At 37.3% G+C, this 268,191-nt stretch overlaps 23 protein-coding genes and 3 long non-coding RNA genes across 42 annotated transcripts in view; 14 read left to right on the top strand and 12 right to left on the bottom strand.

Moving 5' to 3' along the window:
* Positions 1–221: 221 nt before the first annotated feature.
* Positions 222–4,934, bottom strand: LOC127497354 (uncharacterized). The gene is made up of 3 exons (XR_007925515.1): positions 1,451–4,934; positions 1,174–1,206; positions 222–1,079 (listed from the first exon to the last, which is right to left on the bottom strand). It is a non-coding gene; the product is annotated as an uncharacterized LOC127497354 (long non-coding RNA).
* Positions 4,935–27,912: 22,978 nt separating this feature from the next.
* rbfox1l (RNA binding fox-1 homolog 1, like) lies at positions 27,913–40,951 on the bottom strand. 4 transcript variants are annotated; one of them, XM_051865283.1, is made up of 14 exons: positions 40,546–40,951; positions 36,622–36,858; positions 35,441–35,474; positions 35,177–35,277; positions 32,927–33,100; positions 32,456–32,509; positions 32,275–32,367; positions 32,150–32,207; positions 31,116–31,175; positions 30,840–30,981; positions 30,588–30,627; positions 29,958–30,028; positions 29,806–29,887; positions 27,913–29,705 (listed from the first exon to the last, which is right to left on the bottom strand). In XM_051865283.1, the coding sequence occupies exons 1-14, from the start codon at positions 40,630–40,632 to the stop codon at positions 29,661–29,663; spliced, it is 1,278 nt and encodes a 425-aa protein (XP_051721243.1). In that variant the 5' UTR covers positions 40,633–40,951; the 3' UTR covers positions 27,913–29,660. The 4 variants fall into 4 exon arrangements, with proteins under 4 accessions (XP_051721243.1, XP_051721244.1, XP_051721245.1 ...); XM_051865284.1 differs by lacking the exon at positions 40,546–40,951 and adding an exon at positions 37,359–37,499; XM_051865285.1 differs by lacking the exon at positions 40,546–40,951 and adding an exon at positions 37,395–37,424.
* Positions 40,952–42,357: 1,406 nt separating this feature from the next.
* On the top strand, positions 42,358–44,266 carry rps9 (ribosomal protein S9). Its single transcript, XM_051865287.1, has 5 exons — positions 42,358–42,438; positions 42,851–42,963; positions 43,054–43,176; positions 43,346–43,532; positions 44,004–44,266. The coding sequence occupies exons 2-5, from the start codon at positions 42,867–42,869 to the stop codon at positions 44,179–44,181; spliced, it is 585 nt and encodes a 194-aa protein (XP_051721247.1). The 5' UTR covers positions 42,358–42,438; positions 42,851–42,866; the 3' UTR covers positions 44,182–44,266.
* A 528-nt stretch (positions 44,267–44,794) lies between these two features.
* On the bottom strand, positions 44,795–51,235 carry rap1gapl (RAP1 GTPase activating protein-like). The gene is made up of 19 exons (XM_051865282.1): positions 51,096–51,235; positions 50,960–50,992; positions 50,770–50,863; positions 50,543–50,578; positions 50,365–50,412; positions 48,902–49,099; positions 48,680–48,777; positions 48,478–48,556; positions 48,334–48,387; positions 48,091–48,174; positions 47,834–47,934; positions 47,574–47,703; positions 46,814–46,984; positions 46,344–46,415; positions 46,003–46,089; positions 45,755–45,910; positions 45,550–45,633; positions 45,405–45,415; positions 44,795–45,292 (listed from the first exon to the last, which is right to left on the bottom strand). The coding sequence occupies exons 1-19, from the start codon at positions 51,158–51,160 to the stop codon at positions 45,226–45,228; spliced, it is 1,668 nt and encodes a 555-aa protein (XP_051721242.1). The 5' UTR covers positions 51,161–51,235; the 3' UTR covers positions 44,795–45,225.
* LOC127497104 (uncharacterized) lies at positions 48,997–50,907 on the top strand. Its single transcript, XR_007925450.1, has 4 exons — positions 48,997–49,068; positions 49,474–49,515; positions 50,351–50,641; positions 50,758–50,907. It is a non-coding gene; the product is annotated as an uncharacterized LOC127497104 (long non-coding RNA).
* Positions 51,236–55,592: 4,357 nt separating the features above from the next.
* Positions 55,593–66,548, top strand: phc1 (polyhomeotic homolog 1). Of its 2 annotated transcripts, none has more exons than XM_051865817.1 (15): positions 55,593–55,832; positions 56,349–56,498; positions 56,635–56,745; positions 57,901–57,978; positions 58,649–58,792; positions 58,960–59,136; positions 59,786–59,870; positions 60,608–61,545; positions 61,643–61,781; positions 62,850–63,019; positions 63,181–63,253; positions 63,366–63,453; positions 63,598–63,769; positions 64,372–64,603; positions 64,702–66,548. In XM_051865817.1, the coding sequence occupies exons 2-15, from the start codon at positions 56,379–56,381 to the stop codon at positions 64,851–64,853; spliced, it is 2,679 nt and encodes an 892-aa protein (XP_051721777.1). In that variant the 5' UTR covers positions 55,593–55,832; positions 56,349–56,378; the 3' UTR covers positions 64,854–66,548. The 2 variants fall into 2 exon arrangements, with proteins under 2 accessions (XP_051721777.1, XP_051721779.1); XM_051865819.1 differs by having other exon boundaries at positions 55,601–55,832; positions 56,374–56,498.
* Positions 66,549–67,139: 591 nt separating this feature from the next.
* On the bottom strand, positions 67,140–75,062 carry styk1b (serine/threonine/tyrosine kinase 1b). The gene is made up of 10 exons (XM_051865820.1): positions 74,851–75,062; positions 73,228–73,286; positions 72,923–73,096; positions 71,414–71,749; positions 71,149–71,330; positions 68,566–68,646; positions 68,242–68,450; positions 68,112–68,152; positions 67,906–68,002; positions 67,140–67,771 (listed from the first exon to the last, which is right to left on the bottom strand). The coding sequence occupies exons 2-10, from the start codon at positions 73,283–73,285 to the stop codon at positions 67,576–67,578; spliced, it is 1,374 nt and encodes a 457-aa protein (XP_051721780.1). The 5' UTR covers position 73,286; positions 74,851–75,062; the 3' UTR covers positions 67,140–67,575.
* A 539-nt stretch (positions 75,063–75,601) lies between these two features.
* LOC127497545 (glutathione S-transferase kappa 1-like) lies at positions 75,602–83,728 on the bottom strand. 2 transcript variants are annotated; one of them, XM_051866067.1, is made up of 6 exons: positions 83,545–83,728; positions 83,356–83,437; positions 83,006–83,122; positions 82,507–82,649; positions 81,771–81,887; positions 75,602–75,711 (listed from the first exon to the last, which is right to left on the bottom strand). In XM_051866067.1, exons 1-6 carry the CDS (start codon positions 83,614–83,616, stop codon positions 75,622–75,624), a joined length of 621 nt encoding a protein of 206 aa, XP_051722027.1. In that variant the 5' UTR covers positions 83,617–83,728; the 3' UTR covers positions 75,602–75,621. The 2 variants fall into 2 exon arrangements, with proteins under 2 accessions (XP_051722027.1, XP_051722025.1); XM_051866065.1 differs by lacking the exon at positions 75,602–75,711 and adding an exon at positions 81,306–81,662.
* Positions 83,729–85,508: 1,780 nt separating this feature from the next.
* On the top strand, positions 85,509–91,330 carry LOC127497544 (uncharacterized). Its single transcript, XR_007925577.1, has 2 exons — positions 85,509–85,699; positions 91,000–91,330. It is a non-coding gene; the product is annotated as an uncharacterized LOC127497544 (long non-coding RNA).
* Positions 91,331–92,686: 1,356 nt separating this feature from the next.
* gstk1 (glutathione S-transferase kappa 1) lies at positions 92,687–97,374 on the bottom strand. The gene is made up of 8 exons (XM_051866064.1): positions 96,459–97,374; positions 96,301–96,372; positions 96,131–96,212; positions 94,649–94,777; positions 94,286–94,431; positions 93,242–93,358; positions 93,062–93,155; positions 92,687–92,878 (listed from the first exon to the last, which is right to left on the bottom strand). The coding sequence occupies exons 2-8, from the start codon at positions 96,370–96,372 to the stop codon at positions 92,829–92,831; spliced, it is 690 nt and encodes a 229-aa protein (XP_051722024.1). The 5' UTR covers positions 96,459–97,374; the 3' UTR covers positions 92,687–92,828.
* Positions 97,375–100,002: 2,628 nt separating this feature from the next.
* On the top strand, positions 100,003–105,381 carry mboat7 (membrane bound O-acyltransferase domain containing 7). The gene is made up of 9 exons (XM_051865940.1): positions 100,003–100,167; positions 100,700–100,779; positions 101,192–101,321; positions 101,406–101,532; positions 101,617–101,773; positions 102,199–102,394; positions 102,533–102,685; positions 103,671–103,847; positions 103,941–105,381. The coding sequence occupies exons 2-9, from the start codon at positions 100,704–100,706 to the stop codon at positions 104,326–104,328; spliced, it is 1,404 nt and encodes a 467-aa protein (XP_051721900.1). The 5' UTR covers positions 100,003–100,167; positions 100,700–100,703; the 3' UTR covers positions 104,329–105,381.
* Positions 105,382–106,199: 818 nt separating this feature from the next.
* tmc4 (transmembrane channel-like 4) lies at positions 106,200–120,847 on the top strand. Its single transcript, XM_051864317.1, has 16 exons — positions 106,200–106,367; positions 107,794–107,968; positions 108,373–108,515; positions 110,869–111,036; positions 113,288–113,373; positions 115,241–115,386; positions 115,478–115,625; positions 115,823–115,981; positions 117,813–117,967; positions 118,276–118,402; positions 118,683–118,780; positions 118,878–119,061; positions 119,147–119,277; positions 119,379–119,534; positions 119,757–119,835; positions 120,129–120,847. Exons 1-16 carry the CDS (start codon positions 106,325–106,327, stop codon positions 120,309–120,311), a joined length of 2,181 nt encoding a protein of 726 aa, XP_051720277.1. The 5' UTR covers positions 106,200–106,324; the 3' UTR covers positions 120,312–120,847.
* Positions 120,848–121,021: 174 nt separating this feature from the next.
* On the top strand, positions 121,022–124,012 carry leng1 (leukocyte receptor cluster (LRC) member 1). The gene is made up of 4 exons (XM_051864320.1): positions 121,022–121,486; positions 121,711–121,905; positions 122,230–122,531; positions 123,464–124,012. The coding sequence occupies exons 1-4, from the start codon at positions 121,355–121,357 to the stop codon at positions 123,675–123,677; spliced, it is 843 nt and encodes a 280-aa protein (XP_051720280.1). The 5' UTR covers positions 121,022–121,354; the 3' UTR covers positions 123,678–124,012.
* An 830-nt stretch (positions 124,013–124,842) lies between these two features.
* Positions 124,843–143,136, top strand: lmtk3 (lemur tyrosine kinase 3). 2 transcript variants are annotated; one of them, XM_051864313.1, is made up of 16 exons: positions 124,843–125,534; positions 128,669–128,802; positions 128,966–129,110; positions 129,224–129,294; positions 130,289–130,407; positions 130,869–130,956; positions 131,360–131,508; positions 131,643–131,727; positions 131,954–132,075; positions 132,270–132,419; positions 132,826–139,213; positions 139,306–139,466; positions 139,783–139,907; positions 140,168–140,502; positions 140,618–140,696; positions 141,756–143,136. In XM_051864313.1, exons 1-16 carry the CDS (start codon positions 125,447–125,449, stop codon positions 141,881–141,883), a joined length of 8,367 nt encoding a protein of 2,788 aa, XP_051720273.1. In that variant the 5' UTR covers positions 124,843–125,446; the 3' UTR covers positions 141,884–143,136. The 2 variants fall into 2 exon arrangements, with proteins under 2 accessions (XP_051720273.1, XP_051720272.1); XM_051864312.1 differs by having other exon boundaries at positions 124,844–125,534; positions 139,780–139,907.
* A 631-nt stretch (positions 143,137–143,767) lies between these two features.
* On the top strand, positions 143,768–150,712 carry prpf31 (PRP31 pre-mRNA processing factor 31 homolog (yeast)). The gene is made up of 14 exons (XM_051864318.1): positions 143,768–143,933; positions 144,041–144,250; positions 144,353–144,413; positions 144,509–144,592; positions 144,704–144,801; positions 144,951–145,057; positions 145,569–145,738; positions 146,038–146,195; positions 146,290–146,379; positions 147,256–147,383; positions 148,983–149,055; positions 149,164–149,292; positions 149,914–150,012; positions 150,212–150,712. Exons 2-14 carry the CDS (start codon positions 144,041–144,043, stop codon positions 150,329–150,331), a joined length of 1,527 nt encoding a protein of 508 aa, XP_051720278.1. The 5' UTR covers positions 143,768–143,933; the 3' UTR covers positions 150,332–150,712.
* Positions 150,713–151,707: 995 nt separating this feature from the next.
* On the bottom strand, positions 151,708–160,717 carry cnot3a (CCR4-NOT transcription complex, subunit 3a). Of its 3 annotated transcripts, none has more exons than XM_051864314.1 (19): positions 160,556–160,717; positions 159,873–159,933; positions 159,651–159,718; positions 159,478–159,552; positions 159,134–159,223; positions 158,827–158,955; positions 158,638–158,733; positions 158,221–158,440; positions 157,962–158,089; positions 157,796–157,846; positions 157,490–157,540; positions 156,492–157,404; positions 156,251–156,356; positions 156,007–156,148; positions 155,758–155,842; positions 155,276–155,474; positions 153,863–153,995; positions 153,654–153,779; positions 151,708–153,113 (listed from the first exon to the last, which is right to left on the bottom strand). In XM_051864314.1, the coding sequence occupies exons 2-19, from the start codon at positions 159,895–159,897 to the stop codon at positions 153,015–153,017; spliced, it is 2,736 nt and encodes a 911-aa protein (XP_051720274.1). In that variant the 5' UTR covers positions 159,898–159,933; positions 160,556–160,717; the 3' UTR covers positions 151,708–153,014. The 3 variants fall into 3 exon arrangements, with proteins under 3 accessions (XP_051720274.1, XP_051720275.1, XP_051720276.1); XM_051864315.1 differs by having other exon boundaries at positions 158,221–158,434; XM_051864316.1 differs by lacking the exon at positions 157,490–157,540.
* Positions 160,718–162,328: 1,611 nt separating this feature from the next.
* Positions 162,329–175,906, top strand: sphk2 (sphingosine kinase 2). Of its 2 annotated transcripts, XM_051865452.1 has the most exons (8): positions 162,329–162,486; positions 164,981–165,163; positions 166,010–166,568; positions 168,393–168,542; positions 168,676–168,770; positions 169,167–169,282; positions 170,684–172,418; positions 173,313–175,906. In XM_051865452.1, the coding sequence occupies exons 3-8, from the start codon at positions 166,115–166,117 to the stop codon at positions 173,373–173,375; spliced, it is 2,613 nt and encodes an 870-aa protein (XP_051721412.1). In that variant the 5' UTR covers positions 162,329–162,486; positions 164,981–165,163; positions 166,010–166,114; the 3' UTR covers positions 173,376–175,906. The 2 variants fall into 2 exon arrangements, with proteins under 2 accessions (XP_051721412.1, XP_051721411.1); XM_051865451.1 differs by having other exon boundaries at positions 162,424–162,486; positions 164,984–166,568.
* Positions 175,907–178,499: 2,593 nt separating this feature from the next.
* Positions 178,500–184,781, top strand: gprc6a (G protein-coupled receptor, class C, group 6, member A). Its single transcript, XM_051866601.1, has 6 exons — positions 178,500–179,190; positions 180,317–180,614; positions 180,692–181,453; positions 181,547–181,738; positions 182,829–182,952; positions 183,217–184,781. Exons 1-6 carry the CDS (start codon positions 178,979–178,981, stop codon positions 184,257–184,259), a joined length of 2,631 nt encoding a protein of 876 aa, XP_051722561.1. The 5' UTR covers positions 178,500–178,978; the 3' UTR covers positions 184,260–184,781.
* A 2,441-nt stretch (positions 184,782–187,222) lies between these two features.
* kpna5 (karyopherin alpha 5 (importin alpha 6)) lies at positions 187,223–198,652 on the bottom strand. The gene is made up of 14 exons (XM_051865053.1): positions 198,518–198,652; positions 196,457–196,590; positions 196,172–196,273; positions 195,587–195,686; positions 195,412–195,506; positions 195,191–195,322; positions 194,994–195,082; positions 193,558–193,657; positions 193,244–193,407; positions 193,070–193,148; positions 192,856–192,981; positions 192,639–192,766; positions 189,664–189,842; positions 187,223–189,149 (listed from the first exon to the last, which is right to left on the bottom strand). Exons 1-14 carry the CDS (start codon positions 198,519–198,521, stop codon positions 188,962–188,964), a joined length of 1,620 nt encoding a protein of 539 aa, XP_051721013.1. The 5' UTR covers positions 198,522–198,652; the 3' UTR covers positions 187,223–188,961.
* zufsp (zinc finger containing ubiquitin peptidase 1) lies at positions 198,596–205,885 on the top strand. The gene is made up of 12 exons (XM_051865052.1): positions 198,596–198,736; positions 199,663–200,210; positions 200,288–200,389; positions 200,512–200,571; positions 200,648–200,764; positions 200,947–201,056; positions 201,182–201,350; positions 203,993–204,178; positions 204,252–204,414; positions 204,976–205,139; positions 205,302–205,522; positions 205,701–205,885. The coding sequence occupies exons 2-12, from the start codon at positions 199,673–199,675 to the stop codon at positions 205,746–205,748; spliced, it is 1,878 nt and encodes a 625-aa protein (XP_051721012.1). The 5' UTR covers positions 198,596–198,736; positions 199,663–199,672; the 3' UTR covers positions 205,749–205,885.
* Positions 205,886–206,004: 119 nt separating this feature from the next.
* On the top strand, positions 206,005–215,133 carry LOC127496997 (amine sulfotransferase-like). 2 transcript variants are annotated; one of them, XM_051865054.1, is made up of 7 exons: positions 206,005–206,249; positions 210,449–210,610; positions 211,734–211,942; positions 212,246–212,372; positions 212,472–212,566; positions 213,089–213,269; positions 213,898–215,133. In XM_051865054.1, exons 1-7 carry the CDS (start codon positions 206,144–206,146, stop codon positions 214,026–214,028), a joined length of 1,011 nt encoding a protein of 336 aa, XP_051721014.1. In that variant the 5' UTR covers positions 206,005–206,143; the 3' UTR covers positions 214,029–215,133. The 2 variants fall into 2 exon arrangements, with proteins under 2 accessions (XP_051721014.1, XP_051721015.1); XM_051865055.1 differs by lacking the exon at positions 206,005–206,249 and adding an exon at positions 208,626–209,213.
* Positions 215,134–215,336: 203 nt separating this feature from the next.
* rwdd1 (RWD domain containing 1) lies at positions 215,337–218,637 on the bottom strand. Its single transcript, XM_051865056.1, has 7 exons — positions 218,458–218,637; positions 217,983–218,048; positions 217,732–217,862; positions 217,459–217,611; positions 215,908–216,040; positions 215,762–215,824; positions 215,337–215,656 (listed from the first exon to the last, which is right to left on the bottom strand). The coding sequence occupies exons 1-7, from the start codon at positions 218,528–218,530 to the stop codon at positions 215,544–215,546; spliced, it is 732 nt and encodes a 243-aa protein (XP_051721016.1). The 5' UTR covers positions 218,531–218,637; the 3' UTR covers positions 215,337–215,543.
* Positions 218,638–221,899: 3,262 nt separating this feature from the next.
* calhm5.1 (calcium homeostasis modulator family member 5, tandem duplicate 1) lies at positions 221,900–226,745 on the bottom strand. The gene is made up of 2 exons (XM_051866549.1): positions 226,057–226,745; positions 221,900–223,921 (listed from the first exon to the last, which is right to left on the bottom strand). Exons 1-2 carry the CDS (start codon positions 226,612–226,614, stop codon positions 223,532–223,534), a joined length of 948 nt encoding a protein of 315 aa, XP_051722509.1. The 5' UTR covers positions 226,615–226,745; the 3' UTR covers positions 221,900–223,531.
* A 740-nt stretch (positions 226,746–227,485) lies between these two features.
* Positions 227,486–229,446, bottom strand: calhm6 (calcium homeostasis modulator family member 6). Its single transcript, XM_051866521.1, has 2 exons — positions 228,675–229,446; positions 227,486–228,224 (listed from the first exon to the last, which is right to left on the bottom strand). The coding sequence occupies exons 1-2, from the start codon at positions 229,317–229,319 to the stop codon at positions 227,799–227,801; spliced, it is 1,071 nt and encodes a 356-aa protein (XP_051722481.1). The 5' UTR covers positions 229,320–229,446; the 3' UTR covers positions 227,486–227,798.
* A 1,896-nt stretch (positions 229,447–231,342) lies between these two features.
* Positions 231,343–253,921, top strand: klhl32 (kelch-like family member 32). Of its 7 annotated transcripts, none has more exons than XM_051865442.1 (12): positions 231,356–231,553; positions 232,173–232,403; positions 235,011–235,126; positions 236,984–237,164; positions 242,411–242,518; positions 244,368–244,466; positions 245,343–245,558; positions 248,521–249,247; positions 249,401–249,459; positions 251,597–251,789; positions 252,186–252,280; positions 252,364–253,921. In XM_051865442.1, exons 3-12 carry the CDS (start codon positions 235,104–235,106, stop codon positions 252,523–252,525), a joined length of 1,863 nt encoding a protein of 620 aa, XP_051721402.1. In that variant the 5' UTR covers positions 231,356–231,553; positions 232,173–232,403; positions 235,011–235,103; the 3' UTR covers positions 252,526–253,921. The 7 variants fall into 7 exon arrangements, with proteins under 7 accessions (XP_051721407.1, XP_051721406.1, XP_051721408.1 ...); XM_051865443.1 differs by having other exon boundaries at positions 231,359–231,562; XM_051865444.1 differs by lacking the exons at positions 231,356–231,553; positions 232,173–232,403 and adding an exon at positions 235,504–235,609.
* A 1,780-nt stretch (positions 253,922–255,701) lies between these two features.
* The window catches only part of mms22l (MMS22-like, DNA repair protein), a 17,529-nt gene continuing 5,039 nt past the window's right edge, over positions 255,702–268,191 (bottom strand). Inside the window, exons 13-25 of the mRNA XM_051865441.1 lie at positions 268,095–268,191; positions 264,901–265,410; positions 260,209–260,396; positions 259,796–259,946; positions 259,573–259,703; positions 258,417–258,556; positions 258,183–258,339; positions 257,885–258,054; positions 257,073–257,284; positions 256,741–256,907; positions 256,244–256,340; positions 255,991–256,158; positions 255,702–255,884 (exon numbers count right to left, since the gene is read on the bottom strand). The exon at positions 268,095–268,191 is cut by the window's right edge and continues 139 nt beyond it. Of these exons, the coding sequence (XP_051721401.1) occupies positions 255,809–255,884; positions 255,991–256,158; positions 256,244–256,340; positions 256,741–256,907; positions 257,073–257,284; positions 257,885–258,054; positions 258,183–258,339; positions 258,417–258,556; positions 259,573–259,703; positions 259,796–259,946; positions 260,209–260,396; positions 264,901–265,410; positions 268,095–268,191 (2,264 nt within the window). The 3' untranslated portion in view covers positions 255,702–255,808. The remainder of the gene's footprint in view (positions 255,885–255,990; positions 256,159–256,243; positions 256,341–256,740; positions 256,908–257,072; positions 257,285–257,884; positions 258,055–258,182; positions 258,340–258,416; positions 258,557–259,572; positions 259,704–259,795; positions 259,947–260,208; positions 260,397–264,900; positions 265,411–268,094) is intronic.

Raw genomic sequence — 268,191 nt, 5'->3', positions numbered from 1 at the left:
CACACATTGACGTGATTGGTTACCAAGTAGTTTGTGACGTCAGAAACACCAGTGATTTCAAACCGCATTTTTGAGACCCTCTTTGGTTCACTGCAGTTTTAAAGACGAAATACTCAGCAATGGTGTTGACATGAATTTGCACATGGTTTGTCTTATGCATATTAAAAACACCACATAGACATATAAACAACATTAAAAGCTTGACTTTCACCACAGGGGACTTCACAATTCACAAAATTATTTATTTTGCAGAAAAGATAAACAACAAGGGTATACAGACAGAAAAGGTAGCAAGTTTATAAAATTATGAAAGCCGATGCCCTGAAGTTAAGAAGTGGTTTGGTAAAAATTAGGATTAAAAAGGTTATGCAATTTTTAATATACAATATTTTACAACAGTCAACTAAGGTCACTATTATTTGTAATGCAGAATGGGAACATGAATTTCTGTTATAAAAACAAGCTACAAATTGTCTGTTGTGGGGGAAAACATGGTCAGTGTTACAGCATGTCTCCTTTCTGCGAGGCAATTTCATTTATGCATTGACATGTAGGCCTATCACCGCCTTCATTTCTGCACCTGTGACTGTAAGTGTTTCCTCGTGCTGGAAATGTCCTTTCTGGTGAAGGAACTATCCTTTTTGATGGACCGGAAAATTCAAACACAACAGGCAGTAGTGAGACAGAATAAACAGCACTGTCAGCATTGACTAATGTGGATGTTGATTCTCTATCCCACAAAAATATATAAAGCAGTTTCCCAGTGCAGGTAGCTATCTAGCTGTTACACAGCACTAACTGATTCCCTGAAAACAAAGAATTTTGTTTGAAACTTGGTTAAGAAAGTGCGTGCTAACTATAAAAATGTCTACTGTATATATAATGTCAATGTGTCAACTTAGTCTAATTACATAACAGTAATGACATCATGTAAAGTCATAATTCATACCTTACATGTCTGTACTTGTTACAAATGATGATTGTTATGAGAACAAAGGCAAGTAGTACAGCAATGCCACCGACAACAAACGGCACAACATGAGTTCTGCCTGTGCCTGGGAGCTTCACCAAGGTTGTATCTAGAAAGAGGAAAGTGTACAAAACGTAAGCGCTTCTGTGTGAGTGACGATATTCAATAAAATGAATAAAGAAATTGTAGATAGTCTATCTCACTTTTTGCTACAACATGTGCATTGGGACACTTATCTGGGGAACAAAATGGGAAAAATAATGAAAAAAATTATCAAATATTGCACATTCCCAATAGCCCAGAGGTTATTTAATAATAAATTAACATTATTAATTTAACAAATTAAAACAATTGTACTTAATCTAAATCACAGTGTTGCTCACTGATCAGGCACCAGAGAGTAGTGCTGAAATAGCTCCAAGACTCAAATTGTATTTTTATTTTTTATGTTTTTAAGGAATAGAAAGAAGCAGTACTCACGGTTGCATTTGACCACCAAAGAAACCTAAGGCAAAAAATGTAGCACATTCAGGTAGGCTATAAGACATTTAGGGTCCAATCATACACCCGGCACATTGCTAGTTTTTGCTGGTTTCAGCCCGACGCAGTTATCATTTTCATGTCCTGCGCCACGTTGTTTAAATAACAAATGCATTTGCGGCCATTTGTGTGCCCATTGGCGTGCTGGTCTGAAAATGAGTTTGTTCAGGAGCATTGTTGGCGTGTTACTATTTTGAGGCAACTGAAATAGACTGCACCATTGACTAACTGAAACCTGGTCTAAAGTCAATGGCGCAATATTTGTTTTGTTATTTAAAGATCGCGTTAGTAATATCCCTACCAAACATTGGTCTGACGGCAACATCATGTCCCTGGCCAAAAAATTTTCGGTAAAAATATGTAACACTGAACATTTCCTAAAAATGCATTCAGATACGTTTGTACATGTCTGCAGTTCTCTGGGGTTGCACGTATGTATAATTGTTTGCATAAACACAAAGTGTCACATTCAGTTTAGAAATGTAAGTAGTCGTGTGTGTACATATTACTGAATTTTTCTTTCAGTATTCCAAAGGAAGGTGTTTTCCATGCTGTTTGGTTTGAAAGATGAACTTCAGCGAATAGCTGGCATTCTGGACCCTGGCAAGTCCAGGGATGGGCAGTATTTATGATACATGTATTTCAAATACGTATTTCAAATACAAAATAGTATTTTGTAATTTGTATTTGATAGGGTTGATGAAAATGGCTTCGTATTTTGTATCAAAATACTTCAGTGTTTTGTATTTTTGTATTTTTAAAATACTGTGAAATACTTTGTAAGAAGTCTACATGATGACATCATAAAATTGCGGCCTCTGATTGGTGCCTACTCAATAGTTTCAGAGACTTGTTGCAATCAGAACAGAAAATTGATCCATATGGAAGAAGGTGGTCAAGAAACGTGCAGGCTGCCAGCTTTCCATCAATTTTTTGCATAAATTGCTATAATTTTTAACAGTTCATGTTAAGTTTTGGTGTTCGTTTTGGTAGTCTAGGCTAAATAGTTTACCAGTTTACATAATGTTCTTGAAAACTATTATACCGAGCAGCAGCCCCCTATATTTATGATTAACAATCAAATGATTAATTAGTTAGAAACTAGTTGCTATGAATACAGGTGCCATCAGTTGTCTTCTTATAAATGACTTGTTTGTCATTGAGTCAGTGTTGCAGATGCAAAGTAGGCCCTTTGTTACCAAACACCAAGTAACTAAATTAGGGAACAATTATTAGTCATTTGCAAACATTATACTGTTGGTTACTTTAAAACTAACCTACATCTGGGAGATCACAGGGATATGTGAATATTTTATCTGTTAAAGCCACAATATGTAAATTTTCGCCGCTAGAGATCGCTCATTCAAAACAAAGGCGTAGCTCGATGACACCTTGATTTCACGGAATCATGGGAGGTGTTGTCTTCATGTCTACAGCCGGTGGAAAAGAATCGGGATGGGACTCAGGCAGAAATCATGTTCATGAATGAGGTTATTAACGTTACTGTAAGCAGAGCATGGCCGAGTGCTGTGGGAGCAGTAACGAGGCCGCTGGAGCGATTGCTAATGAGAGACGAGCGTGACACACGTCTCGACAGCAGCGAATCTTTTATTAGCAGAGAACAGAGAGCGTGTGGTAGAAGGAAGATTATTAATTTCTTTGAAATGCCAGAGTATCCGTTATCCAAACATATCTTTTGCCAAGCTTTTGCATGGCTTTGCAAACGATATTATATATGTGTACGTGTTTGTCAGATTACATGTACGTGATTCATAACGCTCCGAAGCTTCCTGAAGCAGTGTTTTGAAATCGGCCATCACTATATAAGTCCTTATTTTGTTTTTTTGGCGCACCAAAAATATTCTCGTTGCTTTATAATATTAATATTGAACCACTGTACTCACATGAACTGATTTAAAAATGTTTTTAGTACATTAATGGATCTTGAGAGATGAAATGTCATTGCTGGCTATGCAGGCCTCACTGAGCCATCGGATTTCAACAAAATATCTTAATTTGTGTTCTGAAGATGAACGAAGGTTTTACGGGTGTGGAATGGCATGAGGGTGAGAAATAAATGACATTATTTTCATTTTTGGGTGAACTAACCCTTTAAGTCCACAAATAATGTGTTATTGTTTGTGATGTACACGTGATTAAAACGGTTTATAGACGTTCAGATCTGACTGGACTGATTTTGGACCTTTTTAGAACCTTTTGTCAAGTTCAGATTGTAAACCTCAAGACATTGATTGCCTTTCACTATGTTACACAATAGGTGTGTGATTATTTTAAATGCAGGCTTATATATAAGCTACACTTAAATTATGCAGCAACACACAGCTTATAAACATCCAGAAGATGACACCTTTAGACGTCCTGGGATGCGCAGAAAAGACGTGGAATTCACGGCCAGCTGACGTCAAAGACGTCGGTTCAGCTTTCATTTTGGAAGTATTTTTCAACCATGACTGGACGTGTTGGATTGATTGACGTCAGCGGTAATTAAACGTCCAAATGTTTGCTGGGATGCGCCCAGGGAAGTGCAGCTGCAGCAGCACACAAACATGCCAAATATCAAAAATAAAAGGATTGCAATGTAAAAGATTATTAGTGTGTGCATAAAGATAAAAATGCTTTGGTGGAATCCGGTATTTCCCGTAGATGGTCTGCTCGCGCACTTTGACCTCGGATTTCATCAAAAATATCTTAATTTGTGTTCCGAAGATGACGAAGGTCTTACGGGTGTGGAACGACATGAGGGTGAGTAGCCTACTTAATGACAGAAATTTCATTTTTGGGTCAACTAACCCTTTAATGGACAGGCGTACGCTGCAGCCATTGTGTCCACAGGAATGAAAATGCATAGCACCACGAGACCACAGGGTGTCCCATTCGTCCCTTTGCGGCCGCTATGTGCCCTCGATGCGTACTTCAGCTGAGCTCGCAAGTTTGCGAGCTACGCGGCAGACTTATTCCCGACAGTCAAAGCGACGATACGTCATGAAAGTGCGGACTCGTAGGAAGGCAGTGAGTGTTTAGGGTTCCATTTGGGACAGGGCCATTATGTCACGAAAGTGCGGACTCAGAGGAAGACCTGAGGATGCATAGCGGCAGCAAAGGGGGCTCTCGCGAGCACCCTTCTGAAACCTAAAATGATGAATGGGACACCTTACGGTCTCGTGAACTTAACGGACACGCGCACGCGGCGGCCATTGTAAGTCCACAAGACCGAAAGTGCATAGAAGTGTGCCATTTGGGATTCAGCCAAAATAGGGCCCTTAGACTAAAAAGTAGCCATCAGTTATCGTTATGTGGAATTGGTATGTTTCATATAAACACTGACATTATCCTCATACACACGCACATTCACAGATGGTGTTGTCTATAGTTACACAAGTAAATAAAAATGATAGGAAATCTTTCACTGGCCTACCTGAAGTTCCAAACATTCCTCATGATATGTGACATTGTGCTGACAGCCTATGGTGAGAATCCCTTGTGGTTCAGCATGCAAAACAACTGGATGGTAAATGTTACCCTTCTCATCAACAAGCACGGTGTTCTGCTCACCAAACAATGTATGAATATATTTGAAATATGGTTAATCTTTCCACTTGGAACAAAAGTTTGGAAACACACAAGAACAAAGAAACTGGCTGTGCTTACATCAGAGGTCCATTCGGGGATGCAGCCACGACCAGTCGGCTCTGAGATGATATAATTAACAGATTTGTTCTTCAACAGTGACACAGTGCAGTTTGGATTGGTAAGAATTCCCTTTAGAAGGAAAAGGGCACCTTTGAGGGGGAAAAGTACCCAAATTACACAAAAAAAAATTAAACAATAACTCAATATGCATATTTTATATATATATATATATATATATATATATATATATATATATCCCTTTTTTAATCGTATTTCCGTATTAATGTAAAACAACATGTTTCATAGTGACAGAAACCCTGTTTCCATATAACGAATCTTGAGATTTTTCAAATGAAAGGAAAAGAAAATTGTACAGGCGCAGGTCTACATGACATTCTGGGGAAGTAGCCTACACTTACTGCATATGCACATAAAATGCACTTACCAAAAAAGACGGCTGTCGTTGTCATTGTCTCTTCTGTACAAGGCATTGATCATTTGAACTTCATTGAGAAGTTTGTCTGTAACTTTTTCCAAGCATGATAATTTATCAAGCTGCTGTCATGCCATGCAATAGGCGTCACCGTGCAGTGAATGTTAGTCTACGCTACTTTCATCCTTGCTCGATGACTCATTAGTCGCGCGTAATTTCCAGTTTGTGTGTCTGTGCACATGCAGGAGAAGGATAGGCTCCTTATTGGCTCCTTTTTGTGATTATTGGACATAAATTATTTCACAGTTTTTGTTTTGTATCACAATCCTAATCGCTGCATGGACATTAACAGGGGTCGCTTATTCTACCGGAGCTTTGTTTTTCTCATACCAGGCTGGTCAATCCGGAAGACCGCAACAATGAGTTCTATTGAAATTGTAGTATTATGATAATAGGCTAGACGCGGGGACGTTTCTCAATTCCTGCACAACTGCTCATATACGCAGACCTACATCTACTTTTGTGTTCTGAAGATTTTTTTTCAGGAAGTGGTAGCTGTTATCGCAGAAAAACAACTGGTCATAGAAAACATCCGTGCAAACTAATACACACAACAGTCACACCATGTATTAAAATAAACTACTGTATTTTTTGTATTTTAAGAATAGGCTACTAAAAAATACTTTTACAAGGAAGCATGAAATTTCTTTGCAAACCTTCCATCAATTGGTCTATTTGATCTATCCCTTCACCATTACACTGACTCAGTTGATTAAGTAAACAATGTTTGATAGCAACAGCTTTTCTCTGCCAGAAATCTGACATATGCAACCAGTTAACAGATCAGATATTCACAATTATTAAATGATCATTATGTTTTTATTTTAAATGTATCCAGAAACGTAATCAGAAAGTAGCAACAGAACTTGTCAAGGAGTATTAACCCAACTCCAACCACTGAATCTGTTGTATAGAGGACACATACACATTAATAGTGTAGTAAGAACATTTACTTAAAAATTATAGCAATTTATGCAAAAAATTGATGGAAACCTGGCAGCCTGCACGTTTCTTACCTTGACCACCTTCTTCCATATGGATCAGTTTTCTGTTCTGATCTCAACAAGTCTGGGCAAACTACTGAGGCACCAATCAGAAGCCGCATTTTCATGATGTCATAATGTATTTTATATTTGAAATATGTATTTGAAATATAAATACTGCCCATCCCGACAACAGCTAATCTCTATGGTTACCTCTAAAACACAGAGGCTAAACCATCATTTTGAACAAAGAAACAAATGCTGTTTTATTTATTTCTGATTAGAGGCAGCTGAATAGCTGAATATAAAGGTAAGGTATGATGGTTGATGTTGTAATGGGTTCTATGTTATGGCATTATTTAGAACTCATTACAACATCAACCATCATACCTTACCTTTATATTCAATATAGGCTACTTAATAATATATAGACCTTATCAAATGAAAAGTTGCAATAAGCATGTCAGGGCACTCATCTTGAATGTGTCTCAAATATATTTCTACTGCTACAATATTCTAATATTTCTGTCTGCTACAAATTCAAGTATTTTAGAAATCTACTGTGTTCCTTAAGTATTTAAATTAATATAATATCAACAGTTCTGTTGTTACAACCTACATCACTATATCAGGGTTGTAAAATTAGAAAACAGAGACATTTTAAAATTTTTTTTAAATTTTATTTATTTGCATGAATTTATCCAGTAGGCAAAAAAGCTCAATGATGGTATACTCAACAATAATAAAATAATAATAATAAATAAAATCACAAAAAGGAAAAAGAACAACTCTTCCATCTGGTCATATTTTTATTCTGTCAAGCGATTAAAATTTGTAATCAAATTAATTACACAATGTGGCGATTAATTAATCTATTTAATCGCAAATTAATCGCACATCATATTTAGCTGAGAAATTACTCCCCAAAAGATCATTTAAAGTCATTATTGTGTAAAATGAGAAACGCATTAAATAAACATTACAAAAAGTAGTTTGAGAAAAAAATATTTTATTTGATTCAACAGAATTTATTACACATAAACTTTTAGGCTTCAAGGGCCATGAGTAAATGATGACAGAATGTTCATTTTTGGGTTAACTACACTTTTAATGTTTTTTTTTTTTTTTTTTAATTAATATGGAAATATGAAATACTTTTTTTAATGAAATGATACTCTAAATAAAAAACTAAAACTGCTAGTAGGTAGCCATAATGTCTAAATGAGTAAGTCATTGAGCCATTCATTCATTCGTTTTGTTCAAAAGGCTAATTCATTCAAGAATTAAGTAAATGGCTCTCCTTATGAATGGGCCATTGAATCATTGGTTCACCCAATTGATTCGCTCAAAATGCGGATTCATTCAAAAATGAAACCGTTGTGTGTTGCTCAGAGACGCTTATAAGTAATATTTTTGTCGGTAAAATTAAGCAAAAGCAGAAGACATTGTGTCTAAAATATATCAGAATATTAACTTATTTACTGAACTGGGCTGGATTTTCTGAAACCTTCTTAACATATAACAAGAATCTATATATCATTTATAGCCTACTAATAGTTATTTTAACAAGTGTGCTAATATTACTGTTATAAATACTTCAATATTGTATAGGTTAATTATTATATTACAATATAGACAGTGGCATAAAGATATAGCTTAATATAATATAATATAATAAATTATAACAAATTATAATGATATCAATAATTAATAATAATATTATTATTATGAGCTTCCACAGCTTTTACTATAAAAATCACTTACTCATAAGTGAGCAAGAATTGATTTGTTTTTCTTATTTACTTTTATCATTAATAGTTCTCATTCTGGTGGCATCCATGACCTATTCTGGTGGCATCCGTGACAGTGATTTCATTATTTGGTACTGCTGTCCTGTACCTGAAAACATTAAAAATAGCAGAAATTAGGACATAATATACTGTGAAAAGTCTACATACCCATATTGAAACACCTGGTTTTTGTGATGTAAAAAATTAAACAAAGATAAATCATATCAGAACGTTTAGAATGCAACCACCCTGTTTACACCTGGTATTAAGGTGCGTTTTGGTCGATCGGATCATAAATAGACAAGGGTGACACATTCCCGTTTACACTTTCAACCACTTCTGTCCTGATTTCCTGTGAGTGCGTATTAAAAATCAGGAATGATGAGAGAACATTGTGCTTGGTACGTTTCAGCCGACAAAGTTTAAACCCCATCTGGCTAGTGCGCGTCCCATAATGTTTAAACATTAGGTCAGTATGAGTAGGTGGTCTTTTGTGGCTGTTCAAGCACTTTCAACCACATGAGCATTTATACTACTAATGCAATCCGGTCGAATACGTTCTCAACTACCTCTGGATATGGTCGAAAGCGGACAAGCTCAAAATGTTTTAGACCCCGTTTACACCAGTATTTAGCGTCGTCCACTTGTGATCGGACTGACGAAAACGCATCTTAATACCAGATGTAAACAGGGCCCAAGAAGATCTTACAAGAACTGCTGAGATTTATTTGGAATTAGAGTCACTTCAGGTGTGTAATATTCACACATGAGTTTAATGATTCTGAACACCACCACATACTCAATTATAAAAGGATGTGCACACTTATGCTGTAGGTTTTTATTTTTTTCTCTGAAATGTATCACTGGTTTTCAGTGGCATTGCATAGGTGGTATTTTTTACATTAAATGAGCAGAAGTTCTGATATGATTTATCTTTTATTGTTACATATCGTACCAGTCTGGTCTAAGATCTTTTTAATCTTCTTCAGTGATATTATAAAACCACTTTTTACCTAAAAGTAACATTTGAAGCTTGCCACTTATTTCTTTGGAGACAGATGACAATGATGATGATGACAAAGATGATGGTGATGATGATGATGCCTCCAATGGTATACACATTGCCGTGATCTTTTACTCGAGTTGCTTCAGTGGTTTCACTGACTAGAAAAAAAATGTAAACTAGGGTTTAGACTAAACTTAAAACTTACAGCTCTTACAGTATGCAAAAGCAGGTTAAAAAAAAAAAAATCACATTTATTTATTTATAGCAAAAAGGAACAACAGTGTAAAATAAATTTTAACTGGTGAGACTAAGAGTACGTTTACACGACAACGATGTATGCCTAATAAAAACGGAAAAGTTTTTTCTTTGTACAGATGACAACGTTATCAAAACTATCCCCGTTCACATGGATCTGCGAAAATTACTAAAAACGCTGTTTTACGCATGTCAGACAAGTAGTTGGCGATATCACGTTGTACAGAAATATTACGCGCCTGCGCATATACGCATTCTTTTACAGAGGACTTGCGCCAAACGCACATGCCTATCCACCTTATTTTTATAGTTTAGGGCTACTGCACTTTGATATTTTTCTCATTATTTCCATATAGCGGACACTAATAAATCAGAAGTCTCGCACATTCACAGAAATACCTTAATTCCGCGTTGACACGTAAACACGCAATACGCGCATGTGCATGCTGTCACCGTTTTCACAGATTCGCGTTTTTGCAGTTTACACAGAGATGACAACGGTATCGTTTTCAAAAACTTGCAACTTTGAAGCAGTTTTCAAAAGTTTGCATTTTAAGGCCAACAAAACGCCGCTGTTGTGTAAATGAACGGCCGAAACGCAGTTCCCTTTCGATACTTCACTCGTACTGCGTATGGGGAAAGGTCTCCTTTTCCCCCGTTACTGAAGCCTTTTTCAATAACGCAGTGTAACTGCATCGTCATTGGTTCACTCATGGAAAGTTGTTGAACCAATGACGGCGCGGCATAGCTGCGCGGCCTATGGCGACAAAGCGCGTGAAGAAGTCCGCCAAAAGAGGCGGGGCTTACGGCTATATAAGCAGGCATTTCGCCATAGGATTTCAGTTCTCTCTCCTTCAGCGACGACTATTCTGCCCGCCTACGCACTACGCACCATTCAGCTCTCACCACTGTGGACAGCTCTGAAGAGAAGGGCTACGAGCACCTACCGCCCCTGGATGAAGCAGTAGCGGCTCACCTCTGTCCCCCCGCGGCTGTGGGCTGGAAGACGAAGAGGGCCCTTCCATCCAAGCCCTGCAGGACCACCTCTGCCCTGGCTGGCAGAGCCTATGCGTCCGCAGGCCAGGCTGCCTCAGCGCTGCACACCATGGCGATCTTCCAGGTGTTCCAAGCAAAGCTCCTCCGCTCTCTGGACGAGTCCGGCATTGATGCACCTGCTTTTCGTGACCTCCGCAGCGCCACTGACTTGGCCCTGCGTGCCACAAAGGCCACAGCCCAGGCCATTGGACAATCCATGGCCAGCCTGGTCATGCTCGAGCGCCATTTGTGGCTCAACCTGACTGAGATAAAGGACCTGGACAAGACAGCCTTCTTGGATGCCCCGGTCTCTCCCTCCGGTCTCTTCGGGCTAGCGGTAGAGGGCTTCACGGAACGCTTCACTGCAGCACAGAAGTCGTCCCAAGCCATGCAACACTTCCTGCCCAAGCACTCCAGCTCTGCTTCTGCTTCTAGCCGCCCAGCTCAGCAGAGCAAGACTGTCCCCTCCACCTCTCAGGCAGCACCTCCCAAGGAACAGCGCCAGCACTCACGCCCCACAAAGCACTCCTCCTTCCCGAGACGTCAGGGACCCCGGCCTAAGATTTCGCTGGACCCGATGCCTCCTAAGTCTTCCTGATCTGCCAGGAAGGAAGAGGATGGGGCTAAGTCTCGCCGAGGCCGGACCACCCCAAAAGCTCCTTCGTTCAGTCTTCCCTCTGCCCTGTTTAGTTCCAGGCGTGGGAGATATGTTCAGTGTTGCGTTAACTGGGCCCACAAATGTTGCGCCCATGCAAAACGCCGTTCTCATGGCGAACACTATAAAATTTTTTACCTCCTCAAAAAAGGAGCAAACTTCCTCTTCCACTCTTTCCGGTGTACGGGCCCCCAACCGGCGGTCCGTCATCCGATGCCATACAACCCCTTGTCACGCGGGCCGAGGCCTGGCAAGCCATTCCCGGGGTGTCAAGTTGGGTCCTGGGAACCATAAGTCGGGGCTACTCGCTTCAGTTCGCCCGAAGGCCCCCACGCTTCAACGGGGTGCTTCAGACTTCAGTAAACACGGACGATGCTCATGTCCTCCGAGCCGAAGTCATGACTCTACTGAAGAAAGGAGCTATAGAAACAGTCTCCCCCTCATTCCCCACTGAGACAGATGGGAATCCGTGTTCTGAATTATCTCGACGACTGGCTCATTCTGGCCCAGTCGAGAGCCGAGCTAGAACTCCACAGATCCATGCTCCTCAGCCACTTGGAGTGCCTAGGACTCAGGGTCAACTTTGCCAAGAGCTCGCTGCTTCCCAGCCAACACATTACGTTCCTGGGTGCAGTTTTCGACTCAGTCCGTATGACGGCGGTAGTCTCGCCAGAGCGCGCCCTGGCCATTCAGCAGCTCGCGGCTTCAGTCGGAAACAGAGCCTACCTCCCTCTGAAGTTCTTCCAGAGGATGCTAGGGCTGATGGCTTCCGCCTTCCCGGTTCTGCAGCTCGGCCTTCTCCGGATGCGGCCTCTGCAATACTGGTTGAAGTTTCGGGTCCCTCCTCACGCCTGGCGGCACGGCCGCCTGCGTCTCAGGGTCAATCAGGCCTGTTTGACTGCTCTGAAACCCTGGACGAACCCTGTATGGTTCAGTCTTGGAGTACCCCTACAGGCGGTGTCCAGAAGGACAGTGCTCTCGACAGATGCGTCCAACATGGGTTGGGGCGCTCTTTGCGAGGGCAGACCGGCCTTCGACTCGTGGTTTCGTGAGGAAAGCCATCTGCATATCAACTGCCTCGAGATGCTGGCAGTGTTCCGAGCCCTTCAGGCGTTTCAGGCATACCTGACGGGACGCCACGTCCTAGTCCAGTCGGACAGCATGACAGTGGTGTCATATATAAATCACCAGGGCGGCCTTTCGTCCAGCCGCTTATGCGTACTGGCGAAACGTCTTCTGGAGTGGGCATTTCCGAGGTTACAGTCGCTCAAAGCGACTCACATACCCGGGAGAACAAACTTGGGAGCAGATATGCTATCTCGGAGCAACGTCCCCTCAGACGAGTGGATGCTCCACCCCCAGACGGTTCTCACGATCTGGGAGTTCTTCAGGAGGGCAGAGATAGACCTCTTCGCCTCAGAAGACAACTCTCACTGCCCAATTTATTTCTCGAAGGAGGAAGATGCTCTGGCCCACGACTGGCCCTGCACCCTCCTTTACGCTTTTCCCCCGATCGCTCTGATCCCTCAGGTTATCAGACGAGTCAGGGAAGACAAGCACAGAGTCCTCCTAGTGGCCCCGCTCTGGAGGAGCCAAATCTGGTCCTCAGAGCTGTTCAGGCTTTCCACGGAAGCCCCGTGGCCGATCCCCCTGAGACAGGACCTCCTTTCTCAGGCGAACAGGACGATCTGGCATCCCCAGCCAGAACTCTGGGCTCTGCACCTCTGGTCCCTCGATGGGAGCCTCCAAACCTCCCAGGGGACATGCTAGATACCTTCTCTCAGGTGAGAGCCCCGTCCACGAGACGCCTCTACGCCCAGAAATGGTTGGTCTTTGTTGACTGGTGCTCTGCACGCAGCATAGACCCTGTGGAGTGTGACGTATCACCGATACTGTCGTTCCTCCAGGAGCGTTTAGATATGGGTCGCACCCCTTCAATGCTCAAGGTTTACGTAGCAGCCATCGCTCCTATCGCTGGCCAGTCAGTGGGACGAAACAGCCTTGTGGCGCGTTTCTTGAGAGGTTCTAGGCGATTGAATCCACCTTGTCCTCTCACTGTTCCCACCTGGGACCTCTCTTTGGTCCTCAGAGCTCTCAAAGGGCTCCCCTTTGAGCCACTGCATTCAGCTGACCTCAGGCCCCTGACACTCAAAACCGCTCTGCTGCTTGCACTAGCATCTGTCAAACGAGTCGGCGACTTGCAGGCCCTCTCTGTGAGCCCTGCATGCCTTGAGTTCGGGCCCAACGACTCCAAAGTCGTTCTGAAACCTAGGCATGGCTACGTTCCTAAGGTGCTCTCGACTCCATTCAGAGCACAGGTAATTTCCCTCTCAGCGCTTCCTCCGTCGTCGGACGAGCGAGAGCTGGAATTACTCTGCCCTGTCAGGGCATTGAGGACCTATGTTGAGCGATCACAGCCTTTCCGGCAATCCGATCAGCTCTTTATCTGCTTTGGTGGCCGCACCAAAGGGTCTTCGGTCTCAAAGCAACGTCTTTCGCGTTGGATAGTCGACGCTATTGCTCTTTGCTACTCCTCTATGGGCCTCAACTGCCCCATAGGAGTTAGAGCCCACTCCACTAGAGGAATGGCTTCCTCTTGGGCATGGTCCAGTGGAGTTTCTATTAAAGACATCTGTGAGGTGGCCGGCTGGTCCTCACCGTCCACTTTTGTCAGATTTTATAACTTGGATATCCCGACCTTACAAGCTCGGGTCCTCTCGGTATGATACGGCGGCCTCTATCAAGCTCCGCCTCATGCCACCCCGGAAGTTAGCTCCCCTCTTGCAAGTGTAACACATGGGTTCGACGGCTCCGGCCCTCTCACTTGTCCACTGGTTCCCTCACGGTGTCCAAGACAAGTTCAGTCGTTCCCTGCCGTGGCACGGCGCGGTTGAATTCGTTCCCCATACGCAGTACGAGTGAAGTATCGAAAGGGAACGTACTCGGTTACTAACGTAACCTCGGTTCCCTGAGATACGGAACGAGTACTGCGTTACATGCCGTGCCACGAGGCTGCGGCTTCAGTGTCGTTGCTTCAGTCGTATGACCTGAAATCCTATGGCGAAATGCCTGCTTATATAGCCGTAAACCCCGCCTCTTTTGGTGGGCTTCTTCGCGCGCTTTGTCGCCACAGGCCGCGCAGCTATGCCGCGCCGTCATTGGTTCAACAACTTTCCATGAGTGAACCAATGATGATGCAGTTACACTGCGTTATTGAAAAAGGCTTCAGTAACGGGGAAAAAGGAGACCTTTCCCCATACGCAGTACTCGTTCCGTATCTCAGGGAACCCAAGTTACGTTAGTAACCGAGTACGTTTTCCGTTTTTAGTTGAAAACGTGTCGTGTAAACAGCCCCTATTTCACACTATTACTATTAAAATTGGCCTAAACGACAGTAGCATTAGATTGGTATTGCTATTGACATTTTAAAAGCACTGCTTTCCCCTGTTACCTGTGCAAAAACACACCTATTCTTTCTTTTCTTCTTTTTTTTTTTTTTTTTTTGATCCTATTAAACAACAAAAATTATCTAAAAAGGTATAGGCTACAAATAACTCACAGAAGCACAGTCCTCTCTTATTAAAAAAACAATGCTCAAACAATGCTCCTTTGTATCAAACAAAAGAATAAAACTCTAATTATCTAGTATAAGTATTTGATTAGTCTGCATACAGTTTGCAGAAGAAATTGAAGTAACATTAGCCTATAAATATCTCTGCATTATTATGCAATGTACATAATCAAGTTTTTTTTTAATACAATGACTCAGACTTTAGTTCCTGAAACACTAAGAATGTTCGAACACCACAAAACCGTTCCTAAAAACATTGTTCTCTAAGTAGCACATAAAATGTTATGTAACAAGCCTCAAACTACTCATAAATTCATTACACTTAAACAGAACTTTCTTCCTGCTTTCACATTTTATCAAAGCCGAAGGGGCTCTTAATAAATTATAGTTTATAAATTTTAATCATTGCAAATCACTCCGCACTATATCACAGAATAAAAACCTGTTAGTAAAAATGATTTGTTTTAAAAAACTAATTTATTTGATCTCACCTGGAGTAGTTCTTGGCACATCCGAAGTAACACAAGGATCTGGCATGCAAAACAGAGATTATTATCGGTTACTCAGACAATGAATCTCACTTTTAATCAATCTAATACAAACACTATTATTGCCATAATACCTTCAGTAAACATAAAACCCTTGCAAAAACCAACAGGGCAAACTTCTTATCAGACCATCAATGGTGTGTTACATGTCTGACTGTAACTTTTGGGTTTCATTTATTTTATCATTTGTCATGTGTTGTTTGCAATAAGCTGTGAGTGTGCGTGTGTAGTGCTCTTTCTCTTTCCATGCTCATTTGAGTGAATCATGGGTGGAGCTGAAGTGATTCTTCGGTGGATATAAGCTGTGTGGGAAGCCTGCTCATCGAGTTCCCTCTCTTGCTTTCTCACGTAGTAGCGTGTGTGTGTACGTGCATTATCAAACTGTGTGTGTGTCATTGCAACATCAAACTCTCTCTCTCTGTGTGTGTGTGTGTGTGTGTGTGTTTGTGTGTCAGTCATTGCAACACTGCGCTCCTATTTCTCTTAAGCCTCCTTGTGTGGAGATTGAATTGTTAGCGGTATATGCCGGTAAATGTATAGTTGCAATTTCCCCTTTAAGTGGACTGTGTATGAGAAGTGGGAGGCCCCCTATTGTTTAATTACTACTTTTCTCCTGTTTATTGGTCAGCAGGTAAGAATTGGATATTTTGTTTTGTTCTTTTGTTCCAGGAAAGTCGACTAAACTTAGGTAGAACAAATCTTTTTGTTTATTGTTTTGGCCAATTCAAACCCACTGTCGCTGAGCCACCTTTTTCTTTTTCTTAAATTAGAGTAAACTTATCCTTTCAGGGATAATAAAGGGAATTGTAAGGTAAAATAAACAACATACTTTTTCCACTTTGCTGTTTTGTGGTGTGTTTGTGGGAGCAGGAGAGGGAACCCTGGGCGACACATATTAACACGTGCCGCTCTGCATGTTACGTTCGGGTGTTTGGAAGTGTTGCACGTAACAGGTGACACACATAGAATCTGCATTCATCCAACAACATTCTTCTATTTTTCTGCTAACACATTTTTCTTTTTAAATGTAATGTTAAATCGACTCAACTGAAAAATTCCTGGATAGGGAGGGGCACATGTTTGTGCCTGTGGGAGATTCCCCAAACTTTTCCCTAAAGTAAAGAATTTCAAAACAGCAACATATACAGCTGAAAATAAAGTGTGACCTTTTTGTAACCTTAAAATAAAATGTGATAATTTTGATGCCCTTTTTTAAAAATTAAATAACATATATTTAATACTTGAGAAATAACAGGTTAAGTAAAAAAAAAAACAATATTTATAATATAGTGCATATACATATTTAACAATATATTTACAATTATTGTGATATGCTCTTCTCTAAGTTTTCCAGCATGATGACACATTGTTCATAAGCTGTTTTTTTTGTTGTTTTTTTTTCTGTAGTTGAAGCACTGATTGGGCATGAGGTGAAACCTATTTGAATTTTGTAATAAAATAGACATAATTTGAAAGACTTTGCTTTATCAAAAATATAAAGCATTAGAAATTCAAGTTTGTTTTTTTTTTTTGCTTACAAGTGTTTCTCCATAAACTTATTATTGTGACTCAAAATTATACAGTGTGTCACACGTGTTTTAAAACATTGTTTGAATGTTGTTGAATATGATCTTAAATCATGGAATTAAAAAATAAAAAATTATAACCCTTATATTAAGGCATTTGAGACCAACGTACCATGACATTCTGCAGTGTAAGCATCCTGTTGAATCAAAAGAAGGAGGAACACAGAGAGAAGATGAGAAACATTAGCAATCTCTGAAGACTAAACAACATTCTTATTTAATTAAAAAAATATCATATTTAGGCTAGGCCCATTATGCTGATGTTTACCCCAGTGTGTGGACAGTCCTTTCGGTATGTGACCTGTTTGTCCTTTTCATCCATGTTTCCTTTGAGGATTAACTTCTGGGTTTCATGATGTACTACCTTCGTCTCATCCACGTTTCCATGTTCATCAACGACAACATAGTCCTACAAACACAGCCAAGCATTGCCTCAATGTCAGTGTCAATTTTTCTTTGCATCTTTCCATTTTATACTGCTGACTATATACGCCACTTCATAATGTTTTTGATTGCCGTTTGAAATTTGCAGTGTTTGTATCTATTCTTTGTATCCTCCAGACTTTGTTTTTTATTATGACTGTGTTAAAAGATATTTCATGAATGTTATATTAAGTGACTTAAAGGGATAATTCACCCAAAAGTGAAAATTCTGTCATGATTTACCAGGGTATATACAGAACTTCTTAAAGTTGAATTTAATACCTTTTACTACCTTTTTTAAAACATTCAAAATATTTTTTAATACCAGCGCAACTTCAAGCTGCAACTGTAGTGGCGTAAATTAAATATCTTTCCAAATGGAATGTAACGAGGTCATTATAACTTAACATCAACACTGGACTCAAAAACTGCCCACAGATATAAGAATAGAAATAAAGACAGAAGAGGAAGGAGACATCTTCTTCATAGATCATTAGTCAGTAAGTCTGAGCAATCTAAAAAAGAGGTGGCCGTGAAGTAAGCACAGGTGTTATTAAAATAAATTAAGCTGATACATTTAAGTAAAGCAGAGGGATTAATCAAGATGTCACAATGGGCCTTTGTCCATAGTTTTTAATCAATGTCAAAAAGTAACAATTGCATAACAATGTTGTACATTTGAATGAATAGCTACGCATCAAAATTTGAACCAAATTTCCAAGTGGTTCAATTTGGGCTTTGAAAAATAAAAAGAGGAAGCAACCAGATAATAATAAAGTGCAACTTTACACTGTAATTATATAAGTATGTGACAGATTTCACTGCCTGTAACATTGGGCCTATGTTGACCAGTCATTGGCATGTCTACTCATGTGGCCCTTAGTAGAATAAAGTGCCTTATTAATAAAGTGCAGAATATCTCGTTAACTATGTGCCATACACCAATCGGTTCTCTGCAATCACACTTCCCTATACAACCTCCACTTTAGGCTACAACGTAAATCCCCCTTTGAAACGCTGGATATAACAATTGACAAATAACGATCAAACTAACTTACGCAACTTACGAAAGAGTGGTGTTTAGTTGCAGGTCTAAACACCACAGCACCTCAGCTCGCAATGTAGCGGTGGTGATGGGGCATAGCGTCTGCTGTCTGACGTCTGTCAACGCACCTGTTGACGATGCTGCTAGGACTACTGCTGGCAGTGGTTTGCATCGGGAGAGCAGTCGAGGTTGAGGGCAAAGCAGTGGAGGTTGAGGTCGTTGATGCAGCCGTAGCGCAGAACATTGATATGGGAAGCTGCTCGCTACGTCCGCGCATCCTAGCTTGGTGGCTATTTGATTCCATGTGCGATTTGACGCCATTCACCCCCACCCAGGTTATATTAATCGTCTTCTTGCAGACGTGCCAACTACTGGCCTAAGCCAGTCTTTAAATCTTGAGTCCTCCAGCCAGAGGTCCGAAAACTTGCATTTCCCCATGTTTTAATTACTGAACGGAAGCGAGCTCGCGTACATGTTTGGCAGCAAGCCAGCCGGGTACCCAGTTTGTTTCAGCGCGCGCGCGAACAAACACCACCTCACATGATATCGCTCAGGTCCTACTCTCAACATATAAATACTCATCCTCCTTTTGTTCTACATCTGTATTACTTTCAATGTTCAAACCAAGCCTGCGGTACTGTCTAATGTAGCTGAAAATTAGACCACAATACAACATCCTCTGTGCTATAAATACACTGGAACTTGGCAAATAATTTTTAAAACATGAAGTTTGGTTTGTCATGTGCTTGCAAGGAAGTTTGCTTAGTTTCATTTTTATCTATTCAAATTTCTGAGGGGCTTTCTGACTTTTAACAAAGGTCATCGTTTGGACTTCTTGTTTCTCCTTGAGTGGCACAGTCGCTGTGGCTTTTTCAAACCAATATTCAGATTATTGCAAACTAAATTGTTCTAAAATGAACTCAAAGGGTTAGTTCACTAAAAAATGAAAATTCTGTAATCATTTACTCTCCCTCATGTTGTTCCAAACCAGACTTTCGCTTATCTTCAAAACACAAATTATGATTTTTTAATGAAATCTGAGATTTCTGTCCCTCCATTGACAGTCTACGCAACTACCACTTTGACGCTTCAAGACATTCATAAAGAGATCGTAAAACTATTCCATATGAATGGAGCGGTCCTAATTTTTTGAAGAGACACGGTCGCTTTATATTCTTTAGGGGCGGACTGGGACAAAAATTCAGCCCTGGCACTGTAGCCACACCAGCCCACACCCACACAGCCCCACAGGTGAAAAAGTACACTTCCATAATGTACTTAAAGTGCTCTATTTTCACACACTAATTTTGTACTTAATATACTAAAAATTCTTCTTTAGTACTTCTTAAGATAATCTTAAGAACATCTAAGTGTACTCAACTGTGCTATTTTGAGACACCATGAATATGTATTTAGTTACCACTTGTAGTACACTTGAACCCATAAGTAGCTATACTACAGATACAGAGATAGTATGTTAAAAGAACATTTTAGTTCATATTCATGCTTTCTCAAAATAGCACAGTTGAGTACACTTATGTTCTTAAGATTATCTTAATATACAAAAAAATTATTCTTTAGTACTTCTTAAGTAGGCCTAGCCTACAAAATTAGTGCGCGAAAATAGAGCACTTTAAGTACATTATGGAAGTGTACTTTTTTTCACCTGGGTTGCTATACGTTTTTGACGTGTTATTGCAAGTAGCCTACAGCAGCCTGTTTACCCTAAATATCTGCTGATATTTCAGTCATGTAATTCAGTAACAGGCTAACAATTGTGACCAATTATCACGAAGCAATGACATTTTAAAATATATGAGGGTTGTACGCTAAGATGTTTACAAAAAGTAAGTCATACAAAAATGACTTGAGCTCGCTATATTTTCTGTTTTTCTTACCTCTATGGCACTACTGTCCTCTGCTGCAACAGCCGAATTTAAACCCTTTGAAAAGATTTCGGTTAATTTTACGCATTTGTCAGCGTCTGACTTAAGAGCCCTTTTTTGCTTCTCGAAACTTTTCTGCACCGCCTTTCCTTTTTTATGGTCCATCATCTAGCTTTTACTGACAATTTGTTCGTGCTGCACTGTCTCTGATGACGTGCTTGATATTGACTGACCCTTCGCAGGGAGTTTGATTGACAGGCGATCTAACCAATCATAACACCGTATCCACATTTATGTCCGACAAAGCAGTTAGAATAGCGTGAACTTGAAAATGGTGTGTAGTGTCACGAGCCGCTTGAACTGAGGCGCTACAGCAATCTGTCAAGAGCCACACAACGGTATTTATTGTTTAAATTTCTCTTGTCTGTCGACGCATTGTCAGTGTCCTCTTTGCTCCAATGTATTTTTCACTCTGAGAGAACATGATGTGTGGCGTGAGAGCGGCATGGCTTGTCGGACATACATACATAGCAACAATAACTAAAGGGGGCGGGTCGGTCGGTCCATCTCGGGACCGGGCCGGCCGTTGCCGACTGGGCCAAATGCTTAACATTTATTGTTATTAATATTATTATAACCATAGTGAAATCGTGCAAGCAATAAAAACCCGCCCTATCCGCTGTAGTCCTGTAAAAACTATTTATTTATATATTTTAAAAATAAAACTGACTGGCCCACATAAAAAAAAAAAAAAAAAAAAAGGTCCGGCCCGATGGCCAATCCGCCCATGCAGTTCATTCACATAGTCTAAACAAACACTGATCAACGCACACATCAGATATGGTAAACGGAAGCTCAGGAAAATCAGTGATCTCTTTATGAACTTTCTGAAGCTACAAAATGGAAGTTGCGTCAAATAGAGGGACAGAAATATTTCAGATTTCATTTAAAATATCTTCATTTGTGTTTTGAAGATGAACAAAAGTTTTACATGTTTGGAATGGCATGAGGGTAATTGATGACATTTTTTTTTTTTTTTTTTTTTCATTTTTTTGGGTGAACTAATTTTTTAATGCATGCCACAGTGCTTACCAATGGTTTGTTATGGCTTTTTTTTTGTAATATATATATATATATATATATATATATATATATATATATTGAGATAGTGATCAGTACTCACCATTGCTGACCATGTTGGTATGCAGAAGTCTTCAGGTGGCTCGGTGAGATAATAGGTAACCGAGTGGTTTCGCAAAATCTCAAAACAGCACTTCAAGCTTGAACCATATCCTTTCACTGAGCAATTCAAGAGAATGGAAATAAAGCCTGTTCATGGAGAAAATGACAACTGATAATGTCCTTAATGACCCTCAATGTTACTAAAACAATTTAAAAAAATGAGAATAGACTTATCAGAACATGATTTCTTTTTAAAATGCGATCATATTAATCATTGCTATTATCATATTTCTGTGATAAAAACTCCTTGTGATAAAAACTCCTAAAACTAGCTAGGCTACCTTTAAATTTTGGATTAACAGAGAAACATTCATTATGATTAATTTACTCAATTTTAACTCTTTTTTATACAATTTTATTATAAAGTAAACAAAACAACTAACCTTGATTAGAACTAATTTTTTTAATCTGAGAGTATAGATATAGCGTAGGAAATAATGTAAGCAAATATTCACGATTAGAGAATGAAATGTCAACGTTTAATAATCTAAAATAGGTTTTATTTCCAGGAATCACACATACGGTTAAATGTTCTCATCCAAACATGTACCTGCTGGCTCGCGCGCGGATAAGCATTAAACAGTTGCTTTGCTCTGCGTGAGCACTCGTGCACGCACGAAGAGGTTCCACGTTTATTTAGCCTGCGCACAAGGGTTTTTTATTTTTATTTTTTGTACCCTGTTCTGGTATGGTGTCTCTAGTCTGAGAATGTGAGAAGACTGCTTGCTTCACAAAGCATACTTGCTCTTCCGCACATTTAGCCTACTAGCCTATATAGTGTCCATTCAAGCACGTAGCCTACTATACCTGATGGCGCATTAAAAAAAAAGTTAGCGATTACATAGACCTATAACAATATGATATAGGCTAAATTAATGATTTCTTACATACTAGTGCAAAAAAAGAGAGTTTTGTATACTATTATATATTATGGATACAAAAAGAGTAATTTTATATTAGTTAGGATATATTTCTGAAAGTAAATAAAGGACGCAGGTCAGCTCCAGATGCAAGCAGACCTTAACCATAACAGACCTCGTATTCCCAGATACAGAAACCATTTAGTGTGATTAATGCACAATTTAAGTCACTTTGATTAAGATAAATGTATAGCCTAACTGTAATTTAATATCTAATTAGCGACATCTTAGACGAAATGGCACAAAAATCACTTTCACTTTTATTTCAAGCAATTAAATATCGAAGATGCAAAATAAAGACGCGTTACTGCACGCAAATGAACGTAGGCCTAAATAAATACGATTAAGTTAATTCTAACAAAATATAGAATCTTAAGGTACTTACAGAGTATTTCCATTGAAAAATCCTTTGGGTTCATAGTTTGGGGTTGTCGTAGAGTGGAGGATTCCAATCAGTTTAACACGTTCTGGGTCAACTGTCGATCGAAAGGGATAGCAGCAAAGTTGTTTACTACTTTCAGTGGAGAAGCGAAAGACACCTAGTATCTGAACGATGTCACTTGGTCGATTTCTACTTAATGGCAACTGCCAGCCCATTACGGGTGCTTCTCATTTCTCATTTGTGCATCATCGTTTCCTTTCCTCGTGTCTGAGCTCCACCCTCCACGTAGGATGCGAGGGAAGGATGCAAGGAAAGAAAACGAGGACGGAAGAGTCGAAGGAAATGTTATTTGTGTATTGGAATGTTCTTGGTCACTCGAGCATCACTTCAAAGCGTCATCAGCTGCGCTAGAGGAATCTGCCCTCATGTTGTTAAAGTTTGGTTATTAAAAAAAAATCATAATAAATATTAATAATGCAATATGCCCCGTTGATATATGTGAGATGTAAAGTTTATTTAAACTGCAAAAGTAAAGCATATATATTAATTATTGTTGACAGATGTGACGGGGAAGGAGAATGTGTGTCAGGTTTCTCGATGAAATCGACTTCGCTCATAACTCCTAGGGAAGCTTTCTCACTCCTCGTGGTACAAATAGAGAACTGAGATGTTCTTCAAGATGGCTGAGTTTGATCGGTTTCAGGGTCACAGGATGGAGGATGTAGGAGCGAGTAAACGAGGAAGCATCGATTTACTGAGAAGCACCCTGTGACTGCATCTCAATGTGCATACTATATATCCTAATTAATATGTACCTAAGAAGAAGGTTTTAGGACAACTTTAATGAAAGGTTTTGATCCACTTCAAATGTTGACTACTATATTTAGGGCGGATAGGGTGGATAGTATGCCAATTGGTATGCAGGGAATGATGTTTGCTTCTCTCCTACTTTTCTGTGCTCCAAGATAGAGGAAAATAGGAACAATGTGGATTTACTTTGAAATTGTAACATAGCCTATTTAGATAAACATGTGCAAGGTCAGCCAATGTGTTATTATATGAAATAAACAGAAACATCTGCTAATTTGGTTGTTATTGCACAAAATGTAAAATAGTAAAAGAGGGGTAAGATTGCCCCTACTGGAGTACGAAAACATGAATATGTCCACAAATCCCCCATTAACAAATAGACACAAAAAAACCTTGATATTAAATACATAATACAAGATCACTATTTTCCAGAGACACAAAATTAGATCTGTCAACCTAAAAATTGTTTCGACTAACCAAATCTCACTAATGTTGATATTCAGATGAAATTACAAAATTAAAAATAGTGTATTCATCAAAAGTGCTGAGATGGGTTTTTGTGCCATCAGTGGTTAGGAGAATTTTTTTTTTGTTGTGGTACGGGGGATCATCTTGCCCCGGGGGCATTCCCAGTAAAACTGTTCTCATTCATAGTCTATAGGCTATCTCTTTTGCATAGTCTGTTTCTGTTGTCAGATAAACTGAACAAATGATATGTTGACTGAAATGTGGTAAGTCAGCTGCTGTTCTGCACAGCTAACATACCTACTGATTAAAAACTGTGACATGGTCTGACAAAATCATCATTTAAGACAACGGATGTGCTATGATTTTGACTTGGCTATATTTAGCCTACATAAATGATAACTTTATAAATGATAAATAACTCAAAGGCAAGTTAGAAGCGACAGAATGTTTTGCTGAAGAATAAGATGCCTCATGCAATAATGGCCATACCAAGTTACAGAAATGTTTATACAGTAGCCAAATATAATCAGTATTGTGGAATGGGACTGAACAGGTTTTGTCAAATTTCCCCAGGTGCTGCACTGTGCACTCAGTTTGCAAGAAGCACTGTAGGCGTTTCAGTTAATGAACAACTCAGACAAGGTCCTAGATCTAGAGTGTAGATAAATAGGACGAGATTGAAATTAAATGTTTTGTGTTTTGTGAAGGTGTATTCATGCAGGATTATTGTATTGTATTTTAGGACCTCAAGTATCAAATCACTTCCTCTGTTCATTGTCATAAGTAAGAACAAGTTTTATTTCATTCTGTTTGAATAACACAAGTAGTTAATTTGTTGCGGCACAGAGTGATGTGACTCTAACTGGCAATGCATTTTTTTAGGTAATGTAGTTCATGGCTTAAACATATGGCTTAAACATAACCTGAACCTGTGAGTTGTGACTATGCTGTAGTTTAATAGATTTAAATGGGTGCAGTATTGTATATTAAAAACCAGATTAATAATATGAAAAACAAGCTTTGTGCAATAGAGGGAATAATATTCTGCATAATTTACAGTTGGTTTGATACCATTTTGGTCAATAGGTGTTGTACTTTAATGGATTTAAATTAGATAAATATTGTATATAAAAAAATACCAGATTAATAATCTAAAAAACAAAACTTGTGCAACACTGGCCTGGGAATATTATTCTGAGTAATTTACTGTTGGTTTGATACCTTTAGGTCAAACAGTGCTGTAGTTTAATGGATTTACATTATTGCATACATTTTAAGTTATACCAGAAAGACTGGGGAGGCAAGATAACGTAACAATGTTATATATTAACAATCGGCAAGCAAAATATTATGAGATAAAGTTCTTTGGCGTAGGCCCCATTCGTAGCACACATCCTGAGGGTTGCAGGCTCTGCATTTCCTGCCTTCTGATGCAAAACGATGCCTTTGTGTAAAAAAATATCCATATTTAACAAGTTATGAAGTAAAATATCTAGCTTCCGCCAGACCACCTTCCGTTTTCATCTTACGAAGAAAGTGTAAACTGGTGTCGCGTCAGTTAAGCTTTTTTCGTAAGTTGAATAGGGAAGGCGTAGGACGTAGCGTAAGCTTTTTGAACTGCAAGAGTTTTACACTTTCTACTAAAAGAATTTATTACAAATATATCAGATTTCTGGCAGCAACAATAATAATAAATATAGCTGCAAGCAGCGATTCGGGGCCAAGCCTCTGAAGGGGCTGTAGCGCAATGCAGAGCAGGAAGAGCAGAAATTGAATGAACATTCAAATGAGAATTCACTCAAAAAGGAGAATTTAAATGCACTGAAAAAGTGAAAAAATGTTTTTCATTTACTTCAAAATGGCGGACAGTCATATTGTTGGAAAATGACAAATGTGGTATCACTGGAATCGGCATAAACCAAGGAACGTAATGACATAAATCAAATTTTTGTTTTCAAAAGTTATAAGCACTTTTGCAAGAAAACGTATATCTCTGAAACACTAGGTGGCACTGTATTCAAACTTCTCAGGTACCTCCAGGACATGCCGATGATGATACCTACCGAATTTTGTGCCGATATGTTAAATTGTTTTAAAGATTTTACAATTTATGACAAAATTCAAAATGGCAGACAGATGGTTCAACCAATCCTGGTCGTGATCGTGATTTTCTGACAGACTGTTCAAAAGTTATGAGCAAAAATGGCCATTTTTCAGATCTCATGACCTGCCGGTGGAGCTGTTCCCAAATTTGGCATGGACCCACGAATTATGGTTTCGATGAAGCGTACCAATTGCTCAAAGTTTGGTCGAGATACGGCCTTTGAACCTATTTTGGGTCAAAATTGGTCAAATCACTATTCATTACTATCTCTACAATTGTGCCAAATTTCATCATTTTCTCATATTCTGTTCATAGGGCTGCCATAGACTCCCATTTGGGATGAAAAATAATAGTGCGGAAAACTAACAGATACAATAGGGGCTACAGCCCCTTTGGGGCTGTCAAAAATGTAGGTCAAAAACGTAAAACAAGAGAGATTAAATAAGTAAAATAAGAATTAATAAATATAGCAAAATAATTTAAAGTTTTATACTTTGGAACATGGAATGTCTTTAAAACTGTTATTAAACTTATATACTCTGCATATGGTAAGAATATAGAAACAGTAATGGTAAAAACACAGAAATAAGTCCTTGCCAGTCAAGGATTCATCATGCTCCAGGATCCTATTGTCCTCTAGTCTCTAGGTTTTGAATCCTGATCTTAAAACAAAAAATATTGCTCGATTTAAAGCCCAAAATTTTAACAAAAGTACACGTATGGAATTTAAATTTCTTAATGGACATTTTCTCAATTGAATGACATAGATTTGACTCTTAATCATGCTGTCTCACTTTTGAAACAATGTTTTCTAAAGTGTGATGGCAAAGATTGCTTCAAAGAGAAAAAATCCTTAACTGATTTTAACAATATTGTTGCAACATTTGATGTACAAATATCACAAATATAATTTGATAACAATTTAGAACATTGTTTTATTTATAACAGATTTATATCCTTAACATTAATTTTGGCTAAATCCTATGTGACTTAAATTTGAGTGGACCTCACAAGACATACTTCTTGTTTGACAATTTGCATGTCTATTTATGACATAATTTCCAATCATCTGATTTCATTCACTTGACTTCCCTGTTTGAATTCAGTAGTCATGTTTACTTTGATGTTGTAGGAAGAAGGTTAGTCGGTGTCTCACATTACACCGCACCCTTTAAGTCAAAGGGAAGTACAGTGAGGAGAGATTGTGAAGCAATAAACAGAGATGATTGTTGTAACCCTATCCCATTTTATGCTTGCAGTAAACACCAAAAAAAGGTACTGGTATTGTTTGTCTTTATTCAGGGTTGATCCTGTGGTGTGACCATGTGATCTGCTACATAATAAAAACATTAAAAATGAAGGGGAAAAAATTAAAAACTAAGAAGGTGTGTGAAAATGTCTCTAGGTTTGATAGTTATAAGATAAGTCTGGCAGTATGCATTTGAAATACCTTTCCAGATTTCACCTTCTCAGAAATATTATTTGCTTATGTTTCAAAATTAGCATAATACAACAACAACTAATATTCTACTCAATGATCAGACACAAATTTTAAACATCAGTAAACTCTTTTAATGTACAATTCAGCCACAGAGTAGCTTACACTTTAGTGAGCTGGAAAAAAAGGATACAGCAATGACAACATAGGGTCCTATAATGGATGTGAGATAAAAGAATAATCAAGCTGTCTAGAAGAAAGAGAGAACAAAGGAGAAGGAAACTAAACTAAAAAAAAATAAACTCTACAAAAAACACTAAGAGAAATGCAATGAAATCTAAAGCATGACAGACATGTTAAATGCAGAAGTAAAGAAAGAACACAGGACAGAAAGAAAGTGTAAGGAAAAAGAAGAAAAGAGAGGTGAAAAGAAAGAAGGCCAAAGGGCAAAATTAGTAGGAAATCAGCTATGAGAATTAATAATTAATTAGCCTTATAGGCATAGCGAAAGAGTCAAAGTAAAAGAAGAGTTACAAATTCAGATTAAAAGATAGTTCACAGAAATATGCATGAGTGAAAGCATTTGCACAACAACGAAATCAGTCCAGAGAAGGAATGAAATAGAGATAGAAAAACAGACAAAAGGAAACAAGAATAAATCAGATAGCGTGGCTTGCGTGGGGTGGGGCAGAAATGACTATCAGAGCGTAAAGGAAATTCTAGAGGCACTAACATTTAGTAGTGGAAGAGAGAAAGAAAGAAAGAAAGGCACAGAACAGTTCCCTAGAGAGAGAAAACATCTAAATAGTCTTCAAAATAAGACATGACATTAATGTACTTAGCCTTAAAGAAAGAGGAACGTTAAAAGCAGAGTAAAGGGAAGTAAAGCACACAACAGGTTAAAGTAAGTATGAAAAAAGAAGTTGAAAGTAGTAAAAGAAAAGAATAAAGACAGAATAAGAATACAAAAGTTATATTGCTGAAGCAAAAACAGCATTTGAACCAGCATTTGAACCAAAAAAAAGAAACGAAGGTGAATGGACAAGATACAGCTGAACAGCATGACATAGCAGGAAATGACAGGAGAATTTCAGAGAGGAAAGCACCTCAGATTTTTTGTAAAAAATAGATAGATAGATAGATAGATAGATAGATTTTTGAAAACAAATGAAATGTTTGTTTTAGTTTAGAATAAAGAGATGTTTAGCTCAGAGGTAGATTACATTGTGAGAAAAATATCACCCACCCCAGTGCCATTGCTGTATCTCACAGTAATGCTTGTGACAGCAGAAAAATGACACACACTCGAACACTCCAAAGACACTCCACCAAACACACACACAGTCCTATACATACTAGACAGAGTTTTGTATTTCTCTCTGGGGAAAGTTCCACTAGAGGTATTAGACTTTGTCTATTGTATATAATCAGCATTCAGCAATGCAACAGATCCAGAGGTTGTAATAAAATGACAGTGTTGGGCCACTTTGTGAGGCCTGTCATCTACCTGTGAGGCTCTATAAGCACATTATGACTTCCATATCATGGCACTATTATGATAGTATCAGTATATGTACTGTAGATAACAACACCACCCTAATAAGCTAGACACTGTGCAGAATATGAAAGTTCTTTTCTTTTTGGGTAGGACATTTCTTAAATTAGGAATTAAATAAAAGTCCTTAAATATAAATAGTTATATTTTCAGGCAATATTCACCTTTTTTCCCTCAATAAATATAGGCAGTATTTACAATCTGAAGGTCAAGCGGTTCCTCATAAGACAGAGGTTAACAAAGGAAGTGACAGTCTCATTTCCCAGCCAGCATAAGCAGAAGTGAGTCAAAATGTTGTTTTCGTTCAGTACGGAGTAAAGCGGTTATAGCCTCCACGGTACAAACTTGCCTGTAAACAAACAGAATAAATCAGACATTCTGTGTTAGGAAGTGTGTTCAATTTCAACTGACCGTACTCAGCATGTGCAATTTTTCACATTGTAACTTACCATTGTTCCAACTCCATAAGTGGTGGTGGGTCCTACTGAGTGATGGTAGGGGTCTGTTGTTGTGGCATAGACTCTTCCATATCTTAAAATAAATAAATAAATAAATAAATTAATTAAAAGATGGATGGATGGATGGATGGAAGGGTTCTTACCCATCACTGTATGTGGCTGTTGCAGCTGCTGAGGCCGACTGGGCCACTCGATATGTAGCTGGATATCCTCCCTAAAGACAGAAAGTTTGAAGTACTGCATTACATTGTTATTCATTCAGAAAACTATTTGAATTGCAAAACATGTTTGCTAGAGGTACAGTCTTCATGGAGCACCCTAGGTTACCAGCAAAACCTTCAGTGCATCAGAAAATGTTTTGTCCTCCTCTTAAATTTCATTTTGAATTTGAAATTCAACTTAAAATATCCAGGTAGGTTTAAGGTTGTTTGTGTTAGGACTTAGCCTTAAAAAATTATATAAAATTATATAAATATAATATAACTTGACTTAAAAAGTCAATAAACTTGGATGATCATTCAGTGGACACAGAAACTGCACTTATTTGTAGCCGTTAGGCTTTTGGCAGTGCATCAATCAATCATGGTTTCTGTTTCTTTACCAGCCCATTACCACATACACTACTACTTTTAGTGTAACTCATCTTGAGACTTTTGTTATGAGCAAGAACTTGTAATCAAGTGGGTATGGTTTAGGCTAGATTTGACTATACCGCAAACTCTTATAACAGTAAACTGTGCCCCTAAAAAAGTAAAATTTGACTGATAACATACATAGACCTCAGCACCATACAGTCCGTCTTGATACACCACTCTGCAGGAGACAGAAAGTAGGCACATTACATAACGCCATTAATTAAATAAAATAATATAAATTAAAATTAAATTGACATTTAATGCAAGTTTAATTTAAAAAGAAATCATTTAAAATATTTACGGTCTTTTTTCAGTCAATAATTCCAGTATAGTGTAAATACTAACTAAATGTCTTGTAGTCATAACATGCCCACTGAGAAAGTGACTGACCCTGGATAGGCTGGTACTGCAGCTGGTGTGGCAGCGGCTGCAGCTGAGCGGATTGTATTGTAGACTGCCCTACCACGTCCACGGAGGCCAGAGCCTCTGTAGGCTAAAGTCGTTGTGGGAACAGGATAAGGGAAGCTGGCGACTATTAAACCCAAAAAGTGAAAATTAGAGGGCAAAACAACAAATCACATGTTCTAAAGTCAATTTAGGACAGGCAATTTCTGGTAACTATTAGGCCTATATTTGTTAATTCAAAAAAAATTAAAATACCCATACCTGTGTAAAGTTCAGGGGCGTACATGGCCCCCATTACTTGATTGATTTTCCACCCAGCAGCTACAGGAATAGATATAAGTGAGAGCTCAATTCTACCAACCCTTTATATTCACACTAGTAACAAGGAGTTACAAGTTTAAAGGGTTAGTTCACCCCAAAATGAAAACTCTGTCATTAATTACTCATGTCTTTCCACACCCATAAGACCTTCGTTAATCTTCGGAACACAAATTAAGATATTTTTGATGAAATCCGATGGCTCAGTGAGGCCTCTATGGCCAGCAAGATAATTAACACTTTCAGATGCCCAGAAAGGCACTAAAACATATTTAAAACAGTTCATGTGAGTACAGTGGTTCAACCTTAATATTATAAATGGACGAGAATACTTTTTGTGCGCCAAAAAAAACAAAATAACGGCTTTACAACAATATCTAGTGATGGGCGATTTCAAAACACTGCTTCGAAGCTTTATGAATCTTTTGTTTCGAATCAGTGATTCAGAGCGCCAAAGTCATGTGATTTTAGTAAACGAGGCTTTGTTATGTCATAAATGTTTCTAAATTTCAATAGTTCACGTGACTTTGGCAGTTTGATACGCGATCCGAACCACTGATTCGAAACAAAAGATTCGTAAAGCTTCGAAGCTTCATGAAGCAGTGTTTTGAAATCGCCCATCACTAGATATTGTTGAAAAGTCATTATTTTGGTTTGTTTTTTTGGCACACAAAAAGTATTCTCGTCACTTTATAATATTAAGGTTGAACCACTGTACTCACATGAACTGTTTTAAATATGTCTTTAGTAGCTTTCTGGGCATCTGAAAGTGTTAATTGTCTTGCTGGCAATGGAGGCCTCACTGAGCCATCGGATTTTATCAAAAATATCTTAATTTGTGTTCCAAAGATGAACGAAGAGCTTATGGTCTATGGAACGACATGAGGGTGAGTAATTAATGAAAGAAGTTTCATTTTTGGGTGAACTAACCCTTTAAAGTGTAACATTTTGGACAGAACATTATAAAGGAAGCTCACCGTTCACTAATGGCGTCTGGGGCTTTTTTGTTACCACCCTCGCTGTGGCGTTGTTCACCTGAGGATCAGAGTCATTTAGTTGTTTAGTTGTCTCTTCTCCCTTACACAGTAACTTATTTTCATACCTCAATCTTCCTTCCCTCGACGATTGTTCCGTTGAGCTTCTCTCTCGCTCTATCTGCTTCCACTGCACTCTCGAATGTCACAAATCCAAAACCCTAAAGAAAGGATTGAAATCTAATTATATCACAGACGAAACTCAAATACAGAAGTGAGTAACTCAACACAACTGTAAAACCTACTGACCTTTGACCCTCTCTCATTAAAGATGATCTCCACATCTAGAATCTTGCCAAATTGCTGAGAGATAACACACATATATTGACTAAACAGTTATGTATATTAGAATGGGTTAAGCTGAAGGGATAGTTCACCCAAATATGCGCGTTCGGTCATCATTTACTTAGTCTCATGTCTCAAACCTGTATGACTTTGTTAAACGCAAAAGATACTTTGAAAAATATCTGTCCAATATCTGTCCAAACAATGGTTCGAATGTTGTTTTGAACCTCTTTGACTTTAATTGTACATACAAAAAGTTGAAACATTTCTCAAAATATCTTCTTTTGTGTTCTGCAGAAGAAAGTTATACAGATTTGGAATGACATGAGGCTGAGTAAATGATGACCGAATGTTCATTGTTGGGTAATCCCTTTAAATGCAAAAATAGCCAACTGAGTAATGCATTACATTTGGGACAAACGCAAATGCTCTTACCCCAAACATCTGCCTCAGGTCTGGGTCTCGAAACCTAAAAGGGATATTGGAAACATGGAGCCTTTTTGGTTGGGCCTTCCCAGCTCCTTCCTCCTCACTTCCACTTCCTGTTCCACTTCCAGATGCCACAGTAAGAGACTGTGGGTCAGATGTCACAGGAGCCAATGAATCATCCTATGAAGGAGACAGGAATGAAAGATAGGGAGAGGAGAAAATGTTGGAGCAGAAGGAGGCAACAGATGTAGAAAGAGCGAGGAGGAAGTTAAAGAGAAAATAGAAAATGATAGAAGAAATATTAGTGTGCATTTCATGACAACAAACCTTTAGTGCTTATCTATGGTAAGATCTCTTATCAAACTTACTGCAATCTAAAATTTATTGGGAGAATACTGGTTTTATAAAGTGACCACAACAAAACGTAAAGGAGCATTCCTCATCCAGTGATTCCTCTCAAGCAAAAGTGAGGAAATGTGAACAAGTTCCCATTTTAGTGAGCTGTCTAAGTACATGCCTGTTAGACATTAAAACCACAATTTGCATTGAAAAGAGAGCACAATCATATTTTAACTTCAGGGAAGTCAATACCAGCTTTAGAGATTACTAGCATACTTAACAACGTGTAACTTTCTGAGCGCTGCAACTGAAATATTGTCATATGTAATGCATGGTTACACAGCATTTCCTATTGCACTGATTGACTATGACTATGACTATGAATAAAATGCCCCCATGCAGATCAATACATAGGAGTGTTTGTGCTTCAAACCCAACACATCCACTATCCCACAATGCATCACGATGCCATTTCGTATCTGCACAGCCTACCTCACCAAACGGCACAAAACTGTTACCATTAAACAATGGATTAAGAAGTCAAAAAAGTGTATTAAAAATGTTCAAAAACAGAAAGAGCCAATAGCTAGAAGAAAAAGAGTAGGCGAGCGTAGCGTGACAAAGTAAAGTGGAAGGGAAAATGGTGAAAAATTAAAAAAAAAAAAAATTAGGTAAAAGAAAAAAAGAGGAAATGTGAGGGCACAACGAATCATGTGAAGTGAATCTCAAAGCAGTAGGGGAAAAAATGTTATGCAAATGATAAGAATGGTCATTAGAACGAGAAAGAAGGACAGACAGATAGCCAATTCCAAATCTATTTTAAAATGATGGAAAAAGTTGAAGCAGAAAGGCAAAATTACCTCTGCTTTAACTCATCCATTACAGATCTGCAGTACTGACATATAAGGGTAAAGGGCAACAAAACAGCTCTAATCTGGGCAGAAAAAAAGGGGGTGCATTCGGTTCATCATGTTCCCTTCCTTTAATTCAGCATAAAAGTTGTCATTTTTTTATTATTTTAAGTTTTTGAGGGACTATCTAACCATCATCCCAGAGGTCCCTCCTCCAGAGGACTGATTCAGACCGTATACTTCTCAAAATCAATATTTTTTTTTTTTTACATCTTCCTCCTTATACTGTACATTATCATGTTGAGATGCTTCAATTTATTTAAATTTTATTCATTTAAATTTTTCATTTAATTTTAATTTAACACTAAAACATGCTTAATTTTCTTTAAAAACAGTACAATAGACATTGTGGTATATATAAATTATATATATCTCACCAGGAGTTGCATCATTCCTAAATAATTCCATTTCTATAAATAAATTCCACTGTAATGACTATCCCTCCTTAGTGTTCCCTCATTGTACAATATACGGAATCAGCAAAATAAAAAGAGCACAAAAACAGAAATGATGGGTGTTGATGATCCTAGGGCAAGAAGGTAAGGAAGGGTCTAGAACCGAGTGAACCCCAAAACGTAAAGTAAAGACAGAAGCTCTAAACAGGGGAATTCAAGCAGCTTACGCATTTCAGCATATAACTTTATAGTTTGATTGCAAAACTGCAACAATGTGCCATTTTTGGAACCAAGACAGAACAGTGTATTAATAAGGAAAAAGGAGGTAGGGGAGATTTACGCACAGACACACACACACACACACACATCCACACACGCAAACAGATCATGGTTATGGTTAACTCTGAGCTGGCCGGGCTGATTGCTAGCTGTAATGACTACGACAGCAGACAGTCACACAAAAAATACTGCTGAATCATCATCATCATTACATTCATCCAGAGACACAGGCCAGGGAGGGATTTTGAGAGAAGTGACAGATTGAGGGAAGGTGTGATGGGAAGGTATGTGATGATATCACGTCACGATGCAGAGTGCTTTTCTGACTGGACCTGGGAAACATAGTTGAGGGGGGAGGGGTCATCCCGTCTGATTCCCCCCCTTGACCCCTCCCTCCACGGCGGCGTCTCATAGTCCCAATATCTGGCGCTCTCTAGTGATATAAGCAATGTGGACAGAAGATGGTGTGACAGAGAAAGAAAGAACTCATGAACTTTTTCAGTGAAGAAAAAAAAAAAAACACTTTCATAGTGAAAATATTATTCTCAGTCCTTCCCACAGTTCCTTTGTTGTAACTTAAAATGAAATTACTGTACCTGATGAGCAATTAGTAATGGCCCAAAATACATTCTAAAAAAACACAACAATAACAATCATACATGTCCATGGTGACACATTAAAGAACTTAAAGATATGGCAATATTTCAGCAATTAAAGATTGTCCTTTAAGGACAATATTTACATCTGGGTTCAGTACTAGTACCTTAAAAAACATTAGTAAATGCATTTCATTGCATTGATCACACTGAAAAAAAGTCAAAAAGTCATAGAAATAATAATTTATTAGAGTTATTCAACTAAATTAAAGTATCTCAGGTTGATTCATCTTAGGTTAACTTAAAAACTAACCTAAATTACATTTTGTAAAGTTGTTTTTCCTTTCCTCTCCAAGTTTCTGCTGACAACAGCACACCCTTGTGGGCCCTTGGGGGACCCTGGACCCCCATTTTGAAAACCCCTACAGTATATTAACTGGAAAACACATGACTCAGAATCAAAAATAGTGTAATTTAGTTTGAGTAAATGTAGAGAAGAATGAATTATCACCCTGAAACAAAAAATTCAAACACATCTCTGAATTTCTGCTTATTAAAGCATATTTGTATATAAACATTTAAGATTAAAACGTCAAAGTTCAAAAATTCTTTGAAAAAAGAACTTGAGAGCAGAAAAGAAAGTAAGAAGAGGGAAGTTTATATCTGTTTTTCTTCCATAATAAGCTTAAATACTCCTCTATACAGTGCCCTGAGCCAGCTGAATTGCCATACATGGACAAGGCAAAGGAAGGATGTGTAAAGGACATAGTGATATTTTTAGCTCAGACAGGAGATCCCAGAGGACCACAGCATGAGATTATATATCTGCAGCACATACATATTCCTGACATACCTTCTCTGACGCAAATACATCTAAATATATGCTGATTTTACTGTTTGTACACAGTGTTGCACAGTGTAATATCGTAATTTTTTATACTCTTACGGGCACTGCTCAACTGTAGGTAAATTATTTAAATAAATGTTTATATATTTGCTTATTTTTTGGGGGGTTGTTTAATATTGAAATTTTTGCATATAATATCAAATGCATTTTCACTTTTAAGCTCAAGTTATTTCTCTACTGTAGATTCTTCTCTGTGTTAACTGATGTTTAAGATCAGATTCTTCTCTGAAACACTCTTTATCCAGTCATTTATTGATCAGGTTATCAATCTTACCGTGTTATTGGCAGGTATAGACTCTGTCCCGTCGTGTTGAGAGCCCTGATAGACTCTTAATTGATGATGATCTGCGTATTCAGAGTTTGGATGAGCAGTTGTGAAATCGAGGGGTGGCAGCCGGGCAGCAGGTGTGGGTGGGGCTTGTCCAGGTGGAGGATATGAAGGGGGTGGGGCATAGACCTGAGGAAGTGAAGGGTCACCATTGCCTGGCCCCGCCTCTTGGGCGGCAGCACCCTATAATGAAATAGAGATGCTGTTTACTAACAGAAATATTAGTTCTGTAAACTGTTCAAACTGTTCATAAACTGTTCAAGAATAAGGCGTAATTAGAGAAACTAGATCTGTCTGTACTTAAATGCTGATATATATTCATATTTTGATTCAAGTAGGCCTACATATTTGATAAGTACTCTTATTAGCGCTTTTTAATATTTTCTGGAAGATACTGAAAATGTACTTATCTAAAAATAGACAAAAAAGCATTTCCACAAATGCATACCACTGTAATTTGTGTAAAATACTCAATCAAACATTTTTTGTCAATTAAAACTGACCAGAATTTACCTACCAGAATAAAGAAGGCAACATACTGTTACAGTCTGTTTGCAGAAATGCATACCACACATCACAGATCAGGAATACTAAACAACACAGCTAAACCAACTCGGACATCACATAAAAGACTTGACAAAGACACAATATATAACAAGAGGAGTATAAATGATGCATCTTACCCCTTCAGTGCATTCCACAGGCGGCCCAATACTTACCAACAACTGACGCATGCTTTAATGCAAAGCTTTCACCCGCCCACCCCACCATAAGTCCCCTGCACCCACCAATCACAGAGCACCAAACCTCTCTCAAGAGGGGGTCTTTACACCAGCTGTGTTCATTTGTTCATGTCAATCATCAACCCATTTCCCCCTCCTACCCTGTAGATACTCAACAGACACACGTCTGTTTGGATAAAAGTTGATTCTTACATACAAACACCTCAATGTTTCTGCTGTGTATAACTCAGTGATATCATGTTCAATGGAATACAATGACCTTGATTTATTCAAACCAGACCAACCAGATTTCTGACTATTGAAGTGTGTACAGTGTGTATGAAACAGATCAGGTAAGATCACTCACATTGAAATAACTGTTCGCTCAAACAGATAACAAAAAAAAAAAATGCATGAATAGTGGAAACTTAAAAATATTAAATTCACTCTAATATAAACTATAACACATTTTATGCAAAAAATTAGAATTATACTGATAGTGAAGCACTTCAACACACACACACAGGTTTGTTTTGCTATCTTGGTGAGGACATTCCATAGGCGTAATGGTTTTTATACTGTACAAACTGTACATTCTATCCCCCTACACTACCCCTACCCCTAAACCTATCCATCATAGAAAATATTCTGCATTTTTACATTTTTAATAAAACATTGTTTAGTATGTTTTTAAAGCTATTTTAAATATGAGGACTCATGAAATGTCCTTATAAAAACATGTTTACATCGTAATACCAGTGTAATACCCATGTCATTATACAATTTTGTGTCCTCATAAATCACAAAAACGCACGTTCACACGCGCACACACACACACACCCACACACACACACACACACACACACACACACACACAAACCTTCTGTGTTTACTCTTTATCACCAAGCAGATAAAACAGAGTAAATTTAGACTTCTGATAAACTGTGACACTGTTAGACATGGCTCTGATTAAATATCACAACCACACTTAGATTCCTTCAGCATAAACAAAAGTATCATGTTACATCAGTGTCTGTTTCTCATCACAGCTATTTATCAGCATTGTGATATTATATACCATAATTACAGTGTTTCTTGTAACCACTGTTTACAAGAACATGACATATCTTACTTTCAAAAAAGAAAAAAAACCCGCACGAGAGCAACTAAAAAAATGTAAAAGATTTACTGCAAACTGAAACACTACAGCATGCTGACTCAAAATTTCACTCAGTGCTGCTAACCGCAGACCAAATCAAAGATCAAAATTAAGAAGTGCGTGACAGACTGGGAGTACCTTTAAACTTAGACTTTGGAAGCTTAATTCATCAAGTACAAAGAGTACACACTTGCTTTTGTATGCAACAGAATATCTTAAATACACATTACCAGGCCATGTTCTAGTACAGGGGATATGGAGAACAATCATAAACATGATATAATTGTTTAAACACAAGATCTGAACATAAACTGTTCAGGCTGCCATCCTAATTCTTTGTTACTGTGAGAGTATTTAAATAATGCCTCTATCTCGCAGATAAAGGGTCTTTTCAGGCACACTGACAGATACAACATTTCTTCCCCCTCACACACACATTGGCTCTTCAGCTGTCAGGTTTGGGGTTAAAGATCAGAGGCAGGATGCCAGGTGCCTCATCTGACAGCTGCGAGATCGTTCAAACACACACACAGCCCTGGTGACAAGAACTGCTTGTGTATACTTTACTCATGTATTACAAGGCTCTTTGGAATACTTGATTCTGGTTGGCCAATTGTGGGATTCTGGGATCATATATCTTTGTATATTGACTGCTAAACAATATAAAAACAAAGTTTTATCCAAAGCAGTGTTATTTTATTCTTATGTATATACTGTTATAGTATTTATTTTGAATTAGCTTTTATTTTAATTTTAGTTTAAGTTTTAGTCATTTTTTTATTTGCTATTAAAAAACTAAAACTCAAATTAATATATATTTTATTTAAGTTATTTAAGTTTTTCATCAAATATTTATATTTTATTTTATTTCAGCTTCATTTCAATTAATACATTTTTTATAGTTTTAGTTAACAATAACAACACTGATCCAAAGCGATATAAAAATGAGAATATGTTGTTTCACTCTCTTTCTTTAGACTCAAATAAGCATTTTACATACATTTTTTGTTTGTTAGCCAAGTAATGTTGGTTGTGCAAGTCATTATTGCAAAATAAACCATTTTAGGGTGGTACATTACTCCTCAGATTGACATCATGGTCTTTTTTGGGGCTATTTTATGATAATGACTGTATATTATTCCAAACTTGTTTATTATTCGATTAATAAATGCACACACACAAACATAGAGGACAAATTATACAATTTGTACAAGTGTTTGCTTTTCTAATTTTGCACCAACATGTACATACCTATCAAAATAACCACATAATTCAACACCCCCATCCCCCCCTCCAAAAAAAAAATGGTTAATTCATATTTATGTATAATAACATATGAATGGGAGCAGAATCAACTAAAAATTTCCTCTGTTTTAAGTGCTACGCTTTAGATGACATTATCTGTCACTGTGTATCAATTTAGATAAAGTCAAGAGGCAATCTGACACTACATCTATTTCTATATCTCTAATCTGTGTGTTTGAGGGAATCTGCAGCGAGAAGAACAGACTAAAAATACAGCGAGTGTGACAAAGAGAAAGAGCAGGCACACCGTTAATCAGCTGTCCTGGAATTTCTCTCTCTCTCTCTCACACACACAAACATATAAACACATACCCACACACAAACACACACTGAACCTGTTTTCAGTAGGCCACCTCGCAGGGACAAATATAACTAACAGAGGAACGCAGCGTCCTTCACTGACGGAGAGAAACGTATTTCACGTCCTCACTGCAGACCCATTGGTGGATGAACGTTTAGTACATGCCTACACAAGTCTCTCGCTGCCCAGCGATTGGTTGATTTATTCAATATTTTACCAGACATGTGACAGAAACTGCACAAGGAAAGTTCTTAAAATGCTTTAATAAATAAAAAATAAATCGATCAATAAAAAAATTAAATTAATATTTTAAATAAACAAATAAACTATTCCAGAGAAAGTGTGGAAGAGGAAAAGACAGAGAGAGAAAGGGACACGTTTACCTGTACAATGCTGGGGTAGCAGGAGGCTGTCTGGGGGTAAACAGGGAGTCCGTAGGGCTGAAGGATCACAGTAGGGGAGGACAACATGGTGCATAGCCAGAGAAAAGGACAGAAAAAAAGAAACCACTACAAGGGATGGGAGACCAGGAGGAGAGAGAGGGGAAGGAGAGCTCTCTGAATCAAGAAAGTACCAGACTGAGAAAGTTTAGGATCCAAACAGAGGAAGAAAAAGATCCAGGGGTATGAAAAAGAAAAGAAGGGTTAGTGGGTTTCACTGCACTAATGGCTGGCGTCACAACTTCTAAGCGATAAACAAAACAAGAATTTAAAAAAAAAAGGCAAAAATAAGACCTTCTCCAAAAGTTAAGAGTGCCGATTTTGTCTGTCTCACAAATGGCAGAGGAGATCAGTACTGAAAGATCTCTAGGGGACACCGCATGTGTGTGTGTGTGTCAGTCGGTATATTTGATAGACAGAAACACATGCTCAGAGTTGTGTTACACTCCTTTATAAATAGTCCCCCTTCCTCCTTTAGTTGTGCTGGCATCACCAATAGAAATTAAACAGCAAGTCATTCAGTAATTCATAATTTAGTCCAAATTTAATGTTTCCCATCATGTCTTACTCTGAAATAGACACAAGCAAATGCTACATAAAAAGACCTGAATAAAGACCTGACAACAAATAAATAAATAAATGTAAAGCTACAGACATTATTCACTTTGTTTTGAAAATCTGACATATTCGGTTACGGTGCTGTTGTTATACTTGTCTGAAAAAAAAAAAGTGAAAATACCTTTGAGTGTGATAAAAGTGCATTTTGACAGCCACTCCTATAAACTCCACCTCTAACCATAACTGCATGTTGAAAGCATTGAACATAAATGAAAATTAAAGTATTTTACATTATTATCAGAACAAAAAAAAGTTGTTTTTTTTCCCCCTTCAGCACCATTATTTAACTATTTTACTAATATTATCTTTGATTTTTAATACTTATGTCTACAGTGAATTACGCTCTAATGCTGAGGCCAATCTGTTTTATTATAAAGTTTAAGAATACATTTATTATGTTGGACTATTATTATGAAAACCCACTCAAAATATGTTTATACATTTTTTATTTATTTATTTTAAATTGTGTTAAAATTGGAATCAAGTTTTAGACAACTGAACGTAATTAATTCAGGTAACGCTTGAGAGATTAGTGTGTGAATGTAAAAAAAGCTTTGGTTGTAAACAAAAAAATTAGCTAGTTACTAAACAATTAGTTGACTAATTTACATTTTTACAGTGTTTTAAGAATTAGTCAAGAAAAAAATGAATTTGCCTTATTTATTGCATGCTGCCTTTATGCTCATTGTATCTTATAGCTTATATTTATGTTTATATCACTTATTTATGCATGGTATCTAAAAAATATTTACTTCACATAAAGCAAACAGTGAAAGATGAGTGACCAACATTAGATTTGTCTAGAAGCTCTTTCGTACATAGTGCCTGCCTTATTCATTACCAACGTCACAACAGTTCGGCAACACGTGAATCAAGTTTTTCTCACTTATAAATATGGCTTCGTTGGGTCATTCATGTGCTTGGAAAACTGTTCCTGTTCCTGCTCCTGTTCCTTAATGAGTCATTGTCTTCTGTTCGCCCAGTTCTGAATAGTAAGGCTTTTTTAATTCCTTTGTGAATATAATCTACATCAAATAATTTATCTGTTGTTTAATAGAAATGCGCATTTTGGCCAGTAGGCGGAAGCAAATAATTCATATATAGTTATTTTAACGGAAGACGCAAAGCTTTCTGGGTACTGTAGTTTAAAAGCCGCCTATAAATTTCCGGGAAGGCCGAGCGCGTGTTCTCTTTGCTTTGCGAGCCTGACGCAGACAGGTAGTGGCGGCTGGTTCCTCCCTATTTCTGTCATAATTTCTTGCTGCTCGTGTTTTGTACGTGTATAATTGAACATTAAGAAACGTTTCTATAGTAAGGGACTGTTTTACACGTCCAGTGTTTTAGTTGGTTAACAGTTACATCATGCGGAGAAACGTGCTTTAATGCGCGGTGTAGCGCAACGTGTTTCCACAAGGCTTTCCGGCCTAGTCATGAAGTGATATCGCATGCTCATATTTATGTTAAATTAAATTTCTCTTAGACTACAAAAAGGTTTTTTAGAATTTGAAGCCATAATCCAGTATAAAATGTTTTGATACGAAGGCTTATGCGATTGCCAAGATAATAGGAAACACTGTGCTGGTAAGTGTTGAAGCTTAAAATATTACTTTAATTTAATTTTAATTCACAGGCGTCAATAAGTCGCCATGCCGGTTGCCAGGAGTTGGGTTTGTAGTAAGACGTACGTCACACCCAGACGTCCCTTCGAGAAGTCACGTCTCGACCAGGAGTTGAAACTCATTGGTAAGGACACAATTAATGGAAGAGACTTTTGTGTCCTTAATGTGGTATGTATATAATTTTAAAAACTTTTTTTTTTTTTTCCCCCCACAGGCGAGTATGGACTCAGGAACAAGAGAGAGGTCTGGCGCGTGAAGTTCACTCTGGCCAAAATCCGCAAGGCTGCCAGAGAGCTTCTCACTCTGGATGAGAAGGATGCTAGACGTCTCTTTGAAGGTTTGAATTGTGACTTGTATTCGAAACGAAGTGGCCAATGATTAAAATATTAAGTCAGATTGTCAGTGCTGCCAAGAATTCCTCGTGAATGAGGCCATTTAATTTTGTATATGCAATACCGAACATCAAAGTTATATCACTTTACACTAACAGTTTCTTTATATTCTAGGTAATGCTTTGCTTAGGCGTCTGGTGCGCATTGGAGTGCTGGATGAGGGCAAGATGAAGCTCGATTACATTCTGGGCTTGAAAGTAGAGGATTTCTTGGAGAGGAGGCTGCAGACCCAGGTCTTCAAGCTTGGCCTTGCCAAGAGCATCCACCACGCACGTGTGCTCATCCGTCAGAGGCACATCCGGTAAGATGCATAAGTATGCAGGATGTGTAGAACCCTCATAGTTTAGGACTTTAAACATTGTAAACGATTTCCCTGAACACTTGTGCATTGAGGTTTTCTTCTTTCATTAGCTGACCATGTTTAAACTCCTCCCGGTGAGTGGGAATGATATTCTGCAAGGTCAATTCGGTGATTAAACCGTATACCTTTGCTTGTAATAAAAGCCCAAAACCCAGAGCTTTCCATGACGTCTGGGGTGCTTTATTGCACGAAACAGAGTCTACCAGGTAATGTACATGGGCACTTTGGCAGGTTTTGTACTGTAATAGCTACGTTTCTCTTGGCCAGTGATTAAAAATTAAAACCGTCAGATTGTCAGTGGTGTCAAGAATTCCTCGTGAATGAGGCCTCGAGATCAGCAATATCAGTTCCTGAAGTGAATAGCCTTAAGTTCATGTGGCTACATTTAATTTTTCTGCTGTTCTTCTGCAGGGTGCGCAAGCAGGTTGTGAACATCCCCTCCTTTGTGGTGAGGCTGGACAGCCAGAAGCACATTGATTTCTCTCTCCGCTCTCCATACGGTGGCGGTCGCCCTGGCCGCGTGAAGAGAAAGAACGCCAAGAAGGCCCAGGGTGGTGCTGGAGGTGGTGATGACGAAGAGGAGGATTAAACTCTTTCCTTTCAGGGGGTGGAGAGACTCAGCAGTGCTTGCTTTTTTCTTTTCCCTCAAGTTTTCAATAAAAAGTTTATTCCAAGTTGTCTTTTGTGTATCCTTTTCGAGTGACATGTTTGTATTAAGTTAAAACAACTATTTAGAATGAATGATAATTTATGGGCCATGATGAAATGACATGAACTTGAATAAATTCCCTAAATGCTGTCATTTAGCCCAAGGGTTTTGTTTGAAAGACCTTTGAAAGTCTTATTTTTCTGATGGAGTTGAAACAAGTGTATTACTGTGGGATATGGTCAACTGAAGTTCAAACTCCTGGCTCCACCTTCTTTTTCAATGCAGATGTAAGCTATTTCCTGTGGATGTGTAATTTCTGATTACAAGTAAATTACTAGAGTAACAAAGTGTAGTAAATAGTAAAGCTATTTGTGTTATGAACCAGTGTTTGTTTACATAAAATAATTAAGTTTACAATATAAAGCAACAAATTTGTACAACTAATAACTGGAAGTGATTAACATCTTGTGCATAAGGTGGGTAGATATGTACATTTGGTGGATAAAAAAAATTCAGAGTTTCCCCCAACCTGGGCCTGGCAAGTTAATACATGAAATGTTCTAATCAGATTTATTGGGTCTCTCGTTGCAGATCAAACTTAAATATATTTGAAATACACTTATAATATTTAATCACAGTTGGATGAATAAATTTCAGAAAAATAGTTTGTTCATTTCCAGAAATTAAACCCATCTTCACTGGTGTACATCAGTTAAAAGCAGCCACTGAATCTTAACTATGCCACTTTAAAGAAGACATTCAAATGATAATATACAATATCTGAAATCTTACATATTCATATCTTTATGATTGCACTTGCAGCTAGTCACAACTTACCTTAATACACAAAGCATTATTAAAATGATCTATTTACTTAATTGTGCTTTGCACTCTTTAAACGGATGGTAAGCACCTATCTTGAGGTCTTCAGAAGTCTTGAAGTCTTTTTTGTGCTTAGGGCCGAAAGAGTAACACAACCTTCATCTATAGGTCGTCCTGGGGGCTGGTTTGACCTCTCATCTCAGTGTATCCCACGCTGCTTGTTTGCTCGCTGTGAGTGAGGTAAAATATGAAACTATACACAACTTGTGTGAGAAGCTGTAAGTTGCTTTGCACTTAATATAACAGGTCAATTGTAAAATATTTCATATATTTGTTCTTACCTTTCACCATCCTTTTCCAGTGTTTTAGCAGTGAGAAAAAAATGAAAATATGGTCATACTTTAGCAAAATGATAAAAATGATGAATATATTATTTGTTTGCTTATGTATTAAGCGAACATTAGTTTGTTTCAGGTATTTGCTGACCTTTGGCCGCTGCCCTGCTACACCACCTGCCTTCTTTGGTACTCCCAAGGTATCGAACGAGTGGCTTCGCACTCTAATAGCTCTCTTAAGATGGTGAGGGAGACTTAAAGTGATTGATTTGATGCTTATTTTAATGTCAAACAGTAACAAGCACAATCCAGTAACAATATCAAGGCCTATTGTCTATTGATCTGAGATTATCTACCTTAAAGTTCTCAATGAATCCTCCACCACCCTCTGTAACACTCCTCCCTCCTTCAGTGAGGGGGATGCCGGGCAATGACGGCTCTCCCAACATGCATTGGGAGCGGGAAGACAGTTCAGATCGCAGTGCTTCCAAGAGAGATGAACGTGTACGTAACTGAGATCACAAAAGGAGAGAAATGGAAGTGTTATAAAATGAGGCTGTTAATATAAGTCAATGGTTAGTTCAGGTGTTTTATGTCTGATTACCTCCAGTCGACTGAATTTCTCTGCCTTGTAACAAGAGATTTCAGCGTTTATAAGTTTGGTCAAAAGGAACTCTCTTAAAACTGAGCCCTGGAATTAGAAATTCAGAGCATTGTCAGGGACTAATTAAATGTATATATATATATATATATATATATATATAAAATATGATTTGCATGTTTTGGTTGATTTTTTAATTTATAAACATTCACGTATGGCAAAGGAAATGTAGTAGGTCTATCATGTTTCTTATTTAAGACCAAATGGTAAATAATTGTACTGATGTAAAAAAGTTGAAAGCTGCCTTGCTGAAACCTCTGTATTGTAAAGTCATGTGGTCTCACCTCGGTAAAAATGGGTGGCGTAGGAAGGGGTGGGCCAAATGGGGGCACATCCTCCCTAGCAGTGACAGATACCTGTCAATCAACAAGAGGTTTTGAAACTTTGGTACACAGTGGTGAGTGCTGATAAAGCTTTTTCACTCTTATGTCTTGACAGGAGCTAGATGATACATTAAATTTTATTTGGATGATGGGTAAATACCACATTGACAAGCAAGATACCCTAAATTTAAACCTAACTGTAAAGTATTTGCTGACAGTTTACTGTCACTTCAAAATTAAGAAAGCTTCATCCAATTTTAAGTAAATTGTAAATTCTGTTTTTTTTTTCACCTCATTGTTCTTGTTTTGTTTTTTTTTTTTGTTCTCTAAAGTATGTATTTTTTTATTAAAAAAATCTAAAATCTATAAAATAAAATAATTAAAAAGAGTGTTGATAAAGCAAAATGTAGCAAAAAAGTTTTTTGTTTTACCTGAAATGATCCTCCATCTTCTCCTTCTCCCTCATTTTCTCTCTTTATTCTCCGCACTGCAATAAAACAGTGCAAGAAGTGGGATCTGATCACATCTGAAATGAAGGGAGTGTGACCCTCCTGATATACCAGGGCAACAATATCATTCCCAATGTGTCTCTTTCTCTGTAACTGAGGAGGAAAAACAGAAGAGTAGAGTTGTAATTAAAGAGAAAAGAAGATTGTTTTTATGAAGGATATTTAAGCACTATATCACTCCGCCTGTCTGTGATTGTTCCATTCTGTGTATCAGTGGTGAGGATTTCAGTGGCTCTTTTTGCAGGTTATATCGATACACCAGTGGGTAACGACAACAAGTGACCTTTTCAGTGAATCATTGATTCATTCACTGAAGCTGATTCGTTCATGAACGAAACAAGTGACTCGACAGATTCGTTTAACCAACCACACTGATTGATTCATTCGGGAACGAATCCCCACTACTGTGTGTTGCTGTAAAATGCAGATTGGACCTTTTTTGGAAATATTTTCATTGGCGATGCAAAAATACATTAAGTAATTATCAATATTGTGTCTAAAATGTAAGTTACTCAATATTAAATTCTTTTTTTTATTGTTGAAATGTTGCTTAAAAGCAAAACAGACAGAGTCGTGCTGTTGGTCTGAATATTAGCATACATTATAACATGCATTATGATACAGAAGGTTGGTAAAAGGTTAATCGATTATTTACATCCAAAAAACATTAATTAAATTTCACCTGTTGTGTATCTCCTTCTGTGAACGGCAGTTTAGTGGCAACATGGAACATAATCTCTCGTCCATGGAAGGAGGTGAAAACTGCTTCATTTCCTGTCTGGCCATGAGAGACATCCAGACCTCCCCTGAACCTAAGAGATGGAAAATGTTGATGTTCTTTTGACAGGTGACAACACATTTCAAATTAGTGTTTTGTTATTGATGTTGATATCGATATTGATATCAATAAATATCAATAGGAGTGAGTCCTAACCCTCTTACCCAGTAAATCCTTGCAGTTTGACTGTCTGCCCGAGTATTGATAAAAACTCCAAAAACTCCTCACTTTCCTCATTGTTACTGAGAATATCTTCCTCTGTGAACTACATCACATAAATCGAAAACAAAATAATGTAACAGTAACAAGAAATTACAAATATCTATTTAGGCTATTTATTCGTCAAACTAACAAAGCTGGAATTAGAAAACAGGTGAACATGTTACAGGAAGTAAAGCACCATATTTTTGTATCTGCATACCTGTCCTTCTCTCTGGTATAAGACACCAAATTTAAAGTTTTGAGACACCCTGTGTTCATCAAATGCCATTATGATCTCTGGGGCCTTTTGATGCAGAAGGAAAAGAGAAGATGGATGACATTTGCATTGATTGTGTCAGAGAAGTTTTTGCTTTATGGAATTTGTCAGTTTATAAAACAAGAATTGCAAGTTAGCACTTCCAACAGATCATAATACAGACCGATTTGACAAGTGAAGATGTACCTTTAAGTAACTCACAGCCTCAAAACATGACACGCTGACACTTGAGCACAGCATCTTAAATAAAACAAATCAAAGCTAATCAATCTTCTATTCACTTTCATTCATGTGTGAATCTAGTAAATCCGTTGTGTGGTTGTGAGATACCTTTGCCAGCTCCACCGCCGTGGGGAATTGTTGAAAGAGAGAAACAGAGAATGTGCCATGAATTGAGCACTCCTTCATTCTGATAAAATGAAAAAAAAAAAAAAGAAAAGAGAAGAAAACTAAGCAGGATGGTCTTGTACAGGTAGTTATTACTGCACATCATCATAATGAATGACATGTAAGGTGGTCACAAAATACACACCTCAGAATGACTCTCAGGCGATTTTCCTCTTCCTCGAGACAAAGAGATAAAACTAGGGGCCCAAGAGAGGGGTCACTGGCAGTGAACGAATGATGATACTGCAGCAAAGATGAAAGAAAGGCATGAAAATAATGAAAAAAAAATTAAAACCATTTAGTGTGTGAGGGTCTCTTCAAAAGAGTGGAAGTTTTCCAAATGTAAAGAAAAGAAAAGTTCACTGACTCTATGGCGGAAGAATTCCTGATAGACTTTAGCTTCACTGTCTCTCTCCATGATGTCATAGCTCTCCAGACCAAATCCACCCTGTGAGAGAGTAGGGCTGGTCTCCACGTGTCTATCCAGGGGAGGGTCGATCCAATAACCTCCAGATTTAGGGGGCAGGATGAGAGGTAAGCCATCTCCAATCTTTAACAGCCGTGTCTGATAGATCAATAGTGATTGTGAAAGTGGGAACTTGAAACTATATTGTTAAAAGGTTTGGGGTTAGTAAGATTTTTAAATATTTTTTTAAAGATTTATTTATTTATTTATTACAGTAAAAACACTAATAATGTGAAGTATCATTACAATTTAAAAAAAACGTGTTTTTTTATTTTAATATATTTTATTCCTGTGGTGGCATAGCTGAATTTCCAGCAGCCATTACTCTAGTTTTCTGTGTCACATGATCCTTCAGAAATCATTCTAATATGCTGATTTGGTGCTCAAGAAACATCTATTATTTTAGCAATGTTGAAAACGGTTGTGCTGCTTAATATTTTTGTGGAAAGAGTAATAAATTTTTTTTTTTCCAGGATTCTTTGATTCATAGAAAGTTCAAAAGAACGGCATTTATGGTAACACTTTTTTTTGTTTTGTTTTTTACAGTGTCCTTGTTACACATATTACATGTAGTTACTGTAGTAATAACTATAAATTATGCATAATTACATGCGACTAACCCTAAACCAAACCCTAATCCTAACCCTAAAGTAAGTACATGTAGTTAATTGTTATTACTCTGTACTTAAATATATAATTAGACTGTAACACAGACACCTTAAAATAAAGTGTAACCGCATTTATTTGAATTATAATTCTTTTGTAACATTATAAATGTCTTTATTGTCACCTTTGTTCCATTTAAAGTGTCCTTGCTGAATAAAAGTATTAATTTCTTTAAATTACTGACCCCCATCTTTTGAATTGTATGTTTGTATTTTATAAGTATGCATATTACATCTACAGGCACTTTTAGCCCTCTGGACTATTAGAAAATAAACTCTCTTAAATTATGCTTTTTACTCTCTCACTAAATATTTAAATTGTTCCTCTAACAATTCCTAACAGTGTATATACATGCATCACTAAGACTCTGTCATCTTTTTAAAACATAATGAAACTTCCACCACATCTCAAAGTGTGCACTGTGTTTAATAGTATTCTTTGATGGAAATGACATTTCTAACATTTTTGTAATAAAGGGGGTAAAACGCTTTAAAAAAATAAATACATATAAAACCTGACATTTTAATGTGACCTTCATTTATCAAAAATAATAAAACCTGGTACATAAAAGTGCTTAAAGTTGAAGAAACACCCCTTATGATTTGCTAAAATAGTTCCATATAGACTGAAACTTTCACATAAACAAATAGTTTTGCGTAACCACCATTCATTGATATTTTTTAGGTAAAAAACCCTACCCTCAGAGGTGGTGGAAACTCACAACGTTGTTCATCCAATCTGCTACCCTGCAAAAAAACACGACCACAGAGAAATCATCATCATTGTGACAGGAAAAGACAACCATACTGTATTTACACTGTGTTGTTTACTCTGGCAAAGAAGGTGGAGAGAACGAGAGAAAGATAACGATGTTACCTGTAGCTTTTCAATGATTGCAAACAACTCAGTAACCTGCCGAGAAATGACGAGGGAATGACAGAAACAGTGAATGTTTCAGATAATGCACCCTACAAGGTATAATCAGAATATTATCAATACAGAATGTAATTTGTCCAGTTTCTCCACCAATGTGATTCATTTACTATCTCCATAGTTTCATTTTTTGAACATCTTCAAAACGTCTAAAACAGGAGATTTCTTACCTTCTGACTGGACGGTGCAGAAGTGAGTGGCTTAGCCTCACTGGAGGGGGAATCCAAAATATCCAGTATGCTGTGACCCATGGATTCTGCACAGCTGTAACACACAGAGACAAGCGTTCTGGAAAAGTCTGCATGCGGTAACTGAGTCCAGACACCTGAGCACAGCAACAAACCCAAACTGTAAGCTGACCTGCTCTCATTTCCAGTGATGAATTTGTCAATCCTGCACACAGAATAAACATGGAACATGACAGAAATCCTTAATTCAGACAGCATTGTGTTCAAATTACAGTAGTGGCTGAATGTTACTTGTCATGTCCACTCACCCTCCATAAGCTCCGAATGTGAAACTTCTTTTTCTGGAGAACAACTTCTCGTTTCTCCCTTCCATGGTACGTGTTTATTACAGACAGCCACAGAAATATGCTAACCAGGCATGCAGGCCATCACTCCTGATAGGGAATTAACTGCTTCTCTCCGTCTCTGTGTGTGCATGTGTATCGCTCTCTCTCACTTTTCTCTCTGCCCCCTGCTACTCTCTCATTTAATCTCTCCCTACATCCTTCCTTGTCTCCTGCTGCCTGTTGACTGACAGGAATAACTCTTGCATGCCCATCTCCTGCCACTGACATTAGAGGTCGGTGAACTACTGCACATATACAGACTGACTAAAAGGCTTTGAATAGATACAATGGTGAATATTTGCTCACTGAAATCGTTTAAAAGCGTTTGTGTAGCGTTTATACAGCCTCTCAAAAAGCCTGCTCTGGGAGGAGGGAAAGATACATGAATGGGCAATGGACTATTGCTATAGACCTGTTACCCTTTCAGTAAGCAAGATTCATCAATTATTGACCAAACTCTCTTAGAGAGAGGAGGCAAGGCAGCAGGGGAGAGAGGGAGGGAGCAGGAAAAAGAGTAAGAGAGAGAGAGGGGTCAAGAGACTTAACCGACGAGAAAATAGAGAAATGAAAATGTGATGTTGAGAAGGGGGCAGACACTCAAATAAGGTTTGTTTGACCGGAATCTTTAACAATTTATTTACATATTAAAATTAAAATGTACAGTGAAAATTTCATACAAAATGTTTCCAATGCATTTTATATGCATTTTATTTTTGCAGTTCATGGGCCTATGACAAATCATAAAAATAAAAACAATTTAAATAAAACACATTCAATTTTTTTTACCTGCATATATTTTTACCTTTTTTTTTTTTTTAACCTTATTTTTAACTGACATCAGAACATGTGTTTACTAGTCCACTTAAAGGAGTGAATAACATAGTCCACTTGAAGGAGTTTTTGCCCACTTGTAATGGAAAATCATTACTCAATTTGCTTAGAAACATAATAGTTTGAAAGTTTGAAACTCTGCCCCTAAACATCAGCAATAGCAATAATCAATAATTAGCAAAAATCTTACTTTAGAATGGTATTGTCTATTTCTTTATATTCAGAACTATATTAATCCTGGCTGGTGTGAATTACTGACCTATGGAGAAATAAAACCATAACTATGCTTTTTATAGTTCCTTATTCTTATAAAATCAATTTTAGCAACATCATATTTTGTAACATGTTGTGTTTCTACCCAACACACTGCCCTTACAAGGACGTTTAATTTTGTAAGTTCTCATGAATGCTTTCATGCATTGCTACAGCACTGAGAAATAACATAACTTCTAGAAGTTCTTCTGAAGAGTTATGTGTTTTTCTGGAATACCAGATTTAGAACAGCCAGGAAACAGGCCAGAACCTCTTCTTCACAGAAAACACATAGTTCATCGATTTTCTGCTGTATCGCTTCATTCTTTCTCAGGTAATTCCAGTAGAAATCTCTGGGTTCTTGTCCATTCTTGTGGTAGTGTCTGATCACCATGACGGCCCTGTCAGAGGTAAAGCCTTTTGTTTGTTTTGCTACCCTGTTTAAGATGTACATGTAGGCCTGAACTTGATAGCAGTACTCATGTGTTTCATTCAGATGTGCACAACGACCACCATTTTTTGGTTTAGTGAAGACTTTGCTTATCATATCTCCAGTGGTTCCTTTACACTCAATCACCATTTTTTCACTTTTTTCCCCTTTTATTTCTGCTAAGAAGTCTATTCTTCCAGAGAGGAATCCAAACTCTACTTTGTTACCTTTGGTGTACCTCACTCTCTTGTTTGTACCAATTTCATGCAGCTCATGGTAGAACTTGAGGCATTCGCGTTCATCTCCTGGGTTCTGGAAATATTTGCCAAACCTTTGTGGAGAGGAGGTCGTCCAGAGAGCTGACTCGTCACAATAGTCTCTGTTCTCAATGTCACGGACATTCACTGTCACTCCCTCAGAAATGTTTGCAAGATTGTCTCCAACTTCTAAATGTCTCCAGCTCCTTGTCTGTGTTGTAGCATATATAGCAGGTGTGGAGATGGCCATTGTCTTGTATTTGTCTCTGAACCTGAATCCACAGCTTGTGTTTGATACATTCTTTCTCCACAGTGCTCTTAGATTTGCCTCGGAATGTTCTCTTTTTTCAAAGAAAATCATCACTGTGATTTCAAGAACTTTTCCATTGTCTTTCAGTGACAGTGAGTTCTTCAGTTCCCGGCAGCCAAGGCGTGGAATGCTGTTAAACTCAAGCTTGAAGTTTTCCAGCTCTTTTACAATATCCTGGGCCTTCTGAATGATGCCTGCATTCTGTGATAGTCTGAGGACTTTAGGATTCAAAACACCTTTGGGCAGGTTAATGCAGAGTGACTTTAGAAGTACTTGGTAGTCACTTACTGATATTCCACTGGGGATGGTGCCAGAGCTGGTTGCCAATCTGGAACTGGGCTGCACTTTTTCGTGCAAAAAAACCCTAGACTGGTGCCCAAATCCTGGTTTCGAACTGCTCCCAACTCTGGCATCAGCCCTGACATCCAGTTGTGGTCCTTTGGTGGGCCTTTTTATACTCACACGTTCTTTTAGTAAGTCTTCATTCCTCGATTGTCCCTTTGCTTCATTGTTCATCTGTTCTTTGGAAGTTGTCTGTCCACTCCCAGATACCCCCACTCTCAAATGCTTTATTTGACTTTGTCCCTTTGTAGCATGTCCTAAAGCCTGATTTTGTGTTCGTCTTTCATTCTTTCCACCTGTATTTGGTCCAACCTCCATCCTTATTTTGAGTTCTAGCTCATCAACATTACTACATCCCTTCTGCCTATCCAACCCATTTTCTCTCTTCCGTCTCCCATCTTTCCCTGCAACAGCCTCTGCTTCTGTAGACCACACCCTGGATTTTATAGGATCCATGTTTTTTTTTATCTATAAAATTCTTTACACCTAGAAAACATTAACATTGCAGAAATTAAAGTACAAAAAACATTGTTATATTTAATGAATTATATGAATAATTTGAAATAAATAAGAAATACAACATATATTTTATGATAAATATTAAATTAAATATATCTTTAATTCATTTTAATGGAGATATAAATTAAAAAAATGTTGTTAGGGTAAACCAACACTTTATAAAGTCAGAGGTACTGAATCATTATTGTATCCAAATATGGGACCTGGAAATTTGCATGTGTCACAACCTGTCATATGATCTCTATTCCTTATTAGTCATAACATTTAAAAAATGTTAACACTTCACTTTTGTTCAGTAAATCATGTTAATATATGGTAACCATTTGTATGTTTTTGTAATTATATCTGAAGTGTTTATGTAGGTTGACTACATCTATTTTCTTACACAACACATCATTTTGCCCTGACAGTTCTCATATTGCCTATATATATATATATAATAAGTGTCTTCTCTAAAATAGTGGTGAAAATATATACTTACTGAGATTTTCATCTGGTTCAAGCAGTTAAATCATGTCGAGACTTCATGCGCATATACCTGTGTGTGCTTGTGTCATCTGGTGATCTGTCAGCTGAATAACAGGTCAGTCCAGATTGTAAATGAGCCCTTGCCATGTAAAAGTCTTTTTCAGGCACACTGTCATTTTCTGTCCAGCTGATTGCATGTGTTCAGATTGTGTTTTATTTTTCGTAAATCATTATGTTTCAGTGTGAGTCGTAAAAAAGTTGTCAAATTAAATTCATTAGAATAATTTAAAATCTTTTAAAATATTAATAATATTTGAAATACATTGCTTGGCCAATTCAAAGTGAGACATAACTGACAGAAATGTGACTTTAAAAAAAAAATCACATATGTAGAAATTTTATTTTGAAAAATCTAATTATATTCATGACAAATGTGATAAGAAAATTATATTGTTGATATTCAAAAATTCATTATGTTTATAAAAAGATTTACCTTAAAATATGTTTACTGCTGTAGCATATATGTACACTCACATGTAGAAAAGGAAAGTGTTTTTGTAAGCTTTTTACTTTATTTACATTTGATACTTTTATAAATAAATACATACAGTACACACATAATATTTTAACTTGTTATTTGATAGATCAAAATGTTTGATTTCAAATTCAAGAACTTGGCCCTGGTAGTTTCCACTCCACTGGATTTTTAAAAATGTATCCTGTTTGTAACCTCTAACATGTATTAACCTATGTATTGCATGTATGTACAGTATTTATTTATTCATTGGACAGACAGACAGACAGACAGATCGATAGATAGAGAGAGAGAGAGAGAGAGAGAGAGAGAGAGAGAGAGAGAGAGAGAGAGAGATAGATAGATAGATAGATAGATAGATAGATAGATAGATAGATAGATAGATAGATAGATAGATAGATAGATAGACAGACAGACAGACAGACGAGACTTTTATTATGTAATTATAAGACACCGGTGCAGACTTCTATCTGGGACGTCATTTTTGGCGCCGGAAAAAGAATAGTAAACAGTACGGGGGGCGGGGCGGTGTTTCATCGCTTTTTTTGAGCTTCATCACAATCACCGTTGTTTGAAGAATTCCAGCAATACTCAAAAAAGCAAAAAATAAATAGCGGAACTATCGTACTTCGATAACAGGCACTGTGGACTCAACGTTTCCTGGTGGTTGTTTCCATTACGAGAGGAGGAAGGAAAAACAGTGCCGATCGCAGAGGTAAAATTCTGTCTGTTTGGCACTTTGGGAGTCGCCAGTTCGCCAACATTTTTGCAGCAGCAGATGAGATACTGGGAGTGGACATGGTGTTTATTTTCACCCTATGCATTGCTTCTGCTCTTACACATGTTAAAATAAATTATTGTGCATGGTGTTATTTAGTCTAGTAAGCTTAGCAACTTGCTGATAGGTGAATATTGCACAGAACTAATGCAGCTGCACCTCGATCACCCGCAGATGACAGATAACCAAAACTGCAATTTATTCGTTTTTAATGATATGTATAATAAAACTACTTGATATCGGTGCATTATTTTAAAGATATTCCATCTAAAGATTTTAAAAGACTTGGGGCTTACAAGTTAACAAGTGTGTCTGTGCGAAAGTGTTCAAACGACTTCGTTGTTTTTATCATAATTAGCTGTTTTAATTTATATTTTATGAAAGATATAAGCATAAAACCCCATTTTAAGTCGTTTGTTTATGCATATTTTTCTCTGGTATTCTGTTACAAAGTTTGATTGACTGGTCGTCCATCCAGTGAGCATGGAGGCAGGAGAAGACCAGACCAACTCCAGCTCAGCCAATAGCAGTGCAGCATCAGGGGGAAACTCCCGCCCCACTCAGATAGCTCAAATGTCTCTCTATGAAAGGCAAGCTGTGCAGGTGGGTTACAAAGCCACTGCGAACTACACTTATAGCCAAATTCAAGTGTAGTTTAAATCACTTATTCACATCTGTGACTTTGAATGTCATGATTTTTGGGAAATGAAGTTGTCTTTACTCTTAAATATGTTTCCAGGCACTGCAGGCATTACAAAGGCAGCCCAATGCAGCTCAGTACTTCCAGCAGCTGATGCTGCAGCAGCAGATAAACAGCGCTCAACTCCATAACCTGGCTGCTGTGCAACAGGTCTGGATAATTCAGTCAATCATGTCATGCAAAATACAAACAAACAAAAGAAAAATTCATCCAGCAAAAAAAAAAATAAAAAAAAATAATTGATTTGATATAAGTCCTGGTGGATGATAAAAAACAACCAAATTATGCAAATTATCTTTAAGCAATTGCATCAGCTTTGTAAAATTAGTTAGTAGGACCGTAAAATCTCAGCCCTGGTGTTTCACTAGAGTATTCATCATCTTTACTTGGTTGGGTAAATTAAGTAGACTACTGTTCAAAAGTTTGGGGTCAGTATTTTATTTTCTATTTATTTATTTAAAGAAATTAATACTTTTTCAGCAAGGATGTGTTAAATTGATGAATAGTAACAGTAAAGCCATTTATAATTCTACAAAAGTTTTCTATTCTAAAAAATACTTTATATTCATCGAAAAATACTGAGCAGCACAATAATTAAGCAGTTAATTAAGCAGCACAACTGTTTTCATCATTGATAATAAGAAATATTTCTTGAGCACCAAATCAACATATTAGAATGATTTCTGAAGGGTCATGTGACACTGTAGCCTGGAGTAATGATGCTGAAAATTCAGCTTTGCATCACAGAAATAAATAACATTTCAAAATATATTAAAATAGAAAACTGTTAAATTGTAATAATATTTCACAATATATTACTCTTTTTTTTTCTTGAATAAATAAATGTAACCGTGGTGAACATAAGAGACTTCTTTCAAAAACATTAAAAAGTCTTTCCAACCCAAACTTTTGAATGGTAGTATAGATAATCTTGTTTTTCAAATGTGCTTAAATATGAATAAATATATCTTATATTCAGTATATATAAGCATTGTTTTGCGTCATATATAATTATTTTACAAGTAACATTGTAGTTGTATAATTTCCATACAATATTGCAAAAAAATGAATAATTATTACTAATAATCATTTTATTTATTTTTATTGATGTTTTTTATTTATTATGATTACCATTATTATTGTTAAAACGTTTAAAGAAAAAAATATTCTTTCATTTAAGTTCTTATATGTGATATGTTGCTAATTATTTTCAGATCTAAAAGTACACCACCCTTTAAAGATTTTGAACTGCTTGTAGTGTTGTTCCGCAAATATTGTTTAGAAATTTCCCTTTTATATTCTCAGGCAACTCTTGCAGCCAGTCGTCAGTCCAGCTCTCCCAGTAACAGTGTCTCTCAAGCTACAAGCACAGCACAATGCACAGTGAGTCTCTGGTTTTAAATCTATTAAATAAGTGATGGAAATCAAGTCAAGTCCCCTTTATTTTTTTATAGCGCTTTATACAATACAGATTGTTTCAAAGCAGCTTTACAGTGATCAGTGATGCAAACGGAGTTCAATTTGGTTGTAATGCAGCTTTAAAAAAAAGTGTCATTGCTCAGCTGAAGTCAGTTCAGTGTTGATTCAGTTCCTTTATAAAGGTCATCAGTTATTAAATTAGTTCAATTCGGCTATAAAGCAGCTATGCAGAAAACAGAGATGTCATCATTCATCTCAGTTCAGTTCTCATTCGATAGTGTCAGTTCAGTCAGATCAATAAGATTTAGGAATATTAAGTGTCCCCATCTAAGCACCTTGGCAAGGAACCCAAACTCCATCAGGTGACAAATTGGAGAGAAACTAAACTCTTGGGAGAAACCAAACTCAGTCAAGAGGCCAGCGAATGAACATGGTGTGGTTTAATTTCAGGCTGCATCACAAGTCAGAAAACAGATTGTGGATTGGTATCATATCTATGTATGTATGAGTAACATAACTAAGTATGATAACTATGCTCAGTTTCTGATTCTTTGTTTGTGCGCTTAATGCATTTGATGATCATTTTGGAATGTTTTATTAAATAAAAGCTGATCTATGGTGTGCTTTTTTTAAGGTGAACTTAAGTACCACCTCTGGTGGAGGGACCATGTCAAACCCCCGTCCAATAGGACCTGCCACCTTGGCAACATCAACAGCCCTTAGCCAGTCAGTTTTGTTAGGTGGAAACTCTGGTGGACAGGGTCAGATGTACCTGAGGGTAAGTGCCTTGTCATAGTGCTTAAATCCAGACCTAGACCTAATATATGTTTTTAAACTTGCCATAACAACAGTATAAAGCTGTTCACCTGGTGAACGTTAATGTACTATTTATCCAAGCTCGCTCTTTTCCTAAGGGTGTAATTTTACTGGTCTTTCCACCCACAGGTTAACCGCTCTCTCAAGACACCTCTCGCACCTCAGCTCATTTTTATGCCTGGTGGTACAGCGACAGCTGCTGTGGCAACGGTTGCCCAACCGCAGCCCCAGCAGCAACCACAGCAGCAGCAGCAGCAACAGGAAACGACTCCCACATCCTCAAGTAACCAGTCAGACAATGATCAGGTGTGACATTTGATTTCTGTCTCAGCTCTTACACTGTGTCCTTATCTCACACAATGTAGTATAAATCATATTTCCTAAACAGCTTCCCCATGCAACAAGACATTTTTCTGGTCGCTTGGTTTGTGTCTTTCTTTTTCAGTTTTTCTGTTATCAACAGTACAAATCAAGTAGTATTTCATATTTTCATTTTTAAAAAATGTAATCAATTTATAATGCTATACTTTGTGTTATATTACCATGGCAATAAATGACAAAAAACAAATTAACACTGCTGCAAGGGTGTTTCTAATACAGCGGCTGAGGGAGTGACGGCAAATTTGACATCTTTCTCTCTTCTGATTACTGTAATCAATCTCTCTATTTTTATTTTCTTCTATGGAAAGTCATCCAAACGCTATTACAGATTTTTTTGGAGCAAAAGGAAATACAAAAATTATTTTTGTTGCCGTCTCCTATTTACCACTATAGAAGTTTACCCAACTATGACGACATCTGCTTTTTAGAATCCCAGAAATGTGAAAAGGGTCCATTAAATATCATCAAATGTCAATTTTGTTGAGATCAATGTTGTGATCGTTGTTCCTTCTCTCTTTCACAGTTTTCATTGTTTTGCCTCATGCATAATTACTTTTGTCTCTCCCTTTTTTAGGTACAGAACTTGGCAATGCGTTGCGTGTCCACTCCAAGGGTGGCTACTGTGAAGACAGAGTTTGCAGACAGGAAGGAGACAAGTGGTAAGGATTAAAATTAAGATATTATAGGCCTCAACAGGTTATTTCTGCTTGCCCAGTCAAGCCAGTAGTTCAGATTTCCACTTGCCCTGCCCCTGCCCCAACACAAAAAATATAAATGTTATATATATATATTTCTAATTTCAAATGTGTAATCTTTACATATATTTATTATTCACATATACCCATTAAAAAGTAAGATTTTGACATCAGAAGACTTATTCCATGACAGAAATACATTATATTTAAAAAAAAAAAATCAAAAAGGAAACAGTACTTCACAGTATTTATATTTACTGTATATTTGATCACATAAATGTAGTCTTGGTGAGCAAAACATTTCAGATTGACTTGTAATTTTCAATCTATTCTTGAATGATACTACCAAGGCTATCACAAGTCTTACAATTTCTTTCTCTCTCTCTTTTTACAATACTTCACCCATGTCAGCCAGCTGGATAATTTTACTTATCTGACAAAATATTGTGTAATATTTAAATATTGACAATTATTGACCATTCATTTCAATATGTCACACAAAAGCAAATGTTTAAGTTTGTAAACCATAAAATTCATGCACCCAATCAGTCGTTATTGTTTTTCCTTTCCTTTCCTTTCCTTTCCTTTCCTTTCCTTTCCTTTCCTTTCCTTTCCTTTCCTTTCCTTTCCTGCTGCAGGCATTTCCAAATGCACTGACTATGAAATGAACTGTAATTTCTCTATCTTTCTTTGACTTTAAGGTTCATTCCCAATTAACCAGCAGCCTCAGACTCAGCAGCAGTTTGGTCAGTCAGCCCAGCAGATCCAACCACAGACTCAACCTCTTGCCAACACCAAACTGCAAAACTACTCCAATACCACCAATCCCAATATGTCTGGCCTCACCGTTAAGGGCGCTAACCAATCCGCTGTCACCCCACAGCAAGCAGGAGGTTCCTCCAACCCTCCGTCCTCCTCCCCCTCCCCCTCGCTTCCTCTCTCCCAGCTCCTCCTTTCACAATCTGGCTTGTGCCAAGCTCGAGGAGTACCAGCTGCTGCGGCCACCGTAACCCACATCCTGGTGCCCACATCCAATGTTCCCACATCTTCTCAAGGCTATCCGATGGGCACGGTGGCAACCAAATCCAACATGACTGCCCAGACGTTAGTGGTGCAGCCACTCCAGCAGACGGGGGTGAATCTGAGCTCGGACAAACTGGGTCATGGAACGGGGCATGTGCCCATTCAACCTAAAACGGCTCAGGGGCATCGGCTGCCAGTGCAGATGCCCCCTCGTCACCCACCGCCCATTCTCCCAGCACCACCCAACAATGGCCAGGCCACGGGGGGCCATCACCCTCCCCACGTCCCAGTTCAGCTGGTCGGCGCAAGGCAAAGCACGCTAGGAAACTCCCAGGCTTTAGCAGTGGCCCAGGCTCGGGCCTGTTGCGCCCAGCAAGACGCCACAGCTGTTGTGCCTGTCAATAACTCCGGTAGCAATGTTGTTACTATGATGACTGCCGTGGAAACGGGTGGAGCCGGCATGTGCCTTAAAACAGCCCAAAGTGCCCTCCCAATGTCTCAGATGCAGACCAATCAGAGCGCAGTGTTGAGTCAGGGTAATTCTGCAGTCACACACTCAATGGATGGACAGAATAACTCTGGAGACTCTGTGTTCGTACAGTCAGGACAAGCTCAGGTTAGTAGATAATGGGTAGGAGATTAGTAGATAATTACTGTATTTCATCATGGTCTGTCCATGCTGTGACACTTGTGCGATCTTCCTTCTCTCATAGACAAAGCCTGTGATTGGTCCATTAAAAGGGAAATCAGAATCCGATTTACCCCATGAGATGTCAACCGAGACCATCAATGCAAGTCCGTTAATGCAAGACTCCGCCCCTCCTCTTTCACCAGCTCCCTCACTAGATACAGGTGAGCCATAAGCAAGGGATAGTATGCCTGAGACGCAGTCTTTCTTACAATATGCCGTTTTTGTAGTGGGAGTGCCCCTAAAATGCCCACAATTATACACTACCGTTGAAAAAGTTTGGGATCAGTAAGTTGTTTTTTTTTTTTTTTTTTTTTTTTTTTTAAGAATTGTTTTATTCAGTACGGAGCCCCGCACATGACATGCAAGAAAAAAAATTAAATGGTGCGCACGATTTACTATTTTGTTCCCTCGATTTATAAATCATGCGCATGATTTGTAAATTGAGGGAATGAAATAGTAAATCGTGCGCCCGATTTAGCCTACTATTTTTTTTTTTTCCTGCATGTCATGTCCGGGGGCTCCGTAATTCAGCATGGACACATTAAATTGATCATAAGTAAAAGTAAAGTTTTTTTTTTTTTTTTTTTTTTCGTAACAAACGTTTTTTCCACAAAAATAATAAGCAGCACAACTGTTTTCAACAGTTTTCAATATTATTAATGATAAATGTTTCTTGAGCTCAAATACGGCATATTAGAATTTCTGAAGGATCATGTGACAATGAACACTGGAGTAATCGCTGCTGAAAATTCAGCTTTGCATCAAAGGAATTGATTATTTTTCAAAATATATTCGAATAGAACACGGTTATTTTAAATTGTAAATCTTTTGAATGTTAGTGTTATTTTAAAAACAAATTTGTATCTTTACATACATATTATCAAATGAACAACCAGCCAGTCATGATTACAGATGCACAATATATTGGTTCCATATTTGTTATAATCCAATTTTATTCATCTTATTGGTCGATTCTTGATATTTAATTGCTCATACTCATTTTATATATTTTATATTTAGATTACCTTTGCCATCATCTAACAACATTCACAGTTAATCTTTAAAAACACTAATAGCTTTTATATATATATATATATATATATATAATATAATTACAATTTATTATTTGTATGAGTAGCAGTGTTTATTCTTCTCATCTACCTTTATATTAACATTTTTGGTCTTCTGAACAATCTGTTTCTCCCTGTTTTTTTTTCTTTCTTATTTAGTCCCAGAGATGGCGTTCTCCTCTCCTCCTACTCTCTCTCTTTCTCTCCCTCTTCCCCGTGGAGGAGGACAAGGTGATCGAGCACCTGTCCCACAGGCTGTGGTCAAACCTCAGGTTCTCACTCACCTCATTGAAGGCTTTGTTATCCAGGAGGGAGCCGAACCTTTCCCTGTGAGTCTTTCTGCTTAATACAAATCTAGTGTTTCATGGAAAGGCAAAATGTGTTTCAGACCACTGTAGAAAGATAATAAAGAATTAAAACATTCATTAATTAATGGACCAGTCTTCTGAGAGGTATAGAACACACATGAACTTTTCCTGCTGATTGACAGGTGACTGGGCCAGTGAAAGAACTTCCTGTGGCTGTTCCACCCATCCTACACCGAGAGAACATCCGTTCTGATAGTGAGTGGTCGTGTGTTTCAAAGCTTTGTGGAAAAACTTTTTAAGTTGTTTAGACATATTATTTATATTCTCTCTCTCTCTTACAAATATATCGTTTATATATCGTTTACAGAGTTAAAGTGTGAATACTGTTTAAGATTTGCACCAGCCAACCAGTTCAGACGATCCAAGCGCTTCTGTTCCAAAACCTGTGCCAAGAGGTAAGACCAAAATCATCTCATATCATTGATTTATATATTTTTTTTTTTAAAAAAGAAAAAATATATAGAAAAAATGTAACTAATTATGAATAAACCTGAATGTGTGTATTGTTTTATCGCTGACTTCTGAACCTTTTGATTCAGGTACAATGTCAGCTGCAGTAACCACTACCGTGTTAGTAGGGGTCTTGAGGGTGCAGAACGGCCACCAGGGAGCCCTGTGGTGCAGGATGTTATTGCTAGACGCAGAGGTCCTCGCAGGAGCAGCTCTGAGATCGCCTGTGCTAAAATAGCAGGCAGGCATCTTCCCGTAAAGGTGAGATGATGGACATTGCAATTTCGGGTCTGTACGAAAAATGCTCTTCCTTTTGAATTTTCTATTCTTCAAAGAATCCTGAAATAAATGTCTCAAGGTTTCCACAAAATATTAAGCAGCACAACTGTTTTCAACAATGATAAGAAATGTTTCTTGAACAATAAATTAGCATATTATAATGATTTCTGAAATATCATGTGACACTTAATACTGGATTAAGGATGCTGAAAAATCAGTTTTGCCATCATAGGAATAAACTTTTTCAATTTTAAATGTAATAGATTAAAAAATATATTAAAATAGAAAAGATGAAATGAAATAATATTTCACAATATTATTGTTTTTACAGTATTTTTGATCAAGTAAATGCATAAGAGGCAAGCATAAAAGACTTCTTTCAAAAAATAAAAAAATAAAAATCTTACTGACCCCAAACTTTTGATTAGTAGTGTAGACAATTGTGCGAAGTAACCCAAAGGGAACTGAAATTAAATATTTATGCATTTTACATTTTACAGCTTCTTGGTTTTAAATAATTACGTTTTCCTTTTTTGACATTTTATAACAAAGTAAATAAATATATGACTTTTTCTATTTTGCAGTGTCGTTCAGAATCTAGTCGTTCTGAGGACATCTCCAGCTGTGAGGAAGAGGAAGACTTCTTCTCACTCTCTCCCAGCTCGTCCTTCTCGTACCCGAGACCAACCCACTGTGGTCCTCAGTTGGATGACACGGCACCAAGTGACCTCCCAGTGGATGAGAACCACTTCTTATCTGGCAACCCTGCTCGCTGGAGTGTGGAGGAAGTCTGTCAGTTCATTTCTTCTCTTCAAGGTCAGTGTTCTGATGCCACACGTGATGTGTGCTTTGATTTCTCCTATATGTTTACGATATTATTTAATGTACTCCTCCATTGTGACATCTCTTGTCAGGTTGTGAGGACTTGGCATCCCAGTTCCTGTCACAGGAGATTGATGGGCAGGCGCTGTTGCTTCTCAAAGAAGAACATCTCATGTCCACTATGAACATCAAACTCGGTCCTGCCCTCAAAATCTGCGCGTCTATCAACAGCCTGAGGGATTGAACGAGGGTCGGAGAGAGAGGAGTTGCAGGATTAGAGCTTTATACTTCCGTCACCAGCCTGAGAAACTGAAACTGATGGGGTGAAAAGACATTAGATTTGACCTAAAGATAATCAAAACACCAGGGAAGAACAGGAGAGAATGTCATCTGAAGGGTAAAATAAGTGATGCCTTATTAAAGGGATAGTTCACCCAAAAATTACATTTTTGTCATTACTTACTCACCCTCATGTTGTTTACTCACTCACCCACACAAAAAATGATATTTTAAAGAGTGTTGGTAACCAGACAGTTACCAACAGTTACCAGGTAGCCATTGACTTCCATAGTATTTTTTTCCCTACTATGTAAGTCGATGGCTACCGTCAAACTGTTTGATTACCAGCATTCTTTAAAATATCTTCTTTTGTGTTCAACAGAAAAAAGAAACTTGTACAGGTTTGGAACAACTTGAGGGTGAGTAAGTGATGACAAAATTTTCTATTTTGGATGAACTATCACTTTAAAAGCAAATTATTTACCTTAGTATTTTTGTTTAGATGTGAAAGCCTGATTATTAATGATATTGTTTTCAACAATGGCTAGATTGTACCTGACTGTTTTCAAACACTTTGAGAAAGATATTGGAAGTGATCCTAAAGGGAAAACAGCACAAATATGATCATGTATAATCTTTACATGACTAAATCGATTTGTTTAGAGATGATAAACAAAATACATCTGTCCTGGGTTTTGAATGTGCTACATATATAATATTAGGGACTTGTTTGAATGGGCATGCGAGTCTTGCGTATGTTTTCTTGCAGTCACTGTAAATGTGTGGTCTTAAATCAGTATGTTTGTGTCCTTTTGTGATTGTTGGTTATTTTATACATTAGTAATCAAAGTATGACTGATGATGACATTAGAGACAGTAATCAATGTTATTCCTGTAGTGTTTTTGACTATCAGTGTCAAAAACGTGAATAAGTTGCCTTTCTAAAAATAACAGTATGTTGCCTCTGACAGCTGCATCTTTTTCCAGGGCTTCCCTTCTTTCCCCATATCAGTCATCCGAGCATCATTTCACTACTGTTATTTTCGGTTGATCAGCACTTGACTAAGGGATTGTCGGTTGTCTTTGGTGCACCGTTAAGTTAGAAATTAATACAATTAGATTCCCATACACTAAATAACTCGTCTATATGATGCTCCTGCAGTCACTATGGCAACATAAATGGTAATTTCAGCCATTAGTGATCTCATACTGCAGCTTTCTGTGTGTCCATTCCTCTTTCACTGCTATTAATGGTTCAGAGACTGTGAGAGATGGAAAATCTGGAGCTATGTTCTTACTACACAGTATTACTGAATGGAAGTAGGCTTTGTTTCTTTTTTTAAATCACAGACTGAAGGAGTGCTTGTATAACTGATCCTAGAACAACAAATTGTTTCTCTTTTTTTCTACGGTAGATGATTGTAGGAAATTTTTCATTTGTATTAAAGATAGCATCATTATTTTTGGGTACAGCTTCATAGACAAGTATTAGTAGCTTTTCTTGAGAGCCTTGCAGCACCTGAGAGCACGTATGACGAGGTAGTGTGATTGTGTATAAGAGAGAAAGAGTGCCCGAGAAAGCTGTGTGCTGTTGCTCTAAAAATATGGCTGAGTTTCTTTGTATGCATAAATATGAATAAAGAAGGTGTTGTGACATTCACATCTCAAGTCTTTATTTCCTGTTTGGCTGTTTCCCCTGTCTGTTCCAAGTGTATTGACTGCTTTGTTCAAAGATAATGCACATTTTCTGTTTTTTAAGTATTTTTAGTGAATCTTTAATAAACATTGTGTAAAAACAAGGGTTGATTTCAATTTCTGAACTTGCTATCATTAAAGAAATGTCTTTAAATGCATGTCTAATGTCAGTCTGTATTATTATTATAGTGATTTTTCAGTGACTATTTCTGCAGGTTGCGTCGTTATGCCAGTAGGTGGACACAAGTGACTAGAAGTGAGTCAAATTGATCATTCACTCAACCAATTCGTTCAAAATTCATTCATTCATTCAGCAACTCCTTTCTGTTGGACGTGCGTCGATTACTCCTTGGCTTCATTTTGAAGGATTTTTGTTGGCAGTATTGTATCTGAAAGTAAGTTACCAAATATTTAACTTTTATTTATTGAACTGTTCTATAAAAGCCATATCACACTCCCAATGTTGGTTTGAATATAAGCCTGACTGTTATTCAGAACAATCTTGCTCATGTGATATTGCTCTTAAAAAATATCCAAGAGTCGAACAAGGAGTCAGTTATTTTCCAGTTATTTATTCTGATAGCGTAAATGTGCAAATGGACCTGCAACAAGGCTGCATCAATAAACTGGCTCTGGACTGTCCTGAAAAAAAGTGGATCTCAATTTTGCTTGATCAGTCAAATAATGTTGATTCTCACTTCATTGTTTTACATTCTAGCTTTCCATACCATCAGCAGGTTCAAATATCTTACTGTACAATAAAAGAGTCATTTGATAACAAATAAAATCAGAGAATTTGGCACCATTAAAGAAAGTAGGCTTATATTTTTAAGAATTCTTTAAAATTAACATTTCGTACTTTCTAACATTAGTATGGCTGGTCGACAGTCAATTCACTCTTTAGGAATCACTGGAGATGTATAGTGTACACCACAAACAAAATAGGGTCTTCATATAGATGTGATGTATTTGTACGTAGAGCCATCTGGAGTTCAGAAAACTGTGTAGTTGTTGGATTCTCCATATCCCGCCTCCTTCAGATACTGTTCAATATTGATTGGCTCAGGCACACGGAGAATACTGCTGTCATTGGCACTCTTCTCTCCAGATTGGAGTTTATGCCTGACTTCAGCCAATGAGGGGCGGTCGTGCTCCTTCCATTGACAGCAGGCTTTGATAATTGAGTAACTGGAGAAAAACAGTAGCAAATTGATATTTTGAATGTACCAGACAAGCACTGTATGAACAGTAAATTAAAATACAATAAATAAAAAATGAATACAATAATTTTACAAAACAAATGGTTCTAAAGGTGCATTTACAGTGAGTTGGAGCAGTTGTTTGGTTTCTTCAGTGTTTTGGCTCTTTGATGATACTGTAGAAGTTCCTTTGCAGGGATTTCAGAAAAAGGGACCTCACCTGAAAGTATGGAAAGAATGTAAAAATAGTATAGACAAAAATGTGAGATTTGTTAATCATTCTGTCAGTAAGAGACAGCTGGCTTAAAAGAACCAGACAGCACACTTACCAAGAGTCACCATTTCATACAGCAGCAGCCCAAATGACCAACTGCAAAAAAGAGCAAGAAATACAGAGATTTGAAGTAAAAAACTTGAAAGTTGCTTTTCCTCAGAACATGTATTGTGCTTTTAACTTACACATCACTTTTTGGAGTGGCAGGTCTCTTGGCCAAAAGCTCAGGAGCCTGCCACTTTTTTCTTCCAGGATCTTCACTGCGATTAGCACTTTCTGACGTCCTCGCATACAAATCACCCAAACCCCAGAGTTTTGCGGTGCACATCCTGCTGACCAATACACTACGAGCCTTGATGTTGCAATGGAGAAGATCTTTGCTATGGAGAAAGTCCTACAGAGAAAGAAGAAAGAAAGGTTTTTGATTTGCTAGGGATTATATATTGTTAATTCAAATGCCTAAATGTTTGGATCTGTCCCTGAGATGGTGATAACAACATTGTACTCACCAGTGCAGAGGACACATGTGAGGCCATGGTGAAGATCTTTTTCTCTGTCATCTGATACATGCCGTCTGGTCCAACATTATCCTGTTTGAGACAGGGTTATTATCATTAGCTAAAACTAAAATCATAAAATGATTACTGAAAATAAAATAAATTCTAAGAAACTATAGTAGTAAATAAATGATACTAAAATAACACTGGTTTGAGAAGATGTATTTACACAGAAGAAAAATTACTTCTATTTTTCAAACTTTTTTTTTTTCAAACACCTTATTTGTAATCGATTGATTAGTTACTGTTTCCTATTTAGCAGCAGACCTGTCAAACACTATAAAGCAGTGGTTCTCAACTTGTTTTGCTTAAAGACCCATATTTTACATTGCTATCAAGCATAAACAACAGCCAAAACATGTCAAAACATGAAACAAACAAGGAACCAAATGAATTTGCACCAAAATGCCATGAAGTTTATTTAGATGGCACAACTTTTGAGGTCAACATACAGGAAGCATTTTAAAACTTTTAAAGCATTTTAAAAATTAAAAAAAAAAATAAAAGAAAGCAAAACTTAAATGTCAATAAGCTAATTTACAGTGCCCCACACAGAAAAAGATAGATATTGTGGCCATAAAATAATTGTTCTCAATTATCAATTTGTTCCAATTTATTAATGAAATTTAAAGGCCCGCTAAAGTGTCTTGGAACGCGCAGCATTATTCAATGTGTTGACATAATTTCAACTGAAACAGGACATATCGATCAGCCCCGCCCCTTTTTAAAAATAGCCAATGGCGTTTTGTTTATACCACAGCTCGGCCAGAGTCGTTAAACTCGGTAAAACCTCCGTGTCCTTCTAATCTCTAACCGTTTCTTCTCCTAATGCCCTCTATATCACTTTAAAACACAGCACTCTGTGCAGTATTCAGATGGGTCTGATACCTTTTCTGGTCTGAGCCGACTCGCGGTCCGCGGATATGATCCACTTTGTGCTCTCGTGCCTCTGGACCAGAGCAGACTGTGCTCGCGGTGCTGCAGTTCACGCGACACTAACGCGAAAACGGACTTCATTCGCGTTAAATGGAAAGCATATTTACACAGTCTGAATCGTTCCCTATTCTCTATATAGTGCACTATGTGCCATTCACCATGTAGAAACTAGTAAATGTGCGAACAAATGACCGATTTCAGCCGCAGCTTCAGTGTCTGTTTATAATGAAGGAGTGGGCGGGACTTCAGATTCTAGAGAGCATTTGATTGGACAGAATATCTGACGAGAAGCTGAAGTGCGATGTGATGTCATGAAAATCCGTGAACCATTTTAGCGGAAGTGAGAGACTGTAGCTGCGTTCCATTCGACAGGGTCCCTACGCAGTGTTCACTGCTCCCCACTCCCTGAGCAACATATATCAGTTGAAGTGGACTTCGCTGACAATAATCGCTCATTTGGAATGCCCTGCAAACGTCATCAAAGAAAGTCAACGACGGTGTCACGCAGATTATGATATAACATAAATAAATAGATATTATAATTTACTTTCGAATTTAAAATTGACTCTTAACACATTTGAGGCTGTAACTGTCATACCATATGAAAATAAATTCTCATTTGGTTAACTGTATAAATGAATTCTTAATCCATGGTTTGGCTCTCATCTCGTGCGCTTTTTTTTTCACGCGCAGCCGCATAGTAAACACTCCTAAATAAAGTAAAATAAAAAATGACAGAGCCTCAGCTGCTTCTCAACACTTTTACTTTGTCATGCCTATTAGAATAAAATATTCAAATGTAACACTCATCGCCATAACCATTCATACTTTCGTTCGTATAATAATAACAAAATGTATGAATACTCAAAACGCAGACGTAAATTCCTCCATCGGAGAGCCGTTTATAAACTCTTTCAACGGCTCTGCTCCATCGTAGTTCTGACTGGTGACGCGGTGCGCAATGACAGTTGGGTGATTTTACCTCTCTACTTCCTGTAAAGTGATGTATCGATGTTCCCTTATTCCCTATGCCGTTCGCAGTGCCCTTCGAACTGAACATGTTCGCACCCTTCGGATTGGAATCTCACTTAAGATGGCGAAATACCCTGTGAAGTCCACTTCGCAGTCCACTTACGGTCGAATGGAACGCATCTTGTAAGTTTTGAATGCTTATATCTCCTAAATGCGAATTTTGTCATTGTTTTGGAACACACCAGCTTATTCATAACCTTAAGGCTAACATATTCATACTAAAAGCTAAAAAACTTCAATTTTGATTTCAGGGGGACTTTAACTAAAATGAGGGAACAAGTAATTATTTATATGTCCCACCCCCACAGGGCTCCGTACCAATTTAGTTAATTTTTTTTTTTTTTTTTTGGTTTTACCATTTTTTCCCCCTCGCATGTCATCTGCGGGGTTCCTTATCAATTTATTTGATATTATTTTATGTTCTATATTATTTTTTTGCTAATCGGCATTTTCTGAATCCAGATTTTTTCCCCCCCGTCGTCAGTGACCCTACCAGACCTGTGGCCTAAAGCTGTTACACACCAGTTGAGAACCACTGCTATAAAACATCCTGGTCCAACCTCTCACCTGTCTACACCTCCACAGGAATCCAAGCAGATCTCTGTTCTCCATCTCTTCAATAACAGTAATGAGAGGGGCCCGCAGGGATATTACTCCCAGAAGCTCCGGTAAGAAGGGATGAGGCCCTAACTGGGAAAGGAAGGCCGCAAAGCCCAAGAATGACTGATTTTCCTTGTTACTGGCTGAATCTGTATGAGAATGAAAAAAACGAAAGTGAAACTGGAATTCAAGATCTCAGACATTATGATCATGTCATAAACCAGTCAGGCACCTTTAAGTACACGCAGCACCACATTTCTGTTTTCCATACGAGCCCTATAGAGTGAGACGGAGCTGTCTGAGTTCAGAGAGTATGATGCTGGGAGAGGAGACACCCCTTTGAAGTTCTCTGGCAGTCGCTGACGTGGAAGTTCCCTGGGCTTTGAGAAGGCTGAAGCTCCGGCCCCAAAAGAGCCTCCGCCATCGATAAAGTCCACATTGTGTGCATTTAATGAGGCATGGTCATGCCTATAGGAGTCTCGAACTTGTGATGTAGGGTTGAACGTCATGTAAGATGTAGTGTCCAGTGCTATTGGCTCACCTTCCAGAGCATTTAGACCCAGAGGAGCTATGCAAAAGGAGATAGAAAGAGAGTGAGAGAGATTGTTTAGGTGGGATGTGATTAATCAAAAGTATGAAAAAAAGCAGAATAGGATTCTTAAAATATATTATTCATCATATGTCATGTATGTTTACATAAATGAACGCATTAAGTATCAAAACCATGCCATTTTGTGCAAACAGTCTCACTGTGTAGAAAAGAGGTGTGCTGAAATGCAGCATCAAATATTTTCCTACGCCCTTGCTACGACACGTAAGCACAGTAGTTTGCATGCAGCAGTTACATTTAATTCCTTTATTATGTACAGACGTTATATTTTATGTTAAGAAATATATTCTTTTTGTGATCAACTTTTTATTAAATTGTGATATGTACACATCCATTTTGTTATGCAACACATGTAACAGTAACATACATGCATATTTCTGCATATAATAGAAAACAATATGTACAATTGCCAAAACCTCAGAGAACAAATGAAGTGTGCATTTATATATATATATATATATATATATATATATATATACACACACACACACACACACACACATGCTGCCCGGCCCAAAAAAAAAAAAAAAGTCGCTGTTTATATTTAGGCAAATACTTAGGAGTCTGTGACTGGATCATTATTGCTGTGATTATTATGTTTCTAGCATGTTATATGTTTTGGAGCAGTTCTTTTAACCCTAACTGATAAAGTGTGTAGCTTTTCATTTCTTAAACAACCATGTAGGAAGACACATCATGGCCATATTCCACGATGACAATGCCAAGATTCATCAGGCTCAAATTGTGAAAGAATGGTTGGGAGGGAGGATGAAGAACCATTTTCACACATGAATTGGCACCTCTGAGTACAGACTTTAGATTCATTGAAAGTCTTTGGGATGTGCTGGAGTAGACTTTACAGAGTGCTCGACTCTTGCATTGTCAATACAAGATCTTTACGAAAAATTGATGCACCTCTTGATGGAAATAAATGTTGTGATGTTATTTCCACCAAGAGGTGCATCAGTTTTTGGTCAAGATCTTGTATAAAACATAATAATCACATCAATAATAATCCAGACTTTTTATTGGCCGGGCAGTGTATATGTGTATGTCTGTAAGTATGTATATACCAGCTGCAAAAACAGACAACTTGGCATGTTGCTTCTTAATTATACAGCAGACACTCACCATCAATGCCTTGCAAATTTCTCCTAGTCCTGTTTGCTCGACTGGAGCCGGGTTGCAGGCGATTTACCTTCTCAGGACAGAACCTCAGCAGCAGCAGAAGCACCAGCGTGACCAAGAAAGCCATCAAAAACAGCACTGGTACAATTATCACTTCCTGTTCATACACACGGATCTCTGAGGGAGCAGATCACATGTTGGCAAGGAATATGAGTGAGATGTTTGAAATTGCAGCTTACAACTTTGGTGACATAGTTATCTAATGGTGATGATGCCTTTGTTTTATCTGATAGACATGGTCTACTCACCACAAAATGTATCTCCAGTTTTACATTCTGAATATGCAGAACTGGAAGTGGCCGCCATCCTGTGCAGAGACAGAATGTGGATTTAAAAGGTTGGAAAGTTTTTTTTTTAATTAGCTACCTACCTGTTCACCAAAATAGCGTTGTGTTGCAGGTTGATTTCCAAATGCGGAGAACATTGAAATAATATGCTGTGGGTTTTACAATTTAAAAAATTAAAACCTCCTTAGAATCTCTTGTAATGGCAGTATGAAACAGTATGCTGAATTCTGGGTCAGTGTAACATGATCAGTCTTTCTAATCAGTATAAAAAGGCTTTGGGCAGTTGAGACTCATCTTTCTCATCATCAGTGTTCATTCCATGAAAAAAGAGAAGGTTTTTTTTCCTGGAATAACCACAAAGAGAATGAGGAATAAAATACTGTCTCACATGTAAATTTTACTGTATACATAAGTGAAATATATGTGTACATGATGATGGTATCTTTTAAGTATATTTTCAAACACTCTATGCTACACACTTGAGCTCTGAGTGTAATATGAGAAGACCTCATTTGTGAACAAACAATGAACACACCCTATCTATTTTTTCTAAATGTCAGCACAACACTATATTTGCCATAGTTTGTGTGTGCTCATAGCTGTAATTGTCATCTGCGATGTGCTAAAAAGTAAATGTGTTCTTTCTAGGCCTATAAGTGTTACTAATTGTGTTTTCAGACTGTAAAGTTAAAGGCCACTGTTTTAGTTCCATCTCTGACACATACACGGAAAAGCCTTTTTATTTGGATTATGATGCTCAACCTGTTTGTCTGCATTTTTCATTCTCAAAGACTACACAACGACACGTCATATACATTTAGATACTCACAAAAGCAAACGAGATATATTGTACAGGAATATCTTTACTTAGTATGTGTATTTGAAAAGTGTATTTTAAATAGTGTTTAAAAATTGTCAGATACTTTTATGCAGCAAGGATGCATTCGATTGATCAAAATTGACATTAAAGACATTTAGAATGTTAGATTTTTATTCCAAATAAATCCTGTTCTATTCAACTTTATATTCATCAAAGAATACTGAAAAAAAAAATGTATCAGTGTCCACAAAACTGTTTTCAACAATGATAATAATAAGAAATGTTCCTTGAACACCAGCATATTAGAATGATTTTTGAAGGATCATGTGATCACATGGAGTAATGGCTGCTGAAAATTCAGCTTTGCCATCACGTGAATAAATTAATATAATGACACAATATATATTAAAATAGAAAAGTTCATTTAAATTGTAATATTCCACATTATTACTGTATTTTTGATCAAATAAATGGAGCCTTGGTGAGACTTTAAAAATTTGTACTGACCCTAAACTTTTAAAAGGTAATGAAATACTCTCTATAGTGCCTTTTGTCCTTCTTTTACATAATTGAGGAATGTTTTGACATCATCAAATTTGTTCTGTGCACTTTATAATACAAACCAATTTGCAATAAATTCATTATCAACTCATCTGACAGCTAATACGACACATATGCCTGCCTTGTAAACACAAGCACTAAATCACGCCTTTCTAAGCCATAAACACTGTGGTCATTTTGTCTGCAGGTCTCTACTGGCCTACCTGCTGGACACTGTGGTTGTAGGTGGTCTTACTCCGTAATATTCAGTTTCAGATTGTCTCTATTCAGATAGTTTTCCATGATGAAAATCATATCCCATTGTTGAATACATCACCACTGTATTCCCAATGTTATGCAGTGTCATCGGTCGCTCTTATTCATCCCCTTCCTTGTTTCTAGAGAATTTCCTTACGGTGTACTTTAAGTCTGCTTGTGTTTGTCTAGGTCACACCTTTGTTGGTTACTTAGCTCCACCCTCCTCACCTGTGCTCCGTCATTTGCTGTTGTTGTTAACACCCTCCTTTACTGTATAGGGTTGCTAAAAACATTATTTACCCATCAAAGGGGATATACCAAGCCCTTAATACATTTAACAGTGTATCATTTTCAGCTGTCAAACCCTGTGAATATACACATATCTAATGATTAAATGCTCAGACCTGCCCTCTACTATTTTTATATTAACCTAATATAAAGCAACTTAATATCTATCATATAAAGCATATGTGGCATTTTCTTCTTCCTGCATCAAACCAAACTGAAACCTGATTATCCAGCTCCTCGAGTTTCTCTAGGAGAGTCAGACATCCAGACACAACGCCTGACTCAATCAGTGTGCATTAAACAGAGTTAAAGAGGACCTGCAGGTTTACCTTTCACTCAGTGTTTATGATTTGGAACAAAAAAGGTTTGTTCAACCATTGCATTCAGTGTATGACAGCTGATGGCTTTAAGTATGACTTAAAAACAATGTGAATTTTTATCACTTTTATTCAGAAGTTAGTGAATATACAGAGTATAGAGAAGTAGTTGTTACACTGTGGCTGTAGGCTTAGTGGGGTGAGGCCCCATCCACTTCTCCCCTGGAAGACAAAAGAAAGAATGATTGGACAAAGAACAGTATGTCTGAATTCCTTAAATTTCAATATCCTACAGTTACTTAGGAATTCATGGTTAAAACATGTTACAGCGCAATAAAACCAATTATGGTGTGTATATAGGCTAATCATTAGACTATAAAAGAGGTGAAATGTCCTTAGTAGGGATATACCATTCACCATTCGGTTCATCAACCTGTTAAAATCGGTTAATCCACAATAGTCTTTTTTTTCTTTTCTTTTCTTTTTTGTCTTTAGCCTACTGATGGATAATTCAAATGCTTTCCGTCATTTTGAAAGAAAAAGCGTTCTGCTTTCCATACAAAGTAAATATGTAGCACAGTCAGTTAGTTTACTTCTGTGACGGACGCAATAATGTAATATCATATGCTCAAAGAATATCATATGCCTTTCTGTGTTCTCCCAGTGTTGCCGCACTTAGGTTTTCCCCCACAATCCGAAGGCATGCAGGATGGGTGAAATGAAGACACTAAATTTCCCGTAGGTGTGAGTTCAGATATTAATGTGTACAGGGTGCGAATTACACAGTGACCTCGGTGGTGTTTTATCATGTGTCTGTCTAGGACAAGCTGTTCTTGTGATGGACTGACCACCTGTCCATGGTGTGATTTTCGACGTGTCTTTAGACTGAGACGCTGGGATGGGCTCCAGCATCCCCGCGACCCAAACATAGAACAAGTGGTGAGGAGAATATATGGACGGATCGATGTGTTCCTCAATGCTATGTATTAATAAACGCAACACCTGTTTCTCCGAACTCGCGCCTGTGAGTCGTCCACGATTTAATCCATTTCCAGGTCATTACTACGACTGGAAATATAGGCCTGGATTAGGCCTACTGCCAAATAACAAATAACTAAGCATAATATTCCGTTATTTACTCGTCTTGCGAGAGGACATTTTATACTCGTGCAGCGAGTAAAAGCGAGAAGCACGCAAGACCTGATGTGAAACTTCATATCAAAATTCACTCACCCATACATACATGAAACACTTGCGCAGCGTACATGTGTATGTGTGTATGTGTGTGTGTGTAGGCTACTACTGAAAACTCATGAAATGCTTAAGCCAAGTTTACACTAGACACACTGGACTTTAAACGTCGGCAGATCGCTGTGCTGTTCAGACTACGTGACTTGCTGTGGAGTCGAAGTCGTTGTGGTGTTCACACTACGTAAATGATCTGCAACAGGAGGTTACACACTACACGAGCTGACGACAACTGTCACCCAACGACTTTATTTGAAAATAGATGTTGGGAGGAAATTAGATTAAATTTTGAATTCAGCTTAATTAAAATTAAAATAACCCTTTCACACATAAGTTTAAAACATTCTGGCTGACCTCCCAGAGTTAAGGCGACTGTTATTTTAAGCCAAGTTTACACTACAGGATTTTAAACATCGGCAGATCGCTGTGCTGTTCAGACTACATGACTTGCTGTGGAGTCTTGAAGTCGGTGTGGTGTTCACGCTACGTGACACTACCTAAATGATCCGCAACAGGAGGTTACACACTACACGAGCTGACAACAACTCTGTCACCCAACGACTTTATTTGAAAACAGATGTTGGGAGGAAATTAGATTAAATTTTGAATTCAGCTTAATTAAAATTAAAATAACCCTTTCACACATAAGTTTAAAACATTCTGGCTGACCTCCCAGAGTTAAGGCGACTGTTATTTTAAGCCAAGTTTACACTACAGGATTTTAAACATCGGCAGATCGCTGTGCTGTTCAGACTACATGACTTGCTGTGGAGTCTTGAAGTCGGTGTGGTGTTCACGCTACGTGACACTACCTAAATGATCCGCAACAGGAGGTTACACACTACACGAGCTGACAACAACTCTGTCACCCAACGACTTTATTTGAAAACAGATGTTGGGAGGAAATTAGATTAAATTTTGAATTCAATTTAATTAAAATAACCCTTTCACACATAAGTTTAAATTATCCTGGCTGACCTCCCAGAGTTAAGGCGACTGTTATTTTAGAACGTTTCCCTTTATTGTTTCCACGATGACGCGTCATGCTTGTCAAGTGACAAGCCGGCCACACTGTATGACAGATGTATTGCTTTTCTCACCATGTCATCAACTATCTGATATTCCGATTCTCAAATATGTGCAAGTGAGTGTTTTGTCATTTAAAAACATATGTAATGACCTTGATCTTAATATATAACGTGAATTCATCCATTTGTTCTGAAATACATGTGGCCGGTGAACTGGGAGAACAATAGAGTGAGTGAGCTTTGTAGTTACTTACACAATGTGTATATGATATGAATAAACGTCGGTAAATTATATTTGAATGGATTGTTATTGCTGCTTCCATAGACATCAGTGTATATTTCATTGGCTGTTGCGTCGCGACACGTGACATGCTAGATATTTGTCTGGTGTCTGCGAGGTGTCGGCAACGTGTCAGCGAGCCTCTTTGATGTGTCATTGAGTAGTTCACACATAAAGATTGGCAAGTGCCGATCACCTGCTGATTTTCCCCCGATCACAGCCCGACCTGTCGGCGAGCTCGTTAATTTGCAAATCTGGCTTTATATCCTGTAGTGTAAACTTGGCATTACAGAAAGCAATGTGAAATGCAGAATGATAGTCTACTTCTAATGTTACTCTTGCAGAACGATAGGCCCTATATTGCCCCAGAGTGCAGACGCTCGCATACATATTCTCTACATACGTATACCTTAAAGGGTTAGTTCACCCAAAAATGAAAATTCTGTCAATAATTACTCACCCTCATGTCGTTCCACATCCATAAGACCTTCGTTCATCTTCCAAACACAAATTAAGATACTGTTGATGAAATCCAATGGCTCAGTGAGGCCTCTATTGAGAGCTAAGCCATTCAAGCTCTCAAGGTCAATAAAGGTATTAAAAACAGTTCATGTGAGTTCAGTGGTTCTATCTTAATATTATAAAGTGACAATAATACTTTTTGTGCGCAAAAAAAACAAAATAAAGACTTTTCAACAATATCTATATGGGCCGATTTCAAAACACTGCTTTGGAGCTTTACGAATCGAATCAGTGAATCGGAGTGCCAAAGTCACATGATTTCAGCAGTTTAGCCGTTTGATAGGAGATCCGAATCACTAATTCGAAACAAAAGATTCATAAAGCTCAGAAGCTTCATGAAGCAGTGTTTTGAAATTGGCAATTTCATCAACAATATCTTAATTTGTGTTCCAAAGATGAACGAAGGTCTTACGGGTGTAGAACGACATGAAGGTGAGTAATAAATGACATTATTTTCATTTTTGGGTGAACTAACCCTTTAAAACGCATGCAAACTCTTCACATAGGCTAGCTACACAGTAGTATGAAATGCACTCATGCACATGTACATGTACAAACTCCACATGCTCACACACTTTTGACACTGTAATACATAGAAGACACATTTAATATACAATATTTTCGCAAGCAATTGATTTCAGGTGAGCGTACGTGTAAACAGAAGACATTTTACTGTAAATTAGTCTTTCATGAACGATTCTTGCATTTTGAAGGAATCTTTTTTTATGAGAGTGATTCGTTCATTTTGTCTTAGCCACTCATGCGCAAGCAGCGCAACGGTCGTTCATTCATTTCTATCAGGCTCACGGATATATATTCACAAAGTAATAAATTGTAATAAATAAATGAGACCTAGCCTAACTAAGACCTGCCTAACTCATATTTAAGCAGGGCAATTTCAAATAAGACAAAAAGTCAATGAATGAATGAAAATGAATGAAAGGATGTTGCACATACGCGGCCACAGCAAAATGAATGAATCACTCACTATTCTCGTTATTCCTGAGTTATATTAAAGATAAGTCGAAAATGAAAGAATTGTTCATTAATGACCCATCAGTTCACATTAAAATGCTTGCATACATAAACTTTAAAGAGTCTTACGTGTATTAGAATTAGTGTGTGTGGAGTTTGTATGTGTGCATGAGCATTTTGTAAGTGTTTTTTTGAGCTTTCATTAGTATAGTGACTACTTCATGTGTTTGCAAGTGTTTCATGTACAGTGGGCTCCACAAATATTGGCAACCTTGATAAATATGAGCAAAAAACTAACTGTGGAAATTTGTTTTTGCAATTTCTCCTAGTCTTTCATTCAAAATATTCACAAAAATCTAACCTTTAAAGTCAAATAGTTGAAAGAAAAAAATTCTTATTATAAAACCATTTTTTTTATGTATTCCAACATACAAATTCAAATTCATATGTTTTTAAGTCCACCTTGGTGATCAGGATCAAATAAGTGATAAGGCACGACTTTTTGTTTCACTGGGCTCTAAATATGAAGAAGATCACTATTGGAAAGACCCGAGAATTGGTTGTTGAGCTGCACAAATCATGAAATGGCTATAAGATAATAGATTAATTGTTGGAATACTCATTTCCACTATCTGGTCAATAATTACAATAATTAAATACAATTGCAGATACTAGTTGTGTCTTGGGGTCAGAAAGTCTCTAAAACTATGATCAGACATCACCTATATAACCAAAACTTGTTTGGGATAAATGTATTTTTTTTTTACAATAAAAAAAGCCTTCAATGACATCAAACAGCAATCTCATGCACCTACAGTTTGGCAGCTGTTACTTGAACTTTCAGTGGGACTAAGGTTTATTGTCAGATAAGACCAAAATAAAGCTTTTTGGATAAAACACTGTTTGGGACAGACAGAACATAGCCATGTAGAAAAGTACCTCATCCTCACTGTGAGGTATGATGGTGGATCTTTAATGCTGTGGGGCTAATTTTGTTCCAAAGACCCTGGACAACTTGTTAGGATTCACTGTATCATAAAATCCATCAACTGCCAGCAGATGTTAAATCAACACCTGCCCCTGTCAGAAAGCTCAAACTGTGCCATGGTTGGATCTTCCAGCATGACGATGATCCAAAGCACATCTCGAAATAAACATCAGGATAGTTCACTGACCACAGAATGAAGGTTTTGCTGTGGACATAGCAGCCCCCTGACTCAAACCCCATAAAAATCCTGTGGGATGAGCTAAAGAAAAGGGTTCACAAGCATGGACCTCTGAATCTGAAGGATCTGGAGAGATTCTGTATGGAGGAATTGTCTCTGATCTCTTGCCATATGTTCATCAACCTTATTGCGTATTATAAGAGAAGATCCAGAGTAAATCATTAAGAAAATTGTATGGTAAATATAAAAATACAAGATAAATATAATACAATTTTTTTTTCCATGAATGCACATTTTGGCAAATCCTTTGATTATCACCATTAGTAGCATTAGCAACCAATTAGCATATTTAACTGGTTAAAATCCGTTAACCGACAAGACATAAACACATGATAAAACCTGTGTGATCAAACAAACATGACATGCCAATTTTTTGTCAACAAATTACTGGGTGAACTTCAAAAACATTGATGGAAAATTCTAAATAGTTTTTTTAATTAATGCAATAACTTAACTCATACGTTATTCAATAAACTGTTTTTTACCATTTAATCTGCAGTCAGTTTGTCCAGGTCATTGTAGTGCTAAACATAGACTATGACTGAAGAGTGGTATAGGCATAAAATATCACCAATCAAAGCATGAATAACACACCATACTTCACTCATCTTGCGAGAGATAACAGCTTTTTAAATAATTGTATTGTTTATTATTTTTATCATGACAGTAGTTGGTGTAGCCTTTCTAAATATAAAAAGGAAAACATAAATGTTATTAAAATGTGAAAAAAAGATGGCTTAGTCAAACAAGTTGATGGTTAATCAGTTAATCAGTTAACCATCTACATTCCTTATAGTTACCAATGAAATAAGCCATGAGCTCAAATCTATCAGAACCAAAGAAGACCTTAGCCTTTCCGTTCACATGACACACAATGAATGGAAGACCAAAGCACTGCAAAAATGGGGAGAAACTGTGTAAGGATGTTTTATTATATTTTTACAACAAAGACATTTTGGTGGGAAAAACAAAGGGTGCAGAGATGCAAGTAAAAGCACTGACCTTATTCTCCAGTGCTTCCTGTGTGACACTCTTCAGCTTGTCTTTGATTGGCTGAGATTTGGCAAGGGTCAGAATTTTCTCCACCTCACTGGCTGAGAGACCTGCCTTTAATCCCACCTGTGCAAATCAGAAAGATATTGGAGAACACTATAATTTACCAGACAATATATTGTTTTATAGTTTTGCTCAAAAACAAAATAAAAATAACGACTTTATTCAACAAATTTGTCTGTCCCCTGTCATAATGCTACGCTATTTTTGTTGCAGAGCTTCTGTGTTTTACGTCCGGCCAAAACTGAGCTGCTGTTTGGATATAGAACCTGGAAGCTCTGCAACGAAATAGCGTAGCAGTATGACGGGAGAGACGAATTTGTTGAATAAAGTAATTATTTTTGTTTTGTTTTTGCGCACAAAAAGTATTCTCGTCACTTCATAATATTAAGGTTGAACCACTGTAGTGACTATTTTAACAATATCTTTAGTTCCTTTCTGGACCTCAAGGGTGCAATGACGTTGCTGCCTATGTGTGGATCAGATACCCTCGGATTTCATCAAAAATATCTTAATTTGTGTTCCAAAGGCAAATGAAGGTCTTATGGGTTTGGGACGACATGAGGGTGAGTACTTAATGACCGAAATTTCATTTTTGGGTGAACTAACCCTTTAAAGATTACCATGTACCAGTGATTTCTTTTATTTAGTTTGATTTAATTTCTTATTCTTGGGTATATGATACCTCAGTGAGTGAGGCAGGCTGCATAATGTCCTGATGAGTGTGCCACATTCTTTCCCAGAGCTCTCTAGACACCCTCTCCAGCACGTCTCCCTTTTTGTCCTTCTCTGCTACAGCTGTCACAAAACGCATCGCATTCAAAGAGTCTGAGATGGCAAGAGAGAAAGGGAGAAAAATAGAATAAAAGAGAGAATATCCTTTTTAGAGTGTAAAAACAATGTAATTGGACGAGTTAAGGGCCAAAACTTAAGTTTAAATTTGCACAAAATTTAGCATTAGCATTGTACATGCCTTTGTAGGGGCTTCCAATGTCATGGAAAAATATTTTCCCGTAAATCAATAAAAAATAAATAAATAAATAAAAACGTTTTATGTTTGGTGGAAACAAACATAAAAAAACATAATTCTTTTTCTTTATGAGAGAAAGAAAACAAGTACGGCTTGCATAGTGCATTATAAATCTGGTCATGACTGCCACTGTAAAGAAACGTGGCTTGAATACCTTTCTCATAAATGTTTGGAGGTTGAAACATAGGGACCCCAAAGTACTCAGACAGCAGCTTCAGATCTGAGGCCATGTACAGAAGCTTATTAGGGATCAATACAGGAGCCCGGTTACCTAGAAAACAAACAAACTTGATAAATCTATAAAACATACAAAGTGTCACATACATTTGACAAATGTATGTTACAAATTCTTCTTCAGTGGTTAGATTATTGCTCCCAGTAGCTTCACATTTAGTTTTTTTTTTTTTTTAATAAAGTGATTAAATATAAAAGAGAGCCTACATTTACTGTCTGGAATATCTAAAAAGTTATGATGTAGTTGTGATTATGTTGTTTCCCCATTACCTGAGCCATTTAAGACTCCTCGTATATATGCTGGTTTCAGTTCGATGTCGATGTTCCAAACATTTCTATACCGAAACAGCACCTTAAAACACAAAATCAACACTTATATTAAAACATCTTGAGCAGATTGGACTTCAATTAACTGTTAATGGCACAAAAAAAAAAAAAAAAAAAAAAAACATTAAGCACCTCAAATGCCAGCCAGGAGTAAGGAGAGGCAACATCATAGTATAACTTGGCCACTTTTCCGGAACTGAACATCTGTAATGAATAAGCACATTATTTTGTGAATTAATTAGAGTAATAATAGCAATTAAAGCTATGAAGCAGCTATGAAAGGGCCCTCGCACCCGGGCTAACCGCCACCCGTTGGCCTTAGGAAAACAGTGAATAGTGGGCGACATGCATGTAAGCGAGTAAATACAGGAGAATTATGGTAAAATCATTTCAAAGTGCCACACTTCCTGCAGCCAACAGGTGGCGCTTTGACCGTAACAGAATATTGCAATATAGATGTGTTCAGGCCAGAAATATTAGGCCGCCACAGACACGCCCTTAAGGGAAAACTCTAGATTTTCGCAATGTAACGTCGCAAAGGCCTTTAGATTAGACTGACCAAATATGACATTGATCTGATTAAAGCTCTAGGAGGAGTTCGTTAAAGTACAACATCTGGAAATGGCAAAAAATGGCAAGTTAATTCAAAATATCTGACTTCCTGTTCGGTTTCAGATTTTGCTCCAAGAGACTTTTTTGTATGTACTGGGCTGTTAAATGTGTGTACCGAATTTCAAAATCTACGTGAAATGTAGCACGAGGGGCTCTACTTTAGGTGGCGCTATCGAGCCATTTTGCCACGCCCAATGCTGCGACCCATAACAGACGTAAATTTTCACCACTTCTGACGCATGTGCAAAGCTTCATGAGTTTTCGAGCATGTTTAGGCCCTGAAAAATGCGATTCACTTTGGAGAAGAATAATAGGCCTAATAATAAGAAGAAACGGAGCAATTCCAATAGGGTCCTCACACCATCAGTGCTCGGGCCCTAATAATAGGATGTTTAATTAATCGTCTTTAATAATAACAGAAACAGTTTAAATTGCCATTTATTAGGTTGTTCAGCTTTAAGTAAAGTCTACCCATAATCGTAGTGGGCGAGTGAGAGAGTGCAGAAAAAAAAAAGAAAAGAAGAAATGTGACTGATTCAATGTGTGCACGCTGCATCTGTGTAATCTTCAGTAAACAGTACGTTTTATATTTATTAAGTCTTCAGTGGTCATTATTGCTTGCTTAGAAGAAAAGACATGACACAATATAACATTCACAAACATTAATAGGTCAGCATGTAGACAATTACATTTTTCCTGCAATGTAGGGGGTGGGATGCTTCAGACTCTATAGGGCATTTGATTGGAGAGAAAACATGAGAAGCTGAAGTGCAGAATAATGTCATCAAAATTGTTGATATGTAGCCTTTTACTGAGAGAGAGAGAGAGAGAGAGAGAGAGAGAGAGAGAGAGAGAGAGAGAGAGAGAGAGAGAGAGAGAGAGACCAGTATTGCATATATCTTTTAAATGTGAATTTTTGTAATTGTTTTGTAGCACAATAGCTTAGGGTCAGTCTAAATGCATACAAAAGCCTCAATAATTCGATTTTGATTTGATTTTCTGTATGAATTAAATGTTGATCCTTATTAAGTTACAGCACGTTTTCGAAGTTGGTTACACTTCATTTTAAGGTGACCTAGTTACATTGTACTTACTCGAATAAGTACTGAGTAATATTCTCTTAAGACATAGCTGGCTGTTTACGTGGATACTCTCTAAGACAGGTATTTTTACATTTTTGTGTGTATTTAACCATTTAGGCACGCACCCCAATGTGGGCTTCTAAATTATTTGTACCCTAATTTGCCACTGGCAGGCAGCATCTTTGCAGTTGATGAAAGCATGGGAAATTCTGTGTAATTCCGTTAATTTACATTTTCGATTGGGCATTATAGATGCAACCTGTCCTCAACACAACACCACACAGCTCATGCTCCCGGTGTGTGAAGGAATGCTGGGCAAATTCAGCATTAGATTGAGGGTAATGATTGAAAAGAACCTTGACCAATAGCGTGCAGCCATTGTACATAACCGACCAATCGTGTCGTGCGAGAAGGCGGGATTCTACAGAGAACGGTTAAAGCAATGAAACTATCCATTCATAGACAGTATGAGGATCGTAGAGACTAGCACTTGCCAAATCCTGGACATTTTAGGCTCTCTTAGAAATCACGGACAGGCACTTTTTTAAGGGCCGAAAAAGAGGACAGATGGTCACCTTAGCCTAATGTCTATGGTAAGAGTCATTTTCTGTGTTCTGCTACTCCTGATTATTTCTTTTTTCTTTTCCGCTGTAATAATATAAAAAAAGACAACAGGCACTGCGCACTGTGGTCTGGTCTTCAATATCCCATGAATAATTCACCTGAATCTTTTGATCTTCTCCCTTAAATCCTTACTCACGTCTTTTTCACGGTTTATCTAGCAATATTCTCCTCTTTTCCACTTCTAATTCAAATTGCTAGTGTTAACGGGAAACTTTCAAACGGGAAATTCATTAGGCTATTTGTTATCTGTCAAAAAATGACGGAAACCATTTTGATACAGTATATCCCCCATTATTAATGACGGAACATTTTGGTCAACGCAACATGTTACACAGTAGATGTACATAGTACACTACTTTTACATTTTTTAAAGAAGTTTTGCACATTAAGAAAAAATGGTTATTTTAAGAACTTTTGACTTAAAAGTTCTTTGGGGATCCATTCCAAACATGGTTCTTCGCATCACTGTGAAAACTCCCTTTTGGAGCCTTTATTTTTCATAAGTGTGTATCGCTGCGGTTATTTATCACGCTTGTAATATTGCTTGCGGAAAGATTAATCTGAGCTTTTGGGGTTATTCGTGTGCTACTGAAATTAATTTGTTAATAGAAGGGATTATTGGGGTCACAGTGCTGGATGTCTCAGTGCACATCACCAGCCGCAGAAACCTGAAAAGGCATATCCATAAAAACAAAAATGAAAAGTAGCCTACATAAAAATACAAAAGATCGCTTGAAAAATATTTAAAAAAAAACACATATCTCCATATTCCTTCATAATCATCTACAGTGGCAAGAATAAGTTTGTGTACTCTTTGAAAAGATCTGGATTTCTGCATTGATTTCTCATAAAATGTGGTCTGCTATTCATCTTATTCACAATTATAGACAAACGCACTCTGACTTTACTATTGGAAAAGTGAACTTCCGTGTTACAACTTTTCCAAAAGCTAAATGGAATTAATTAAAGAGATTAGATTGGAAATGTGGGTCACACAGGTGCCCTGTCTTCTCAAGAAAAGATTTGTTAGTGTGAAACCTGGTCCCAGAAGCTTCCACGGGACATTAAAACACATTACAGAGATGCTCAAAGCTGAAAAAAGCTATGAAGACTTGGGTGTATAATGAATAACATAAAGAGGACTGTGCCATCAAGACAACACAGAAATATTTATAAACTGAGTTTTTTGGGGAGGGATGGTCCAAAATTGGTCGGGAGTTAAATAAGCAACTACAGAAAACATTTGGTGGAGGTTTTGCTACACTAGATTCAAGGGATCACTTATTTTTCCCACCCTGAACTGTGAATGATCACTCATTGTACTCAATAAAAATGTGAAAAGTGCAATTGTTTGTCTAATTGTGAGTTAAATTAAGATCAGACTACATTTATATATATAATTATAAGTAATTAATGCAGAAATCTAGATATTTTAAAGTGCCTCATTATGCTTTTTTGAATATGACCTTTCATGTAGCGTGTTATACCTGTTTGTGAATATAAAAGGTCTGCAAAGTTTTAAAGATCAAAGTGCTTGACAAATAAAGTTACTGTCTCCGAAACGAGTCGTCAGCAATAGAGTTAGCGTCACCCTGGTTCCTTCCACGAAAACCTAATAGGATTTTTCCATTGGCTTTTGGATTATTGTGGAAAGTAATAACTTTTATGAATTTTGAAGTGTAAATACAATCGGCAGTAGTCAAAAGCTAAACGTATGCTAGAAACAAACTAAACCAGCCGCTTGTTTCTTTAAACTGGAAAAGTATTTGTGCTCTAAGTATAGGACGTTGGCTAAAAGAAATAGTAACAAATAGGTCAATAGAAAAGATAACTTATATTTTAAGGGATAAATATACAGTTTTTGATGGAATTTGTGGTCCTTTCAACGTGGTGTGGAAAGGTGTTAATAGAAGTTGGAAAGGTGTTAATAGAAGACTAAGAAAAGAGGTGGTATTGAATATCAATGGAAAATACTAAGAAGCATTTTTTGTTTGGTTTCTTTTTTGTTTGTTTGTTTGTGTTTTTGTTCTTGTTTTCTGATACAGTTGAGCTCAAAAGTTTACATACCCCTTGCAGAATCTGCAAAAATGTTAATCATTTTAACAAAATAAGAAGGATCATGAAAATTGCATGTTTTTTATTTAGTACTGTCTTTAATAAACTGTTTCACATAACAGTTGTTTACATGAAGTCCACAAGACAAAAAAATAGCAGAATTTATAAAAATGACGGAAACCATTTTGATAAGTAACAAAAAGACTTAGGGCCAGATTTACTAACACCTTGTGCCAGCGCAAACCCTCTTTTGGCGTTAAAAAACTACTATCGGGATTTACTAAAGACACGCAGTGTAAAATTAGCGCTGAAAAGGCGTGGACTGACGCCTGTGTCGACCCGCACCTGATGAGAGCATCAGGCATCAACTCTGTTTATTTGCGACCCAACGCTAATTTGCACTGCTCTTGGTAGATTGCGTTAGTCATTATGTAAATGATTTGACTGTGTCTGTGCTCTTTAATTTGTGTGTCAGCAGTAGATCACGCACAAAACTTGCCACTCCCATCGACGCATTTGTGGAATTGTGCTCTCGCGCTAATTTGCCCCATTTAGTAAATCTGGCCCTTAATGTGTTAAGCCTATATAACATGATGAGTTTTCTGTCGATGAATGTATCCAAACAGTTGCTCCCCTGTCTAATAAAACACATAATATACAGTACTAAAGTGTCTTTGATGTTTCCATGGTTTCGACAAAATAAAAACGGAAATCGAGGGTAATGATGTCATTGATAGGCGACACATGGACATGGGCTGTATCCTGGTTAAAATTGCTTATTTCTCTGGATTTAAACATTCTTGGAAACATTTGGGATAATGAAAGTAACAAGTCAACAAAATATATAACATTGTTCTAGTGATTTTTGGATATTTTAATCTAAAAATCCTACATATTTGTGCCTTTAACTAGTTGCATATGTTAGATTTATTGCACGACTCGGGCAGAGAAAAGCTGTTGCTATCAAACATTGTTTACTTAATCAACTGAGTCAGTGTCATGGTGAAGGGATAGATCAAATAGACCAATTAATGGAAGGTTTGCAAAGAAATTTCATGCTCCCTTGTAAAAGTATTTTTTAGTATTTTTAAAATACAAAAATACAGTAGTTTATTTTGATACATGGTGTGGCTGCTGTATTTTGTAGTTTATTTTTATACATTTAAAATTAAGGTATTTGGTATTTTATTTTAAAATACATTTTGATGTATTTTTGCCCAACCCTGCCCACATGCACACGAAAAACAACTTTGACCCACCCTCAAACAGTAGTTGTAGCTGAGGCCTTTACCATTAAAGAAGTATGTTCTGTATAGTATAGGTGTGTTCACGTCATGTAGGGGTGGGCGATATGGCAAAAATATCATATCACGATTTTTTTCAGGAAAATCACAATTCATGATTTTTATCACAATTCTTCATGTTGTTTTTACTATTTTGCAAGTGACTGAGCATTACAGCCAAACTAATTTCCCTATTTTAAAAACAAAGCCTTACAAAATAACAAAATATACAATAAAATTAAAAATGGCAGACATTTAGGCCAAAGTGGTGAAGATAAAAATCTTTGTCATTATTTTTTATCCGTTATTTATTATTTGTTATTAATTTTATCTTTGTTATTAAAAAAGAAGAAAAACATAGGCTACACATTATACAAATGAAATTAATAAAATGATTTATTTTTTTAGCTACAGTAGATGTATTTAACAGTAGCATTCAAGTAAAAAATTAAATGAACAAATATAAAAATATAACACTAGACTTCACTGTATAAATTATACATTGATTCTTAATAAAGCTAATGTATTAAAGTTCTCAGTCAAGAGCAAAAAGTTATTTTGAAGAATGTGACCAGACAGTTGCTGGTCCACAGTGACTGTTTTTCCTACCATGGAAGTCAGTAGAGACCAGCAACTGTCCGGCTAACCCATATTCTCCAAAATATTTTATTTTGTGTTCTACACAAGAAATTAATACAGTTTTGAAACAACATTACATTGAACTATCCCTTTAAGGACAAGCGACCGCATGGTTAATATTAGGCTGCTCTGTCACTTTAAAGACCTGCACGTATATCTAATATACAGCCACGCATCCAATTTTCTCTCAAATGTTTACTTTCACTTTAGACATAACTAACTGTGTTTATGTAAACTTTGTGCGTATTTGACAGTATAAGAGCAATCGGACTCTAAAGATAACTTAGTAATCAGGCGCTGTTTGACAGGCTTTTAGTGCCTGTGCGCTTCGCGTGAACGCGCTCTGAAAAACGCATGTCAGAACAGCGCATAAGCACGCGAAATAAAAGTTTAACACATGAAATAATGAACTTTTGTGGATTGAAGTGTCCCGCGAATATTACTCTCTACCGCTGCGTTAAAGTGTGTCGTGAATGTACGTCACGTTGAACAGTATGCTGAGACGGAGGCGCTGGAACGGCAACTGATAGAAAGCACTGTAGCTCGATACTACGATATTTCTTCATAAGCAGATCGTGGAGACATTTTAATCGTCCACGATCAAAAATCGTTATATCGCACACCCCTAACGTCATGTCGTAATTACTGTAATTAGCGTAATTACTGTAATTCTAACTTGTAAAAAGCGTTCATGTCCTCGTAGAACTTGTAATTCCAACTTGTATACTTTTAATTAAAATATAACTTTTCTGTACCACCTGTACCACTTTATTGTCAAAGAAATGTGAACTAGTTAATGAGTTGTTTTTTGTTTGTTTGTTTTTTATATGGCTTGTACAGTTGAGCATAACTATATGTGTTTGTATGTGTGTTTGTACTTCAATTTGGAAAAATATTATTTTATTTTTTAAATATATTGTTAGATATCGATGTTTTATACCTGACCCAGCCTCAGTCACCAGAAAAAAACTAGATTCATCCATGCTGAAGCAGGAGACAAAGTGATGATAAAAATGAGCAGGTTTTTTTTTTTAAAGAATTTTAGTTCAAATCTGTTAATAATTTCTAAATATTAAAAAGACTTTTCACATGAAAAGTTCTAGAATCATGTGTTTAAATATGCTACCTTTTTGCAATTTTAAGTTCAGGCCCTTTAGTTCCTGATTCTCTTCTTGACTTCTTTTTTCAGCCCATTTACAGTTTTTTTCAATTGCTAAAAAGCATAAGTTAATACTGAAGTCTTACTTGTATATAATAAATAATAATAAATATAACATTATGCAATCTTGCAGGACAAGTATGTGGATCAACCTACAGGACTCCTGCAGGAATGTACCCATAGAATTTTCATTTTGTCAAGCAGAATTCCTGCATCATCCATTTAAAGACAACTACAATCCTTCAGGATCCCTGCAAGACTTAAAAGAGAAGTATGGTGGTCTCTGTGGAAATAACACTGCATGTTTTTTAGTCCCCAATTGAATCGATAGATGTGGTGGTGGAATTGTCAAATGATGTAAAGAAAAAGTGTGAAACTGTGGAATATGTATATGTGGATTTATCTGCTTTGTGACTCTGTATCCCCCTGTTGAAAAAAAAAAAAAAACTTTATATCTCCATTCAGCCATGACTTCAACTGTTTTTTATTACTAATCAAATTATAATCAATTAACAAAACATCACTTACATATCAAAATACAGTTGAACAGAAATAAGAAAAATGCATCTTTTTCAGATAGATGAACTTGAAAACATTCTAAGCTGAGAAAAAAGAAAAAGTGTACATTCTCTTTCTTCAACTTGCAGATATCATATTTATCTATAACAGTACAAAATCTTGGGGAAAGTACTTAAACAGATGAAGTATTTCTCTTTCCTTGTTAGTTATATACAATAATTTTAAGCAATGCATATTTCCACTCATTGCACTCAACTTGATTGCAATAACTTTTGATATGACTTAATGTACTGTATTGGTATGCGTACTGAGCTGATGCAAATTCCAGGTTGATACGCTCCGACCCGTCCCCTTGGCTAAAATTGGAATCGCATACTAGCATGCTGCTTGTACTATTTCTGTCATGGATTTATATGGCAAAAATAGAGTTCTATGCTAGTGTGCAGTTTTAAATTCAGTAAAACCGTGAAACGCAATGAAGTGAAGCTTGGTTAGACACACTTGCGCAGATTCAAAAGAATATTGCATAAATATGTATAAATACTTACTGCAAAGAAAGAGAGGTATTAAAGAATTGCTAAAAATCTGCTGCAGCAAAAAGGATCATTCTTGATAGTTTTTGCAGTTAAATACAGCTTTATTGTTTGTAATACTTTATTTTTTGCAAATATATGTGGCCTGATTCTGTCACTACAGTTGACCTGAAAATTTGACCAATTGTAAGCATTAAGACTAAGATATTGAGCTTTAAAAAAAAAAAAGCTGTTCACATATTACATATTATGCTTGATATATTAAACTGGGATTACACATATACTAGAATCTGAGTGCTTGATATGAAATTGGAAGGTGTCCTTGAATATGTCCTTGAAGGTTTTTAAATCTGATGTTCATAAAAGAGTGAGAACCTGGTGTGCTGCTACTTTTTTACCAGCTGCATTTGGTTACAGCGTTCACAGTTGAAAACAGATACAATGTTATTTACATGCATGCCCTCAACTTACCCTTATTTTTGTCCGCTTCTCCTGTTTCTTCTTCTGATTCTGTTTAATCGCGGTTCCCAGACTAGTTTATAGTGCATTTCTGCCACCTACTAGACTGGAGTGAGAAGCAACAGTGTTGGATATTATGATATACCCATTATTACCCTAATATTACCTGAAATTCAGCTTTGCCATCACTAAATTAACATTTAAAATATATTAAAATAGAAAACATTTATTTTAAATTGTAATAACATTTCATAATATTACTGTTTTTACTGTATTTTTGATCAAATAAATGCAGCCTTGGTAAGCATATAGACATAAATCTTTTTATTTCTGTCTCCATGACTTGTTTTTTGCCTCTGTTATTTTGTGTGTTTATGTTTGCTGTTGAATACCCAAATTTAATTATTTATTTAGAAGTTGTTGAACTTTACAAAGTATAAAGGAGCAGTGATCACATTTTGGCTGTGGGTTTGACAGGCTGAGGCCCCACCCACTTCTCCCCTGGAACACAAAAAGAAAGAAAATGATTGGACAACGAACAGTATATAAGATTGAAATATCCCTAGGTTACTTAGGAATTTATGGTTTAAAACATGATAAAGTGCAATAAACCATCAAGTAAACTGGGTATGATAAATATAACCATTAGTCTATCTAATAAAAAAAGAAGAAATACAAAGTTACCAATGCAATGAGCCATGAGCTCAAATCTGTCAGAACCAAAGAAGACCTCAGCCTTTCCGTTCATGTGACACACAATGCACGGAAAACCAAAGCACTGCAAAAATGGAAGGGAATATCACTGTAAGGAACATTTTGGTTAGAAAAACAAAGGGTGCAAAGAAGCAATTAAACAGCACCAACTTGATAATCCAGTGCTTCCTGTGTGACACTCTTCAGCTTGTCTTTGATTGGTTGAGATTTGGCAAGGTTTAGAATTTCCTCCACCTCATTGGTTGAGAGACCTGCCTTTAATCCTGCCTGTGCAAAACAGAAAGACATTAGTGAACACACTGAAGTCAAAGTCTGTTTTAGTACAGTAGTGAAGTACAATGGATGATATCAAGAAATGTTTTCATGTATATAGTTTTATGAAGTAATAATAGAAGATTGACATGTCATTTTTTTCTAATTAACGATTTTATAAGTTCTGCATCTGAAATTTCTTCATTTAAAGTCACCATGAAATCATAATTGACATCCTATTTTTACAGAATGTTGCAGTGTTTATTATAAATGATTTATCCATGCACATCATTATTTTTTTTAATTCATGTGTACTCTTAAAGGGATAGTTCACCCAAAAATGAAAATTCTGTCATCATTTACTGACCCTCAGGTTGTTCCAAACCTGTATAAATTTCTTTGTTCCGTTGAACACAAAAGAAGATATTTTGAAGAATGTGGGAAACTGAACAGTTCTGGGACACCACTGACTTCCATAGTATTTTTTTTCCTACTATTGAAGTCAATGGTGCCCCAAAACGGCCTGGTTACAAACTTTCTTCACAATATCTTCCTTTGTGTTCAGCAGAACAAAGACATTTATACAGAATTGGAACAACTTGAGGATGAGTAAATGATGACAGAATTTTCATTTTTGGGTGAACTATCCCTTTAATCTATAATCAAAACGTTAATCTCCCCTCCTCCTCGAAACGGCATCTGTTCTCTTCATGATGTGCGTCTCGGCGGAGGGTGGGACTAAATATCCTCCACAACTGACTGAAAACTGGCATTCAGATCTGCCTCCTAGTTGGCAACGCCCAACTTCCTACAATCCAATCAATTCCCGAAGGTCAAAATCAATGCGCGTCACTCGGATATACGTAACAATTGGGAAGAAAATTCTATTCCAACTTCCGTTCATGCTGACTTTTAAAAGCGCTAATCTTGGATATATGATACCTCAGTGAATGAGGCAGGCTGGGTAATGTCCTGATCAGTGCTCCAGATTCTTTTCCAGAGCTCTCTTGATACCCTCTCCACCAGCACGTGTTCCTCTTTGTCCTTCTCTGCTACAGCTGTCACAAAACGCATCGCATTCAAAGAGCCTACATGGAAAGATGGAGGACGAGACAAAATAAAAGAGACTGTGACAGAAAGTGATTAACCTAAAAACACAAAATTATCCTTTTTAGATGGTAAAAAAAAAATCCTTAAGTAAACAAAAATAGTCCAACATTCTTTTTTTTCTATATGAGAGAATGAAATCCACATTGTGCGTGTGGTCATAAGTGTCATTGTAAATAGAAACAGCAGTTTAAATACCTTTCTCAAACATTGCCTCAAAAGGGTTTGAAGGTGGAGACAAAGGGATCACAAAGTACTCAGACAGCCGCTTCAGATCTTGGTTCATGTAAAGAAACTTATTCGGGACCACTCCAGGGGGCCGGTTACCTAGAAATAAAAGAAACTTGATAATGTATTATCTATAAAAGCACAATGTCACATACAGTTGATAAATGTATGTTCTATTAGCTGTTACATGACTATTGCTTCCAGGAAGGCCTGATTCATATTTAATGCATTTACATTATTTAGGGTGAATATATAATTACATAAGAGATAACTGAACTGTTTGAAATGGCCATTAATCATTAACCCCTTTCTTGTATTTAAGCCGCTTCAGTAAAGAATGACGTGTCTTCAGTAAACGCACCATAAAAATCTTATCAGTTTTGGTATTTCAATTAGGTTTTGTGAAATTGTCAAGCCTATTTAAAGTGGGTCCATATTGACTGCTCCAATGACAATGAAGATTTATTTGTGAAATATGCAAGTAAAATGTAGCTCTACGATGTCTAGTACTAACAGCAGAGTACATGCGTGAGATTTTATGAAATGCCAAATGTGACTGAAATTAACCATGGACAAGTAGGTTTTTTTGCATAAGTTATCCCAAAGTTTTTGAACATTTCTTTATACTCAAATTTTGTTAGTCCATCAACATTCAACATCGCAACAACTATCTATAATAATGCATTTTTAAAACTATATAAAAACATTTTCTCTAACTGAATCTTGTTGTTTTTAACGGTTTTCAGGTTGCAACAAATTTGGCCAAATGGTCACAGGTGGGTGACGTAACAGTCTCATGACAGTATGAAGGTTAATGTGATGTGTTGTGGAAAAAGTCTTCTCCTCTTTGCAAAAAGTACTCAAGTCACGGAGTTCCAGATGCCAAAACTTAAATTTTCTTGATGGAGACAACAAATCTGAGATTTGTTGTCTCCCGTCCCCCCCAACCATCCTCCTTCACATGCTCCAATTAATTTCCTATCATTTATGGTTTCTTTTTAATAGTGGTCTGTTTTTAAAAAGAAACAGTTATCAAGACAACATATTGAAGGCCATGTAAAACAAAAGAACAGCTTATTATTATTGTCCATGTCCAGGAGAGGTGCAAGTTTGTACTCTAATTGTTTACTACAGAACTGCACATAGTATGGGTCATAGTGACTGAGGCCTAAAGCCTCCTGGATTTATTCACTTAGTACCCAGACGTTTCTACAAACATACTGAATCTTTATAACTGTTTTGAAATGGCTGTTTTATTTTGTTAAAGGGTTAGTGCAGAAAGTTAATAACCGCGGAAGAGAAGAAACTAGAGTGTTAGTCTGGCGCGCTTGTGTTGCAGTTGAAGCCTCCCTTATCTGTCGTTCTTCAGACATTACACTATCTTAAATTTGTAATAAAAATACTCTATACATGTTTATATATACATATACATGTCATTTTCACTCTTATTACCTGAGCCATGCATGACTCCCCCTAAATATGCTGGTTTAAATTTGAGTTCGATGTTCCAAACATTTCTATAGCGACACAGCACCTTAATAAACACAATCAATACAAACATGAAAGCATATTAAGCAGTATAGTTTCAAAGAACTATACTAAGATCGAAAAACATTACGTACCTCAAATGCCAGCCAGGAATAAGGAGAAACAACATCATAAAACAGCTCGACCACTTTTCTGGGACTGGACATCTGTAATAAACAAGCATATTCGCATCACTGAACGTGGACTAGAAAGTATAAGAACAATGTAATTTAAATGCATGCGTACACATTACCCTTGATGTCAATCTGTCTCACTGCTGTACTTGAACAGAAACCGTGTTAAAGTTCAACGATGTTCAGGACAGAATAGATTCGCCTCCGAAGTAAACTCAATCTAATACAATACCGCCATCTATGGTTGTGCGTGAGCAGCATGTAGAAGAATTATTTAACAATTTGTAGATCATTAGACCTACTATTAGACTGCTGAAGTTTAAAAGTGCAATAAAAAATACCTGGCTTTTTCAGATTAAAAACTAATCGCCAGCCAGGTTTTTTTGCACTGTAGTTTGTAGTTTTGATAAACTTACGATTTAAGACAATTATATTTTTTTATTATAATAACATATCAGTGCTGAGCTTGAATGAATGCAGTAGAATTTAAATAAATGGAATTAGTTTATTAACAACGAATTACAAATGTTTCCGGAGTGCTTGAGCCCCTGCACCGATGCTCCGCCCTCTAGCAGTCACAGTGAAAGTTCCCGTCTGTTAAAGGGGTTGCCAGATATTCAGATCGTGACTGCATGTTTCATTTGAATCTACGTTATGTTGGAAAATAAATTGCGTTTATTATTGTAAACCTCATAAATACAATAACCATGAATGTAATGCAAATTTCAAACCTGCAGTTTTTCTGATCTTCTAATAGGCCTATATTTGAAAATAGTCTCTTTTACAATCGGGAAATATAAAAGAAATGAGAACTAACACAATACACTTGGATCAATTATAACATATAACACTATTACATAACTATTTTTACAGGACCATGAAGGTTCTTTACGTATTTTTTTAGTTAATCAAACAACATAAGAAAAAGAGAAAATCACTCACTGCTCCTAACTAGGGTACGTTTACACGACAACGATGTAGCTACTAAAAACGGAAAAGTTTTTTCTTTGTACAGATGACAACATTATCAAAACTATCCCCGTTCACACGGATCTGCGAAAATGACTAAAAACGCTGTATTACACATGCCAGACAAGTAGTTGGCGATGTCACATATAAATGAAGACTTTGCGCCTGCGCATAGCTTACACGCATTCTTTTACAGAGCACTCGCCTTATTTCCATGTTGAAAAATTAGGTAGATAGACTAAACATGCAATACGCATGTGCATGCCGTCACCGTTTTCACAGTTTAGTTACATGGAGATGATAACGGTATCGTTTTCAAAAACTTCCACTTTGAAACCCGTTTTCAAAAGTTAGCATTTTCAGGCCACCAAAACGCCGTTGTCGTGTAAATGAACGATCAAAAAGTATAAAAGTTTTTCCGTTTTTAGTTGAAAACTGTGTCGTGTAAACAGTAAAAAAAAAAAAAAAACAGCTAAATAAAATTAAAGAGAATCAATGTAATTAAATCAATATACATTTAATTCATTTCAGCTGAAAGATGAAGGCTGTGATATTGATAAGAAATCTTTTAAGACTAATCTTTTATATCAGTTTCCATAAAAAAAATGAAAAGATCTAGTTCAGTATAACTATGGTGTACTAACACAGGATAGTTTTGTATAATTAATGTAGGCCTACTACATAGACTGTGAAATGCCTATGGATCATTAAATGTTTATTTAACTTTTATAGACCTAAAACATATTTTTGTACTGATGTCCATTGAAAATGAATAGTCAATTTTATCAGTCTTTTATCATGATACTATGTTATAAATAGCTAAATATTATAATTTCTATAAAAACGTATTTGCTGTTGTTGTATGAATAATAAAACAAACACTTATGTGTTCAACTGCAAGCATAAATAATCCTAAAGACAGCATATTCTCATATATCCTGACAGCAGCTCAGAAGCAGCTGCAGCCCAACAATTGTTCCATTTATTTATTTTTTCTAACATGCTGTCTCAAGTATCATGACAGTTTTTTTGTGTAGTATTTCTGCATTCCAGTATTACTCTATATATTTTTTTAAATATTTTTTTAAACTTGTCCTAGACCACCTCTGAGACTCACAAATTTAGGTATGCAAAAGTATAGAATTCAAGAAGTTACAATTTTTGATTAATTTAATGGTTGTGGAGATGTAGGCTGATATATTTTTGGGTATGGCCCATAATTATTAATTGACCTATATCTTGTGATTGCGATGTCCAGACTTCACAAAACTTGGTACACATGTACAACAAGACAGTCTGAGAAAACATGCCAAATTTCAGGGAGTTGAAGGTGAACACATTAACAGTATCTGATATATAGTTTATATGTCTATATCTCACCTCTTTCATGTCAGGGCAATGTACTATGAAACTCTAACAGTGCAATAAACATTTATTATACATTTTCTTACAATTTCATTATACGTTTTCTTACAATTTTTTTTTTCATATATTTTCTTACAAATTTTCTTATAATACTATAGGCTATATAAAAATAAAAATTATATACAAATAACTATTGTTTACAGATCCCAAAACAAGCAATGCTGCCAGTTGCAAATATTGCTGCTTCAAGTTAAGGCTCCAGACACTCCCAGGATTTGCCGGCCACGCAAGACGTTATGGCCCAAGTGGAAGGTTGTATCATGTCAGCCCGCCAGACACAAAGTTGACTGAAGACAGAACAACAGGGTCGCCGTGCTTATACTTTACACCTGCTCTCTTTGAAGCTATTTGTCTTTTTTGACATACAAGACAGAGCAGGTTTGACACTCTCAGCTTTTAAATTCTGTCAATTTTATTACGAAATTCAAACAATAAATACCGTTTTTGGCGCTCTTTTAATGTGGAGACAAATCGCTGTAGCGCCTCGGTTCAAGTAGCACATGAACCGATCATCTAACCGATCAACTAGTTAGTAAATAAACACGAATGAACATCAGAAGGTAGGCTATGTTGAAAAATACAGTACATCTTACCAAAATGTATATATATTTATATATATATATTATACTTTTACTCTTATATCTTCAAAAAATATTATAACATTATAAAAACCTCATTATTTTAATTTGAGTTGTTCATTTTAACTTTTAATAATAAAACCAGCTGACAGGGCTCCCAATGTTCACAACATTAGCTGAGAGATTTTTTTTTCCTTGAGAAAAATGTAGCTACTTGATATTTATTCAAACAAATCTATATTGAAATAAGATCGGAATCGAATCACAAGCTTATGAATTGAAATCTAATAAAAACAGTACCAGGTAGGCTATTGTACCATGTAAACATTGTAACATGCATGTTGTTACTAAACTTGTAAACGAATTTCTGTTTAATTAATTTATTTTATTTTATTACAACCCCACCCCCCTCCCGTTCCATAATTCTCACTCCAAGCTAAACTCAAAAGATATTTTTTGTGTATTACATAGACATAAACCTTGTTTGTTTTTCCTTTGCCTCACTGGTTTGTTTTCTCTTTTTTTATTTTGTTTGTTGTTGAAATGTTACTGTTATGAACAGCACTTATTAAAAAGGCGTAAAACAGATACAGATACAGAAAAAATAAACATGATTGACTAATTAGTTATGTTTTCACTAATTAATTATGTTTTACGGTTTCTTAGACAATAATTTGCTGTTGCAGTTTTTGTTGAATATCTGGCAACTCGTAAAGCGACGCTTGAACATATGCGGTAGTAGGAAGTGGTGAATGAGGAGAGAACATAGTGCTCGGGCGGTTAAAGGGGACTACGGGAAATACAATATCCATCAGAATAAATAGTCTTTGATAGCATACCTCCATACCTCACTGCTGTAAGTAGTGCTGTGGCTATTTCAGAATTATAGATGGTATATATTATCCAGTCTTACATTGCCAAAGGCTATCTGCTTATCTGCAAGGCCAGTCTATGCTTCCCATATGATTCAAATCACTATTCAGATGTCAGTTGTTTTTTTGTTTTGTTTTTTAAAACTATTTTGATGTTGTTGTAGCGTTGTTGTTAATGAAGTGTTGAATGACTAGTGCCTGGAAGTGACTGCATGAGTTACAGACCTGCCTGGTCCTGCCATGTCAAGTTGGAAATGTTTGGTTCAATAAAATGAAAAATTAAATCTGAGCAAAGATTAATGCGCTCAGTTTATAAGTATTACCTCAACACCTGATTTTTTTTTTTTTTTTTTTAGCAATGATGTGATAGTCAAAAATGGGCTAACTGGCTAAATGTTTCTAAACTGATTAACCCAAGCCAAGTACTATTTAATGTTGGATGGATAAGCTTGAATGTGAATATAATATAATTATAACAGTGAGACAATTGTTATACTGTGTTATTTGTGTAAACAGAAAGATGTCACCAGATGAATTAGTCTACCTAGGAATCCTTGCTGCATCAATACCTGTAGGATTCCTCTTCCGCTACCTAAGTAAGTCTGACTATATCTTTATATTTGAGCCCACATATTAAAATATGTTAATAATAGGGCAAATAAAGGTAAAGTGGTACAATTTGTCATTGGAATTGTTTTACAATATGTTTAGAATGTGTGAGGGGCTGAGCCAATGTTGTTTTGTGACAAAAAAATTCAAAATATTAAATACAAAAACTTATATCACTTCAAACACACAGACTCGATAAACGTGCATAGACCCCACCTAAAACACCCCATAGATCACAGTCTTTCAGGCATTACTGGCAAATTATTTATTATTATTGTGAATGAGTCAAAATTGAAATTTATGATGTTCAAATTCATATAAAATTGTCTGTCACTACTTCTGTTTCATCACGATTTTAAGTATCAGCTTTTGATCATTTTCATGTGCATTATTTACCAGGCCCTCCAGTCAAGCAGGGGGCAGCATTGCTCTTGGGTTTGATCATCTCCATTGCAACCTGTGGGATCCACACTCTACACTCTTTCTTTACAGTGTTAGGAACATGGCTGATTATAAAGATCAGTTGGAGGTTAGCGTAATATGTAGCTGTCTGGAATTTTACATAAGATTCGGAGCTATTCCGAATTATTTATTGTCTTATTTTTTTATTCAGAAATGCCCCTGCTCTGTCTTTGGGCTGGACGTTTTTGTACCTCCTCTTTTTCCGTCTGGTCACCTGGTTTGGCCTCCCTCAGCCAACACCATTTGCCAATGCCATTCAGCTTCTTTTAACACTGAAGGTAAAACACTATAAAATTAGACACATTTTCTGTGTTTTAATCTCTTGATATAATTATTAAATGAGTTTTGTTTTGAATACACAGATGGTCAGTTTAGCTAATGAGGTTCAAAGTTTTCACTTGGAGAAGAAAAAGGAAGTGAGCGACTTCACCAAGTCCCCAGTTGTGGGAGGACTTTCCCATGTACCTTCACTCTGTGACATTATATCATATAGCTACTGCTATGTGGGCATAATGACAGGTATTTTGCATATTGATTTGAATGTGCCGGAATGCTTTTGTGTCTGTTCAGATATTCTGTGCTGTCTGTTTTGCATGTATGCTAACTTGTCTTTCTCTGTTTCTCTCTGCTACTAGTTCAGTAATGTGTGAGTCAAATTTCTTTTTATAACTGATTGTGTTATTATTACTCCTTTTTTGCCACGATTTGTCCTCCCAAACCATACATCCATATGCTTCATTTTGTCATCCCCTGTGGCACTTTGATGTGGCTCATTTTTCATTACAATTTTGCATTCGATTCCATACCCATACTCCATTCTATCCCAATATCGTGTCATCTTTGCCCATCCATGTCATGTCTTCATTGATAACTCTTACCATGCTCTCCTCACGTTCCTTCATTTTCCATTCTTTCTCCCACCCACTCTTGCCGGTGTCCCCCAGGTCCCTTCTTCCGCTATCAGACATATGCAGACTGGTTGCAGCAGTCCAGTCCCCTGTCGCTGCCAGGTAAAGAGCCCTGCCTGCAGAGGCTGAAGATGGTGCCCGTATACGGAGCTCTCTTTATGGCCATCAACTTTGTCTTTCCTTTGTCCTATGTTCGTACTGAAGAATTCCTGGAGCACAACTATTTTTACAGGTTAGTTTTTCTGGATTAAAGGACCAATCCAAAAGTAGTCTAAAAGTAAAGTCCAAAAGAGATGTTAAAATTAAATCTCACTTTACCATGATTTTTTTTTTTTTTTACCATATTGAGGATTGTATTGTTATGTTTCAGGGTTTTCTACATGGTGGCAATATTCTTTGTATTCCGGATGCGTTTCTACTCCGCATGGTGTGGGGCAGAGGCAGGCTGCATCAGTGCAGGTCTAGGCTGTTACCCCCAGGGGGCGCTGTCCAAACCCGGAGGAGGACCAACGGTGAAATATAGGTAGGGTGATTCACTTTATTATCTAATAACTTTTAAATGTGATTTTAGAGTTTGACTGTAACTTGTAAATATGATGACTCGATGACTTTATGTAGTCTGGCAGTATACCAGGAAAAACAGGATAGTTCCTTGAAAGGATATAATAGAACTTTAATTCTAGAGAAATGTACATGTTACAGTAATAGACTTGAAGCAGAATCCAATAAAGAGGAAATAATCAGAGGACAGCAGGGTCACATTTAGGCAATATTAATCTGTACATGTCAAGACACTCATAATAAATTAGAACAGGAGAAATACATGCAAAAAAAAAAATCACTAAATAATATATTTACACTACCATTCTAAAGTTTGGGGTCAGTAAGATTTTGTAAATCTTTCTGAAAGTCTCTCATACTCATTAAGGCTGCATTTGATCAAAAATACAGTAAAAACGGTAGTATTGTGAAAATATTATTACAGTTTAAAAAAGCTTTACAGTTCAAATATATTTTAAAATGTAATTTATTCCTGTGATGGCAAAGCAGAATTTTCAGCAGCAATTAATTATATATACACACACACATATACAACTGTGAAAATATGAAAATATTCCAATTATTCCAAGTGAAACAGATTTAATATTTAAAATTGCTGTAAAAAAAATTCTGAGGATGGATATTCATTTTCAGAATGGCTACAGATTACATTTAAATTATTATATTAAATTAATTGTGTTTTTAAAGATTCATTTTAAGTGAACGTTAGCGTGACAATTAAATTGGACAGTACAGATCAATTTAAAAAAATCTGTTAATATCAGGCAGTTATATGATACTGATATATTGTGCATCCATAGTGTAAACAGTACACACAGTAAAAAGTCTATATTTCTTCAGCCTGTACCTACAAGACACTTTAAGCAAGATTATCTATAGGAAATTACAAACTCATTTGAGGTTTGATCATGTGGTTGATAATGTATTTGAAATGTTGTTTATTTCAGTCCTGATCCAGACACAGTTGTGGAGTACGACTTCAAAACCATCCAGAACATTGACTGTTATAACACAGATTTCTGCGTGAAGGTTCGGCATGGCATGCGCTACTGGAACATGACGGTGCAATGGTGGCTTCACCATTATATCTACCCCAATGCCCCTTTCAGAGCGTACGCTCTCAGGTACGAGCATGTACATTCTGTGGTTAAAATGCGCTATTGTTGACCATCATAATTTTCAACTTTGTTTTTGTCTCTTTTCTCACATTGTGGCAGGGCTGGTTGGACCATGTTAATCAGCGCTTACTGGCATGGCCTCCATGCTGGTTACTACCTCTCTTTTCTCACCATCCCACTGTGCATCGCAGCAGAATCGGCCATGGAGGCTTCCGTCAGAGCCCGTCTGGGACCGAAGGGCCAGAATATCTTCGACTGGATCCACTGGTTCCTCAAGATGAGGGCTTACGACTACATGTGCATGGGATTTGTTCTTCTGAAGGCCAGCGACACCATCAATTACTGGAGCTCCATATACTTCATAATTCACATTATTGCTGTTGTTTGTATAGGAGTAGGACAAATAATGAAAGGAGGGAAAAAGAGAGAGAGGAGGGAACGAGGTGAAGGAGAGAAGCAGGATGTGATAAGAGAGAAGGCTGAGTGAAACGAATGTGTGATGTGATGATTGTGTTGATAACTGGAGAGTTGGTATGTTTACAAAAAAAGAAAAAAATCCCAACATGCACTGTAATAGCCATCAACTGCCATTTAACGGATTTTGTTTTTTTTTAAAAACAACACAGAGAGACGAGTAATGTATGAACCCAAGGATATTAAACTTTATTGTATTAACAGTGAAAATAGCTTTCAAATAATTTCCACTATTTTATGTTATCATTTGTTTTATTATTACATATATTGAAAAATGCTTCTTTTTGTTGTCCGGTGAAAAACGGTGGAACCTTTTAGATTCAACCTGACCAGGTCAGTATTGTTAAGTTACGTAAATTTTTATAAGTAGCTTGGAACAGTTGGGAAAAGGGTTGTATAATATTTTAATAGAGTTTCAGCTCCCACACAGAGTACTTATGACTGAATCCATCCGTTTACACACACACACACACAAAGCTGATGAATGTTAGACCTGTATCACTACGTTTGAGTGCAAATTTGTGGAGATTTACTCTCTGTAATGATGTCATTGAGGTCGTACAAACTTTGTGATAACATTTTGGGATCTTTAATGGGACATTAAAAGTTGGTCTGCTTTGTTTTTCATCCAATTCTGAGTATCCATTGATGGTTATATATCATTATTATTTTTATTATTCTACAAAGAATGTGAAAGTAGTTACAAACGTTCTTTTTCTCACTCTTTTCAGAAAGGAGGAGTGAATGTTTTTGCTATTTTGTTCGTCATTTGCAGTCCTGTTCCAAAACATTCAGATTTTTTTGTTCTCTACACTGGAGGATAGTGCTGGTGTGTAGTTTATTGATCGGTTCAGATTGTATGCTGGTTTCTGTAATGTCTACCTGCTATATTTTATCTCTAATGTTTACCTTCTGGAGTATTAAACACATGATGTGCCACTCATATCCTTCAAGGTTTTATTTGAAAAATCACAGTGTTTTCAATAAAATCACTGATTTTTATCCCTGCCAAACTTCCTTCTCCTGATGTATTTCTGTGTTTAGATAAAAAATATTTTAAAAAGTATCACCTGATTTTTCATTATTGTCTCACTTTTTTTTTTTTTTTTTGTCATCACCGTAATAGCTCACATTCTGCCTTGACTTACATTACCTTTCAAAGGTTTGGGGTGGGTATGATTTAAAAAAAAAAAAAAAAATGTTTTTGAGTCTCTTATGCTCACCAAGGTATTTATATGATCGAAAATATAGCAAAAACAGTTATATTTAACTATTTAAAAGTTTTGTGATTTATTCCTCTGATCACAAAGCTCCAGTCTTCAGTGTCACATGATCCTTCAGAAATCATCCTAATATGCTGATTTGGTGCTCGGTCTGTTCTTTTACCCATTTTATTGAATGTGTAAGTTGCATTGAGAGATGGAAGTTTTTATTATTTAGTTCTCGTGTTTATTAATAGCATGTAAGTTTAGTGATAAGATTTAATTAGTCTGTTGTTAATATAAAGACTTTGGCCTATGCAACAAAAAGATTATACCCCTTATCTCCATGACAACAGGCAATAAACTAAAGGAAAATTCTTACCAAAGCTTATAACAAGAAAGATTCAACCAATTTAAAACATTATTATTTAATTATTAGTCATTATTCAACCAAATCACAACCAATTTAATGAATCTTCTGTCAATCCACAGAGAAAGGTAACATTCCAATTGAAGAGTGTTTTCTTCACTCATGGTAACAGGATCTGTCAGTAGGTTGCCTTTGTCTCTTTGTCACAGTGTTCAGCTGGTGTTCAGCTGGTAATAAGTACAAGGAAGTGTTTCCAAACTTTATTTCCATAAGATTCAAAGTCCAAATGACAGTCCTGACGCACCTGTGTACTTCTCCGTAATGGGAATTTGCCAAATTATAGTCATGCACTGCTGACATCTGCTCTTTTTTCGATTGAGCTGGTTGTTTTCTTGTTTGTTTTATGTAGAATCTTTGTTAACAGTACCTGATTTCTGATGGAGCTAAGATCATTCAACAACCAAGTCCATCCAACTCCAGGTAAGAGAGTATGTGTAATGAAAGCTAATGTGATAAAATAAGCATAAGGGGGGACAGAGTTTATTTACTCTCAGGTTAGCTAGAAAATTAGTCCCAAGTACAAGAAAGAGCTGTATAAGCTTTCTTTTACAGCTGAATAACTGGAAAATCTTAAGCTATTACAAGACATAATTTTGGGGAACGTATATTTTACAGTTCCTTAACTGTACGTCATTAAATTATGTAATTTCTATACCAACTTGTTTGAGCTATTAAAACACGTTTCTTACTGTAAAATGCACTGATAATAATCAATGTACATCATAATAACCAAACATTTTGAATAACAAATGTCAGTAGGCAATTCTGAGAAAGCCTTTTCCATAAATTAAGACAAGGAGATTAAAATGTGTAAATAATCATACTATTTAGTATGTACTAACTACTTTTTTTACAATTATATAGTGAGGTAACTAATCAGTTAATAACTTTTAACTGTTGCTTTTTCATGTTCTTTATTTATTACAATTACTAACTGTTACTGATTAAACTGTAATTGTGTAAATTTAACAGCGTATGTTAAATTTGTTGATGTATGTCCTTAACTATATTTATTCTGTGTTATTTTGGAAGTGTTAAAGAGAACTGGCAGGGATATATAGGTCATGGCTATGTTTAGAAAGGCAGTGCATAGAATATTTTCAGAGCTGATGGGAAAATGCTGCTCCAGTTTGTTCTCGGTCCTATTTTTTAACACAGCAATTACTGTAGTTGACTGTAATGTCTCCCAGTACAGTTAAACGTCAGTATTATAATTTTCTTGCCATATATCATTTTAACATACACTGTAAAAAAAAATAATGCAGGTGGTAAACGACAAAGCCTCATGAAGAATCAGAGTTCATCACAAATAGCTTTTCCATGAGCTGAAGTATATACTAATATAAAGAAGGTGCACAGAGTGATTCACGCAAATGCAAAACACCATCATGGTAACCCACAACACTTAAGTAATGCAATAAACATTCATTAAACAACAGAAGAAGTAACATAAAACCCTAATGTACATAACTGATAACAAAAATTATTAAGAAACATGGTTATTTAAACAAAATACTTTCAAATGTGGAGTGTCACACAGGGAATTGTGGGAATATCAGTTTACAGTTTTTGACTGTAAATTATACATTGATTTGTTCTTTTTTACTTCTAAAAATTGTAAAATTTACAGCATTTTACTGTGAAAATTACATAAAATGTCTGGTAATAGCTTTTACAGTTTTTCCCTGTATATAGTACTGGAACTTACTGTTAACCCATTTACAATTTTTTTCCGTAGTGTTTTTACAATATTTTACCGTTAAAATCACATTCATTTTTTACAGTGTACCAACTTTTGTAATTGTTATTACTCTGACATGCATCTGTTTTCTCTGAACACCAACAGACTACCCTAGTCCTTATGGTTCCCAGCATTCATTGAGGTTACGGACAGTTCCAGCTCAAGATACCAGTGCGGTTCAGTTTGATTGGGCCTCCCCCCCTGAAGATGCTGAAGACTCTGATGAGCCTCGAAATCTCCGCGAGCTGCCGCTGCACATGGGCCTGAAGAGAGCAGTATGGTATACATGCATTATCTCATTCCATAATTGTACTAGTGTCAACTTTTACATTTTTACATTACTAAAATTCAGAATTGAAGAAAAACAATTCTTTCTCTGTGTTAAAGGGATAGTTCAAACAAAAATGAAATTTCTGTCATTAATTACTCACCCTCATGTCTTTCCACACCCGTAAGACCGGATGTCATAAAAAATATCTTAATTTGTGTTCCAAAGATGAACAAAGGTTTTATGGGTGTGGAACGGCATGAGGATGAGTAATTAATGACAGAAATTTCATTGTTTGTGTGAACTAACCCTTTAACACTAGCTCTGAAAAGTTTCAGACAGAATTATCCTCTGAAACTTTTAGTTGTAGAAAGTTTAATCGTAATATGGCTTGTTTTTCTCTCACTTTCTTCCAGGCAGGTGCAACAGATGAGAGTTCCAGTTGTTTCTAGCTCTTGGAACATCAAGCAATCACAGACATTTCGCCGTTTCTGTGAGGTTGCCAAATACGTTCTCAGCTATTTTGTTCTGTGGAAAAGGGGAATCCAAAGGATAGGAGGTGAAATATAAAACAAACAAAAAATAGTTAACATAAATGAGAAATGCTGCTCTCATTAGCACATACATGTTTTTTCCCCTGAAAAATGATAAGTAAATAATTTACATTTAATCATTTAGCAGACGCTTTTATCCAAAGCGACTTACAAATGAGGAGAGAAATAGAAGCAATCAAACCAACAATAGGGCAACAATATGCAAATGCTGTGACCAGTCCCAGTTAATCCACCACATACACGTAGAAAGTTTTTTATAAAAATAGATATAGAATAGTAACTGTTAATATTAATGGGTCAAGTGTTGCCAAAAAAGATGCGTCTTCAGCCGTTTCTTGAAAATGGCTAAAGACTCAGCGGCTCAGGTTGAGTTAGGCAGGTCATTCCACCAGCAGGGAGCAATCCAGGTAAAGGTCAGTGAAAGTGATTTTGTGCTTCTTTGAGATGACACCACAAATCGCCATTCACTTGCACAACACAAGTTTCTGGATGGCACGTAAGTCTGGAGTAATGAGTTTAGGTAGACAGCAAAATCCCCTGAGTTAAATCAACTCTGTTCAGAGAACATATGGTTCCTCTCTACATAGAGTTAAAATAACACTGAAGCAGAGTTAAAGTTAATGAGATAATATGCTGTTTGTGGAGTTGTTTAATCAGATCTTGAGAGATTTATTGTCTTTTATCTTCATTTGAGTTCATCTTAGGCTGTGGCTGGAAGTCAGTTGTAGTTCAGTGATTCTGCTTGTTAACAGTAGGTGTTCATCACTAATGCTCAATCATCACTTAATTATCTCATTAACTTTAACTCTGCTTCAGTGTTACTTTAAAGGAACACTCCCTTTTTTTGAAAATAGGCTAATTTTCCAACTCCCCTAGAGTTAAACAGTTGAGTTTTACCGTTTTCAAATCCATTCAGCCGATCTCCGGGTCTGGCGGTACCACTTTTAGCATAGCTTAGCATAGTTCATTGAATCTGATTAGACCGTTAGCATCTCGCTCAAAAATGACCAAAGAGTTTCGATAATAATCAAGGAACTTTGCTGCCATACCATGGGTGCAGCAGGTGCAATGATATTGTCTCTCACAAATGTCTCCATGGTTGCAAGGCACGCTCCCTGTGCAAGCAGGGGGTCACAGGCGCTGTGTACTATCATTGTGCCTTCTGCACCCATGGTACGGCAGCAAAGTTCCTTGATTATTACGCCGGAATGAGAGTATAGTTCCTAGCCATATCGGCCTAGAAAATCGCAACTTTTTATTTTCCGTTGGTCTTAGTACACAATGTAACTACAGAAGAGTCAAGTTTTAAATAGGAAAAATATTGAAACTCTTTGGTCATTTTTGAGCGAGATGCTAACGGTCTAATCAGATTCAATGAACTATGCTAAGCTATGCTAAAAGTGGTACCGCCAGACCCGGAGATCGGCTGAATGGATTCGAAAATGGTAAAATTCAACTGTTTAACTCTAGGGGAGTTGGAAAATGAGCCTATTTTCAAAAAAGTGGAGTGTTCCTTCAACACTATATAGAGAGGGACCATATGTACTCTGAGCAGAGTTGATTTAACTCTGGGGATGTTGCTGTGTATAGGGGTGCCGAGCCAGTGGTTGTTCTGTAGGCAAACATCAGTGCCTTGAATTTTCTAGAATGATGCAAGTGCCAGTTGGCAACCACTGCAATTTTATGAGTAGAGGTGTGACGTGTGCTGTCTTCAGCTGGTTACTCTTGCTGCAGCATTCTGGATCAGTTGTAGAGGTTTGACAGAGCATGCTGGAAGGCCTGCCAAGAGAGCATTACAATAGTCCAGTCTGAATAGAACAAGAGCTTGGGCAAGGAGTTGCGCAGCATGCTCCGATAGGAAGGGTTTGATCCTGCTAATGTTATATAGGGCAAATCTGCAGGACCGGGCAGTTCTAGCAATGTGGTCTGTGAAGTTCAACTGATCATTAATCACAACTTCAAGCTTTCTGGCTGTCCTAGATGTTTTGGTTGACGAACCTAGCTGAATGGAGAAGTTTTGATGGAGTGTTGGGTTGGCCGGGACCACAAGCAGGTCTGTCTTCGCAAGGTTTAGTAAAAGGTGGTGGTTGTTCATCCAGCAAGAAATGTCTGTCAGGCAGGCTGAGATGCAAGCAGCGTCGGATCCTCTGGTTGGAATGAGAGGTAGAGTTGTGTGTCATCAGCATAGCAGTGATAGGAAAAAACAATCATCTGGTCATCTAAGAAAAGATGCCAAGAACAAGATATAAGTCTAATGGAGATGAAAGAAACAAGTTCATTAAAAATAAACTTTGTATTCAAAAAAAAAAGTTGTATTCATATTTTTTCCCTTTCCTTTATTCACTTGTTTTCTTGTAGGTCACTTTGGTGGAGGAGTCCAATCCTACTTCCTGTTCCTGAGATTTCTTGTGATTCTCAACTTCCTGTCCTCCTTGTTAATCGCAGCATTTGTCCTCATTCCCAGCATTGTGTTTCGCTCCACGAACTCCATGTCTAACTCCACTATCCCTGCAATCAATCTAACCGGTAGGAACACAATCTCCACTGATAAAAATGATTTTATGGTGAAGTAAATACTACAGAAAAAACAAATGTAATTTCTACATGAAAAAGTAACTTCAGGCAAGAATTTAAAAAAAAAAAAAACTAAATAAATTCTATATTAGCACTCAATTCAAGCTTGTAGAAATTAAAGTGTAAATATCAACATTATAAAGTTAAGTAAAACTACTCAACTTTTCTGATAATGGTGTTCCTATCATAATTAATGAGGTTGATTAGTTTTACAGCTGTATTTACACTGTTTTAACATTGGTTTTGTGGTTATGTTTAGTAACTTTCCATTTTGTGACATTTGACATTTTCTACTCAAAATGGCACGTTCGTACTTAAAAACGATCCATGGAATGTTACCGTCATTGTGTATTGTGTACCAAGTATTAAGGTCTCTGTGTTCAGCTGCTGTGTTATTTATGTAGATATGATGTCTACACAATACCTATTGTATTATTTACTTAGATGTTTCTAAGTAAAGCAGTTTAATTCAGTGTTGTATTATTTGAGTAAAATGTATTGCAAAGGCAACTTCAACTAAACAGAAATTACTCAACCTTTTAGTCTGCTGGTGAAATTAAAATTACTTATTTTATTTGTTAATTTTACTTAACTTAAAATATGGGTGCTAAATCTTGCAAAAGAAAAATTAAAATAAATTTTACTTGTTATTTTTTTTCAGTGTGGTATAAAAACCAGGGCCCGTATTTATCAAGCCTCTGAAAATTACTCACAAGAACACTGCTAAGAATTGACTTAAGAGTAAAAAAATTCTTGGCTCAAAGCTGCTTTTAAAAATTAGTTATCAAGCATCACAGTCGTAATTTAAGTGAAGTGTAGGACTAAATTTTAAGTGTCAGTCTTAGAGATGATTCACAACACTTTGCTGTGCCACAAACAGGATTTTGGATGACGACATAGGCATGGACCAATCACTGAATAGAGTTCCTTATTTAAGAATATTCTCAGATAAATTCACATTCAATGGTGAAATTCCTAAGAGGAGTTTACATTCAACACACATTTGACAATAATGAATTTTCAAGAGAATACATTATGATATACACATTGGAAATGAAAGATACATTTTAATTGCAAATTTTAAACCAGTGTGCTGTTAATGGACCTGCCTATATGTAGCCTAGATTTTATTAAATAATCAGCCACCATGGATTCCAAAAGACTGGCGCGAGGAAGAAGCACTACTCGTCGTTAAAAATTTCAAAAACATTCTTGCTGAAAGATTTGCGCATGTCTCTGTCTCCTCAGTGCCATCACAAGTCCCTACTGGCAACTTCTAACCACTTGAGAGCCCTCTCGAGCTGTCTTAAATAACTGGGAGAATTAGAGTGATTCTTAGCTTTAAGAAATGTGATAACTTGCTTTTATACTTAAGTTTGAAAGTAGGAGTACATTTCATGAATTCTAAGCACTTAAGACTAAAATGGCACTTTGAGAAACTTGATAAATACAGGCCCTGATTTCCATGCTTCAGTGCCTCTAATGAGAACATTCTAGCTGGTTACTGGATAACACAATCCTCTCTTTCTGACCTGAGATCCTTTATAATATTAGAAAAAGCTGCATGACCCTGACAACCTGTTTAGCACTAGTACCTTCAATAGTAACTTCACAATATTAAATAACAAAATATAACAGCACTGATGTCATGTCATGTTCAAATGCTGAGGTAATCAACTTTGTCCTGCAAAGTTTATTTCCAACCTGCTTCAGCACACCTGCCTGTGATTTTCAAGAGATCCTGAAGAAGAGCTTGATTGGCTGGTCCCTGTGTGTTTCACTAGGGTTGGAGCTAAACTCTGCAGGACAGTGGGTCCCCAGGAGCAGGCTTAAGCATTTGTTGATTTGGTTAATAATTCATTATAATAGCTAATCCTTTCAAAGAAAACCTTAGATCACATTAGAAACAGTTTGACTATTTTAATAATGTTTAAGAGATTAAATAGGGTCTTTTCTTCCCTCCTTGTTCTGATAGCCTATGTTTCCTGTAGTTATAAATAGTTTGCTGGAATTCCCCCAATGCAAATTTACTAATCCTCTACTCCTAATATTATTGAATTCAGGGTAAAACACTATCAGGAAATAACCCTCTTTGTTGAAATAGTATTCAAATTAAATACAATGAACTGGTTTCAATTCATTTCATTTTAATAGTATTTTTTTAATCTGCAATCAAATTTTCATATTATTTTGTTTGAAACAGGTAAAGATATATGCTTGCAGTATGATCCAAAACCTGATACCCTGATGGTGTTTTTCACATACTTTCTGGACCTGGTCTCAGGAACGGTATGGATGCACTCAGTGAATACGTTTCTAAATGAGGCCTAATGGTTAGAAGGTCAGACTGGTAACCCAAAGGTTGTTGGTTCGATTCTCAATACCGACAGGAAATGACTGAGGTGCTTTTGAGCAAGGCACCTATAACCCCCAGTTGCTCCCCGGGTGCCACAGCAAAATGGTTGCCCACTGCTCTGTGTGTGTGTGTGTGTGTGTGTGTGTGTGTGTTCACTACTCCTAATGTGTGTGTGCACTAACTTGGATGGGTTAAATGCAGAGGACAAATTCCAATTATGTGTTACCATACTTGGTCTTAACATTGTTCTAGTTTTCAGTGTCACATGATCCTTAAGAAATAATTCAAATATGCTGATTTGGTGCTCAAGAAACATTTTTTATGATTATCACCATCGAAAATGGTTGTGCTGCGTTATATTTTTATGGAAGCTGTGATACATTGTTTTTCTTTGGATTCTTTAATAAATAGAAAGAACTGCAGTTTTTTTAAATATACAGTACTGTGCAAAAATCTTAGGCACACCAGTATTTTTACCCCCCCAAAAGGTTTTTAAGCCAGTTATTTATATCTTTTGTTGTAGTGTGTCAGTGGGAAATATCAGTTCACATTTCTAAACATTAATTTTGCCATTAATTGTAATAATCCAGTGAGATTTTTGTATGCACAAGGAGTCTGACAACAGCCGGTGCTCCACACTGAGATCTGATCTCACCATCATCAAGTCTGTCTGGGATTACATGAAGAAACAGATGAAACTGCGACAAACTAAATCTAGAAGAACTGTGGCCGTGTCTCCAAGACGCTTGAAAAAACCGACCTGCAAAGCTACCTGAAAAACGATGCGCAAGTGGAACTAGGAAAAATGCTGTTTTAGACACAAAGGGTGGTCACACCAAATATTGATTTGATTTGGTTAATAGAAGTTAATTGATAAATAAAATCTATTTTTGACTGTATTTTTGAAAGCATCCTCACTTTACAGCATTTTTACACAAGTGCCTAAAACTTCTCACAGTACTGTAACTTTGCAGGTCAGTTTCTTCAAGCGTCTTGGAGACACGGCCACAGTTCTTCTGGATTTAGTTTGTCTCAGTTTCATCTGTTTCTTCATGTAATCCCAGACAGACTCGATGATGGTGAGATCAGATCTCAGTGTGGAACACCGGCTGTTGTCAGACTCCTTGTGCTTTAAAAAATCTCACTGGAATATTAAAATTAATGACAAAATTAATGTTTGGAAATGTTAACTGATATTTCCTACTGTACACTACAGCAAAAGATATAAATAACTGGCTTAAAACCATTTTGGGGGGGTGAAAATACTGGTGTGTCTAAGACTTTTGCACAGTAGCGTATATATTTTTGTAACACTTTTTTATCAATTTAATGCATCCTTGCTAAAAAAAAAAAAGTACAATTTTTTTTCAAAAAATAAAAAAATAAAAAAAATAAAAAATCTCATTGCTCCAAACTGTTGAATGGTTAAGTAAGTATATGAATTTAATAACATCTTTAAAAAAAAATTTAAATTTAAATTTAAAGCTTTTAAATTTAAACCGGCAGCCTTTTAATTTAAACTTTAGTTTGATGTCAGAATAACAATGAGGGCTAAAGGGTACTTGAGCACGAAAAGGCAAATGGAATGAGAATTTAAGTAAAAGTAAAGTAAACAATGTGTTTTTTTCAGGAATTATTATGTTTGTTTGCAAGCCTGTTCTTAAATAATGTAAAACATAAGTCAGGACTCACTCTGAATAGAAAACAAATAGAAAATAATCCCTGTATATTTAGTCTTATTTATTTTATTTTTTTATTGTGAATATCTACTAAATAATCTTTGATCATGTCTTCCGTCAGGGGTTTATGGAGTATTCATACCTGTTCTATGGCTACTATAATAATTCAATGATTGAGAGTAAAGGCTTCTCTTACAACATCCCTCTGGCCTATCTGTTGACGGCAGCCTTCTACTTCCTCTTCTGCTTCATTTGTATGATTATTAGGTAAGTCTTGTCAGCTTTGTGAGAATGTTTTACCAGCATATTAATAGAACATTGCTGAATTATCAAGTTGACATCCCTGATTGACCAACAGAATGGGCGGCACGGCTCGTGTTGCTGTAGTGACGGGTGGAGGAGCAGCAGGGAGTTACAGTGTGCTGGTGTTTACTGGATGGGATCACGGTCTCCAAGGAGACCGCGTAACAAAACTTAAACAAAACAATTTTCGCTATCGGTTACAGGTTTGTGTATTGGAAAACAAGTTTGAAATTAAATGCCTTCATAAATATTGTTTAACAATACAGTGAGTAATTGTGTAGGGGCGGGTTTCTTTTGGAAAAGAAATCTTTAAAAGGAAACCGCTAGTGGAGAGTATTATGTTTATCTTGACTACATTTTTTTTTTTGTTTATCTTTCTCCCTGTGTCTCTCTCTGTCAGGTGGATCTAGAAGAGGAAAGAATTAAAAAGAAGGCTGCCTCCCTGACTTTGGGCCAAACAGTCTCTCTCTATGCGCTCCGTGTTTTCCTTAACATAGTTGTCTTAATACTCATTGGTGCAACTTTCTATGGCATTGCTGTGGCAACCCAGTTCAGCCAGGTTAGCTGAAGTTAAAAAACACCAGTTACTAAAACTAAATAGTCGCATTAAAACTTACATAAGTCCCATAATGCCTTGGGCCAGTAAATCCTGATCGACGCATTGTGATGTAGAGATTAAGTTGTCTAGTGCTGCGTCTGAAATCAAATACTTGCCTAATAGAGTATGTGAAAAACTGTATGCCAACAGAGTAGTATGTCTGAATACATAGTATTCGAAAAACAGTACTTGAATGGATGACCTACTACCTCTGCAGAGGTTGTGAAGTGCGCATTCGATGGATACTTTACTATCCCATGAGGCCATAGGAGAGGAGTTGTGAATAAAGCGATTAACACCATAGGTCACATGCAGTGCTGGGTAGTAACTGATTATATGTAATCCTGGATTACATAATCAGATTCTTAAAATTACATACTTGTAACTGGATTATATTACATTTTAAAATACTCGTAATCAGACTACAGTTACTTTTTTATTGATTACATGAGTACTTCACAAAATATTCACAAAATGGCAGTAAATTATTTTTCAGTAACTGAAAATATTTTTCAGTTAATGGCAGTAAATTCAATGATTCTCCCTAATTCTCCAAATTTTATCTTTTAAATGTTCCTTTCTAAAAAAGCCTATAACTTAATTATATGTTCTGAAAGTCTTCCAGTTTTGTGGAATTGCACACCCAAGAACGGCCAATATTAGGCAGCTAATTACATGGAAAATTGAGAGGCCACACTGCATAAACAAGTAAAATATTTTTTTATAAGTGTTTTATTTTGATGTTTTAGTTGTTTCTACTAAAAATGAGTATTGTCAGCTTTATTTAATAAGTGTTTGTTCAGTCAACTCAACATTGCTGAGTGAAACACACAAATTAATGTTGACATAACTAACCGGGCAGTGGATCCATAGTTCCCAGAATGCTTTGCAAGGGACTGCATTAGAAGAGTAAATTTAGGGATTAAGTGCTATTTTGTGTGTTTTTCAGTAAAGAGAAAGATGTTGTTAGTTTATGTTAGTGTTTAATGTTCACTTATGTTGGACATTTAGAAGAGTGGCACCTGTGTTTTTAGGCTGACCACTCATATATTATAGGATAGAATTCCTGCTCTCAATTAAATTGAGTTTGTTCAATGAATTATTTTTTTGAGTGCATTTTGTAGAGCAAATAGTTAATTTATTAAGGTAAATTAAGTCAATAAATGTGTTAACCTTATGTATTAAGTAAACTGCACATATAAATATTATGTAACAGTGACAAATTCAAATGATTTGTATTTACTCAAAGAAATGTTGTCAGCTTTACTTGAATTTCTTTTGTTCATACAACTAAATTGTTATTTGTACAAATTACTCAATATAGTTGCATGGAACCACTTGACACTGCTTTTTTAAGTAAATCCAACAATTAGTTTATTTTTTTAGTGTTTACTAAATACAATTTTCACCATGTAATTTGTATTCAGTAATGGATTACAGTTGGTAAGTAGTCTACCCAGCACTGGTCACACGACAGTGACAACATGGCGGATGTATGTCCGAATTTCATTCATACTACACACATTCATACTCTATAGAATGTACTTTTTTTAATGGTTGCAAAGTAAGTTTCAAACCAGTTGTAGTACCTACTATACAGCATACGATTTCGGACGCAGCATAGGTCTATTTTTTCCTTACAGAAAGTTTTAAGATGATATATAAGTAAGATTATAAAAGTAGTGCAAAAATCTATATTTTTGATGTATTTATTTATTTGGTTGAGGTTCTGATTACCCTGTTGGGCTTTATTTTTTGACAATTAATTGATTGAAATCTCTTTTTCTTTTAGTCTGAGAAAACATCAGGCTTTAAGGGGCTGCTGTTGCAATACTTACCCTCCATGGTCATAACAGCAAGCAATTTTGTGGTGCCTTTACTGTGTGACAAGATTGCATTACTGGAAAAGTATTCTCCCAGTACCACGGTCATCCTGGCCTTGCTACGGTTAGATCAACACTCACACCAACACAGAATAAAGATATCAAAGAGAACAAACAGCAGAACAATGAAGAGCAGTACTTGTTTAGCCTTGGTTAAAACCTCATTGAGAGCTCTTAGCCTGCAGTTTCTTTTGTGACCCTCATTAAATAGCTTTTAAAATGAATCATTTCAAATGAAGCACCATCATTTTCTCTAAATACTCACACATTGTTCATTCATCCACTGCTCTGTTTGATTTGTCTTTGTCATTATTCTTTTAGAGACTCTTATGCTTGCTCAGTTTTACTCATTCTCTCCATTTGTCATTGTAGAGCGGTCTTCCTGCGTTTGGTGAGTTTGGGTGTTTTGCTGTACACTCTATGGCAACAGATTACCTGTGAGGGAGAAATCAACAGCAAAAACTGTATACCCTGCAATTATTATTACGATCAATATAAGGTAACCAATGAAAGATATGCACTCATTCATAATTTGGTCAGATACACTACCATTCAAAAGTTTGCGGTCGGTTTTTAAGAAGTGTAATGTAATTTACTCCTGTGATGACAAAGCTGTGATGACAAAAAAAAAAAAAAAAAAAATCTTTTTAAATCTTACTGATCCCAAACTTTTAAACAGATTGATGTCTTACTGTTTAATCCCCAAGGATTCACAAAAATGCAGCTTCTTTCTTTTTCTTTTTTTTTTTACTTTCAATCCCTCTTTCACAACCACATAGTGCTGGGAGACACGAGTTGGACAGGAAATGTATAAACTGACTCTTTTTGACTTCCTGATTACCATCGCAACACTAATCCTGGTAGAATTCCCACGCAGGTCTGTTTACTTTTTTTTTTTGTGTGTGTGTGTGTATTAGGTCATAGATTTCTATATATAAAAATTTATGTCTATAACTTATTTTTGGCATTTTCAGGATTGTGGTGGATCATTGCTCATGTAAACTGGCTCAGTTGGTGGGACGGCAAGAGTTTGTGGTTGCCCCAAATGTTCTTGCTCTAGTTTACAGTCAAACGGTGGTTTGGACTGGAGCTCTTTTCTGTCCGTTGCTGCCATTCATCAACACCATCAAATTCATCCTCTTTTATTACTGCAAAAAGGTACCACGGCATGAGCACAACCTTCTCAGACACATACATGCAATTGATTGCAATTGCTCATTTTGTCCATGTTTGTTTGTGTCAGGTAACTCTCTTCCAGAACTGTCAACCGGCAACAAGAAACTTCCGATCCACCACCTCCAACTTCTTCTTCCTGTTGGTTCTGCTCTTCGGATGGATGTTGGCCAGCGTGGTTCTCCTTTACAGCTTGGCTAAGTGAGTGAGGCCTGCCACTCTCCATGTTGTTTTTAATGACAGAAAGAGAATATTAATGTATAATCATGTAAATGTAATGCTTTTTTTTTTTTTTTTGGTAGGATCCATCCATCTTATGGCTGTGGGCCTTTCCGCTTTCACCAAACAATGTGGGAGGTTGTACCAGGAGCTGTCAAAATGCTAAACAACACCAGTGCAGAATTCCTGTTTTATGTTGGATCCCAGAATTTCTCTATACCACTCTTCATCTTCTCCTGGTCAGTATAAACAGCCTTGGGTCAATTCAGGATTTCTTATGGTTTCATGGAACACTTTACTCAACATGCCTTCTATCAGTATACTTTAATGTGTTTAAAATCATTAATTTATATTGATAAATAATGCTAAAAAAGAGAGGACTGCTTATGATATAATTGTTGATGAAAATGTGATAAAAATGTCCATTTATGTATTACATGTATTTGGTATTTAATACACAGTGTTCTCCTGTGCTATGTGAGCGCTTCAACATCTATCCACGGGAAAAGTGTAGCACTCCTGAAGTCCCAGTGTAAGCTGGTAAGTGCTTGGTTATTAGTAATTCAAATCTGCAGAGTAGAATGGTTATGCATATTTAAATTGCGCAATGTGTGTAATTGTATAATACAATAATATTTATTTACAATAAGTTCACTTGGTATACCTTGTGTTTGAGGTCTGAATATAATGTAGATAACACTAAAAGCCAAGATAAAATAATATAACATTTAAAATAAGGGGTGTGATCACCTAAGTCTTTCTTCTTTCCAGTTTAACCTTACTGAAACCATTATTAATCCATCCTTTAATCCGTATTTATCTGGGTGTAACAGGAACAGCGTGACAAGCAATTCCTGGTTCGACAAATTGAAGAGCTGAATGCCACAATGCAGAAGGAACAACGTAAACCACAGCAGCCCCAGAGAGAGACTGAGCCCTTCTACCACACAGCAACACGGTGGAATCAACATGACAATTATGCATTTGACCCCGATGAAGACCCGAGGCCATATTAAGACTTTGATAAAGCGCAGTGTATGCTGGAATACAACCAATGATTGTTTACAGAAATACAACCAACGATAGTTTACAGAAATACAACCAATGATAGTTTTAGTACCAGTAAAAAGTTCTGTCACAGGAATAAATTACATTTTAAAATATATTAAAATAGAAAAATATTTAAAATTGTAATATTTCATATTATTTGGTGAACATAAGAGACTTCTTTCAAAAACATTTTAAAATCTTACTGACACCATTTGAATTATAGTGTAGAAATGTTTATATGTAGGCTATACAAAATATGCATGTTTATGAGAAAATGAGTGTTTTGACACACAAAAACTTTTGTGATGGATAATGTAAATGTCCCAGGCTTTATTACGTTGTACCTCCTTAAGCATAAAATTCTAATTATTTTTTTTACTCAAGTCTTTGTTAATTTTGTATTCCATTCTTTTTCAAACCATGAAAACACAGAAAAAATGAGTACCTCTACTCAAACGGCTTCTATTTTGAAAACAAAAATTAAAATATCAGTATAAAATGCTGAGCGTTATGATGACTACAAAACATATTCCTCACATGAGAAAGTATTTCATGAATTGGGCACTGAGAATTTTATCTCTGATAAACAAAAGGCCTTCTTTGAGGGTTTTTTTTTTAGATGCGCCCTCATGTGGTAGTCTACATGTAGTTACATGACTGTCCACTGCGTCACACATATTTTACGTGTGACGTAGTGCACACTACGGCAACTTACTTCCGGTGTTTGCAAAGCTCTCTTTCCATAGCATTTAGTTGGTGTATTTTTTTCGAAAACTATTTTAATGTGTTTTGTTGTGAATAGGCAGTATGAAAGAAACGGATCTGACATTTACCGACGAGATTCACTTACGAGTTTAAATTTCGTTGCGTAGTTAATCGACGAGGCTATTTGTTTTGAGCCTTAACTGAGGGGTTTCCGCATTTTTTGGATCATGTTTGTGCCCTGACAAACTCGCTTCGAATCCACAATTATATTTGTCCGTTTGGCTGTTCTCTTAAGTATTTCACAATGAACATTTTGCCCAAAAAGAGCTGGCATGTGCGCAATAAGGACAACGTTGCGCGCGTGCGCCGCGACGAGGCTCGTGCAGCGGAGGAAGAACGCGAGATTCAAAAACGAGTAGAACGAGCAGAGCAAGAGGTAACCATAGCAACCCAGCATCCTTCCACTGTTTCTAGGTTAATTTACTACATTCTCAGCCCCTCCGGAAAAAATAAAAAATATATATATATTTTTTTTTTTAAAAAGTGGATTTTGTTGGTTTCGCAAGTATCATAAATATAATGCATGATTAAATGCTGTTTCTATTCTGTCTACGTTGCTATGTACATTTTATGCTGAATGTCTGTCCCATAATCCCTCAGGCTCGAACCGAGTATTTGAGAAAGAAATCTCGAGCCGCCCTTCAGCAGACAGGGGAATGGACTGAGGATGGAGAGGCGGCGGCGGAGACAAGCCGAGGAGCCAGAGAGATAGAACACCTAAATCTTTTTCCACTAGAGGACTCCTCTGAAAAGAAAGGAAATGCAGAATACCTCAAAGAGAAGAAGGAAGAGCAGGTGTGACAAAAAGATTAAACACATCCTTCCAGTTTTAATGTTTGTTTGTTTGTTTTAAAGTAACCATGAAATCAAAATGGACAATTCTTAATATTTTATGGAATATTTCAGTATTTATTATAAATGACTTATACTTCCCCTCCCTCTTTTACTGGTGTGAGGGCGGGACAACCTGTCACTCACATGACATCACAGCAATAGCAACCCACAGCAATCCGTTTCATGTCAACATTAAGATTTAGCAATATACTTTCCATTTTGCCATTGTGACAGTCTCTTTTAAATTGTAATTTTTAAACATGTTTTTGTGATATTTTATTCTAGGAGAAGCAAGAACGTGCTATTGGGATTTTAGTGTCTCTAGGTCCCGCTCCTGGAACAGAAGCCACTCCCTGGTACCTGAAAGGCGGAAAAGACAAAGAGGAAGAGAGAGACAAAAAAGAGAAAGGCAAAAACAAGCAAAGAAGCATAACTGAAGAGGAAAGAGAAAAGAAAGACAGGAAGCTGAAAGACAGTTTGGATCCCCTTAAAGAAATGAAGAAAGCACTGGCAGTGAAAGACAGAAAGGAGAAAAAGCATAAGAAGAAGGAGAAGAAAGACAGAGGAGAGAAGAGGAGTGGAGAGAGGTGCGAAATCATTTTTCTATTTCTGTCAACACCAATGAAGCATCTTGCCTGAATACACAACAGTTTAGTCATACTTCACAAGTCGTTATGATCACTGAGCCGTTTCTTGAAAGTGAAAATGTGACCGTGAGTATTTGCAGCATGCGAGAATTTGATGTATATATGTTTGTACTCTCTACCGTTCTAAAGTTTGGGACGTTTTTATTTGTTTTGTTTTTGAAAGAAGTCTCTTATACTCACCATAGCTGCAGTTATTTGATCAAAAAGTACAGTAAAAACAGTAATGTTGTTAAATATTATTACAATTTTAAAAGACTTTATAATGTTTTTTTAAAATCTAATTAGTTCCTTTAATGGCAAAGCTGAATTGTTGCAGTCAATACTCCAGTCTTCAGTGTCACATGATCCTTCAAAAATCATTCTAATATGCTGATATTAAAATATTGCTGCCCAAGGAACATTTCTTATTATTATCAGTGTTGATAACAGTTGTGCTGCTTAATATTTTTGCAGGATCCTTTGATGAATAAAAAAACAGCATTTATTTGAAACAGAAATCTTTAGTAACATTATAAATGTCTTCACTGTCACTTTTGATCAATTTAACATATCCTTGTTGACTGCAAGTATTGCTTTTTCCAAAACTTTTGAACGGTAGTGTAAATGCATTTATAATTAGTATGTTTTTGCTTTCAAATATTTTCATGATGTCATTTTCCATCATGAAAATATTTTTTTTTTCTGTAGTGTATTGCAGTCTAGAATAACTGGATATAAAACAACAAATGAGAAAATATTACTTAAATTACACTCTGAAAATCATTTCCCTTGCAAACTAGATCATGTACAGGCCATGAGTATGCATGAGTAGATGCACACCACACTACTTGCGAACCTTTTCATCCTGAAATGATTTCTTTTATTCACGACAGTTCAATTGAGAGGTTAAGGGCTGAACGATTGCAGAGAGAAGCGGAGGAGAGGAAAAGGACACAGGCTTTACTGGAACAGAGGAGTGGAGGCGGGAAAGAAAAAGAGCTCGAGCGAGAGATGGGGGATCGAGACAGACCATACAACAGCGCCTACTTTCCTGAATTGGCACGGAAAAGGCAAAGGAGAGACAGAGATCAGTTTGGCTTTTATTAGCTAACAAAGGTTTTAATTCACTAAGTCTAGAATTTGCAGAACTGTTTTGTGATCGGACAAGAAATTAGCCACATGCAAAGTGTGAAAACCATTTAAAATGACTGATTGCTACCTAAAAGCCATCGATCTGGGCCTCTGCATCACTTTTATTGGCATCAGATGACTTGGTAAAAAATGGACAAACAGGAAACCCTCCTGTTTGCCTGTATTTGTGCTGACAGCACAAGAGCAAATAAGCTGTTGTAAAAATGTCGTGTTTTGATTTGTAAGACCTGCATCAGTTGTCTTCCCGTACAAATATGAGGCATCAGCATTAAAACATGGACAAGCCGTTATTGTGAGACTAAGAACATCTCTTTGCTGCTGATACTGGAGTCCATAAAATATTTTCATTACACCCTAGTATTGCATAGATGGACTAAACGACAAAAAGTCTGGTCCATATCGCCGCTTATTCTGGCATTATTACTGTTTGACCCTAATGTAAAGCAAATTTTTTTTTTTTTCTGAGATAGATTAATATAATATATCATAATATATTGTGAAAAAAATGGGGTAGCAGTCTCTGTGATCAGTTGTACAGAAAATGCATGGAAATATAATAGAAAATGTACAGTACAGAAAATAACTAACAAAGCAGAATATAGAGATATGTGCAATATGCATCAGACCATCACGTGCTGTGGGAATGCCGTCTGAAGCTGACACTATGGAAAGAAGTCATTGAGGACCATCAACTGTTTGGTTACAAACATTCTTCAAAATATCTTCCTTTGCGTTCAGCAGAATAAAGAAATTTATGCAGGTTTGGAACAACTTGAGGGTGAGTAGCCTAAATGATGACAATTTTAATTTTTGGGTGAACTATCCCTTTAAATTATGCCATTTGTCTCAATTCTTTATCCTTTGCAGTTAATGATATCAAGAGCAATTATGAATTTTCGTTAATTCATATGCACTGTTTTCAGCATTTTTTTTGTGGAACACAAATAATAAAGAATATAAATTTATGCTAGGATGATGAGATTATAAAATTAACTTTAATTGGTATTTAAAGGCATCTTTGTGGTGAAAATATTTGGTCTTTTTCAGACACAGACAGGGATTTGCATGTTATTAACTTGAAGTCTATAGAGAATTTCAATGGCACGGTCCGTGCACCTGTCCCAAACGGATCATGTCACTGCTCCGTGGAGGTGGTCCGATTTAGGGGGATTTTGATGCAATGATACCCAAGGCCACGACACGGGGGCGTTGACGTCCTCTCCTTTCTCATAAACAAACGCTTTGTTGGCCAGCAGCAGGTACCTGAGTGAAGGGCATCGCGTAATCGTTTGATAGCGAGGCAACGTCTACCTACGAAAATCGCCGCGAGGCGCGCGCAGCTCCACAGAGATCATAATAGCGCAAGCTCGGTTGCGTCTGACGTAAAGGAGCTTCTTGGAAGAAAACATAGCTGGACCACTTACATGATACTGACACGGTATATAGGATAGGATACAGAACCAATAGAATGACTTCACTGGTATTTTCTGCCCGTTTTCGACCGTTGGGACTCGATGAGGACGGAATAGTAACAGTGCGTTGCTGAGGATGCGGATCGCGGGATTAGGCTGACACAAAAGAGCGTTCACACTGTGTTTAATTGCGGATTAAAGGAGAGCATCAGCCTTGCACAACAAGGAGACGTTTCTTTATTAGCGGGGAGCCAGACGCGCGGCGAACACTGACAACATCGCTCGGATGGTGGTGCCGTGGACCGCGCGACTATGTCACTACAGTGCTGGGTGATTGTTCTGGTCGGGCTGATGTCGTACTTCAACCCGGAGAGAGCACTGGGAGCCCCACAGAAGGAAGGTGAGCGGTGTCGTTTAGATGGCATGATGTTATTGATGCGCTCGAGGGGGGAGGAGGCGATGAGACGCTATGTGAATAATGGAAATTTGACAGTCTGAGGAGAGTATTTTACATTTCTGGAAGGGGGTGACGCTCATTAAATATGATTTCATAATTCTATCATATCTATTATTTCTCTATATATCTAAGAAATAGGCTATATGTTAGAAAGTTGCATATTGGCACCATAAATGCGTCCATTTATTGAGCCCAGTCATCATGCACTGGTGATAATAGAGGTGTCTGGCTGTTATTCTGGTACGCATGTATGATTTTTCATTGTGGGCCTGCAAAACCTCTCTCCTCTATACCTGTGGGCCTGAGGTAAATCCTATATTTTACATAGCGCGATTTTTTTCCTGAATCATCATCTCTTCCTGTTGTAGCTAATGTTCGCAGAACTGTATAATCCGGGGTTTATTATTGGGTGTTATGTTTTATTCTGCGCATGATTTTAGTACCATCATGAACATAAATGTGCCAACAGGCCCGCGTGTTTATTTGTGTGCTCTCATGCAGTAGGCTATGTGTAACCATATGGTCTAAAGGGAATTGCGCACAGGTCCGTGTCTGTCAGTGTCTGGCCACTGTTTTTCGAACAATAAAAGGTTACCAGATGAATAATAACACCCTTCACGTATTCATGTACACCTACCTGCATATTAGCCTATATATTTTCATAGTTCAAGTGGACGAACACCGCGGGGTGATTCTCGAATGCAGAACGTGTGCCTATTGTTAATTGCAAGCATGGCAATTGTGGTGATGGTCGATTTTTAATATACATTTGTTTTGTTTTTTTTGTCTTTTTTTTTTAAATTATTTTTATTTTTAATTTTTTAGCAACACACAATAAGGTTCGTGTGTTCTGACATCATGTGATATTTAGAAATTATAAAGCTGTACGATAGGCTCTATAAAACAAGAGCAAGTCAAAAACCTGACGTGAGAGTAGATATAGCTACCTGGCTTAATTTAGTTAACATGTTTTATTTATAAATTAATGTTTATAATATTTATTATAATATTTGTGAATAATTATTATATGAATCACAATAATGATATACACTGCCCGGCCAAAAAAAAAAAAAAAAAAAAGTGGCTGTTTGGATTTTAATTGGCAAATTCTTAAGAGTCTATGGATGGATCATTATTACAGTGATTATTATTTTTCTAGCATGTTATATGTTTGGAAACGGTTCTTTTAACCCTAAAAGATGCAGTGTGTAGCTTTTCATTTCTTAAACAACCATGTATTAAGATGTATCACGGCCATATTCCAGGATGACAATGTCAAGATTCATCAGGCTCAAACTGTGAAAGAATTGTTGGGAGGGAGCATGAAGAATTATTTTCACACATGAATTGGCACTGACCTTAACCTCAGTGTAAGTTTTTGGGATATGCTGGAGGAGACTTTACAGAGTGCTCACCTCTTGCATTGTCAATACAAGATCTTGACCAAAAAATGATGCACCTCTTTATGGAAATAAATGTTGTGACGTTATTTCCATCAAAAGGTGCATCGATTTTTGGTCAAGATCTTGTATTGACAATGCAAGAGATGAGCACTCTGTAAAGTCTACTCCAGCACATCCCAAAGACTTTCAATGAAATTAAGGTCTGGACTCAAAGGTGCCAATTCATGTGTGAAAATGATTCTTCATGCTCTCTGAACAATTATTTCACAATTTTAACCCTGGTGAATCTTGACATTGTCGTCCTGGAATATGATGTGTCTTCCTACATGGTTGTTTAAGAAATGAAAATCTACACACTCCATCTTTAAGGGTTAAAAGAACCATTGCCAAACATGCTAGGAACATAATAATCACTGTAATAATGATCCAGTCATAGACTCTTAAGTATTTGCCTATTAAAATCCAAACTGTGACTTTTTTTTGGCTGGGCAGTGTATTATTATATAATAATATTTATTATGTTTTTGCTGAATAATAAAAATATATACTGTTTATCATTGAGAAAAGATGATGAAAACTAAGATTTAATGATATTCAGGTTTCTGTTCTTTTCTTTGAAAATGGCATAAGTGTCTAAAATGAGCACAACCTCAAATGACCTGCGGTTTTCAGACAACAGACCTTAATGACTGCTTAGTACTCTGACTCTTTTTAAACAGCTTTAAACAGCCTCAGCCGAGACCTTGCTGTCAGTCCTGATGTGCCCAAAAATGTCTTTGTGGTGCCTATGCTATTTTAGGAAAACCATGGCCCACCACTTCTAAAAGTTACATTACTGTTCTCAAATGATTAAGAAATCATCCTTGCTATTTTCAGTAATAGTTTCAGTTCAAACATATTTTATTATATGAGATTATTTATTTTGTGATTTGCTTAATGATGAGCTATAGTAAAAGGGAGATGTAGATTCTCCAGCAATGACATGTGTGCTAAAACATTGATGAATAAATGATGAGGTTTCAAGTCAGTTGAATACATGATACGAGTTATTTTAGTTTAGTGGATATTCATTCTTAGCATCTGGATAATCACAATACCAAAGGTATTTAACTTCCTTGCCCTCCTCCCCACCTTCTCTTCTCCACAGATGGCTCTCCTAAAACAAACGGGCAAATTGAGGTACAAAATCAAGTATGGCACCTTTCCTTCTGACCCAGCAACCCTCCAGATACAAGAATCTTTTTCAATGATCCAGTCCCTTCCCTAAAAAAAGGCCCTTCCCCCAAACAAAACTCCAAATACCCTCCCTTCTTCTTCAATAGTGACGAGTACAAGGAATGTCTTGTATGATGACTCTCTGGTTTCTCTCCTTTGCTTTCCTTAAACCTTAAATCTCAAACCCCACCCTAAACCCAATATGAAGGTGATCTACTCTGAGTTCCTCTGCTTTTCTCTGTACTTTCACCCTTTGTGCAATGAAAACTCTTCATTGGATTCCTGTGCTATGTTCTGAATGTAACGCTGCCCTTTTCAATTTTTCCCTATTAGGAAAATATACAAGTTATCTATCTATCTATCTATCTATCTATCATCTAACTATTTATCTATCTATAGATCAGTCCCTTAGTATTTGTCAGGATGGATATGTAAAACTCTACCCTCTTTTTTCCTTAGTTTCTGTGTCCCGGGACGGCTCTCTCTCTCCGCCCCCTTATGTGATTATTCTCATCTCCTGCTCTGGGCTGGTCTCGTTTGTTCTGTTGCTTCTCACCTGCCTTTGCTGCAAAAGAGGAGGCGTGGGATTCAATGTAAGTCTCTTTAGTGTGGGGTTTATACTTGTGGGTTTTACGTGAATTTTGCATAATGTGGGTGTTACTGATATGAATCAGCATGAAACATACGTTTGCTTGTTCTTTTGATGTTTTTTACATTTCTTTTTTACATATTCCCACCTCCACCTTTCTCTTTCAGGAGTTTGATAATGCTGAAGGGGAAGAATGCTCTGGGGCATCCAGCCCTGTTCCTGAGGACAGTTTGTCCTCCTGTCCATCACTACCCGAGGTCTACACTCTCCCACTGCGGGATAAGAACTGCCCCATCCTACCGAATGGCACAGGTAAACCCACTTACTACAGGCAATATGTACATATTGTTCCATAACCTGTTCATTCCTAAGTTACAAGGTTAAAAACTGCAAACTCCTTAACACACTCCTGTTATATCCCACAGATGGCTCTCAATGTTTCCGAAGGCACACTCTCAACTACCTGCAGGAGATTGGAAATGGCTGGTTTGGGAAGGTAGACATGTTTAAATGATAAGCTTTTTAATCTCAGGAACAGCTTGAACTGTAACTAACAATGATGGAAACCCATGGTGGATGTTTAAACATATCTAAGAAAACTGAAAAGTGTATTATTATGATTTTATTTGTGTAGTCCTTTAAGTAGGCTGTTTCAGGTAGCGTTGTCGAAAGTACCGACTTCAATACCAAGTCGATACTGAAATTTTAAAAATGTGACACTTTGAGCACTGTTGAACGGATTCGTAAACACCTCTGATTGGCCATTTTGTTCAGCGCTCATCAGATATGTCTGTGATTGGCTACAATGATCAATGCACGGGAGTGTTTGAAAGCAGACGGAAGTGTTTGAATGAAAGCGGGAGCATTTGAAAGCAGCCGTCTATCAGTGGACCGGTTCGCTGATAGACACCTATCTATATCTGATGAGCGAGTGAACACAATGACCAATCAGAGGTGTTTACGAATCCGCTCAACAGCGCTCAAAGCGTCACATTTTTAAGATTTCAGTATCAACTTGGTATCGTAATTTCGACAACACTAGTTTCAGGTAAACATAAAACTGGAACGAAGTAATTACTGTGTTTTTTTTATTAATTCAAGTATGGATGTGCATTTGAATTAATGTTGAGGCTTCTTAATCAGTGTGTAATATTCCAAATATCTGTGAAATTGATCATTCTACACAAGTATTATATTTTAGATCTTAAACACTTAAAATATGACATTTCAGGCCATGGTCTCATTTTCAGCTGCTCTCTTTCTTAGTTGATGACCAACTATAATTACACTGACCTGAATTTATAGTCTGTTTGACGTGTAGGTCATCCTGGTCTGTATATCCTCATTGCACACATATTTATATAAGGATTCTAAACACATTCTCTTTATTTTCCCTCTCTTTCATTTGATAATAATGTGCAGATTTGGTGTACCAAACTGTTTTTTGTTTTGTTTTTTGGGGGTGTAACTGTTTGATCTGTCTCTGTTAGGTAATACTGGCTGAGGTGCTGTGTGACTGCAGCTCCTATCAGGCTGTGGTGAAGGAGCTGAGGGTCAGTGCTAGTCCTCTGGAACAGCGAAAGTTCTTGGCAGAGTCCGAGCCATACAGGTCAGACAAACTGGGTTGCTCTGGCTGCCATTATGTTTTGCTGATTGTTGTTTTTCCTAGTTAATTCAAGTTTTTTCAATGTCATTAGTGGAAATTTTTGCTGCTTTTTATTTTTCCCCACTTATCTAACACTTAAATTGCTCATGTAAGCTGTGAATTACCTATTTTTATGCCCTTTTATTTGCATTATAATAGCTTTTAATGTTGTTGGTTTCATTTGAACACCAGACGCATCCCCTCACATGCTATACCTCCTCACAATATATATATATATATATATATATATATATATATTTGTGCTGGGCATATATTGGCCCTGGAATGCTACAAAACATAATTAAGTTTTAATTACATTTGCCATCTCTCTTTCTCTTCTTCCTCTTACTATGGTATACCTTATTTTTACAAGATTATTGACAACACAAGCTAACATTTATTGATTTGTTTTTCACACCTGACAGAAGTCTTCAGCATCCGAATATCCTCCAGTGCTTGGGCCAGTGCAGTGAGAGCATTCCTTTCCTTCTGGTCATGGAGTTTTGTCAACTGGTGAGAACCCAAATCTCAGAAACTGAGACCAATTTTGAAGAAAAATGCAATTACTGCCTTGAACAATGTGTTTGTCTTTTATCGAGAAATACAGTAAATGGGCCTCATTCATGAAACAATGGCACATTGAGTTTAATGGAACAATTTACATAATAATGGATTTATGATGGATTGGATTAGATAGTTCATGAATTTTGTTTAATTAATTCTGCACATGTGTCATAAACAAGGCCCACTATGCACTCAAGAGACTGAAATAAATTTAAATATACAATTTTATAATCATATAATTTTTTTGTGCATTTTGTAATCATAAATTTTTTTGTAAGCACAGCATTTTCTGTATCTAATATTGATTTTCTCAAATAATGATTTTTATCATTTTTTGTGTCTGTATCTACAGGGTGACCTGAAGAGGTATTTAAGAGCTCAGAGAAAGTCTGATGGGATGACCCCTGACCTGTTAAACAGAGACCTCTTGAACTTACAACGAATGGCATATGAGATCACCTCGGGTCTCTTGCATCTCCATGAAAACAATTACATTCACAGGTTAGATTGCTTAAATCTCTAACCCTACAAATGTTCAGGAACATGTGACTGACATTGATACACAGCATTTCTTAAAAATGGACAAAAGCAAAAAAAATGATGACACAGTTGTCTATTTGTCTGTTGTTCTCCAGTGATTTGGCACTGAGGAACATCCTCCTCACCTCAGATCTTACTGTTCGGATCGGAGACTATGGCCTCTCGCACAATCAATATAAGGTACTTAAGCAATTACTAAACTTCATTGCACTTCAAAGAGACTTTATAGATCAGGCCCTCAATCAATCAGTGTCTTAGGTTTTTTAGTATAGAGGGTTTTTTTCTGTTCACAATAGATGTTTTTGTCAGTACTCAGAAAATTATTTCATGCATAATGGTTTTAGAACAGCTTAGCTTCTTTTTTTGAAATTTATGTAATGTGGTTATCCATATTTTACACAAACAGGAGGATTACTATCTAACCCCAGACAAACTGTGGATACCTCTTCGCTGGATTGCCCCTGAACTTCTGGAGGAGTTTCGTGGGAATCTGATTGTCACTGATCAAACCAAAACCAGCAATGTGTGGTATGAAAAATTATGGACAAATGTATTTCTAAGGGTATTTAAATGAAGAATCCAATAATAGCACAAAAGAAAAGAAAATAGAATAATGGAATTACATATTTTTAATTATAAAAAAAAAAAAGGATTTTGGGGATTTTGATCATACATACAATACTATTCACTCTGACTTTTTTCCTTCAAATGACAACTGACAGGTCTCTGGGTGTTGTGATATGGGAGCTGTTTGAATTTGGGGCTCAGCCACACAGACACCTGAGCGACGAAGAGGTTCTCACATTTGTCATAAGGGAACGACAGATCACTCTGGCTCAACCTCGCCTCAAACTCGCTCATGCAGACTATTGGTCAGTATTTTTAATGGCTTTAACTAAATGGAACTAAAGCTTTACTTAGATCTGGAATTCACCTGCAAAATGTTTTACACCTAAAGAAATTAAAAGTACTTCTTATTTCATAACTAGTGCAAAAATGACTTTGTTTTCCAGTAAAAAAATATTCAAAAGTCCTTAAAACTAATGTATCTTGAGTGTATTTTGTCTTACTGCTCTGGCAGATTGTTTCTTAATATCTTATATAGTGTTGCTTCTTAAGTCAATATATCTTATTTATCTTGTTTTAAGATATTTTAACTGTAAAATGAGACAAAAATGCTCGTATAAAACAGGATTTGTAATCTAAAGAAAGTCGAGTGTGTATTATGCAATATGTGACATACTAATTTAAAAACTATATTTTTGCATATTTCATTAGGTACGAGGTCATGCAGTCATGCTGGCTACCTTCATCCCAGCGGCCAACAGTCAACGAAGTCTTTCTCCTCCTCTCCTCTCTCCTTGCCGCAGAACAGGGAAGCCGGAAGAGTTCTAGAAGGGATGAGGACGAGGAGGATTATGAGGAAGACAGTGGACAAGGAAGGAGAGGAGAGAGTGATGAATCATTTGAAAGACGATGGGATGCACTCCGACCCCCAGCTTTCCAGTCAGCCGCACACAAACTTCTGAGGGAGCGAGAGTACGGGAGGGAGGATGGCTGCCTCAGAGGAAACGGAAACTCCTACCCTCTTTTGGACCCCGTGGACAATATGATCACTCCTACATCTGAGCTTGACGACATCCTTACCGTAACAGAGACCAGCAAAGGCTTAAACTTTGAATACTTCTGGGAAAAGGCCCATGGCAGGAGAGGCTACAAGCCACTTCCTCCACCTCAGCCAATACCAACACCAAATTCTGGCCACAGGCAAACCTTGGACACACCCACTGTTGTCCCTGTGATCAGTGCCCGCAGCCCTTCACTGGCCAGCGAGTATTACATTCGTCTGGAAGAGCATACTCCCCAGGATAAGTCCCCTAGTCTAGGAAAGGGGCGCTCGTTAAGAACAAATTCAGGGTGCCCTGGAGATCTGGAGCTGGTTGAGCTTCAAACAGGGACTACTGGAAAAGACAGACCAGCATTCAGTCAGCAAGATGGCTTTACAAGAGGCACCTCTCAGACTGTCAGATCCAGTGAGGTAAAGGTTTTGGTTCCAAACACTGGCTTGGTTGAGTTTAGTAAGGAGAGCTGTAACCGAGTGACAGATTATGCTGTTATAGACATTGGAGAAACAAACCAAAAGTCTTTTGGTCCTCAAGCACCCATTCTTCCACCTAAACCTCGTTCAATGTCCATGTCCTCTGGCAGCCATCTACACTCACGTCCCCTGCCTGTTCCTCCACTAGGATACGCGAGAACATACGGTTTAGATGTCTACCCTGGATCCTCATACCCAACAGGCAAAGTTGAGACCTCTGATTCTTTACTAATGAGTTCACTTTCAAAAGCCAACTTTGACCATTTGGGCTTAAATCGCACTCACCAGAAACTGCCCCCATCTCCATCACTCTCTCCGTCCATTCCACCATCTTCTGGCAGTCAGTCCCTGTTTCTCCCACCTCAAACCTGTCCTCCACCTCTCCCTCCCCACTATAGACTCCAAAAGGGTCAAAATTACTCATTGGAGATGCATTCCAGATACAATGCGATGCACTTACAAAGAGACCCATTAAGCTGTGACCATACTGACAATAAAGAGTATGCTGACAGAGGGATGACACGATCTCAGTCTTTGTATAATTCAAGAGATGGTCCAGATATGTACAATACAGACAATGATCCCTACTCCAGAATGACTCGATCCCAATCCACGATTCCAAAAATTGAAAGAACATCGTCCTCTAGCCCAGAGTTCTCAAAGGATGAGGATGATGAAGATGATGATGATGATTCAGCTTTCATGTCACCACACAGACCCACAACCATTCAGCACACCAACCTGGCTGATGAACCAGACCCGGCAACAACCGAGCTTTTCTCAAGGGGGATGAAGCGAACCCAATCCCGCCTCGCCACCATCCTCCCAGCCATATGGAGGGAAGATGCAGTCATGCAACGAGAGCGAGTTGCAGCTGCTAGGAAATCTCCCATACATTTGTTTCTGACTGAGATCTCCAATGACTCTGTGGACATGAAAGTTGGAGAAAGCTCATGGGCACGAGAAAACGATGGAAGGAAAGACAAAGGAATGCGGCGATCCCAGTCTCTTGTCACAGAACTTGACTCATCCTCTCAAACTTGGGCCTCAGACAAAGACTTCCTGCATGGATATGAAGGCAGTGCCAAAAAGAGAGATTTATTCCTTACAGAGATTGAGACATCTGTGTCGGATTGTGAGGATGCATATGATGGTGAAGGTGGTACTCCTGTTTCCAGATTTGGAACTACTCCTCATCCTTTTGCACATCACTCAGATTTGCCAGTGTATGTAGAAGCTGAGGAGGCTTTCTCATCAGGGATGAAGAAGTCTCATTCTCTGCTCTCTGAAATATCCAATGAGAGTGTTGAACCTGAGCCGAAGACTGGGGAAATGACTAGAGAGGAATTTTTGAAGGAGATTCAGTCTGCTGAAACATTTCTTACTGAAATCATTACAAGGCAACGTAAAAAGGAGGAGAGCGTGTCACCTGCTCCATTGTCTCCTGAGTATGAGTCAATATGCATCGACCCAGAATCGTCTCAGACAATACAGTTTGAATCAGAAAGAGCAAGAGCAGGAAAACCACCAGGTGACACAAAAGAAGCAATTTATGCTCAAGTCACCAAACGGGCAAAACGGAGTGAAATAAAAGTTGCCATGCGCCCAGAAATTCCAGTACTTCAAATTGCATCTGAGTTACCAAATCTTGAATCAAGTCAGAAATTATCTCCTGTTAGTTGCTTTACACCTGAAATACAGATAGAGAAGAGTTCCCTTATTGAGTTTCCTTCCTCAGAAGTAATGCCTAAAAATGGGCCTCTATTGGAGCAGATGTCTCCTGTTATACAAGAGAAACAAGATTCACAAGTGTCTCAGAATCAGCATGATCGTATAAGTGAAGGTCCAGTAGAAACCAGGAATATGCACAATGGTAATGGTTCACAGAGTTGTGACAAAATTCAAATCACTGGTGATACGCAGATTAGAATTGGAGATGAAAATGATTTAAAGGTCAAGTTTGTTCAGGCAAAAGAGCAAATGCAGAGAAATGATTACAGTGTTTCACCTGGTATCGATGTGATGACATCAAATGTAAAATTTGAAGAATATGCACACAATGAGGAACTGTCAGAACATCCAAAACAGAGCCAAAATGAATCAAACTCTCTTGATCTTTCACAAAACAGAAATTCAACAAGTGGCACAAGTTCTACAAAGGCGAGGGAATACAGTTCAGATGTGAGTCAACACTCCCCCTCTGACAACAGACAGAACTTAGAAATGGAGACATCCTCTAAATCCCTTAAACAAACCACTTTAACTGACAAAGATCCCAGTTCAAGGACCATGTGCAATGACAAAGACACGAAAATGGCAAATGAGAAAATACTTCCAAGTGACACACTTTGTTTGAATGAATCAAGCACAGATGATTTCCATTCGCCTATGGTGCATGAACCCAACTCTGATCAGTCATTGTCCACCATGACCCCCACAGATTCTGCCTTGTCACCTTCAACCTCTAGTTCAATGGACTGCCTCACACCTGGAGACTCCTGGTTGGGTGGAGGAAGCAATGGATGGAGGGCCCTTGGAAATGAAACACCTCATCGGGATTCGGCCTACTTCTCAGACAGCGACTTGGATAGTGGAGAGGGTTTAGGCAGAAGAGGCACCGATATACTTGGCCCTTCTCGTTCAGGTGGTGTTAGAGCGGTTGAGCGAGGAATATTGATGGGAATTGAGGAAAAAATTGAGGAGGAAAGACTACTGGAGCATTTTGAAAAAGAAGTAAAGATAAAGCAGGACATGCAGGAATTATGGGTTTCAAATGATTCATCTGATATAGAGAAGGGTCTCATACAAGGTGCTGTCATCTCAGGTGATTCTCAGAGCGAATGCAATACTGAGTTTATTGCCAAGTTGTTCTCCAATGGAGAGGATGAGCCAAATAAAGGAGTTCCATTTAGCAACAGCTCCCTTAACTTCCAAAACTCATCTCTAGTTAAAAATAGTGAGCTGGTCATTTCTCACACATTTTCAAAAGAAAGAATGCTTCATGAGTCAGGTGCTATTGATCTCACACTGCTTGCCCATATAGTCTCAGAGCCTCAAAAACCCATTTCTGGACCAGTTTGTCAAGAAGAACTCATTGAACATTGCTCATATTTGCAAACAGCTAAGTATAAAGAAGCACGTTGTACGTCACCTGATTTCCCAACTGGTGAACAGTCATCAGACAAAAGTAAATCTAGGTTATCACGGTTTTACAGCTTACAGTCTGATTATTCTAAATGCACCAGCAGCCCTGAGATAAACATAAAGCTCAGCAATGATGATACCAAATGCGGCCTGACCCAGTTCATCTGGTCTGAGACAAACCCTGAAGGACGTACAGGAGGGGAAAGGGGTGAGCTTGAAATCCAAGACACAGATGCGAATGAACTAGGCTTGAGAAACCTCTCGTATTCAGAGGAGAGTGAGGATGAGCAGGCAAAGGAGAGGTCTGAAAGTCAGCTAGCTGTAGGGGAACTCGGTTTTACTATCAAGGAATCCTCACAAAATGCTGCAAAGGAAGAAGTCAGCAGTATGGAGCTCTCAAAAGATAAACGTTCTGAAGAATTCGGCAGAGGTGCCTCAGTGGGTCTTGAACTGAAGGAGAAGGAGTTGTGGAGCGCCCTCGAGGAAGATTATGGAATGGTGGAGACTGTGAGAGGGGAATTCAACTGCCAGACATTTCAGCAGGGAGAACTTCACCTGTGGCCTGTGGAAAATGACCAGTGGGCTGCAGCCGAAGATCGGACACCAGAAGTAGGGCTCGGATCAGAGCTCTTCCCAAGTTTTGGAAAAAAGGCCTGGGCAGAGGAGGAACACTTAATGATTAGTCATGAATTCTGGGAATCTGAAGCAAATGATGAGCTTGCAGATAGTGAGTCTCATCCCTCTGCTCAGAGAATATGTGAAGATACGTTTAATGATGAGAAGGTAGGACAGGCTGATTATCCACCACCTGAGAGGCTGATCCTTTCTGATGGGGTAAAAGGAACTTTTTCATCTCAGCAAGCTCCTTTAGAAAGGCTGGACTTTCAGCAAGAGGAGAACATAGAAAATCTAGACATAGAAAATGGATCACCAGAGCACTATACTAGAAATATAAAGATGGAAGTTGAGAATCTGGAGAACCCAGAGCTGGAGGCACCTGGACAACACAGACCTGTTGAGATGGTGATTGATACTCAGAATTCTGAGATGTTTATACAAAATTATGTGGGAGATGAATTGTTTAGGGTTGAAGACAATAAAGAGTTTGACAGTCATGAAAACATGGTAGGTGTAAGAGGTTGTATGACTCACTCTCCTTCATTTTCTATTACAAATGCCTCAACCGATGAGTTGGAACTTCTGCAATACCAGAGAGAACCTCTTTCTAGTCACAACAGCAATGTACCAAGAGACCAAACCGAAGCTACATGGGCACCCAAGACTGAAGCAAGCAAAATTTTGATTGCAGACCTTGAAGACCATCAGACCTGCACAATAGACTTGGCTGATAATTCTCACATCATTTCAGTGTATCCAGAGTGTCACAGTACAGAAACCAATAGACATGATGTTGACAGTAATCACTGTTCTGCCATGATCAGTGATGTATTTTTTGAAAAAGAAAGATCAGATTCTCCATCTTTCCCAAGTCTCACCATTAGCACTGATCCGGAGCCGTGTAAGATCCACAGTAGCAACGTTCAATGTTCAGCCCCTGCACTGATTTCAATGGAGCTTTCTGAATGTGCTGCTTCCCCACATGCAGGAGTGGGTAAGTGTCAAGGTCCAAGTAGTTTCCCAAATACAGTACACCACATAGAAATCAAGACAAGTTCAAGTCTGTTCTGTGCCACAAATCAAACATCTACCAAAGGACATGAGGAGCCGTCGGGATGTTCTGATGATGCTAACTGTTTAGATCAGTCTCAAGAAGATATTGTAACTAGTACCACCACTCAAAGCAAAGGTATCACTGCAAACCTGGGACAAAAACTGCACACATCTCTCATGAAAGAAAACCACATTCACCCAGAATCAAATGCTATACGGGAGGACGACAGAAATAGCCTGTCCCAGAAAGCGGCCCATCCACCTCTCTCCCAGTGTTCTCTGAACTCCATCCCTGAGTTGTTGATCTCTGAGTGGAAGGACTTGGATGAGGAGCCTCTGGAGGATTTTGAAAAACTAGAGCAGCTGTGCTGCATTTCTGGGGATGAAGAGACCCTTGGAGATCTGTTTTTAGGAAACTTAGATCTGCTTGAATCTTTAAAAAGAAATCCAGAGCAAAGAACAAGTGGTGCTGGTGGTATAATAAACCAGGATGACTCAGCAGATTTGGAGAAGAAGACAGGAGTAGTGCTAAAAGAGGAAGTTGATGGGATAACGAAAAGTACCACTGTCTTGCAACACTCAGAGCAATATGAAAACATTTCTCCAAATTTCCCAGGAGAAACTCAGCAGTCAGTGGAGAAGAGAACAGGGCAGCATGTGCCAAAGCCTCTCTCGCCATGCCATTCTACAGATGGTTCCAAAGGGCAGAGGTCACTCTCAAAAATGCAGGCAAAAAATGGACTGATGATGCAGGTGAGTAAAAATGACACTAAAATGACCTATACTCTATTGATGCTCTGCTATTTCTGAAACCTTTTGTGTCTTTATACGATCATTTTTTTTAGGTTTGTGAAGAGAGACTTCAGTACTCTCTCAGTGAAAATGTTCAAACCAATGTCTTGTGGGGTTCTACAGTTAGTGACAGCGTAATTCTACACCCTTGGGGAGCCTCTACCAATTCATCCTCTGTAGAAAGTGTTGCAGGCAAAGATTTGGACAATGAGAGGTATGGTTATTGCTACAGAAACACTGCAAAAAAAAAAGTGAGAGATGAATAGAGCAGAGAACACTATTCTAGTGCAATTTTCACTGTCTTGAGATAATATTTATGAAAAAAAATCCTAGTCAGATATTCTCTATTTAATCATTGTGAACTGCAGAGAATGTGATCTTAGCTTTAATCTCCTTGTGACATAAGTCTCATTGTGGCATTTAATTTAACCACAGTCTTTGCTTTAGAATTATCATTAACTGAATGCTTTTCTTGGTTAAATGAAGTAAAAATCAGACTTCATCTTAGTGTAAATGATTTATCTTAGTAGCAAAGAGGAGACCCCACCCTCCTCTACCTCGGTGTCTGTGAGTGAAACACAGACAGAAGGACTGACTGTGCTTGAACAGCCTGAGGTTACTTCCTCCCTGCCAGTTGCAAATCAAGCTATGAAAGGTACTGTGAAATGAAATCACTCAACTTTTTCATTTGGATTTGTGTTTATATAGTGTGTTTTGCATTTTATGCTGTTTTAAAATGTTGTACAATTTTAAATAACACATATTAAAGAAACAATAATATATTAAAATTGATTTTATGACTGTAAATGATTGGGTAATTTGGCTTATAGCCCACTTGTATAAATACCACCGTCTTCTTTGATATTTATCTTTCATCTCTCCCTCTCCACCCATACCATCAACCCTCTGTTCCAGCTAAGCTGGCTCGTCTCTCCTTATCCCTCCCTCCACTCTCTCTCTCTCTTCCTCTCTCACCAAATGCTAAAGGAGGATTCTGGGAAGGGGGAGAGCATAGAGGGGGGAGAAGAAGGACTGCATCAGCAGGTAGCGATCCAGATGAAGATGAAGAAGAGGAACAGGAGGACGAGTCTCCAAGGCGTGTCATCGTTGTCACAGAAACAGATGTTGACAAGAGAGTGGGTTTACGTAGCTTGCTGAAATCGCCAAAGGAACCCGTGGACAAAGAGAACCGTGACCGTGGGAGGAATGTGTCATTTTTTGATGATGTCACAGTCTATCTTTTTGATCAGGTATGTCAAGGGTGTTTATACAGAAAAGCATCGAGTACCTTCAATTGCGAGGTTTCACATTGTTAAACATTGTGTGTTTTGTTACTATTCTGTATCTTAAAACTTTTCATGCTAGGAAACTCCGACCAATGAACTTAGCTCTGGATCTACTAGTTCATCTCCCCACGGAAAGCCCCCCAACACTGATGGTTTTGGTAAGTGTTTAGACCATTTGGGTGTTTACAAACAGCGAAGACGTGTTTTGTGGGCGGGGCCTACCTGGTGGCAGAAAATGACAGTTCTGCAGTAGCAGTCTATGGAAGCCATGGAATAAAAGAGTAAAAAAATTCATTTCAAAATGATATTTTACAATTCTGACTTTTTTTTCCTCACAATTCCAAGTTTATATCTCACAATTCTGAGAAGAAAAATCTTTTTTTTTTTTTTCAATTTTCTCAGAATTGTGATATAAACTTGCAATTGCGACTTATAAAGTCCATAATGGGAGATATGCTGTAAACTTGCAATTACGAGAAAAAAAATCAGAACTGAGAAATAAAAATGTTATAGGTATATAAATGTAATCTCTTTAAAATGTTATAGGTTTAAATATTTTTTTATGCTGTAACTGTAGGACTAATACAATTATGCCCCCCGTGAACTGCATATGTGAATATTCTGTAGATCTAGTGTTTACATTAGTGTAATTATATATTTCAATATTCTGTAAAAATGAAGAACATCTTTTTTTTGCATCCAAAGGACATTTTTCTCTTATTCTGTGGATTTTGCCCATTTTCCTCCACTTGTAACCACTGTTTTTCTGCCACCACAACGCGCACGCAGCTGCAGTGACGTAACTGTGACGTCTGCCCCCAAATGGTCTATTCAGCAGAAGATATGATAATTTGGGCCTGATTTGCATAAAGCAAATGTAAAACTTGTGATTGTGCGAGAAGAGTAAAAATTATGTGATAATTTGATAATATCTGTTATGCAGAAGACTTTTGGCAGTCCCAGACTGGGTTACATCGAGTCTACTCTGGGACGTGTTAAGGTTAAATTATCACAAAAATGGCATTTTAGATTTTGCTCATTCCAGACTCAGATAAACTACCTACTGCAATACTTTTGCACAAGTTCATATTAGCTGCAGTTAATAGTACTAATAAACATCTGTCTTTGGTAAAAATCTTCAGAGTACATCTATCACACTTCTAAGATCACATTTGTCAGATTTTTTTCTTTCTTTCCTTTTTTTTTTTTTTTTTTAGGATCAGGCAGCCACAAGGCATCAAAAAGTAAAGACCATGTAGTGAAGTCAAGATCTCCAACCGGAGTCACTTCTGGCTCATCATCAAGGTTTACAGTAAGCCCTGCCGATGACCCACATTTAGTGTGACATACTACAGTTCCCTAAACACCTGGACAAAGTGTACCCCCCTGGAGTGAATGAGTGGCCCCCGTTGTCATCGGTAACTATGACGACTCCTGGAGGTTATTTTTTTAACTGCGAGAAAAAGAAGGACTCCCGTTTCAAAAGGCTGGAGGCAGTCCAGGTTTTACTCACTGCAGCAGCTGGAGTGGTAAATCCACAAATAGAAAGTACCTTCCAAACAGCCAAAAACCTTGGAGTTCTGTAAAATCTGACATGTACTTTTCGGCTATGCAATGGGAGTCTTACTATGTACCAGCTTAACTGTTCTATTTTCATGGCTTCTTGAAGTACATTTGTATTTTATTCCCCTTAAATGAAGGGGCGCACTTTCTCTGACCAGTCCCTGTCTATTTGTGAGCTTAGAAATATTGACATTGTAAATTTGTTCTCATTGCAGTCAGGCATTCTTGTAGTTTGTGGTTGAGGGGGGAATTGTCTCTCCAAATCACAGCAGTGCAGTTCTCATTTAGCATTTGTACAAACTAAAAATGAAATTGCAACAGAATACAAACTCATTTTAAAACCATTTATTTTAAATGTATTCTTAGAATGCACGAAAAATTAAAACTGCAACTAACTGTTGTTTTATACTGTATTTTTTATTGCAGATGTTATTTATTTCTGTATCTAATTTGTTTACTTATTTGTTTATTTATTCTGCATTTGTTTAAATATGTTTGTCTGTTGGCCTAATTCACTTTATAAGTTTAAGTAAACTGTATATTTACTTTGTATCAAATTATTTTGGATTCATGGCATTTGCCGTTTAATCCTATTAATAACCGCCTCAACAAACGTATATCTTTGCATAGGTACAAACACTTTGAAATGTTTTCTCTAATTTAGCTATTTCTAGATGTCAGTCTGTATCTAGTTGTCCTATGATGTGTCTCTCCGCAGGTGTTATTTTCTAATAATGTATTTGACATGAGCTTTTCCTTTATTCATTTTGAAGCAGTAATTATTGCTTGGCATGAAAAAAAAGAGAAATCAGCATACATGACTAATAATTGACTTATTTATTCATTCATTTTTAGTTTTCAGCCTTATCATTCATTCAAATGTCTGACGTAATCCAGATCATTACATCACGTTCAGCATCTGTTTCATTTAGAGGTTTCATAATATTCTGTATGAAGCTGAGGGAGTGAAAATAACATGGAAACTGTGAAACATTTATTGAAATGTTTGATGACAATAAATTGTTCTGTCTTATACCTTCTGTGTAAAATCTTGCTTTAACTTTGTAATATTATTTTGGTGCATTTTTCTATAATATAACTTAAACTGCCATTAAAATAATGATTAGTATCATGAAATAGAACAAGTTAGAGATGTGTCAACTCTTTGGCACATTTCACAATACTGATGAAGCACAAATCCCATGTGACCTATTAGATATGTTTATAAACTATTATCTAACATAAAATTGGTAGAAATAGTACACCGCGTTACCCTATGATTTTACCCCATTACAATAAAAAAGGAGAAAAACATTCCTAAAAAAAAGAAAAAAAGAAATTGCACTCTACACTGTTTTCTCAGTTTCTTAGTTAACACAAAATTTACACAAACTGAATTCCATGCACAACCATTTAATAAAAGATTTTATTAATATTATTTTGTTTACTTTTATGTTTATTTATTGTTTATTTCTAGAAAATTGCTTTAAGATTACACAAATTAGGTTTTTAAAGTGTATTTACGTTAGATGTCCCACATGTTGCTGTCAGGGTTATAATATTTATATAACATTTATTCCTTTAATTAAAAAAAAAAAAAAAAAAAAAAAAGATAAGCAGATTGCTACATTTTGACTCTATTTGATAGCTTAATCGTGGAAAATAGAATAAGCGTTCCTGAACACATTTCCCAGAAGCCTTTGCTGTAAAACATGTGACGCATTTAGCCTGCGACTTCAGCGCGTTGTTCTGTGTTTTGCGTTGGTAAATCGTTGCATGTTAGCTCATTTTCTTATTTCTTAAAGTGAGAAGAAAAAAGACGCTCTGAAAAGGTAAGTTGTAGTTCATTTTTACCCTGAAAACTATTACTAAGACCTCGTTCAGGAAAAACTGTTGTTTACTATCTAAATTGGCGTTTATTTTCTTGCTCTATTCGTAGATGTCTTTAGCAGACGAGCTGCTTGCCGACTTGGAGGAGGCAGGAGAAGAAGAGGACGGGCTGTACCCCGGTGGAGAAGAGGGTGAGAGTGATGGGGAACCCGGCGAGAGACAAACTGGGGGTCTGGAGGACATACCCGAGGAGATGGAGGTGGATTACAGTGGGACGGAGAGTGTCACATCCATAGCAAAACTAAGACACAGCAAGCCAGTGAGTTTTTGACTTTAATCATATTAATCTAAAACTGGATTCCTATAAGTACCGTCACCCTGAATCATTACACTAACTTAATGCAAACTTGACTTTCCACAGTTTGCTGAAATCATGGATAAAATCGGTCAATATGTTGGAAATCAACGAAAGAATTCGGAAGGTAACATCCTTCTACTTTACGAAACGTTGAACGTTTGCTGAATGCTGATAAATATTGATTTCACATATTTAAAAATTTTTCCCCACTCGCTTCAGTGTCTGGACCTGTTGAAGCAGACCCAGAATACAGACTCATTGTCGCCGCCAACAATCTGACAGTGGAAATAGACAATGAACTTAGTGAGTTTACTGTTAATTTTATTTTGGATATCTTTCATTAATGTCAAATTACATGATTTGTAAAAAATTTTCAAGCACAATAACATTGATTCCTCTTTATTTCCTCCCCAGATATCATTCACAAGTTTGTTCGTGACAAGTACTCCAAAAGATTTCCTGAACTGGAGTCCCTTGTGCCAAATGCACTAGATTATATCAGAACTGTTAAGGTAAAAGTCTCAAGCATTTGTGAGCAGCCTATTCATGCAAAAAATGCCATCATATTAGTTACATCCTCTGATCTGTTTTGTCATTAATGAGGTGTAAACCGAAGTTCTCGTGTGTGTTATATAAGTAATATGTGTTTGTGTGTCTTCAGGAGCTGGGCAACAATCTCGAGAAGTGCAAAAACAACGAGACTCTCCAGCAGATCCTGACCAATGCTACTATCATGGTGGTCAGTGTCACCGCCTCAACAACACAAGGGTGAGTAGATAGATTTTGTATGATTATAGGAAGAGAACCTTGTTTATTGTTGATATTCGCTACTGTTTAAAAGTTGGGGTAAGAAATGTAATTATTCAGCCAGTATAAATTAAATTGATCAAAAGTGACAGTAAAGTCATTTGTTTTTATTTCAAATAAATGCTGTTCTTTTGACATTTCAATTTATCAAAGAATTAAAACAAATTCAGCACAATTGTTTTTAAAATTGATAATAAGAATTTTCTCTAAAGCACTGAATCAGCATATTAGAATGATTTCTGAAGGATTGAAGATGACACTGACGACTGGAGTAATGACTGCTGAATATTCAGCTTTGTCATCACAGGAATAAATAACTTTTTAATTTAATTTAATTTATTTATTTTTATCAAATAAATGCAACCATGATAAGCATCAGAAACGTCTTTCAAGAACAATCTTATCAACCCCAAATTTTTGATAGGTAGTGTAATTTTGCTGGTTTTCTAATGAAATGATTGGATGTTGGCAGAACTATGCTTGGTGATGATGAGCTCCAGCGATTGGAGGAAGCGTGTGACATGGCCCTTGAGCTCAACCAATCAAAACACAGGATCTATGAATATGTGGAATCTAGGATGTCATTTATTGCTCCAAATCTTTCCATTATTGTCGGAGCTTCAACTGCTGCCAAGATCATGGGTGAGAACAAGAGGTTTGAGGCTGCTGGATAAAATGCAAAGTTCACCCAAAAATTACAATTGTCATTTACATGTTGTTCCAAACCTACTTTACTTTATTCTGTGGGACACAAAAGATTAATCGTAAAGAATGTAAGTTGTTTTAGCTTTTTGGGTGAACTATTCACTCAAGACGCTTATGCTTGATCGCAATCAAATATACTGCTTTTCATCCCTTCTGTTTCTGAGCTGTTTTTTTTTTTTTTTTTTTTTTTTTTTTTTTTTCTTCTCTGACATGTATACCTTTTCCCCTCATTACAGGTGTTGCTGGTGGGCTGACTAACCTGTCTAAGATGCCTGCATGTAATCTGATGTTGCTGGGAGCTCAGCGGAGGACACTGTCTGGATTCAGCAGCACATCCCTGCTGCCCCATACAGGCTACATCTACCACTGTGATGTAGTGCAGTCACTGCCTCCAGTGAGCATCAACCTTTTTGCTTTCACTTAATTATTTTTCATTTCGTTTATTTGATCATTTTTATTTAGTGTAACATTCATTTTTCTGTTTCCAGGATCTGAGGAGAAAAGCAGCTCGTCTGGTTGCAGCTAAATGCACTCTGGCTTCTCGTGTGGACAGTTTTCATGAGAGTTCTGATGGCAAGGTCAGCGATAGCATCAGTAGCCAAGTTTACATGGACACTTTTATGTTTCAGTTGGAATTAAATCATTCCATTTGAATCCGAACATGTTTACATGAACGCTAAATAAAGAGATCGTGTTTATGTCACAAGCTTCAAATCGGATTTAATCTTTTTCCGTGCACACTGCACGAATATACAGGGTTTCCTGCTGTTGTTGCATATTAACCACCCTCCTTTTCTTTTTTTAAAAAGCAGACTTAATAGTTATCTATTTTGGGTCCTAATTAGGAGATGACAAGCACACAAAGCTTTGTGCCATGTAATGCTTATATTACAATTAGTAAAAACACCCATTCCCGTGCCCAAAACAAGACGTCAATATATGAGAGTCCGAAGCAAGCACTTGTGGGACCACGTTGTCCTTCACCACTTCACAGATGATGAGTGGAAAGAGAATTTTAGATTTAAATGACAGCCGTTTATTATATTCAACAACATCAGTTTGTTCCATGCGTCATACATCACGCCATTTCTACATCGTTGCACATGCGCAAAACTTTCCAGTTTCGTTTTTCAATCTGATCAAGTGTTTACATGCCCTATTGCATGGATGATTAGAAAAGTTTTATCCCATCCCTTTCAAACTGATTAAAATTTCAATCGGTTTGGGCATTTTTATTACGATTGAGGTGTTTACATGGAGCATTTTCATTCGGATTGGACTTTTAAACGGATTGTCATCGGAATGCACTGCTCCATGTAAAAGCACCTATTGTCTGCATCACTGTACAGTTTGCCGATTTCAGATGATGAAGTTTGACTGTAAGAAAATGTTTAGAAGTACTATATTAATTTGTCTTGATTAACTTGTGTGTTCGATTGTTTGTTTGTGTGCAGGTTGGCTATGATCTGAAGGAAGAGATTGAGCGAAAGTTTGATAAATGGCAGGAGCCCCCACCAGTCAAACAGGTGAAGCCTCTTCCAGCTCCCCTGGATGGACAGAGGAAGAAGAGAGGAGGAAGAAGGTGAGGGTCATAAGGGGTGGGCATGATGGGTCCCTGTAAATCTAACAAAACCTGAGATTTTGCATTGAAGGTGCAGTAAGGCCACGTTCACACTGTACATTTTGGGGATTGACAACCGCATTTACTTAAGGTGTGAGTCTCAAAATGTCCCGTTTACACAGCAGCTTACAGTAGCGTCTGGGACACTGTCTGTATGAACGTGCAACGAGAGTCAAGCCCGTATTCTCTTACTAGTAACCATAGCGACAGTGACCAACTTAATATTAAAGATGGCGATGTCCATAAAACTGAAAAGTCTTATCACTTTTGACATGACAATAGACTAATTGAACCGTGAGTTCATCCATCAACTTCATTAACCGTCAGCAGCATGTAAACACGTGCTAGCCGGAGTCTTTAACCGCTGCACTCGCGTGTCACGTCTTTTGCGACGTCTCGCGCATGACACGGCATTTGAATTTGGAAAAGAAACACAAAACTGACTGGAGCCGCTCCAGTGGCTGGCTCTAACACCTTAAGATGACGCACAGCTCATATCTCTGTCGCTGTAAGTTACCGAAAGCGAAACCACACACAAAACACATTAGAAGAGTGGCTCTCTCGCACTGTATGACGTGACAGACAACTAGTTGTCCAGTGCGGTTCCGTTCACACAGCGCGAATTTTCTGAGAATGCGGTTGTGAGTCCTGAAAATTTACGGGTATGAGTTTGGTTATAGAATGCGGTTGTCACTCCCGTAAATAACTGTACTGTGTGTGAATGTAACCGTATTAAGGACTCGACTGACAACCGTATTCTGCTGCTGTGTGAACGTGGCCTAAGTGATTTCTGAGAGAAACTGTTGATATTTGAAATCAACCTAAACAAACACCCCTTCCTTCATTGATTCACCCCCAAATGTGAAAAATAAAGCAAAGATAACGAACAACAAGGAAGAACAAAAAATGAACATACAGTAGACAGGAGTATATAAGGCAAGAGTTGGTTGTTAGTCTAGTCAACAGCAGCACACCAGCTTCAGACAAACAATGACACTCAAAACTGTCCTGTTACTATAGCTAACACTACAACAACAGCATGTCTTGATTCTGTTTAAAAAAAAAAAAAAAAAAAAAAAAAAAAAAAGCAAAACCAAAGTTACTCACGTATGGAGCAGAAACAACACAACCTCTGCGTCTGTTTTCAGGCCTTCCCACTCTCAAAAGTTTCTCCAGTACTGGGAAGCTTTTCTAATATTATTGCGGGTCCTAAAGCTCTTCCCTGATTATAACCCTTTTTTTCCAGTGATATTCCTCTGACCTTTTCTCTTTTGTAATGTCTCTCAGCCGTCTCTTTCTACAGTCTTTCTTAAAATCTCCCTTTTGCTCACTCTCTCCTCCCCATTATGAGTGAATATGCCCCCCTACTGCTAATTGGCTACAAGTGTGTTGTGGTGCTTGGGCCAGTCCACTTTCAACAGTGTTTCTCAGAAATCGCTTACTGCACCTTTAAGCGAAAGAAAGGGGAAATATTATTATATTATATTTTATTTTGTTCTTAAATATGACTTATATATGAACTTTGTTTTGACTGCCTTTTTTTTTCTCCTGTTCTCTCAGGTATCGTAAGATGAAAGAGAGGCTGGGTCTGACAGAAATCAGGAAACATGCCAACAGAATGACATTTGCAGAGGTTAGTTGACTTCTATCAGTATTGCTCCATTAGTATGTTTAGCTGCTATTTTAATCCATGGAATTTCAAAACAGTCCATTATAAAGTTTCTGTCTCTCTCCCTGTAAGATCGAGGATGATGCTTATCAGGAGGATCTGGGCTTCAGTCTCGGTCAGCTGGGAAAATCTGGCAGTGGCAGGGTCAGGCAAGCTCAGGTCAATGACTCCACCAAGGCCAGAATATCCAAATCCTTACAGGTACGTCTGCTTACTGGAACACTAATTACAAAATTATAAGAAAAAATTCAATTTCTTAAAAGTTTTTAAATGTAACATCTTCAATTCTTAAATGTATTTATATACACTACCGTTCAAAAGTTTGGAGTCAGTAAAACATTTTAAAAAATGTTTTTAATAACTTTTTTGCTCACAATTGCTGCATTTATTAGTAAAAATGAATAAAAAAAAATAAAAAATTTCCTGTGATAGTAAAACTGAATTTTCTGCAGTCCAGGCTTCAGTGTCACATGATCCTTCAGAAATCATTCTAATATGCTGGTTTGGACCTCAAGAAACATTTATTATTATTATTATCAATGTTGAAAACAGTTGTGCTGCATGATATTTTTGTGGAAACAGTGATAATTTTTTTTTCATTATTCTTTGATGAATAGAAAGTTCAAAAGAACAGTATTTATTTGAAATGTCACTTTCCATCAATTTAATGTGTCCTTGCTCATTAAAAGTATTAATGTCTTTAAAAACTGACCCCAAACTTTTGAGCATTAATGTAGATTTGTTTCATATAATTATTTGTTTACATTGGTGTTTAATTATCATTTCCATGCATAAGGACTTGTAAATGTTTTGTTTCTGCAGCGGACACTGCAAAAGCAGAGCATGACATACGGTGGGAAGTCCACTGTCAGAGACCGATCATCTGGAACCAGCTCAAGTGTGGCCTTCACTCCTTTACAGGTACACAATCTCATTTTTGAGAAGTGATTATTTTTGCTGTTCTTTTGGTGCGTCTAGAGGTGGAGTTACACCCTTCACATTTAAATTATTCTCGCACAGTTGCAGTTTCCGTGTTGTTCTCTTGCTGAAACAGTGACTGACAGCTGTGGTTTGGTTGATTTGTTAGTTAACGGTCTGTTCACTGTCTGCTCTCTGTCAGGGGCTCGAGATTGTGAACCCACAGGCTGCAGAAAAGAAGGTGGCCGAAGCCAATCAGAAATATTTCTCCAACATGGCTGAGTTCCTCAAGATAAAGCGTGAAAAGGAGGACAAGGTGTGAGGCTGTACGTTAGACGGAGGAAACCATACATCGACAGCCATGGACGGATTCACACTTCAACTGCTAATTTATACTCTGTCACACACCCACTCAGACGGACTTGTGTGGGGATGGTGACATTATGAGGACAGCATGAGGACATGTGACTGAAGATCTTTTTTTTGTGCAGAAGAGGGAGAGCAACATGTTCTGCTGTACATTTTGATTTTTGTTCATTTTTCTTTTCTTTTTTTTGTGTACAAAGGAATTGTGTTGTATATAAATCACAAAGAACATGATAAATGCAAGTTTTTAATCTTTTTTTTTTTTTTTTTTTTATACTTTTTTCATTTTCCACTTCAGACAACGCTTACATTGAATAAAGTTGCTCATCTAGTTGTACCAACATTGTCACTATTCCTTTATTTTAGTTTGAAGCCAGCTTAGTTATTTTTTTGTGTGGAATGTGTTTTCTGTCAGTGAGGAAACGCCTCCCAGGAGAATTTCATTTAGTTTAGGTTGGTGTGTATAAAACATGCTTGAATATGCAAGTGTTTATACTGTATATAGAGACACATTTTCCCCATATACATATAGGCGCTTTCACATTACAGTTTGATACGTCATAAATGAAATATCTAAAAATGTCATTTTCAAAATTAAAGGTTGAATGTCAAAAAGCTCTCAAATTTTTTTTTAATGCTCCTCAACAGAAGTAAATGTTTTCTGGGTGTTTGATTTTCACTCTTTATTGTAGGATAGTTATAGCAATAAGAGGGTGCACAACAAAGCAGTTTTAACTAACAAAATGGTTAATGTGTAATGAAAGAAATTCTGCTGTCACATTTATCCTATTAAGATACCTGTCAGTCCTGTTATGCAACATTCCATGTTTATGTAATACATTTTAATGAATTATTTGACATTTTCAGTGTTAACTTTTACATAATGGTAGACCAAGGAACACAATGCTATTTGAAAAATGTCTTGGTTGTGTTTTTGTGAGAAGCGCATTTGAGACAAGTTGACTAGATGTGGTGCTCTGCTCATTTTTGAATATTTAAAAATAAGATGTGATTTTTTAAATAATATGCTTTATTACACACCTCTTGTTAACCAGTTGCAGACTAATCTATTATATTTCCATATACTAAAATTGACTGTTGTATGCTGCTGTTTTCTCACATAAACCTGAAACTCAATGCCCAATTATGTTTTTTTGGGGGGGGGTAAGGAGCCATGTAATAAGTGGGATAATAAACAGCAGGTCATTTTTTTTTTTTTTTTGCTTAATAAACCCTAATCTGGTGATTAGGACCTGACATGCAACTGCTGGATGTATATTATCGTTTACATAAAGATGCCACTTGTTAATGGAGACAACAAAAACACTGACACTGCATCACAAAAGTATTTTATTGAAATTTTACAACTCTGTTTTTTTTTTTTGTTTCCTCTCAACCTACGAAGCGACATCACAATCGCATGCTGTCCTGTCCATGTCAAAAAGGCAAGGATGATGGTATTTGTTTTATTATCAGAGAGAAATAGATAAATGCAAACAGCTGCCCTGTGCATCAAAAATACTTTTCCATCTCATCACATTAATATCATATTGTGTGTTGGTCAAGCCTGTTGTTCTCCCCAAACAATAGAGGAAACTGAAATTAATGGAAAGTCGCATGGGATCATGTCACAATGTGGGGTGTTTTAAAAAGCTTTGCCTGATAAATGGAGTAACAGAACAATAATTTTTTTGTTTTTTTAATAAGGAAAACTGTCCAGCAGGGTATGTGAGACTAAATTCGAGATGTGACTTCAAAAATAACAGGAAGGTTTTTGTTTTACTTTACATGCACACTTCCACACAACAAAAATATTCAGCCATGGAATATTCAGCCATGGACAACCTAAAGGACACTGAAAGAAAGAAAAATAAGGTTTTTAACTTGTACATATTTTAATCTTTGTCTTTTTATTAGATATTTTTGAAGTGAGATCACTCATGCCATGTTTAACAGACAAATAATCACACGCCACTTTGAAGGCTGACAACGTCAACCCACCTTGCTTGTGAACATATGTAAGATAGATGCTACAGAACATTACCCTATTGACGCCAACTTTTCTGCGGTCTAGCAAAACCACATTTAGGTAATGATAAAGGTAGGGAGGTCGAGAGGAATTCAATTGCATAGCAATTTAATGGTCGACACATTATCTCGCAAGGCAAAGTCACAGTGCCTAGACACTCCCAGAGGGGCTCAATGAACTAAGAAAAACCAATCAATGTATTAAACTCGGATTCTCGCATAGTGCCGGTACATCATAGTCAGTATATGTCATCTAAGAGGATAAGACTTGCTAATGCAGCACTCCACCAAACACAAACTACGAGCAAAATGTTTTGTCTGTGGCATCCTAAACCAAATCGTTTCCTTTTATTTCTGTCGCTTGACTATGTGGGGGGGTTTCAGTTAGAACAGAAATGAAGGGGATAAAGACTCAGTTAAAGGAGGTTCAAATGTTTGCATGTAAACAGGCACTCGACCCCCTACTCTCTCTCTCTTTTAAAGAAAAAGGCCAACTTCACATCCAACTTTAACCACGACATGGAGTTCATCTCGGAATGTCAACAGCAGCGTTATCTCTGTCGTAGCAATCTCTCTCTCTCTCTCTCTCTCCCCGTCTCTTCCTCCGTCAGTCACTGCAGGTCTCGGTCTTCCAGGTATCTGTACTCAAACGTAAATCCTTCCTTTTTTCTCTGGCCCCACTTTTCATAGTCAAAGTAAATGTACGTGCCCTACAGACAGAAAAAGAATATTCATTAAAACAGAGCGAGTTCTCCAATCAAAGTAAAAGCACATTATTAATGCAATACATCACAGGAACTATATTTTTATATTATATATATATATATATATATATATACACACACACATATTATTGTGAAAATATAGAAAAGTTATTTTAAATCTTTAAATATTTTTAATCTTTCACAATATTACTGTTTTTACTGTATTTTCGATCAAGTAAATGCAGCCTTGGTGAGCATAAGACTTCTTTCAAAAACATTTAAACTTTTGATCAGTAGTGTACATTCATTTTTAAAATAATATCCACTTATATAAAAAATGATTGAAACAGTGGTTTGCAGCCTTAATGTGTGTAATATACATACATATTAAAAAAATATCTTTTTTTTATTGTTAATTTTTACTGGCATTGGTATTGACTACTGAAACTGGTATTGTGACAACTCTACATGGATCATTAGAAATTTAAACTCAGTTTGCCATATTTATCCTCAGTGGTGAGCATGAGAACAGTGCTGGGTTGGTACCTGTTCAAACTCATCAGTGATGGTCTTGGGTTCCTCGTGCCGTTGGAACCACATCATGTATTTGGTGTGGAACCTCCACGATTGCTTCTTCAGTGCTTTAGCCGATAGGTACTGTGCCTTTGTGCCCTGAGTGAAAAAGACAACCAAGAGAAAGAGTTGGAAGACTGCAACATCCAACAGACAAGCTTATAAAAGTAACAAATGCACACCTCCAGGTAGTAGAATATGAAGAAGAGTGTTTCAGTGGACAATCTCTGGTAGAACTCAATAGAGTCCGAATGATGTGGGGGCACCTGGTGGTGGAATGGCGGTGTAGGGCAGGGATTTCTCATCAGGTACTGCCTACAGACGGGAAAAGAAAAAAAAAAATGTTTTTGTGTCATGTTAGGCCTACATCTTCAGCTTGACAAGCAGCTGCTTGCTTTTGAATGGCTTGACATTGATAGAAAATACATTGTCACTCCTTTTAAAGAACTTTCTTCATTGTGTAACGTTGCTGTTTGAGCATGAAAAATGTCTGCAAAGTTACAAAGTACAAAGTACACTTCATAGGGAGTTATTCTCTATATCAGTAAGCACTGCTTCTGAATTCCCTAAAACACCTTGATTGTAGTTGAGTTTTCTTCCAGGAAAGTACACATCACAATATTCCTCATTTAAATAATTCCCACCCCAGGCATATGCAAAAAAAAGGGGGTGAGGCCTAGTTAAGTTGTGTTAATAATGTGTTGTTTCCGTGTAAAACTCAAGGCATGACATTTCCCAAACACGCTCTAGGCGGTTGACCAATCATAACACATGACCAATCAGAGCACATTGTGCTTTTCGGAAGGAAGGGAATCATAGTGACAGGAACTAAACAGGGGTGCGTTTCCGAAAAGCACTGTTAGCCAACTATGGTCGCAAGTTCCGTCATTATCAACATACTTCAACAAGTCGGTGTTTCCCGAAACTATAGTTCCAACGAAACTATAGTTCCATCATTTTGGCTAATACCGATAACCAATAATTCTTTATATTTGAAAGCCAGTGACCAATATACTGACCGATTAATCTGAATCAAAAATTTTTGAGAGCCCGATTACAAAAACAAAAGTCTCACCATTAAAAGCCATATCCCAAGCACTTCAACATAAATCACACATATTATAGTACTGTAGCCTATAGTGAACCAGTGTAAGATTGCTTAAAATTAAAATGAACTTTACACTCCTATGGCCAACTTTCTTTACCAAAAAAAACAAAAAACCTGTTGCCTTAAAAATAAACAAAATAATGCCTACATAATACAAACAAGTCATTGGACAACAGTATAAATGCATGTGCTATGGATAAATAAAAAATAGTCTTTGCACAGACAATAATGCTTTTTAGCTTCCCTTTTTAACAATTATCTTCAATATATCATCCAAGTTTTCTTATCAGGCTGATAACGATATGGTGGCCGATATATCATGCATCCCTAGCTGCAACAATGTCAAATATGTGAAATATAATGTGTTTTTTGAACATTCAAGCATGAAAACCTATTCTAGTAGAACCTAAAAACAAAATCAAAACTTTGTATAAAGGCATAATATGGCTTCTTTTCTTTTCTTCAGACCAGCAAGCAGCATGTGTACCTGATTCTCTCTGAATCGGATGGGTGAGGCATGTGTGTCCATGCTGACTCCTGCATTGCCTGTTGGTAAAGCTGCTCTTTAGTGAGGGGGGTGGGGCCTAGCGGACATGCCCCTAAAGATGGCGGCAGGTTGACCTCTGAAACAGCAGGCTGAGGGGCTGTTGTGGGTCCAGGTGGAGCTGAGGATGTTGAGAACAGCTCTAAAGGAAAGACATTTTTAGAGTTAATGATGATTATACCAGCTCTTTACCTTACGTAACGTTTAATCTTGCAGACTAATTGCAGTCGAGCTGTTAGACAGGGTGTGTTGGTTGAGTCATTTTTATCATAAGCTTAGTGTAATAAAGGATGCTGAGGCGTAACAGTTAGCTGCACAATGTACAATAATGTATGTCAGTCAAGTAGGGGCTGAAATTAGTTGTTGTAAATACTATTTCCCAATGGATAGTTAGGCGCACTCTGTGTTAAACAGGTGTAAGGTACCTAAGGGTGGGATTTCTCCATCCAGTGCCAATCCTAGTGCAGCTCGCTCTGCCATAGCTTTTAGAGAGCTTGGTGGCTCAGGAGCCTGCAAAAGACCAAAAGGAATTATATAGGAAAAAGCACATTTTAAATATATAGGAAACTGATTTCACTGTATTTGATGGGCGTGACTTTTGAGAAACTCTAAGGTGTGTCAGTTCTGCACCACTGACAGACTGAATGTAGTCCAGCCAGGATGAAATAACACACCTTGATGGCTTCTGTGTTTGGTGTGTAGGAGTGTGGGCCGTTTAGCAGACTCCCACCACCAGGTGTGCTGTCATTGAAAGCAGGTGATGGGGAGGAGGGGGGTAGAGTGATAGAACTCAATAAACTGGGGCCATTATCCAGACTATAATTCAGAGGAAGTAGGAGAGAGAAAGATAGTGACAATCAATCAATCATATTACTGTTATGTTTATTATAATTCAAAAACACGCGGATGAATACTCACGTTTGATTGGTTGATGAGCTTGAGGACGAGGAATGGCTGTTTTGTGATTGGCTGGCACTGCTGAGTGAGGAGTCTGGTGTGTTGTCTGCAACCACAGCACTGTAACCTGTATGGAGAAAAATTACCATTAATGAACAAGTTTTAATTTTGGGGGGCTATATAAAGAGGTGAAAGAGTAAGCTGAAAAATACAGCCATAATTTTCAGCTAAACATTTGTTGGCCAGACTCAAAAGCACTCACTGGTTGCGCCGTTTTGTTTGAGGCCACTGGGGGGTCTTGCAGGCGCTACGTTTGTAACTCCTCCACTCGAGACAGAACTGCTTCCATTCCCACCCAATCCACTCTCTCCAGTTCCTCCTCCAGGTGTTGTGCCCACAGGGCTTACAGGTACCTGCGCAGACCCGTGGAGAGCTGTCTGCCCCGGTACCAGGTTCAAAATCCCTCCAGTTAGGGACCCGTGACCTGGACTGGACCCTAGCAAGCCCATACTTGCCCCTGTACCCGTACCGTTACTGGTCGCGCCTGTGCTTGCTGCCCCTGCACCTCCGCTCGGTACAGATATGCCAGAACTACCACTGCTGCTCCCCACTGAACCACTGGAAGCACTACCTGCTGTTCCACCTGCAGCTGCCTGGGCATAGGGGGCAGGGGTAGAGCCTGAGAGAAGACCTGGCATGGTGCTGAGAGAACTAGACATGCCTGCCATGCCCAGACCTGGCATCTGAGCCACACTACTGCTGCTGGTGACCGTCACACCCCCTTTCCCCAGGCCCAAACCCAGTCTAGAGCCCTCGACCCCAGGTACTGTTGAAGCCTGGGACTGGGAATTGGAAGTAACTGGGCCAGATGTGCTGGAACTGGGCAGAGAAGTAGTTGTGGAGGCAGGTAGCGTGGGGTGGCTAGGTGGGCTAGGTGTGTTGTTGGAGGGTACGGATGTCGAGGAGAGTTTGACCTGTGCTTGCTGTTGAGACTGAGAAGAATGCTGTTGCACTGCACTGCTAAAGCTTCCCAGCAGGTTGCTGCCCCCGGAGACGGCTGTGCAGGCCCCGACAACAGTAGCCATGGAAACCAGCGAAGAGGAGGAGGAGGAGGAGCCTGAGGAGGCGGATGAGGAGAAGGACGAGAGAGATGGGTTGCCGTTCTTCACAGGAGACTGAGCGGAGCAAGAAAGCCATGAGGTTAGAAACACAAATATCATTTTTTATTAAGCATGCGTGCAATTTAAAGGGATAGTTCACCCAAAATGACATTTCTGTCATTTCCTCATGTTGTTCCAAATCTGTATGATTCTGAAACACAAAACAAGAACATTCTGAAGACTGTGCTGGTCACTCTGTTCTATACAAATGTAATGGGCATTTCAAATCACCATAAAAGTAGTACATACAACTTGTGTGTTATATTACATATTATATTTTAAGCCTCCTGAAGCCATACAATTATTTATATAGTGAAAGTTTCAGTCCCCATTCACTGTAATAAAGTCATACAGGTTTAAAACAACATGTGAGTGTGTAATCCTTTAACTGATACTGAGGTCTCACCTGACTGACTTCACTGTCTGTCGATCGACCTCTCTTATCCTCCAAAATCTCCTGAGCAAAACATTTACATATAAAATATAGTAAGATTAATGGAGTCATTATGAATGATGGAGATACTTTGCAGACTAGACAGAGACAGAAGGAAGAATAAAAGAAAGCAGTTTACCGTTGTGCCTGTAGCAGGAGATGGAGGGATGGGGGAAGAGGAAGTGGTGGAGGTCGGTGTGCTGCTGGACTGAAGGAACATTTCATCTTCAATGTGGCCCTGAGGTGACGTCGCCATCAAGGCTGCCGCTACAGAGAAAGAGATATTTGTAAATGTGACCTATCTTGACAAAGTCTTTCAGTAGGTCAACAACTAGCCATTTTATTTACCAACATGCAATTGTCCACACACTCTTCCCAAAAAACACACAGAGACTTACGTATATCTTCCAAGTCCAGATCATCATAGAGGAACTCATTCTCTTCGAAATCTGGGTCTTGTGAAGAGTCAATGTAGTATTCCACATCATCTTTGATCTTATGGATAGCTTCAACCTGGATCGAATCATTATCCAGCATCCTTAAGATGGTCTCTAACATACGAATGTGATACCGGTGTCTCTCGATTAACCTCTTTAGCTCCTCAATCCGATCCTGCTTCTAAAGACAAACACACGCACACAAAAAAAACAAAAAAAAAACAAAAAAACAGAAAAGAACAGTATGAGGAACATGGTAAGTGTTTGCAGAATAGTGAAAGCATAAAAAATGAAGGCTAAAAAAAAGAATCAAGCTATAATAAAATAGGAAAGCGGTCAAAGGTAAGGAGGGTGAAATGGAAAAAATGAAAAGACGACCTCCTTGTCTCCTTTCTTCTTTCGTGTTTGAACAGAGAGGGACTCAACTTCACTCTCAAACTGGTCCACCTGCATGTTCAAAGTGTCTATTGTGTTCTGTGAGAGAGAGAAATCATGAAATTACTGCACTGCTTGCATCCTGTTAAAAGTTTTTTAACCCCCCGCTGTTATTCGTAAGCCCTCTGGTACCGTGAGCCACTGTTCCGTTTCCTCCTTCTCTTTCTGTGCTGGGTCCACTTTCTGAGCCAAGCCCAGCCCCTCTTTAGAATAGGCTTTTGTCTTGGTTTCTCTTTCAACCACCTTAAAGCGCTCCATTTGCTGAGGAGAAAGAGACAGAAAGTCAGGTTAAGGCCTGCAAGACTTGGGAAAAATATCTTCTAAAAATTAATTTAAACGATGCATTCATATTTTTATCCAAAGTATAAAAGAATTTCTGGGAACTGCGACAAGAGTGTTAAAATAAAAGAGCCATGAGAAATCCGACATGCGCTTTTACCGTTTCAATAAGCTTGCGGTTCTCCACTAGCTGCCGTTTGTCTTTGATCTCATTGGATGCCACCCATGTCTTAATCTGATCTCTTAGCCGCTAAAAAGAAAAACAGGTGAGAACAATTATACTGATTAAGAACACATATTTTCCCCTTGGTTCTAAATAAAGTGTACAATAATTAATTTTATTCAACAGTTTGTTCTGCTTCTCTAAATTGTTTGGCCAAGCAGTGCTAATATCTAGTCCAACAGCAAAGAATGCGTCTCTATTTTTATTATTCCGCTTGTCCAGATTCACGCCATTCCAGAAAGTTTTAAAATAAACTAAATGTCAAATGAGCACATTCTTACCTGAAGCTTTTTAATCTCTTTTTTGAGATCTGCCTCATATTTTTCCTTCTGGTTGGCATTGGCTGCATTGTGAAGCTGAGTATGAAATTAAATTAAAATGTAAAATACAACAGGTGCACAATTCCTTTGGCTTATATTGGCATTAAGCATTAGTTATGTTAATAAAGTCTCACCTTTTTCCAAATGTCTTCAAACTGTTCGACGCCTTCAGCAACTTTTTTCAAACATCGATCTATTTCACCTATTTGTGTAAAGCATATGGTTATGCATAAGTTATGTGATTATATGATTATTAAGAAAAATCTCTGAACAGAAACTACTGCGAACAAGCAGTTGTGTCAGGGGAGAGTAGAGAGAAAATAAGATATTATATTTTCTATATCATAATGTCTTACCTTGAAGTTTTCTCTTATCAGCCATGGCTTCGCTATGATACTGTCTTCATACCTTCTGTCACTGCAAGCACATCAGAGAGACTGTTAACTTGCACAGCATTCAGTGTGAAGCAGATGGTAAGCGTTTCTACTGCTCCTGACAGATAAATCTCATCTCAATAAAAAAAGATAACATCAACGCATCCTGCTCGATTGACGTTACACTATTCGTCTAAGTCCCGAAAACGATTAATATCTTCAAAATTATGCTTTACTCGAGTTCTTTACAGGTCAACAAATAAACACAACTATCGACTTTGCAATCCTCCTTAATAAGAGAAAATATGAAGAATTTTAATTGATCGTTCCCATAGTTTAGGTCACGTATACCGTTACGCCAACACAACCAGTGTTTACGCAGATTTACGCAGTCTCTGATCACTGAGCACTAGCCACGCTGATGCTAACGTGTTAGATCAGCAGCATTTAATCGCCATATCTCATCTGCACTGATAAAATGTCACCCTGGCAGTATATATAGACCGTATACTGCTTATTTCTGCAGTTAACATGGATTAAGCTGCTGTTGTTGTGATGTCGAGCAGCGCTGACGGCTAACGCTCTGCTAGCACACACATATAGTTTTTTCAACAGAAATTGTGGGGGATTTCAACTCTTAAATTGAATGCACATTCGTCGTATACCTTTTTCGAACGTGTGTAATATTCGTCAGTATCTCTATGTGACAGCCACGACCAAAATATCCGCCAATTACTTATTTCAAATTTGGTAATGTTTTCAGCTCGTCAGTCCCCTTCTGTCCAGTACATTAAAGATGGACGGCAGACTCCGCCCACTGCTCGCTGCTAAAGATCCCGCCTCTCGTCTTTTTCCGTTCTTATGATTCATTAAAAATGTCTGTCAATCATTTCTCAAGTTGTGACCATTTCCGCTGGACCGCTGATCCAATTGGATGAAATATTGGGTGAAAGGTTATATTTACGGAAAAAGACCGTTCTCTTCACAAAAATTTATTTCTCCTGGGGTCTTACCACAATTTTTCTTCCCAAGGTTTTTTTTCCTCCCCGTTTGTAATAATTGTAGTTTAAAAAGGAAAAATTCATAATTGGAATAATCTATTCAGTCAGTTGAGGGAGTAATAATGATGGGGTTTTATTTAATTACTCAGATTTTATTTCAAAGTACAAAATACCAATGACATTAATAAAATTAATATAGTTATTGTGGGCCCTAGTCCTATGGGGATTTGTATGTTTTTTATAACTATACTACTAATAATAGTAGTACATAATTTTATTCACCAATTGTTTGTCTTCCTAGACTATATTATAAAATTAGAAATAATTGTAATTATAAAATTTTAATATGTGATTTCTACCCCCTCCACCATTTCTTATTGGAGCAATCTATTTAATAACATAAACTGGAAGATGAGTTAAAATAAATCTCTTTAAAATTAATTCTTTATTTTTACCCATGAAGATATACTTACATTTTTATGTATAATGTTCTCTTTGTGAAACCTTGCACCAATCCCTTGCTTATTTTGGTTTTTATCAGTTTACTCAAAATCTTTATAGAGTATTTTTGAATTTTATATTATTTTTGGTTACTAAATAAATGACTATTCAATTATTATGATTTTATTAAACATTTAATTTAGTTTCCTTATAAAAAATATTCTTTTAATATCTGTTAACAAATGTGATCTAAAATATGATCAGTTTATATATATATATATATATATATATATATATATATATATAGTCAAACCAAAAATTATTCAGATGTTTTTGATATTTTTGGTATATTTTTTACTAGTGGGTGCAGGACACTATAGTTCATTTATGTAAGTGAGGATAGCAAAATAAAGTAAACTGTGACATATTATACCCAAAAATTCTTCATACAGTGGACTACCAGTAAAATTGATAACAAATTTGGAATCATAAATTCATAAATTATTCAGACACTTTGACCTGACCATGTTTTGCTTAAATGTTATCTGACATAATTATTTTTTTCTGACACTGTTTAACTCTGAGATCTTGTCATATTTTATTACCATTTTTTAACTATAGTGAATAAACTCTATTAATGAATGAAATGTTCAAGGTGTCTGAATACATTTTGGTTTGACTGTATATATATATATATATATATATATATATATACATATATATATAATCTTTATTTATAAATCTTTATATCATCTTTATTTTGCATTTTCTTTTTTATATCTGTGATTTAACTTCAAATGTGCTCAATGTGACTGTGTATGTGAATATAACTGAAATATTAACTGTATCTGTATATTTACAATAAAATTAATGCAAAATATCTCTCTCACCAATAATCAAAATAGAAACATGCATGTAGCAAATAGGCTTCTCAGCACTGAAGATAGCACTTGGGAGTATCGAGCAAAAGAGTGTTTTATCTCCAAGATATTGGCTGGCCAGACGGATTGTATTTTATGATTGTACGTTTATCACGTCAATCATCCGCTTTTCTCCGCCTACCGCGTCAATAGACTTCCTGAAAACGCTCGTGCCTCCCCTACAGCTCAGGAAAGCTGGAAAACTCGCCATGTAGAGGGGGCAGAAAAAAACAGGTAAGTCTTGTATTACTTTCGCTTTGTCGTTTATTACTGTTGTTAAAGTCATTATACTATGTAAGGCACATAAAAGTTTCTAGGTCGCCCCATTTGATGAAGAATTTAAACAGAAACAGATCCGTTTTTAGGTTGATGTCTCTGAGCTCCCGTCTGCTTGGCTGTTTAAAATGGCATGTTTGCTGAGTACATTCTTCTTCTCCTCGATAAAACCGTGTTTTATCTTTACCAGCTTTAAGGTTATAACTGCTACCGTTAAGTACAAACAAATCCATTCATACACATATCATGATATTCTAGTTCCTTGTGTTGGCCTGTCATCAGCTAACTGTGTTGATATGCGAGTTTGGCTCTGAGTTGCTAAGAAACTGCAGGTATACTTATTAATTTCCTTGCCATTAGTTTCTTTGATCTTTTAAAGTAACGTTTTGCTTGCAGTTAACTTTATAGTACCCTTTTAAGATAGCATATAAGCTTGATTCTTCATTCACTTATGATCATGCATCATAATACCCAAATCTCACTAAATGAGCAGCTTTTGTATATAAATCCCTAATTTAATACAAGTTCACTCAGATGATGTTAAAAGCCCCCTTGCAACACTTAAATGAACTTGTGACTGTGACAGCTGACTAGCCACCTGTCACATTCTGAGACACTTTGTAATTGTATGAGACTGCTATTAGATTTTAGTGTTACAAACAGAGCTTTGTATTTTTACCTTTGCTGATTTTGATTGCTAAGCAATTCTTTTATTTTTTTATTTTATGTGTAGGCCTGTGAATTTATCGATTTCATAACTGGTCGCCTAAAGAAAGACCTACATAACTGTGTGTAAAGGTCATCAGTGTTTTTATTTTATGATCTGTGAGGTCACAGCTGAGTAATTATAAGTCAAAGGCTTCAGAATTGCTTTGGTGTATCTGAATAAATCTTGAAACTATCATATCATTGATGCAGTAAAAAGTCATGGTGATAAAAGGGACAAAGTGTGCAATTGTGTGTGAGAAGCCCAGACAGTCAACAAAGCTCTTTTTGGCTCTAGAAAGGTGAAGCTTGAGGCAGCTTTAGAGAGGAATGCACCTTTTTTGTTTGTGTCTTAGCTCAGCTTTTCAAGGACACATGGAAGCAAAGTGGACATCACAGCTTGGTTTTGTTTTGTTATATTCTTAAATAGTTATGGAAATCTGCCAGGCATTGATTTCACATGAGTCTTAACAAGCAAGACCGGAAGAAAATTAAAGTGCATGATAGTTGTGATAAGAGTTGCATATTTCTCCACTGAGCATTACTTGCTGAATTCCAAAACAATGTCTTTAAATGTTGAACTACAGCTAAAACATCCGACATAGCCGTCCGTCTCGCCCCAGATGTTTATAGACTGTGTCGATATATTATTAGGCCCCTTAACTGCAGCCCTTTCCTGTCAGCCATAAACTCGTACTATGAGATCTTAATCTGTTGAATCTGTCGTCAGGTCGCATTTCAGACATTCCTGTTCTCCATTGAGTTGAATTTGTTGAGTTGAGAACTCATCCGCAGTCCTGGTGTTGCGTTTCAGGCACAATCGCGGAATTTACATATGTGGTTTCATCCAAGATTGATGCTGGACAGGTGTAATTCCACCCCAGCCTTTTTTCTTTTTCTTTTTTTTCCCACTCTGTTTGGTTCAAAATGACAGCCCTTCGTATTTGTGTTGCCTAACACTGGCAAACCACAGGTACCTGGACATTTTGAATAATGAGCTTTGTATTTAGACTATAAATCCATCTGTTCACATTTCTCCAACGGTTGCCACACTCTTTCTGTTGAGAAACAGAATCGTATTGTTCAGCATGTTTCTTTTTGCTGATGTCAGACCTTTGATATTGCACTATAAGTTATCTGATTACTTAAGTCTGGTAAGGTTAGGTGCAGGTCAAGGGTCTATTTAACACATTAGAAGGGCAGTAACGATCTTGAGTTCTAATACATAAGATACACTACTGTTTAAAAGTTTGGGGACAGTAAATGTTTTTTTTTTTTTTTTTTTTTTTTTTTTTTTTTAAGAAATTAATACTAAAGTGACAGTGAAGACTTTTACATCATTAAAAAAGATTTTTACTTCAAATAAATGCTATTCTTTTGAACTTTCTATTCATCAAAGAATTCTGAAAAAAAAAAAAAAAAATTATTATGATTTCCACAAAAATATTAAGCAGCTCAAATGTTTTTAACTGTGATAATAATAACAACTGTTTCTTGAGCACCAGATCAGCATATTAGAATGATTTCTGAAGGATCACGTGGACTAAAAATTCAGCTTTGCCATCCCAGGAATAATACTTCCCTCCCTAATAATTAAAATAGAAAACAGTTATTGATATATAACTCCTATTCAGAATAATATATTACTTTAGCTATATTGCTTTGTAAGATAATATTGCATTTAAACTTTGAAAGGTAATCTTTGTCTGTCTGTCTGTCTTTCTTTCTCCAAACCTTCTCTATGTAGCAGGGCACATACAACAGCGGATAAAGAGGATAACCATGACTTGAGACCCTGTTCTAGCACTACTCCTTTTTCTGTATTCTGAGTTTTATTTATTTCCCATCTTGAGGACTCTCCTGCCAGGATTGAATAGAATTCTACGTTCATGGATATCAAATCCTGGATTTTATGGCATTTTTTTATTGGGTGAGATAGAATACATGATTTCCCAGCACTACTACAATTCCTGACACTGTTTTGGACCAAAACCAGAAGTGACATCCCTGTTCATCTCTATCACTTCCTTAACCTTGATGTTTTTGGCGAGGAACTGTATTTTTATTTGTCCACCTTGATAAGGTTTCATTTGGTTCTCCTCAAACACTACCCTCGGCCGGGCCGTTACCTCTGTTCTCTGTGCTTGTTTGTCACTAAACATTTTCGTAGCATTTATAGGGTTATTCTAACCTTAGTGTGTGCTTATTTTTAGCCATTTGTAAGTTCTCTGACCTTTAAACAAGGCATTGTTAATTGAAACCGTGCTTCCAATTTTATTTAAACAACTTGTAAGAAAGTACAAAATTTAGTAACTTAAGAAATTTCATTTGATGATTATTTATGTAGATGCGCACACAATTCAATTTAACCTTGACAAAAGACTTATGCCTTTTCTCATATTGTGAGATATTTTGCCGGTGAAGTCAAAAACACATTTGAGAAAAGCAAATAATCTGGCTTCTTGTGCATCTTTGATTTTAAAACAAATATTTTTTTGTTGGGATACTAGCAATACTAAACTGGAAATCTTTTGTGTATTGTGTTTTGATCAGATGATCGTAAGAGGATTTAGCATTGTTTCCAGGCAAAATGCACTGATGGGAAAGGTTTAACACTATCAGGGATAGAAAAGCCTGCTGAAGTTTCTTTTTGTTTTGAATAGATGCCTGATGAAGCACTTTCATCATTTATAACTTGTGTAACATTAAGTTTGCGCAAAGCCCATGATTTGGGCTTAAAAAGCTGACACATTTGAAAACATCTCCAAACGTCTAGGGCATCCGTCCAGAAAGACATCTCACTACAACGCAGAAGAAAGGCCTCTGCATGAGGCATTCAAGCTGTATAGTCCAAACATACTTTTGAGGCCAGACATTGAACATGCGCTCCCCAGGCCCCGAAAGCCCGTCCATGACCGAGGAGGCCCTGCTGCATGGACAGTTCAGCGGTTGGAGCAGCGGAGGAGGGAGTGGAAGTAACAGCAACAGCAACCCCAACAGCCCTGGAGGTGTGTCTTTACCTTCCAGCCCTGCCTCCACCAACTATGCTCTGACTCTCACACCAACTCACGTCCACGTCCAGCGGTTGTCTCCACGTGCTGGGAAGCAGTCCAGGCTGATCCTCCCGCTGACAGAGCTGACCGGATGCAGCTGCCCACGATCGCCGGCCCCTCCTTTGCTGGTGCTTTACTGGTACCCCCCGGGTAAACGCCGGAAGGGCGTCTCCAGACACAGACAGGTGAGGGCGTACTTGGCAGAGAGCAGAGCTGAGGCGGAGAAATGGAACGCTGCTATACAGAGCCTACTGAGGGGGATGGATGTCAGCTCCACTACAGGTGGGTGTCAGGGTTTGATCATTCACAGCTGCTTTGTCTTCAGGTAGTTATGTGTGTCTGTGCTTATGTTTGTGGGAAAGCTTTCGCTGAAGCCTCCCAGATGGGAAAAAAAAAACATAAAATTTTATATATTACAAATAATTTTCAGTGATTAAAATATAAATATAAAAATGAAAATAATTAAAAAGAAAAAACTTAAAAATATAAAATAAATTGAAGTATTTTTAAGGACAAAAGCACTTTTAACAACAAAATTACTAAAGCTAAAATTAAATTGAAAACTGAAAATATAAAAATAAAAGCCAATTCAAAACAATAAATACTATGATAGTAAAATAGTAAAAATAATAGTAATAAAATGGATGCTGGATGCTGCTAATTGATTATAATTCATAATGTTGCATTAATGTTGTCATTAGTATGTCTTGTAAATAGGATGCCACTTTGATTTTTTCTATAGTGCACTAAATTTATGTGAGTATGAATCATGTCTGTCTGCATATATTTGAGTAAGAGTTTAACTGTTCCCTCCCTTTTTTTCCTTTCTTTTTTTATTTTCACTCATAATGTGTACCACATGCTGTCATTGACGGTCAGAGAATGGGTGGGTCTGCGGCAGGGAAAATACAGCCTGTTTTGAGTAGTGCAGATCGTTCGGTAGCAATACAGCAGGCTTTATTGACTTTACCAGATGCTGAGTATTGTCGCTCTGTCCCTGTTTTTAACTGCTGTGCTGTAGTTAGTTGTCAGTGCTAGTCGTTGCAGTTCAGTAAATCATTAAAATAACTTTATAGGATGTTACTGTTTTTTTTTTTTTTTTTTTTTTTTTTTTTTTTTAGCAGGTCTAGTGGTGTGAAAATATAAGTACACCCCATTAAAGGGATAGTTCACCCAAAAATGAAAATTGTCATCACTTGCTCACCTTCAAGTTGTTTCAAAAATGTATGAATTTATTTCTTCTGCTGAACACAATGGAAGATATTTTGAAGAATATTTGTAACCAGACAGTTGACGGTAGCTATTCACTTCCATATTAGGAAGAAAATACTATGGAAGTCAATGACTACCACAAACTGTCTGGTTATCAACATTCTTCAAAATAGAAGAAAGAAACTCATACATGTTTGGAACAACTTGAGGGTGAGTAAATGATAACAGTTTTCATTTTTGGGTGAACTATTCCTTTAAAACTGGGTATTTTGGTAATTTAGTTTTAAATATAAGGTCATTTAATCATCATTTCAGTTATACTGATTGGTTAAACTATAATTTGAAGCAAAACTGAAACAGCATTTCAACATCAAGGAATTTAGGTTTTTAAGATTGAAAGTCTTGCCTCAGTTCAATTTCAAAATACATGAATCGGTCATCAGCACGTGATGGGAAGTTCAGGAAGAAGTCTTCAATCTTAAAAAAAAAAAAAAAAAAGCCAGATAACATCTAGGTTAAGATCAGGACTATACATGCACTGTGCTCTGAATAGATGAGACCAATCCCAAATTCTCAAATCCCAGAACATAATGAAAATGTTCTCAGATTCCACACAGTTGAACCATTAATGTTAGAAACTACATGATTATGTTTTTTTTGGGAAAAATACTGTAAAAGGAGAACTTAAATGATTATTAGAATCATTATTATGATAATGATAATGATTTATGTGAAATGAAGGTCAGATATGTGATCTTGATGTGTACTTATTTTTCACATCTACTAAAACATCATGATGTCTACTTTCAGATGGTTTAGGACGTAGCTTAATGTTAGTATTAAGCCGTAGAGAATGAAGGCCTTATCCTCACTTGCTTGTTTTTGTTTGCACAGAATTTTGCAAAAGCATGTTGCCCCGTCCCCGTCGACTGTTGCTGCTGGTCAATCCATTCAGTGGCCGGGGTCAGGCAATGCAATGGTGTCAAACGCACATACTTCCAATGATAAGAGAAGCCAACATTAGCTACAACCTAATACAGACAGGTAAGAACAACACGCACACATGCTGTTGGCTACAAATGGTTCTGAATAAATTGAAGTGCTCACACCAACAGTGGTCAGAATCTGAATTATTGCATTGAACGAATGTGATGCATGTGGTTTTGTTGTTGTGCAGAGCGTCGGAATCATGCACGTGAGCTAATCAGAGAGATTTCACTACAAGAATGGGATGGAATAATCATTGTATCTGGAGATGGACTCTTGCACGAGGTGAATATCATAACAATATCATGTGAATATCATGTGGCTGTGTCACATTATGTATTTAGTTAACTTATTACAAATCCCAGATGGAATCTACTGACTTTTTGCAGGAAATTTGTTTGGTAATTTTCCTGTCTTCAGTCTGTGGAATTCTGTGTAATGAATTTAAACATGGTAAAACACATTAAATGGTTAAGAACAATACCCTGTTGGTAGCTGTAAACATGATAAATTTTACCAAATTATTTAATAAATGAAGGGGCCAGGGATGTGTAGAACATTCTGAATGACACAAGTTTTATTTCTGTAGTAGCTGACTGATCAAGCACAGGCTTTGTATGTAAAAATAAGATATTATTTACACATTATTTACATATTAATCTGTGTGTCCTCTTTCTGCAGGTGATAAATGGCCTTATGGAAAGGACAGATTGGGAACAAGCAATAAAAACTCCAGTGGGAATTCTGCCTTGTGGCTCTGGAAATGCACTTGCTGGTTCCATAAACCACTATGCAGGGTATGAAATGTACTTGAGCTTACTTGGGACACATTGTGTGAAACTCTAGTCCTTCAGAGAGCCTCCCTTATTTTTAAAGGAACAGTTTACCCAAAAATGTAAAATTCTGTCATCTACTTACCCACAGTCCATACACATTTGTTGCTATTTTTCCTATAATGAGGGTGTGTAAATGACAGAGGTTTTATTTTTACTTTATTTGCAAGCCTTTTAGGTACAATTTATTTTAAATGCTTTGACAAAAAAGTGTACATGCTGCAACATATTAAGGGTCTTTGCTTGCTGTTGAAGCTTACTATTACTAAAAAGGAAAACGAAAGCCTCGTTTCCACCGAAATTACCCAGAACAATTTGTCCCAGGAACTTTTTTTTTTTCCCCAGACCTTTTGTTGTCTGCGTTTCCATAGCGGTCTAAAGTACTGTGAAGATAAGTCCGGTGACGTAGGACTGGCCGCGACTTTCCAGTTCCTGCATATAAGCTTAATAATGCCTAAAGCTCGTCGTAGGTCCATCGGTTATATTTTTAAACTCCAATATTGATTCGAATAGCAAACAACTCTAACTGCACGCACCGCAACAGACTTTAAAAAACGATGGTTGAAATAAAATGCTGCGTGAAATGAACCAATCAGCATATTCAGCACCCAAGTCCCACCCCCAAAAGTTCTTGATCTTTCAAAGTACTACATCCTGAGCAGGGACATTTTGAGGGGAGAATTTTTAACCAGAACTTTATTCAGTCCGTGGTTCCTGTAGTTTAAACACACAAAGTACCACCTCAAAGTCCCTAGTTCCTGTGGAAAGTTCAAGCGGTGGAAACGGGGTTAAAGAAAATCTGTGTCAGTTAAAGAGAACTCACATTTCCTTTAACTAAAATGAGTTTCATACATTTCTCAGTAGTTGTTTGCTCTGTGTAGGTGTTTTGATAGCTATGTACCTAATTTTACACTCACAGACAAAATCTGTTGTGCTGATTCACTTCCATATTTGAATAATGTTTTTGAGTCATGTTTTAAAGGTGCAATAGGACATTTTCAAAGAGGCAAGCAATAGCGAGCTAGCTTTCGCATCATAACACCCTCCCTTCAGAGAGTCTCCAAAGCCACACCTCCTCTAAATCACATGAAGGCGCGCACACACACACACACACACACACAGCTGCTCTCGGCAAAGTGTCACAAGTATTATTTCATTCGGACTGAATATATTGATTGGATGAACAATTTATGGTCCTACACGTTTAACATTGATTGCTATCAGGATATGAGGAGACTTTCAACCAGTATAACAAAAAATGTTTCTGTAGAGAATCACCTATTACACCTTTAAGTAAAGATAGTAAGAAAATTGAGGTTTATTTGTGTTCTAAATGTGATTGAATCTATTTTTTGTTTTTCTCAGATATGACATGTGCCTTCGGGAGCCTCTCCTCCTCAACTGCTGTTTTCTGCTGTGCCGGGGTGGGGTTAAACCGATGGACTTGGTCTCTGTTACAACCAGCCCATGTGCTTCATCATCCACATCCAATCAGAATGGGCACCCACCTGCTCCCAAGAGACTTTTCTCTTTCCTTTCTGTGGCCTGGGGTTTTGTGTCTGACGTGGACATAGAGAGTGAGCGCTACAGAGGGCTGGGCTCAGCACGGTTTACACTGGGAACACTGGTGAGATTGGCTTCTCTGCGCTCCTATAAAGGCCGTCTTTCCTACCTGCCACCTGATATGTTCAACCCGTCCCCTGATGCCACGCCTCAGCCACCCCGAAGGCCGCTTTCACGCAGCATTACCGAAGGTTTGGAGGGATTTTGTCGCACGCCCATCCATCGCACCTGCTCCGACATGGGCCTGAGTGAACAAAGAAGTCTCCGCAAAGGAGATGGAGAAAGAGAGAGGGAACGAGAACGGGAGAGGCAGGAGAGAGAGAGGGAGAGGGAGAGGAGGAGAGAGAGGGCAAGAGGGGTTGGAGTAGTGAGAGCAAGCAGTCTCGCAGAAGACAGAGAGAGAGAGGTGGAAGCAGAAGAGAAGATGGAGGAGACATCAGAGACCAGTTCAGAATCAACTGAAAGGGAAGAGTGTGACAACATAGTCAGGAATGATGGGAACATAGAAGAAGAGAATAAACCAGGTGGGGATGAGATAGATGGACAAGGAATGATTAAAGTGAGAGATTTGAGTGACAGAGATGAGGTAAATGAGTGTGACGAGAGTTATCAGACGGCGCCATCTGACCTCCAACGCACATTACGTAAAAACTCACTCCCCTCTAGCCAGATAATTAATGCCTTCTTCAGCCAGCCAATTGGTGCAGACACTGACCAAGACTTGGAGGTGGCAGCCTATGGGAAGGAAGACGAAGACCTAAATGGCACCTACTTTCAAAGAGATGCCTTTCCTCTGGACAAGTCTCGCGAGCGAGCCCTCACTATCTCGTCCTCTCCATTCCGTCAGTCTCCTTTCAAAGCTTTCAAACCTAAAACTTTGGACCAGAACCAGAACCCCTCACGGCCACGCCCCCTCTCCCTTCTCCATCAATCGCATTCAAACTCTCTCCCTCCAAAATTTCCATCCCTTTCTCTGTCCCTTTCCCCGACCCCTCCTTCGTCTCCATCTTGCGCCTCTCCCCACTCTTCTTATCTCGCACCACGTCCCAACACTCCCAGCTCGTCTTCCCCATCGCCTTCTTTTCATTCACCGACCCCTTCCTTCAACTTTGACCTTGCAGAGCCTGCAGGACCCTTGAAGAACTGCCTTCACATGACATCCTCCATCAACCTGCCAGAGGATGATCTGCTACCTCCTCTGGACCAGCCTCTCCCTACACGTGACTGGGTCCATATTGAGGGCGATTTTGTCTTGGTGCTGGCCATCTACCAGTCCCACTTGGGAGCAGATCTTCTCGCTGCGCCTCAGGCTCGATTTGATGATGGGTTGATCCATCTGACATTTGTACGGGCTGGTATCTCCCGGGCAACGCTGCTTAGACTGTTCCTAGCAATGGAGAGAGGAGCTCATATGTCTGTTAGCTCTCCTTATGTCAGTCATGTTTCTGCTCGGGCATTCCGCCTTCAGCCTCTTTCGCCACGAGGAACCCTCACTGTAGATGGAGAGCTGGTCCCCTATGGGCCTCTGCAGGCACAGGTGAGAAGAGAGCTACTAGTGAAAGTAGGGATGCACAATATATTAGTACCATATTAGTTATCATTAGTTAAATTAAATATTATTTTTTTCATCTTTGTATTTGTTGATGTTGATATTTCATTGATTTGTGTAAAGGAGATATGACCGCACATTCACTTGCAAATACTTTATTAAAAAACATTAAATACATTTCACTGATTAACTATGTTAAACAGTAATAATTTAATAACTAGGGCTGGGATAATAAATCAGTGCTTGATTCTGAGATTTTCAGAATGCATCGCGATTCTCTCTCGAATCGATTCTGATGTTAGTTTTTAACAGCAGGTAGCGCGCTAGGCTAGTTTTTAACCGCTCACTCAAATTCTCATAAAGAAGCGCGCTAAAGAGTGCTCGTGCATTCGGCTGAGTCTGAGAATGTACTTGCACAATGACACGAGAATAATGTAAATAGCCCAGTGCAAACACCCTTGTAATTCTCTTCAACTTTTTCAAACTTTATGAATGATTCTTTTATAGAAGGTTCAAGTGGTGTGTGTAAGGAATTGGAAGTAAGCAGAGTAAGCATGCAGTGCCATCTACTGTTAAAAACTAAGCTCAGAATCGATTCAAGATAGAATCGCGATGTATTCGGAAGATCATAGAATCGATCCAGAATCATTTCTCGATTCTCAATGCATTGATTTATTGTCCCAGCCCTATTAATAACACTATTAAATCTTTAGCAAATCTCATAATCACTATCCATTTTCAAACTGTACATTATGATGTTGTGATGCCTAAATTCTCTATAAGCATTTAAAATGATTGATTTTAAAGTTTTGATTTTGATTTTTGATAGCTCTATTTTTTTTTTTTTTTTTACAAATCTGATTGTACCTTCTTTTGTCCCAGGTTCATCCCTCCATAGCCCGTTTAATTGTTGGGGACTCGGGAATAAAGATTACAAGATTCTGACCTGTTTGGAACTGAACGGGCAGGGATTAGCGTGACGCTCTGGATTATATAACATTTTGCCATGCGCATACTGGGGGAGAGAGAAACAGAAAGCCAGCAGTTGCAATCACTACTTTTACTGGGATTAACTAAGGGATTGCTTATTCAAGCTGCATATGCAAGGAGTATTTTTGAATTTATTGAAGGGATGAAAACTTGTGGCCTATTGCATGACTGTAGGATTATACTTGGATTACCCAGTAGTGAGAGAGAGAATGCAGCAATGTCTACATAAGAGGAAAATGGCGAAACTGAATGTGTCCAAATGGTGTATACATTTTAGTATGCATTTGTGCATAGATTCTCAACAGTGATCCTGCCTTATTTCAGAGAGTGAGGAAAAAAAAATAAAAATACACAAACCCACATTCAACTATGGCTCCACCCATTTTGCATAATAGGTACCCCTGGAATGCCTTATCCATGTCTGAATTTTATGTAACCCTCCTTAATTTACGTAATTGCTTAGTGTGCGTCACACTTAAAGGGTTAGTTCACCCAAAAATGAAAATTATGTCATTACTCACTCACCCTCATGTTGTTCCACACCCGTAAGACCTTCGTTCATCTTCGGAACACAAATTAAGATATTTTTGATAAAATCTGATGACTCAGTGAGGCCTCTATTGCCAGCAAGATCATTTCTTTTTTCAATGCCCAGAAAGTTACTAAAGATATATTTAAAGTTCATGTGACTACAGTGGTTCAACCTTAATATTATAAAGCGACAAGAATACTTTTTGTGCACCAAAAAAACAAAATAGCAACTTTATTGCACAATGTCTAGTGAAGGCCGATTTCAAAACACTGCTTCATGAAGCTTCGAAGCTTTATGAATCTTTTGTTTCGAATCAGTGGTTCAGAGCGGCAAAATCACATGATTTCAGTAAACGAGGCTTCGTTACGTCATAAGTGTTTCGAAATTTCAGTAGTTCACGGGAGTTTGGCAGTTTGATATGCGATCTGAACCACTGATTCGAAACAAAAGATTCGTAAAGCCTTGAAGCTTCATGAAGCACTGTTTTGAAATCGCCCTTCACTAGATATTGTTGAATAAAGTCACTATTTTGTTATTTTTGGTGCACAAAAAGTATTCTTGTCCCTTTATAATATTAAGGTTGAACCACTGTAGTCACATGAACTGTTTTAAATATGTTTTTAGTAGCTTTCTGAGCATTGAAAAAGGGAGTGTTCTTGCTGGCGATGCAGACCTCACTGAGCCAACGGATTTTATCAAAAATATCTTAATTTGTGTTCTGAAGATGAACGAAGGTCTTACGGGTGTGGAACGACATGAGGGCGAGTAATAAATGACATAATTTTCATTTTTGGGTGAACTAACCCTTTAATCTGAAATCTCATTTAGCAAAGATTTATCTGCTTTGAAATAAGTCTCCGTCCAGCCCTGAAAACCGTTGTTTCATGAGACTGATCAGAAATGTGTCAGTTCTTGCATCCATTTTGCGGGTATTTTTAGGACACAATCATTGTGTGGTTAAAACGGAACAGTTAAACATGGACTGTTATGATATATATTGCATTGCTAGACTGTGTAAAAAGCATGCAACAATCATGATGATGACATTAATTGGTAACTAGCTATATGCATTGTAATGAACGTAGAAAGAAAGCTTGGAAAACTTTCACTTCAGGGTTTTTCTTTCCCCCCGGTATTATCGAAACATGCTAATCACTGTCTTCTATGAGTTAAGGCAAATTTGCATAGTGTTTGCTCAATTTTACTCAGATAAATAATGAAGGAACCGGAAGTTAATGATCAACTGCCAGTGCAAATCCTTTTCCTGAAAGATTCATTTATTAAACACTAGGCGAGGACTATTTCATAGTGATCAGTAACTTGACTTGATAACATTTTAGTCTTTCTCTCAAAACAATTAACACTGAGTCACTAGAGCAACAGGAACTTCAGCTTTGTAAAAGAACAGACCTGTTGAAAGTCCAGCTGTGGAGCTGATTACGATTGCAAAAGAGCCTTTCCAGTGCTTTTGAATTCTACCTAAATATTTATTGGAGAAATGCCCTATTTGCATTTCTTCTATCCTTTTCATTTCCAACCTCTCTTTTTTTTTTCTCTCTCATTTCTGAATTTGCAATGATTAGTAAATAATATGTAACTCTAATGACTCGACTGGTATTTCCGAACAGCTGTTTAGTTCTTTCTAGTGCAATAATTTCTTCTTCTGTTGATCTCTTCAGCTCTTAAGCATCAGCTGATATGTAAATCTAGTTGTTTTGTTTGTGAGTCTGGGTACTCAAAATGATTTTCAGCTGCAATCAGATGGCCAGTTATTTTTTGTTATTATTCATTCCCTATATTTCCTGCCTTCTTTTGTTGTACCATGCTTTAGAGTGATCTAATAAATTTGGTATCAAGCTGCTGTCCATCTTGAAAATACCAGTTTAAGATGTCTCTTCATTCTGCAATGCTTGTATTAAGATTGTAATTACTATTAAAAGAATATTATATTAAACATGTATACATTTTATTTACAGCTCCTAGTTCTGTATGGTTTAAAACTTTAGTTTCAGATAAAATTTAACTATGAACCCTTGCATGTTTGTTCTCCAGTCTTGTACTCTTGCTTTCTGTAGAGGTATCACCAAGAACAATGAGGATAAATGTTTTCTTCCGGTTTATTTCAACAAATGTCCATTTAGGAATGTTTTTTCCCCTTTGATTAGCACATTCTCAAGGGTACATGAGAACAAAAAGGAGCTTGAACTACGACAAACATGTGACAATTTTGCACAATCACTTGTAATTAATACAAAACTGATTCAGAGGTGGAAAACAATGCAAGTTCCCCTTAGACAAGATGAGTAAGGCACCAGTGGGCTGACAGCCCAGTGTTTCACTTCTCTGTCTCCTGCTGGTTATCAGGTTTGCATGAGATGGTAAACAAGGAAGCCGTCGTCTCCGACTCTTTTCCTCTCTTTCTTTCAGCTCTTCATCATTCTCTTCAGTCTACTAATCTCCACATACCACTACATGGTTCAGCCACTATCTTGTTTTGTTGTAGTGTCTCCGCCTTCCTATCAGTTCTTTGAGCAGTTTATTTTTCCCTTGTTTTCCCACTTGTACTTCAGTATCCACTCGATTAGTACATTGCCCTTTTGCTCCTGTAGATTACAGCTAGCCTGCACTGCCCTCTCCCTCTCCCTCCACTCGCCTTCTCTCCTTTTCCCCTAGAAGCGATACATTGTTTTGGTGCTCTTTTGTTCTCGGGAGTTGCTCAACTGTCTTGCCTTTGCTGCCTGTGTGAAGTTGTTGGCCGCCTACTGGCTAATTTAACCACTTCCCTGTTGCTTACTCTCCATTGTGACCACGTTTAATAATGTAATTCCCAACTTTAAAATATGAAGGCCTGTTTCAGTATTAGTTTAAATAAAAAGTTTAGATTTTTATAATATTATATGACTTAATGTCTCTAAATTGTGACCATATCTTGCAATTGCCAATTTTATATCTCACAATTTGACTTTTTTGAAAGTATTTTGTGGTAATGCTACAGAAACATGATTTGAGTTGTAAATATTTAATCTTTTATGTAGATTAAACTAAATCTTTCGCTTAGAAAAACAGACGATTACAATATTGAAAGCATTCAGCCTTAAAACAAGATAAACACTCGAAACAAAAATACATTTTTTAGCGTTAGTCTGCAATTGTCTGGCTTGTTTCACATTTTTAACCTCAATGTAACATGTCTATCTTGTTTGAGTTCTCGCTAATCCAGCTTTTTCTGTCTCTCACAACTGTTGTATCGAAATCTTACTCTTGAAATCTTGAGTTCCTTGCTTCTGGTTCATTCGGTGGGGGGAGGCTGTTGCCCTCATAGGAAGGTACAGGGGAGTCATAATCTCACGGGAGTCAGATTTTGACACTAACCCTGTTCCTAGATAAATTGTGATTCAGAAATACTGCAAATACAGGCAGCGATAATTTTCAATTCATCTTAAAAATATCAAGCTATGGAAGTATCTGCGTGCTCTCACCACAAGGTGGCGTGAACAAGCTACTTGCACTTCAAGATAATTTTTTAGCATTGGCTAAATACTGTGACCTTTTAAAGTAAGATGAATGGTGTTGATAATAATATTGATGCACTACTTAAAGTTTCTCTTGTTTTGTCTTGTTTTTTGTAGGTCATTGTTTAGTATATTTTTTTCAATTTGCATGAATTTTATTTAAATTTTTATTTAATTATTTTTTTATATTAGTGATAACGGTTTATTTTGACCTCTGTATTTGCAGTTACCCACTCTTTAACTTATCCTTTTCCCCCTGAGACGAAAAAAATAAAAAATAAACACATTAACATAACTTTATAATAAAGTTATGTTAAGATGTTCTGAAGAATTTATATCTAAGTACAGTTAAAGGTTTCAATTCAGTTTGGATAAGTGTTATTTTGGTATCATTGAGCTACTATTATATATTGTAAAAAGTAATACACTCTATCTACTCAATAATGGCAACAGATTACAAGCAATATTATTAATTAAATTCAACATATAAGAATTGAGTTAGAATTAATCAAATTAATTCCTTAAAAGTCAACCATTTAAAATGTGTAAAATTAGCAAACACCATTACAAAAACCACAAACTGACCTAAAAAGCAATAAGTCAAACTGGGCAACTAAATGAAATACTGATCACCATAATGGTGACCAAACTTTTCCAATAAAATCAACATCTAAACCTCTGTTAATTTGTGTGTTTCTCTGTCCTTCAGTGATTTAACTTGTTATCATCAGGTGTCTTCAATGTCGGCAATAAAAAATAAAAAGTTCTTGATTAATCTTTGAAGTCTGTCTGTTATTTAGATATTTTTGTTTAAATTTTACTTAAATTTTAAGCAATTTTAATTTGATTAATTCTAACTCAGTTCTATTTGTTGAATTTAATTAATAATATTGCTTGTAATCTGTTAATATTGCTTGTAATCTGCCAAAATTTTATGGAGTAGATATAGCGTATTACTTTTTACAGTGTAGATATTAAAATTTTTGACTAGTTTTTATTTTTCAACTAAATTTTAGAAATTAAAGTTTTAATAATTTGGTTGTATGTTTCAATAGTTTTTTTAATGTGTATCATTTATGAATTTTTATTTCAGTTTTGGATATTCTAGTAAAACAAGTTGAGAAATGTTCCCTTGGTAATCATTTACATATTTTTCCCATTGTATTTTAGTTAACGTTCATTTTATTTCAAGTGACAATTATACAACTTTAACAACCCTTTGAATTATTGTTCTCTCCTGTAAACATGTGTATTAAGAAACAACTTGCAGCCCTTTTGTTGTTTTGTTAAGACGTTTGATGGCATTGGTTAGGTTTCACCTGATTTACAGGAAGATACCTGCTTTTTTGGTGGGGGAGGGACTGGAGAAATGTGTGGGAGGTGTGCAATGTTTTTTTTTTTACTTTTCTGAAGCTATGCATGAAGGAAGCCGTATGTGTATTATAAACAAAGATGTATGTGAGCACACCTGTCAGTCGCCCGGCTGAACTCAGGGAAAACAGCCTACAGCAGTGATGGCTTGTTTGGATTTGACGAGCCTCTTTCTCATGTTGTCTGTGCTGTTGGCAGTCACAGAAGCCTCTTTTGCGCAGTTCACCTACCAAGGAGCATCAGCCCCTGGAGACATCATCATTGGAGGTCTTTTCCCCATCCATGAGGCAGTAACAACAGTGAACTACACTGCCGCAAATGGCTTCTCTCCTCCTCAGCGTCCCATCTGCAGCAAGTGAGTGTTCATTGTGGAGAATTTAGTCATGAAGGTCAGACAAAAAGGGGACTGCACTGAACTTATTTATTTACTTACTTATTTTGTCATTGTCTAAGTTTGTGATTATATGTTGGACATTAAAGTTTTTTTCTTCTTCTGTTAATAGGGATTTATGGACATTACAATAAAATATTTGTAGGGTAAAAATTGTTTTTATTTTGAAGTTAGCAGTTAAAATTAGACCCAAAATTGTGTCAAGCCCCCATTGGCAGTTGTTGCTGGTGTTTTAATTATTTAATTTAATTATAATTTATAAAGTTATTACTTAATAATTCCATTAATTAAATGCACATTTCAAACATCTTCATTATTTATCATACCATATAGGTAATTATTTATTTGATTTGAATTCATATCCCTTCAATTAAAATGTGTACACTAGTTTTGGGACAGTAGCCTAATTATATATATATATATATATATATATATCTGAAATAATATATAAGTATGTCTCTTATTTTCGCCAAGACTGCGTTTATTTGATAAAAATACAGCAAAATTGTGAAATATTATTACAATTTTAAATAACTGTTTTCTATTTTTATATTTTTTAAAATGTAATTTATTCCTGTGACGGCAAAGCTGAATTGCATTAGTCTTCAGTGTCACATGATCTTTTAGAAATCATTCTAATACGCTGATTTGGTGCTTAATAAACATTTCTCATTATTAATTATTAATAATGTTTTTTGTAAAATTACATATGTTATGTAATTATAGTGTAATTTAGATGTTTCTCTTTGACTGAAATTCTGTTATTTGATTTGTCTGTCATTATTCAACTAAACTGCCAAAATGCATACATTTACATTGTATTTTTGTATTATTATAAAAAATAAATTATATCTGATTTATACATATTATGCAATAAATCAGATGAGAGCTGGGATAAGTTTACCTTGGAGAGCTTCTTGACCCAGGTAGGGGTCATCTTAGCAAGTGCTCCCATTTATTTCCCCTAAAAGTATATTGGATGATGCATAATAATCATTATGTACATACTAAAGTCTTCTCTAGAGTATCTTATGCGTTAATCTGAAGAATCTTGTCACAATCATCTCTGTGTGGTTTTGTTTATCTCTAGATTCGACTCAAAAGGTCTAATTCAGGCTCTAGCTATGATTAATGCTGTGGAAATGGCAAACAGTTCCCCCATGCTGAAAAGATTGAACATTACTCTTGGATACCGCATCTATGACACATGTTCTGATGTCACGACTGCACTTTGGGCCGTCCAAGATCTCATACGGCCGTTCTTAGACTGTGATTCACCAACAAACTCTTCTCAACCTGTCCAGCCTATAACAGCGGTCATTGGGACCAGTTCTTCTGAGATCTCCATCGCAATTGCCAGAGAACTCAACCTTCTGCTGATTCCACAGGTAAGCTCTTGCAAGTTCTCCACTCGTAGAGCTCAAAATCAGGATTGGGTAATATTGTCTGTTTATCTGTTCTGCAGATTAGTTATGCATCTACAGCTACAATTCTGAGTGACAAAAGTCGTTTCCCAGCTTTCATGAGGACCGTCCCCACTGATGAGTACCAAACCCATGCCATGGTAAAACTTCTGAAGGACAATAAATGGACCTGGGTTGGCATTATCATTACAGATGGAGACTATGGGCGTTCTGCCATGGAAAGTTTTGTTAACCACACTGAAACCGAAGGAATCTGTGTGGCCTTTAAGGCGATCCTACCAGACTCACTAGCAAACGAACAAAAATTAAACACCTACATCAACAAGACAGTGGACATCATTGAAAAAAATACGAAGGTTAATGTGGTGGTCTCATTTGCTAGAACATCTCAAATGAAGTTGCTATTTAAGGGTCTACTGAGCAAGAATGTTTCAAATAATAAGTTTTGGGTGGCCAGCGATAGCTGGTCGACTGCTAAAGATATTCTGAAAGATGTTAACCTCTCAGATATTGGAACAGTACTGGGTTTCACCTTCAAGAGTGGAAATGTTACACCTTTTCAACAGTATCTTAAGGATCTACAGTTTAAAAGTGAAGATAAGATGAACAATTCATTCCTGAAGGAATTTTTAAATCAACCTGGTATAAAAAGTGCTGCAGAAGCAGTACAGGAACTGATCAAAAACACATATTCGGAAATGGTCTTCAACATTCAGATGGCAGTCAGTGCTATCGCTAATGCTGTAGCTGAACTATGCGTAATAAGACAATGCAAGACCCCAACACCTATCCAGCCCTGGGAGGTATTTTAAAAGACACTTGCTGCCAATTTCAAAACTGATTTCTTAGCTTGTCACAATTAACATCCTAAAAATCGTTGCATGTTTGTGTTTCAGCTCCTTAGACAGTTGCGGAATGTCACTTTTGAGAAAGAAGGAGTAAAGTACAATTTCGATGAGAATGGTGACATTAATTTGGGCTATGATATCTGCCTATGGGATGAACAAGAAGGACATGGAAAAATAGCAGAATACGATCCATCCAAAAGCAGTTTCACTTTTACAAGCAAGAATCTAAGTGATTTTGAGGTAAATTCTATTCTTTAATGTTTTATTTGGATGTGTTATTACAGGGGATTTTGTATAGGCTTAATTCTTTACAGTTTATATAAATGCATTATTGTTATTATTAACTTTTTTTTATTATTAATGTCAATGGCTGTTTTTGCAAACTGTCACATCTCCATTTTCAGTGCCTCGCAGCATGTGTTTTGCATCAGTGTCTCCTGCATTAGTAGGTGCATTCACACCATGTCGTAATACCGTAACGATTTTGAACTGTAAAAAGCCTTCACGTGCTTGTTGAACTTGTAATTACAACGTATAAACTGGCTGCTGTACCACCTGACCACTGCAGATTTAAGGTGTGTTCGAACTTCGAAGCGGTGTCATGACAAATCAGGTCCTCCCTCGAAATTGGAACTCCCCAAACTGTCAGTTAAAGAATTAGTTCACTTTCAAATGAAAATTAGCCCAAGCTTTACTCACCCTCAAGCCATCCTAGGTGTATATGACTCTCTTCTTTCTGATGAAAACAATCAGAGAAATATTAATAAATATCCTGACGCATCCAAGCTTTATAATAGCAGTGAATTGGGGTCACTAGTATGAGCTGAAGAAAGTGCTTCCATCCACACCCATCTATCATAAATATGTGCTCCACACGGCTCCGGGGGGTTAATAAAGGCCTTCTGAAGCGAAACGATGCATTTGTGTAAAAAAAATATATATATATATATTTAAACAAGTTATGAAGTCCAATATCAAGCTTCCCCCAGACCTCCTTCCGTATTCAAATTACGAAGAAAGTGTAAACTGCCGTTGCGTCAGTTACGCTTTTTCAGTAAGTTGAATAGGGATGACGGAGCGTAAGCTATTTGACTTCATAACTTGTTTAAAAATGGATATTTTTTTACACAAACACATCGCTTCGCTTCAGAAGACCTTTATTAAATGTTTCTTTAATGTTTCATACATGAACCTTGCAACGGAAATTGAACATTTAAAAACATGCCTGAAGAATTCCCCAGCACTGTGGAACACATTTCGTGTTAAATGGCCAAAACAGTATTTTCTATAAAGCATTCTCTTAAGCAATGTTTCACTTGTTTCTTCTCAGAATGTGGTATCTAAGTGTTCAGACACCTGTCAGCCAGGGCAGTACAAAAAAACAGCAGAGGGTCAGCACACTTGTTGTTACGAGTGCCTTGCCTGCGCGGAAAACCAATATTCCAACCACACAGGTAAGTTCCTTGATGTCACTTTACACTAAAGGTGCCCTCAAATTCATCTTTGCTGGGCGAAATTTAGCAGGCAAAAATACATTTCGTATGAGGGCCAAAAAAAATGCATCATACATCTCTACGCTATTGAAAATGAACAATGGACCTTTTATCCAGGAAAAATTTAGCTTATTCGACCGCACCTTTAAGATTAAATTCTCTGATCTTCATTTCAAGTTTAACCCCAACTGTCACTAAAATGAAATGTTTTTAATTGTCTTTCAGATGCAGATTCATGTTCCCAGTGTGACACTAAGAGTATGTGGTCAAACGATAATAGCTCAGAATGTCAACCCAAGACTTATGAGTACTTTGAGTGGAAGAGTGGGTTCGCCATCGCTCTGTTGTCGCTGGCAGCCCTCGGCATCCTCCTCCTCTTCTCGTTGTCTGCACTGTTCTTCTGGCAAAGGCGCTCTCCGGTGGTAAAGGCTGCAGGCGGACCCCTTTGTCATCTGATTCTTTTCTCGCTGCTGGGCAGTTTTGTCAGTGTCATTTTCTTTGTGGGTGAACCGACCAATTGGACGTGTATGGTGAGGCAGGTTATTTTTGGTCTGAGCTTCACGCTGTGTGTCTCATGCATCCTGGTCAAGTCCTTGAAGATCCTTCTGGCATTCCAGATGAATCTAGAGCTAAAGGAGATACTGGACAGGCTCTACAAGCCATACGTGATCATCTGCATCTGCACAGGGCTGCAGATCATCATCTGCACTGTTTGGCTGACCTTGTACAGGCCTTTTAAAGACAAAGTAGTGCAGCCCAAAGTTATTCTGCTGGAATGCAAAGAAGGCTCAACTGTGATGTTTGGGTTAATGCTGGGATACGTAGTTTTGTTGGCACTTATATGTTTCACGTTTGCTTATAAAGGCAGAAAACTTCCGCAGAAGTATAATGAGGCCAAGTTCATCACATTCGGTATGCTCATCTACCTCATGGCCTGGGTCATCTTCATCCCTGTGCACGTCACCACCAGTGGCAAATATGTACCGGCTGTGGAGGTGGTTGTTATTCTTATTTCAAACTATGGAATCCTGAGCTGCCACTTTTTGCCGAAATGTTACATAATTATTTACAAAAAGGAGCACAATACCAAAGACGCATTCATGAAGAATGTTTATGAATACGCTAGAAAGAGTGCTGAGAACATCAGAGGCTTGAATGGAACTGAGCCACGGAGTAAAATAGAGAATTCAGTCTACATTATATCCAATCCATCACTTGTGCCTGAGGAGGAACAAGTTTCTGAACCAAAAATAGATACTGCACCTTAAAAAATAATACCTGGATGTAAGAATTCATGATCATGAGTCAAAGGCATGTCAAAACTTCTCCAGGGCCCCGAAAATCCTCAGAACCCAGAGGGTTAACTTAAATAGACTGAGTTAAAAGAAATACCTAGCTTTATGATGATCAATCTGAATGATGATTAATACTTTAATTTAATTGTAAAAAAAAAAAAAAAAAAAAAAATGTTTATATGTATTGTGTATATGCTGTATATAAATTGTTTAATTTAAAAAAAATGTAACATAACTTTCATTGTTCATTGTTAGTTCATGATACTTAATGCATTAATTAATGTAAAACTGAGCCGTTACCTGTTTAATTTTGCATATCCAACATCATCTGGAAAGAAAAAAAATATTTGTAAAATGTACACATTTGTTAAATGTATATGGATGTATACTGTGTATAAATTGTTTAATTGTAGCAAAATCTCAATAGTTTAATTTGTTAATATTAGTCAATGTATGATTAAACTAACAATAAACTGTTGTTTTCAACATTAACAATTAATTTAATTACTTTATAAACGTATTAAACTTAATTTAATTGAATTTCATTACATTAAATAATGTTAGTTTCTATAGGCTATTATAAGAAAAATTAACTTAAATATTATTCATATCAAATTAATTTATTCAGGAAAAAAAATCAGTTGAAAATTGTTTACTTTATTAAAATAAATTGTCGGGAAGCTGGTCGTTTTCCTATTGATTTACTGACATCATCATCCACATCCTTTTTTGGATGAAACTGTCTGTTTGCTCTTCTGTATTTCACGTGACTGACTCTTTAACACATCACTGATACTAAGAGAGACATTGAGAGTGCCAGAGGCTTGATAACAGCCCCAAACTCTCGTCTCCGACAGGGAAATGGGTCAAGTTTCTTATGTCATACTGAAGTGAAACCTTTTTTTCCTCAATCATCTCATTTTGTATGAGTTACTTAAGCACTAAGTCCAGCTCAGGCATTCAGTTACATAAGACAATAAAGTGTTATTGTTCCACAGTATTAAGTTGATTCAGTCATATAGCTCACTTTGAATGCATATTTTTACATTACATTTTAAATTGGATCATTTTGGGTGGTATTTGTATGTCTTACTCTCTGAAGTTTTGTGTAAATGCAAAATGTTTATGTTTTCTTTTTATTTCTCAAATGTCACCCAGTATGAGAAATGTCTTACTCGAAATATGAGAGATGGGTGCCAATATGCGATGGCTCGGATGGAATGTTCGCAGCTGTTCTAAAAATATGACATGAATCAATTCTTTATTACTTGTGTGAAACATCATCTGTACAACCACTAACACAGACAGTGGAGTGATTATTGCCAGTGGCATGCAGTCTTCAGGTGTTGTTTTCCCTTTCTGAACAAGCATGTCCAGTTTTGTCACCAGCAGACATTTTTCCACTTCAACACAAAAACTTTTATTCAGATTTTTAGATAATGTTCAACTGAAATTCATGCTAAAGATGCTAATGATGAAAGATAAAGCTGCTGAAGCTCATGTTAAATATTTGTCGAGATGATTATGATGATCTAAATACACAATATCCAAGAAGATGTGTAATGATACCCAGGTCTATGTGTAGACAAGCAAATGAAGTTGTAGAAACCAAGACGTGTGAGCTTCTCAACTCACAATACTGCTGTTTAAAATATCCTTTCCCTGAATTAGGGTTTTTCCAGTATCACTCATAAACTGATCATGTAAGGATAATCATTTATTATTATTATTTTGTTGTTGTTTATATGCTTCCTTAGTTGGCCTGTCATACTAAAATATCTTTGTTACTCAAGGATTAAGATTAGTTCACCCAAAAATTAAAATCTGTCATCATTTATTCACCCTAAATTTGTCCCAAACCTGTATGAATTTCTTTTTTCTGCTGAACACAAAGGAAGATATTTTAAAAAATGTTTGTAACCAAACACTTGTGGGGCATTGACTTCCATAGTATTTTTTTCCATACAGTGGAAGTCAGTGGTGCCCCACACATATTTGGTTACCCATATTCTTCAAAAAAAATCTTTCTTTGTGTTTAGCTCAAGGAAGGAATTCATACAGGTTTGGAACAACTTCCGGGTGAGTAAATGACGACAGAATTTTCATTTTTAACCCTTTAAGTGATATTCGATTTTAAGTGATATCAACGTTTTCTGTATTTGTAGGCCTAATATATAAATTGTATATTTAAAACCATTCATCCCGTTTTGTGTCCCAGCATAAGAGAGCTGGGACTGAAGAAAAGCTAGAAAAAATACCCCCCTAAAACTGTTTCAACAATGTCATTCATTTTCACAACCGTCATCGCATGGCGTAGCATTAAGACTCATCTTCACTGGAAATAGCAAAACCTGCAAATTAGTGTGATTTAAAAGAAGCTACACGTAAATGACTCATGTTTAGTCTATGTTTTTATTTTTATCTTGCCAGTCAGGCGTGCAGCTCCCTCACCTGTAAACCACAGTAAGGAGTGATTCAAATGTCATGAATTAAGCAAGTCTGTTTGTCTTTTCACCGGTAAAAACAGCTATTGTTTTTGGACATTGCTTCTCACGGAAATAGTTTAATACGCCTACATAACACATAAAAACAAAATAGTGTTACAGATGTGTTAACTTTCATGACATATAAACAATGTTGAACGTTTCAACATTGTATTAAGCAAGAATGGCACTTGGCTTAGTAAAATAACATTTATCATAAAATACAAGCATATAGTATTACATATCTATTTAATCCACAGCTCCCTGTCTGTGCCATACGGAGATTATATATATATATAAACATATGGATCTCTTCTTTGACCGTTGCGTCATTAGCCTTGTCCGTAAACACAAGTTCAACTGTTTAAAACTGCGTCTCGAGACCGCGTTCTTGGCTCGAAGCTGCGCAAGAACGCATTCTGCTAATTACTGCTTAATTAAACCACAGTACACTTGTTATTTAAATGTTTAACAGAACATTTTATTTGTCTGTGCATTTGCCTACATCATTTCACACAATATCAACATTTGTCCTCGAGGAAAGCAATGATCTCCTCTATACTGAAGGTTTGTACCAATGATAACTTAAAACACAGATGTTTTTTTTTTTTCTTATGCGAAAACAACAACCCAAACTTAGAAAACATTATACAAACATGAGAAATTTTACAAAACTATACACAATTGAATGTGCTTGATAAAGTTTCATTTTACAATCTCAATGATTTTTTTTTCTTTGTAAATATACTGACTTTATTATTATAACTCTTATTTGGATCAAATTTGTTTCAAAGGAAAGTGGGTGCATTTTTAAGGGCAGAACATGAGGAAGTAAATAATCAAACCAAAAACAAAGAACAGAGGAACTTTGTGCCAGACAGGTTTCATTACAAAGGCAATCTTCTGCATGTAAGATCAGTTGAAGCGATTAAAAAAAAAAAAGATAAAATAAAAGAAATAATTTGTACATAAGTTCCTTAAAGGAAATTTGAGCACTAGTGGGGGATATTTGAGGAAAAGTTCTTTGAACAAAGAATGTTATAAAAGATGCTTTCCTTACATTAGTATTTCACTGTACCCCAAGACAATTTCACTGAAAAACGTCCTCCTCCTATCCTCAATGTATATATAATATACACATTTTACTACATCAACACTTTCTAACATGTGAACATTAAATAAATCAAATTAAAGCCAGTCAGCATGAAAAGAAACACCTTCAGGTGAGATGAGAAACCCAATGATATGCATACATACAAACAACTGCATCATGGTGATCATGTGACCACACTTAAATAAATTTCATGCGACGCTTTTAACGCATTAACAGCATCAGCAAAGTGGGTGCTGAGAGGAAGTGGGCTGTGTGCTGGTCTCCCAACAGCCGGAGCCCACAGGCCGGTTCCTTCCAAAAAGCTTAATAAATACGGCTCTGAATCTCCCAGGTTAGCAGTTAACAAAACGTCAGAATAAATAGTGTAACTAGGCTTGACATGCCCTCAGGATGCATTGTGAATAAACACAGTGGGTGTGATGGCACACAAAGTCAAGGAATTCATCCAAAGCAAATGTATCAATGCAAATACATTAGTTGCTCTTCCTGACCAAACATTCCGTTAGACCTTGTGATTTCTGCCACCCCAAAATTACATATTTGTTTGCATAGAAGCATTTACTTAGCAAGAGAAGAGAACTGTCAGAGCTAAAGGCTGGGTGTTTGTCAAACACTTTGTTTTCTGATTGAAGAGGTAGTTTCACATTTCTCAAGGGACATGGAGTAAAGTTTACTTTACAGGACACCAGTGCCAATGTCTAATAATAATAATAATAATAATAATAATAATAACAACATCATCAACGACAAGAATAACAAAAGCAAGATGCTTTTCGTAAGTCTCAACTGGACTTAAACTACAGACTCTTGAGCTTTGCCCTCCATGGTTCACCTCACAGATCTTCTCTCTCGATAAAGGAGCTAGGAAGATGGGCAGGATGGAAATGGAAGATTTAGTGGGTTGGGTTTGGGGGGGGGCGCAGGTGTCATCTCTGCTGTGAGTAGCGGAGCCGGGCCTCCGTGTCTTGGAGCAAGGCTGGAGTGGAGGTCCTGCGCTGCAGAGAGGGAGGGAGAGGAGACTCCAGGCAGGATGGAAGAAGCAAGGCCTGAAGCTTGGCCAGTAGCACAGGTATAAGGGTTAGAGCTGGAAGCCCTCCATCGGTCCCTCAGACTGCTGGAAAATGTACTGGCCCTGATTCTGATCCACCTGCGGAACGATGCTGGCGTCTTCCTCCTCCACCCCGAAGTAGTGCTCGATCAAGTCAAAGGCCTTCTGGTAAATCTCCTGGTTCTCATGGCTCTGCAGGAACTCAATCTTGTCTAAGCCTGAGGAGAACATCAATCAAACAAATAGAAACAAATAAACAGCATGGGAAAAAAAAGAGCCCGCATGAATGAAAAGCATGACAATTCAGATTGTTAACATAATTTAAAAAAAATTGGCCAGCAAAATACAATGTATAATCAAACTCAAATGTGCTATTATTTATTAATAATAATAAAAATAATTAACTATAATATTGTTTTTAAGTATAATATATTATAATAACAACCACCACCAATAAGCTGATAATCATAACCAAACCTCTTTTAATCATATTTCCATTAGTTTTCCAGTTGTTTGAGATTACTGGATAAGGATTTTTTGAATCATTTTCTAGATATAATTGCTCACAAAAGAGCAATTTCTAACAAGCTAATATTTTAGAGCTTAATTAGAAATATTTATCATGACAATATAATTATCTATAAACAACATTTCTAGACCTGGAAATCAAAAAAATAAATAAAAATAAAATATGCATAAGGTGACAGAAGGTATGAGGTGATGCATGCCTACCGTAAGCCTCTTCAATGAGGGCGCAGTAAGGGTTGATGCCTGATCCGTTCTGTTTGGACTCTTGTTCTCCCAGTCTGAGGATGTTCTCCAGACCGTTCAGAGCCACCTGCACAATCTTGGAGTCCATCACCGTGAGCAGATCACACATGGGCTTTATAGTGTTGAGAGAAACCAAGTATCTGTGTGTAAAACAAAACATTACAACAACTTAAAAAGTATGCTTTCTCTCCTATAATGTGGGTTACATATAACAAATCTAAATGACAGAAAAGCCTACATAGTAATTTAGGACTTCCTGGAGCATCAGATGAAAATATCACTTTATATATAAATTGGATTTTTTTTTTTACTGCATTTTAACATATGATTAATAGTGTACATTTTCGTTATTAAGTGCACTAACAAAATGTGTTAAATTGGCAGCCCTAGTATTTACATAACCACATAATGTGAAGAAAAATAAAATTTTAAAAAAGAAAAATCACTTTAAAAAGATAGTTCACCTAAAAATGAAAATTCTGTCATCATTTACTTACCCTCCAGTTGTTCCAAACCTGTATGAATTTCTTTCTTCTGCTGAATACAAAAGATATTTTGAAGAGTATGGTTAACCAAAGAGTTGATGTACCCTACTGACTTCCATAGTATGGAAGTCTATGGGGTCAATCAACTGTTTGGTTGCCAACATTCTTCAAAATACCTTTTGTGTTCAGCAGAAGAAAGAAATTCATACAGGTTTGGAACAACTGGAGGGTAAGTAAAAGATGAGAGAATTTTCATTTTTAGGTGAACCATTCCTTTAATCAGGTGTATCCAACCCTGTTCCTGGAGAGCTAGTATCCTGCAGATTTCAGCTCCAACCCCAATCAAACACACCTGAACCAGCTAATCAAGGTGCTCAGGATTGCTTGATAATTACAGACAGGTGTGCTGGAGCAGGGTTGGAACAGGGTTGGAACTAAAGTCTGCAGGACCAGGGCTACGTTCCAGTTCATTTTTTATGGCCTTCCCTAGCTAACTTCCCTCAGTCTCGTTGATTTGGATGTACGTCATTACTTATGTTGCATGAGTGCCCACTACTGGCGGAACCATTGCAATGGGCTGAATTGGAACGTCCTAAGCCCTTGATCACTTGGAATCCACTACTATGGAGTTGATTTATTATTATTTTTTTCCCTTATGAAATTGTTTAATGCAGCATTCTATATGTATATAGGTGTGTTGGGGTTGTTTTAAATGTTATTAATTATTAATATAAAAAAAAAAAAATTATTAATATATTAGAGTTGTTTGTGGTGGGGTAAATTAAACGCCATATGCGGTGACGTCATAATTGTGTTGCATTGTTGTATATGGAGCTGCCTGAAGTGTACATATGAAGTAGACTCGCTCCCTCTGTCAAAATCAAGGGAGCAAGGGTCTGTCCATATAAACCTCCCTCGTCCATTTCACAAAGTGGAACACACTTCAAAATGGTGGCAGGGATTCCCCCGAGGGGAAGTGCTTAGGGAAGTTCACGAGTGTCTAAAGCCCTGGATATACTGCACGATTTTAGCAATCCTATAAGATCATTACTTTATCACACTGTGCGACATGGATCTACTAAACTTGGGTACGACATGCATGTAGACTGTAAGATCATGACACCTGTTGACTCGTAGGCTACGATGCAAGTTTTTATGAAAGAATAAAACGTCATCAGCATACGCTACTGGTAAACAAAACACCATGTTGAATCACACTTTGGCAGTTGTAGTTTTTATGTGTGCTGAAAATAAAAAGGAAGCGGCAAAAGAAGAAGGGAAAAGAGCTTGAGGTAAGCAGTTTAAAGTTTAAGCACCATGTCGTGTTGATTTCATGTCACATTTTTATTGGCTGGTCAGTAGACGTAGGTCGTAGCAGAAAACACACTCTGCGATGATCATGCTGAATTTCTGACACTGACAGAAAATGATTGTTGGCTATCTTTGGTCGCAAGACCGGGAAAACGTCCGTCTTTGAACCTCTCTCACTGTACGACATAGGACCACCAATTAAGAGCCACGATCACAGAAATCACCACAATTGTTTCACGATGGCAATCTTTAATCTGGGACAGCCAAAAATCGTGCAGTGTGTCCCGGGCTTTAAGCACTGCACGATTTTTGGCTGTCCCAGACGAAAGTTTGCCATCGTGAAACAATCGTGGCTATTTCTGTGATCGTGGCTCTTAATCGACCTTCGTCTACTGAGCAGCGAATAAAAATGCGATGTGAAATCAACGCGACCTGGTGCTAAAATTTAAAACTGCTTACCTCGAGCTCTTTTCCCTTCTTCTTTTGCCGCTTCCTTTTTTTCAGCACACATAAAAACTACAACTGCCAAAGTGTGATTCAACATGGTCTTTTTGTTTACCACTTGCACATGCTGATGATGTTTTATTCTTCAATAGAAACTTGCATCGTAGCCTACGAGTCAACAGGTGTCATCATCGTACAGTGTACATGCATGTCGTACCCAAGTTTAATAGATCCACGTCGCACAGTGTGATTTGTAATGATCTTATAGGATTGCTAAAATCTTTCAGTGTATCCCCGGATTTAAATGAGTGGAATGCAGCCTTGCTCTCCAGGAGCAGGGTTGGACACCCCTGTCTTTAATGATGGTCTGCTGATTTGACTATTACTGCCATCTACTGGCCAGAAATGTATCATGCGCTTTGATCCTACTCAGTGGTTTAATGACCGTTATTAGTCTAGCTAAAATCCCTGCATAAATACTAAACTCTTCAAGTCTGTCTTAAGACAGATTATGGGTAAACGATAACCTGAGGCAGCATGTGGGTGGTTTCGCATGAGTTACATAAGCAAACTAAGATCAACATTCTCAGAACATTTGAAAAATAATGAGCGGCAATGAGTCCTCCTCAATCAGAATAAATCCTTTCAAATTCCTAGAATGAGGTATAAAGCAAAGCAAAAGAGCCCACAGTGCACCTCATCTGCTCTGGCGTGCCTCCCGAGGTGGCGTTGGTTATTGCCCACGCGGCCTCTTTCCTGGTGCGGAACTCTGCTTTCTGCAGAATCTCGATTAGCACTGGGAATATGTTGGCATCGATCACCGCCTGCAACAGAACGAGCATCAAACCATGGCTGTTCAAACACAATACGTGTTGTGTAATTATCTTATAATGTCACAGTCTGGCTAAAGCACCTGGATTTGCACTCTGTTCCCAGCGGTGATATTGGAGACGGTCCAGCATGCCTCTTTTTTGATGGATTCCTTTGGACTGCTGAGTAAATGGAGCAGGCAGGGCAGAGCGGAGCAGTTCAGAATCACCTGACGTAGAGCAGCACAACAGATAAGAAAACTGCTTCTTTTTGTCACTATGTGGACAACTTAGAATGTCATAAAGGAGCTACACTACCTGGGTCTGAATGTCATCTCCTGTTACAATGTTCCCCACCGCTCTCAGTGCAGGGGACACCACTTTATAATCACTGTGCCTGTGAATGTCCAAACACATGGATGTTATGCAAAAAAGTCAGTGGTAAAAGATACCACAAGGTTTATTGCTTATGTTAGCATGTCTGTTCCTCACATGAGCAACTCCACCAGCCTGCGGCACACGCCTGAGTCAATAACTGTTTGGATTTTGTCGTTGGGTCCATCTGACAAATATGAAAGTGCCCAGCAGGCATCTGCAAGAACATCAGGATCACTGCTAAAGAGCAATCTGGAGAGCACGCTCAGACAGGGCGACACCTGTGAAGGAGGAACATTTGCTTGGTTAAGTATCATGTTTACGGAAGAACAATTGCTTGTTTAAACAAAGAGTGTGTTTGTGTGTATGACTGAAATTTGATAACTATTCATTTGGAATGTGGTTTATCCAGAACAGGTTTGCAAACTCACCTTTGCAAAGTCCGGAGGGGGATTTTTCCCTCTGCATAGGTTGGACAGTGCCCACACGGCGTTCCGGGTGGTAGTGAGCCTATTTGATTTCGCAAGCAACCTGCAGAGATGAGGGAAAAATAAAACTGATGCGCTGTGCAATCAGACCACTAGATGGCGGTCATGGGAAAGTCTTATATAACAGACACTACAGCGGAAAAATGCCATAGCACAGTGAAACACAAGCACACCATCTCAAGTCACAAAGCATACACCAGCAATTTGAGAGTGGAAAACATCATAATGACACGAGGAAGTGAGGTTTATTTAGTGTCAGCTCCTACTCAAAAGACTTCAACAGAGAGATTCCATGAAACTTGAAACCCTTTAAAATCCATACAATAAAAAAAAAAATAAAAAAAAACAGGAAGCAAGTTTTTTTTTTTTTTGGATTGGAACTTCGGTAATGCAACTGAAGTGTTAAAGTTTGGACTGTTAGCTTGGTCCAGTTAGACATGCCATCTGGATCCTATAAAGCACCTTTCAGCATTGCCAGTCATTCAATACACAGCTGAAAAAATTTTTGTCAAGCAGCATACAGTATACACTACTGTCACTAACACGATTTCATTCCTACATTTTTCAAGCCAAATTAATGACAGCAGCTATGTCTATTAAAAATCACAGTGGATCTGTGCTCACACTGTCGCTGAACCAGAGAGAGCAGTTATCATGTATAGGTATGAAAAAGCTTTGTCATTAAATCATTCATTCAAGTGATTCATTCAAAAATGCTGATTCATCCAGTAAATGAATCAAGTGAAGTATTTATGAATGAGTTATTGAACCATTCATTCAAACCGATTTCTTTTTAAACATTTTAAAAAGACTGCAGCAAATAACATTTTGTCAGAACCTCTAGTAAATTACATGTTATTTTGTTCAGTTGTCTGTTCAGAATCGTGGGAGAATCATGATCTCTATTTGAAACAAAAAAATTGTGATTCTCAATTTATCCAGAATCTTTGCAGCTCTAACAAATATATGAATAAAAAGTATTTCTTTAAAATGCACACACACATCATGTGACACTGAATACTGGAGTAATAGCTGCTGAAAATCCAGCTTTGCCATCACAAGAAATTGAATAAATTACATTTTAAATTGTATAATAGAAAAGTTATTTTAAATTGTAATATTTATATTGCTTATATTGCATTTTAGTACAGTTGATATGTTAACAGTAGGGCAGGCCCCTAATAGTTGGCAAAATGTTAGTCAACAAGAAGAGGATTTAGTCGACCAAATTTTAATTAGTCAGTTAGTCGCAGGAAAAAAAAAATAAACACGGATTTGCGCTATTGAGATAACAGATAGCTTCCAGCATTATACACTTCCTTAAAATCAACAAATATAAACATTCAATTGCAGTTTTGGGATGAGTAGAAGACACTCACTGCTGAAGAGAGGGCAAGATGCCACAGTTGAGGACGTAGTCTCTGCACTCCGCATTATCCCCGGCAATATTTCCTAACGCCCACACTGCCTGCAAAATCAGTTATACACAACAGATCACTTTCATGGTGCTGTAGAGTTCTGATAAACCAGCTATTGGCTGAAAGGCATGAACTAGGTTACAATCTGCAAATGTCACCTGCTCTTGTACATCCTCATACTCTGAGTTGAGCAGCTCTATGAAGATGGGCACAGCCCCCGTCTCAATGACCACCTTGGTGTGTAGGAAGGTCCCTGAGGCAATGTTGGTCAGGGCCCAGGCTGCTTCAAACTGGTCAAAACAAGCAACGATAGCATCTTAAAGCTTGGCTGTAATGGCAATTTATCTTTCAAAGGGCTTGTACTATGACATGTTCTTACCTGCAGAGTGCAGTTATCACTCCTTTTTAGGAATTCGACAAATCGGTTGACGACACCAGGTGTGAGGATGACCTCGTCAATGGGAGGATTGGGCTCTGAGGGAAATAAATAACATCTTAATCTTTAAATATCTGTCATCCTTGAATCTATGAGACTTGGAAATGATGACACCAACCTTTAGAGAGTAACTTTCTGAACTTCTGAGTGGCTATAAGCTGCTGGTCTGGATCCTCAGAGAACATCATTTGAATCATGTCTTGGGTTATAACTCCTTCCTGCACAGATTGACACAATAATGTTCATACTAGATGTGCTTTCTGCATTAAAAAAAAGTTTAAATGTACAAAATGTGCCAATAAATATGCCAATAAAGGTTTAAATGTCACAAAAGATTTCCATTTCAAATAAATGCTGTTCTTTTTAATGTTCTATCCACAAAAGAATCTTGGAAAAAAATTGTGTGTAAAATGTAAATGTGTTTCCACAAAAATATTAAGCAGCACAACCGTTTCAAACTCAACATTGGTATAATAAAAACATTTTTTGAGCACCAAAATATAATAATCCAATAAATAAGACAGATTTTTTTTAAAGTGCTGAATAGTCAATATGCTTAAAATTATGACTAATAAGCATGGAAAAAATACTGGCACTTATGTCTGTTCTCTGTGAATTTTACTGTCTAATCATCTGTGTAAGAGAAAGTGTTTAGACAGTGTTTGACAACAGTAGCGGGTGGTCTGCTGACTGGTTTACTTACACCTGATACAGGTACAGTGGAGCTGATATCAGGGTCTTGAATGGGGCATTCAAGCATAGACTCATCACCAGGTGGTACACACACATTCCTCCTCTTGAACAGCTACAAAGAAGGTAGAACAATTTACTTTCTTATTTACACAGAACTGATATGTTAAATAAACAAATCCAGTCATATAACCCTTCAATATATACACTTTTATTCCATAATGTACAGTCAGTCATTCATCAACACAACTGTAATGTAATGTGCTCGTATAATAATGAAGAAACAATGATGGCAAACCTGCTCCTCCCTTTTCTGTTTGCGCAGCTGTATCCCCTCCTCCTCTCTCCGTCTCCGCATTTCCTGGGTGTTCAGGGCTTTATTCTTGTAGCTCTTCATTCGATAGTTTTCTTTTCCCGGGCTAGCCATTGCGTCTTCAGATTAGAAAAAGGAACGTGGTCAGATGCACATTCTGATACTCAATTTCTGTTGCATATTCTGCACATCAACTGTAAGCCTATAACAATGCATACAAGATTCACAACTGGTTGAGCCAGTATGCAATTCTCCTCTTAATTTGAGCCAAATATCATGTGAAGACAAAAGGAATGGTTTATCTGAAAGCAATTATGGTTGTCAATACTTGGATTTCCTGTGTAACACCACTGAGTGCTAACTGACACTTTGCATGCTGAACTTCCTTTAATATCTGTTCAATGTTCTTGTTGTTCAGCTCCTTTGAGAAGACAGTACTGGGTGTAATGCATTAATTAACTAATAATTAATTACTGTAAATTAAGTACTTTCCCCTAAACCTAAAAAGTAAAGTAAGGGATTACTCTGAATTTTTCTGTAATTTAATTAGTTACTTCTGATGTAATTGCATTAAATACTGTATAGGCTATACATGAAACAATAGTGGATTTAACATCAAAATGTAACATCTAATGTTAAAATGTGTGTTTTTAATGTCCCTTTAAATACTTTGGTCAGTTTAAGAATTAATAATTCAAATTTATATTATTTATTTGAAGGAATTAAAAGAGAAGTTTCATGTCTTTCCTTGTATTGTTCCGACTTGTCGAGGTTGATATGGGATTTAGAAAGTAATAAGTAATGCAATACTTATTAGAGAGAGTAATTAGTACAGTAATCTTGCAGCTAGTAATTAATTACTTTTTAACATACCCAACACTGGTACAAAACTAAACACTTTAAATCAGTGTGAAAATGAAAGTTGTGATAGTCTTTTCTTCCCTATTGCAACATTTTCCATAAAAAAAAAAAAAAAAAAAAACAAGAAAACATTTTGATTTCATGGTCACTTAAACTTAGTAGCTTTTGCTTATGTTATTCCCAGTGGATTTGGCAACAGACTTACACTTCTTACACTCCATGAAGCGTTTTTTAGCAGAGATGTCCAAACCAGTAATATAGTTTAATATAATACAACAGTTTCAGCCCTTAAGTTTGATTTTTGACCTGTTGTAGTAAGTTACTACTCCCAAACAGATTTTCCAAAACCAACAAGTTTTTCTTAAAAAATTTAACTTTCTTACTTGAGTGGAACACAAAATGAGACATTATTCAGAAGGGAAGAAGTCTGAGTAACCATTTAGTTTCAATGTATGGAAAAGGATGCAATGAAAGTGAATGGTGACTGAGGCTGTCAGTCTCCACATCTTTTTTTGTTCCACAGCAGAATAAAGAAAATCATATAGATTGGAATTGGGGAAACATGAACACATGATGACAGCAGCGTCATTTTTAGGAGAAACTTTCTTTTCAAGGTTCAAACCATACGTCGACATCTTCTCTACCTTCTAAACACTCGGTTTACACAAATACAGCACTTGTAAATAATGGTGTTTTATTCGGGTCAGCTTGTTATGTATTGGATAGGGGAGGACTAGACTAATACTACACACACAATTTACCACACTACATAAGTAAAATGGTTCTCATTAATCGTATAATCCTCAGTATCAACGCTGATCCCACACAGTTTATTTGGCTCGTCAAACAACTAAATGTTCCTGGTATTCATAATTTTCTGTAGCGCATTAGCAAATACTTAGTGTGCAATAGATGTACTGTTAGAACCAAGACCATACAGGTCTCAAATCAGTCATGTAACGCCACTAACACACTTTTAATACGTTAGAAGTTTATAAACACTCAATTCCAGCAAGCTTTTTCACTTTCATCCTAAACTGTGCTCTGTGCTAACATGCTAACCGTGTTGTGCTAGCTTGGCATAAACGTCAAAAATAGTTAATTACTCTGTCTAAGCGCCCTGTTGCCTCATTCGCTCCACGAAAAGAAAACACCTTTACATCTTAGATAGTGTATAATTCTTACCCATTAGTCGTAGATTGGAGAGGGAAATGCTGGTCGTGTGTTTTTAAAATTCTCTCAAGACACTCCCGAGTTCCTCCAGCTGAGGGCAATATGGCGTCGACTGGTGGCGAAACATCACCTCCGCTGCTATTTCCGGTTTCCATGAGCGGCCTCATTCAATAAAATAAATGGGAATTGAAACGGGTTCTTCTTAAAGTCAACATATCTACCTCTGAAAAGGTACGTTGCATATAAATAGTGGTTTTGAGATAGTTTTAGAGTGGGTTTTTGTTGTTGTGCATGAAGTCAGTAGAAGAAGACTTTTACATGTTATATGTTATTATGTAGCAACCCGATTGTCCAGTTTTGTTGACAGAATCGACGCACAATGTCGCGTCTTGATAACATCTAGATTTCAGGTTAAGTAAAGTCATATAGCCGCATCTCAGAGTTTTAGCTGATAATGACATTTTAAATGCGTCGTTTACAAAAATTTACCAAGAAGCTAAGCATATCTGTCACGATTATGAGCTTCTGACTGTCGATTAATTGTAACACAAATAAATGCGATTATAATTTCCTTTATGGCTTTATAAACAAACATTGCACAGGAGTAGAATTACGTGAATTATACAAATTATATACAAATAATTGTTATTAATAGTATTTATATTAAAATATTAACAGACGTTTACCATATTTGTTTTTTTTTCCAAAACTTTAGTCTTATTCCACTTGCCATTCACACTAAGGCTTTTTAAAACAAACAAAAAAAAAAAACCCTGAATATTTCGTATTTTATAGTAATATATTAATTAAGGTTGTATTAAATATGATTATGCTGTTATGTCTGGTATTTTTATGTCATTCCTTCATTTTCTTTTGTAATATAAGTGCAGTATGATTAAATCCACAATGATTCATTTCTAAGGAAGAAACATTAAAATAATTGTGACAGGTCTGTACTGTTGTAAAATAAGAATAAATGAATAATAGATATCCTTTAGACAGTGTAAGAAGCTTTCAGGATCTTATCATTTTAATTGTTTTTGTTTTTTTGTCTTGATGGCAGTGGTTGTAAATTTGCCCCACTTTTATTGTACTAACAAAACCTGTAGTATCTATGAAATTTTGGCTGAAACTATTCTTCCGTTCGTTTCACCCAGCCTTGTGACGATGCCTGTGTGTGACATCTGCTGTGAAGAGCTCCCATCTGAAGCAGAGATGAGAACCCATCTCCTCTTGGGTCACATGGAGAATGTAATGGCCTGCCCGTTCTGCTCTTTGTCCGGGGTCTCGTACGATGAGCTGAGCTTCCACATCAACACCGCACACATAGAAAAAGACTGCAACGACATGAATGCGACAGTGGTTGAGAGTGGAGAGCAAATCTCAAATGACTGGATTGCTAAAAGTCCAATTTCTACATGGACTTCCAGTGTGAAAAATACGCACAAGGTATCTCAAGCCTCACCCCCGTCATCTGGCCACCCTTCATCCTTTCGGGTAAACGGGATGGCCAGCCCGATTACGGGGACCACTCTTTCTCAGGAAACCTCGACTAGCTTGAAGAGTTCACCACCTGCAGCAGCCACAGCGAGTTGTGCGATAAAACTGGACAGAACTACACAAACACCCAGCACTAACAGCAGAAGAGAGAGAGAAGATGGCCATCGAAAATCAAAGCAGAAGCGTTTGTCCTCACCTATTAAAGGTGCTCTTCACTTCACAACATAAAACTGATTTTACATTAAGCCATTAGGCTAATACTTTTCCCTTTGTGTATTGCAGAAGGGCACTTTCCATGTCCAATGTGCAGTTTGGTCTGCAATGACTGCTTTATTCTGCAGGAGCATGTTGAGCTTCATTTACAGGACCAAGATATGACTGAAGGTGTCTTACATCAAAACATCAAGAATATTTGCATGTTTACAAAGTAAAGAATTGTTTATTTTACCCTCTTTTTATCACTAACTGTCTATGATTGAAATCTGATATGGTTTGCCATCTTAAGGCTGCTGGTCCTGATGTTGGCACTTCAACAGAAGCATCTACTACAAGCAATGGTAGATCAGGTGAGTTAGCAAGGATTTGGCAGCTCTGCTCATTCAAAAAGTGAATGGCCATACTAACCTGTAACTGTATAATTAGAATCTCCAGGTGTGATACGTTATGAGTGTCCAATGTGTTCTTTGAGCTGTTCCAACAGCACCTCCCTGCAGGAGCATGTTGAGCTCCACCTGGAATATGGCTCAGCATCTGCAACAGGTATGTGGATATTATTAAGTATGCAAATGAATATGAATTTTTTTCTGTAGGTTGTCTTCATAAGTATAATGCATAAAGACTCAACAATGAATCAACATGGAATCTTTGTAGCTATTGGCACAGCAAAACTTTGGTTTCTTGAAACATCTGACTTGACGTTCATTTTGTTTGGGTGTTTTGAGGACATTCACCTGGAGACCTGACTCTGGCCAGGAAGCTTCAGGAGGAAGAGAAGCAAAAGTGGAGGGAGGTAGAGAGCAGACGGGAAGCTGAGGACTTTAAGAAGCTCCAGGTAAGCTACAGACAACTTCACTGAGAATTCAAGGAAATGCACCCAAAAAATGAAAATTCTGTAATTTACTCACCCTCGTGTCCACCCACCACAAAAAGACTTTGTTATCTTCCTGTGATTTTTAGAAGCAGTTTGGGCTTGATAACAGTGGTGGTTATCGCAAGCAAATGGAGAGGAATATGGAGAGGGCTGTGTCTCGAGGTCAGATGGTTCCCGCAGAGTTCCACAGGAAAAGAGCAGAGATGCTTCAATCTCTAGCCTCCGGGGTGGATGATGGCAGAAGCAAAACATCAGGTCTGATTGGGAATGCATCATTGCTATACCAATACCAGTAATCTTTACATATTTGGTCCAGCTGGTGGATTATAAGACTGAAAATCTGTCCAGTTTTATATCTTTATAAATGACTTAAATTTACAGTACCGTTCAAAAGATTGGAGTCTTTTATGCTCACCAAGACTGCATTTATTTGATGAAAATTAAAGTAAAAACAGTAATATTGTGAAATATTTAAAATTTAATATTAAAAAAATTAAATATTTTAAATAACTTTTTTTATTTTCTAAAATGTAATTTATTACTCCATTCACTGTAATATTCTGATCTGGTGCTCAAGAAGCATTTCTTATTATTATAACAGTTGTGCTGCTTAATATTTTTATAGAAACCATGATCCATAAAAAAGTTTAATAATTATATATATATATATTACTCACCCCGTTCTGCGCGGGCCTCGAACCTGGGTCTCCGGCATGGGAGTCGGACGCACACACAGTCATATATATATACAGTGCCCTCCATAAGTATTGGAACAGCAAAGACAAAATTGCGCTATTAGCTGTGGTGTCAAGACATCTATAAATATGATTAAAAGATTAATATGAGGCAGAAGTATAGAATGTCACATTTTATTATTGACTGTTTCAACACAAAATGTTTTACCAACTAAGAAGAACAGCACTTTTAGAGTTTCATCCCTCTGCCTAATGTGAGCATAAGTATTGGGACGGTTTAACTTAAAGCAAATTTTAATTGTAAATCCCTTGCAAGCAATCACAGGAGCGAGTCTGTGACCCATAGACATCACCAGACTCTTGGTTTCACACTTTGAAACACTTTTCCAGGCCTTTAATGCAGCCATTTTCAACGGTTGCCCATGACATGACACTACCTCCACCATGCTTTCCAGATGAGCTTGTATGCCTTTGGATCATTTGCAGTTTCTTTTCTTCTCCACACTTTTTGCTTTCCCACTTTGATAAAGGATAATCTTTGTCTCATCTGTCAATAAAACCCTACTGGCTCATCGCAGTGTTTTTTTTTTTGTTTTTGCAAATTCAAATTGGCTTTCCTATTTTTGGTACTGATCAGATGTTTGATCTTGCTGTGTATCCTCTGTAATTCTGTTGGTGAAGTCTCCTGCGAACAGCAGATTGTGAGAACATCACCCAGCTTTCTAGAGGTTGCTAGTGATTTTACTGACAGTTATTTTATTGTTTTTCATAGCCCTTGTCATTTGTCTGTCATCAACTGCTGTTGATTTTCTCAGCTGAGCTGGGGTGCGTTTCCCAAAAGCCAACTAACATCGCAAGTTCCGCCGTTACTTACATAGTTCAACGATTTGGTGTTTCCCGAAACCATAGTTCAAACGAACATTCGCAAACTTGTGTGGTTGGAACGACAGCTCTCGAGCTGTGGTTAGAAGCATAGTTTCTTGTTTTTATGACATGTGGACTTAATAAATCGTTATCTTGAGCAAAATAAGCAAGCTAACATTAAGTACAATGTATATCTTTTATTTCGAATATATACAAATGTCATTTATATATTTTAGTTTGTCAAGAGATTTAAAGAACCGTTTTTTAAGAGTGCGCATGTGTGTACGTGCTCTAGTACGTAAGAACAAGCATTTGATTCAATCTGGAAATAAAGCAAAATAACTGAGGAAAATGAGAATTAGTCCTCTAATGCCATGTCCGTAATTTATAGCAAAAAATCTAGCATTAATTCGATCTCAAGCGGATTGATTTAAAGAAGTTATTACTCACCACCTGCGTGACGTCATTCACCAACGTGGCTGAACGACAGGTTTGCGACAGTAATAATAAGTAAAAAAAAAAAGGTTTGCGACAAAAAGGTTTCAGGGAAACAGTCGTGACTAGCTAGTTGATTTGTTCAACGATGCGTCGTACTATGGTAGTGAAGCAGCGAGTTACATCGTTGTTTGGGAAACGCACCCCTGGTCGTTGTCGGTTGCTGAAACTTGACAGTGGTATCGGTCTTTTTCAGGACATTACAAACTGGACATTTCAAGTTAATCTCCATATTTAAATCTTGTTTAACATGCATTTCACCAACTGAAGAGGAGACTAAAGGCATAAACTCCCCAAAACAAGCAACCGTTGAAAATGGCTGCATTAATGGCCTGGAAAAGTGTTTCAAAGTGTGAAACCAGAGTCTGGTGATGTCTATGGGTCACAGACTCGCTCCTGTGATTGCTTGCAAGGGATTTACAATTAAATATTAGCTTTTACACTTTTTACATTTGTAAAATTAAAAATGTTTTTATTGTCACTTTTGATCATTTTAATGTCTTCTTGCTGGATAAAATGTGTATATATAAATATATATGTGTGTGTGTGTGTGTGTGTGTATATATATATATATATATATGTATATAAACTTACTGACCGAATGTTTGAATGGTAGTGTATGTATATATATTTTTTAATTAACTCCTTACACATGATTAATTTTTTGACAAATTTATTTTTTAAAATCTTTAATAACAATAATTTATTATTATTATTATTATTGTTGTTGTTTTTTTTATTATATAATTGTTACATTGTTAAATTATACAGAAACCTGTATAAAATGAAAATGCATAAAACCACTGAAAGTTTAGACTTAGCTGGTTAACTTTTCTGTTTCAGGACTTATGGAAGCTCTGTATAGGTACTACCAGAGGGACGCCTCTGACTGTGCGCATGTGTGGCTCTGTGCGGAGACTGATCACTACTCTTCTTCGGAGGGGGACAAAGGTTGGGGATGTGGCTACAGAAACTTCCAGATGCTTCTTTCATCTTTGCACAGGATGGAGCAGCATAGCCTTTTACCTGGTACAACATCAGCAACATCATGTTATTCTCTTAGCTCCTTGTTGAATAGTACCTATCATAAATTTTCCTTCAGTTTCAGTTCCCAGCATTCCGAGAGTACAGGCCCTAATCGAGGAGGCGTGGGCTCAAGGCTTAGATCCTCAGGGTGCTTCACACTTCAAACATCGGCTGCAGGGGACACGGGCTTGGATAGGAGCTACAGAAATCTATGCAGTTCTCACCTCTCTTAGTGTGAAGTACATATTGAAGTTTATATTCACGCCATTCAAAAGTTTTGGGTCACTAAGATTTTTGTTTTGAAAGAAATTAATACTTTTATTCAACAAAGGTGCATTAAATTGACAGTAAAGACTTCTACATTGCTACAAAAAAAAAAATCTATTTCAAATAAACTCTGTTCTTATGTATTGCTGTTTCCTAAAAAAAAATGTTCTCAACATTGATAATAATAAGAAATGTTTCTTGAGCACCAAATCAGCTTATTAAAATGATTTCTGAAGGATCATGTGACACTGAAGGCTGGAGTAAAAGCTGCTGAAAATTCAGATTTGACATCACAGGAATAAATTACATTTTAAAATATATTAAAATAATTTTTTTAAATTGTAGAAATATTTCAATATTATTGTTTTTACTGTGTTTTGACCAAATGAATGCATTATTAGTGAGCACATGAGACTTAATTTAAAAAACATATAAAACATCCTACTGACCCTAAACTTTTGTTTTGTCAGTAGAGTACATTTACACAGCTTAAATAATATTAATTTCATATCTTTCTTTACATTTTTTTTTAGAGCCCGAATTGTGGACTTTCACAAGCCCACTGGCCCAGGAGACACACACCTCAGAATGTTTGAGTGGGTAAAACAATATTTCTCACATTCTGCCAGTAGGAGTTCAAGACTGCCGCCCAAAGTAGTGCAGACGATGTTACCACCTATATACCTCCAGCACCAAGGTATTTCAAGACTCAGGTTTCTCTTGTAAACTACAGCACTTTAATCAGAATGAAGTGAATGTATTGTCCCTCATGAAACTCAAGATAGCATATCAGATATCACAGAAAAAGAATAGACTTTGTAAGATGAGGTACATTTTGTTGTGTTGTTATTATGATCAGGCCACAGTCGCTCAATTGTAGGAGTGGAACAGAAAGTAAATGGCAACCTGTCCCTGCTCCTCTTTGATCCGGCGTTTGCACCTGGGGAAATGAGGAAAGTGCTGTCGCAGGATACAGCAGCTTCTATATTACGCCGTATACGCAAATTCCCCGGTGGCCTAAAACACAGACAGTATCAAGTGGTCGCCGTAGAAGGGGTGCTAACACCTGAAGAGAAACAGGTAATTTACAGCTACAGCTTTAAGAATTCATTGCTTTAGTTATTTATTTGGGCATCATAACTTTTGAAGTGCACTATTAATTATTTATTTTATTCATTTACTCTTAATTTCAGTAATTTATTTCATCTAGGTATTCTTGTATAGGCAGTCTAAACTGAATGACGTGTTTGTTTTTCAGAGCCGCATTCTTAATTCAAGGACACTATGTGCTGAGAAAATTCCATGATGGAATTGTGCGTATCTGCTGACTGCATATCTACTGTAGTTCCTGCTACTTTTATCTACTATTCTCTTGAAACAGACTGATAAGACTGTATTTTTGTATAAATGTCAATAAACCATAATAAATATAGTTTTATTTTACTAGCTGCACAATAAGTTATTATTATCATCATGTGTGTGAATCTTCAATTCTTCAGATTTTGATTCATTGAATGATTAGCTCATTTTGTCTTTCAACTATGGTTGTATACACGTGGTATCCATTGTTGAATCAGTGTCCTTGTGCACTCTGAATCACTCTGAACTAGCAACGCCCGACTCCGCTTTTCCAACCTGCAGGCGAAAGTCAAATCATTAGAGAACCTCACCTCCTTTCTCTGTGTCCTGACCAAATGCGTAATGTGCCAAAATACGCTTCCTGATTTAATCAAGGCAGCAGACCTGCAAGTCAAGGACAGACAGGAATCTCACGCTCACTCCAAAGAGAGACAGAGAGAGATGGCAGGTAAGTGAACCGCACAGCAAACTCTGATCAGGTAGGCAATAAACCCTGGTTTAGGACATTTTAATGTGCTTAATCTATAGGCCAGGTGGAGTATGTGAATACACCCTCATAATGCGATTCTAATGGGATTTTAGCAATATTGCGATTAAACTTTACCCCAGGCTCATGTAAGCGCAATACTTAGATCAAACGTAAGCTCACAATCGTAGTAACCATACTCGTATTAAGCTAGGTGGTGTACGCCGATTTTAATTGCAATAAAGTTGTTCACATAACTTCATTTTTATTTTGAAGTTTTCTCTTCTCCAAATCGCTAAACTATGTCAACACAACTCGCTGTGCAGTCTCTGCTCCGTATCTTCATCTTCTATACAGCGCGAAGAACGCGACGGCATTGCGACATTCATCACGGCGCCTTATAATATCTAGCCTAGTATATCCATACAAATGTATTTTGATGTAAGGTTAAAACAATGGCCGGTAACATGCATACTGTATGCCTATCTAAGTGTGGTATAACCATACTTATTAGCGAATAATCAGAGTAATGAAAATTGCATGTAAACTGAGTGAAGAGTTCTCGTGTCATGTAAACATCCAACCTATTAATCTCATTATTGGTGCACATGTAAACGTAGTCAATCATATTATTCAATTTTCTTCTTTTTATTGATTGTCTTTTATTCATTTATTTTATTAATTTTTCATTAATCTTTTCTTTATGAATTCAAAATCCGTTTCTTTTTGTCTTGTGTTACATGATTGTTCTTTTACGTGCTGATTTCTTTAATCCTTTACTATATGCTCTGATATGTTTGATTATTTCCAAATGTAACATCTTGGTGTCTCTTCTGTGCTGACCATGGAGACCTAATCACACCTGCTAGGCTACATTTTGTCTTAAAGTTAAAATGTAGCCTATCCTATCAGGTCTGATTAGGTCCCCATTTAGTGGATTCAAGAGACTGATTGAGCAGTGTAGTTATGTTCATTGATTCTTTTTCGCGTATTTTCAGTCATTCGCGCCATAAGGGAGCTCCCTTTGCTCGCTTTCCATATATAATCCATTCACAATTTGCAGAGGACCAGCGTCTACATATACGGTAAAGTTTCAGGAGTGACAAACGCATTCAATTACTGGAGTGAATCCGCTAAATTGTTCTTGACGAAATTGACAGTAAAAACCAACTTACGTGACGAAACATGTCATACATTCCTTTATCAAAACAGACCTGCACGTTTAATCTTTCAAAGATCGCGCGATCTCATTCCTAAATAACATTCAGATCTGCGTTCTGACCATGAAACAGCTTCACAAACAGTCTTTTCAGCCACACAGTATCATTATTTCTATCTTACAATAATTCACATTATCACAGAAGTATTACTATCCACCTTATTATGTCCAAAAAAAAACAAAAAACATTTGACCAAAATCAACATTTGGTCAAAATCTCATGTTATAATAGATGAAGTGCTATGGAGGCTATTTAAGACAATATTGGCTGATTAGACGGCAATACTGAGCTGAACTGCAAACTGCTTGCCCTCTCTCTCTTCACCGTCCCCACATCTCAGACCTAAAATATTACTCTTTATAGACAGTTTTTAAAGTAAAGAGTAAAGGAAACACTGTACAGTACTTATTGAAACAACCAGTTCATTATTTACTCTTGTAAGTTACCCTGTACCCTAATAAAACATAAATCTGTTTTATTAATTTTTTTTTTTTTTTTAATATTTATTGTCCAATGTCTAAGAACACCAAGTGTGCGCCATATGAAGACTTCCGCGTGTTGTCTCCTTTTGAAAAATGCCAGCAAATTAAAGGTATAGTTCACTTTCAAATAAAAATTTCCTGATAATTTACTCACCCCCATGTCATCCAAGATGTCCATGTCCTTCTTTCTTCAGTAGAAAAGAAATTAAGGTTTTTAATGAAAACATTCCAGGATTATTCTCCTTATAGTGGACTTCAATGGTCTCCAAACGATTGAAGGTCAAAATTACAGTTTCAGTGCAGCTTCAAAGGGCTTTAAACGATACCAGACGAGGAATAAGGGTCTTATCTAGCGAAACAATCTGTAATTTTCTAAAAAAAATCAAAATGTATATGCTTTATAGGCACAAATGTTCATATCACAAGTGCTTCCACCAGAACGCGATTCCGTATTCTTCAAAAAGCTTACGCTAAATGTTCTACGCCTTCCCTATTCAATTTACGGAAAAAGCGGAACTGGCACCGCGTTCGTTCTGTAAGTCCACTATAAGGAGAAAAATCCTGGAATGTTTTCATCAAAAACCTTAATTTCTTTCGATTGAAGAAAGAAGGACATGGACATCTTGGATGACATGGGTGTGAGTAAATGATCAGGAAATTTTTATTTGAAAGTGGACTAATCCTTTAAGCTACCTTTTCATGCTAAAATGCTAAACACTTTTATCTTCTTTACTGTGAGTCAATTAATTCATTTGCATTAATTATTATTTTTGGAACAGATAAGGGGCTAAACAGACACCTTAACTAATGCCAACCTGTGGTAGTTTTATAATCTGACCTAAACAGTATCAAATTGACATTCTTGACAAAGAGAAGATCTTCCAACAGTTTACATAAAATTTGTGTATTGTTGTTTTTTACATATTTTGTTATATTACACATAATTGACATATGAAACAAAATATCTAGACTCTTAATGTCTACAAAACTTCTGGATTTTTATATTTTTCTCACTTAAGATATGCAAATGAAATAAATTCTTTAGGCTTCATAATTTTCCTGAAAATCTTGTGTTTGTTTTAACTTTGAGTATCCATTGCATATTAAAATGGTATGTTGTAACTGAAATGAAAATTGACTATTAACCAACACTCTTGGTCCCCCCCACACTTCAGACCAGAGTTGCACCTCTGCTTGAGTGCATCATTAAATGGTTGCAAGAAAAGTACAAAGAACTTCAATAGGTACTTTTCTATGGCAGAGCATATAAAATGTTTAGTTTTAAAAGACTCCTGCTACTGCTTCTCTTTTTCCTCTTGTATTTTGCAAATATCTTACTTCTTTTGGGCCTTTTTTCACCTCAATTCTCACCAAATCTTCACCAACTTCATCTGTTAGATACAATACTTTGGAGGGTAAAAGGGGCCCTTTAAAGAAAACGCGCAAAGTGTCGATGAATTTTATAAAAGTTTAACTTTTATTGACTTGAATGCCGCGTTTTTAGAATATTGTGTCATTCGCAAGAAAAGACCGGAGACGCGAGTGCAAATGTCAAACGCGTCCTTCTAGCGCACGTTTACATAGTTTGATTGTTTGTTTAGTAAGTATAAATAAATAATATATATATATGTGTGTATATATATATATATATATATATAACAACAAAATAAAGGTAAGTAAAACATGTATAAAAGATTTTTAAAGTTAATCTTTGATTTAAAAAAAACTAATTAGAACTAAATCTGGTCTTACTTCATTAAAAAAAAAATCTTTTCATGAGTCAACTGAAAGTTTCCTATACTGAAGTTAAAGCCATCACAGTCCATATGCTTCAGTGATAAATGGCTCTAAAGAGGGGAATAGGAGGATCTTCACCCATTAACAAAAACTTTGCCTGTGGGTAGTCTGGAGTGGCCTTATCGACAGCGACTGTAGATAATATGCTCCCAGCGATTTTCAAAATGGACAAATTACGTTTTCCACCATCCACAGGATTGATTTTGTAAAGTTTCTTTCTATTAGGCTACTGATTCCATTCGGCTTGCCATTTCTTGTGGATTTAAGTGTTTATGATAGGTTGGAGGTCTGAGGGTGGAATTGCGCACACGTTTACTTAGAAAACAACAGAAGAGTAGTGCATTTAAATGCATGTTTGTGATAATACATCATGTTTTCACTGGGAAAAAAATTGGGATTAAATGGGTAAGGCATAAGAAAAATAGCCTAATATAAGACTTTGTATGCTATGATTGCATGAATGTATTTACACCTTTTTAATTCACTTCAAATATTACTTTAAGTTATAGAGTTGTATATCACTTTATTTGTGCAAATATTTTTTGATGAATGTGAATAAACACGTTGTATAAATTCTCAGTAAAGTAGTTTTGTTCTATTCCAAGCTTCTCTCTGAATGTAGACACTTGTATGTTTTTAATTTTACTCTATAATTTTACTCTATATCTCTTTTGTCTCTTAGAGTGTTCAAATAAGAGCAGTGGTGAGACCCCTGATCATAAACTGATCTCTCATAGGGGCTTCAACTTGATATCTGGAATCCACTCTCCTGAGGTGGTGGATAAAATTCAGAACTTTGAGATTCGAGACTCCGATGTCTTTGTCATTACTTACCCCAAATCAGGTAAAATAGAAAACCATGTTGCTGATAAAAGGTTTTTTAGCTTGTTTGCTGTACACCTTGTCACACAGCAACTTTAAGGCATTGTTCTGTTTTTTGTTATAAGTCAGAAATGACAAGGAGGCAGCCTCACGCAATACAAAGTCAATGGAGACGGTTGGATTGTTTCCCCCCCGGTGTGGGCGTGGCCTAAATGCGCTCTGTCTCTATTACTCTAGTCTTCAGTGTCACATGATCTTTCAGAAATCATTCTAATATGCTGATTTCGTGCTCAAGAAACATTTCATATTATCAATGTTAAAAAAACAATTGTCTTTTCTTCCTTATAATGTGATGTATATCCGAGTGCAACAGCTTCTGGAACAAGAACAAATGTAGGGCGGGACTTGATTTTGTCCTTCGGGAATTGATTGGATTGTAGGAAGTTGGGTAAAATGCAGTGTTGGGTGTAACTCATCACTAAGTAATTAATTACTGCAATTTAATTACTTTTCCCTAAAAAAAAAAAAATAAAAAAAAAAAAAAAAAGTAAAGGGATTACTCTTATTTTTTTGTAATTTATTTACAGTTACTTCTGTATAGATTAATATAGAACAATTCTATATGAAACAATAGTATGTTTTTTTTATTTATTTTTTTTTTTTTTTAACGTATGTTTTTAATCTGACCTCCATTTAAATTCTTTGGTCAGTTCAAGAATAATTTATGCAATTTCTAATATTTATTTGGAAGAATTAAAAGAGCAGTTTCATGTCTATCTTTGTATTGTCTAACTGGTCGAGGTTGAAATGGGATTTAGAAAATAATTAGTAATAAATACTAAGAGAGAATAATTAGTACAGTAATATAATTACGTAGTTGAAGATGTAATTATAGCCTCACCCTCCGACGAGACACGTGTCATGAAAAGAAGAGTTTTTGTTTAACGTTTTTGATTAAAGATTACAAGGGCATAGGATTTTAAAAAAAAAATGATGATGTGAACGGATAAATCATTTATAATAAACATTGTGTTCTGTAAAAAAAAAATAATTTCATAGTGACTTAAATAGACTTTTGAAAGCTTAAATGCAATTTATTAGTGAATTTGTAAACATGTTTTTGTTTCTGTTGATTATTTTGGCAGGCACTATTTGGATGCAGCAAATCCTTAGTCTAATAGAGGTCAAGGGAGATGTTACAGCAACAAGTAATCAGCTGAATTCTGAGCGCATGCCATGGATTGAGGTTTCAGACTCTGAGAAACAGTTTGTTTCTGCCCCCTCCCCTAGATTCCGTGTGTCTCATTTGTCATACAAATTCATGCCACTTGAACTGAAACAAAAGAAGGGCAAGGTGAGATCGGTGTCACTGCTTCTATGACTTAAAATAACTAAGCCATTCCAATGTACTGAATAATCATGACCGCTGGTTTCTCTTACACTCTTAAAAATAAAGGTTCCAAAAGCAGGTTTACACAATAATGCCATAGAAGAACCATTTTGGTTTCCTCAAAGTACCTTTCAGTGATCATTTCTTAAAAGAAACATGTTTTTCTTAGTGTGAAGAACATTACAATAATCTAAAGAACCATCAACGCCAATAAAAAAGCCTTTATTTTTAAGAGTGTGCAGTGTTGCATTTGCAATCTTATCATAGGTCATCTATGTGGCCAGAAATCCAAAGGATGTTTTGGTGTCCTACTACCATTTTCACAAATATGCAAACATGCTGGAGACCCCAAAAGACTTTGATGATTTTTTTGAGAAATTCATGAAAGGAAATGGTAAACAAAATACTTTTTCTTTAATCTAATATTGTAAGTTCCAATTTCAATGAAAACAACTGTTTACTCATCAATAGTTAAAAATATCATGTGTTTCAGTTTATGGTAATTGCTGGTTTGAGCATGTCAAGAACTGGTACTCCCACAAAGACGAGATGAACTTCTTGTACATTACATATGAGGAGATGATCAAGGTTTGATTGATTTGTTTGCCTGATAAATAAGCTTTACTGGACCGTTTAAAAGTTTGGGGTCACTGAGATTTTTTTCCAAAAGAAATTCATACATTTATTCATCAAAGATGCATTAAATCCATCAACGGTGAAAGTAAATATTTAAATAAATAAAAAATTTATTTAAATGAAATTCTGTTCTTTTTTCTTGAAGTATTTCTAGAATGATTTTGGAAGGATCATGTGACTCTGAAGACTGGAGTAATGGCTGGTGAAACTTTGCCATCACAGGAATAGATTACATTTTAAAATATGTTGAAATAGAAAACAGATATTTTTAATTGTAAATTTATTGTACTTTTGATCAGATAAATGCAGCCTTGGTGAGCATAAGAGACATTTTAAAAATCTTATTTAAAAAATTAGCATTAAAAAAAAATCATAAAATCACATTTGACCCCAGACTTGTACATTACGTAACCTTGTCGGAGGAGGATCAGTCTAGAATTGTTGCTGTAACTTATCAATGGTGAATGCTTGCAGGACTTGCGGTCAGTGGTTGAAAGAATCACTTCGTTCTTGGGGAGGGACTTGACACCACAGCAGTTGAATGAGGTTGTTGAGCACAGTACTTTCAAAAATATGAAGAACAATCCTCAGGCCAATTACCAGCTGGTCTCTATCACCATGCTGAACCACGAGCAGGGAGCATTTATGAGGAAAGGTATAGAACACCTCACTGTAATTCACTGTTAGCACACACATAAAATATAATTAATTATCAAGTTCACTATCAGTAAAAATTCTCACAATGAAGATTCTGTCATCATTTCATGTTGTTCATCGCTTCATGTTGTTCTAAAGCTTTATGACAAAAGGAGATGTTATCTTTTTTCCATACAATGATAGTAAAAGGGGGCTGAGACTTATTCTGCTGATTCTGATCCTGATTAAGTTATAAAGATGTGAAAAATGAGGGTGGGTAAATCATGATACAATCTTCATTTCATGATCATGAGAAGTTTTACTGATAGTGAACTTTATAATTATACTTTATCTGTGCTCATTTTTGGGATGACTTTATCTTTTCAAGCCAAAGCTTTTTTTTTAAAAAAACTCCTACAAACCACAGAATCTCTTGAATGTTTCCACCCATCTTATCATTGAACTTAAAAGTTGAACTTAACTTGAACTTAAAAGTTATATTCGAGTAAATCATTGTATATACAGATATGAACTAAATCTGTTCTAAGACCGTCACTAATCTCTTCCATTAACTAATTTGAAAGTACTGAAACATGTTGGATTTAATTATAGACCTGAATATAACCTCACTGCTTAATTCTGAACAGGAATCATTGGTGACTGGAGGAACTACTTCACTGTGGCACAGAATGAGAGATTTGACGAAGCGTACCAACAGAAAATGAAAGATGTTCCTCTTTCATTCATCTGGGACATGAATGATCCCATCACATCATGATTTTTTATTCAGTTTTTTCATGTGTACCCAGCAGATGACATCTAAGTTCTAAAGCTAGCTCTAAAACAATTATTTTATTAACAGATTTTATAGGCAACTTTACACCATAAATTCAGCAGATTAACAGTTCAATATAGCTTAAAGGGTTAGTTCACCCAAAAATGAAAATTCTGTCATCATTTACTCACCCTCATGTCGTTCCAAACCCGTAAGACTTTTGTTCATGTTCAAAACACAGATGAAGATATTTTTAATGAAATCTGAGAGATTTCTGTCCCTCCATTGACAGTCTACCCAACTACCACTTTGACACTTTAAAAAGTTCATAAAGAGATCGTAAAACTAATCCATATGTATTGAGCGGGTAAGTCTAAATTTTATGAAGAGACACGATCGCATTGTATGACGAACAGATTTAATTTAGGATTTTATTCACATATAAACAATGATCAGCAAACATAAACAGAAGCTCAACCATAACAGTTTGACACACGAAAACAAACCTCAGTGGTTCTTGCGGAAGCTCAAATGTGCTGCGTAACACGAGAATGAACCTCATTGGTTCTTGCACGCATCAAGCAAACATGCTTGAGCTTCCGTTTACCATAACTGATGTGAGTGTCGATGAATGTTTATATGTGAATAAAAGCCTAAATTCAACCTGTTCATCATATAAAGCGATCTTGTCTTTTCAGAAAATTTGGACTAAACCACGCAATTCATATGGATTAGTTTTACAATCTCTTTATGAACTTTTGGAAGTGTCAAAGTGATAGTTACATAGACTGTCAATGGAGAAATCTCAGATTTCATTAAAAATACCTTCATTTGTGTTTCTTACAGGTTTGGAACGACATGATTATTTTTGGGTAAACTAACCCTTTAAGACATAAAGATTCATAAGATGATTCACTGATGTCCTCTTCTGGAACAGTGTGCTTTGCAATTGCCATTTAAAATGAATAGTTTATACATAAAAAATATTATATTCTAAATTTGATACTTATGCAACTTGTTAGGGTTAGGAAATATAATCTAAAAACAACTGTTTAAAATGCAAAATAAAGTTAATTTCAAACATTAAAATATTGAAAGGTAAAGAAACACTGAATTAGAGGTATTTCACAAAGATTTCATTTTGCTCAGTTTCTCTAAAAGTGTTTTTAAATATGCTTAATAGGGAGAGACAGAGGGGGGAAAAAAAACAGTAAATTATTTTACTGAGAAATTTAGGTTGCACTACCTGCCAGGCCACATTTCTGGGAAACGTCAACTTAACTCTAGTGTAAATGAAGCCATTCATATGAATAAGAGAACAAGTCAATGGTTTTTAATGGCCATAATTGTACAAATGACAATATGTTTGACAGTTTCGTAAAATATGCTGCACCATAGATAGTAGTGACTGAAAAGTTTGTGTTTAGCGCGGTTGAGCTGAAGTCCTGCCTCCATAAGGCTGCTACAGGAGGATATTGGCATCTATACCATTCATATCAGGTTGAGAGTTAACACAATTCAGTCTTCATCGCTGCCCAAGTCCAGTGGGTTGAAATCAGGGTCGTCCTCATCCAAGTCCAAATCATCCATGTCTTGGAAGAGTGACTCATCCACTTCCACACTGTTGCCACCTACAGGGAAAAAGCAAAGAAGAGCAATTTTAAAGGACAATCGCAAAAAAGAGCAAATGACATCCTATATAACTTGTATTTAGAATAATAATTGACATTGCTTACCGTCCTCCAAGAACTGGATATCTGAAGTGTCAAGATTATGGTCTGTCTCAAAAAGCTGTTTTCCTGTAACAGAAAAAAGTAAATGAGCAGAATGAGACAAAAGGTGGTGAACCAGATTAGTAAATAATATCAGATTAGTAATTTACCTGTGAGTTTTCCCTTTCCTGACTGCTCCTCTTCTTTCTGCCTTTTACTCTTTAGTTCTGTCATTTCTTGTTCAAATTTTGCTTTCCATGATAAGAAGTTCTCAATTGTGACCACAGTGCCTTGGAATGCAAACTGTGAAAAACGAAACAGAAACAAAGATCAGTCAAAAGTCAAACAACATTTTACATTTTAATATAATTAGTAGCTATATACACTGAGGGTCAAAAGTTTGAAATAATTAAGATATTTAATGTTTTTTAAAGAAGTCTCTCACCAAGGCTACATATATTTGATCAAAAATACAGTAAAAAAAGTAATATTGTGAAATATTACTACATTTTAAAACAACTCTTTTCTGTTTGAACATTTTTTTAAAAAATGTTTTAAAATTCCTGTGATGGCAAAGCTGAATTTTCAGCAGCCATTACAGCAGTCTTCAGTGTCACATGATCCTTCAGAAGTCATTCTAATATGCTGATTTAGTGATCAGTTATCAATTATTAATGGTTATTATTTTTAACAATGTTGAAAACATTTTTGCTGCTTAATTGTGGAAACTGTGATAGTTTTTTCAGGATTCTTTCAAGAACAGAACATTTATTTGAAATAGAAATATTTTGTAACATAACTGTCACTCGAATCAATTGAACGCCTCCTTGTTGAATACAAATATTAATTTCAATTTTTCTATATTAATTTCTTACTAAGCCCAAACTTTTAAATGTCCAAACTTTTAAGTGTATCACGGTTCCCACAAAAATATAAAGTGGCACAACTGTTTTCAACATTGATAATAATAAGAAATCTTTCTTGAGCATCAAATCAGCATATTAGAATGATTTCTGAAGGATCATGTGACACTGAAGACTGGAGTAATGATGCTGAAAATTCAGCTTTGCCATCACAGAAATAATTTACATTTTAAAATATATTTAAATAGAAAACAGTTGTTTTAAATTGCAATAATAATAATAATTCACAATATTACTGTATTTCTGATCAACTAAATGCAGCCTAACGTGAGCATAAGAAACTTCTGTCAATAACATTAAAAATCTGAATTATTCCACCTTAACTTTTAACCACTGGTCTAACTACTAACAAACCTACCATTTAAGACAATAACATTCTTTAAATTATACAAAAGCAACATTGCCTTACATTTGGGATGGTCTATTCTATTTCAAACCAAGTGGTCAATCTTTTGTGGTTTATCATGGGCCTCTACTGGTAGATGTTGTAATTACATCTCTGGTACAATTTTGCTTCATTGCCAGCACAGAGCTAGTGTATTCAGGCTAAACAAATGTTATTGAAACTAAAGTAATATTTAAATCACAAATTTTTCATTATATAATAACAGTATTACAAAACTTTTTTCCATTGCCAGTTTTTGAATGGCTCTAAAAAGTGTGAAATGGACTTTTCCCCCCTCTTCTGAATTTCATGTAACAGCTCAAAACAGTCACTATCCTGGGGGTAACCATAAAAGATGCTTTTGGATTTCATGATTGTTACACTACACTCAGAAGAACATGCTCACAACAAACCTTCTCAGCTTCTTCGGCCTCCCTTTCCTTTCTTTCTATTCGTTCTTTCTCCTCTTCTCTTCTGCTCTTAATCTGGTCTACTATTTCATTAAGTTTCTCCTGTACAGCTGTAACTAATGTGAATATCATGACCATTCCCAGGTTTTCTTCGGCCTACAAAAGAAAAAGGTTATCAGAAAGGGCTACAGGACAGCAAAAAAGTGTTAGCCATCATCATGTGCACTTTATCAATTTAAATGTGTTTTTGCTGGGTATGATGTCAGGTGTGCAGACCTGTTGATTCAAAAGCGTTAGAATGTCTTCAGTGTCTGAATCTTCCAGGTTTTCCTGTGAAAAGATCTCCCAGAGAGGGGGCTCGTCTGGATATTTCTCCACATATGTAAACTTCAGGGTCACCTCCACCGCTAAAACAGACAGAAATCAGTGCTGGTGGTGCTTTGAGCTAAACTTAAATGATGGTTAAAGATATTACGTGCACTAACATAGTTCGACTTTTAACGAGATAATAAGGCACAGGAACTTACTTTCTTCATTTTCTCCCGCATCAGAAGTAACTGTGATGGTGAAGCTTGTGGGCTTCTCGGAAAGCACTGCATGAATATAAATATTGCAAAGAAAAAAAACTAATGAAACCTTCAGAGATCACCGTTTCCAACAGATAACAGGTTTGGGTCACCGCTGACTACAGAGACTGGCACAAATACCTGAACTCCAACCGGTACTTCGACAGTTAAAATGCAGCAAGTAAACATAAATCTGATGTTTAACATATCAGTTAACCAGTCAACTTCTACTTGACATGTTGTTGGCCATCGGTTATCGCTTGCATGCATTGTTTCTTAACCTTTGACAGCTCAATCTGCTGCTATAAAGAATATCAAAGAGATGACTGGGTCGTTCATATGTTTAACTAACTTTGTTTCATGAAAAGCTAGGCAGCTAACGGAAAGCGTAACGAAGTTATGTGCATAAAAACATATACTTTGCGCTCTATCTTACCTGTAAATGAGTCTGGGTAAATGGACTCTATTGCTTCTAGTTCATTCCTCTGCTCCTCGCCGTAGTCTGTCATTTTATGTCACAAATGTCCATACATTAGAATCTGCATGGAAGAAACGTGTGCTAAGGCCCGTCCAGCATCGATGTCATCTGCAATCATCAATAATGTCTGAGCTTGTGTCTGGGTGGCGTGAGTAACACCCCAATTTCACTTGATCTGTTAAAAATGAGTGCAATTGTTGTAATTCGTGCTGTCACACCATTGAATCTGCTGTAAAAAGATTGTATACACAATAAACAATTGATACAAAATTAACATATGTGAAAAGGCTCGAATCTGGCATGGATTATATAGCCTGGCGGTCCAGCCTCTTTCCTAAAACTGCCTCTCTACTTCACTATAAAAGGCAAGTAATATTTATAAAATATATGTCCATTAATATCTGTAATTATGTTCAGTGTAATCAGTTTAAATATAATAATATGAATTTATAATAATATGAATTTATTATTATTTATTATTATTAAGCCTTTATTATTACTACTTCTAGCTGGGTATGCTGCCCATTTCAAAAACAATGTTACATGAACTGGGATTTACGAATTAAACAGACACTGATGAAAGTGTAGGTCATAGGCAAAAAAAAATAAAAAAAAATAAAAATGTACAGGCAAAAATGAAGCCTTTCCTTATTCTGGATATGGTTTTGAAGAGTTCTATCCTGCCAAGTCTGCTGAAACAGCTTAGACCAGTTGGACCAGCTTAAATTCTAAAATGGACTTACTTTAGCTTCTGGATAGGTAGTGCTGACACAGTAGGCCTATGCTATATTGGTCATAGTGGTCATGCTGTAGATCAGCTTGACCACCGCCATCATGTTAACCCAACACCAGAGGGTGTTGTTTGGTTATTTTAGACAAATAAAAATGTTTTGAAATTTTAAAAATCACTACTTCATCGAAATAGTACAAAACTCGGTGACTTTTGCGGCAGTCGCCATGTGACCAAAAAAAAAAAAAAAAAAGGACTTTATTCGAAAAAGCTAAATGGTCTTAAATGGACCGCCATAGAAAATGAATGGGAAATAGGCAAAAGTTCAGAGATTTCTACAATCTACAAATCAGCCACGATGCACAAAAAGTGCACAGCTATGAAGGGGTGACGCTCTAAAATAAAATTATTCCATGATTTACTCACCTGTTTTGCTCTATCCTCCGCGCCTTCGCGTTCGTCATTACGTTGTGCGTCAGATCAAAGGATACTCTTCCGCCGCAAATCGACTTCGTATGGTCGTCCGCCGGAAGCTAGTTATTTGAATTTATAAAGTTTTAAATATGTATATTTTTCTTACAAAAACGCATGGCTTCGCTTCAGAAGGCCTTTATTAACCCACTGGAGTCGTATGGATTACTTTTTTTTTGGATGGGTGCATTATTTTCAAAACATGGCCCCCCATTCATAACAATTATAAATACATAAATATACAAAGAAATGTAAAAAAGTTACTGCATAGAAGTAACAAAACATAGCCTAATAACTAATGACATTAAAATGGAATTTGAGTCAGAGCCATAGCCCTAGCCAGAGTCCTGTCTCTCTTCACTTTCAAATAATAGCAAAAAAAAAAAAAAAAAAAAAAAAAAAAAAAACTGAAAATAATAATACAAAAGTTGTACTAACAAAACCTAATATAGATCAATTAAAGTTGTGGGTTTGGCCCCAAAAAATGAATGAATCATTCACTAAACAGAACTATAAATGAGAGCTCATATTTTGAAGTAAAAAATAATGCATCCATCCATAAAAAAGGCCTTCTGAAGTGAAGCGATGCGTTTTTGTAAGAAAAATATCCACAATTAAAACTTTATAAATTCAAATAACTAGCTTCCGGCGGACGACCGTACGCACGTGCAAGTCGATTTGCGGCCGAAGAGTATACTTTGACCTAACGCACAATGTAGTGAAGCACGCGGAGGTGCGGAGGATAGAGCATAACAGGTGAGTAAATCATGGAATAATTTTCATTTTTGGGTGAACTATCCTTTTAATATTTTAGAGTGTCACCCCTTCATAGCTGTGCACTTTTTGTGCATCGTGGCTGATTTGTATGGCGGTGATTTTTGACCACGAACAACACTCAAGTGTACGACCATTTAGCTTTTTCGAATAAAGTCCACTTTTTTTCTTCTTTTTTGTGGTCACATGGCGACTGCTGCAAAAGTCACAGAGTTTCGTACCGTTCTGACAAGGTGCGATTTTTTAAAATTTCAAAACATTTTTGGCCTAAAATAACCGAACAACACTCTCTGGTGTTGGATTAAAATGATGGCGGTGGTCAAGCTGATATATATAGCCTACTGTGCCAGCACTACCTATCCAGGGGTCAGTTGCATAAACATAGCCATTATGTTAAGTCAGTGTCTTAAGATCTAGTATGACCCACTAGCAGTTAGTCAAGGGGCAGTCACTCTTATTTTTGGTATCAAATTAGGTCAATCTACATTTTTATGTAACTGACTTAAAAAAAGTTTTAAAGAAAAAAATTGATGACTAACTTGTAAGACTAGACTTAGTGGTTTATGGAACCCGGGCATTCATAACCATTATAAACCTTGGAGGACTAAAGATATCTCTGATTGTGGTCATATGAAAGAAGATAGTCATACACCTAGGATGGCTTGAGGGTGAGTAAATTATGGAATAATTTTTTGGGTGAACTATCCCTTTAAGAGTGCAAAATAGACACACAGACACACATATATGAACTAGCGTGACTGTAACACAAAGCAAGTTTTTGCAAATGCGTGAAATAAAATCAAAACTTCAGCCCCAGTGCAGTATGGACAGCAAGGAACCTGTGTTCAGGTTTGACTAGTAAAATTAATGGAAAAACTGGCACTTCAAATCAACATTTCAAACAAAAAACAAAACAAAAATAAAATCAAAATCCTTGACAGTCTTTGAGACATGTCTAAATATATATCCAAATCCACAACTTAATAAAAATAAGTATGTCTAAAAACAACTAGAGAATTTATAAGCCTTTTTATATAGAGCTATATAGCCTTAGGAATCTAGTGGTTACACCATGGTATAGTTTTTCCTTTTTTACTCCCAGCCTTCAAAAATTGGATTTTAAAGGCATTGTCTCAATTTTAACATGAAATACTGCTTTAATTGAAAAGTAATTCATTTGTATTATTTTCAATGAAAAAAAGAGAGATCATAATTATTGCATAAATATTAATTAGTACCTTAAAATTCTCTCAAAATACAAAAGAAAAAAGAAAAAATATTATTAAACAAAGCTATATTAAGTTGACTTTTACAGAAAATAAAAAAAATTACATTTCATGTGTTTGGACACTTTTGACCACAAACAACACAAGTGTGACCCCCAAATGAACAATACCAGAGGGTTAAAGCATCACACACCTACTGTTAACCAGCAATAAGTTTTAATAGGCCATTCAAGCTATTTTTCAACACACCTTGTACTGTTAACCAGCTAGGTTCCATGTTGGTCCAGGCAGATTTATAGAGCTGGTATAGTGCATCCCATGCAAGTCCCAGCATGCAAAACATACCTTATGCTGATGACCAGTAATGCTGGATTTTTCAGCAGGGAAAATGATGGATATTTCTATTTTTTTTTTAATGCAAGTAACAAATACAAAAAGTAGAAGCAATCAGTACAAAATTGCAAAAATCAAAACAACAACAACAACAACAATAATATATATAAAAAATATAACAGTTTAACAGGCTATATGTACATGCACCATTCACTTCTAAACACAAGCAAAACATTTTATGTTTATTTGTCTGTCTGGTACGTGCGTTTGTCATAGTTCCCATGAATATGAGCTCTCATTTATAGTTCTGTTTAGTGAATGATTCATTCATTTTTTGGGGCCAAACCCACAACTTTAATTGATCTATATCAGGTTTTGTTAGTACAACTTTTGTATTATTATTTTCAGGTTGTTTTTTTTTTTGCTATTATTTGAAAGTGAAGAGAGACAGGACTGTGCAGGGCTATGGCTCTGACTCAACTTCCATTTTAATGTCATTAGTTATTAGGCTATGTTTTGTTACTTCTAAGCAGTAACTTTTTGCACACTTAAACTTAAACTGCCATACATTGAATAACACATTAAGTTAATGTTGTTGTTGTTATTATTATTTTTATTTTTGCCAAATTGTTTTTTGCACCCCATTGACTATTAAACTGAGTATATGTACTTCTCTTTCACAACAGTACAGGAAATAAACACCACAAACATGCTGAAAACCACCACCTTACCATGTCTAATAATTTTGATATTCTATAGTAACTGGTCCTGTTTATGCTTTTCGAAAAGCTGTGCTAACAGAAACTTGTTTTGATCACAGGGTCCCTATTCGGAGCTGATATGTGGGTTAAAATGACTAAAGAAATGTGTGTCGGGGACTCTAAATGTGGTTTCCTGTTTGTCAAAACTTCTACTTAAAACCAGCAGAGGAAATAAGCATTGTGGTTTACATGTTGTTGGATAGCAGGCAATACAATGATATCATTGTACATTTTAATCAGTATTGTGCAACTGGAAAATTAAATATCAATACTACATATACAAGAGGTTGTCATGCATTAAATCAAACACACTGCCTTATAATGATTTGGTGAAAAAGATTATTGAGAGGCATAAGAGAGCTCTTGATTCACAGAGGGCCTATGACAAAGGGCCCCCCCCCCTTCTTTGACTTTGTAAAACCAGAAATGCAACATTCAAACAATATGCAAACTGCATGTTGTTATTGAAAACACCACAGACACTGTCAGTATCTCTAGGGCCTGAGACCTGTGTTTGATCATTGACATAAAAATGTTACAAAACATTTGCAATTTGAATTGCGTCATGACCACTTCCTCAGTAGACAAATCAAAGCTTCCAAAAAACCTTTCAGTTAGTTTATTTTCAATACAGGTTGTAGCTACCAAACAAAAATCTAATTCTGCTTAGATTCACAGTAGCTTTTGCTTTTCATATTCTAGGCTATTCAGTTACCAGTCCATGCAGCTTTGTGCTTCTAAGCCATCTCTATGCCGTCTTCCCCCTCTAGAACAGGACGCTTCTCAGGGCTGTAGTCCCGATCTGTGCGCTCCACATATCTCTGCAACGTGCTGTAGTATTGTTCACTTTGTCTAAAGGTGTATACAGCAGAGATCTCCTCCCAGGCCTTGTGATTTGGAAAGGGAAATGGTTCGGGACATTTGTTGTCAAAGAAACTCTTGAGGTTTCTCTCTGCTAGTTTGGTGGCATAGTCTTCTGCAAAAGTCTCGAACTTTTCCCTTTCCTTCTCCATGTAGATTTTCTGGAAAGTTAACTGAAGGTAGCTTACTTGAGAGCGGCAGTTCTTAAAGCAAGTCCCGATCAGCGCTACTATTGCTGATATGATAATAATGGACCAGCCGAGTATCTGCGAACATAGATCAATCAGTTGAATGTTACAAAAATATATATAAGTTATTGTTGTAAATTATTACACAGCTCTCTGGAATACTTATACATCTTAAAATGTTAAAGGGTTAGTTCACTCAAAAATGAAAGTTCTGTCATTAATTACTCACCCTCGTGCCGTTTTACACCTGTAAGACCTTCGTTAATCTTCGGAACGCAAATTGAGATATTTTTGTTTAAATACGATGGCTCCGTGAGGCCTACATAGGGAGCAATGACATTTCCTCTCTTAAGATCCATAAAGGTATTAAAAACGAAGGTCTTACGGGTGTAAAACGGCACGAGGGTGAGTAATTAATGACAGAATTTTCATTTTTGGGTGAACTAACCCTTTAAGGTGCGGTCACATTACCCAAATTTTGCAGGCAAAAAAGGTCACTTGCAGGCTATTTGTCAATATTCAGCGAAGCATGAAGTCACTTACAAACTGTAGAGAATCTACGTGACCAACTTGAACCTGCTGCGAAATCTGCGTGGCTAAATATCCACCTGAAATTTTGTGGATTCCTATAGAAATAACTGGATTTTGCTGGCAAAAATTTGCAAGACTGCACCTCTAAAGATTTTCTCAAAGGCACATTATGTAATTTTTCGCCGCTAGAGGTCGCCTATTCAAAACAAAGGAGTAGCTTGATGACACCGACATCGAGTGCGGAATCACGGGAGATGTCGTCTTCGTCTTACAGCTGTTGGAAAAGAATCCGAAGGGACTCAGGCAGAAATCATGTTCATGGATGAGATTAAGATACTGTAGCATAATGCAGAGCAGGGCTGAGTGCTGTGGGAGCGGAACGAGGCCGCTGGAGCTATTGCTACTGAGTGACGAGCGTGACACACGGCTCGAGAGCAGGGGAACTTTTATTATGCCACAGTCGCCGCTTCTTCCGGTCACGCGTATGTGGGGTAATGCAGCGCTGTTTAAATAATGTATCATATTATATTATACATTTGAGTGTGGTGAAAATTATGTTATAACGTTACTCTGTGCGTTCACTCTGTGGCTGCTGTGAGACACTTGTTGCACACCGCAGTAAGCTAGATCGATATTAGAGTATCATATTATTAAATGCTGGATGGCTTGTGTTGCTAAATGGCATGCAATTCATTTTAAAACATATTTTATGATGGAGAAAATGCTGTATTACTGTTAATAAAAATAAAGCTGCATCTGATTATGCTATGTTAGCTACTTGACAAAATAGTGTTTTTCTATGAGGCATGGTAAAAACATGGTTTTGAGCTATATAACAATGATTAGTTTTCTGTCTATAAATGTATCCAAACGGTTGTTCCCTTGTCTAATAAAACACATAATATATTCAAGTGTCTTTGGTGTTTCCATGGTTTCTACAAAATAAAAATAATGCAGGTAGGATGTCATTGATAGGCGACGCACAGACACGGTCCGTGTCCTGGTTAAAATCGCTTATTTCTCTGGATTTATACATTCTTGGAAACATCTGGGATAATGTAAGTACACAAGTCAACAAAATATATAACACTGTTCTAGTGGTTTTTGGATATTTTAATCCAAAAATCTTACATATTGTGCCTTTAAGAAAAAATAGTTTTACTGAACAAAACAATGAGTTTAGCATCAAGGCGAACACTGCAACAACATTACAGTAATGAAGTCCTCTCAGGTAGGCCTATTTTTCAGTACAACGCAAATGGCACCAGTTGCAATTGACACAAGAGCATGAATTCAAACATAAAATTGCGCCAGATGAGTGGATTACAGTGTTGCCATGGGCAGCGTCGAATATTAGGGATTATCCGTGCGAATGACCAGATCAGAATGATGTACTCAAATATGCTTGTTTAGGCTGTAATATATGAAAAAATTGATGAAGGAAAGTGTATCTTCATCTCACAATACACTGTTAAAAACAAAGGTTCCAAAAAGGGGGTTTGCCATAGAAGAACCATTTTTGGTTCCCCAAAAGCCATTTTAAAAATCTAAAGAACCCTTTTCCACTATAAAGAAGCTTTTGTGGAATGGAAAGGTTCCATTGATGTTAAAGGTTCTTCATGTTCCCATACATGCTAATAAAGAACCTTTATTTTTAAGAGTGTAACATAGTCTGTGCTCACCTGTGACTGGGCTCGCAACATCAACAGCAGTTCCATATTTTCATTTGAAGACAACTGGGACTTGCTGCAGGGCACTCGGGGCAGCTCTTCCCGGCACGTAGGTGTCTTGTTTTGGCAGAAAATTTTCACCACCATGTTTTCATCCAGGCCACTGATAGCACACTCATAAAAAGTTCCATTTAACAGTGCTACAGTGAGCCACATTATGGGGGCAATGCAGGCTCCAGATACCACTTTTACAAACACTGATAAGCATCCCACAAAGTTACCCCTGGGGCATAGTTTGAGAGGGTTGAGACAACACCCAGTATATAACCGCCAAAGACGTGAACTAACAAAGAGACCAATCGCCAGCAAAACGACAGCAGGGCCCAGCAGGAAAGTTAATCCATAGGAAAAATTCTGTTCTCGGTTGCACGGACACTGAAAAGACACCATGGAGAAGATTCTTTCACTACCTATTGTCAAAATAGCCATGAAGCTGTAGCCAATAGTGCTCTTCTGATTCGTGAGGAACCTTAGGACAGTCTTAAAAGAATCCATAGCTGGTACAGTCATGGCTCCAAATAAGTTGGTAAACTGAAAGAGATGGATTCTGCTATGGCACTCCCTTTTCTCTCGCTCTCTTTAATTTCTTTTTCACTTTGTTTTCCACACCCTCCTTTATCTCCTCCTTTTCTGTTCCTGGCATTCACCACAGCTCATCAAATCCCTCCCTGTCCATCCTTTTCCCCCTCCCACTCAGTAAAGGACCGTGACCAAAACCAGCTCATCAGGTTCTGCTGAAAATCAAAACAGACTACAGATGTGTATGGACACATTTACCCATCATGCAACAGCAGCCCCAACACTGATCTCAACAAAATCCCAACACTGCATTTTGGTATAAAGCTGATCTGTAGAACTGACAATGAGCTTTTTGTTATTGGAATTCTAGAATCTGGAGGATGGAATGTGGAAATCTAGAGGCTGGAAATTACCCAACATCTTTAAGACAGCAGATTAGTGGGTAAGGTCTATTGCAAAATAATTCTTTATATTAGTAAAAAAAAGGGAAGCGATTTGTTCTGGTCATGTGTAAGTAGACAGTTTCTGTTCTGCTATTGTTGTGCCCTGCACTTCTCCCATAGAAACCCAGCTTTAATGCTAACCCAAATGGTAGAGCTTAATGAATATTGATTTTTTTAAAGTGAGCTTTTAGCAGTGTGATTGTCTATTTGATTGTACATTATTACTTCACGAAAAAAGCCTCAAAGTGCTGCCTGTTGAAATATGAGATCACTAATCATCATGTGCATGAAATAAGCTGAAATGACACCAACTCTAACATTATAATGCAACTGTTTGTTTGTAGTCCCTTAAAAAAGCCCAGGTCACAGTTGCTCAAATAAATATGGATGTTGTTCATTTACTTACAAAAACACCTTGGTTGAAAATCTGAAAACTTTTATTTATAAAATTATAAAAAATACTTTTTATTTACATGCCACAAACACAAACTTTTTTATTATTCATATGAAAAATTATGTTGAATGACAAAACAAAAATTAAACAATAGTAAAAACCCAGCAATGTTAAAATCATACAATGGCAGTATTCAAAAGAAAAGCTAAAATAGCAAGACTAAAAACAACAATGAATTGACATTGTAAAAGGTACAGAAAATGAAGCAAGGCTATCTTTACAGCTATGTATTCACCCAAATAAAGCATGAAAAGCTGTCAATTAGACAGCATGCACATCTACAGGACCAGTTTGCTCTCGTCCACAAATGCAAGTGCTGCTGGGTTTGAAAAATCATCAGACTTCATTGAAGCCCTCACAGCTGGATTCTCAAGGTCCTCACAAGTGCACACATATTTGTGCAGGATGCTGTAGTATTCATCCATGCTTTGGAACTTATAGAAGGAGGAGATCTTCTTCCAGGCCTGTCTGGGAGGACTTTTCATAGGAATGGGTTTGGTTAACTCAAAGAAACTTGTTATGTTTCTCTTAGCAAGCTTTTCGGCATGCTGAGTTGTATAGCTGTCCAAATACTCACTCTCCTTCTGAGTGTACATCCTCCAAAACCTCAGCTGCATGTAACTGATTGGAGAATAGCATCTAGCCATGCATGTGAGCAGAAAGGTGAACATCATGACAGAAGCTATCAGAATCCAACCAAGTACCTATATTCCAGAATTAATAAAATTATTATTAGCCCACTGTAAAGAGAGGTAACTAACATCAGATGTGTTGAAGCACAGATATCACAATATAGAAATCATTTTAAGATTATTGTAGAGGACCTTATGAACGCAAATAACAAGATCTGTAGGAGAGTGTGTAAAACTGCTAAAATAACCCTTTATTACTAAAAAATGAACAACATTTGGAACCACTCATGAAAAATTCCTTTCAAAACTCGAACCCTCTGAAAGTCAAAGTTTGCAATCAAGTCAAGAGTCGAGACATAAGTAAATTTCTCCAAGTGTTTTTTATTTGTATTTGAGATCTAGGCTAGCCTGTTTGATGATACCTGATTTATTTATTTATTTATTTATTTTTGGACAAAGACTAAAAGGATACTATTACAAAAAAAAGTCAGTCTCCACCTGACTTTTCTACCGTCTGCTCACCTGAGACTCTGCGCGTATAATGGACAGAACAGCCGTTCTCTCACTTTGTGGAATTGTAGTTCCTTCACAAGGGAACTTCTCCAACTCTGTCCGACAGTGGGGAGACTTTTCGTTGCAAAGGTGGCTTCTAAAGAGAGTAACGTTGGCGCCAGTCATTGAGCACTCGAAATACACCCCTTTGAGTAGCGCAATTGCGATCCAGCTGAGAGGTGCGACCATTGCAGTCACGGTGATTTGAAGAAAAACACACAAAAAGCCAAATGCGTAATTAAAACGACAAAGTTTCGATTTCCTAAGGCACAGACCTGTGAAAAGTTTCCATGTTTTATTGCTCAACATGTAACTTAGGATGAGCAGTGCAACAGCGGGTACGAGGAGGCAGACGTTTCCATAAATGAAATTCCAATCATTGCAAGGACACTTAAAAGCAAAGACCGAGAAGACGTGCTCGCCACCCGCAGTTAAAAGAGCAATTAATCCGAATCCTAAATTGGTCTGTTGTTTCTGAGTGAAGCTAAGCAAAGGTTTTAACTTATCCATGCCTGCCAGCTGACGACCATGAGCTCTTTGTTCATGTAATGACACTCTCAGTTCCGTTATGAGACTGCTGAGTCTCACCTTCGTGCGTGTGCGGAATAAAAACATTTAGGCTAGTAGGCTACAAAGTGTTGTCACCTAATTCAAGAAAAACGTTGTAATGTCTGCTTTTCAGCTGTAATGGGAGATTGACTTTATGAGAAATGAAACAAAAAACATAATTTAAGTGCTATGTCTACTCACTAGTTAAAGGCATTGCAAACGAATATGAGCAAAACGTGTAGGCTAATGCCTTTAATGACGTTTTAAGGCATATGCATATTCAACTTCTAAACCAGTGATTCTCTGACAGGGGGCTTCAGCAAACTTCCAATGGGGCCTCGACATGACTTAAAGATATTTAAATTTTAATTAGCCTAATTTTAAAAGTGGGATTTTTGGACCTGGAAAAGTAGCCTAATGTAAATTAATAAAATCTTAAAGGGTTAGTTCACCCAAAAATGAAAATTATGTAATTTATTACTCACCCTCATGTCGTTCCACACCCGTAAGTCCTTCGTTCATCTTCGGAACACAAATTAAGATATTTTTGATGAAATCCGATGGCTCAGTAAGGCCTCCATTGCCAGAAATGTTACTGAACCTCTCAAGATCCAGAAAGGTACTAAAGACATATTTAAAACAGTTCATGTGAGTACAGTGGTCTTACCTTAATATTATAAAGCGACGAGAATACTTTTTGTGCGCCAAAAAAAACAAAATAAGGACTTTTCAACAATATCTAGTGACAGCCAATTTCAAAACACTTTACGAATCTTTTGTTCGAATCAGTGGTTTGGATCGCGTAAACATTAGTGTTCGACATCGGCTGCAGCTGGATGCAACCTGATCGGCGAGAGTAGCCGCGCGTGCAGGCGGGAGGAGCTGAAAACGGAGACGTGAAGTTGGACACTTTCTGCTTCTCGTAGTGACGCTCGTGCTGCGTTTGCACACTTTATCACAGCTGAAGTGAAATAAATGCAATTTTTGACTAATACACTGATGTTTCTGAGACATTTTCATTCAATACTTTATGTAGGTTACTGCTTACTTAGCTTCTGTTTTTACAAGAATAAAGTTCTACATAAGCATATTTAAATACCAATGTAGTGGGGTCTATGTTTTTTATCAGTTTTATTTTGATAAACATGACACAATATAACATCACGACTGCATGAAAAGAGCTTTGAAAGTTATAAAAATACAGATTTGTGAGCATTAGTGGAACTAAAGTTTTCAGAATAAACATGAAACACACATGATTGTTGTCATGCTCATCTGACTGCTCTCGAATCTCAAGTCGGACAAAATTTCGGCATGCACTGCTTCAAGTCAGCTGCTGATCGGTCTGTGCAGCGCTGCATTAAGTCGAACAAGCCTAAAGCCTCGTTTACTGAAATCACGTGACTTTGGCGCTCTGAACCACTGATTTGAAACAAAAGATTCATAAAGCTTTGAAGCAGTGTTTTAAATTGCCCATCACTAGATATTGTTGAAAAGTCGTTATTTTGTTTTTTTTTTGGCGCACAAAAAGTATTCTTTGCGCTTTATAGTGTTAAGGTAGAACGACTGTACTCACATGAACTGTTTTAAATATGTCTTTAGTACCTTTCTGGATCTTGAGCGGGTGATATTTCATCAAAAATATCTTAATTTGTGTTACGAAGATGAACGAAGGTCTTACGGGTGTAGAACGACATGAGTGTGACTGTGAGTAATTAATGACAGAATTTTCATTTTTGGGTGAACTAACCCTTTAAAACGCCATGGGCATTTTTAGAATAAATATATAACGTTAGGCCTATATTTTCTAGTTATGCCTTGCTCAAAAATAGTTGACTCAATTCATACGCAATATAATATTTTTTTTTATTTTATTTTTTTATTTAAGGGGGATTACATATGGCTATTTAATTAAAACATAATTATACCTTTTAAAATAATTGTACAGATCTGTTTATTCAATAATTAGGTTATAAAACTACATATTAAATATAAACACATGCCTCATTCTGATTCAGTAAGAAAATCGCAGAATGTTTCAGCCATGGTTTGCACTTCATATTCGGCGCCTCGTGGACACGCATGATCCCGGGCATGTGACCGCAAGAGGCGGGGACTGATAAAGACTCCAGCGTTTACAGTAGCTCAGACGCATCGGGCATAGACATAGCGAGTTACACCCCCAGTCTCTGGACAGTTTTCTCCTGGGCTCGATGCAGATATTTTGTTTGGGTCAGTCAAAGTTGATAAGTGACACGACGTCGGATAAAATCCGAGAGAAGAAGGCACTGGACGCGAAGGTACACTGCGTACGTGCGTTTTTAGCTCGTGAATGTTTGTATATTTACGACATGTCTAACATACAGGAACGTTTAGACAGTGTTTACAGATGGATGTACCGAAACAGTTCACAGCTGAATGTTATGAGGTTGCAGTTGGGCGGGTCTTCAGTGAGGATTACATTTATTGTTGCCCAAATATTCTTGGTTCTGCCCTGTTGCTAGGAGACCTTTGACAGTTGGGGTTTAAAAGTGATTGTGGAAGGACTCGAGACCAAGCACTCTAATGCTGCATTTAGTGACAGCTTTTCTTTGGGTTCGTGACGCAATTAACTTGTCAAAATAATATTAATAATAGGCAATATATCATCCGCCTACAGGTTATTATTGTTATTTTTAGTAATATAGCCTACACGTTGATTTAACGCGACAGTACCTAACTGTCATTCAGTCACCTTTAGTTTGATGGATTAAGGTGGACTCTGGTTAAGTAGGTCAGTGACGGGCTAGAATAATGGATGGGAGCATTTGAGTGACAGACCAAAGCTTTTAAGGAAATATCTGTACTACTGTATCATGGACATTAGTTTTATTGCTCTTTTCTTCCCTCCTCTTTTCTCCTTCATCGTCCGTGGACTAGAGTCTGCTGGCTGAAGGTCATTTTGTAATCAGATCAATATCTGCTGGGATGGTTCAGACACGATGGGCCAGTAGGCTCCAGTGAGTCCTGCTTCAGATCACCTACTCTCTGCTTTGATACCATTTGACCATCACATGAGGCTCTATGAGAGGAGCTGCACAGACTGATTTTGGATCAGAATGAACTTTGCCTGTAGCTGTTTTGTATCCAAACACATTGTGCATCAATAGGGTGAGTGGTGTTTTTAATATTTCTTCTATTGTGTTTTCTTTGGATAAATGTTACTGCATGATGAATCTCTTGAAAACATCATATTTTATTTTTTTATGTCATATTTATATTTCTTTTTTTATTCTTCTGCTTTTCATACAGAAAATAATGCTTGTAATTAACGTTAGCTCCATTAAAAAGTTAGTTCAACCAAAAATGAAAATTCTGAGCTTCTGTTTACCATAAATGATGTGTAAGTTGATGAATGTTTATAAAAACGTGAATCAAAGTAATTTCAATCTGTTCATCATATAAAGTGATTGTGTCTCTTTAGAAAATTTTGACTAAACCAAAGACTATAGAATAACACAAGACGTGTCACTCTTATTGTTTTGAATGGGAGCAAGTGCAACGCGCAATATGGCGGAATAAGTCCCGCCTTCTAAATAAGAGCCAATTGCCAATTGGTAAAGTCATCACGTCACTGCAGCGGCAGTTAGAAGCTCTGGCAAAGATTGTATATTATAGGGAGATGAGAGGGTCTGTATCTCTTACCATTTGAGAAGGCATAACGGCTAACTTAATCACGTGCGGCACCTCTCAGCCTATTGTGTAATGGCAGTGACATCAGTGCCTGCCGTTCAAAAACTGGTTCAAAACTCCTTTCCTGCATACTGCCACAGCCAGAGCCTTAGCATTAGCCATTATGCTTTTTTGGCTAAAGGTTGCAGGCTTGCCTTCCAGTGGCTTTTACACAACATCTATAGAGTACCTCAGGGATGACGTGTTTTTGTAGGCCAACCTGGAAGTTAGCGGCGCACGGGTTCCCTCGATCGAAAGCCAATGCATTTTTCCCATAGACTTTTGGAAAATCACAAAAAATAAGCTCTGTGTTTAACAAAGGGTTATGACACTTACACGTTTTGTCTATCAAGATAATCTTTACAAGTTAACACAACATTTATACATTTCGAAGCCTAAATAAAGTCGTGTAGCTAACAGTAGGCTATAAACGGACTACATGTTCCCTGATTATGATCTGCGTTGTGTATGAATACTTATCCACTTTTTCATGAGAAATGCTGTCCAAATGTCCTGTTTGTCATGATGACATCTAAAGTCCCCACCAAAGGAAGTAGTCCCTTTTAGCAATTTGTTAGCAACCATCGTTTTTAAGACACAATAAAGGTTTAAAAAATCACAAGCGGGTTATAACTGGTGTGTTTTATGTCATAGATCAAAACGTGAAAATATTTAGAGGCTTTGTTAACCACAGACCTTATTTCAGGAGATATAGCAAAAACCCATTCAAAAAACCCATTGACTTTGGGGCAATGGAACCAGAAGTCCTAAAATGCTAACTCGCTTCCGGGTTTTGCCTACAAAAACACATCATCCCTGAGGTACTCTATTGTTCTATCTGTTAAATAGTAATGCGGCACATTTGCTGTTGGTAATGCCATAAATGAGTCCTACCTGTCGCAACATTCCCTAGTCTGCCTTCTCTTAAAAAAATAAATTTTTATCAAGCTAAAATCTACATATAGTTCCCAACGAAAGTATTGTTTAGTGTAAAACATGCTGAAGATTAGCGAACAGGCTGTCGATTAATTAAATGATTAGCTATTTCCCCACAAAAGCTGTTTAATCAGCATAGTGAAGCCTCTCATCCATTGACATCCATTCAAAAAACAGCCTCTTGTCTCCTTCCCTGCATACCGCCAGAGGCGGAGCGTTAGCATTAGCCGTTAACGCTTTTTTGGCTAAAGGTTGCAGGCTTGTCTTCCAGTGGCTTTGCTCTGGTTCCTATAAAAACAGTCAGACGCACGCCTCCGAAATGAGACACGCATTTAGGACTGCGCATGCGCATTAGCTTGATCTAGCCTGAAAAATACAGTTTTTTTTGTTGTCATGATTTGAGCATTTAGAAACAAAATTTATGAGACAGTTGTTGTCAGATTCCATTGGTGATTTCAAATATGAAATTTAATCGAAAGCTTGGCAAACAGCTTTGGAGAATTTGATGTTTCAAAGAGATCGGAGCTGCACTTGAATGCCCGAGAGGCGTTTCAAAGATGGCCGCAGAGTGAAATGACTTGTCTTAAAGGGACTTTGACTAAACTGCTCAATTCATACGGATTAGTTTGTGTGCATTTGTCATTATTCTCAATTCTCTTTAGATTATCTTTAGAATGTCTTAATTTATAGTAATAAAAATCTGATTTGATGACACAATAATTTAATGTAATTGATGATTTTTTTATGTTAGCATAAAGCTAATGCAGCAAATGCTACCATGATGTATAAATACAATTTAAAAATGTATAATGAATTTTTGTAGTACAGTATAAGAATTGGGGGAGGAAATGTGCTTAATTTTCGTGAAATTAATGTCAGACTTCACTTTCAGCCTAGAAAGCATATAGCATGCAGCATACATCGGGATATGTTTCTCGAGGGATAATTCAATCTGTTTTGTGCAGACGAATCATTTCAATCTTTAAAAGCTCTTCATCTCAGTAGCTCCATCGAGATGTTCAGATATTCAGGCTATCATAAGCTTCTCAGATGTGCAGGCTGTGTCCTTATCCAATCTCAGTCTTTGCTGTTTCTGTTCTCTCATTGTAGAGTGCTGCACATGCTCAGTCGGGCCTGTTTGGTGTTTTGTAGTATCAACAGGAAGCACTCCTTCCTCCGCCTCCTCCTCTCTCCTCCAGGAGCATGCCCTCTGAGCCTCCTCCCAGGTACATTCTGCACTCCTCAGTCTACCTTAAGAGATTACCTTGTCCTCACAAGTTGAGTTTTAATTTAATGTAGACGCTGTTGGATTTGATGGGTGGTGTTGTGACATGGTCAGCGTTATTTAAAGAGCTCTGGAGGATATCTGAGGTCATCCAAAGCTTTCATCTCCCAGAAGGCTGTACTACTCTGTGTTAACCATTACTGTAAAACATTTTTGTTAAATTTACTGCAAAAATAAAAAATATACATTGATAATGTCACTGCAAGGCAGGCATTTTGGTGACTATATTGTCCAATTCCTGTCAGTACATTTAAGATTAAAATCATATAAGATTAATATTAACCAGTATTAAAATGTGTTTGTTACTGCAAAATATAGTGAAAATAACACAGTTAAAATGGATGACTTCATCAATAGTCACATGATGACTTCATCAATACCCCCACAGACAGAGCACAGTGTCACCCACATAAAGACCATCAAGGTAATACATCACACTACTATAATGTAGGGCTGGGCGATATGGCCAAAAAGTCATATCTCTGTATTTTTTGGCTAAATGGTGATATACGGTATATATCTTGGTATTTTCAACATTTTTCTATTTGGATTTAGAAAAAAAATAATCTGTATTTACTTTTTAAAAATCTTAATTTAACATCCTGCCTAATGTTGTCCTATAAACAGTGTTTATATTGAAAGCTATTAATACAAATATAGTGAATGTAACCATGTAGTCTGGCACACTAATAGGCCTACAGTATATGCAAAAAAGAGAAAGTTACTTTACATCCTAACATTGTAACATTACAATCTAAAAATAATGCTTTTTAAAGCAGAAGTTAAACGATAACTTCTGCTTTAAACGATAAGCCTACGCGTTAACTATATCTTAATCTTACGAGTTAGTTTTAAAGCCATTAATATTAAGCATGTCTCATGATTAACCCAAATTGTATTATGCATTTCCACCGCAGCAGCACTCTGCGACGTCCACTGCTGTTTTTCAGATAAACTACTGTATATCGATATAAACGGTATCGCCTCATTCCGTATCGTATATTAAAAATATATTGGTATATCGTACAAACTCGATATACCGCCCAGCCCTACTATAATGCAATTAACATGAATGAAATAACGTAAAATGTCGCATTTAACACGCCGATGTGAATAACTAGAAAAAAGTATAAAATAAAATCTCAACAAATGTGATGGTTTATGCAGGGACTTTTGGTAATACCCATATACATACAAATTCAAAGGAGGTTCATACTTTTTACTCATTGAAAATGTAATTTTATTATAAAAGTTAAAATTTGTTTGCAATAAATTATTGTAATAAAATATATATAACATAACACATGAAATATATTTTATTGAAATCTTTTAAAAATAATTGTATTTTTAATAAATTAATAATAGTAAGTCTTTAATAAATTAATTTAATACATATATATTGGTCTTTAATACATATAAGTCTTTACAGTAAAATTACATGTGGTGTTTTGTAATCATAGTTTTTATGTGGTAATGTAACTTAAAGTTAATCAATAAACACATTTTTTTCTATAGCATTTCTGCAGTCTTTTTCTGATAAATAACATTTTTTAGTGTACAGACAGAGAATGAGTGCTAAATCTGAATGTGTTGTGCTGAAGAGAGCTATTCATGGCCATGGAAGCAGTGAGAATCAATGACATCTCACATACTGAATAGATGTATTGATAGACCTAGTGGACTGCAGGGAGAAAGACAGATACACACACATGCACACTTCATTGTTTCTAGGCACATGATTAGATGTTCACAAAGTCCAAGCATGGGCTTGTTTTGCAGTGTTGTTCTTGTGTCTCAGCTCTCAGGACATGCTGACAGGACAGAGGCTGTGTCAATCCAAATCCCACCAGGACTCTGTCCTCTCTGCCCTTAATCAGCAGCGCAAGGATGGACTGCTCTGCGATGTCACCTTGGTCGCCGGGGAACAGAAGTTCCACGCTCACAAGGCGGTCCTGGCAGCCTGCAGCGATTACTTCCGGGTGAGATTGTATACTCTAGAGGTTCTTGCTAACCCCAGACACATGATTAAAGGGTTAGTTCACCCAAAAAGGTGAAAATTTCTGTCATTAATTACTCACCCCCTCATGTTGTTCCAAACCCGTAAGACCATCGATTATCTTCGGATCACAAATTAAGATATTTTTGATGAAATCCGAGAGGTTGGACTATTTTAACAATGTCTACCTTTCTGGGCCTTGAAAGGTGCAATGATATTACTGCCTATGGGTGGTTCAAAAACCTCTCGGATTTCATCCAAAATATCTTAATTAGTGTTCCGAAGATGAACGAAGGTCTTACGGGTTTGGAACGACATGAGGGTGAGTAATTAGGTGAGTAATTAGTGATAGAAATTTCATTTTTGGGTGAACTAATCAAAGCTGACGCACAACAAAATGCTTCATGAAAAATAAAGCGCAGTTGATGAACGAACGACAAGGAAGCACAAAAAATGAACGCACACTGTACACAAGAGTAAATACGAAGTGTTCGTTGTTAGTCGCCAACAGCACAGCAGCTCTAGACAATCAAAACCGTTTTACTCACATGAGAATTGGGATCAAACGTGGGATCACGTCTTTTTCAGGCCTTCCCACTTAGCTCTCTCCAGCGCTGGAAAGCTTTTCTTATATAAATGCGGTCCTAAAGCGCTTGCCCATTCATAAACCTTCATTCCAGTGATATTCTTTTGAGCTTTTGTATTGTGTCCCATCTCTCGTTCTGCAGTTTTTTTTTTCTTATTTTCAAATCTCCCTCTTGCTCGTTCTCTCTCCTCGACCGTCATATGCCCCTAATGCTGATTGGTTATACGTTTGTTGTTGGTGTCAGCCCGACTAACTTCCAAACAGTGTTTTTGAAATTCTACTGAGTCCACCTTTAATAGTGAAAGTGTTTGCCACACAAGTTGCTTTAGGTTTCTATGCTCTGTAAAAAGCCATAATTCATAATTCGACTTTTTATCTCATAATTACTTTTTATTTCATAATTATGCTTTACCAAAGCATGATTTTTTTATGTGGTGGATCAGAGCTTCCATACATATCCATTCTTTCTTGGAACTGTAGAGGAGATGTTAGGCACAATGTTCTTGCTGCTCATTTCCCTAAAATAAAGTAAATGGGGATGAGTGCTGCCGAGTTCTAATAATGTTTACATACTTTCAGTTGTGGTGTATCAAAATGTTTTATGTCAGGTTTGAAATCAGTGTGAAATTAAGAGAGAGGTACAGCATCGTTGTCTTTCTTTATACAAAAAGAGCAGCCTAAACACTAGTGCTGGGCGGTTTGACCATTTAAGAACTTTTATTTTGACAGGGTCGTGAAGACGTTTGACTTCCTCTGTATATGATATGACAAATGTCGATAGTTTTATTAAATTAAATGTTCATAAAGTGACTCTAAGAACAGCTCTGCAGAAGAAGTTCATGTATAGTTAGTGAGACAGCAGACAGAAATCATCGCGAGCGTCACGTGCTTCAGTATATGTAGTAGTAGACGTAAATGCGTCGCTCATTCATACAGACTTCAAATTTCAATAGCAGTCTTTTTTAGCTTTAATATTCACAAACACTATTCCATATCGATATCTGATTCATTGTCCAGCCCTACTTTTGATTTATTCATCCAAAAATGGCCAAATTCTGTGACGCTCCGCTTAATACATTAAGTTCTAGTGACTGGATTCCGTGATTTCATCCGTGTTTTTTGCATCGCTGAAATCATCATATGGCTCTACATGGTATGTGCAGTATTAAAGAGAGTTAGTTTTGTGAGTTATTTATTTTTGTGTTATCAAGTTGTTTCCATTAGTGTAAGAAGGGTATGCAGTTAATAGAAGTCCGCTCTCTATCTATACACACTACATAGCAGGGGCGCCTGCAGGATTTTATCTCAGGGTACGCAGAGAACTAGTACTGAACTCATTTAGCGTCGTCAGGCTTTTATTTGTGCTTAATGGATAAAACAACGGAGCTGCTGTACATTTTACCCGTCACAAGATGGCACTGTTTTCGACACTCTTAATGCTCTGAAACTTTTCCCGAAACATTCAGAGAAAAGCTTCAAATATTTAAGAGGTTTACAACACACAAACGCACACCTTTATTTATTCTCATTCTCTCTTGCTTTCTTAATATGTCATGAGTGTACACAGAAAGATTTTAATAATCAATTTAAAAATTATGTAAAAAATAAAAACGGCATTAATTAGCGCCCTCTCATGGTACGCACAGTGCGTACAGCCGTACGGCTGCAGGCGCCACTGCTACATAGTGTTTCATGGCCATTGAATAGATACAGCAGCTGTTTCAGCTACGCACCGGTATGGCGGTTTTTGAAAAATGCATATCGGTCTCGAAATTGAAACCGGTATACCATATGAACCGGTATGCCGCCCAGCACTACTAAACACACAGTTGAACATCTCCTTTTGTGTTCCACATAAGTCATATGGGTTTGGAACAATGTGAATAGTGAGTAAACAATGACAGGATTTTCTTTTTTAGCTGCACAATCCTGATGCAAATATGTACAGTTCACACGGGAGACAAGAGAGCAACAGACAGGAAATGAAAAGTCGGCAGCGGCCTGGAAACTGTATCAGTGAGATTTTATTTTGGTTTGTTCAGAAGATTACAAAGAAGAAATACATCCAGCCTTGCAACAGAGGGAAAGATTATGTGCACAGTCCAAAGAACAGAATTAAATAGGGCAGGTATATTTATCTCTATATGTCACCAGAGAAGCTCTCCACCTCAGTTGGGCTGGAATGATAAGATATTATCCCTCTGTTTTTGATTTTAGCCCTAGGTTTCTGATGAGGACACCTTCTGCTGTTGTTAAAGCTAGTCGTAGCTTATGTAAAACATGGACTGATCCAAAGCTTCAGTCAATATAGTTACTGTGTAAACAAATCAAAGCTGTTGGCTCTGTTTGACAGCTACCCTTTGACATAGTATGCCTGCAAGGTTTGTATTATTCCTGATTTCTATTAGGTGGAACGGTTGAATAGGTATAAATAGGCAGGCGTGTATATGAGTATGTGTCTTATGCTCTATCGTAAATATCAAAATGCATTGTGTTTTGAAAATTAATCCCAATTGTCAGTATCTAACTTTGACATATTAATGGTCCTGCCTTGTATGTGCATGAATTATACCTCACATTTTAGGGCTTGTTTAAGAGAGGTGTATTATTCATCATCTGAAACACAATAAGTGGGTGAAAAGTCATATTTATACATATGAATACAGTATCATCGAAAGGTGGGCTGTTTTGACTTTGTCCAGTAAGCAATGACCTAATAACCATCCAGAACTTCCTAGCAACTCCATAGAATTTCAGGAAAACCTCTAAGAACCCTAGCTTCCACTTAGAAACACTCTGGGGACGACCCAGAAAAACGTAGAATTGTGGCAGTGAGGTTTGTACGGTCAAAAACCGTCACATGTTTTTTTATAAAATGTAAAATTCACACCAGTTTACCCAGTGGCACCTGTCTAGTTCTATTTTTAGGCCTGATATTAAAGGATATTGCACCCTTTCGAGCTTTAACACTTCAGTGGCACTAATGAATAAATGTGAAAGGTGTAATCTGCGCCTGTGGCACTGGCATTAAAGACAAACACTGTAATGATGACGTTACACATTTGACCAGAGAAGTTTATATAACAAAGTTCTCTGAGTAAACACAAATTATATATACTTATATACTGTAAATATAAATGTGTAGCAAATGTGTATCTTTAACGAGTAATAACATCAGCAACAATTAAGAGTAATGGTACGTACACAAGCTTGCTTCATTTACTGAATATACTGATTAGCCTGACTGATTCAAACTGTTAATTCATCTTTTTGATTCATTAAAAAATGAAAAAGCTCATAAAAGTAATTTTTTCTTGAATCAGACTGTTTGCATTGAATGTTTTTTTTATTTATTAAAAAGAGCTGACTCATATGAGTCATTTGTTCGTGAATCAGACCACACTGGTATTGTTGTAACTATATTGTTTTTGTCGGCAGTCTCTGAAGGCAACTCAATGGAAAGACAATTCTTGACATTAATTTCGTGGTACACAAGTCTTTTTATTCTATTGCATTCAAACAGACATAAAACTCGCAGTCACAGCTCATGTGAAATATGATTTTTTGCATGGTGCTGAAGATTCAGCAGCTACTGTTTAGATTCACGGTTCAGCAATGCCAGAAACACTGAAGTGAGGCATTGAATGATTTTTTTATATGGCTCGTAAAGCATGCATTGTAAAGTAATTAGCTCACAAAGCTGTTGTCTGACCAGCCTGCATTGCCTTTCCAAGGTCAGAAGTCATCCAGCCAGACATGTGACACAGGACTAGTCATCCTTATTACCCACAATTCCCTTCCAAAAAACCCTTAAGTCTTGCTTATGGGCAGTGGTGTCCCAGTAAGGGGCTCTCTAAGTAGCTGTCAACAAACCAACAACCCTCAGCTTTAATGAGTCCTTTTGAAAGTCTGAATGTGAGCCGAGGTCAGTCATTAAAAACATGCCGCTCTTAAAATAGAAAGGAGAAAAACAAGGTAGACTTTACCATGCACATTAAATGTGAGGTACTTCCGGGAGAACAGTTTCTGAAGGTGAGGTGACAAAGATAAAAGATAAACATTTTCCATCTATTTTTAGCACACCGAGGCTTCAGATGGAGCCAAGACCTGCAATAAATGTCTACTGATTCTTATAAAAGACTATGCACTGATAATAATTTCAATCCAGAATATAGATAGACAGACAGATAGATAGATTTTTCTTTTATTTCACACTGGAAGTTCAGTTAGGAGCAGTTAGGTTTGATCAGTGGAGTTTGGTAGGTGTAATGATGATCCAATGTCCTTTGACTTCCTCTTCTCCATGGGCTTTGATCAATGACCATCCCACACTTGCTCTGTGACAGCAATCAATGCTTTTGATTAGTGTATTCCTGCCAGAGAACACAGCAGGACAGCACTGGCCTCTTGGTCTCTTTATTCTTTATTGGTTATCTTTATTCTGTGTGTGTGTATGAGAGAGAGAGAAAGTACAGTATGCACTGATTGATGGTCATGGACTTAGTTTCATTCTCAGTATGTAACTCTTTAGACTTGAATGAACAGTTTATTGACATTTTGCTTTAACAGCTATTTACAGGATGCTATATTACTCTAGTTCTGTGGTGCATCCTACTTATGAGTTTATATGTGTGTATCTTCAGGCCATGTTCAGTCTGTGTATGGTGGAGAGTGAGGCAGATGAGGTAACTCTCCAGGGTGTGACGAGCGTCGGACTGAAGCACGCACTGGACTTCGCCTACACAGGCCAGGTAAATTCAGCACAGCCCACACAGCTACATACAGCCCAGAACATGCAAAACAAACAAAATTGGCTTTGCTTCAAGCAAAGACAAGTCTCTAGATTCTGGAAAGACCCCATTATGAATCATACGTAACAGATAAGTGAAATACTTGTGAATAATCATATTTATTCTGGAGCTTCACAAATGGGCTTATACACTTGAAATTCTAAATCTGGTTAAATATGATATTAGGTTATCTTATTTCATGTTAGTTTGAAGATTTCACACTAGACCTTATGTAGCCCTGCCCCTTTTCAATGCTGTTCTCATTGTGTTCCATCTTCCGGTTTGTATTTCCACACTATGAAGGTAAGATCTTACAGATTTATGAATGAGCCGCTTGTTTTAAAATCTTCCCGGTCTGCTGACTTTATTATGACACCGCTTCAAACAATACAATGCTAATGATAACTTTTGTGAGCTCTACAATAAGTAAATCCACTTCACCAGCTAATTACTCTTCGACAGCGATGCTATAGAAATATACAGAGCTACGACAAAAACGGAAGTTCAAACACAAAATTCTAAAGATGGCTGCGCGTTTGTTTCTTTGGTGCATATGGTCTATATATTTGTAAACACTGAGTTTATGTTCTTAGTTGCATATTCATGATGTCAATAACAGTAAAACAGATTGGAACAAGCATGTGATCTCCAATTGTGAAAATGTCACCATGTAGGCCCACTCTGGCTGTTTTAAGTAACCTGAAACACACAAAAGCCAAATCAAATAAAACAATGTCTAGTTTACTCCAGTTAATGTGTTTGCCGTCTGTTATATCGTAAAATGTTGTAACAGAGATATTGTAAGGGATCGAGATGGTCCAATATTATATACATTACTGTTTAAAACTTTTGGGTCAGTAAGATTTCATTTAAGAAATGAATATTATTATTCAGCAAGGATGCATTAAATCAATTAAAATTGACAGTATAGACATTTATAATGTTACAAAATATTTGTATTTCAAATTCTGTTCTTTTGAACTTTCTATTTATCAAAGAATTCTGAAAAAAATATTCCTCAAAAATATAAGGCAGCACCTTTTTGATAATACATTGATAATAATAAATGCTTTTTGAGCACCAAATCATTGTATTAGAATGATTTCTGAAGGTGACACTGAAGACTGGAGTAATGATGCTGAAAATTCAGCTTTGCATCACTGGAATAAATTACATTTTAAAATATATTAAAATAGAACATTTTAATATAAAATTAAAAATAAGAAAAGTTATTTTAATTTGTAATAATATTTTACAATATTAATGTTTTTATGGTATTTTTGACCAAATTGTAATTGTAATGCTCACTATCCTTACAGTTAAAAGAGCCAGTTGCATGTGTATGCACTTTAACTGGACCAGCCTGAAAAATATACTTTTTTTGCATGATTTGAGCTAACCATCTGTGACACAGTAAATGTAACATTTTGTGGCTTATTTTGATTTACTCTTAAACCTCTAAGGGAAGTAAGAAGCTTTTTAAAATGTGCTTCCTTATTTTATTTTTATTCAAATTAAACTGCTTTTGTATTGTCACATAATACACATTAATAATGACTATTTTAATGGCTTTGCAATCTAAGCATCATACATATATAAATATGTTTAATATAGTAGCTTCCTATACACGTCTTTTATAGAGCAGGTTTATGCAACACTCAGTTTTATACAAGTTTTAACACAGGGTCCCTGCTCCGTCTCTTTCTTCATCAAGGGGTCCTTGGCCTGAAGACCCCTGATTTTAACATGGAATGAGTTAAGCAAGGTTGTGGTTTCTTATGATAGTCTTACTCAGGTCCTTTGTCTGTAGATCATGCTGGAGCCAGGAGTGATACAAGACGTCCTGTCTGCTGGAAGCCACCTTCAGCTGCTGGAACTGCTCAGCCTCTGTTCCCACTATCTCATTCAGGTGTGCTTACGGGTTATTTCTGCCTTGAAAACATGCATAGTTTTGGTAAAGCTTATTTTGTGTTTTCAGTAAGTACTATATATAATGTTACTGTGTAATTAGTAATAATTTTGTAAAAGTTCTACTCATTTCATGCTTTTTACATGCTCATTTTATTATAGTATTTCTGAAAAAATTCTGTCATAATTGATTCACCCTTCATTGATTTGAGTTTCTTTTTTCCACAGTTTTACATGCTCTTTTCAGTTTGATTCCAATGAACACATTCCAATAAAATGATCATAATAGTAGTCTATACAACTCTATATGATGCTGTTATATTCCAAGATTCCTGAAGCCTTTGTGCGAAAAACCTAGTTATCATTACCTAATAATTTTGCCCTCTTTCTGCAGAATTCCATAGATTTCCCTCCTAATTTAGCCCAGAAAATGTTAAAAAAAGATTCCTGAACCTGTTCATAGCTCATCACTTGTTATACAATTTAACCAGTAGATGGCAGTCAGTCTCTGTGTGAAGCGTCTTTCTTCATCCTGCATATGTGGACCATCCTGACTAGATTTATGTCTCCGTTGTTCCTTTTTTTTACTTTAGGTTTTCCAGTCTATATTTTTGGATGTTGGGGACTTTCATGAGATGCAGCTCTGTTGAGTTCCCAATAATCATTTATCACAACTTTATCATTTACTGTATTACAGAATTAAATGACTATATGTGTGCATTCATGGGGGTATCTATTATTGTATGCGTTTGTGTGCTTCTTTGTTTCAAGGCATGTAAGATTTCATTTTAGACTTTAATGCTCAACTAGTTTTCATACATGAATAAAACACCCCCTCAGACTGTGAATCTGTCTGTATTTATATCTGTGCCTGTAGGAGCTGAACAGTTTTAACTACCTGGACCTGTACAGGCTGGCAGACCTCTTCCACTTGCCGGCCCTGGAGGAAGCAGTGGTGGGCTTTCTGGTGGATCACCTCTCTGAGCTGCAGAAGAACAGACAAGAGGAAGTGCTGCTCCTACCTTATCGGCTCCTCAGGGAAGTACTAAAAAGCGACCGGCTCACCTCTCTCAGTGAGGAGGAGATATGGCAGGTGTGTGGGCCGCAAATTCATAGACTTTAACTCTTCAAAACATCTCTGAACTGCTAAGGTAGCTTTAATGCAAAATATCAGCATGGGGTTTAAAATTCTGAAAACTTTACAACAAAGAACAGTTATGAAATATGTAAGCGTCTATATCATTTATAGTACATAAATGTGAACCTCTTTGAGTCACATCTCAAGTCATGTTGGACAATGTGATCATCAGGTTTTACACAAACTTGTGGAGCTCAAGTGCTGCTGTCATTAAAGCACCACTTTGTAATTAATGTAAATTTCTTAGTTCAACTTTACATATTCAAATAATTATGTATATAATGTAATTTGGTAGTGAAAAATTTTGTACTGAATCAGAAAAAAAACATCTCAGACTTTTGGACCCCATGACAATCTCTATAACAGCTGCCAAACACAAAGCATCATTAAGTAAATCTGAATGCTTACGGTCATATTCACACAAACTCCGCCTGTTTAATTTAAGGTGTAAGAGTGAGAAAAGAAGGTGTACGGACAACGTGAGCGTGTGTGTATATGTACACACGGGCGGAGGCTGTAGTCAGGGGGCTGTGGTGTGACTATTCATTTGCACCAATCAGGCGCCCCCCCACCACCCCTCCCCCCAACCAGCCTCTCTCTGATTAGGCCCACCGCGGCTCCATCAGCGCCTCAATCCCCCAGCTGTCACTCCGGCCGCCCTACTGATTGAAAACAATCAGGCCTCTGATGGCACAATTACCCTGACCCTTTAACCAGTCGCTGCTGCCATAATCAGGCCCTGATTAGGCTGCTTTGGGCCTCCTTCACTTTGCAGAGAAGGTTAATTTGGGCATCAGACGGAAGCGTGATGGGCACAGGGGCTGGTGCTGCCGTCCGCGAGTCCAAACGTGCGCCCGCCAATACTACCCTCGATATAGTTTGGCTGTCAATCATCGTCATGCAGAGTTCTCTGAGTCTCACGCTCTGGAAATCACATTTTCTTCCTCTTTGTTTTTTTTTTTTTGTTCTTTTTTCTTCTCTCACACTCACTCTCTGTCTGTCTTTCTCCGTGCGGGAGTGGGTGGGGGAGTTCATTTATTTTCTGCCCCGAGGAAGTTCTCTGATCCAGTGTGACCTTCACAGTCAACAGACGCTGCCTCGCTCACACCTCACTCTTTCTCTCTCTCTCTCTCCCTCTCTCTCTCTCTCTCTCTCTCTCTCTCTCTCTCTCTCTCTCTCTCTCTCTCTCTCTCTCTCTCCCTCTCCCTCCCTCTCCTATTTTCCACTCTCACTCATTCTCTTTCTTCTTCTCTTCTGCTGGCTGTGAAAAGGAGGAGGGTTGAAAAAAAACAACAACTAAAATTCAGAGAAAGGAAGAAGGCGAAACATAACCTCAGTAGAGCGTTACATGATTAATGACGGCAAACATTAATAGTGGGTTTTGCTGAAATCTCTGTACACTTAAAACTTAAATATGTAATTATTTAGGAATGCACACTATATAGGTACTATAAAGGTTATTGGCCAGTATTACAGACCTTTTCATTGATCAGAATTGGTCTATTTTGGATTTATATTGTGGACTGATAGCTCTTTAATTGTCCATGATCAATTATGTAACGCTCACTTGAAGTTAATCAATGTTTAAAACATTAAGAACTGAATAATCCGTAATTCAAAATAATACATGAATATCCATTTTTCATACTGCACATTATGTTGTGATTCCTAAATTCACTTGTAGAGTTTAATCAGATTTTTTTCTAGTGTTTTTTAGACAATATAATATGAAATTATATCAGCAATTTATTGCTTATTAGCCATAACATACAGTTACATATAAAATAGACATTTTAATTTGAGTAAAAATATTCTTTTTTATAAATCATTTGAAAAATTACTTAATTCAACTGGAGCATTTAGACAATTGTATTTTATTTCTACTGTGTATTATTTATTTATATATTTTTTTAAACAATATATTATACAATTTTATATACAGACCATTTATCTTTTATCAGCAGTAACATAAAAATAATAATTATACGCTTATTGGTATTGGACATAATTTTAATATGAGTAAAATCATTTTTTATTTAATTTGAAAAACTACTTAATCCTTAAATATGCTTAAGTATGCCATAAGTAGTTTAATGGTTTCTAAAAGTGACTGCTTTATTTTTAGCATCTGACAGAAAAATCATCTCAACCAATGGCGTAAGTTTGGGGCCAGGATTACCTGTTTGAACGACCAATTGCAGACGGGGGGAGTTTTTGGGAAACCCGTCTGATGGCAATCATTATCTCTGCAATTCGGTTCTGCTAATAGCACATAAATAACACAATGTACCTTCCTCAAATTAGTGTACTGTAAATCATTTTGTGTAAGTACAATAAAATCTAACCATTTCACAGTTGAAATACTCCAAGAAAAAATATATTACAAGCATTTAAATTTGCCATTTGTGTGTAGGAGATAGCTGCGGAACGTCTAGAGGTGGTGGCCCATGATCTCGGGATGCTATAATAAGTTCTCTGTCTCAGGGCTGATTGTGTTAAAAGCCACTTTGTTTCCATGAGAGTGGCATCGCTTATCTCCAGCCATCTCCGCCGTACTCGCATGCCTCCGCAGCTAAACAGTCTAGATTGCTCTCAAGTTCAATTAACTCCCCTTTGTCTAACTCCCTTGGCTGTGCTGGAGTGCATATGTGTGTATGCATCACACGCACACCTCATGACTACGCGTATGTGCGTGCTCATAGATCCCACCCTCCCATCTCATCTGCAGCTGTCTTCTCATCACTGTATAGAGACACAATATCTTAAGCATTAGCATGCAATGATACAAAAGCGTTGGCCCTGCGTAGACAGACAGTATTGTGTGGATGGTGTGAGCTGCAGCCTGTAATATGAGCAGTGTGATCTCCTGATCCCGAATCGGTGCTGAATACTGATGAGCCACTCTGCCCTGCTGTAGTTATTGGTGCGTTGGCTGGAGCACGACTGCAGATACCAGTACATGGAGGAACTACTGCAACACGTGCGCTACGGCCTGATGGAGGTCTCCGCCCTGCACCGTGTGGCCAGCAGCCACCCCTTCCTCAATTCCAGCAGCACTGTCGCCGCCCTAGTGGAGGAGGCATTGGACTACCACCGCTCTGTATTTGCACAGCCTTTACGTCAGACGGCCCGCACAACGCCTCGCTTTCAGTCACTAACTTTATATATCATCGGCGGGCGCAAACGGGAGGTCAGCCGCGTACGGGAGCTGCGGTTCTTCAACCCTGCTGCGCAGGAGCACACGCGTGTTGCCGGGGGTTCGAACTGGAGTGAATTAGCACCCATGCCTGCTGGACGAAGTCACCACTGTGTGGCTGTCATGGGCAACTTCCTGTTCGTGGCTGGCGGGGAGGTGGAACACGCCACTGGAAGGACATGTGCGGTGAGGACGGCGTGCCGGTACGATCCGAGGGTAAACCGCTGGACTGATATTGCACCGATGAAGGCGTGCAGGGAGCACTTTGTGCTGGGAGCTCTGGGACAGTATCTCTATGCCGTCGGGGGGAGGAACGAACTAAGGCAGGTTCTGCCCAGTGTGGAGCGCTACTGCCCCAAAAGGAACAAGTGGACCTATGTGCAACCTTTCGACCGTTCGCTGTCCTGTCATGCAGGATGTGTGGCTGACGGGTTGCTCTGGGTATCAGGTAATAATACATTCCTTAACATTTACCCCACTATTCTGCATATATCAGGAATCTCCCAATACATGTAAGACTCTCACAGAGGTTCTAGGCCCAAAACTAAAAAAACATTACTAGCATCAGTTAAACATATAATGTTGGCTTATTCTGCTGCAGGTGGTGTCACTAACACAGCTCAGTACCAGAATCGACTGATGGTGTATGACCCAGGACAGGTAACATATTGTATTTATGTGGTTATGTGAGAATAATGTGGCTGGTTAAATGCCTCTTCATCTTAAAAAATTAAAATATTATATAACTATGAATTCCCTTTAAATGCTGTTCTTAGGAAATTTCTATTCATCAAGAATCCTGAAAAAAATGTATTGCGGCTTCCACAGAAATATTAAGCAGCACAACTGTTTTCAACATTGATAATAATAAGAACATTTTCTTGAACACCAAATCAGCATATTAGAATCATTTCTAAAGGATCATGTGACACTGATTTTTTGCCATCACAGGAATAAATGAAATTTTAAAATATATTATAAAACCGTTAGTTCCTGTCCTTGATTTTGATTGGTCAATAGCTGTGTTCTATTCACGATGTATCACTACATAACACCCTTAGCAACCACTCTTAGCAACGTAACGTAAACTGTTTGTTCTCAGTTGATATTGTTCATTGAAGCTTACTGTATTATGTAGAACTAGAAGAGTATTGTGAGAAAGAGATCGATTGAGCGAGTTTATTACCTGCATTCAGATTTAGCATTTTCCTTCAGGTCAATCCTATGTTCATAATAAAAAATCTGTTTAAATGTCCGATGTATTATCTCGTCCTTTTAACAGTTAAGGGGTTTTCCCATGACTGACAGCGCTAGTCAAAGCATTTGTCAGTTGCGTCTTGTTCCGTGTTCACAACAATTCAGTCTTTTTCAAAGTAAAAGTCTTCACTACTGACTGACACACTCATAAAGACAGTCTTTGCCGCCATCTAATGGCGTAATAATGTACCTTCTGTTGCTGTCAGGGACTATTTTTTTCTTGCGGAAGGAAGGCTTTTAGTGAAAGTTTACTTCATGAAAGTTGCATTGATACATATTTTTGGCTTTAATATTTGTATTGTGTGGTAACCGTTTTATAAAAGCAATAAGGTACTCAAGGCTAGTGCTGTATCGTGAATAAGTGTATCGTGAATAAGTGTATCGTGAATATGACTTATTCACGATTCAGCACAGCCTCTTGTACCTTATTGCTTACTTAAAATAGAAAATAGTTATTTTAAATTGTAATAATATTTGACAAATTTACTGTTTTTATGGCATTTTTGATCAAATAAATGCAGCCATGGTGAGCATAAGAGACTTCATTAAAAAACATTAATCTTACTGTCCCCAAACCCAAAATTCTGAACGGTAGCATGTAAGATAAACAAAACATGCTTGTTGTTGTATAATTGTAGTTTCTGAAAATTATGTGTCTTATTTTAATGTGTTAATATAAAGTACATGTTTTTCAGAGTTTTGTGTCACCAAGAATTGTTTTGGAAAGACATTTTCAGTGTTGTGTCAACTAAATGATCGACAACAGAGCTAAAAACATCTGTTCGCAAAAAATTACATATTGCATCTACCCTGATTAAGGTCAATGATGTTGCATACGCATTTAACATGCAAACTGCATTAAACAACAAATCCAAACTCACACAAGGGACTTTTTAAAATCCTCTACACACCACTGTAATTTATTAATGTTACATTCAAAAAGACTTAAAAATAAGTATCGTCTAACTTCTGTGGTCAGTGCAACTGTGTGTTTTTCAAAGAGAGCGATATAAAGAAAGAAGAGAGGAGGAAAGAACAGGAGGCAGAGGCTCATTGGTATTCAAAGTGGCTTTGCATTCACCTGCCAGGAACAGCAACCCCCCACCCACACTACCCTCAACAGATGGTCGCCAAACACACACGTGTATATTCACACTCTCACTCACCACTGCTCGTGCAATCTCTGCATATACACGCACCTCTCACAAATAAATGCACACGCACGTGCCTTGGAATATGCAAAAGAAATTAATGTTAAATGTTTGTTTTGACAAAGTATTTTATTTTTCATAGGGGAAAAAAAAAAAAAAAAATATATATATATATATATATATATATATATATATACACTGCATGTGCAATTTTGAACTATACCAGGAAAAAATTATTTATCCATATATTTGGTAAACTCTTTTTTTTTTTTTTTTTTTCTGGTCACTTAGTTGCATAGTTTGAAATGGTTGTTTTTAACAATAATTGAAAATAAGAATAATTCATTTTTTATACTGTTCTTTCTTTTGTAATTCCCTCTCTGTCATAGAATCAGTGGATAGCGCGCAGTCCCATGTTGCAGAGGAGGGTGTACCATGTGATGGCGGCAGTCAAAAGGCAGCTATATGTGCTTGGGGGGAACGATCTAGACTACAACAATGACCGCATCCTAGTTAGACACATCGACTCTTATGACATGGACATGGACCAGTGGACACGCTGCACCTTCAGTCTTCTCACAGGTCACCACATGCACTATAACCATGTAATAGATATGATAATTCGCCTACTCTCAAAGAACACATTTTCTTTTCTCTTTAAAATGTAACTTTTCTGTATATAGTTTTTTTTTTTTTTTTTTTTTTTTTGAAGCATTATTACAAGTACTAAGCTGGTAATGTGTGCAAAAATGAACCTAGTTTAGCTTGTAAGACGTTTTTTAGAAGCACAGACTTTGGAGACAAAATACCGTCATCCAATCAAAACATTTTCAAAAAGATTGTAAAGATTAATACTTTAGCTCAAAATGAGAAATGAGGTGTTTTTTTTTTTTTTTACAGTGTCCACTGTGCCTGAAAGGGTTAATAGACCATGGTAATTATTTTTTTGTAAGCGTAATCTCTGCATTTTTCTCATAGGCCAAAATGAGGCAGGAGTGTCTGTCCATGATGACAGAATCTATGTGGTTGGTGGATATTCCATCTGGACAAATGAACCCCTTGCATGCATTCAGGTGAGTTTGCGTGAATGGTACATATGTTTGAATGACATGTTGAATAATTAATGTTGAAATCCTATCATTTGTCTGTTTGGCAGGTGCTAGATGTGAGCACCAAAGGTAAAGAGGAGGTTTTTTATGGGCCAACGCTCCCATTCGCTTCAAATGGAGTGGCGACGTGTTTCTTGCCTGCACCGTACTTCACCTGCCCCAACCTGCAGACCCTACAAGTGCCACATCACAGGATAGGGGCTCTCTAACCTCTCCACTCATTACTCATTGAGGATATTCCCACAAACACACTATGAACCAGTGGAATCATGTAAGAGCCTATTCTACTCCCACAAATTGTGACTGGTGGATGGAGTGGAGTCATTGTTGATCATACATTGATCATGTAGAGCCAGCATGAAGTGTTCTGATGGATGTGGAAACATTCAAAAAGAAGTTCAAGAGTTTTTGTCAAGCTTGACTGGCGTTCATGCATTTCTGAACTGGATATGCGATGGTGCTGCACCGTGCTAATCCAGTTTAACAAGCAGTGTGTAAATCTGTCTGAATGATTAAGAGACACTTTATGGCCCAGGCCCAAATGGCACACTTGATGTGAACCTGTGGCCTATCAAGTCTAAAAGACTGTCCCATTTGTCATTTTAACATTCAAAAGGGCGTTCATACCTCACAGTCAACTTTTACTCAACAATCCATGCAGAATTACATCTAAGGAAAAATGCAAGGGCATTTTGGAAAGGGTCGGAAGTGCAAGGGACCGGTTTTCTTAGATTCTTAGGATTCAATCCACTTTCCACTCTGACCTTAATGTTCTGCACCGCTATAATGTTGGACTCAGCTGAACGTCAGTTGAAGTTCCTGTTCATTCCATGTCATTTCTCAGCATGTGACAAACTGTACTTTCTATCAAAACTCAGGATGATGTATTGTTTACTGAATGTGTATGACCACAGCTGACGACAAATACACACACAGCATCTTCACAATCTGCGTCAACAGTGGCATCTTGACTGTTCTCCATCCTACCACCAAAAACTACCCATTCCATAAGAAAACATGTAAGGGCACACTTTTTTTACATAATGTCTATAATAAATTTATGCAGTTGTGCAATAATGTTTAAAATGGTGAGGTTTTTTTTTTTATCTTTAATTCACTGGATACAAACAGACGAGCAGTACCTTTATTCCCAAACCTATTTACAGTGTTCCCACTCTACTTTTTGACCAGTGAAGTTTTCCTGTCATTTGTGATCACTGGCAGTGTTGGGGAAAGTTACCTTTAAATGTAGTGCATTACAGTAAGATAATAAATTAATAGCATTACTTAGTTACTTTTTATGGAAGGTAATGTTAAGTTATTTTTGCATTACTTTTTCTTTTCTGGGCTGGGCTTCCTTGTTTGTTTGTTTTTTAATAACAATTTTTTTTAAATATTTTTGGCTAATGTAAAGGCCCTTTCACACCAAAAGTGAAATGAATACGCCTCAGGCTAAAGGAAATGCAAATTCACACGCAACTCAAACAGACCTTTCAGCCGTGCTGCCATTCTGGACTGCAGAAGAATAGGACACAAGAGAAGAAAGTTCAACACTTTTATTTTAATAATAAAAACAAAAAAATTAAACACAAATGTGATGTCTCACTTAAGTCATATTTGCTTATTAGTATAGTTGAATTGGAAGGTCAGCAGCAAAGACATTGGTTAATAAAATGAGATTAAATACATAAAGTATATTTGTGTAATTTAATTATCACAGTTTTGCGTAATATTCTGAGTTTACTTTTTACTATTTTTATTCATTTTGAGGAATACTGAAGATGTGAGATGAGTAGCCTAACTGCCTGTTAACATTTAGTGTAAAAGAACGATAACCATCATGTTTACACAGCACACACACAACACATTTGCACTAACTTCCAATTTCTCTCAACATGGGGACAGAAGAGGTGTCGGGTAATAAATGGAAAAACAAAGTAACTTGCATTAGTTACTTGAAAAAGTAACTTGGCTATTTTTTAGTAAATTTAAAAGTAATGCGTTACTAGTTACTTGAAAAAAGTAATCTGATTACATAACTCGTTACTTGTAATCAACAATATACTATATAAATAAAACTAAGTAAAACAATATAATATATAAATATATTCTATGACTATAATATTTTATAATTACTTTATATAAAGTATTTCACTTTAAAAAAAAAACTGACTAGAATTTTTTTCAATTTTCATGAATTTTCAGGCCTGATATTGTCTTTTTGTCCCCCATGATTTTGGAACGTTGACGTAAGCTGCCTACCTAAACTTTACTTTTGGCCATAACAAGGGAGCATTACATGCATCTTTCATGGAGAAATTCATAAAATATGGCAGGGGATTGAAAATGTAGGACCGACTTATTTTGTTCAATATTAAAATGTAATGAAAAATTAACTGCTTTTATAGGTCTAAATGTTGGAACAGAGCTAATTTGTCACCGTACTATAACAATTATTCTATTTGGTCATCTTAGGGGGTGGAACTTACCTCATAAGGGTTAAACCATATAAAATAGTTACTCAGATTAGCTCAGAGAATGAAAGAGCGACGTTACAGAGATACGCGGCGACTGAGGTGAGCGAGACAGTGTGGCTCATTTGATGGCTCTGCTCTAATGAAGTGTGATGCCTGTGCCTCACTGCGACTGCAAGAGAGGACCGGGAGCTGAGATGGAAATGGAAGGAATGATTGGGATGGAGGAGAGGGGAGGAAAAGGAAGGGTAGGAGGTAGATAGTGATGAGAGGCTCTAGGCAATTTGTGCCCAGAATTGCATGGAGATTGCAAACAGTATGAATAGTTAAAGGAAAGGTTTTGTGTCGAGGTGATTGAGCCATAGGTGTCATATTTGTGGTTTCGTGACTGATTTTGATTACTAGTTCAGTTGTCAGAAAAGTGGACTGTCCAGAAGAGCTGTTTGTAATGGTAGACCATACGACATCTCACTGTAGATGCAACTGGAAGAAACGGGGCTGGGTATTTTCTGATTAATCGTGAGCTTTATTTATCTCGAAGTTGATTAATAAAATCCATGTCTTTTTGTGAAAACGGTTTTGCTGTGGATTTGTTTGGGAATACTTTCTTTGGAGAAACTGAGCAAAAACAGACAATACTGTCTCTAAAATCTAAGTCATTTAATATTAGCTTCTTGTTTATTAAACTGTTTTATAAAATCAACAACACATTTGCAATTGTGCTGATATTCAGGAAAAACAGGCTTGTGTGATATTGCTCAACTAAGTTTTAACTCATACTGGGGCATTTTTTTTGCACCCATATCTTAAATTTTGCCAGCATTTTGCACCAAATGACCTTTAATTTCTGATCAGCACCCTAACCAAAGCACTGTATTACTAAGGCAGATGTCAGAACACAAACACAAGGGTATTCAAACAAAGTTTATTCACAATATCCACACATGAATCCACTATCGAGTCCACATCATGTACAACGTTTACATCAGAGGATTGAGAGTTGATGCATGCACTGAAGTCAGTCTTCCTCTAAACTAATCATCTCAGCCTGCCCTCCGTCTCCAAGCAGGGCCAACAACCTCCTATAGCCATTCCTAAAACAGTAGAAGAGATTTTTAAGTTGAAAAAATGGATAGCACTGGTTTTAGCGTTAGGTTTCTTCTCTGTTCTCAGCTGACATGTAGGTTGCTTTTTCTGTACCTGAGTGATGTATTCTTTCCCAGACCTCTCTTGCACTCTGTCTTTCTAAGGCTCAGGGACAGAAAGGGAATAAGAGCCGTCACTGTGGAGGGGTGAAGGACGGCTACAACTTCTAGAACATTATACACTTGCTGGTCATATACGCCTTCATTCTCTTCCACGAAGGCCCTGGGAAAGAAAAAAAGAGAAGAAAAGGTAACTCAGAGTGAGAGTACAGTCTCTAAAACAGCACAGAGTACTGTGGCTACCTTACCGTAGAATAGCAGTGGTGTGTTCACATGGCTGCTCTCCTACTGCAGCGGTGCACCTCTCAACAATAAGCTGCGTGACCTCTGTGCTCAGCCTCTTTACTGAGGTAAAAACAACAGGGAACTGATTAAATAACAATGAAATATATTCCATTTTAATTTTTAGCAGCAGTTAGGGGGTCTTTTTTAAAGATGATCTCTCTAATTGTTGGGTTACAATGTTTTAGCAATGTCTCACTGCTTGTTTTATTAATGTTTTGGTAAAATAAGTTTCAGGACTTCATATTATTACTGTTCATATTAGGCCTGGTGGGTAACCATATAAAAGGGGGAAAAAAAAGATTTTGGGGTTTGGGTTTCTTTCAAAAACACATACATATACATACATATATATATATATATATATATATGCAGTTATGTTGACAGAACAGGACTTCAGCGCAAGTTAATAATCTATCGTTTTTGGTGTGAACGGGCCTTTATATGGTTTGGCCTTGCCTACCTTGTGGCTCGTTGACCAGCATCAGTGAGCGTAGCACCAAAGGAAGGGGTATCGTGAGTAAGGAAGGATCTCGGTCGCTGTTCCTTTTCAGCAGCTCCAACAGGAAAGAGAGAACGACAGCGAGTCGAGGGGGAGGAGCAACACCTTTAAACTGGAGGAAGTTATCTCTGCAGAGACAGAAAATTGTATTCATTGTAACACTAGTGTGAAGTTATTTCTGAAAGGTTGGACATCTTCCATAAGACTATATAAGAAGCTACATAGGATTTATTTATTGTTAATTATTTAGGTATAAATATGAAATCATGTAAACAGAGAGAAAAGACTCATACCTCAGCACGTGCAGAATGCTCCTTCTGAGTCTTTCCCCCTGCTGGGTGGCTGTTGATTCGCAGGCTGCCAGCAGGACAGGATGATTGACCACCGCTCCAGTAGAGGGCGAGGCTGGGAGGAAGCGGCTCAGGTACTGGGAAATGACTCTGTGCAGCTGCTGCTTCAGGTACGCCCCCTGAGAATGGGACACACTCACCGCCATGGACAAACCCTGAAGATGGCAATAAAATATTAGTTCTATCATGATGATAACTCTCAGAAGATTGTCAGCATGGTAATGGATATGACAATGTTAATGTATTTGGTCTTCGTGGAATAGATTTGCTACACTGCTTCTGTAGATTATTGCTGCTGCTGCAGAGCAAGTACAGGAACTTGCTACTGCCAATACATACGCCGATACGCTGCTGCGAGTAAGACATAGTGCTGCTGCACAAATAGCATATATCAATAACCCATAGCAGATCTATACAGGTGGAGCTGGGGAAGGTGGAGGGTTTTAGAGGAACTCTGAAGCATGCTGCAAACTGCTATAGTGAATGTAACCAGCCATTTAAATGTGTGAGCAACAAGCTCATTGGCTGCAGATGTGACATGGACCAATCAGCTTGTGCCAAGTATTTAATGCTGTAATTATCTTCAGCTTGTGTTAAGCCTGCACCATCTAGAGTTTGATGATAGAACTATGTACTTATGAAAGTCAGGGAATTGACACTTATCCCCCATTTTCTACAATCCTGAAATGACCTTTGGATATACTTTCAGCAGTCTAAACACAGATTTGCACAGTATGTGAAGGAGGTGGGCTAACCTGCAGGAACAGAGGCAGACTGTCTTTGAGGGCCGACAGCATTTGAGTGTGTGTACCACTGTCCTGCTGGATTAGAGCGTGGGGCAGTAAGAGCACATCTACAATGCGGAAGAGCAATTGCTGGGCTCTTGAGGTTACCAACAGGTGACTCCAGTGCTTAACCAAGCTGCCTGAAAAATGCACAAAAACACCATAAACTTAGAGTAAACATGAAGTGCTGTTTGCAACCCATTTTACTTCAGTCATAAGACGCATTTCACAAGAAGAGACAGAGTACATTGTGTCAAAGAGCACAGACCTATGGTCCAGTATGCCAGCTGTAGACCCTCCCGGCTCTTGTTCAGAAGGTAAGGCTTGATGTATTTGAGGATGTCTCCAACATACTCCAGTGCTCGAGACACCATTGAAGAACGCTCAGAGAGGATCTGGAGCTCACAGTATGATCGACCCACAGCCTAGTAAAGCACAAATACACAGTGTTGGCAATGCAGCATGGCTTATATATTAAAGCTTCTGGTTTGAGTGTGTGTACCTTGATGAACACAGCCATTGCAGGTTTGGGATCTTTGACAGCAGCAGGATGTAGGCCTGCTCTCTGCAGCACAGACTCCACTTCTGGAAGCCGTAGGACCTGTCTGGTTAACTCGGCCAGCTGTTCATCCAGACTTCTGCCTGTACACACGATACCACAGCTGCTCACTCTGACACACCCAAATCATATTAAAAATACCGATTCGCTACAATTTGTGAGCAACTTGGGGTTGAAGGGATAATTTGCTCAAAAATGAAAAATTAATCAGAATTTATTACGCACGTTGTTCCAAACCTATATGGCTTTCCTTTTTTTCCTGTGGATTTTTTTTCTTCTGAGATAATTTAATGAATATCTGGTTGGGTGAATTTGATTGCAGTATATTAATAAAGGCCTAATAGTGTCAACAAAAAGTATCTGAGACTCGCTCCAGTCGGTTTTGGTGCAAAACATGATATTTAAGCAATTTTAACAGTAAAATTGTGCCGGCTGCCATTGCTCTTGTGTTCCATACAGTCCAGTAGGAAATTCATCTTTTACATTGGTTTGCCAACAGTCATAAAACATCAGGAAAACCACTACCGGACTGCAAGATGGTTCACTCTTATTACTATGAATGGGGAAAATTGGTTATCGCCAATTGTCAAAGTCATCGCATCACTGCAGCTGCTGTTAGATGCTCTGGTTTCCATAGAAACAGTGTCCTGAGACGCTCAGGACTGCATATGCGCATTGGCTGGATCTGAAATATATTCTGTTTATCCACTATTTGGGTGTAAAAAACAACAATTCATGTCAGGTTTTGTTGCTGATTTAAAATGTTATTTAAATGTGAGTTTATGAGATTTCAGTATTTTCCCATTTAAGTGGATACGAGTTGGTCTTGCATGCCTAAAATAGCTGCCTCTGAGAGTTACAAATATGTCTGCTGACTTTCCTTGAAAGGGACTTTGAAATGTTAAGTGCAGGATAGCCACAATTTCATTGTTAATTTATTATACATCAGGTTGTTTTTACCAAAACCAAAACCAGAAAGTCATACAGGTTTAGAATGACATGACGTTGAGTAAATAACAGAATTTTTTATTTTTACGTGATTTATCTCTTTAACTACATGTGATACCATGCCCGGTATGACTTGATGAGATCTTTGTACCTGCTCTTGTATCTGGGGCATCTTGGCTTTTATGGAGGTACTGTTGTAGAACACAGCGGATCCAGGCACGCACACACAAAGCCTGGGCCGAACCTGAGCCTGGCCCACAGCTGACCCAACTGACAAGCTCTCTGTGAGAGAGAAGAAAATTGAACTCACACTCACAGTAGAACCAGTTTAACTACACACAGGAAGAAAGAGTAAATGGAGAAAAGACACTCACCCATTTTGCAGCAGATGATTTAGATAGTGGGTTACCAGCAGGGGGTGGAGCATCTCATCCCAGCCGAAGCTCTGCATAATGGACTGGATGGGGTGGGGTTGTAGGTTTTGAGGGGCAGAGCCAGGCATGTCTAATGCCAAAAGTGTGAAGCCTAATAACAAAATACTATTAGATTTTACACATTCATTCCCACATTTCTAAGTCTCGAACAAGAAAGACCCGCCCCACCAAAAAAAAAAAAAAAAAAAAAAAAACACACTGATGAGTTGTCGTGGATGTGTGCATCAGAACGGCTGCACATGCACAAAATTCCCTTCTATTCAGCTCTTTTAAAGCATAGCCCACAGAGAAAAGGCAGCCATGCAAAGAGAGTCCCTGAGAGAACAAGAGTTCATTTTCTCTGTTTCCCTGACCTGCTGCGGCGTCTGCGAGCTGTGGCGGGGGGGTCTGGGAAAGCCTCATGCTGCACAGGAAGGGGAAGAAGTGGGACCAGAGCGCTGCTGCCACCGCTTGGTGGCGCTCTTTAGCCACGCTGGGGAGAGGAACCCAACCAGGAGAGTCTACAGAGTGAGACGGCTGACCACAGCGCTGGTGAACTCTCCTAAAAAGAGAAACAGAGAGACAGATTAATGCTAAGTGCACACTTCAAGACTTGCAGTTTCTTGGCTGCAGTGTTGGTGAGCACTTCACACAACTAATTCCTCCAGAAACAACAAAATGGGGAAGAAAAAAAATAAAAATGTACTGAAAACCTTAAAAATAATAATTTATAATGAACTGATAGCTGATATAACATTCTAAATAAACTACCATTCAAAAGTTTGTGGTCAGTAGGATTATTTTAATGTGTCTGAAAGAAGGTTCTTATGCTCACCGAGGCTGCATTTATTTGATAAAAATATATTGTAAAATGAAATTTAATTAGCGGTTTGTAATTTATTCCTATGGAAAAGCAGAATTTTCAGGCCTCAGTGTCATATGATCATTCAGAAATCATTAAAATGTGCTGATTTGACGATAACGAAACATTTCTTATTATCATCATCAATGTTGAAAACAGTTGTACTGCTTAATACTTTAGTTGAAACCGTGATACATTATTTTCCAGGATCCTTTGATAAATAGAAAGTTCAAAACAACAGCATTTATTTGAAATAGAAATCTTTTGTAATATTATAAATGTGTTACTTTTGATCAATTTAATGTCCTTCCTGACCTGAAAAAAATATTTTTGAAAGTATTTCTAACTTCTGTACTACACGTGTATTATATAAGAATCATAAATATAACTATATTTATTATATAAATTATTTAAATAACATTTATATGTAATAATATATATAAATATTTTATGTAAAAATATATATTTTTGAAATATGCCTTCCAAAACAGCAAATCTGGACACCGCACTGTTCTCGACCTCCTTGGTTCCAAACACCAAATTTGTTCTTACAAAAATTTGCTCAATAGCAGCATGAGAAACAATTCTTGATGACATGTCAACAAACATTGAAGAAGGGTTTCCAACTGCTTTTATGTTACAAAGAAAAAGAGGAGCTTAAAAATAAAAATAAATATAAAAAAAAGATATATGAGATAATGATTGGGCAGATGTGGGGAGCAGTTTGATGTTTGTCCCACTGCCATTCCCATTTTTTCCCCATAATCAGGGCAGAACACACACCTGACGGCTGTTGGGCCAGATTTGAAACAAGTTTGAAATTTATCGTAGTGGCATTAACTTTTTTTTTTTTCTTGCAGACTAAAAACAAGCATGAAGAGCTTGAAAATAATTGTCCCTCTCTTCTTAAATTCAGTGAATCTCACAAAAGTTCTTATGTTTAATTCCCCCATCTCATCTTTCCAGATTCATCCTTATTACAGCCTTCTTAAATTTGACTGCTGGCTTTCTCACTTTCTGTATTATCTCCGTCCCCCTCTGCCCTCTCTTTCTCTGTGAATTCTCCTCATCTCTCTGGACAGAGGGATTAGACGGTGTGCGCTGGTGTGGGGCAAGCGGTTCCTCCATGGCCTGGCAGTAGCTGTGAGGCTGGGTCTGAATGGGAGGCTGAGAGCACGAGTCTGGCTCTGCAGCGGCTGGCATTAGCTCAGATAAGCAGCTGAAGGGGCTGTAATCTCATTTAGACTGGAGATGATCCTCCTGTCCTGTCATTCTCAGCGATGAAAGCGAGAGCGCCAGAAAAGGGCCGGGGTGAGCGTCACGTGTGCGCGCACATGCACACACCTTTGCGCCTTCCAGCAAGGTTGCATCTAATCCACGGAGAGCTGAGACAATCGATTAGAGAGTGAATTCATTAGCTTCGTTACCGCGGCGGAATGGGCCTTTCACACCCATCAACCCTCATTGTACAAGACATCGTCAGAGACCCCACTTAATCCCCTCACTGCGGCGTCTTACACGCACACACCCCATACCATCTGAACACTCGTTTAATCTCTCCCCGGACTGCAGCACCGATTTTGAACACACACCTCTACAACGTACACACAGACTTACACGATCATGCCGGGCGCCCTCGTGTAAACTGACACACGAAATCACACACTCAGATAAGCATCGTGAGCACGCCATCTGACACAGCGCGAAAGCTCTGATATCTCGGTATCGCTCAACACACACCCCGCGTTGATGGAGGACCACGTCCTTCACTGTGACATTAAGCAATAGTACTTATTTCTGACCATGCATATGTTATAGTATCGGCTAATATGCCTTTCAAAATAGTAAGTAGGTATACTAGAGTGGGGTAAGGATCACAGAATCAAAGTTTTGTGGCTTTTAATCTATGTCTATAAGCTTTAAGGCTAATCTATATGCTAGTGTGCTCCTTAAAGCAGATGAAAACATTTTGCTTTCCATTTCAATAGTAAATACGTCAACACAAGCATCCGTCAAACCATTTAATTGAGTCTTGAAAGTTTTAGTCTTTCAACTTCAACATTTCAACAATGGTAAACTGAATACTGAAGAGTTATTGAATGAAATTCCCATCAGTAGGGCTCTAGGTTCCATTTGCTCTAGGGAACATTTCTATACAATTAATGTAATTCAGGCATGCTGAATATTAATTAACAGCTAAATGCATCCTAGCTAAGTTTTTAATGCAGAATTCAAAGATCTCTTGAAATCAAAATTCAGGTTGTGTTAGTTTTGAGGCCATCTATATCCTAGATCATTGGTTTCAAATCATTCTAATGTGCTGATTTGATGCTCAAGAAACATTTCTTATTATTATCAGTTGAAAAAGTTGAGCTGCTTAATATTTTTATGTAGACTGTGATACATTTTTTCAGGATTCTTTGATAAATAGAAAGTTCAACAGCACATTTATTTGAAACAGAAATCTTTTGTAACATTACAAATGTCTTTATTGTCATTTTTAATTAATTTTAATTGCATTCTTGCTCAATAAAACTACTAATTTCTTTCTTTTGAATGGTAGTGTATTTTGTATGAAAAAATAGTAAGTGTGATATTACAACATATTGTTTAAATTAAGTAATAAGTATTTATGTTATCATTGTACAAAAACCAGAAGAAATTTAAATATTAACTTGAAAATAATGTTAATTTAAAATGATTAACACTTCAGATGTATTTTCAATTTTTCTTAATTATTTACAATCTCTGAAAACCCTTATGCAAATGTACTCCTAAACATTGGCAAAAATCATTTAAAATGTCATTCTCTTCCTCATGTTGCACTACGCAAATTTTTATCCAAACAAATGTCTGGCCCACTAATACCACCTGCAAGTGGCTAGCAAGTAGCAAATAATAGTTCATGGCTGTGATGTAACTTAACTCTATTTTAAGGCAAGTAAAAACTGGTTTGTGTTCTTAAATGAGTCTGACAAACAGCCCCTGCTGTGTTGAACAGAAACAGAGAAACACAGAGATAATGCTCACCACCTCCCTTCTTGGCCTCAGTGTCACCAGGCTCTCCGTTTTCCTGAGGGGAGATGGGGCGCACGGTTGAAAGCGCAGTGGGAAGGAACCAGATTAATCGATTGGCGAGAACTCGATTAGTCACTTGGCAAAGGCGCCACCGTGCTGCAGGGGTCACCATTGCGATCTCACTGCCCACACACATAGAGGATCGTGGCAGGGAATGCGATGAGGAGAATTAGAGCGTGACTAGAGCCTGGCCTGTGTTATCTGCGTGAATCATCCGTCAGTTACAGTCTGCCTTACATCGCCCTGTAGCCGCGTGCTTGCTAATTCACGTAAGGCTTGCACATGCCGCCTCCAACCTAACAGCCGTAATGAAGCCAAGGTTCAATTTACCAGTCCACATAATAACGCATTAATTGTGTCAGTGAAAACGCATTAATAAAAGCGATACAACAGAAACACGGTGAAATTAAGAGTAATTTGTAAGGACACGTTGAAGTGCGCCCTGTCCCTTTAAACTGGGTCAGCGGGATCTTCATGCCAACGTGAGCCCGTTCGGGAAAAACTTGCTCTCCTGAGTTTTATCGCCATTAATGTGCAAATGAGTGGCCCCCCCACCTTGAGACCCTGCCTGGAAATTGTGGGAATTAGTAGCGTTAAAGTAATTCAGAGTTAGATAGGTAAAATGAGAATAGTGGACACTTAAGCAGTGGATTCTTTACCTTGGAGGACTGTGTGTGTGTGCGTGCGCTCTCAAACTCGGACACCTTACTTGATCGCACCCTAGCCACCTCTGACACTGTTAGCCGTGTAAGGCACACCGATGTCCCTGCCATGAACTCGTCCCTCCCTTCAGCTCAGTCCACACTCAGCCGTCTCCATCCAGGACCGGACCCATGGGCTGAAACTCAACACAGCTCTCTTCCAGCACCTGTACGGGCTGACCCGGGTGCCGCAGGCCCCTAGAGATGCACAGGGGACCTTACAGGGGCTCTGTGCACAATGGATAAGCTTATCTCCACACTGCGTTGTAACTACGGCACAATCAAGCCATTGTCAACATACAAGTGATGCAGGGGAGAGATTTGAGCTGCGTGGGGGCCAGGGTGCCATATGTATAAGCTTCTAGGATCACTGTGTGTTTGTGTGTTCGAGGAAATGCCACATCTTAACGTGTGTGTACTCTCACCGTAATTGCGCCAGCACCGTCTGCAGGAAGCCCAAAGCTGAGCTGAGCTCTGACTGGCGGCAGGCAGGCAGCAGCAGTCCAAAGCCCTCGTTCAGAAGCCTCTCCTCTGACAGCGTAAGATTAGGACTCGTCTCGAACACCTCGCTCACCCCCTCTAGGTACGAGCTAAGTGGCGTCCAGAGAGCTAGCTTGCGCAAAGGCTCGGTGGTCTTCAGGTAGAACTCGCGGGCCGCTTGGCTGAAGTAGGCAGCCAACTGCTCCGCCAACGCGCCAGCATCCAGTCCCTTCTCCAAATACAGCAGCACGAGAGCCAGCTGGCCTCTCCACTGCAGCGCACGCAGGGCTGGGGGCGTAGAGTCGGCGGGCAGCATGGCGAGTAAGTCGCACGCTCGGCTGGCCACGTCCTCCAACTCTGCACACTGCGCCAAGACCAGGAAGAGCAGCAGGAAGTGCAGCAGGCCAGTGTCAGAGAGCTCCATCATCCGCCTCTGGTGGAACTTTGAGTAGAGTCTGTGGACACGTGAAACAGTCATGGTCATGATGTGGAATAAACACTGCTAATATGATATTTATAATTATCTTAAAGGATTAGTTTACTTTTTCAAATGAAAATTAGCCCAAGCTTTACTCACCCTCAAGCCATCCTAGGTGTATATAACTTTCTTCTTTCTGATGAACACAATCAGAGATATATTCATAATTACCCTGATGCATCCAAGCTTTATAATGGCAGTGAGAGGATCGACGAGTATGAGCTGAAGAAAGTGCTTCCATCCACATCCATCCATCATAAACATACTCCACACGGCTCCGGGGGGTTAATAAAGGCCTTCTGAAGCGAAGCGATGCGTTTGTGTAAAAAAATAAATAAATAAAATAAAAATCTATATTTAACAAGTTAAGAACTAAAATATCTACTAGTTATGAAGTAAAACATCTAGCTTCTGCCAGACCTCCTTCCGTATTCAAATTACGAAAAAAAAATGGAACTGGAGTCAGTTAAGCTTTTTCCGTAAGTTGAAAAGGGAAGGCGTAGGACGTAGCGTAAGCTTTTTGAACTGCGAGAGTTTTACACTTTCTTCGTAAGTAGAATCCGGAAGGTGGTGGTGGAAGCTAGATATTTTAGTTCTTAACTTGTTAAAAATGGAGTTTTTTTTTTAACACAAACGCATCGCTTCGCTTCAGAAGGCCTTTATTAACCCCTGGAGCCGTGTGGAGTATGTTTATGATGGATGGTTGTGGATGGAGGCACTTTCTTCTGCTTATACTCATTGATCCCGCTCACTGCCATTATAAAGAAGAAAGTCATATACACCTAGGATGGCTTGAAGGTGAGTAAAGCTTGGGGTAATTTTCATTTGAAAGTGAACTAATCCTTTAACAAATCAATATTATATCTATGCATTTTATGTTCATATCATTTGCTACAGTTCAATTACTGAACAAACAGATCATCTAAAGTGCAAAACAGTTGAAATTTTGATCTTAATGTACAGAGTCTAAAATTCTGAGGCTGCTAGTAAAAATGAAGCTATCGAAATATAAATATTTATGTTAGCTGAATGTGAGCTTGCAGTTGATTGTAAGACAGAGGTGGGGTTTAAGCGGACTAAATGATTGGAGAAGTCTGGCATACGTCACCATAGAAGTCTGTTGTTTCACTAGAATATTAGAGTTATGACATTATGATCAAGCATTACAAGGTAAAAAACAAAACAAAAAGAACATGCATGAATGTTCACAATAAGACATTCATAAAATGACAGGGGGAATTTTCATTTCATGCCAACTTGCAATGCATAAAAATGGGTGTAAAATATCAATAAATGTAAATTAAAAAAGAAAATCCTAAAAGTTTATTTCCAGAATTTGAATACCAGATTTTCAGACTTGCCCCAGACTTTCAGGTTGTAAAATATGTATTGTGATATGCAGTTGGCTATACTCTGCTCTAATGTACAATCAATGTCTACAATACACCAAAGTGTCCTTATGGACTCAAAACTGATCAATATTTAATCCATTCCAATAATATTTCCACTACACAAATGCTGCCATACATTTAAAAAGCTGTGTAACAGGTGTTGGGGTCTATCAGGATCAAACATTTCAACAACACTTTCACCCTAACCTAAGCACTCAACTCATTGCTAACCTCCTCCAAACGTTCAGTCTTCCTGGAGAGCTGTGTGCCTGTGAGCAACGTGTGCAAGTTTGCTTCTTTGTGTGTGTGTGTACGTGTTTGTGTGTGAGAGTGTTGTTTGATCCTCCGGGCACCACGGTGAAATGCCTTTAAAAGACCATGTTAAATGTCAGAAACACTCAGGCACACAGTGGTAGCTGCACTGTCGTGTGTGGCTCAATTTGCTGCAGCACAGGAGGAGAAATCAATATTGAACCCCTCCACTCCCCCCCCCTTCTTTCTACTGTTGACTGTTTGGCCCAAACAGAACCCTGCAGGTTCCATAACAAACACACTGCACTACAAGCAGGCCTTTGAGCATCCGTTTAATGTTTGGACAAAAACACATCACGCAAGGCTGCGGGGAGTCGGGCCACATCATGGCTACAGATAGACGCAGAGCAAGAAAGTGTGGCGCAAGCTTTTAGAGACTGACCCAAGACAGAGAATGAGCCAAAGAGAAACGAAAGGCTGTCGAGATATTGTTTGCGTTTTTCGCCTGTCTGTCTGGTTGTTTGTTTGTTTATCATGGACAGCTTTTTTTCTGTGCCTGCCACGAGCAGATGCTGCTCATTCCCAGAGTACGAGCTTGAACGCACTCCCTGCCGATCTCATTAATGCGCCGTGCGCCGTGCCTCCCACCGAGCGCGCTCCAAGCCCGAGTGCCATCAGCACACAGCCCACACCTCCCCGTGTGGCACGTGTGTTTATGTGTGTGTGGGGAGGAGGAGATGGTCCTGAAGCCAGCCAAGTCAGCCCCTGCCACGCCATTGCTGGAAGCCGAACGCCTGCGTTAAGGTGAATTAACTGCTATGCTCGTTAGCTAATTAGTCTTTGCGGTTACAGCACGGCTGAGCACGGTCCAGACAGAAAAATTCATTATCCAAATTTTGTTCGTTTCAGCCTCTCACCAGAGCCCTACCAGGCAAAATGGATTGACGACAGATCTGAGATCAGCACGCAGAGGTGACAAAATCTTAACTTTGAAAATAGTCCCAAGGGACATTCTCACCTGCCCTTGATCTGTCTCCAGGGAGCACCGCCAGCATGTTCTTGGCTCAGGTGAAGGGCCAGAATACGCAGAAAGATATGGAAGGAGTTGGTTGAGC

This window comes from Ctenopharyngodon idella, chromosome 16 (genome assembly GCF_019924925.1).
Source record: "Ctenopharyngodon idella isolate HZGC_01 chromosome 16, HZGC01, whole genome shotgun sequence".
NCBI lineage: Eukaryota > Metazoa > Chordata > Actinopteri > Cypriniformes > Xenocyprididae > Ctenopharyngodon > Ctenopharyngodon idella.
Note: the sequence above shows the minus strand (reverse complement) of the source record. Positions and strands in the feature narration are given on the sequence as shown.

Excerpts from the sequence above, each read along its gene's own strand:
- rbfox1l (XM_051865283.1), bottom strand. The coding sequence starts at position 40,632 with ATGTTGTCCTCCCCTACTGTGATCCTTCAGCCCTACGGACTCCCTGTT. Across the intron at positions 30,628-30,839 it reads GCAGTACCAGCCTATCCAGG|AGTGGTGTATCAAGACGGAC; the intron begins GTCAGTCACTTT and ends TGTCTCCTGCAG. Across the intron at positions 29,706-29,805 it reads CTTATGGAGTTGGAACAATG|GCAAGTTTGTACCGTGGAGG; the intron begins GTAAGTTACAAT and ends GTTTGTTTACAG.
- rps9 (XM_051865287.1), top strand. The coding sequence starts at position 42,867 with ATGCCGGTTGCCAGGAGTTGGGTTTGTAGTAAGACGTACGTCACACCC. Across the intron at positions 43,177-43,345 it reads TGCTAGACGTCTCTTTGAAG|GTAATGCTTTGCTTAGGCGT; the intron begins GTTTGAATTGTG and ends TTTATATTCTAG. Across the intron at positions 43,533-44,003 it reads ATCCGTCAGAGGCACATCCG|GGTGCGCAAGCAGGTTGTGA; the intron begins GTAAGATGCATA and ends GTTCTTCTGCAG.
- rap1gapl (XM_051865282.1), bottom strand. The coding sequence starts at position 51,160 with ATGGAAGGGAGAAACGAGAAGTTGTTCTCCAGAAAAAGAAGTTTCACA. Across the intron at positions 48,557-48,679 it reads CGCCTGAGAGTCATTCTGAG|AATGAAGGAGTGCTCAATTC; the intron begins GTGTGTATTTTG and ends TCATTTTATCAG. Across the intron at positions 48,388-48,477 it reads CGGCGGTGGAGCTGGCAAAG|ATGCTGTGCTCAAGTGTCAG; the intron begins GTATCTCACAAC and ends GTTTTATTTAAG.
- phc1 (XM_051865817.1), top strand. The coding sequence starts at position 56,379 with ATGGAGGCAGGAGAAGACCAGACCAACTCCAGCTCAGCCAATAGCAGT. Across the intron at positions 59,137-59,785 it reads ACCAGTCAGACAATGATCAG|GTACAGAACTTGGCAATGCG; the intron begins GTGTGACATTTG and ends TCCCTTTTTTAG. Across the intron at positions 64,604-64,701 it reads GTTCATTTCTTCTCTTCAAG|GTTGTGAGGACTTGGCATCC; the intron begins GTCAGTGTTCTG and ends ATCTCTTGTCAG.
- styk1b (XM_051865820.1), bottom strand. The coding sequence starts at position 73,285 with ATGGCGGCCACTTCCAGTTCTGCATATTCAGAATGTAAAACTGGAGAT. Across the intron at positions 71,750-72,922 it reads AAATTTGCAAGGCATTGATG|CTCCTCTGGGTCTAAATGCT; the intron begins GTGAGTGTCTGC and ends CCTTTTGCATAG. Across the intron at positions 68,647-71,148 it reads TCCTGTGGAGGTGTAGACAG|GATAATGTTGGACCAGACGG; the intron begins GTGAGAGGTTGG and ends TGTCTCAAACAG.
- LOC127497545 (XM_051866065.1), bottom strand. The coding sequence starts at position 83,616 with ATGTTCAGTTCCGGAAAAGTGGCCAAGTTATACTATGATGTTGCCTCT. Across the intron at positions 83,438-83,544 it reads ACTCCTGGCTGGCATTTGAG|GTGCTGTTTCGGTATAGAAA; the intron begins GTGCTTAATGTT and ends TTGTGTTTTAAG. Across the intron at positions 82,650-83,005 it reads TCCAAACATTTATGAGAAAG|ACTCTTTGAATGCGATGCGT; the intron begins GTATTCAAGCCA and ends TTGCCATCTCAG.
- gstk1 (XM_051866064.1), bottom strand. The coding sequence starts at position 96,372 with ATGTCCAGTCCCAGAAAAGTGGTCGAGCTGTTTTATGATGTTGTTTCT. Across the intron at positions 94,432-94,648 it reads TGAGGCAATGTTTGAGAAAG|GCTCTTTGAATGCGATGCGT; the intron begins GTATTTAAACTG and ends CTTTCCATGTAG. Across the intron at positions 92,879-93,061 it reads GCTCATGGCTCATTGCATTG|GGGAGAAGTGGGTGGGGCCT; the intron begins GTAACTTTGTAT and ends TTTGTGTTCCAG.
- mboat7 (XM_051865940.1), top strand. The coding sequence starts at position 100,704 with ATGTCACCAGATGAATTAGTCTACCTAGGAATCCTTGCTGCATCAATA. Across the intron at positions 102,686-103,670 it reads GGACCAACGGTGAAATATAG|TCCTGATCCAGACACAGTTG; the intron begins GTAGGGTGATTC and ends TGTTTATTTCAG. Across the intron at positions 103,848-103,940 it reads TTCAGAGCGTACGCTCTCAG|GGCTGGTTGGACCATGTTAA; the intron begins GTACGAGCATGT and ends ACATTGTGGCAG.
- tmc4 (XM_051864317.1), top strand. The coding sequence starts at position 106,325 with ATGGAGCTAAGATCATTCAACAACCAAGTCCATCCAACTCCAG. Across the intron at positions 111,037-113,287 it reads CCCTGCAATCAATCTAACCG|GTAAAGATATATGCTTGCAG; the intron begins GTAGGAACACAA and ends TGTTTGAAACAG. Across the intron at positions 115,626-115,822 it reads ATTTTCGCTATCGGTTACAG|GTGGATCTAGAAGAGGAAAG; the intron begins GTTTGTGTATTG and ends TCTCTCTGTCAG.
- leng1 (XM_051864320.1), top strand. The coding sequence starts at position 121,355 with ATGAACATTTTGCCCAAAAAGAGCTGGCATGTGCGCAATAAGGACAAC. Across the intron at positions 121,487-121,710 it reads TAGAACGAGCAGAGCAAGAG|GCTCGAACCGAGTATTTGAG; the intron begins GTAACCATAGCA and ends ATAATCCCTCAG. Across the intron at positions 122,532-123,463 it reads GAGAAGAGGAGTGGAGAGAG|TTCAATTGAGAGGTTAAGGG; the intron begins GTGCGAAATCAT and ends TATTCACGACAG.
- lmtk3 (XM_051864312.1), top strand. The coding sequence starts at position 125,447 with ATGTCACTACAGTGCTGGGTGATTGTTCTGGTCGGGCTGATGTCGTAC. Across the intron at positions 130,957-131,359 it reads TCATGGAGTTTTGTCAACTG|GGTGACCTGAAGAGGTATTT; the intron begins GTGAGAACCCAA and ends CTGTATCTACAG. Across the intron at positions 131,509-131,642 it reads GAAAACAATTACATTCACAG|TGATTTGGCACTGAGGAACA; the intron begins GTTAGATTGCTT and ends GTTGTTCTCCAG.
- prpf31 (XM_051864318.1), top strand. The coding sequence starts at position 144,041 with ATGTCTTTAGCAGACGAGCTGCTTGCCGACTTGGAGGAGGCAGGAGAA. Across the intron at positions 144,414-144,508 it reads TCAACGAAAGAATTCGGAAG|TGTCTGGACCTGTTGAAGCA; the intron begins GTAACATCCTTC and ends CACTCGCTTCAG. Across the intron at positions 149,293-149,913 it reads GAATATCCAAATCCTTACAG|CGGACACTGCAAAAGCAGAG; the intron begins GTACGTCTGCTT and ends TTGTTTCTGCAG.
- cnot3a (XM_051864314.1), bottom strand. The coding sequence starts at position 159,897 with ATGGCTGATAAGAGAAAACTTCAAG. Across the intron at positions 158,734-158,826 it reads AAACGGAACAGTGGCTCACG|AACACAATAGACACTTTGAA; the intron begins GTACCAGAGGGC and ends TCTCTCTCACAG. Across the intron at positions 158,090-158,220 it reads TCTGGACTTGGAAGATATAC|CGGCAGCCTTGATGGCGACG; the intron begins GTAAGTCTCTGT and ends CTTTCTCTGTAG.
- sphk2 (XM_051865452.1), top strand. The coding sequence starts at position 166,115 with ATGCGCTCCCCAGGCCCCGAAAGCCCGTCCATGACCGAGGAGGCCCTG. Across the intron at positions 168,771-169,166 it reads GAGATGGACTCTTGCACGAG|GTGATAAATGGCCTTATGGA; the intron begins GTGAATATCATA and ends CTCTTTCTGCAG. Across the intron at positions 172,419-173,312 it reads ATGGGCCTCTGCAGGCACAG|GTTCATCCCTCCATAGCCCG; the intron begins GTGAGAAGAGAG and ends CTTTTGTCCCAG.
- gprc6a (XM_051866601.1), top strand. The coding sequence starts at position 178,979 with ATGGCTTGTTTGGATTTGACGAGCCTCTTTCTCATGTTGTCTGTGCTG. Across the intron at positions 179,191-180,316 it reads CAGCGTCCCATCTGCAGCAA|ATTCGACTCAAAAGGTCTAA; the intron begins GTGAGTGTTCAT and ends GTTTATCTCTAG. Across the intron at positions 181,739-182,828 it reads AGAATCTAAGTGATTTTGAG|AATGTGGTATCTAAGTGTTC; the intron begins GTAAATTCTATT and ends GTTTCTTCTCAG.
- kpna5 (XM_051865053.1), bottom strand. Across the intron at positions 193,149-193,243 it reads AGGCTGGTGGAGTTGCTCAT|GCACAGTGATTATAAAGTGG; the intron begins GTGAGGAACAGA and ends GGACATTCACAG. Across the intron at positions 192,982-193,069 it reads GAGATGACATTCAGACCCAG|GTGATTCTGAACTGCTCCGC; the intron begins GTAGTGTAGCTC and ends GCTCTACGTCAG.
- zufsp (XM_051865052.1), top strand. The coding sequence starts at position 199,673 with ATGCCTGTGTGTGACATCTGCTGTGAAGAGCTCCCATCTGAAGCAGAG. Across the intron at positions 200,390-200,511 it reads GGACCAAGATATGACTGAAG|CTGCTGGTCCTGATGTTGGC; the intron begins GTGTCTTACATC and ends GCCATCTTAAGG. Across the intron at positions 204,415-204,975 it reads CTCACCTCTCTTAGTGTGAA|AGCCCGAATTGTGGACTTTC; the intron begins GTACATATTGAA and ends ATTTTTTTTTAG.
- LOC127496997 (XM_051865054.1), top strand. The coding sequence starts at position 206,144 with ATGTGCCAAAATACGCTTCCTGATTTAATCAAGGCAGCAGACCTGCAA. Across the intron at positions 210,611-211,733 it reads CATTACTTACCCCAAATCAG|GCACTATTTGGATGCAGCAA; the intron begins GTAAAATAGAAA and ends TTATTTTGGCAG. Across the intron at positions 213,270-213,897 it reads GGGAGCATTTATGAGGAAAG|GAATCATTGGTGACTGGAGG; the intron begins GTATAGAACACC and ends AATTCTGAACAG.
- rwdd1 (XM_051865056.1), bottom strand. The coding sequence starts at position 218,530 with ATGACAGACTACGGCGAGGAGCAGAGGAATGAACTAGAAGCAATAGAG. Across the intron at positions 217,612-217,731 it reads TAACGCTTTTGAATCAACAG|GCCGAAGAAAACCTGGGAAT; the intron begins GTCTGCACACCT and ends TTTCTTTTGTAG. Across the intron at positions 215,825-215,907 it reads AGGAAAGGGAAAACTCACAG|GAAAACAGCTTTTTGAGACA; the intron begins GTAAATTACTAA and ends TTTCTGTTACAG.
- calhm5.1 (XM_051866549.1), bottom strand. The coding sequence starts at position 226,614 with ATGACTGTACCAGCTATGGATTCTTTTAAGACTGTCCTAAGGTTCCTC. Across the intron at positions 223,922-226,056 it reads TGTTGCGAGCCCAGTCACAG|ATACTCGGCTGGTCCATTAT; the intron begins GTGAGCACAGAC and ends CTATGTTCGCAG.
- calhm6 (XM_051866521.1), bottom strand. The coding sequence starts at position 229,319 with ATGTTTTTATTCCGCACACGCACGAAGGTGAGACTCAGCAGTCTCATA. Across the intron at positions 228,225-228,674 it reads TTATACGCGCAGAGTCTCAG|GTACTTGGTTGGATTCTGAT; the intron begins GTGAGCAGACGG and ends TCTGGAATATAG.
- klhl32 (XM_051865442.1), top strand. The coding sequence starts at position 235,104 with ATGCCCTCTGAGCCTCCTCCCAG. Across the intron at positions 237,165-242,410 it reads CCTGCAGCGATTACTTCCGG|GCCATGTTCAGTCTGTGTAT; the intron begins GTGAGATTGTAT and ends GTGTATCTTCAG. Across the intron at positions 245,559-248,520 it reads GTGAGGAGGAGATATGGCAG|TTATTGGTGCGTTGGCTGGA; the intron begins GTGTGTGGGCCG and ends GCCCTGCTGTAG.